The sequence below is a fragment of the Mauremys reevesii genome, linkage group 2 (genome assembly GCF_016161935.1).
Source record: "Mauremys reevesii isolate NIE-2019 linkage group 2, ASM1616193v1, whole genome shotgun sequence".
Classification (NCBI taxonomy): Eukaryota; Metazoa; Chordata; order Testudines; family Geoemydidae; genus Mauremys; species Mauremys reevesii.
The window spans coordinates 278,680,215-278,968,572 of record NC_052624.1 but is presented as its reverse complement, the minus strand read 5'-3'; the positions used below and the strand labels follow the sequence as shown (position 1 = coordinate 278,968,572).

At 48.0% G+C, this 288,358-nt stretch overlaps 1 protein-coding gene and 1 long non-coding RNA gene across 12 annotated transcripts; one reads left to right on the top strand and one right to left on the bottom strand.

The window, feature by feature from the left end:
* Positions 1-95,028: 95,028 nt before the first annotated feature.
* Positions 95,029-257,103, top strand: PTP4A3 (protein tyrosine phosphatase 4A3). 11 transcript variants are annotated; one of them, XM_039522538.1, is made up of 9 exons: positions 95,032-95,074; positions 103,407-103,520; positions 145,766-145,889; positions 213,904-214,124; positions 219,626-220,367; positions 228,793-228,885; positions 243,623-243,753; positions 245,838-245,912; positions 247,843-257,103. In XM_039522538.1, exons 5-9 carry the CDS (start codon positions 220,263-220,265, stop codon positions 247,958-247,960), a joined length of 522 nt encoding a protein of 173 aa, XP_039378472.1. In that variant the 5' UTR covers positions 95,032-95,074; positions 103,407-103,520; positions 145,766-145,889; positions 213,904-214,124; positions 219,626-220,262; the 3' UTR covers positions 247,961-257,103. The 11 variants fall into 11 exon arrangements, with proteins under 11 accessions (XP_039378471.1, XP_039378472.1, XP_039378470.1 ...); XM_039522536.1 differs by lacking the exon at positions 213,904-214,124; XM_039522537.1 differs by lacking the exons at positions 103,407-103,520; positions 213,904-214,124 and having other exon boundaries at positions 95,029-95,074.
* On the bottom strand, positions 237,027-238,291 carry LOC120397080. The gene is made up of 3 exons (XR_005593665.1): positions 238,238-238,291; positions 237,620-237,795; positions 237,027-237,460 (listed from the first exon to the last, which is right to left on the bottom strand). It is a non-coding gene; the product is annotated as an uncharacterized LOC120397080 (long non-coding RNA).
* Positions 257,104-288,358: the final 31,255 nt, after the last annotated feature.

Below are 288,358 nucleotides of genomic sequence, written 5' to 3'. Positions count from 1 at the left end.
TGCTTAGGTTCGCCAGGTAGCAGGGCAAATTGCTCTGTTTGTTTCCCACTTGGCCCTGAGAGTTGAGTATTGCAGCTGTGATCCAAAGGTGCGGGCACCCGCCTGGGAGTCAGGAAACCTTGGGTCCATTCCTAGCTCTGCCACTGACCTGCTGTTTGACCTTGGGCAAGTCTCTTCTTCTCTCTCTGTTCCCCTCACCTTTTTTCTCTTTTCTATTGAGATGGTAAGCTCTCTGGAGTAGGGTCTCTGTGTCTGTGTATCTACAGTGCCTGGCATAATGGGGCCCCTGATCTCAGTTGGGACTGCTACATGTAACTGTAATACCAATAGGAGGTTTTTGTAGTGGTCTATCTGTTTGTGGTAAACAAGTGAAGAACAGCTGCCTTGCCCAGCAAATTGTCTGGCCATAAGAAAGGCAGCACAAAGGGGTTGAGTTGGGGCTGGAGCCTGTCCCCTGAGTCCTAGAGCACTAACCACAAGCTCCCAGGGATCTGGGACGTAGCAGGCCCAGCTATTGACTCTTATAGCCTCAAGGGATGAGGAGTGTACACAGTGCTTGCACACAACACATCCAGAGGGTAGCTGGGGCAAGAAGTACATAAGAACGGCCATCTTGGGTCAGACCAAAGGGCCATCTAGCCCAGTGGCCTGTCTTCCCACAGTGGCTGATGCCAGGTGCCACAGAAGGAATGAACAGAACAGGACAATTATTGAGTGATCCACCTGCTGTCGTCCAGTCCTCGCTTCTGGCAATCAGAGGTTTAGGGACACCCAGAGCTTGGGGTTAGAGTCATGAGAGAGTTTATATCCCTCTGGGACCTTTCTCTGAAAGCACTCCACATGCTGTAGACACCGAGTGCCACTTTGGGGGTGCAGGGAGGCCCCCAGCAAGTCAGCCTACCACCCACTAGACCAGAAGATGGGGCATCTTGGCCAAAGGCCTTAGGGGCAAACGCCTCCTCTGACAAGAAGGGTAATGGGAGTGTAACAGGGAGGCTTGCCCCCGGGCTGGAGAGCCTCAGGCTAAGCCAGCCCTGATTGCAAGATGAGCCCCCCGTGAGAGGAACCAGGCACTTCCAGTACAACAGGCAGCAGGACAGTGCCAGGGTGAGTGTGGCTGAGACAGTCAGAGCCTGGCAGTAAACCAGGGCAGCTGAGGCTTTGAAGAAGAGAAGCTGAAACCCTCTGGAGTGAGTCCAGCTGAAAGAACTGACACACAACTTTATTTTGCACTTTTGAGTTCTGGTTTGTTTGCTTTTTGACAAACTCTGTTGCTAACCTGAGGAGAACGGAAGAGGGAATAAAAGGATTTAGGGCTTAAAAGTCCACTGGAGACTGAGTTCTTAGAGGGGGGCTGGAGTAAGGGGAAAATAGAGGCGAAGTGGCCCTCAAAAGTGTAAAAGGAGACAAGAGATACAAGCAGCCAGCTGTGCAGGGGACTTGATTTACTGATGATAAAAGGACTACGCCCTGTTGGATTAATTTTGGATGGAATACAGGGGCCCAATGAGTCAAAGGTGTTAACATGACCCCGAAACTGTCTAACTTGAAACAGAGTTAACAAGGTTTGGAGCTTGGCATACAGAGACCTCGGCGGGTTTAGCACCTAAGTTCCTTCTAAGCTGTGCAGCCACTGGGGCCTGGACTGGAGAGGAGAGAGGTAGGGACTTCTGCAGAGGTGTGGTGGGGAGAGGTGCCTCTCCCCCGGTCCCAGGCTGCTGTGATGAGAGAGGGTTGGGGGGGGTCCTCTCTCTCTCTGCCACAGGCCTGGGGCAGCCTGCACCCCAATCCCCTCATCCCCAGCCACAACCCAGAGCCTGCACCTCCAGCCAGAGCTCTCACCCTACCCTCTCCACTCCAAACCTCTGCCTCTGACCTGAGCCCCCTCCCGTACCCCAAACCCCTCATCCCTGGCCCCACCCCAGAGCCCACACTCCCAGCCCTGAGCCCTCTCCCACAGTCTGAAGCCCTTGGTCCCACCCCCGCCACACATCACCTCCATATTGGTGCACATAACAAAATTCATTCTGCCCATGGATATAAAAAAAATTAGAGGGAACATTGATTAATGTAACACCGACAGACCCCGATCATCGGTGAGCAGGAGCAAACCTGAGATCTTTGGAGCTTAGCGTCTGACCCTCTACCACATGAGCTAAAAGCCAATTGGCTCTTAACTAGGGGGGTAGAGCAGACTCATTTAACTCTTTCTAAGTCAGGGGTGGGCAAACTTTTTGGCCCAAGAGACACATCAGGGTTCCAAAACTGTATGGAGGGCCTGGTGTAGTGTATTAAATTGCTCCCATAGGAATATACTACTAATGGCGTACTACTTACCACTGCCAGTCCTGGTGCTCGTAAGTAGCACATTCCTATGGGGAGCAATTTAATATACTACAGAGAGGCCGTAGTTTGCCCACCTCTGCTCTAAGTGTCTCGGTGCCACTAGATGGGACAGAACACCACACCCAGGAGATGTGTGGGTTACATTAGCACCAGGCCAAACACACCATTAAAAATCTTTTTAACACTTTATTAAAGATGGGGCTGAGGAGGGAAAAACAGTTCAAGTGTTTGAAATGTAACATATTAAATAAAGCCTTCATTTTAACAACATTCCCTGTTCCTTTTGTCTTTAGCTCAAGAGAGTTTTTACAAATCTCTTTGACAGAGTTTGACGGTCTCTTTGGTACATCAAAGATGGTGGTAATTGTCTTTTTGCGGGAAAGAGAAGTAGTGAGGATGGGCTGAAGCTGTTGCTGTTTTTGTTCCAGTCCAGTCCCATTTCCTGGGAGACAAAAGACGACAAACACACAAAAGGGGAAAGAAAAATAACAGCAAAGACAGAAAATGCAGCTTCGGTCGCTGGTGTCACTTGCAACATCGTGGCTAGAAAAATACAGGCCCGGCAGTCAGTCTGATCAGCCACTCTGAGCCCTGGCAAACTTGTAGCAGCATTGAGCTACTTAGGACATTGCATTTAGCTGCCTTTCTGGTCACAGGCTTATAGCAGTGCTGCGAAACATGAAGTCTGAGCCACCAGCCAAACTTTTCTTAGAAAGAAGGAAAATGGGTGGAGATGTTGTCTGGGTACCTCTCTTGGCCTGATCTGCTCAGGGCGCATCTCAGAATTAGGAAGACAAAGGCCCAACAATGTCACAGTGGATCCCAGGTGATGGTGGGGGTGGCATAGTGTTGCCAACCCTCCAGGATTGGCCTGGAGTCTCCAGGAATTAAGGATTAATCTTTAATTAAAGATTGTCATGTGATTAAATCTCCAGGAATACATCCAACCATAACTGGCAACCCTAGGGTGGCAGCCATGATGAGGAAGCTTGTGTCTTCCCCTTCTCTTGTCTTTCAGCCAGCCAGTGTCATGGTAACCAGCTTTTTCTCCAAAAAAGTCTCTTTTTTTCAGGACCCCAAAAGGGAGAGATAGCCCATCCTCTCATTATTTTGTTCACCAGATAGGCTTAATTTCCAACACATCAATTTTGGTTCACTGATTTCCAGTCCTGTGCGTCTTGTGTTTACCGGGAATGATCTTAACACAGTCCTTGAGTAACATTAATAGCTGTTTTTGTTTGGACTAATTCAGTCTTCATCTCCCTTTTACCATTTGTTGTCATAGGTTCCTGTGGTTGGCAACTCTGCTACAGCCCAGTACAAGAACTTGTACGGAACAGAATACAGAACCTGTGGTTCTAGCAAGTGAAACCAAAGGCTTGCACTGCTAGGCCACCTCTCTGAAATGGCGGGAAGAGCAGAGAGGGTTCTGCTAGGGGGGTTGCTCTGCAGTGGTGGGTTAAATCTGTGTCCCCAACTCTCACTTATTCCTTGAGATGTAGTGAGACAGGAAGAAGTAAGAGGACGGGACATCGTTCATTTTTCCACTCTCTAGCCTTCCCAGCTGTTGCAAGCTAACCTCGTTGAAGGAAGGGATATATTGTAATGTGCTGGCTGTAGGTTTGTGTGTGTATCACTGACTTCTAGTGGATAGTACTAGACCTACTTGGCTCTGTGTCATAGGCCCTATATCACTGACATTGAATGGAGACTCTCCTTCAGCTCAAAAAGAAGCAGAGAGATCTGATTTCTATCACTGCCATCTCCAGGAAATTCTGGGCATCCATAGTGAGAAGCATTGTAATGATTATGAATCCTTAGGGGCCACAAAGTTATGGATTGGTTACAATGTCTTTGAGAATAAGAAAAACACCAAGACCATCCTTAAGGGGGAAAGAACCAGCTTGATTTCCTTCTTTGGCAAGGTAACTGGTTTGGTGGATAGGAGAAATATGGCGGACATAATATACTGGGACATTAGCAAGGCTTTTGACACAGTCCCACATGACATTCTAATAAGTAAGCTGGAGAAATGCAGGCTCAGCGGAACTACCTTTAAGTGGATACATAATTGGTTAAACAACTGCAAACTAAGAGTAACTATTAATGGAATGATGTCAGATTGGAAGAAGATCTCAAGCGGGGTTCCACAGGGATCTGTTCTGCATCTGGTGTTATTTAACATCTTCATTAATGACCTGGATGTAGGAACAGAGAGCACACTGATGAAATTTGCAGATGACACAAAGCTATGGGGAGCTGCAAACACTTTGGAGGATAGAGATAAAATTCTAAGGGACCTTGATAAACTGGAGAGCTGGGCTATAGACAGCAAAATGAAATTCAACAAAGATCAATGTAAGGGCTACACTTAGAGAAGAAAAACCAAATGCACAATTACAGACTGGGGAAAACTGGACTGGCAGCAGCACCGCTAAGCAGGATCTGAGAGTTATGGTGGATCACAACTTCAGCATGAGTCAACAATGCGATGCTTTTGCAAAAAAAGCAAATGCAATTTTGGGTTGCATTAACAGAGGCATAGCATGCAAGTCACAGGAGGCATAGGCACCACTCCGTGGTGAAAAATTAGCGGGTGCTCCACATCCACCAGCAACCAAGCTCCCCCCGCCTCACCTCCTTCTTCCCCCCAATGCACCACATCCCCGCTCCTCCCCCTCCCTCCCAGCACTTCCTGCCTGCCCCCCCCCCGCCACCTAACAGCTATTTGGCAGCGCTTAGGACTTTCTGGGAGGTAGGGAGAGGAGCAGAGACGTGACGTGCTCAGGGGAGGAGGCGGAGAAGAGACAGGGCAGGGACTTGGGGGAAGGGGATGGAATGGGGGCAGGGCTGGGGTGGGAAAAAGTGGGGTGGGGACTTTGGGGAAGGGGTGGAATGGGGGTAGGGCGAGGGCGGTGTAGGGGCAGGAAGAGGCAGTGTACGGGCAGGGCCAGGGGTGGAGGGACTGAGCACCCACCAGGCAGAGGAGAAGTCGGCGCCTATGATTGGAGGTGATAGTACTGCTCTACTGGGCACTGGTTAGGCCTCAGCTGACGTACTGTGTCCAGTTTTGGTTGCCAATGTCTAGAAAAGATGTAGAGAGACTGGAAAGGATCCAGAGGTGAGCAACAAATGATCAAAGGGATGGAATGCAAGACATATGAGCAAAGGCTGAAGAAACTGGGTATGTTTAGTTTGTAAAACAGGAGATTAAGGGGGGACATGACGGCGGTCTTCAAATACTTGAAAAGCTGCCATAAGAAAGATGGAGAAAAAATGTTCTCTCTTGCCACAGCGGGCAGGACAAAAGCCAATGGGTTCAGACTACAGCATAGCAGATTTAGACTAAATCTCAGGAAAAACGTCCTACCTGTAAGAACAGTAGGACAATGGCACAGACTGCCTAGGGAAATCATGGAAGCTCCTTCACTGGAGGTTTTCAAAAGAGGCTGGACGGCCATCTATCTTGGATGGTTTAGACACAACAAATCCTGCATCTTGGCAGGGGGTTAGACTAGCTGTCCCTTGTGGTCCCTTCTAACCCTGTGGTTCTATGATTCTAAGATGATCTGGAGGTTAAGCAGTGGGTTGGGCCTCAGGAAATCTCAGGTTCAGTTCCTGGCTCTCTCTGTGTGACCTTAGGCAAGATACTTAATCTCTCAGCTCCCTCGGGTCCCTATCAATGAAGAGGGGCTAATGCTCCTGCCCAACTTCCCAGGGATGCTGTAAGGCAAAATGCCTTCATCTCCCGCAGCGATGGCAGAGACGGGATCAGACAGTCACCTAGACAGACCAAAGAAAGGGGAAAGGGATTCTTGCCAGCTCTGCTTCTTAGTTCAATAAATTTCCATTTGCAAGTAATGGGGTGTGAGGGGACGTGCTACTGTCTGTCAGCAGTGGGCGGAGGGAGCAGTAAATTCTATAATTCCCAGCTCCTTGCTGTTAATTGAGATAAATGTGCTTTTCTCTTTCTTATCAAAGTACTATGAATGGCGACCAGACTATGCAATACCGATCTCTCCTCGGTGCGTATAGAGACTGTATGGGCTCCCTGCTGGCAGAGCAAGTGATTGATGAGACTTTGCTTAATGGCGATGCGTTTTTAGCTACAATTATCACTAATGTGTAAACTAATGAACATCTAAAACCAGTAAAAAGAACAGGAGCACTTGTGGCACCTTAGAGACTAACACATTTATTTGAGCATAAGCTTTTGTGGGCTACAGCCCACTTCATTGGATGCATAGAATCTATTTCCTTATGATAACTATCCTTACACCTCTTGTCAACTGTCTGTAATTGACCATCTTGATTATCACTACAAAAGTTTTTTTCCTGCTGATAACAGGTCATCTTAATTAATTAGCCTCTTGGAGCTGGGTTGGACTATGCATCTGATGAAGTGGGCTGTAGCCCACGAAAGCTTATGCTCAAATAAATTTGTTAGTCTCCAAGGTGCCACAAGTGCTCCTGTTCTTTTTATGGATACAGATTAACATGGCTGCTACTCTGACACCTAAAACCAGGAAGTGAATTTCACCCATTTGTTCCATATAAACTCCCCCACCCCCCGTTTACGAATTCCTGTTCCACCTCGGAAGGAGTTAATATTGGAACTGAGCTTTTTTTTAAAGTGCATTGATGCCTGATCCAAACTCCATACAAGAGTCTCCTTGAGTCCACTGGGCTTAGGACCTGGACAAGATTAATACACAGAATAAAAGAAAAGCCACAGGGCTTAACTCTCCATTCCCCAGTATCTCGTGCCATCATCTACCCTAGTGTGAGGAAGTGCAAATGTTGCCAAATCAGGATCAAAAGCGTTTGGCACTTAGCACTGGCTTGAACCACTTCAGTAGGCTCAGGGCAATGAGGACTCAGGACGGCAGTGTTTTCCCCACCAGTATTCCTTCTTGACCTTTTACGCTTGCAAGCACGCATTAAATATAACAGCCTCTCACTTAACTCGCTTTGCATGTATACTGCCTCCCGCATGCGTCCCTCGCCTGTAATGCTAACCCCGCTCCTCGCCAGTAAGCCATCTTTGGAAGCAGAACGGCATTCACGAGGGGGAAAAACAAAGCTCCGCCAACAACAGCGTCGCTGGTAACTGCATGCCGAGACGGTCACTTGCCCCCTCATGTACCTCGGGGCTCCTGGTACTCCGATTATGGAGCCTCAGCCATGAAAAGCACTTCAATTTTCTACTGTAAAACCCAACCGAAACCTCACAAATCTATTAAGTCTGGGTCCAGCACTGTACTGCTAAGAGAACTGGGCACTTTGATCAATGCAGTTTGTGTTGTAAATAAGCTAGGCAGAATTCAAGTCTTATTTTTTTGTATTATTTCAACGGATAATATTTATTTTTATGCATTTTCCCAGTTGCACAAAACTATGGCTCATAAGCATTTTTCAATTTTTATCAATTTAAATTTTCAGCATTGCAGGGACTTAGGGGGGTGGGACAATAATTATTTAGTGACAGTAGACACTGCGATATCAAAAGTTAAAGCTTTATAACCATTAAGACACAAATTGTCATGACATGTCAAAATATACAACGTATACATCCTTCAGTTAAACCCTAATAAGTTCTAAAATGGCATTTTTCTTACTCTGCCTACCTGTACATTTCAATTATTATTGATGGAAAGATTTTTTCCTTAGTTTGTGTGTTTGGTGATAGCAACATTTACCAATACTTAAAATACAGATCTAATCCTGCCAAGCCTTGTTATAATTAACTGGCTGGTGTATGTGAGAGAGAGAGACAGAGACTGCCCTCTATTGGTTAGAATCAGAATTGCTCAGCTGTGTGTCAAGGCCCTATATGGCTAATGGGGATTCTCCTTTAGCTCAAGGCGTAGAGGACCGGTGTTTGTAGAGCAAAATGATAGAATTTTTCCCCCACCTGCAAAGTCCCAAGTGGCTGTTGTGGCAACACAGGGGTGACCTATAAAGCCTCTAAGGGGGCGCAGACTATTATGGGAGGTTCTTGGGCTATAGTCCAGATTGTTCCTGGCCCTTCATGTTTGCACCAGGGGCAAGAGAAGGGGGCAAGTATCTCCCCTCCCTATCCCTTCACACCTAGGCAGGGGCCAGACCCTGGCAGCCTTAACCCTCCACCAAGCACAAGGCTAGGGGGCTAGCACAATTACTGGCACTAGCCTCTCCAAAACAGGTGGCCCTGGGCACCTCCAGGGCATCCTTGCGTTTCCAGCCAGGATGGGGAGCTTTAAAATGCAGGCTGGGCTCAACAGGGGAGCCTGACCCCAGAGCTTGATTAAGGGCGGGGCTTTCCCTCCCCTCTCCGGACAGTCTCGCCCACTTGTGTGGCTGTGTGGTCCCCTCCCCACAGCTGGCATTCGGCTCCCGAAGTCCTTTGCCAGGGTGTTCCCTGGTGGGAGGCAGTGAAAACACTGCAGTGAGTGGGAGGGATTATTCTTTGAAAGTGAGAGTAATTCACCAGCAGGTTTCTTAGTGTTTATTTCCCCTGTTGGATCGCCCCGGAAGATCCCTCAGGGTTGCATGGTTTGAGTGATGTGCGGCTGCAGCCTGTTAGGAGTAAAGAGCCCTGTCCCAGCTCTGAATCAGAACATGGCCAGAACTTTCCCCATGTGCCTCTGCTGTATGGGTGTGACAGCTGCTTTTGGGCATCTCCTTCTCTGACGTTCCCAGGAGTGCAGCCTGCGTCCCCTTTGCAGAAAAATACAACTGTGCATTAAAACGTTTACCCTCACTTCCTCTGGCCTCCAGGAAATATCTCCTGAAAACATCCCAGAATGCTGTGAGCCTGGATGCAGTGACGTGTACCCTGGGTGCTCACCCACCCAGCAACGCAGTACAGTGGGGTGGTGGACACATGTCCCCTTAGTTGATGTGACTGGTGCAGTGTGAACACACCCCGTCGGCCTAGTCACAGCAGTGTGACTAGACTGACGGATGCAACATCTGTGTTTAGAGAAGACCTCAGAAGTGCCTTGCTACCAACAAACCTCCCAAAGGAAAAGCCCCGCTGGGGTTGCTGTGTTGTTCCAGTGAGAGAGTAAACGTGGCAAGGATCCCGCCCCTGCCCATTAGCGCCCTGGACTCTCTACGCTATCTGACAGGAAGATAGACGAGCGTTACTAGGCTCCTGCCAAGCGAACAGGAGTGCACGAGAAGAAGATGTACAGTAAGTGCAGGGGCTGCCTTAACTCTCCAGCGCTCAGTGTCTCATCTTGGATACAGAATGTTTCTGGCTAAAGAGTTGTGGGAGGAGGGTATAAAATTGGCTCTGATGGGAAGCTTTTATGTACTTAAAAAAACCCTCAACGCTCTGCTGAGTTCCAGGGTTTCTCGGTTCCTCTCATCCTGGAGGCCAAGCACTCATCGGTCAGAGGGTAACTAGGAATTAAAACACAGCTCCCCTCATTAGTGGGACAAATGTGGAGACTTCATTGCCAGGCTGACCGAGTTATGACCGTTTAAGACAACAGCTGCTGCTTGGCGGGAAGGTTGAGGAGAGGAGACTGTCCATCTGTTGTGATTGGCCAAACTTTTCAACCCTTGGTGCCTAATGTTAGGGCCCTGAACCAAACCCCATACACGTCAATGGGATTTGCAGGTCTTCAGCACTTTTCAGTAGCAGGCCACTTCCACTTAGGTACCTAACTGGAGAGTCAAGAGCCTAATTTTATGCTGATCCGGTTTTTCACATTCCCTCACTCGCTGGTCCAGCCCCACCGTGCTTGTTTTCCATCCCCTTTCTCAAATGATGGGGCCTCAACCACTTCCCTTTGCAGAATCTGGCCCACCTGGCAGAATCTAGGCCCATGTTGGAACCAGGGGCGGCTCTAGCCATTTTGCCACCCCAAGCACGGTGGCACACCGCAGGGGGTGCTTTGCCGGTGGCCGGTCCCGCGGCTCCGGTGGACCTCCCATAGGCGTGCCTGCGGATGCTCCACCGAAGCCGCACGGGACCATCGGACCCTCCACAGGCACGTCTGCGGGAGGCCCACTGGAGCCACCTGCCGCCCTCGCGGCACCAGCAGAGCGCCCCCCGCAGCATGCCGGCCCAAGCACGCGCTTGGCATGCTGGAGCCTGGAGCCGCCCCTGGTTGGCACATCACACTGTTAGCGAACTGTTCCCGACACCATTACATTTTCCTTTGTTTAATCTGGTCCCGTTGCACCTATTTATAAGCCCTGGGACCACCCAGAACAACTCCTCCCCATCCTTGCAGTGCACATCCCTAAAATACTTACAGAAGGTCAGATTCTATGCTTAGCTCCAGCTTTTTTGATGCTGCCCATCACCGTGGTGTCTGAGCACCGTCCTCTCCTCCCTTGATTCTATCTGGCTAGGCACTTGGAATGGGATTCACAAAGGAATTTAGGTGCCTAGCTCCCATTGATTTCATTGGGCATTGGGTGCCTAAATACCTTTGTGAAGCCCATCCTTGGGGCCTGATTTTCAAAGGTACTGAGTAGCTCCCTGTGATGGGGTATATAGGCCATCTTGGCTCTGAAAGAGTTACCTGGGTGGGGCACCTGGCTGCACCTTGAAGGCGGGCCAGGCCCAGCTAAAGGTGAGCCCCACCTGGGGGAGGAGCTGGGTGGTTCCTCTAAAGTGGGGAAGCCCAGAGTAGAAGGGGGAAGGGTCTCTGCAGTCTCTCTAGGACTAGAGCATTACAGATAAAGTCATTCCACTTTATGCCCAGTCTACAACGTTGACATTTTGTGTGGAAAGCCTCCAGCTTTGTCCAGTCTGTGCAGCGTAGTGTCCATGTTTTGCAGCCGTACAACGGTATGGGAAGGATACAGCTCAAATAAATCCTGAACTTGGTTGTCATATGTGATAAATGAGAGGCAGGGTAGCTCCCTTTTGTGGACACCCAGCCCGCCAGAATCCCTCTCGGTAGCTGTTCTCTACTTGCTTTAGCTGTAAAAGGTTAAAAAGTCTGACTGCGATGCATAGGTAAAGGGAAGTGAGTGAGCACCTGACCAAAAGAGCCAATGGGAAGGCTAGAACTTTTTAAAATTGGGAAAAACCTTTCCCGTTGTTGTTCTCCGGAGAGAGGGGACACACAGCAGCAATGCTATAGGAAGCTTTAAGCCAGGTATGGAAAATCATCAGATCATATTTAGAACTACTTATTTAAACCCCAGATATGTAAGTAAATCAGGGAACATCTAGAAAGAGGTGATTAGGGTTATTTCTTTTATTTCTTATTGGCTTGTGGACTCCTCTGTGCTAACCCCCAATGCTTTTGTTTTGCTTGTAACCTTTAAGCTGGATCTCAAGAAAACAATTCTTGATGCTTAATTATTATATTTGTTCTTTTTAATTCTAGCAATAGCCTAAGTTCCAGATGTATTTTCTTTCTTTTTGTTTTTAATAAAATTTAAACGGATTTGGGGAGGGGGGGTTGTGTGTCCTAAGAGGTTTGTGCATATGTTGTTTAATTAGCTGGTAGCAACAGCTGATATCCTTTTGTTTTCTTTCTCAGCTCTTCCCCAGAAAGGGGGGGTGAAAGGGCTTGAGGGTACCCCACAGGAAGGAATTCCCAAGTGCTCCTTCCTGGATTCTCAAAAGGGGGGTGGAGTTTGCACTTGGGCGGTGGCAGCATCTACCCATCCAAGATCAGAAAGAAGCTGTGACCTTGGGAGTTTAATTCCAGCCTGGAGTGGCCAGTATTAATTTTTAGAATCCTTGCGGGCCCCCACCCTCTGCACTCAAAGTGCCAGAGTGGGGAAATCAGCCTTGACAGCATACTAAGATGACATTGATTCCATATCCATTGTAAACGGCCCATGGCAGATGCTGTGATGCCAATCTGGTGGAGAACCTCCGTGTGAGAATTGGAGGAGCTGGTAAGTATAGAACCCAGATATCAAAAGCTGGAAACTGATTCAACGGTTTCATTGTTCAAAGAGGTTAGAGTCACAGGTGGAGCCCGCCCCTCCAAGTCCGACCTGTACCTCATTGTGGTGGAGGGGGTGTAACATCTAAAGTAGGGGATTGCTCGTTGGAGTTATGCCATCACTGACAAAGGCTTGTCTGAAATATCGCCTTGGGCATTATGCGAGGTGGACAGATCCAGCGTGAACCCTGAAAACGATGGCTAATACAGGCGGCAAAGATGGAGGGTAGCAGCTGCACCTAGCTACCCGAGGCAAAGAAAGTCGCTGAGAAAGACTCGACAGCGCAGGTCACATAGCATGAAGCCAGTACTGATAGATCAGGAAAAGGGTCGTGTTACTGCACTTCCATCTCATCCCAGAGGGATGAGGTATTTCCTGGAATAATCGTTCGCTCTAGTTTTTTGGACCATGAATAACCTCGAGCACAAGTTTAACTTTAAACACGGGATTAGTCCCACTGAAGTCAGCGGGTCTATCCACATGCCTAAAATTAAGCACTTTCCATGATCGGGATGTTATGCCCTGATCCAAAGCCCATGGAAGCCAAGGAGATCCTTTCTCTAACCTCTGGATCAGGCCCATAAGCCAACCTATCACTGTGGTAGTAGCTAAGTGCCTCTTTGTGGTGGCTTTTCATATCCAAAAAGACCTGCTGGGATATGCTTTCTTCCACTCTCAGTGCAGATAGGAAATTGCTACATTGTTATTACTAGAATAAGCCAGAGTAGAACAGAAATGTCCTATTTTCTTCTGTTTCTGTCCTGCGAATAAGAGATTCTTCTGCCTAGAAAGTGACAGAAGCTGAGCTGACTGACAGATTGTGCTGGGTATGCAAAGGGCTATTTTTAGAGCACTTCTATCAAGCAACTCAGCTAGAAATTTCTTGAAAGGTTCCCAGAACTTCTATCAGGTTTTTTTTCTCCTTAAGACAATTGATAACCTGTAAATCTCCAGCCTATTATAGTCTCTCACCTTTTCTGTTCAAATCCTCTGGCTCGTTGTGGGGACTCTGAGTTCATAGTGGTGAGCTGGAATCTAGTTTGCATATTTCTTAGTGCATAATGGAAAGACTTTGAATTTGGTCTGTGATGTACTGTTGTTTATTTTAATGGTGGCAGCTCCTCAAATCTTTGATTGGGTCCGTTCTGAGAGTTGGGAAACTGCGGCAGAGAGGTTAAGCAACTTGACCAAGGGCACAGAGGGAGTCAGAGACAGGATTATGATTAAGATTTTGTCACGGTTATTTTTAGTAAAAGTCAGGGACAGGTCACAGGCAATAAACAAAAATTCACGGAAGCCCATGACTTGTCCCTGAATTACTAAAAATGACTGTGACAAAATGGGGCTAATGGGGGCTGAGAGCCAGAGCCCTGCTGTGGAGGGGTGTGTCCAGCACCTGCTGCCGATGGTAGCTCAGAGCTCTAGGACTGGGAGCTGGGAGCTGCAGGGTCGTGTCCCCACCCCCCAACCCCCTTGCTGTGCATGGTGTCTGAGAGCTGCAGGGTCCCCCCTGCCACCCGGGGCTGAAGCAGAAAATGACATGGAGGTCTCTGGAAGTCGCAGAATCCATGGCTTCCATGACATAATCTTAGCCTTAATTATAATCCAGGGGAATATTGGTCAGGGTTCAGTGTGATATGCTGACTACACCTCTTTCTAACGCATATCTTTTTCTCCTTCGCTCCTTCCTCTGCGACTCATACAGCTTTATTATCCAAAGGGATAACTAGTATCGTTTCATTTGCTAAAAACCAAAGCCCTCCACTCTCTTTGCATGAGTCCTGCTTTAAAGGGGCATAAAAGATGGCCCAAGGTGCAGGGCAATGGAGAAAAGGAAACTTTTTAAAAAAAAATTATATTTAAAGGACACAGGGCTGCTGATCCAGCAGTTAAGGGCTACTTGTGACTGTTTTTTTCCAGACCTAACAAAATCTTTGCATCTTTCCCAATCAGGAAAAAGAAAAGTAAGAAATTGCATCGTTCTAAAAATCTGTCATAATATTTAGTGTGCAGGGCTCATGAATAATAAGTAACGTCACTGAACTCTGGACACAGGAAGGGCCGATTCTGCAAGCACTTGTGCACATGAGTAACTTCATTCACTAAGGCTAGTCCCATTGATTTCGGTGGAACTATTCACCTGAGTAAAGTTTCTCACTTGCAGGGTGTTTGGGGAAATCGGCCTCTTGCTGGCAGTGTTCAGTTAAAATAATCCAGTGTGATTTACAAGTTTCGGTTCATGATGTATTGAGGGATATAGACCACATCCTCAGCTGGTGCAAAATGACTTCACCGGAGCAACATTAATTTACATCAGCTGAGGATCTGGCCCTAAATGTCAGAGGGAGTTGCATGTAACCACAGGACTCCAGGAGCTGGGGCTTCAGGAAACGCACCAAATATTGCGAGACTCATGATAAAATCATGAGAGCTGTCAGTGTCCACATGCGAGTGGTAGGTATTAATCTGCCTGTTTTATGGATTAGTAAACTGAAGGCACAGAGCCTGGGCCATGTCCAAGGTCGCCCAGCAGGTTCATATCACCTCTGAAAACCAGATCCAGGAGTACTGGATTCCAATCTCTTACTGTCACTATTATTATTATTATTTATTATGTGTATTATTGTAGCACCTACAGGACCATACCAAGAACAGGGCCCTGTTGTGCTGGGCACTGCACACATACACACACTGAGAAACAGTCCCTGCCCAGAAGAGTAATAGCCAAGATAAGAAATATTATCCCCCTTTACCAGATTGGTAACTGAGGCTCAGAGAGTTTAAGGGTCTTGCCCAAAGTCACACAAGGAGTCTTTGGCAGAGGCAGGAAATTAACCCGGATCTCCTGATTCCCAGACCAGTGCACTGTCACACCTGCATCTTGATCATTCTTGCACACCTGTGTATGTGTGACCAGTTCAGTCCTGATACCTGCTATTCAGAGAAGGCACAGGGCATGGGAACAGATCTGCACAGTCTCAAAATGAAATATAGAAAAATCTAGACACTTGCCCCTCAACATCAGTGTATCTACCAACACGTTTGTGACAGATATGGTAATTTCCTGCACTATCCTGGACAAACATCATTCAGTTAAGTATCTTAGGTGTCCCTTGTATTAAAAAAGCAAACTTTATGTATTATTTTGGGCTTATCTATAACTTCTCTAGAGGGAAGACCTTGGGAAGGGTTATGAGCTGGAAAGGACTATTTTAAATAACTTTCTTTGTCTGTCTGACACATTAAGTGGGATTCCTAGGAAATGTCTGGGGGGAAGTGAATGTAAATTACTATTCAGGGTCTCTGCAGATCAAAGGCCCAAACTGGATAAAGGAGTGACTCTCAGATTCAAGGCCGTGCTTATTCTGAGCTAACAGCTGTTGTGAACTTGCGATCACAGGGGAAAACCCCTTGGGTGGAGTTTGAAGGAGTGACTCCTACCAGAGCCTGAGGTTGGAGTCAGGGGATGATTTCTGGTAAGCTTAGTAGCATGCGTGTAAGTTCCTTTAATGTGTTTTCTCTGTAATGCTTTCACCTTAGGAATAAATGTACTTCCTTAGAAATGGCTACATGGTACCTTATAACTGTGGGCAACTACACCATTGATAGCCTCTGAGGAGAAAGCCAAGCAGGCCTGCCTAAGCAGCCTGACTTGCTGGGGAACTCACAGTGTAGGCAGGGAGCTGTGCACCTGGCAAAACCCCTGATCAGGAGTGGGAGAGACGTGTGCCTCTGCCCAAGAGAGGCGACAGCTGGAGAGCCAGGAGCCTTGAGTGCTTGCCGCTGGGGGACCATTGAGACAGGGGCGGGGGGAGAAATCCAAGTACAGCTGCCTTGTACTGTGACAATGTTCTACACAGTTCTGCTCCATCTGAACTGGAATCTAAGCAGCGGCTATTTGGCTGCTCTCAAAATAAAAACATCAACACTTCAGAGTGTTTCACTCTCCCGCGCAACAATGGCCTGCCTCTAGTCTAAGCAGCAGCCTTAGAAATCTGGGAATGCTCAACAACCCACGGCCCAGAATACCCTGGGGAGGAGAGAAGCAGGAAGTTCATTAGGCACAAAGCGGGGATGGGAAACAAGGCTGCTCTCTCTTTAACACAACTTGTAACTGCTGTGCTGGAGTAAAGGTTGTGCAGACACCAGTGCAGCTCTGACTAGCACGCACCTAGACATGCAGGTGAGGCAGAAAGCCAGCAAGGGCCCAGTGCCGCTCCCATTTAAGTCAGTGGCAAAACTCCCATCGACCTAATCAGAGCAAAGTCAGGCCTCAAATAAGCAGTGTCCCTGTGTTTTGTTAAACTGGGGCAGAGAAGCGTTCAGCTACTGACCCTGGCTTGAGCCTTAAACCTTCAAATAATAATTGCTCATGAATCCTCAAAAAAGAGTATTATCCCCATTTCATGGGCAGGGAAACTGAGGCACAGAGTGGGAAAGGATTCACTTGAGATCATAAAGTAAGTCTGGAACAGACGTTCCTGGTTCACAGCACCCTGCTCTCAGCACTTGACAGTCACTCAAATGTCAGGCATCTCTAGCACAGATGAAATTTGCAAACTGACAGAATTGAGGCAGTTCAGAGTCTTTCATCAAAATAGCCCATTAAGGACACCAGGGCTGGAGCTCTGAGCTTTACAACTCCCAAAATATTGTCTCCTCAGCAAATCCAAATCCCTCTCTCCCTCGGCTAATGACTTGCCAGGTCCCCATAAAGTCAAGTGAAAATGTTGTGTTTAAGCAGATTAACAGTGGGCTACTGCAGAGGCTGTGGAGGTCACCTCTTCAGATTGCACTTTTATGGCTGGCAATTCATTGCTTCAATGCTTGAGTACCTTTGCCAATAGGGGAAGGCCTGCGAGCAAATGCAATTATTTAAATCACACCTGCAGCAGCACAAATAATAGAATCCTTTTATGTGAAGCGATGTGAGACGTGCCTTCCCGGGGGGGTGGGGTGATGTACTGGAGCGGTTTGCAACCAAAGTCACTTGTCCCTATGACGTCTCATGCTACAGGAAAATGGTGGGGGGAGGCCTATGGTTAGCTTAGGGGTCTAACTGGTTCAGGAGTTGTGGGTTCTGTTCCACAGACTTGTCGTGTCATTTCTCTGTGCCTTGGTCTCCCTGTTGATAAAAGGGGAATAAAAGCAGGTTTAGATCCTTGGATGAAACATGCCATATAAATCAGAGTATTATTACAATCAAATATGGATCCGATTTTTCTTATGGCAAATTGATTTTAACAGACGGAAATAGCATACAGTTGTTGTTTGTATTTCTATAGAAGACAGTGGTCCCAGCTGAGATTGGAGTCCCATTGTGCCCAGCACAGTACACATTCATAGCAAGAGATACACCCTGCCCCAAAGAGCTTGGAAGGAGTGTGGAGGCATAGGAAGGTGAAGTAACATGCCCAAGGGCATACAGCAGGTCAGTGGCAGAGTGGAAATTGACTCTAGCTCTCCTGAGTCCCCATCCACTGCCTTAGCCATTAGCCCATGGTACTAAAACATAGCGTAGCCTGGTCACACATATGCCCCAGGTTATTTCTCATGACCACATGCATTTTTAAAGTGCCTGCCATTGTCATCTGTGTGGGCACTCAGATGGGGCTTATGCCCCCGTCACGTAGGGAAGGACTTCATGCAGGCTCTAGGAAGCCTCAGCTCAGCTGGAGCTAATTATTCTGCTCTAGATGCTGTTCACGCAGAAGGGAGAGAGTGAACTGTGGGAAAGTTGTTTCCTCTGCGAGCCGAGACTCAGTGCTGAGTAGCAAGCGATTGGTTGAAGCCAGCCCCGTGATCTGGAATAGTGCATCCAGTTCTGGTGTCCACATTGTAAAGAGGATGTTGCAAAGCTGGAGAGGGTGCAGAAAAGAGCCACAGAACTGATTTGGGGGAAGGAGAAAATGCCTTACGGTGAGAGACAAAGATCTCAGTCTGTTCATCTGAGCACAGAGAGGATCAAGAAGTGCCCCAGGTCCAATGTATAAATGCCTTCATGGGGACAAAATACCCGATACTACAGGGCTCTTTCATGTAGTGGAGAAAGGCAGAACAAGACCCAACATCTGGCTGCTGAAGCCAGACAAATTCAAGTTAGAAATAAAGGAACCCATTTCTAGCGGTGAGGGTGATTAATCGCTGCAAGTGGTGGATTCTCCATGAAGACGGGATGCCTTTCTGGAAAATATGATTGACCAGTCACACGTTAATGGGCTCAATAACTGGGTGAAATTCTCTGGCCTGTGATGTACAGGAGATTGGACTAGATGGTTTAATGGTTCCTGCTGGCTTTAAAATCTAATACTCTTCACATGATTTGTATTGGGGCTGCACTTGTTTGTTATCAGTTTCTGCTTTGCTTAGAGAGTAGCCATCCCTCACTGGCACCTGTCTGACAGTGTTCATAGAATATCAGGGTTAGAAGGGACCTTAGGAGATCATCTAGTGCAACCCCCCGCTCAAAGCAGGGCAAATTCCCCAGACTTTTTTTTTTTTAACCCCAGTTCCCTAAATGGCCCCCTCAAGGATTGAACTCACAACCCTGGGTTTAGCAAACCAGTGCTCAAACCTCTGAGTTATCCCTCTCCAGGACATAAACCCTGATGCTCCAGGATGTGAGGCCATCTCTAATTTTAGGGGGTCAGGTAGAAACTTTCCCTGAAGAGAGTTTATCTCAGAAGTGCTCCTGCAGCATCTTCCTCTGAAGCATGGCGACAGGACTGGATGGACCATTGGTCTGAACGAGTATAGCAATCCCTTTGTTCCTGTGCCGCGTCATCACATACCTCCCGCTAGCCATAGCGCAGACATGTCATTGCATCGGTGAGCTGAACAGGCAACGTTCCTTCGAGTACAATTAGTGAAAAGTGCTGGAGAAGCGTGGCAGCAGCTGTGGTGACAAGAGGGCTCTGTTCATCCATGGATCAGGAAGCAGCAGGGCAAGCTTCCCCCATGCCATAGCTGAGATATTTCGACCAACGGCTCTGGGCTAGATGTCCAACCATTCAGCAGCTCCCAGGGTGACCATTACAGCCACAAAAGAGCACTCAGCATCCCGAACTCTTGGGACAACCCGGCCCCATGTGCCTCGAGCAATTGCAGAAATCCAAGTGAAGTTTGACCTGGCCCAGCCAGGCTTGGGCCTCCCATCTCCTGCTCCCAAACTTGGTGCCCCACCAATCCCAGCCCATCTGAGGGAGACCCGCATCCTTCCCCCCCACCTCCGTCCCAGAGGAGATGCTGATTTCTGGGTCCTGATCTGATTTTCCCCACCATTACTAACCTGCTGGCAGTGGCATCAGGGAGCAGACTCTCCCCCACCCCATGGAGGGAGGGTCTATAAGCATCTGGTGTTTCTGAGTGAGAAGGAGGCCCGGACTTAAACAATGAGGGATGACTCCAATTCCCCTGCCTGGCTCCCTCGGGTCTCTTTGTCCCCTGATTGCCAAGGAGGTTGCCAGCCCAAATGCCAGGATGATTAACATCTGAAAGCTTGGGCTGAAGATTGAATCCTCAGCTGGGACTTCCACTCACAGCAGCAGGCCGTAAATCATCCCTAATGCAGGTGTATTAAGGATGCGTAACGATGCAGGAGAGCCAGGGGAGGATGGAGAGAAGATCTGAAATCCTCTGGTTATGCTCCCTTCCCTCTCCTGAGACACACACAAACTTCCCCCTATCCATACCAACCTGGACTCGCTTGCTCACAGCATGGAGAAAACAATCCAGCCTCTAGCATGACTCCTGCTGCACTGACAATCATGGCAAACTACAAGTCAGTGGTTCTCAACCGGTTAAACAGAACAGAACCAGAACCAGATAGTGCACCAAAACCAGATAGTGTTTCCTTATCCTATTAGGGCTCACCTTATCGGAGCATGAACCCCATGGGCCGCAGTGAAGCAGAGAAAGAGGGGCTAACTACCCCGTTGGCGCCATTCCCAGTTCACCGCAGCCGTCCGGAGTCCAATGTCCGAGCTAGGAGAGTCCCGTCTGGAGTCGCCAGAAACTGTTACCGAAATATCGGGTCTGCCTAGCTGAGAGCCAATAACAGCCTGACAGGGATAAGGAAACAATGCTTTATTCTGCAGAAAAAAGGAGAATCTTGTACTTTTGTACAAAGACCCCAGCTCATACAAAATTTCACCAGTCTTTTATACATTTTTAGACAAAGACCCTTGCGTGTTAACACTTGATTGGTACATATCAACCCCGTGCTTTTTGTTATCTGGTGAGAAAGAACTGGTCTAAAGCAAGATTTCTCTGCTTTAAGGCAGAAGGGAAAAGATAGTTCAAAAGTTCAGGCTACGAGGCTTCTGCTTCCCCCCTACTGGCCGTTTGTAAACTATTAAAGGGGGCTAGCCGCTTGTGGGCTATTAAGGGGGGCCATTAACCTTCACAAAAGAAACCCTGGCGCATTAGAGAATGAAAATAAAGGTGTTTCTATCTATCTCCCCCTCTATTTCTTCCTCCATACACGTCTAGCAAAAGATGCGTATTTAGCTGTCACCGTGTGTGACGGTTTGGGTCACAGAAACCCCCTTGGGGCTGCCAACTGATGTGCTAAGACTACTTCTACCCCTGGTTTCCCTGCCAGCTTGGGACTCCAGAACCATGCCTGGATGTGCCAGACACGCTCGCCGGCCACAAACACAGACCCAGGTCTGAACCACGTCCCACAAACTGCACTCTTAATTGAAAGCAGCTTAAGAAGTGTTCCTGTCTCTAATACTCAGGTGCCCAACTCCCAATGGGGACCAAACCCCAAATAAATCCGTTTTACTCTGTATAAAGCTTATACAAGGTAAACTCATAAAAATGTTCACCCTCTAGAACACTGATAGAGAGAGATGCACAGCTGTTTCCCACCCCCACCCCCGGGTATTAATACAGACTCTGGGTTAATTAATAAGTAAAAAGTGATTTTATTAAATACAGAAAGTAGGATTGAAGTGGTTCCAAGTAGTAACAGACAGAACAAAGTGAATTACCAAGCACAATAAAATAAAACACACAAGTCTATGCCTAATACAGTAAGAAAATTGAATACAGATAAACCCTCAACCTCAGAGGTGTTCCAGTAAGTTTCCTTTTACAGACTAGTCTCCTTCTAGTCTGGGTCCAGCAATCACTCACACCCCCTGTAGTTACTGTCCTGTGTTCCAGTTTCTTTCAGGTATCCTTTGGGGGTGGAGAGCTATCTCTTGAGCCAGCTGAAGACAAAATGGAGGGTTTAAATAGACTCTCTTTTGTGGGTGGAGACCCCCTCCTCTCTCCTATGCAAAGTCTAGTGCTAAGATGGAGTTTTGGAGTCACATGGGCAAGTCACATGTCCATGCATGACTCAGTTTTTACAGGCAGCAGCCATTGCCCACATGCTATCTTGAATGTTTCCAGGAAGACTTCTTATGTGGATTGGAGCCTTCCAAAATCCGTTGCCCGTTAAGTGCTTCTTGATTGAGCCCTTAACTTGCAAATTCCTTTCGAAAGAAGCTGACCAAATTCCTTACTAAGGCTATTTAAAATCAAACAAGTATACAGCCAATATTCCTAACTTCGAATACAACGACACATCCACACAAAAGGATGAATATGTTCAGTAGATCATAACCTTTATATAGATATGTTACATGGCACATCTAGCATAAAACATATTCCAGTGATGTCATATATATATTCATAAGCATATTTCCATAAAGCCTTATGGGGTGCAACGTTACACCATGCACCACAAAAAACATTGCCATGTGGCTGCTTTTTCTAGCCCCGCCAGAATGGTCACCTCTGGGAAATATCTCATTTTAGCTGATGCTAGTTTAACCTGTTTCTCAGTGTTGTTATGGTGCTCTTTCCCTCTTCACTAAGCTGGGGCTGCATCTGTCATGCTCGCTGCCAGAGTCACTTTCTCACCGCTCAGCCTTGCTTATCCACACCAGGCAGTGCACAAAAACGTCCCTGTTGGTCCATAATACTAGAGGCATGTTAAAAAGAGAGAGAGTATGATTGTCCCAATCCCTGCCAAGTGTTACCATGAAGCATTTCAGAGGATTGGGAGTGAAACATTCTTTAAGAAGAGATGTTGTTTTTCAACATAAGAACGGCCCTACTGGGTCAGACCAAAGGTCCATCTAGCCCAGTATCCTGTCTTCCGACAGTGGCCATTGCCCGGTGCCCCAGAGGGAATGAACAGAACAGGGAATCATCAAGTGAACCATCCCCTGTCACCCATTCCCAGCTCCTGGCAAACAGAAGCTGAAACCCCGACTACTCCCATCTCTGTCGCCTGAACACAAGAGAGAAGGAAACTGGATCCTACAGCTGGACAGAAATGGGATTTTCCCTTTTGCAAGACATTCTGTGATTTTTAAATTGCTTCTGTTTTGAAATAGAATGGAAAAAAAATCCTGCAAAATGAAATCTGGGGAGAAAAAATATAATTTGGGGCTGATCAAAATGTTTAATTAGGGTTTTGACCTTTTATATATATTTATAAAATTAACCAAACTGAAACAAAGAGTCCTTTTGAAATGGAAAATTGAAATGGTCTGTGCCCAAGAGGTTGGAATGGAATGTGTTGACCTTATCGGGACACACCTTTCCGATTTTTCTCTTAATGACATTTTGTCAAAATTGACACGTTGCTGTGAAATATTTCACTTTTTGGGTGATGAACCAGCATTTTTTCAGCTGAAAAACATTTTTCTGTTTGAAAATTTCCAAGCAGCTCTAGTTAGCTCAATAAGTAGGGATGATCATCCGAATACAGTGCGATCTCATGAACTAGACAGCAGATTAGGAATTAAGAGACCTGGCTTCTATTCCTGTTACTGATCGGTTGTGTGATCTTGTGCAGGTCTCTTCATCTTTCTGTGCCTCCTTTGTCCCCTCCCACCTTTGTCTCTCTTACCTAATTAAATAGTAAGGTCTTTATATATCTTAGTGCCTACTACAATGAGGCCCCTAATAATAATGTTGTGGCTGGGTAATGCCATGCGTCTGGGACCACTGATAACAGGGACTGAACCTGGAAACTCTGGATCTCAGTGCATGATTCTCTATACCTGAGCGAACAGGCCAATGTCTGTTAGTCCTGGCTGTAGCAGATTCATCAACCTCTACGTACATCACAGCCACAACTAGTGGGAGACAGAGTACCACTCTGAGTGGATGAGGTCTCCAGGCTAATGAACTAAATGAGTCAGTGAGATGGCTGGGACAAGAACCCAGAATTCCTGGCCTCCCAGCCCCACCTTCTCGCTCAAAGGTGTTAAATTCCTTCATGTTCCTAGGCCACTGCTCCATTTGCTCATTCCATTGTCACTGGCACTTGCAGCGTATCCTTGAAGACGAAAGCAAGCCAGGGAGCCATATAACGTATTTCCCCCTCAGTGTGTCAGAAATGATCTTTTTCACACCGGCGACTGTGTTAAATGTCAACTGATAATGTTCAGGAGCACGTGGCATCTGAATAAATAAGATTAATGGGATTTATCTGTTCATTTGGTTATTGTAAAGCAGCTGCCATTATAAAGTCTACAAGGCAGAAAATGCAGTGCTGCTTATTAAAGGGCTTTCCAGGAAATTCACTGCCTTCGGAGGGTCAATCAACTAATTCCTCTTAGAAGCATAACAACAATTCAGTTCATCTACAAGCACATAGGTATTGTGTGTGGCACAGAACATAAGAACGGCCATGCTGGATCAGACCAGTGTTCCCTCTAGCCCAGTATCCTGTCTTCTGACATTGGCCAATGCCAGGTGCCCCAGAGAGAATGAACAGAACAGGGCAATTATCACATGATCCATCCCCTGTTGTCCACTCCCAGCTTCTGGCAGCCAAAGGTTTAGGGACACCTAGAGGGTGGGATTGCATTCCTGATCATCTTGGCTAATAGCTGTTGATGGACCTCTCCTCCTTGAACTTCTCTAGTTCTTTTTTGAACCCAGGTACACTTTTGGCCTTCAACAAGTTCCACAGGTTGACTGTGTGTTGGGTGAAGAAATACTTCCTTGTGTTTGTTTTAAACCTGCTGCCAATTAATTTTATTGGGTGACCCTGGTTCTTATGTTATGTGAAGGGGTAAATAACGCGTCCCTATTCATTTTCTCCACACCATTCATGCTTTTATAGACCTTTATCAAATCCCCCCTTTCATCATCTCTTTTCTAAGCTAAACAGTCCTAGTTTTTTTCAGTCTCTCCTCATATGGAAGCTGTTTCACACCCCTAATCATTTGTCTTGCCCTCCTCTGTACCTGTTCCAATTCTAATGTATCTTTTTTGAGCTGGAAAACGTGCATTGAAGCCGATGGTTCCATTGGCACTAGACTTGATAAGGACACTGCTTTAAATATCGTCTCTCTTTAGGGAGTGTTGTGTTGGTGAACGATGCTGGACGGGCAGCCCTGCAGAATGAAATCTTTTAGCCACATGGCGGGTCCCACATGGCATACAAGCTATTCACTGGGAATGCATCAGCCATGCAGGTCTCTCAGTGACTCACACAAAACTGATCCTGATTCCTACCAATTGCTTTGTTAACCTAGAGCGTTGGCCAAACAGTTCATATGAGATCAAAGACCAGCCTAGGGTTTATTGGGCGATGCTGACATTTGCCCCTGTGCAGAGAATCAGCACAAGGCGTAGGCACCTCTCTAGCCCTCAGGCTCTCTATGCTCCCTTGCTGCTGTAGGCAGAGGCATGCATAGCGGGACTCAGGATCTAACGAGGGACCTAGTTTCCATGGGGTCACATAGTGCCATTCGGCAGCACAAATGTTAAACTTCTTCCCATTCAGCTGATGTCTGATGAGGCTCTTTGGGGCTATACGTGGATACCTTTTATTGATCCATTCCTGACCTATTCAGACTTCTTTCAATGCCTTTGCAAGGCAAACAGAACCTTTCCGGGTGGTGATATTTCAGGCGTTCCTTGATACACTTTGCCTAAGCAAACATTGCTAGTACATTAGGCAGAGGCGTAAAAAAATATTCCTCAGAGGGATTTTTAAACAGCATCAGGGCCTTTCTCCTTTTATTGAGATTAATGGTTTTTATACCTTATTATTAGATCATCTATCAGCCACCGTAAAGAAACCCATATTGAAGATATTTGATGTTTTCATTTATAAGGTTTATTTGGTCAATGAAGCTAATTTTCCTATTTAAAGAGCGAAAAGGAAGGGATGTTCTTTTTTACAAGGCAATAAATAGGCTGCCGTGTGGATAAGCTATAGAATCATAGATGGAAGAGATTCTTTAGGTCAGCTAGTCCTTTCACCCAGGCAGCCAGGGCAGGTCTCCTTCTGCAGTAAAGTCTCATGCATCCGGTCCACTTTCAAATGTCTCATGTGATGGGAACATTCCCAAAATCCTCCCCTTCCATGGTGAGCTCCCCCTGCACATATTGTTCAAGCCTAACAAGAAGAGAATCTTTATCAAGGAGAATGGAATGCTGCCTTGGTATTATCAGGCTATTTAAGAACATAAGAACGGCCATACTGGGTCAGACCAAAGGTCCATCTAGCCCAGTCCAACAGTGGCCAATGCCAGGTGCTTCAGAGGGAATGGATAGAAAAGGCAGTCACTGAGTGATCCACCCCCTGTCATTCAATCCCAGCTTCTGACAAACAGAGGCTATGGACACGCAAAGCATGGTGTTGCATCCCTGACCATCTTGGCTAATAGCCATTGATGGACCTATCCTCCATGAACTTATCTAGTTCTTTTTTGAACCCTGTTATACTTTCACAACATCCCCTGGCAATGAGTTCCACAGGTTGACTGTGTGTTGTGTGAAGAAATGCTTCCTTTTGTTTGTTTTAAACCTGCTGCCTATTAATTTCATCGGGTGACCCCTGGTTCTTATGTTATGTGAAGGAGTAAATACAATTTCCTTATCCACTTTCTCCACACCAGTCATATCCCCTCTTAGTTGACTCTTTTCCAAGATGAAAAGTCCCAATCTTTTTAATCTCTTCTCATATGGAAGCTGTTACCCTTCTCTGTACTTTTCCTAATTCTAATATATCTTTTTTGAGATGGAGCAGCCAGGTCTGCATGCAGTATTGAAGATGTGGGTGTACCATGGATTTATACAGAGGCATTGTGATATTTTCTATCTTATTATCTATCCCTTTCCTGTAGCTTTTTTGACTGCCGCTGCACATTTTGCGCATGTTTTCAGAGAACTATCCACAACGACTCCAAGATCTTTCTTGAGTGGTAATAGCTAATTTAGACTCAATCATCTGGGTCATTTATATGTAGAGTTGGGATTGTTTTCCAATACTCATTACTTTGCATCTATTGATGTTGAATTTCATCTGCCATTTTGTTGCCCAATCACCCAGTTTTGTGAGATCCCTTTGTAGCTCTTCGTAGTCACTTTGGACTTAACTATCGTGAGTAATTTTATATCATCTGCAAATTTTGCCACCTCACTGTTTATCCTATTTTCCAGATCATTTATGAATATGTTGAACAGCACTGATCCCCTGGAGGACAACACTATTTACATTTCTCCATTCTGAAAATGGACCACTTATTCCTCTTGATCCAGTCTTTCAAGATCCTACACCTTTATCCTCCCCTTACAGACCCAAAGTTATGGCAACTGCTCTTCCCTGTTACAGCCAAGAAAAGCTGTTTGTGGCATCCTGCTGCAGCAAAGCAGGATGAGGAAAGAGTCCTTGGAAAATACACAAAATCAGGAAACGCCCAAGGGGCAAATATTCAAACCAAAAGTTCCCACAGGAGGCACACGCGGAAGGGTACCTGCGGCTCCCATAGGAAGGCGCTCTTACAGTTAAAGTAGCGGTACTTGAGAAAGAGCACTCTAGCGACATGTGTCAGTCAGACAGAATTGCACAAGGGAACAGCTCTTCACCTCTGGCTTCTGGTTTAATGCAGAATGTCAGTGAGTGCCGTCCCAGCTGGATCTAAAGCAACATTTCACACATCCCTGCCTGTGATGTCTGCACAGCTCTGCTTACGGGGCCAAGGCACGTGCCTGCTTTTGAAAATTTGGCCCATATCCAAAACATCCCACTGAAACTGTTGGTTCCAAGAATCTACTTCAAGGGCTAGATTCTGCTCTCTGTTAGCCTGGAGTCAATCCAGAGTAGCTCTGGACTGAACTCTATCTAGATCAGGGGTTCTCAAACTGGGGGCATGACATGGTTATTACGTGGGGATCTAGATACCTATATGGCCTTCATCGGAGTGACTCAGATAATGAATGGATTAATGCCCAACAATCCCCCATATTCTATACCAGGGAACTGAGGCCCAGAGAGAGAAAGTGACTTGTCCACGTTCAGAGAGGGAGCCTGAAGCTGAGCTGGGAATTGCATCCTGATCACCTGAGTCCCAACCCACTACACTGGCCACGAGACCTTCCTTCCACCCCTAGCTACTCGGCTTATCACTGCAGCAACTGTGCACCTGCATGTCCTCCTCTCATCCTCACCTCTCCCTTCCTTCAGAAATGAAATAAAGACCAGGTCTCTGCTATGCAGGATATAATTTCTATAGGAAGACATTTTTCTGATGGGTTCATCTCTCGTTCGAAATAAATAAAGAAATGATTCGAGAGAGCTTCCTTATCTTTAACGAGATGCCTGGATTTCCATATCAAGGTTCTGACTCTAGGAAATAAGAGTTAATAAAAAAAATGCCCGGGGGGATTTTGATTTACATTCAGCAGCCGGTGAGAAATCTATTGAGAAAAGTTAGGAAATATTGAAGGAAGAATTGGTGAGATGGTGTCTGAGGATTATCTCTAAACCCAAATAGGTGTGAAAAATAAATAACAGTAATAAAGGCCATTCCAGTTAAGCAGCGATAGACAGACAAGCTACTTCTGCAATAAGTAAAAAGGGCTTTTAAATAAATAAACCCTCCAACCCATGAAGAAACAGGTCAACACGATTCAAATAGACTATAAAACAAGCAGAAGCCAGATGGAAGTATAATTAGGGTAGCAAAGGGAGGAGGGGGAATTGAATGTTGAATCACAGAGTAACATTTCAAATAGCAATTTAGTTTCCTTCCAGTCTGTTCATAGCAGACAGCGGCTGGAAGGAAATCAGCCCATAGAAAATAATCCTGTTAAGCAGATAACCTTATTATACCAGATTGTTCCTCCCTTTACCTGCACTGCTCCTGTTCATGGGAGAGGGGTCTGTAGGGTATTGTGGGATGCTGCTCTCTTATCGGGTCCATTTCCTATTACATTTTACCTCTTAGCCACAGAGGTCATCTAATCTCGGGGCAGCTCTAGGGGGTCTGACGTAGCATGTCTTGTCAGCCTAGTGCCACTGCTCCAGCCTTCCTTGTGATTGTATGATCCCCTCGCTAAGTTTGTGACCCAGGAAAGTGTTGTGTGCTGCCAACAGGGTTTAGCAGCATGCGGCTTCAATGTCTTCATTTCCCCCAGGAATTCAGTGGGATTCCCCTAATGGCGGGTAAATTGATTCCCTAGCAACTCTAACATTGCCTGTGGATACTAATGCAGCCCCTGTGCACCCCCAGTCCCTCTAAGGAGGTCCAGACAGTCGATCAGTGTAGTCACAGACTCACCCGTGGTTTTCCTTCCCCAACTCCCTCCCTCTTTGTCCTCAACCTCACCTTCCATGTCCCATGAGAGTGTAATGGGAGCCAATGCAAAGCTGTGCTCCATGCCCCCTGCCCTCCAGAGCTCCAGGGTTTTAGCTGTGGACATGAACCTCTCCACCCAGGCAGGCAGGGCTGGCCTTGCTCTGGACAAGAACCAGCTGTTTTGCCACCCAGGGCAGAATCCATTTTTGGCAAACAGCCCCCTCTTCCCCCTGCCCTCCCCCAGCCTCCAACCCACTCCCAAGCAACTGAGCAAAAAACAAACCAACCCCAGGGCCAGCCAATAAGTGAAGCGAAAGAAAACAAACGCCGGGCCTCACACCACTGTCGCCGGTGCTTTGCTTGTCCACCCCGAGAACTGGCCCAGGGTCTGGATTTGTGTAACTAAAACCACAAGCCATCGTGGGAACATGCTCGTGAGGCAATGTCCGAAGGGCCCACAGCAATACAGAGCCCATGAGCCACAAGTGGGCGTGGAACGGAGCGGAGTGGCTCGGCCGGCGCCGTGACGACATCCTGCACCGAGTTCTCCACCCGGCAGCCATCCTCTCTTGAAAGTCAGAAATGCTCTGGAGATTCCAAGTGAAGCTTGGAAGTCAGCCCAGACCAGGAGGTGAAGGAATGGCATAAGCACTCAGTGTCTGGTGCTCGGCATCTTGAACGTCCCTCTTGTTCTATCATCTATGTATTGAAAGCCAGTTGGAGGGAGGGAGGGAGGGAAATAGACATTGCTACAACTGTTCCTGTTTGTACTTGCGCCTCCATCAGCAGCCCTTTCCGCTGCCTTTCTTTGAACGCAGCATGGGTGCAGAAGTTGGGCTGCCAGATGCCAAAAGGGTCTTGTGCAAAACAGCTGTCGCCAGCTGATTGCTTTTCTAGCCACTCTCGTCCTCTGCTACTTTTAGATCCCACCGGGACGCCAAAGGCTCCTCTCAGAATCTGAAAGGAAGACATTCCATCTTTTCTGAAGCTTTCTTAGCCAGGTTCCAGTTGAAGGCTGGGTTTATGGAGAGTCCAGTAAAAGCTTTCACGGATAGTATAAATCTCATTGCAGATGGTCTTGTCTGTAGGCCCCATCTTTCCTTGGTCACTAGAGACACATGGTAACAGGCATTTCCTGCTCAGATGCCTTTGCCACATTCTGGTTTGCTTCCCAGTTCTTCTGGAGCAAACTAACCTGTGATTCGGCCGCGTATGATGCACAATCCAGCTGTTTGGTGCTTCGCATGGACGTGAACCAAGTTTTTTTCACTTTGGATCTCCATGTGCTGGCATGAGCTTCAGTTTATTAGTAATACAGTAATAGCTTTCTGTAGCTCTTTAAAAGTGGATAAGCACCAGTGTTTCTGTTTCATAGATGGGGAAATTGAGGAATAGAGAGGTTACAGCCCAAATCTTCAAGCTTATGTCCCCCAAACTAAGCACCTACATTTATGTTCGGGCATCCAGATTTTCCAATGGGAGTTAAAGGTGCTCAGCGCCTCTGAAAATCAGGCCACATATTTGGGTGCCTACATGTGGATTTGGGTATGGATTTTATAGCTTTTTTTCATGAATAGATCTCAAATGTATTCACAGTCCTCAATGTATTGAGGCTTCCGTGTTTGCAAATTTTGGTCAAAGCGACTTGCCAATGTCACACAGGAGATAAATGACCAAGCCAGGGACGAAAAGTCACCTAACCCCACCTCATTCCTATTGGCTACTTTCCAGTGCCATAGGTGTGCCTGGCGTTTTGCAAAGAGGTGTCTGCTCATACACTATGTTCTAAGAGGGGCGTGGCCCAGTTTGGGAGGGCAGGGCCTGGCCAGTCGGCAGGCTGAGGGTTACAGCAATGATGTAAAGAAACTGGAAAAGATCCAGTGGCAAGCAACGAAGCTGATCAAAGGGATGGACTACAAGCCATATGAGCAAAGGCTGAAAGAACTGGGTATGTTTAGTTTGGAAAAGAGGACGTTGTGGGGGGACATGATAGTGGTCTTCAAATACTTGAAAGGCTGCCCTAAAAAAGACAGAGACATGTTATTCTCTCTTGCCACACAGATCGGGACAAGAGGCAAAGGGTTCAAGCTGCAGCAGAGCAGATTTAGATTAAATCTCAGGAAAAACTTCCCAACCATAAGAACAGTAGGACAATGGACAAACTACCTAGGGAAGTCATGGAAGCTCCTTCACTGGAGGTTTTCAAAAAGGCTGGATAGCCATCTCTCTTGGATGGTTTAAACCAGGGGTTCCCAGCCTACAGCCCGTGGGCCGTACACGGCCCACTGGACCATTTCATTAGGCCCACTGCCTGCTTCAACACAATATACTAACGGACGATTCTTAGCATTTTGTCGTCAAGTTTACATCATTTTAGAATAGTTATGTGTTCTTTGCTGTTCTTTTCCTAGTTTCTATAATTCACATGTTTTATACACTGATTTTTTTATTTGTTTTTAAATAAACAATACTGTACATAGAAACAACCAATCTAAATACATACAAAACCATCTTTTTTTTTGGCCCACACAAAGTTGTGCTTATGTTGATGTGGCCCTTCTGTGTAACAAGGTTGGGGTCCGGGGCTGGAGCACCCACAGGGAAAAATTAGCGGGTGCTCTGCACCCACCATCAGTCAAGTTCCCCCTCTTCACCTCCTTCTCCCCCCCCAAGTGTGCAGTGTCCCCGCTTCTTCCCCTCCCTCCCAGCGCTTCCCACCCCTCCACCACCTGACAGCTGTTTGGCGGTGCTTAGGAGTTTCCGGGATGGAGGGAAAGGTGCAGGGACGCAGTGTGCTCAGGGGAGGAGGCGGAGAAGAGGCAGGGCAGGGGAGGGGACTTGGGGGAAGGGAGTAGAATGAGGGTGGGGTGAGGGCAGGGGGGGTCACGCACCCACCGGGCAAAGGGGAAGCCGGCCCCTATGTTGGGCACCACTGGCTTAGACACAACAAATTCTGCATTCTGGCAGCAGGTTAGACTAGCCGACCCTTGCGGTCCCATCTAACCCTGTGGTTCTATGATTCTAGGATAATAATGAGGTAGGCTAACCAAACAGAATCCCCTTGTACTGCGTGGTGGTTTCACAGCTCCCTGAACCTCACTGCTGCAGTAGCGAGAACCACCTGCCGCTCTATCTAGGTACTTATATGTCCCTCCTCACCAGTGTCTCTGAGCCTCCTCTAGTGGTTAGCGCCCCGGGGTCTTATGACACAGACCACAGGACAGTAGTACGTAAGCACACATGTGAGTTCATTACAGCACAGTCTGAGGCAGTGGAGGTTTGCAGGAGGGCAGGCACATGCCCTGTGCCATGTTCCCACCCGTGATGTATTTTTGTCAAGGGAGATCCCTGTTCAAATCCTCTGCCTCCCTCAGACAGAGGGAGGACTTGAACCCAGGTCTTCCAGGCAAGTGCTCTAACTACGGGCTAAAACGTATATGGGAGGCTGCCTGGCTGGGTTTTGAATGGGGCCCAATACAGTAGGAGTGCCTCGGAAGGTGCCTAAATCTGGGGTTTAAGTGCCTACGTCCCTTTGTGAATTTGGGCCTTTGTGTCCCTATTCCCTTTCTGTACAGTGGGGACACTAGCACTTCCCTACCTGTTGTGAGGGCAAAGGCATCAGTGATTGAGGTGCTTATGTCCTGGGAGCCAAACAATTCCCTCCGATAGTTCCTGACTGCAGCCTCCAGATGCTACCACAAAGAACGTTAATAACTAACGCCCTTTCTTACAAATCCTGAATGTCAGGCCTAACCTCCACCCAACGCCCCCTTAACTTTGCAGTCAGGGTGGCTAGGCCCAGTTTCTTGAGGAGCCGAATGGGTGTCTTAGTTCCAGGAGTGAGCCGAGTCGTATTTTTCACCCCACCAGTGGGAGATCGCCACACCCTGGTTTTCCTTCCACTTGGCTTCTAATTAACCCTCATCCGTGCACCGTCCAATCCCTGTAATAATAGAAGTTACTGGGGGGAGCGAGGGGAAGAGGTTTTGTTTTACTTGGCATGTGAAGTTGCAGTTAATAAGCCTGGCCGCCTGGAAAACGAGTGAATATGATAAACCTGCTCCCATCACCCACAGACGCCTGTACCTGAGGTGGTCCACAAGTGCCATCAAGTGGGCAATGAGCAGAATGGACGTGTTACAGTGTGTTTGCAACAGGACCCAGACAACCACAACGGGACCCAGACAGACCAGAGCAACCCAGAGCTTCCCCCAGAACAGACTGTCACAACGGCCTGAGATAGGCCCAGACCGCTGAGTTCTGATTTGGCAAAATGTTGGGTTATCGATGAGCCCAGGCCAGAAAAATCTGGATTTAGATCCAGATCTAGATTCTGAAACCCGCAAAGTGCAGAGGCATTGGGATCTGGGGATTTGGCTCAGCCTGTTGTAACGAGAGGGGCTATTTGCATACTTTAGATCTGGCAGTGCTATTCTAGCACCCTCGAACGGGGAGGGTGTTTGGATCTGGGGGTTTGGCTGGTACTCACATACTGCGATGAGGAGGGCCAGGTACAAATATGTCAGCACAGAACCCTAAGCCCCTTTGGGCTGGGGGCCTCAGAACCAAAATTGTTATTAACGAGGTACGATTATTAAATGCCTTGGTGAGATATTGTCTTTCTATAGGTAAATGAGGTGGAGTGTTCACTGCACACCAGCCCTGACAGGGTTAAAGTGGCTCAGAAAGGGCCAATTAACCTTATAGGCCATGGTGGGAGGGGAGGAAGATTCAGGCTTGATTGATAAGGTTCATTGGTGATGAAGCCAAGCCCACCGGGGCAGACTGAGCTTGTATAAAGCAGGGAAGCTGAGAGCAGGAGAGAGAGTCTGCAGTCTTCTTTGTGCATACAGAGTAAACCCAGGGGGAGCAAAAGCCCGGGGATCCTGTCCCTGAGGGAAGGGGTTTCCCCAGAGGAGTTGCAGGGAAGAAAGCCTGGAAGGCAGAGCAGGAGGAAAGCCAGGGGGAAAGCAGCAAGGGTTGAGACTGTGTAGCCGTTGGCTGCTGCTGATAGGGTCCCTGGGCCGGATCCTGGAGCACCAGGTGGTCCCAGGTTTCATAGGTGCTGACTCCGTGGGGGCTCTGGGGCTGCAGTACTCTGGGGGAAAAATAGTGGGTGCTCAGCACCCACTGGCAGCCCCCCCATCAGCTCCACTCCTTCCCCCCAGCACCTCCTGGGGGGAAGCTGATGTGCGGCGGGCAGGAGGCGCTGGGAGAAGCGAGGGTGGGACACGGACAGGGGATTGAACGGGGCGAGAAGAGGTGGAGCGGGGGGGGGCTTGGGGAGCGGGGGCAGGACCTGGGGCAGAGCAGGAGTCGAGCACCCCCCGGCAACTCATAAAGATGGCGTCTATGCCAGGTTCCCCTACCAGGGACACCGGAACAGGGCCCCCCCACTTCTTAATGACTGCAAGGATGAGCAACTGGGGGGTGGGGATAGGGTCTTTGCGGGGAAGAGGCATTGTGGAAGTGGGGCCTCGGCAGAAGTGGTGGTGTGGACATGGGGGTATGAGGGGAATGGGTGGTGTGGGGGGAAGGGGCCATGGTTCAGGTGCTGGTAGCCCCACCACCACTACCACCATTAGGAAGCTTCATCCACCCTTGTCCCCTACCAGCCACTGGGGAAGTGGCAAGGAGGCCTGCCTGGGATGGTGTATGGACACTTGGTCCAGCAACGTGTCAATACCCCAGCAGGGGAAAACTATAGTGACCCGGCCAAAGGGCTGAGTCATGGAGAGAGAGCACCCTGCGTCTTGGAGAGCAAGAGAGGCGAGCAAGCAACTAAAGTGGGCACTAGACCGGATACGAGCTGATCCCCAGACCCAGTCATAAGGGGGCACCCCAGCGATGTGCGAACCCCATTTCGGAAAATAAGAGCTCAAGCCCTGGGCCCACTGAAGTCAGTGGAAATTCTGTCACTGAGACGAGGACCTGGCCATTTCCCTGAAGACCATAAACTGTACACTTATGCTCCAAACGGGCCGATGGAAACAGATGCCTATATCAGGCTTGGTGTCTAGGGGTGCTTGCAGCTCCCCCTGCTTTGGACTGGCATTGTAGACAGCAGTGCCAATCCCATGGACTGAAATAAATCATGAGTCAGTTCTCCAAAACTCATGAGATTGGCTTAATCGTGAGATTTTAAAAAAAAAAGTAATATTTGAATCTTTCCATTTGCCTTCTGGTGTTTCAGCCTTTAGAGTTCATATTTTCCATCTGTAAGGCCTAACTGTCTTACTTTTTATTCATGAAGGCTAAGAACCACACATATTCAGATGAATCCAGGAGCCAAGAAACCAGGAAAACACCAAATATTGCCAGACTCGTGATAACATCACAAGAATTGGCAACACTGTGGGAGCCTGGCACATTGGAGAATCAGGCCCGTATATTCCCATTTACTTCTCTGGATTTAGCAAATATAATAAGAAATCCATTATAGGATCTGGGGATCTTTGTAAACCATTAAAAGCACAATGCAGACAAATAGACTGAAAGCAATTAATTATTGGCTATTTAAAAAAAAAAACCAAGTCATATATTACAGCTGATTGAAACACGGGGTGGGGGTCATGAAACATTTCAAAGTCATTTGTTTCACGGTTTCTGACCAGGAACAATTTTTCATGTATTTGACTTTTTTCTTCTTGGGAAATTTTTGCTTTTAAAATTGTTTGTTTTCACCCTTATTTGCACTTTTTCCATTTTGCCATTAAAAGGGGAGAGATAGGGAGGAAAGGAAAAAATAGTAAAGGTTAAAAAATAACCCTACATTTTCCATTTTCCAATTTTGTTTTTCAAAAATCTGTAAATTTGGAGGGGAAAAAAACAATTTGAGGAAGTGTCTCATTTTGAATAAAGATCGTTTTCCAATCAAAAAACTTCAGTCATCTCTGTGAAAATATATAGCTTTAACATGTTTATTCTAATGCAGTATATCTGGAAGAAGCAGAGAGGCATAGTCTGCATTCAGGCCTGGGAGCAGATTTCTAATCCCTGCTCTGACACTGTCTTCTGTTATAGCCTTGGACAAATCTCTTCAATTCTCTGCCTCAGTTTCCATATCTCTAAAATGGAAACAAAAGTTATGTGCCTCTCTTGGGGGGCGGGGGGCTGTGAAAATTAATTAGTTCAAGTTTGCAAAGTGCTACATGTTGCTAATTATCATCATTAAGTGGAAAAGGATCAGTCACACAATTGCTTTAGTTCTGATTATGCTTGTTTTCCCGGGCTCTGTTAATGAGTCAGGAAGCCATTTATGGGGCTGTTAGTGGCTCCCTGTGGTGCTAAAAGAGACCAGGAAAACATAAAAGCAAACAAACAAATACCTGCAACAAATCCAAATAGAGCAGAGACTTGACACTGGGTCTGCCACTATTAACAGCTGAGTCCCCTGCTCCTGGAAATGAGGTGAGTAGACAAAAATAGCTCAGAGAGCCCCAAAATAGCCCAGGCTAGCAAACAGGGGAGGCAGCAAAGAAGGGAGTTAAAGTAAAATTGGCCTGGGTTGGACAGGCCACATGGCCAGTGCCAACACTGCTCATGTCATTTCTACCTGTGTCCAGACAGAGAACCCGACCATGGATGCTTCTACTCAGGTCTTGGTATGGCTTTGCAGAGGCTGTGGCCTGCATTTCCCCGACCCAGAAAGCTAGGCTAGATGCAAGAGGTGTGGTAGAATCTCTCAGGAAGCAGGTTGGAGAGCTACAGGAGGAGGTAGGCTGAGGAACATCCATGTGTGTTGCTGTCCAGTAAGTCACCAGCTCAAACCGAAGCAGCAGGCTAATTCACTCACAGGCTAATAGAAATCAAAGGTGTGTCAAAAGGCATTGTAATGTGATGAGGCCAATTCACATGTGTGTTGGCAAAATTCAAAGGAAATGCAATAGTATTGTCTTCATTTAGCTGTAACCCACTGAATGTTATTACATTACAATTCACACATTATAGATAGATAGATAGATAGATAGATACCGGTACTTAATTAGCCCTCGATCAAAGAAAGTATCAGCGATTAGATGAGAATTTACTCCATATGTACAACTGCATGAAAACTAATGATGGATTGTTTCTGGCTATCATATTGTTCATGAAAACGAATGAAAAATTGTCTGGATGGCTGTAACTAAACGCATTGTAAAAGCAGCAAAAAGTCCTGTGGCACCTCATAGACTAACAGACGTATTGGAGAGTGAGCTTTCGTGGGTGAATACCCACTTCGTCGGATGCATTGTGTACGTCTCTGTAATGGAATTGCCCATTAACCAGGATCGAAGCCTTCGAACTGTAAATGAGAAGCATGCTAACTTCAAAGCATGGGTCATTGTGTTCAACAATGGGAACTCCACAGACCCAGGCTTTGGTGGGAACATGTGCCAGATGGCTTTCTGGAGGAGACAGCTATACAAATGAACCCTGGGAGTAATCCTGTATCTCTGGACGGGTGGATTCTGACAGAGGGAATTCTGAGCAATTGGACCAAGATCCCCAAAGGCATTTTGGATAACCCTAAGAGACCTAACAGATTACTTTACCTCTGCTACTCTTTGGACTTACACATTCTGAGTCACTTGTAATCTGTTTTACCTGCTTTAACCTCTCCATGACTCATTTCTTTTCTAGCTAATAAATCTTTAGTTAGTTTACTAGAGAAATTGACTACAGTGTTGTCTTTGGTGTGAGATCAAGAGCATCCATTGACCTGGAGTAAGTGACTGGCCCTTTTGGCTTGGGAGTGACCTAATGTGCGGTAAATTTTGGTGTTAATAACTTTTCATCACTAAGGCCTTGGCTACACTTGCAAATTTGCAGCACTGCAGCAGGGTGTGAAAACACACCCTCTCCAGCGCTGCAAATTGCGGCGCTGCAAAGCGCCAGTGTGGTCAAAGCCCCAGCGCTGGGAGCGCGGCTCCCAGCGCTGTCCGTTATTCCCCACAGGGAGGTGGAGTACGGACAGCGCTGAGAGAGCTCTCTCCCAGCGCTGGCGCTTTGACTACACTTAGCACTTCAAAGCGCTGCCACGGTAATAGCCATAGCCTAAGTCTGCTTTGTCTGGGTGGCAGGATGCATTGGAGAGCCTAAGGGCGACTGTCTGTGGCTCTATGGTAAGACTAATATAGTAATCCAGGAGTGCACAGTTGTTACTGGCTTGGTGAAATCTAAGTATAGAATATACCACCAGTTTGGGGTGTCTGACCCCACTCTGAGCTGAGATTGATGCTCTCAAATGGGGTGACTCCAGACAGCGTGACACCATGCACACCGGGAATTCATTGAAAACATGCATATGGAGACCACCAAGGCTGAGGAAGCAACGCAGAGGTCTGCAGCAGCAGCACCCACCAGTGGAGGAGGAAATGGTTCCTTCACAGGGAAGGACCTGGCTGCAGGTTAACTTCTGGCAGCAGGCAGTGCTCCACCCCTGCTCCCAACCCACCACACATAGAAATAAATGGATGTGCTGCCCTGGCAACAAGGGATGAGGAATCTCCCCTCAGAGGTGGAGGAGGAGCAGCCACAAGGAGGATTGTAGCTACCACTCCTTAGAGGTCATGAAGGGTGGTGGTGGTCAGCGACTCCCTACACCAGCAAAGCGTTTTTAGTGTAGAAAGCCCTTAGTAACACTACTTCTTCATGTGCTGTAGCTGGGCGGTGGGGCTTGGACTTTGGCTTCAGCCCCGGGCCCCAGCCAGTTAAACAACAGCCCTGGCGACCCCATTAAAATGTGGTCCTGACCCACAGTTTGAGAACGGCTGCTTTAAAAGCAATAGGCCTGATACATTGCTAGTCTAACTCCATTAAACACCGGGGGGATGAGTTTGGCCTAATCAATACAATGGTGTCATCTATGTAGATAGATGGACAAAGGCAACATTGAGTCAAGGCCAAGCCAGGTAAAAGGAAAACACCCCCACAGCCAGGGAGCACTCCCTGCCAGGGGAACTCAACCACCTTTCTTCCCCTTGTGGGTTTATAGAATATCAGGGTTGGAAGGGACCTCAGGAGATCATCTAATCCAACCCCCTGCTCAAAGCAGGACCAATCCACAGACAGATTTTTATACCAGCTCCCTAAATGGTCGCCTCAAGGATTAAGCTCACAGCCCTGGGTTTAGCAGGCCAATGCTCAAACCACTGAGCTATCCCTCCCCCTGGCACACCCTGAAATGAGGGCAGGTATCTGTGTACCCCCGCTTGAGGGGACTGGCAGACAGAGGGTTAACTGCCCCAACTAACCTTCCTGCAGGTGCAGTGGGCAGTAAGTGGGCAGTGCCTGAAGCTCATCTTAGCTCTGCAGAGGGAACCAGAGATCCTTGCACCGGTATCTCCATGGCAGGCAGAAGGACGAGGGAGTCTTTAAGGAGAAACAGCCTTGCATTGTAAAAGGTCTGGTGCCCACACTTCAGGGAAAAACTGGCTAAGGGTCCACAAAAGTGTGATAAGAACAATTCAAGGGCTGGAGAAGCTGCTGTAGAGTGAGAGGCTGGAGACACTCAGCCATTGTGGTTTATCCAAGAGATGGTTAAGACTTGATCCTGGTCTACAAGAACCACCCTCGGGAATAGATTCCTGGTCGTGGACGGCTCTTTACTCCTCCAGAAACAGGCAGACAAGGTCCGGTGGTGAGAAGCTGAATCTAGACAAATTCAGACTAGAAACAAGGAGCATTTTTTTTTTTACCAGTGAGGGTAATTAAGCATTGGACCAACTTCCCTAGGGCCGTGGTGGTGTCTCCTTCACTTTAAATCAGTCTTTAAATCAAGCGGGGCTGTTTCCACAGCAGAGATGCTCTAGCTCAGACAGGAGTTACGGGCTTCAGACAGGAACCACTCGGGGGAATGCTAAGGCCTGTGCTAGGCAGGACGTCAGACTAGATGATTGTAATGGTCCCTTCTGGCCTATTCACCTAGATAGGCTGTCCTGGAGCCCAAGCCGAGCCTCTCTGTTGCATGGTTCTGTTACAGCCCTTATGGAAAAGTACGATGGGATTCTAGCCATGCTCATTCCTCTGACATTTTAAAGGACCTGTTCATATGGAAACCTAGCTGCCCTAAAACTGGAGTGGTCACCTCTTAATGTGTGTCGCAGAGCAAGCATACCCTGTCCCCCTTTGGGGCAGGGTAAGGCCCCATGGTTAAGTTTCCCTTGAATACCCTCAGTCTCAGGGCAGTGTGGCCTAAGGGCCAGAGACAATATGGCTGCCCTCTCCTTGCAGGGCAGTGTAGCTCAGCAGTTAGAGTGGCCTGTTGGGAAGAGGGGCCACCACCCAGAAGTGGGTGGTAGCCAGGGTAGGGGGAGCCAGGACCTCCCTACTCCACTAGGTCCCAGCCCAGGGCCCTGTCAGTGGCAAGTGTGTTTGCCATGGAGTCAACAGAGATCTGACCAAACTACACTGACTTAATGCCCAGTTCTATAACCGGTCCAATGTCTAGTTCCCTTGGGCCATTCCCTACCGTACCTCCCAATGCAGGGTCCACCGGCTCCCTTGACTCCTTTGAGGAGCAGTGGGCGCTGTCCGGGGTTCTCTGCTCGGTGTCCCCGAGAGGTTCCCTTCGTTTGACCCTTTGACCTCACTCCTGTCCCTGATATTTCATTAGTTGTCCCCCGGAATCTTTTGGTTTCCAGGCCCTGTGGCTCCACCCCTTAGGCTGGGGGGGGAGGTCCTTTAACAGTGGGCAGGATTCGACCACCCACTTCCTGGATCCCAATAGGATCAGTGGGATCCCCCATTAACAGAAGGGAGGTGCAGCATTGCCCCGAGTCCGACAGGGCAGTGGACTGTTCTTTGGTGTCATTGTCGTATGATATAAGAGCAACTGGAGAAAGAGGATCAAGTTTCAAGAGGGACCTAACTTGGTGGGAGCGGAGACTGGTGAGTGCAGGGGACTGGACTAGGTGACATCTCGAGGTCCCTTGCAGCCGTATGATTCTATGAAATTTGGGGCTCAGGAACGCAAGCCAGGGGCCGGCTGCTACCAGACAACCATGGGCCACTCAGCTTGCAAGACTGGCCTCTCAGCATGCTCAAGAGCGATCTCTTATCAACAACTCTGCCTGCTTCTCACGCCACTTAGTGCTAACACGATGATCAGGAGGGTCCCCAGGCTGGGGACTGCCCAGCACTGGCATGGCCACAAGAGGGCAGTGTGTTTGGGGGATGATAGCAGGCACTTCACCCCACACTGATGCCTGCAGGTGGAGCAGGCAGTTGCTTTTGGGCGCAGAGAGCCAGAAGCAGCCCGAGGAGAAGAGACTCCGACACACATGCTCCATTAAATCCCCGGAGAGCTCTTCAATTTTAGGGAATTACTGTCCCCATTAAGCAGCAGTCACTGTCATTAGGCATCATTAGGTTTCGATTAGTTCCCAGGGAGACATCCCGATTAAGCAGGTTTCCTGATTAAGCGTGTCCCAATTAAGTGGCCTGTGCAGCGTAATTGCTGTTACCCTGATGGCATTATCTCCAAAAACAAGGCCAGGCCTGAGTCAGACTAGCCTGGGAACTCGCTGTGTCTGTTCTTCAGGGATGGGGCTGCAGGCTGCTGTGCCGGCCAGGAGCAGCACACCTGGCTCACACACAGTAGCGCAATTCCTGCCACTGTGCTCAGGCGGCCTTGAAACTGGGCATATCGCCCCAGCAAACCAGCCCTGGCTTTTCTGCTTCGGGCCTGATCCTGCTGATAACCTGTGCACTGAAGACAATGGGGCGGGGGGAGGGAGGCTGCTGTGGGCACAGCAGCTGCCAGATCAGCCCCTATCAATGGAAGATGGGTGTGGTCTGCACCAGGGCCAATCGGGGAGGTGGGGCAGGAGGGACATTTGGCCTGGGCCTCAAGCTCCAAGTGAGGGCTCAAATTTAGATACTTGCTAATTTTTTTGCCTTTGATAAGTTTTGCAACTTGTTTTTATGCGCATCCCTATCGGACCAAAAGGTGACCCACTCTCACACCTTAGAGCTGCAAATTTAAGCAAATAAGAGATGTGATTTGGTAAAAGACATAATTTTTTTGTTAGCTGATATAGATTTTGTCATACTGAAGAATTAAAAACGTTCATAGAATCGCAGAAGATTAGGGTTGGAAGAGACCTCAGCAGGTCATCTAGTCCAACCCCCTGCTCAGAGCAGGACCAACCCCAACTATATCATTCCAGCCAGGGCTTTGTCAAGCCGGGCCTTAAAAACCTCTACGGATGGAGATTCCACCCCACCCCCTAGGTAAATATTAATAAAATATTAAATTAATAAATATTAATTAAAAATATATCAGTTCTGATGGCACAAGATTAGACCATGATGCACGTGTCCTCTCAGATCAGCTGATTATATAAACAAACTACTACTAGTGGCTGGTGCTGGATCATGTGCATGTTCAAAGGTAGAGAATTGTTACATTTTAGTGTCTTTATAGTTTTATGTCTAGTTGACTAAGGAATTATTTATGTGTGAGAATTCCTCATTATTATCTTCATCTGGTAGCTAAAAGAGGTGACTGGTTGGTTGGTTGGTTGGTTGAGCCCTAGCTTGGCCATCATCATAGGCTTTCGTAGTCTATAGGTCCAGATTCAAGGTGAAAATTTGTGAGGACAATCTTGTACAGTGAGTTTCATGAGGACACGTGTTTGAAATTTTGGGATATTATCCCTCTGTCTGCATCCGTGTCTGTGTTTACTATATATATGTCATCCCTTTGTCTTCGGCTCAGCCTGTTATAGTATACCTTGCGTGCTTGAGTTTTGATTCAGTGATAAGGATAATAACCTGTCTGACTCTTTCATTTTGTGTTCTTAATTAGTATTCCTTCATTTTAAGTCTTTTCAGCCTTTGTGTACCATTCAGCGTTTGTGTACCTGTTACAGTAGAAGAGTTCAAGTATAGATAAGCTACTTATTTACAGCAGAATATTTCAGGTGTGAATAGGCTACATATTGACCGGATAGATCACTATGAAGAGGAGAATTAAAAGTGGTGCAAGCAAGAGATTGCGAAAACAACTGAGTGAAGCAGCAGCTAAGAGCTCAAAGCCAATAACTTCATTTCTCAAACCACTGGAAAACACACTCTACTCAACAAACAATGCCACAGATAATGAAAACTCTGCAACTGCAACAGGTGATATTTCAATGCCAATACCTGAACATGAGGACAGTAGTCAAGAAGGAGATGTGCCAACAGTAACAGATGCAGCAGAAGATCCTGTGTACAATCAAGAAACTCAACAGCAACAGGAAGATGTAGATCTTACGCAGCAAGAGCAATTCATGAGTACTACAGATTTGACTGTAACTGACATTGGAATTATTTACAAAGCAATGCTGCCCAAATGCAGGCTTTTCTTCAAATTAGTTGTTTTGAAATTCCAAGTAACATTCCACAAGATGCCGATAATCAAGCTTTCCCTACTCGTCTGCTGACAAAAACTCTTCCAAATGGTGAGACCTGCACAAGAGACTGGTTATGCTGGAGTACGGAAAAACAAATCTCTGTACTGTGCACCCTGCTTCATTTTGAACAAAAATACTGCAAATGCATCAGTTCTCTCTGATCAATCAGGATGGAGCATCAACAGAGTTTGGAGGCCGTTGAAAACCTAATACCATCACATGAGAGTTCAATGTCACCCAACAAAAACTATGTTGCATAGAAATTAGCCAGTAGGGCAGCAGCAGCTGAAAATTCAGTTGAGAATTTACTCTTGACTGAACTTGCTACAGAAACTAATAACTGGAAAAAAAATGTCTTGAGGGCATCCTGAATGTCATCCTTTTTCTTTCTGAGCAGGGATTGGCTTTCTTTTGTTCCAGTCAACGTATTGGTGATCGTGCGAATGGAAACTTTCTAGGCATAGTTGAGCTCCTCAGCAAATATGACCCACTTTTATCAAAGCATGTTAAATGTCTTCGAGAATCGCAAGACAGTCAAAAACGCATGCAAGTCCATTATCTCGCCACACACATACAAAGTTTATTGAGCTATGTGGGTCATTCGTACAAATAATTCTTGATGAGATTCGAAATGCCAAGTATTTTTCAATAATTGTCGATGCCACTCCAGATTAGTCTCACAAGGAACAGACTACTATGGTTATTTGATATGTTAAGATTGTAGAAAGCTCAACATTTTAAATTGAAGAAAGGTTTATTTTGTTCGATAATTTCACAAGAAAAACTGGAAAAGAAATTATTGCTCGAGTACTAGCAATTCTAGAAGGTTTTAAGTTAGATTTTCAAGTCTGCATTGGTCAAGCCTATGACAGTGGATCGAATATGGCTGGGAAGTACAAAGGTGTACAAGCAATTCTGCTTGAGCATAATTCAAATTGTATTTTCTCCAGCTGTGGAAACCACACACTAAACCTTGTAGGTGTTGACTGTGCTGAATCATGCAAGGAGGCAATTACTTACTTTGGAACTGTTCAGCAATGTTAGGGTATAAATATTCAGGCCTGTCTGCAAAGGCCTATACTTTAAAAATTTAGGTGTATTCTTATCACTTAGCTAGTTATAGAGGTATAAAAGAAAGAATCAAAATCACAGGCTGTGGAATGGCCTTTTCTTACTGTGACAGGCTAAGGCCTTCAGCTAAGATGTAGTTAGGCAGCCATAAGCTGGGAAGTGTCTGGTCACATCCTCACATTCCAAACTAGTCACATTGAAATAAGGTGCTCTTGGGCTATTAGGAATACAATCCTGCCCTGATATTTCTATCACCTCCAGAGAAACGGAAGAGCCTAGAAGATGTAAAAGGAAACTTAGTTTGATTTCTTGCCAGACAGGATGCTCTCACTTATCAATAGTCACAGCTGGAAAACCCTTATGTCTGCATAGATACAGTTGTGAAATCCTCACTTCTGTATTGTTTTGTATGTTTATTTGCATGGTCTCTGTCTGGTTCTGTAATTGTTTCTGTCTGCTGTATAATTAATTTTGTTGGGTGTAAACCAATGAAGGTGGTGAAATATAATTGGTTAAATAACCACGTTACAATATGTTAGGATTGGTTAGTTAAATTTCAGTAAAATGATTGGTTAAGGAATAGCTAAGCAAAACTCAGGTTTTACTATATAGTCTGCAGTCAATCAGGAAGTGGCGGGGAATGGGAACAGGGACTGGGGATGGGGGAATTGGGATCATGTTTTGCTAAAGGGGGAATGGGAACAGGGGATGGGAACAGGAACAGGGACACAGGCAAGGCTCTGTGGTGTCAGAGCTGGGAAGGGGAACACTAAGGAAGGAAACTGGAATCATGCTTGCTGGAAGTTCTCCCCAATAAACATCGAATTGTTTGCGCCTTTGGACTTCGGGTATTGTTGCTCTCTGTTCATGCGAGAAGGACCAGGGAAGTGAGAGGGTGAAGCAATAAGCCCCCTAACAAGCAAATGTACAATCTCTTCAGTAGCAGTCCACGAAGGTGGGAAATTCTGAAGCAATATCTTCCTATTTTACTGCATGGGATGTCCAAAACTAGATGGTCTGCATGGTTTGATGGTGTTCAACCAGTTGCGCAGAATTTGAATTCTGTGAGAAAGGCTTTAAATGAGCTTGAACCTCTCAATTTCAGTGCACAGGCTCGAGCTGAACTTCAGTCTATTCAGAAGCACATGTCTAAATTTGAATGCCTTCTGATGTCATCTTTGTGGATGAAGCTACTTACAATGATCCACCAAACTAATCTGGTAACTGAAGCATGCAATGCTACACTTGATGTTGAGAGGAATAACACTGAAAGTCTTACCAACGACATTCAACAGATTTGTGAACAATAGGATGCGATCCTGACTGGGTCGAAATTAGTAGCACAGAATATTGGCATTTCATCTGAGTTCTCCACCAATTGCAACTTACTTGCTGAATCCGATGCTGAGCAGCATTATAGGGTCAATGTCTTCCTTGTCCAGCAATGGGCCCCGGGAGTGCGTGCCTGGATACAGGAGCACGCTCACATCAAACTCATTGCAGGATCGGTGCCTTAGCCTGTTTCCTTGCCTACAAAAGGTTGGGGGCGGGTGAGTGATAATCACGTTGACCTGCTGTGACAGGGTGGACTAGGTCCAGAGGCCCTCTGCTGGAGGCCTTATGGCCCTGTCTCACCCCATCCCAGAAAAGAGCAATAAAGAGGTCCTCCAAGCTGCCTAGAGGGGCTGCAGGGAGCAGCCAATCAGGGCCCAGCAGGCCGTATAAAAGGAACTGCAAGGCCATTGTGAGAACAGTTTGCTAGCAGGGACTGGGGAAGCAAGAGGTGCTGCTGCTCCTGCTCCTGGCTGGCTGCAGGAGCTGAAAGGTTGGACAGAACATGAGAATGAGAAGTATGAAATAAAAGTGCTACAGAAAGCTAAAGGGGCTGGGTCCGCAGCTGGTGTCCATTGGTGTAGGCGTGTGTTGTTGAGGTCGCCCCTTTCTGGGGTGGCTGGGTCTGCCTCACTACACAAGTCCGGTGAGTCGGGGAGTTAGCCTGGTGGGGCAGGAAACAGTCAAGGGCTCATGCCCTCAGGTCGGGGCTGAGCACAGAGTTCAGTAACAAGCCCAGGCCCTGGTCAGGGCGGGGCAGCAAACAGACAGTTCAGGGCTCAGACCCTCAGGCGGGGGCTGAGCAGAGAGTTCAGTAATAAGCCCAAGCCCTAGGTCAGGGCAGGGCAGCAAACAAACAGTTCAAGCGCAAAGCCCAGGCTCCTGGTCCTGAGCGTCGGGGTGAGGGGGAGACTGCCACCCATGAGTGGGGTGGCAGGGGGGGACGCAGGCCCGCCCACTCCACTGCCTCCCAGCCTGGGGCCCTGACAGCGGCAGGCGACCTGCTGCTGTGTCAGTGGGGATCCTGGCCGCAACACACTGACATCAGCTCTGGGTGTGCCACAGCCAGACTAGAGTCGGCTGCCCCTGAGCTACTTCCGACCTCCCGCTCTAGCAGTACCTGCGTCTGGTCAGTGTCCTCGACGGCATCGAGCACCATGGGCTCCTCAGGGTACTCCGCGAGCGGTAAGCTGGGCAGCTCCTCTGGGTCCCTTCTCACCGGTAGGCTTACTGGCTTCTCTGGCGCCTGGTCGGCGTCTGGCCTCAACTGGTATGGCCAGTCCTCGGGACGGTCACAGGCGGCAGGAGTCTCCCCAGTGGGAGCTAGGGAACCAGCGTCCAGCCTCTCCGGCGGCCAGGCAGCTTCTGAGCCCTGGGGTTGGGCTTTTATACTTCTGGTCCTGCGCCTTGACATCTGGGGGGCGGGTGCAGGCTCCAGTGGCTCCGCCCACTTTGGCATCCAGAGGGGCTCGTCCCTCTTTGGGGCGGCTGGGAGCCAGGCCGCCTCACTACAATTGGCCATGAACACCAGCTGAGGATCTGGCCCATGATTCGCTCGTTTCATGCAAGCAAAACTTCTTCCTTTTGTCTCTGTCCCCCTGCTCTCTTCTTCCCTGGGACCTTTCCTTCAGCTACAGCAAATGATGCCCCTTTAGAGCGCGATAGGGCCTGACTGTCCCCTCACGTAAGCCTTACACCAGTTTGATATTGGTGTACCTCCATAGCGTTCAGCCGAGTTACTCCTGATTACAAATCAGACCTGTATTACTCTGATTTGCCACTGAGTGTCGCCCGGACATCATGCTTTCCAATTCCTGGCCCTATCCAGCTCCCCAGATTTCAAGAGGAAAGCCCAGAAGGCTCCCTCCAGTGTCAGTGCCCGGACTGTGCCTACAAATCGGCCCTTCTGCAGGAAAGGGCAAGATGCCCATTCGACACTCTGGTGCATATCAGTCAGAAAAGACACAAGACCTAAGGCCAAGAGAGGACTGGGATTTTGTCACGCCGCCGGGGCAATTTGAAAACAGATCATGCTGGCCTAACACAGGGGTATACGACCGGGGGCCCTTGAGGACATGTGGGTCTGGTTATGAACTGAAAACGTGTCCCTGCAACTTCTAAACTGAAGGGCTTGAATCACCAGGAAGCGGTAGGGGGCACTGCCTCCCCCCTGACTCCCACAACCACCCTGCAGCCCCACCAGCAGTCTGGGGTGTGCCAAGAGTGCTATGAGCAGCTGCTGGGCCTTCTTCCTGCCAGCTACCCAAGACCTGCCCCGCTGGCTGCCCGCTGCACTGCAGGGGCAGGAGGAGTGAGTAGCTCTAGCTTCCCAGTGCCTTGCTTTGCGACCGCATGGCGGGAGCCCCAGGAAGACGGAGACAGGAGCTCAGCTGGCTGTGCATTCGGCGCGGGAATAATGCAAGGATTGGCTGTGGCCGTTTGAAATCACGAGTCAAGTCCACAGGCTTGGAGAGGCTGGATAGGGCTGCTAGGCCGGATCCAGATGTGGGTGCCAGGTGGAAACCGTCTCTCTCACTGGCGCTGCAATCCTGTACGTAAGCAACTTGACAGTCTCCTGTCGATTTTCCCAGGGACACAACAAGGGCGGCTGGGCTTTCTCGGACAAGCAAGAGGCAGCTGTCTATATGCCAGGTGAACGAATCCCAGCGCTATAACCCACCCCAGTCCCAGCGCTGCAAGCCATCCACATTCCAGCCCGTAGTGTTTCCTCACTTGGAAAAGCGTGCAATCATGACTGGTGGTTGACGGCACTTAAAGGAACATGTTTACATAGGCTCTGCCAAACCACAGGAAGTCCCAGTTCATAGGGGTGAGGAGGCAGGGGAGAAAATGAGGGGTTTGTTAGCCATTCCCAGTGGTGATTTGCTGATGGTGGCAAAGGCAAGACTAGAGGATTACACTGCTATTATTTTGGGTCACATCTCAGGTTGTGCCTTCAAAAGAGCTGGATTCTCCTCTCACATGAGGTTTATCCCTGTGTCAACTCAACTGCCTTCAGTGCAGCTACTTCTGATTTACACCCGTGTGAGGGAAAGGACAGTGTTGTGAGGTCTTGGGATTTTATCACGAGTCTGGCAGCATTTGGTTTGAGCCCCAGCTGCTCAATGCAAGAGATGGCTTGAGAATCTTGGCTTTAATGAAAAAAACACCTAAGTAACTAGCCCTTGTGCTTGCAAAGGAAAGCTTGAAAATGTGACCTGAGTGTAACCTATAGTCTTAGAACCAGAAGGCAAATGGAAGGAGCTCAACTCTTTTTTAATAACAAAATCTCATGACTTTTGGGGGCCTGACTCATACATTTTCCTTGCTTGGGGTTGGCAATACTAGAGAATCAAGCCCAGCATCTCTGTGGCACCCATTGGCATCATAACAGCTGCATGTGTTCAAGGCTTTATCCCCTGGACAGTGCACTCCTGTGGCTAGTTAACGAGTTTGAGCACCTTGCAGGACCACAGCAGGGTACCTATAGCAGTACAGCGGGGTACCTGTAGTAGCACAGTGCTTGTGATCATTTGTTGGCTCTGCAAATTTCTGGTCAATCCAATCAGCCTGGGGCTGTTTTGTGTTGTTTTCATGAATGGGATTTTGCACATTTAACCCACTGCTTGATCCAAGAGGGATGAGTCTGTTATAGCTCCCCCTAGTTGGATGTTCTTCTTTAGCTCAAACTGTAGTGACTCATGCTTTTTAGCTCTGGAAGGCTCCAGTTCAATCCTTGGTCATGACCAAAATAGTGGCTGACCCACTCAAACATGTTTGGGGAATGGCTACTTTTAATTCACCTGTGAAATACCCATATCCATTATTCATTCCTGAGAAATAACATTTCAAACATGCAGTGAGGGGGCAGAAGCTATACCATATGGTGTAGGTGTCAAATCATACAGCATGAAAAATCATAGAATATCAGGGTTGGAAGGAACCTCAGGAGGTCATCTAGTCCAACCCTCTGCTCAAAGCAGGAGTCATCCCCAGGTAGATTTTGGACCCAGATTGCTAAATGGCCCCCTCAAGGACTGAACTCAATGCTGGGTTTAGCAGGCCAAATGCTCAAACCACTGAGCTATGCCTCCCACCCAAGGAACATAGGGACAGCAACAATCTGTTGGCTTGACATGTCTGTACAAACTGTTCAAATACACCTCTACCCCGATATAACGCTGTCCTTGGGAGCCAAAAAATCTTACCGCGTTATAGGTGAAACCGCGTCATATCGAACTTGCTTCGATCCATCAGAGTGCGCAGCCCCGCCCCGCTGGAGCACTGCTTTACCGCGTTATATCTGAATTTGTGTTATATCAGGTCGCGTTATATTGGGGTAGAGGTTTAATTAGGACTTGTTAATGAATTTATAAAATCTAAAGTCTGTTGTTAAATAATTAGCCCAAAGGGGTGGAAAATGAACCCCACATGCTGGGATAAATTATTTGCAATGAACACGACCAGCCCTGTTGTGTGGTACCCATTAAGCAGCTGTGCCTATTAAGAGCAGGCGATGTATCAGGTGAGGTATTTCCAGTAGAGATAGGGGAGTGATACTGCCAGTATACAAGGCACTGGTAAGATCTCATCTGGAATGCTATATAGAGTTCTGGTGACCCATGTTCAAGAAAGATGAAATCAAACTGGGACAGGTGACAAGAAAAGCTACTCAGATGTTCCGGGAGGTGGCAGGCCTTTCTTACAAGAGGAGACGAAAAGAGCTTGAAAAATGAAGGCTAAGAGGGGATACAATATGCTCTTTGTCAATACATCATGGAGTAAACACCAGGGAGAGTGTAGAGCTGTTTAAGGAGAATGTTGGCACAAGAACAAATGGGTATAAACCGACCTTGAGCAAATTCAGGCTGGACATTAGACAACGCAACACTGTGTTTCATCTTTTATTTTTTTTAAAGAACTTTGTTTTCTTTTAACCTTTTATTTATTTATTAAAAGATCAAACCTTGGACTTTCACACCGAGTAAAGACTCACCTCTGTACATGGTAGTCAATGGGAGTTGGCCCTGGCTCGTCACCCCTGCACTAAAGTTCATTAACATCCATTATCTTTAGGCTAATTTGGTTCCCAGTAAGTGGCCTCCCTGATTAAGTAAACTATATTGTAATCAGTCTCCTTTTAAGTAACAGCACTATCAAACCAGGACATGTTTCCAAAGGGTTCAGTTGTTATCAGTGTTAGTTTCTGCTGCCTCGTGCTTTGAAAATTTTATCCCAAACTTTTAAAGTTGGAAAAAACCCTCAAATCAACAATTAACGTCTTCAGGGCTGCCCAATGTACTTGATAAATGGGGAGAAACAGCCCAGGCAGGCAGTGTTGTCTGAGGGTTAGAACTGGGGGCTGGGAAGGAAAAACTCTAGAGTTTTATTTCCATCTCCAATAAGGCACCTATTAACTCCAATGGGCATTGGATCAGGCCCTCACTGGGCCCCAATCCACCTGAACAGGGCTGGCTCCAGACCCCAGCGCACCAAGCGCGCGCTTTGGGGGGTGTCCCAGCAGGAGGGCGGCAGGCGGCTCTGGCGGACCTCCCGCAGGCATGCCTGCGGAAGGTCCGCTGGGACCGCGGCTCTGGTGGAGCATCCACAGGCATGCCTGCGGGAGGTCCACCGGAGCCGCGGGGCCAGCGGACCCTCCACAGGCACGTCTGCGGGAGGTCCACCGGAGCCGCGGGACCGGCGACCACTAGAGCGCCCCCCGCGGCCTGCTGCCCTGCTTCGTCGCCCGCCGCGGCGGAAATCCTAGAGCCGCCCCTGCACCTGAACACGTGCTGAACTTTAAGCACAGGTATAGTCCCATTGAATTCACTCAGGGCTGGGTGACCTCAGACAAGTCACTAACAGCTCGGTGTGTCAGTTACTCCATCTGTAAAAAGGGGACAATAATCATTGGCCATTTGCAAGGATTAATTAATGTTTATTAAGCTTCTTGGGAGCCTCAGATGAAAGATCCAGGAGCAGATTCTGATGTTATGGACACTAATGCAAATACAGACTAACAGTGTTAAGTCAGCGGAGAGGTAACACACCCCTATGGTTTTACCCTGAAACTTGGTGGACCCTCTGCGACATCCCAAAGAAATATTGGCACCTAAAAGAGCACCCCCTTGGCACCAGGACCCAGCAATAGAATCATAGAAATGCCAGGCTGGAAGGGACCTCAAGAGGTCATCTCATCCATCCCTCCCACTGAGGCAGGACCAAGTATGCCTAGCTAGACCATCCCTGACAGGCATTTGGCTAACCTGTTCTTCAAAATGATGGGGATTCCACAAGATCCCTTGGTAACCTGCTCCGGTGCTTAGCTAGCCTTATAATTAGAAAGTTTTTCCTAATATCTGAACAAAATCTCTCTTGCTGTAAACTTTTTTTTTCTATCTTCTGTGGACATGGAGAACAATTGATCACCATCTTCTCTGTAACAACGTTTACATGTTTGAAGACTCTCACCAGGTTCCACCTCAGTCATCTTTTCTCTAGGCTAAACATGCTTCCCCCTCCCCTCTTTTTTTAACCTTTCTTCATAGGTCAGGTTTTCCAAATCTTTAGTCAGTTTTGTTGCCCTCTTCTGGACTCTCTCCAGCTTGCCCACATCTTTCTTAAAACGTGGCACCCAGATTTGGACACCGTATTCCAGTTGAAGCCTTACCAGTCATGAATAGAGCAGGACAATCACCTCCCATGTCTTGCATAGGACACTCCTGTTAATACACCCCCAAGTGACAACTAGACAATAAAGAGGTGACCTCCCAGTGGATTATGGCCTGGTTCTCTGTTGCCTGGCACCGGGTACAGTTACTGCCACCTGTGCAAAATGGGTGTGTAGCCAGGGTCTGGATGAGCTCTCCCTGCCATCTACTGATGAACTGGGGGGAAATTCCTCCGGAGCAGACTGTATTTGCAGAGACACACCTACTTTGCCTAGGCAATCAGCAGACAGACCTACTTTGTCAAAGCGATCTATTTAGGCTGATTTGGGTCAAAATTCACTTTTGTCTTGAATGCAGGGGTAATGAAATGATGTTATGCTTACTGCATGACAAAGGGTAGCAGAACTGTTCTTAGCATGCCCTAACTGAGCAGATCACCTAACGTTAACCTCACTTGCTAAACGAGGGGTAGGAATGCCAGATCCAAGTGAAATTCAGAGAGGTGTTCGAGGACAGGTGTTCCTACTTCATGGTATCAAAATGTTTAAAGCGTTCTAAAAATCATTTAACCCTTTCCCTCCAGTGTTTAAAAACAGACTGGCCAGACTCAATTGAGTGTCCTGGCTTCTTCTCAGCGATCATTAGAACCCGTAACACCGATAAACTGATGTGGGGCTTAAGCCCTAGGCTGTATGTAAAGTGTTGGAGACTATACTGGCATAGCTATGCAGGCATAACCCCACTGTGTAGACGCAGCCTACACCAATTGAAGGGGAGCCTTAGACCTGGTGGTGTGGACAGTGTTGTGGTGAAAGACAATGCAGAGAGAGCAGCAGCCATGAGATTTCCCACCACTCAGGGAAATCACAAAGGGCTGGGAGAGGTAGAGGAACCTCAGGACACAGCATTGCAGCTGAAGGCAGAGGTGCTGGCGACCAGCAGCAGAGACAGCGGTGAGTAGCAGCAGATGTGCCACGGCGATCAGCCGCAGAGGCAGGGGGACTTGAACCCACCTGACCACACCCCTGGGTTATGGGATTCTGCTGATCTCCATCCATGAGTGGGGTATGGTGGAGGGAAAGGGGAGAGGTGTGTTACAGAGATATTCATCCATCGGATTTTCACACTGCAAGGTGGGAAACTGGGAGAAAGGAAACTGTCCAAGATACTGTGAGGCAGATGTTTTCCTTGGGGTTCACATACTTCGGAGTCATTGTTGCAGCAGTTTCCCAAATTAACATTGTGTTTCCTTCTTCTTTTAATCAAAGATTTCTGTTGTGACACACAGACTTAGTGTTTGTGAGCGGGGAAGTGTTACCTCTTAGAGGCACTATCGGGGGGAGGGTTAGTTTTCCTGGTTTCTGGGTGGGGGCTTGAGCCAATTCTGTTTTGTAATGTAAAGAGGAACCCCCTAGTTATTGAACCCAACCTCTGGTGCTGCTGACATCACCTGGCAGAAGGTTTTTGTTACCATTCCGACCTGGTAGCATTTTTCACCCGTTTAGCTCTCCCTTTGGGTCAGAGGTCAATGATGACATAGGGGCCAGGCTCCAGACCCAGCATTTCTGTAGCCATTGGACACAGCTTAGAGCTTTTACACAAGCTAAAATCTATCCGGAAACAGTTAATCAGCACCGTAAAATTGGAGAAGAACCATACAGATGACAGGCCAAATAAGCCAGCCAGCACCCAGTGTATTATAAATCAGTAATCTGCCCCCTCCCTGAAATGAAAGGCAAACCAAACCCCAGTGGTCTCTCCCGCTCTGAGCATGGCTTTGGGATAATAAATTATCCCCAGATTATCTGTCCGCAGCATTGTTTTGTTCATCTGCTCTGCACTCTGGCTGTGTTTGCACAGGGGATTAATTGCTGCTGCAGAAGTTAAAGCTGCAGACTCTTAATTACCATGGTTGCTCCCTGGGAGCAAAAGGCAACAAATGTAAACCAGATACAAGGGAATCTTTAAAAAACAAAACAAAAAAAACCAGCCAAACCCCACATTTAACCCGTGAAGATTGCTGCCACGGGCTATTATCAAGGCAAATGGGACAAGACATTCCCAGTGCATGAGCAAGTTTAACATCGACAGTTACGCTCACTGGGATAGAGATGGCAAGGACTAATCCGTCAACTGAGCACCAGTGGAAGACAGGCTGGACTCTGCCCTCTCCTCGCCACCACTGCCGGGGTTTCTGCTGCACCACTCAGAGCAGAGAGCGAGGACTGGGTGATGCTGTCCTCTGATGCATCTTGCAAGGATCACCGTCATAGGGTGCATAAGGAACCACATTGACCATTGGTATGTTCTACCGTGACACCTCCTGTGTTCTCAAAGGCCGAGAGGTCCGTGTGGCTGCTTTAAATGTGTCATAAGGCCAAATGGCTGGAGACCTTCTCATTGCAGTGGCAGTTTATGGGCCAGCCTGTTAGCCTCAGGTTTTAGGCTCAGGGCCAACTTGTCAGCCTGGGGATTAGTGATTGACTGCGTTCAACGTCTCACATCCTGTCCTGTGTCGCAAGTTTATATGCTCTCCAGGGAGAAGAAATCCCACCTCCCCCAGCTGCTCCATGGCCTCTACTGCCATCTCCGGCCTGTGGTCCCACCCATGGCTTTAGTGTACCCTCAATGGTGGAGGGAATGACTATGTCAATCAGTCAAGTGGCAGAGCCCCTAGTCTCATGCCTACTCACCCTGGGGCAGGGTGGACCTGAGCCCTGGAGCAATACAGGGTCTGGTCCTCTTGCATGAATGCCAGAATCATGTCCCAGCCCTCCCAGCAGAACCGCTGTGATCCTGCTGCATGCCAGCTCTCCAGCATAAGGACAGGAAGTACCCATGGCCCTTAAAGGTGCAGATGAGCTTCCAAGAACTCTCCTGCCTCTCCCGATGCCTGTGTGGGAAGCCAGGCTGGAAGCCTGTCAAGAACAGGCTCTCTCCTGAGATTTCCAGCATGTCCTGGTTCTGTTTGGGCTGGAAACACCATGAGAACAGCTCTCCCCATGATATTTCAGTATTTCTGCTTCCGGGCCTGGGCTGAATGAGGAAGTGAGGGGGCGTGGGAACCAACAGGAGAGACATACACATGAGAACGTTAAGTGTATGGCTACACTTACAAATCTGCAGCGCTGGTAGTTGCAGCGCTGGTCGTCCAGCTGTGCAGGGCCAGCGCTGGTGTGTGGCCACACTCACAGCTACCAGCGCTGCAGTGTGGCCACATTTGTAGCATTTGCAGCGCTGTTGGGAGTGATGAATTATGGGCAGCTATCCCAGCATTCAAGTGGCAGCAACGTGCTTTTCAAAAGAGGGGGGTGTGGGGCAGTGTGACAGGCACCGCGGGGGGAGAGAGAGCGTGGATTTTTGGAACCGACACTGTGCAAAATCAGAAAATTTTCCCACCCCCTTACTGTTAACTGCAAACAACCTGCATCCAACATACTCTTTCCCCCCTCTGCCCCCTCCCCCCGTTTCTCTCAAGCAAAGCAAACACTCAACCCCTGCAGGGGTTATCTCATTTCATTGTTGACAGTAGTTACAGATTAATGACAGCAAACAGGAGCTATGTTTGAAGCAGCTCATTGACAACAAAACAAAACATAACAAAACAAAGGGAATAATTTAGTTAAAAGCATTCTGGGATACTCCTTATACCCTGGAGGCCAATAACAGCGCTGGTGAGTGTCCACACTTGATGACCAGCGCTGCAGAACCAGCGCTGCAACCCTTATACCCCAAGCAGACCTGGGTGTACGGCCAGCGCTGCAGCCAGGGAGTTGCAGCGCTGGTTGTGCCCTGCAAGTGTGGACAGGGTGTAATTGCAGCGCTGGAAAGCCTCTACCAGCGCTGCAACTTGCAAGTGTAGCCAAGCCCTAAACTGCTCTGAAACCTCAACACAGGGCTCTGCTTTGTTTGGAGTGATTCTTATGTTAGCCTAATTGCCTCGCCTCCTGAAAGTATTTACACCATTTGATAGAGACTCCCTCTGTGAACCTGATTAGGTAAACTCACTGCGCTCCTAGAACCACTGGGTTAGAAGGGACCACAACGGTCATCTAGTCTAACCCCCTGCCGAGATGCAGGATTTGTTGTGTCTAAACTATCCAAGACAGACGGCTGCCCAGCCTCCCCTTGAAAACCTCCAGCGAAGGAGTTTCCACACCCTCCTGAGGCAGTCTATGCCATTGTCCTACTCTTCTTACAGTTAGGAAGTTTTTCCTGAGATTTAATCTAAATCTGCTATGCTGTAGTTTGAACCCATGGCCTCTTGCCCTGCCCTCTGTGGCAAGAGAGAACAACTTTTCTCCATCTTTTTTATGGCAGCCTTTCAAGTATTTGAAGACCGTTATCATGTCCCCCCCTTAATATCCTCTTTTCCAAACTAAACAGAGCCAGTTCCTTCAGTCTTTGCTCATATGTCTTGCATTGCACCTTTTGAGCATCTTCGTCACTCATCTCTGGATCCTTTCCAGTTTCTCTACATCCTTTCTACACATTGGTGACCAAAAGTGGACACAATTCTCCAGCTGAGGCCTAACCAGCGCCAAGCTGAGTGGTACTATCACCTCCTGTGACTTTTATGCTATGCCTCTGTTAATGCCACCCAAAATTGAATTTGCTTTTTTGGCAACAGCATCATATTGCTGACTCATGTTGAGGTTGTGATTCACCACAACTCCCAGCTCCTTCTCAGCAGTGCTGCTGCCAAACCAGTTTTCCCCCATTCTGTATTTGTGCATTTGGGTTTTTCCCTAAGTGTAGCACCTTACATTTGTCTTTGTTGAATTTCATTTTGTTGTCTACAGCCCCATTCTCCAATTTATTAAGATCCTGCTGGATTTTAGCTCTATCCTCCACAGTGTTTGCAACCCTCCCTAGCTTTGTGTCATCTGCAAATTTCATCAGTGTGCTCTCTATTCCTACATCCAGGTCATTAATAAAGATATTAAACAACACTGGACCCAGAACAGATCCCCGTGGAACCCCACTTGAGACCTCCCTCCAATCTGACATAATTCCATTATAAAAAGAACAGGAGTACTTGTGGCACCTTAAAGACTAACAAATTTATTTTAGCATGAGCTTTCGGGAGCTACAGCTCACTTCTTTGGATGCATAGAATGGAACACACAGACAGGAGATATTTATACATACAGAGAACATGAAAAGGTGGAAGTATGCATACCAACAGGAAAAGTCTAATCAATTGAGATGAGCTATCATCAGCAGGAGGAAAAAAAACTTTTTGAAGTGATAATTAAGATGGCCCATAGAAGGTGTGAGGAGAACTTAACATAGGGAAATAGATTCAATTAGTGTAATGACCCAACCATTCCCAGTCTCTGTTTAGGCCAGTGTTAATTGTATCTAATTTGCATATTAATTCAAGTTCAGCAGTTTCTCTTTGGAGTCTGTTTTTGAAGTTTTTTTGTTGCAAAATTGCCACCTTCAAGTCTGTCACTGAGTGGTTAGAGAGGTTGAAGTGTTCTCCCACTGGTTTTTGAATGTTATGATTCCTGAGGTCAGATTTGTGTCCATTTATTCTTTTGCGTAGAGACTGTCTACAACACTGGACCCAGAACAGATGCCTGTGGAACCCCACTTGAGACCTCCCTCCAATCTGACATCATTCCATTATAGTTACTCTGTTTGCGATTAGCCAATTATGTATCCATTTAATGGTAGCTCTGCCGAGCCCGCATTTTTCCATATTATGTATCAGAATGTCATGTGGGACTGTATCAAAAGCCATGCTGAAGTCCAGGTATATTAGGTCCATCACATTCCCACTATCCTCCAAACCAGTTACCCTGTCAAAGGAAATCAATCTGGTTTAGCATGATTTGTTCTTAGTAAATCCATGCTGGCTGCTAGTGATCACCCCTTCATCCTCCAGGTATTTGCAAATTGAATGTTTTATACATTGCTCTAGAAGCTTCCCAGCTATTGAAGTCAGGCTGACTGGTCTACAGTTTCCTGGCTCCTCCTCCTTCCCTTTTTTAAAGATGGGCACTAGTTAGTCTTCTGGGACTTCTCCTGTCATCCATGAGTTTGCAAATATTATTGCCAGTGGCTGTGAGATTTCTTCAGATAATTCCTTCAGCAGCCTGGGGTGAATAGCATCAGAACCAGCTGACTTGAATTCATTCAAATTGGTCACAAGATCTCTGATGTTTTCTTTACTTATCCCAATCTGCATCCCTTCCCCTTTGTTGTCTATGGTAACTTTGCTAGTCATAGAATCATAGAATGTCAGGGTTGGAAGGGACCTCAGGAGGTCATCTAGTCCAACCCCCTGCTCAACGCAGGACCAACCCCAACTAAATAATTTGAGACATAAGGACACCACTCAAAAGATGAGTCAGTGATTAATGGAATTATTAAAAATTATTAAATTATTACACACACAAGGATTTAGACTTTCTAAATAGAATATATATGAAGTCTCTATTCACTATATCAATAAAAATGCAAAAAAGACAAAATTCCTTGTTTGTTGTATTATTGAAAATTTCCTGAAATACAGTTTAAAAAACAATGAAAGAGAGAGCCATTTAACACACCAATGTCTGCAACACCTTGAAACTGCAATTTCAAATGCACCTCTCATTAGGTGTAAGAAGTTCCACAAAATTTGGAAAAATGTTGAGAGGCGCTCAGAAAATTTTCTTTACTCCCATCCGTTTTTTTAAGGGTATATGATGAATGTCTCTTATCCTTGTTATTACCCTGAAGACTGGTATCCAAAGCTTTAAAATATCAAGTGCCCTATGTAACTGAAGCTACACTGGTAGCTAACCTGGAGATGGCAGTTCTTTTATTAAGAAATTGAAAGAATTATGTTAACGTTTTACAATAGTGCCAACTCACTAAATACAAGGGAGAACATTAACATTCAGGGCCGGCTTCAGGCACCAGCCCAGCAAGCAGGTGCTTGGGGCAGTCACGGGGAAGGGACAGCACGTCGGGCTCTTCGGCAATGGGTCCCTCACTCCCTCTCGGAGCGAAGGTCCTGCTGCCGAATTGCCACCGAAGAATGAAGCAATGGCGGTAGAGCTGCCAACAAAGTGCCGCTGATCGCGATCGCAGCTTTTTTTTCTTTTTTTTTCCTTGCTTGGGGCGGCAGAAACCCCTGTTAACATTTAAAAATAAAGTTAATAAATAATAAAATAAATATAAAGCAATTTATAACCCTAATATTTGCATTGCTTTAAAATATTTAAGATTTCTGAAAAAAAAATTCTTTGACTTATCTCCCATTATTTTTAATAATTCCATCAAGTATTTATTTTTAAAACCACAACAGTGGTATGAAACAGTATGCAAATTACTTTGCTTGTGGAAAGCAGGCAATTAAAAGTCATCCCTACATTTTATACATTCGCCAATATCACTAATGCCAGTGCAAAAGTATTAATAAAGAAAATAGAGGCATAATGGAATTTTTATCATTAGAATTACAGAATGCTTGCCAAACGAATAAGGGATGTGTTATTTTTAAACTCTTAAATTATAAAAACCAACACAGAGAGATTAAACTAGTAACCAAATTTCACGAGGTAGCTGTCCTGTTCTTTCACTAAACCTCCCAACAGTGCTAACAAAAGCTAATAGAAGTACTAATTAAAAAAAAACCAGTCAATCAAAAGAACCCCAGTGTTTTCACAAGATACACCTAGGGCAAATACTGAAAAATCTATCAGAAAGTAAATAATAAATTATTGTAACCTCAAGGCAGAATAGTTGCATTTCCCCTCCCCTTATACATGCCCCAGTAGGACTCAATGAAGGGTTAAAAAAAATCTTCTAGAACTTGCTAGCTGGTTCACTGCACAAAGATGAACACCCCAAGATGGAGTATCTAGGATGATACTTACCATGTAAGAAATTATACCACTGTCACATTATGTGTGTATGGACGTACTAGCTGTCAGCATAAGAGTACACACCATGCTAGCAAATGCCTGGTTGGAGCCATAAGGTCTGATAACCAATGGAATATCCAGCTAAGTGTCAATTCTCCAGCCCTCATAGCCACATTCTAGATATCTTACATAGTCCTTCAGTTTGCCTTGATACAGTTGATTTATGAGATCAGCCTGCTCTGTTTGCTCGTCCGGTCATGTTATTTTTTTGTGAGAAGACTGAAGCAAAGTAGGCACTGAGCAGCTCCGTTTTCCTATCATCTTCCATTACCATCACCTTCTCCATTGAGCTGCAGACCCGCACCATCCCTGATATTTCTTTTGTGTCTGACATATTTGAAGAACCCCTTCCTGTGTCTCTAACAATTCTTGCCAGCTGTAACTCACTCTTTGCCTTAGCTTTCGTGACTTTGTCCCTCCACACTCGCGCTATTCCCACGTATGCTTCCTTGGTGACATGCCCCTCCTTCCATTTCCTGTACGTATCCCTTGTGGTTTTTAGATCACTAAAAAGCTGCTTGTGCAGCCACATTGGCCTCCCGTGGCTCTTCTTATCTTTCTTCTGCATCAGAATAGCTTGATGTTGCACGTCTATTATTATATCTTTTAGGAACTCAGTTACATCAGTACAACCCATGGACTTCCATGAAGGACAATGATGCCGATGGGATTGCACTGGTCTAACAGAGAGACGCTAGACCAGGATCTCTGCTTTCTTGACGTCTTTTAAGGCCTAAGCCCTCTGGTATAATACAGAGCACTATGTCTCTAGGCCAAATTTTTCAAAAGTGCCAAGTGATTGTGGGTGTCTCTGTTTTTTGAGTGCCCAACTTGAGGCAGCTGAAAGGGGCATGATTCCAGAAAGTGCAGAGCACCAACCTCTGAAAACCAGGGTCTCAAGCTGGGCTCCCAAAAGTTGAGACACCCAAAATCACTCGTCTTTTTTAAAAGCTTGGCCTTGTTCTATATGAACAAGACTCTGCCACCATTACTCACACTGGGAAGTACCTCACCAAATGCAGAGTGAGGTACAATTTAGCAAGTTAGTGGAGCAGAATACGGCCGTATAATAATTAATGATTCCCTATTACTGAATTTATTTCCAAGTATAATTTAAGCACTTATCCACAACCGGAGACTAACTACACATAATACAATGAATGTTTAAAGTGGGACTTTCTATAAACAAGAGAGAGGTGCTACCTTAGAGACAAGGGCTAGAAATAGGAAGATATGGTCCCCTTCCCACAAAGGGCTTGAAATTTAAGGCCAAATCCTGTGAATGGATCCGTGTTGGTACAATCCTATTGATTTCTATAGGGTTCCGCACAGGACCATTTGGATCCGTTCAAAGGATCAAGGCCTAATTGGTGACAAGACTGGGTTACAAGGAGAAAGCAAGAAGAACATGCCGTTAATCAATGTAGGCATGAGCAAGTCTTGCTGGTACTGTTAGAATTGTTATTATTTAATTAGTGTGATAATAATTATTAAAGTAATTAAAGTAAAAATGACTCAAGCTCTCTTGGGCTTCATCAAAGAAGCAAGCCTTAAGAAAGGACTAATTATTTTTTATGCAATCTCCAAAAGGGAGCTGAGTGCTTAATCTGAATATTAACTTTCTAGCCCAGAAATCTGTGAAGAAAAAGCCTTTCAAATATGAACCAACGTTGCAACATCTTTGTGAGCCTGTAGGCCGTGAGAACAGAAAAGTCTCTTAGGGTTTCCTTGGAGAAAAAACCTCGGAGGCAGCAACTCTCAGAGCCCAGGTCAATTGCCTCAGGCTCGCATGCACTATGGGGCTAAAAACAGCAGTGTAGACGTTCCCTGGAGCCGAGGCTCTGAGACACAGAGGGTTTTTTTTTTTTGCAGTGTAGACATACCCTAAGGCCAGCATGAATGCTCCCTATTCAGATCAATGATGTGTCAATTCTGAAACCTAATGATGACAACAACTGTGTCAACTCTGTTTCCTGTTGCACTCTTAATCCTTTAGCAGAAACTCCCATGTACTCTGGGATCATGGGAGGAACTTGAGGAAAGTCCCACTCCTTTTTTCTTTCCAATCTGCTGACACTGCTTGCTAGATCTTCTCGAGGATTTCACTTACTTTTTTTGCTTCCAAGTTTTGCTATATATTAATATGGGGACATGAGGGATGTCTGTGACGGTTATTTTGGTAAAGTTTTTATAGTGCTGTGATGGCCCTCGCTCAGGGTGGTTGGTAGGGGAGCATTGCCTAGTGGTCAGGGCTTAGGCTCATGACATGCAGCGGGATTTGTTGGTAGAGGAACCCGGGCCCCTCCCACTCCTCCGAGCTCTGACCCAGGGCACTTTGAGGGTTGTCAGTGCTCTGCAATCATCCCAAAGTCTCTGTCTGGGTTTAGGCGGTGTGGGGAAGTCACTTTCTTTTCTCTCTCGGGCAGTAACTCCTGCTCCAGCGGTATGGCCCAGCCTCCTGGGGCCAGCTCAGTCCAAGGGCTTTCCCCTGCTAAGGTAGTTCAGACAAAAATAAAGGGTGATTAACCAAATCCAGAGTTTGTATGAAAGGGAGAGGGGAATGTTGCCCTCTCAGGCTGTCTGTGCAGCCGACCGTCCCTTCCCTCAGGGAAGGACCTTTGGGCAGCTGTTTAGTGAGAGATTCTGCCTTCCTTCAGTTCTTCTCTCCTGGAGCTGCAGGTTGCAGGTCTGCTCTCTTCGCTGGGCTGACACTAAATGTTTCACTCCTCCGACTTTTCACTCCCCCTCCAGTTGCTGCATTTGCTACAGGTGTGGCAGGGCGGGGCTGGCTGGGCCCAGAGCAGTTCCTTAACCCCTAGTTGCCCACTATGGGGTTTGTACACCCCATCACAAGTGCTTTGAGCTTTATTTTAATCTCTCTAAGCACATGCACTGCCCTCGTCTATGTAGCTGCAATGAAAAGCCATTATGATAGTCCAAATGAATAAAAATGCAAGGTTCTAACTCATGCTTACAGTGGCTAGCTTCATTGCCCTCAGAGAGAACAGCTGTCTGGGGGCATGGGCTGTCTCTGTACAGTACCGAGCACAATAGGGTGCAGCTGCTGACTGGGGACTGTGAGTGCTACCCCAAAACAAACATTCTAAGAATTAAGACTGAGCCAAATTCTTGTGGGAGTGTAACTCCTCCTGAAGTCAGGGAGCTGAATTTTGCCTGACGTGTCAATCAGGGCTAATACAGACATTTGACTTCAAAATCATCTCACCTTCCAGTCCTGAGCAGCACATGATCATCTGACCCATATGGCCAGGCTCTCGTGTCTCATCTCTTATGTAGCTAGTGCCCTTGTCTGCATGTTTTGCACACTGCAGAAGGTTGCAAATAAACTACATCCCTCAAGCTCTTAGGGCTGCTTCGGCTGCCAGCGCTCCCCGCAAACCAGATTGCGCTCTCAAAACAAGGTCTTTCAGTTGGGAGGCGCGAGAGATGCACCTGGACCACAGCAGAGCTATCTGTGAGCCTCAGCCTTTGCTACGCTCCTCTTCTGTGCCTCTCTCCAAGGCGCCTATGCCAATTACAGTCTGTCACATCTATTTCAGGCCCTTGACTCCGAGGTTTGCCACATACCACTTGGAGCAATAAATAGATACTCACAGGGGAAATCATGACCCTCCTCCCCCGAAAGCTGGTGGTAAACGCAGTTCATGAAACTCAGTGACGTCAGAGAGATGCCCCTGGGGCTCACATAAGGAAGATCCAGCTGCTGGTTAATCCTGCTTCTCATCCAGTGATTTCTAGGGATAACCCACCCAGGGAATTCTGGGGAGAACTTGAAATAAACCTCTGGAAACATACACTGCGAGAATAAAACCCTTGTCCTTGGGAGTGTGCAAAGAGCCGAATGCCATTCCCTGCGCAATAAACCCCTGGAATGGCTGAGCATTGATCCCAACCCTCATGAAACAGTCTCCCCTTCATCACCGATGCACTGAGCCAGACTTCCTCCTGAGGCAATTACCTGTTTCCCTCATTTATCTAACCGTGTGACCATGCGTGGTTAGCCATGGTGCTTGCCACTTTCCATCTTTAAATGACAAACACTAGCTAGATAATCCTCACTACACCCCGGCAGGGTAGATAAAGGACGAAATTTCCTTTTGCCCGTTTTACACATGGGCAAGAGTTTGGGATTTGCCCAAGTCAGTAGGAGAGCTAAGATCAGCACCAGTCTCCTGGCTTGTAGATTGTGCTCTTTAGATTCACCCACTGCTACGTCTGTGAACATTGCTCTGATTACAACATGCCCATTGCTGTTCAGTCATGTATGCCCAGGTCACGAGGGAGAGGGGATGGTTTGTGTTAAAGCAGAGAGCGGGGCTGGGTTCTATCCAGGTTTTGCTGCTTGTGACTAACGCAGCCCTCCCAAACTCATGCCAGTAGCACCTCTCCACCACATTGTACCACTATGTATGGGGAGGCCAGAAATAAAACCTCTGGCTCCCTACCCTGAGCTTTAACAAGACAATGATGCTTGAAAATATGCACCAGGCACGTTTATGTGCATGGGAGGGGAAAGGAAGGATGAGGGCATCACAGATCCTACCGAGTGCTCCCTGCCGGCCACCCCTTAGGACGGCAGTGGGGGGATCCACGTCTCTACCGCTCTGGATCCCCGGCTGCACCAAGCTCCTGGATCTGCAGCAGGCTGCGGCACTGGTCCCTCCTTTGGCGTCTCAGACAGATTCCCCGGGTGCCAACTCTCAGTCTCTTACACCTTCTTGGAAACAGAGCTCCTCAAGCTCATCCCAGTGCTGACCCCTGGGATACACCAGGTACTTAAACATACCCTGTCCCAGAACTTCACCCCAAAGGTGTGAAGCATCTGGTTCTAGTTTAACTCCCTCGGTGGTGCACAGCAGTTGTAAATCAGTCAGCATGCACGTGCACGCACATGCACACACACGTTTTGCACAGTCTAACACCTTTATGCTCTTTTATAGTTAATCATGTAATGCCCGGGTGAAAACTGATCATACAAAACAATAAAGACTAAGCACATGTCCCTTCCTATCTCGTCCCTTCTTGGGAGTCTTTAGAGACCATTGGTGTCCAGGCAGGGTGTCCCTTCCTTGTGCAGCCTATTGCAGGCTTGCTGGTCTCTCTCCTTCATGGAGTCCCTTACCCAGCTTCTGTGACCTGGCTGTCTCCAACCCCACTCTTCCTCTTCCTGCCTGGCCCTTGTTCCTCTGTGTTTCTTTATTTTAAACCCCTCCTGGACACCTGGCCTCCTTTGTTCCTCCGGGTAGCTTTCCATTGCTCCTACCTCCTCGCCCCACCCAACTTCAGAGGAATCAGCTAAATTGGTTTCTCTAAGGCTTTGACTACACTAGCACTTTTGTCGGTCAAGGGTGTGAAAAAACCACACCCCTGACCAACATAAGTTTCACCAACAAAAGTGCCGGTGCGGACAGCGCTACGTGAGCAGAGAGGCTCTCCTGCTGACATAGCTAGCGCCGCTCGTTGGGGGTGCTTTAATTACACCAGTGGGAGAGTTCTCTCCCGCCGGCAAAAAGCAGCTACACGGGAGACCTGACAGTGGCACAGCTGTAGTGGTAGAGCTGTGCGCTGTAAGGTCTGTAGTGTAGACATAGCCTAATGCTGCAGCTGCTGTTAGCATACCTTTCCGTATCATCATTACCCTCAAGTGTTTCCCATTGTCCCTCTCTGGTGTGTATCTGCTACAGGGGCTGGCAGCAGTGTTGGATCCACATACTTATAGGTACAAATGATACGGCAGTTTTTCCCTAATATGACTTCACACTCTCAGTCAGGCTTCATAAGTTACACAGAAATAGCCCCACTTCAGAGGGTAACAGTAATGAGAATGTGTTTACACAGGCTAGCAATGGGCGCAGTTTGATGGGTCTGTTATTTGTGTTCTGTGATTGGTCACTGTAAATGTGCAGGACTCACCCAGCGGCGCCTCCTGCTGGTTGTCTTGGGGAATTAGCTCCTCCAGCCTCCAGAGCGCCCGCCTCAGGCCAGTGTCCCGCTGCCACTTGGCCCCCATGTCCCTCCCAGACCCGGTGCCCCATTATCTAGGGTGCAGCCCCCTGGCCATAGACCCCTCAGTCTCAGGGTGTTACCTCCCCAGGGAACCCCCACCCACTATCCCCACCTTGCCTCAGTCTGAGCTACTGCCAGTCCTCATCTAGCCCCCGCTCCCTGCAGTATCAGCCACTCATCACTGGCAAGGAGGGTTTGGACCTGCTGCCTCTGTCTACCCCTGGACTGCCCCCTGCAGCCCCCAATACCCATTGGCCTTCTGCTAGGCCGCAGCCTGGGGCTTTCCAGGCTGGAGCCTCCCCAGCTCCTCTGCCTTTCCCCAGCCCTGCTCCACTCAGGCACTCTGCTCAGGTCCCTGCAGACAAGCCCATCTCCCTCTACAGCTAGAGAGAGACTGCTGAGCTCCTGGCTTCCAGCCTCTTGTATAGGGCCAGCTGAGGCCTGATTGGGGCGTGGCTCCCAACTGTGCTTACTTCCCCAATCAGCCTAGCTTTTCCCCTGCCCCAGCCCTCTGCCAGAGCTGTTTTAAGCCCTTCCAGGCAGGAGCGGGAGACCACCCTGCTACAGCCACCTAAGTCACATGCTCTTTAACTGGCGGACCGGAAACTTTTCAGACAGGACAATAATTACTACAGAATTGGTGGTATGGATTTCCGTGCTAAAATTCATTAAACTTTCGAGATTCACAAGCCCACACCCAGCACTCACCTGAATTCCCAAGGATATCTAATAATATGATCCAGTGAAAATGCTACGAATTAGTTTGTTACCCTTTGACCTGCATCAACAATGTGAGCCGGGACATTTATAGAGGTTTGTTCTTCATGAAGATCGGTATACAAACATAGGTATACAAAGGGGGGCTCGCATCGCTGTGCAGTATCAGAACTGAATTATTCAGTTACAAAAAAAAAGCGGAATTGCACTTTTCTTTTGTATGTGTGTATTATAAAATGTACAGGATAGGTTATGAGGCCTAGGGAATAGCATAATAAATGTCATTCTTGCTGGGAACAGCTAGTGAGCTTGGCATTATGGTGTAATAAAAAGCAGCTGAAAATAGCAAGCTGCTTAAAGGCCAAGGTCTTGCAGCCTTCCAGTGCTCAGGACGTGAGGAGATCAGATAGTGCAGACAGTGAGAAAAGGGGAAAGAAGTTTGCAGTAAAATTCTTTCTGGTTTTCACACAGAAAGGAAATGAACAAAGCAGGGAGAAAGCATCAAGGCAAAAGGGTTTGGCGGGGGGCTGGTTGAAGAAGAGTAGCACAAATTCAATGCAGGGCAGTCAGATGCTGCAAAAATCTCCCGATGCCCCACACAGAATGGTTTGCAGAATTGAGGCCATGCTAATTAGCAATGACTGCAATTCAGCACTGGTGGAGTCCACCTGGATATACAGAGGATGATGGGCTGTGGTACAAGGGTTTTCCCATTGTTAAGATTTGGAGGAGTAAAGTGTGTCTAGGAGTGTGTAGAGAGCAGGGATACCTGGATTCCATGCCCAGCTCTGCTAGTGACTTTTCCCAGGTCACTTAACCATTTACTGCCTGATATCTGGAGGCCTGATGTGAGGTTTCAGTAATAGCTGCAAAGCGTTTAGAAATCGACACCAGCTGAAAGGTGGCAGGCCTAATAGCATGGGATGTGCCCAAGGGCTGGAATCAGACAGCCAAGCTGTGTGTGTGTGTGAGAGAGGCTATGGGCAGGGCCGGCTTTAGGCCAATAAGAAGGCCCCTTGCCCTAGAGAAGAGCCCCTAACGGTGCCTTTTTAATTTTTACTCACCCGGTGGCGCTCCGGGTCTTCAACGGCATTTCAGCGGTGGGTCCTTCACTCGCTCCAGGGGTCTTTGGCGGCGGGTCCTTCAGTGCCGCGGAAGACCCAGAGCAAGTGAAGGACCCGCCGCCAAAGTGCCGCTGAAGACCCGGACCGCTGCCGGGTATTCGAATCAGGCCCTGCACTTCCTAAAGCTGGCCCTGGCTATGGAGAGGGGGAACCAAGTGCTGGAAAAAAAAAGTCATATAGCAGGCTCCAGGGGCAGCTATCTCATGAGCAGCGTTCCCTTGGGCTGGACCAAGGGGTATCTTGTATTGACTGACTATCTCTTTGGAATTAGCGGGGTATTAATCGCCCAACATGAGTTGGATTTATTTTTATATTGCATGTTAGCTTGAAGTAAAATTCTAATCCCTATAAGGAGTCGCAGATTACACAGGGAAATAAGAAAATCATCCAAATCACAGAATCATAGAATATCAGGGTTGGAAGGGACCTCAGGAGGTCATCTAGTCCAACCCCCTGCTCAAAGCAAGACCAATTCCCAACTAAATCATCCCAGCCAGGGCTTTGTCAAGCCCGACCTTAAACACCTCTATGGAAGGAGATTCCACCACCTCCCTAGGGAACCCATTCCAGTGCTTCACCACACAAACAGTGAAAAAGTTTTTCCTAATAGCCAACCTAAACCTCCCGCACTGCAACTTTAGACCATTACTCCTTGTTCTGTCATCTGCTACCACTGAGAACAGTCTAGATCCATCGTCTTTGGAACCCCCTTTCAGGTAGTTGAAAGCAGCTATCAAATCTCGCCTCGTTCTTCTCTTCTGCAGACTAAATAATCCCAGTTCCCTCAGCCTCTCCTTGTAAGTCATAAATCCCTGTGACCGTCAGCAGTTTTGCTTAGGTCAAAGCTTGGCATAACCCACTCTCTGTGAGGATAGCTGCTCTGATTGCCAGGGAGCAACTGTGTGTTGGGTGGGATCACCAAGGGGGTGCCTGAATGCGTAACTGAGGGAAGATATTCCTAATGGTAAGGAAACGTCTTCTGCGATCCAGCACTGAGGAGTCAAATATCACGACTGGCCCACGCTGTCCTAAGAGAAAGGGAATGTTCTCTCTTTAAGATATTAACAATGAGGCTTCCAGACCAGGAAGGACAGCGTTCCCAGGCTAGCAGACATCAAAGGCATGACCAGAGCTGTGTGACATCTCCCTGGAAAGCTTGCCCTAAGAATCTCATGGTGTGAGCTGCCAGTTGGTGTCATTTCTCCCCCCACCCTTCAATTTCATTGTATTTGTGGTTTGAATTAAATGCCTATTTTTGCTTGAACCCCCCCCCCGGGGGGGGGGCCTGATTCTGACCTCATCTAGCCTGGTGTAAGCCTGGTGGTGGTGGTGAATGGAATTACAATAGGACAGAACTGGTGTAAGTGAGAGACGACTCAGGCTCCAATTTGTCTCATTTTTCAGAGGACATAAAAAAGGCTCAAAACTGAGCATATATCTACTCAGCTGTGGACTTGGGTTTTCACAGAAACTGGCCCATTTTAACTGAAATGGGGCCCTGGATTAATTTACATGTTTCAGCCCCATTTTCCATGCTCGTTTATGCAGGAGGCCTTGAGCCTCAATTTGTTTTGCATCAAATTTCAGCTGGAATCAGACTGGATAATCAAGAATAGTTATTTTACCCCAACTATCTGCACAGGCAGAACTGGGAGGCATTTGGAAAGGTGTCCCAGTGGGACGAAACCCAAGGATCATTCCTGTTGGGAGAAATGGGGTTGTCGGGTGACAACTAAGAATTTAATTAATGAGCGAGTGGGCATGGAAGGAGAGAGTTCTCCGCCTCAGACAGCTGGCAGTCGAAATGGAGAAGAGCCAAATGAAGGGAAAATGAAAAGGGTGTCCATGGACATTATTTTTTCCCTTCCTGTTGCATGCATATGGGCACTGTTTGCTTTACGTTTGTAGCAGGGAGCCAGGCAGGACAGGGAAAGGCTCTAGGCCAGGGGTGGCCAACCTGAGCCTGAGAAGGAGCCAGAATTTACCAATGTACGTTGCCAAAGAGCCACAGTAATACGTCAGCAGCCCCCCATCAGCTCCCCCACCCCGCTCCCAGCACCTCCCAATCAGCTGTTTCGTGGTGTGGAGGAGGAGGGGAGGAGCAAGGACACAGCAGGCTCAGGGGAGGGGGTGGGAAGGGGTGGGGTGGGAGGGGCAGGGCCTGTGACAGAGCCAGGGGTTGAGCAGTGAGCCCCCCCCGGCCCATTGGAAAGTTGGCGCCTGTAGCTCCAGCCCCGGAGTCGGTGCCTATACAAGAGCCGCATATTAACTTCTGAAGAGCCGCATGTGGCTCCGGAGCCACAGGTTGGCCACCCCTGCTCTAGGCAGGGGCCTTGCAGTGAAGCAAACAGAGCAGCTTCCCTGTTCTAATAAGGTTCCTGGTTCAGTGTTAGAAGAAAGCGACTCTTCCTGTGATTCTTCCCTCCCACCTCCTTTCGAATGGGCATTTCCTTTTGTTTTTAACCATTTCTATTCCAGCATTGCCATCCCAAGCAGTCACATATTACGAGTCAGGTCCCCCAAAATGATACGATGGGTTTAAAAACGTAAGGGATTGTTCAGAATAATAAAAGTGGGGTCTCCTTTGCCCTCTGCTCTGCAAGGCTGTAGAGTTCATATTTTCCAGCTTTTCTCTGCAATTGCAGAGGCTAGAAAAACTTACTTTAGACAAAATGAGATCCTCTCATATTCACAGCACTCCAGGTGCTGGGGCTTTAAGAAAAAACTCCAAATACCACAAGACTTGTGATTAAATCAGGAGAGTTGGCCACAATGTGTGTCTTTACTTGTTCCGTTATTTTAGCCCTTTCGTGTCTCTTGCAGGATGCCCGTAGGGCCAGCTGCTCAGATCCCGAGCCCTAATTTCTGATCTCTAGGAGCACACTTAGGAGGATTTATGGGCAGGAATGGCTGCTGTAAAGCTTTAAGTTTCAATGTTTAGATGCCCATAGCGGACAAATCTAGAGGAAACAATAGCCTTCCCATTTAGTTGCTTTATATCTGTAATTGTTCTCATTTTCTCCCTAATATCTTTCAACCATGTGTGTAATAAATATTCGGGACTTGAACTGGTGTAAATCCACATTGCTGTTTTGAAATCAATTTACACCAGCTGAGGATCTGGGCACTTTACTCTAAGGGATTCTGTGGTTTGATCCATTGGTCCAAATTAACACTCTGGCCTTTATCTGCTGAGAGATATTCTGTTAAAATTATCCCTAGCATTAGTTAATTCTAAACCATTTCCTTCATTTACACCAGGGTTGAGTTTGGCCTGCAATGTGTATTACCAAAGCTGTCTACTCTTGTTGTTGCTATTTAACTTCTCTATGGTGGGAGCATGCAATCAGGAACAGAGCCCCAATGAGCTAGGCACCGGACGGATACTCAGTAAGGGCATGTTGAAGTGCATAGATATTTCCTGCGTTGATGTAGGTAATCCACCTCCCCAAGTGCTGGTAGAATTTGAAGGAAGAATTCTTCCCTAGACCTAGCTGTGTCCACACCAGGGGTTAGGTCAGTTTAATTTTAACACCCCGATGGACGTAGCTGGAGCGATCTATATTTTAAGTGCAGACCAGGGTTAAGTCACAGTCCTTACCCCCAATGGACTCAGTCTGCTCTTAGCTACGTGCAGACAGCAGATTTGGGGCAGCTGGTAACTTGGTGACACCATTACTGAGATTTTCCTCATCCTCTGCAGAGAGGAGGGGAAAGGTTATATGATATAAAAGACCTGACCAAAAACAACTGAGTGCAAAACTCAGGGTTATGTTCAGAGTCATCAGCGGTGTCCAGAGCTGCCAGCGTTTTCAAAGCCTTTGAAGTTTGTTCCTGAATTGATGCAGCCACATTTGCCAACAGAGCTCCTCAGTGGGCAGCAAAAGGTATGTTGCAGTATCACGTATGTCCAAATAGAGCCCTCACAAAGGGCAATACGAGGCTGTATTTGACCCTTTCATATGCAGAACTATTATTATTTATTTGTATTGTGGTAGCACGTAGAGGCCTCAACTGAGACCAGGGCCCCGTTGTGCTAGGTTCTGTACAAACAAGTAGTAAGAGATCACCCTGCCCCAAAGAGCATACAGCTCAAATACTCGTGCAGAGAAGGAGAAAAATACCACTGTCTCCACGGACGGGGAACTGAGGTACAGAGGGATGACCTGAAATACCCAAGACCACACAGCACATTGGGGGGCAGAATTGAACGCAGATCTTCACTGACCAGTGCCTCAACCCCAAGACCTCGCTAGCATCAGATTGTGCAAATGACTCTTTGTAACTAGGTGACAGTATCACAGTTCCAAACAGCTGCCATAACTAGTACAGACCTATCGTGTGATCAGGAGAGTAACGGCTGTTTTTTTAACCCCTCTGAGGCAGCCGTTTCCTGCTGTAGGAACAGCACAGCTTCAGATTCCACAAGAGATACACTAAACAGCTTCTAGCATCTTTACGGGCTCTGTACAATTAACTTCCAACATATCTCTGCTATGAGACCTGAGTGTGCCTATCTCTGCACCCATTTCATCTTGCTTAGCATCTCCCGAGGCCTCATTTGTTTCCATTCAACGTTTAGAGAAATGTTTGTACGCACAATCATGCATTTTGCCTGTAACATGCTGTGATCTAGCACCAGCAAATCTACCAAAAGGAACCTCCCTGCACTTGCCAAGGATGGCCTAGGTGTCCTGCTAGTCCTTCCCCTTCTCTAAATGCCATGGTTCCTGCGCTGTGCTCCCCATGGGTCCAGAAGAACATATTCCCACGAGAGGGAGAATGCAATCTGCTGTAGCCCATCTTGAAAGCTGGAACATAGGATCTGACTGGCATAGCTGTGTCTACAGTTCTCTAAATGCAGCCTGTCAGAACAACATGTAGATGGTAATCTCTTCGGGGCAGGGACTGTCTTTTTCTTCTGTGGTTATACAGCACCTAGCACAATGGATCCCAGTCTGTGAGTGAGGATCCTAGATGCTACCACATGATACATGTGACTGGAGCGCCTCTTCTAACAAGATGGCTAAAACCCCAACTTGTTGCTCAGGGTAGAGATGTGGCGGAGACTGAGGCCTGGTCTATACTGTGGGGGGATCGATCTAAGTTACGCAACTTCATCTACATGAATAACATAGCTGAAGTCGACGTACTTAGACCTACTTACCGCAGTCTCAAGTCGATGGCTGACACTCCCCTGTCGACTCCGCCTGCACCTCTCGCGCCGGTGGAGTACCGGAGTCGACGGAAGAGCGCTCAGCGGTCGATTTATTGCGTCTTCACTAGATGCAATAAATCGACCCCCACTGGATCGATTGCTGCCCATCAATCCACTGGGTAATGTAAACAAGCCCTAAGAAACCCACAGAAAATGGGCACTGTCTGTATTGCGTAGAGATGCTCGCTCTGCATAGACGACCCCCTGATAGCATTGTCTGATGGAGTAATAGTTGTGCACACCAGTGGCTCTCAACCAGGGGTATGTGTACTCTTGGGGTTACGCAGAGGTCTTCAGGGGACATCAACTCATCTAGATATTTGCCTTGTTTTACAACAGGCTACATAAAAAGCACCAGTGAAGTCAGTACAAACTAAAATTTCACAGACAAGGACTTGTTTATACTGTTCTATATACTATACGCTGAAATGTAAGTTCAATATTTATATTCCAATTGATTTATTTTAGAATTATATGGTAAAAATGAGAAAGTCAGCAAGTTTTCAGTAATCGTGTGCTGTGATACTTTTGTATTCTCATGTCTGGTTTTGTAAGCAAGTAGTTTTTAGGTGAGGTGTAACGTGCGGGTACGCAAGACAAATCGGACTCCTGGAAGGGGTACAGTCGTCTGGAAAGGTTGAGAGCCACTGGTGTGCACACAGGGCCGGTGCAAGGATGTTTCGCACCCTAGGCGAAACTTTCACCTTGCGCCCTTCCCTCCCCCTCGCGCCCCTGCCCTGAGGCACACACACACACACACACACCCGTGGCAGCTCCCCCTCTCCGCTTAGGCGCCGCAAGCCTGGGAAGCGGGAGAAGTGAAGCAGCCACGGTGTGCTCAGGGAGGAGGCGGGGCACGGGTGAGCTTGGGAGTTCCCTTGCGTGGCCTTCCCCCCTTACTTGCTGCAGGCAGCCCTCCCCTCATTCCCCTTCCCCAGCTCCCTCCGCCTAAATGCCGGCGGCGATCGGGGCGGCCGAAGATCCAGCCACCACGGTTGCTGCCGAAGAAAATGGCGCCCCCCAAATCCTAGCGCCCTAGGCGACCGCCTAAGTCGCCTAAATGGTTGCACCAGCCCTGTGTGCACAGTCCAGACTCATATGTTTTCTGTGGTGGATGCTGGTGGGGCTGCGAGCACTTTCAAATTAACCAGAAGTATAAACACTTTCTTCTTCTGTATTATGATGATGAAGTAGAGGCCACAATTCTTCAGCCATCTGAGTCAGGTATGTATACCCGTCACATCTGCCAGACCATCACAGGACATATTGCATGTCAACCCCGGACAGAAATTTAGTAAAAGAAGAAGGGTAGGAATGGGGTCCAGGGACTCCCGCTAAGCACTCGCAGAGAATCGATACCAGGGGTTCTCCCAACAAATGTTTTGGTGGCCTCAGAGTGCAGCCACCAACTCTTGCTGGTGGCCGCACTGACACTTTTTCCTAAAATTATTTATTTTTCCTAAAGTTAATAAAGTAATATGCACATATATACATCCAAATCATTGTAATTTATTTATGTAAGGTTGTGGGGGTGGGGGGTTGCAGACTCAATAATAAAAAGTATGCACAGTTATCTCTATTCCTTACTGGACCTAACAGAATAGAAACACAAATAATGTGCTTTGCACGTTTTTGTCTTTTTTATTATTGTTTCTTTTGCTTTTTTGGTAAAAGTGGTTGTCTATATAGCAATTTTGAAGTAAATTTTAAAATGCTTTGACATAATAGAAGTCCAAATAATAAAGAAAAACATATCAGGGTGGCTTGGGTCTGGGGAGGAGAGGGAGGGGAGGCAGGGCTGTGGCTGGCCCAGGGCTCCTCCAAGCAGGTTGGGGGCTCGTGGCTTCTGCCGGCCGGAGCTCCTCTGGACGAGGAGGGGGTGCTCCAGGCTTCGGCCAACCCCGTCGGGACTTCTCTGGGCAGGTGTGGGGGGGCAGGTCTTGGGGCTTCAGCCAGCCTGGGGATTCTCTGGCCACGGGGATGGGGGCACTCAGGGCTTCTCCGGCGGGGAGCTTGTGGCTTCAGGCACAGGGGTCTCAGGGCTCCAGGTGCCAGGAGTGGAGGGGAGCGTGGGCAGAAGGGGTGGAGTCAGAGGCTAGCCTCTCCAAAGGGGGGCTCCACCCACTGCCCATTAATGATCTGGAGGATGGTGTGGATTTCACCCTCAGCAAGTTTGGAGATGACATAAGCTGGGAGGAGTGGTAGATACGCTGGAGGGTAGGGATAGGTTACAGAGGGACCTAGACAAATTAGAGGATTGGGCCAAAAGAAACCTGATGAGGTTCAACAAGGACAAGTGCAGAGTCCTGCCCTTAGGATGGAAGATTCCCATGAACTGCTACAGACTAGGGACCGAATGGCTAGGAAGCAGTTCTGCAGAAAAGGACCTAGGGGTTATAGTGGACAAGAAGCTGGATATGAGTCAACAGTGTGCCCTTGTTGCCAAGAAGGCTAACGGCATTTTGGGCTCTATAAGCAGGAGCATTGCCAGCAGATCGAGGGACATGATAATTCCCCTCTATTCGACATTGGTGAGGCCTCATCTGGAGTACTGTGTCCAGTTTTAGGCCCCACACTACAACTAGGATGGCCACACTGGAAAAATTGGAAAGAGTCCAGTGGAGGGCAAAAAAATGATTAGGGGGCTGGAGCACATGACTTATGAGGAGAGGCTGAGGGAACTGGGATTGTTTAGTCTGCAGAAGAGAAGAATGAGGGGGGATTTGATAGCTGCTTTCAACTACCTGAAGGGGGGTTCCAAAGAGGATGAATCTAGACTGTTCTCTGTGGTAGCAGATGACAGAACAAGGAGTAATGGTCTCAAGTTGCAGTGGGGAAGGTTTAGGTTGGCTATTAGGAAAAACTTTTTCACTGTTTGTGTGGTGAAGCACTGGAATGGGTTACCTAGGGAGGTGGTGGAATCTCCTTCCATAGAGGCTTTTAAGGTCAGGCTTGACAAAGCCCTAGCTGGGATGATTTAGTTGGGGTTGGTCCTGCGTTGAGCAGGGGGTTGGACTAGATACCTCCTGAGGTCCCTTCCAACCCTGATATTCTATGATCTATGTGCCTCCTCACCCCCCAGCCCCCCGTCCCCCCCGCCGCTTGCCTCTTCACTTCCCCATCCGCCCACCGCTCGCCACCTCACCCACCCCACTCACCTCTCGCCTCCTCACTCCCCCACATTTGAGAAACGGTGAGGTAGACTGTGATGCTGTAATAATCCCATGGCCACAGCAACTTAATTCCTGGCCAGTTTTCCATACTCCACAGCCTCATGAACTTGACTGTCGTTGGTGGGGATGTAACTCAGGGCCTTTTGTTCCAGTAACACAAGTGAGCTAAAGGGGAATTACGGTTGACTGTAGTGGTGTTAGATCTTAGATCCAGGGGCTGCAGCCCCCGGATTGCAACATGTTCATATGTTACATCCAGTGGAAGGAAGTGGTGATGTATACATTCTAGCCACAACACTCCTATTATCCCCACCTGACGCCAGCAGATTATCTGAGTTCACAGGCACAGAGGAAGGTAAACTCTCCTATGTCCATTACCCTATGCCTTTATATACTGGAAAAAATCATTTGTATACTACTAGACTAATGACTTCATTCTGCACCTTATTAAGATTGGGCTGCTCTCATGGCTGAGCTTTTGGTCTGGAGTTAGTGTGGTGGAGGAGGGTGTGCACAGTCGAATGGAAAGCAGGAAATGATTGCTGATTAAGATTCAGTACAGAGGCTTAGCATTGAGGAAGGGAGTAGGAGCCTAGAGCAAACAGTGACAAAAGTCTGACTCCCAATCGTGCTGATTCGTATCAGTGGTTGAGAAGTCCTGACATTGGCTCTCACATCTTGATGGCCTCTCAGCGGCAAAATCTCCCAATTCCCTGATCCTAATGCAACTAAAATCACTTAGCTCAATAAGGGCTGCACCCACTTGTGCCAAGGCTGAATGTGGTCCGTGCAATGTAGACGCAATAAGGCCAATAGAGTTGCATGTCTCCCAATGGACCGTCACTCCCCCACTCAGTCCAGTGGAATGTCCTCAGCTGCTTCTTTTTGAAGTCCATATGAATAAGGACTCGAGCTAAACCAATGTTTGTTTGTGTTCTGACAGGGCAGATAGAATCTGTTGCTCCGCTCAGGATCATTTCATCATCCTGACATTTGTTATAGTGCATTGCCTCATTTCTTCCTTAGTCCCTTACCAGAAATGAATATTTAAAAATAACATTCCAAGGCTGTATTCATAAATAGGTAGAGTGGTATGAATATTTTAAGCACACCATTTGTAACAGATAGTTGTTCTTACACGGAACTTCACTATAAATATACGGGCATCAGTATGTTCATGGGGTTTTGCAATGATCTTCATTCCCACTTGACTTTGCCTTTCCCGCCCACCCCCCCACGTTGTCTTTCTTAAATAAACCATTGGCAGTTACCATGGAAACACAGCTCTCTCTTTCTATAGCCCCCTCCCCATTTCTTTTTAGTAGGCTTGTAGAGGAAATCTATTCATATTTCCCTTTTGTTGCTCTGCCCCTCTTCCCGCTCACTCGGCAGGAGCAGAGGTGGTCTAGTGGCTATAGCAACGCGAATCACATGCTACAGACCCAACAGTCATCCATGGGGATCAAGCCTGTGACCTTCAACGCCAAAATGGCAAGCCCACCACTTGAACTAACAAAGAACTCCTTCAGCATGGAGACAAGGGTAGGCTGCATACTCAGCGGGACCCGCTCCTAGAAGGAAACATGAAAACACACATATGCCACTGGGATCAACCACTAAAGGGAGACATGCTCATGCAGACTCTCTCTCTCTAAATTCAGTTCACCAAATTATGGACCTAACAGCCCTTGTCATTAGGAAGGAGATAGTACTACTGTCATCAGACCCCCCATCCACATATGGCTACAACCCTTCTATCTGGGCTTCAAACATTCATCTCTTTTTATGATAACCTGAAGAGGAAAAATGAGTTGTGCCCTCTTTTTGCTGATTTATGATGGATAAAGAAGGCCATATGATTTTTTCTACTTTTTATAGAATCATAGAAGATTAGGGCTGGAAGAAACTTCAGGAGGTCATATAGTCCAACCGCCTGCTCAAAGCAGAATGAACCCCAACTAAATCATCCCAGCCAGGGCTTTGTCAAGTCGGGCCTTAAAAACCTCTTATGGTTGGAGATTCACTACCTCCCTAGGTAACCCATTCCAGTGCTTCACCACCCTCCTAGTGAAATAGTGTTTCCTAATATCCAACCTAGACCTCCCCCACTGCAACTTGAGACCATTACTCCTTGTTCTGTCATCTGCCACCACTGAGAACAGCTGAGCTCCATCTTCTTTGGAACCCCCCTTCAGGTACTTGAAGGCTGCTATCAAATCTCCCCTCACTCTTCTCTTTTGCAGATTAAATTAGCCCAGCTACCTCAGCCTCTCCTCATAAGTCATGTGCCCCAGCACTCTAATCATTTTCATTGCCCTCCAATGGACTCTCTCCAATTTGTCCACATCCTAGTGGGGGCCCAAAACTGGATGCAATACTCCAGATGTGGCCTAACCAGTGCTGAATAGAGGGGAATAATCACTTCTCTCAATCAGCTGGCAATGCTCCTACTAATGCAGCCCAATATGCCATTAGCCTTCTTGGCAACAAGGGCACTCTGTTGACTTGTTGGGTAGAAAAGGTTTGATTTATTAAGTGTACATAGTTGTCATTTTGGATTGGTAAAAGGACAACCTGTCCTCCATCTTGGCATCCCTTCTCCTTCAACTTTTGGCACTCTTTTTGAGTTTGGCAGTAAAGCAAGGAAAAGGTGGGAAAGGTAGTGTCTCATGCAGTAGAACCTGACTAGCAACAGAGAACACATATAAGGGACTGTCACCCTCTGAGGGGCTCTCTGTGTCTCTGGATGATGTGAAAGCAGGTCATCCCAGTGAGGCATAGATCCCCTCCCACCGTGTACCAGTCCTGCTATTAGCTAGACCCCTGAGGGGTTAGGATTTGAGGTGAACCAATAACATCTACCAAGGTTTCCTTAACTTACCTCCACTCACCTAACATAAGAACATAAGAACATAAGAACATAAGAAAGGCCGTACCGGGTAAGACCAAAGGTCCATCTAGCCCAGTATCTGTCTACCGACAGTGGCCAATGCCAGGTGCCCCTGAGGGAGTGAACCTAACAGGCAATGATCAAGTGATCTCTCTCCTGCCATCCATCTCCATCCTCTGACGAACAGAGGCTAGGGACACCATTCTTACCCATCCTGGCTAATAGCCATTTATGGACTTAGCCACCATGAATTTATCCAGTCCCCTTTTAAACATTGTTATAGTCCTAGCCTTCACAACCTCCTCAGGTAAGAACTTCCTTTTATTTGTTTTAAACCTGCTGCCTATTAATTTCATTTGGTGACCCCTAGTTCTTGTATTATGGGAATAAGTAAATAACTTTTCCTTATCCACTTTCTCAACATCACTCATGATTTTATATACCTCTATCATGTCCCCCCTTAGTCTCCTCTTTTCCAAACTGAAGAGTCCTAGCCTCTTTAATCTTTCCTCATCTCTCTAAACCCCTAATCATTTTAGTTGCTCTTTTCTGAACCTTTTCTAGTGCTAGAATATCTTTTTGAGGTGAGGAGACCACATCTGTACACAGTATTCGAGATGTGGGCGTGCCATGGATTTATATAAGGGCAATAGTATATTCTCAGTCTTATTCTCTATCCCCTTTTTTATTATTCCTAACATCCTGTTTGCTTTTTGACCACCTCTGCACAGACATCTTCAGAGAACTATCCACGATAACTCCAAGATCTTTTCCTGACTCGTTGTAGCTAAATTAGCCCCCATCATGTTGTATGTATAGTTATATTTTTCCAATGTGCATTACTTTACATTTATCCACATTAAATTTCATTTGCCATTTTGTTGCCCAATCACTTAGTTTTGTGAGATCTTTTGAAGTTCTTCACAATCTGCTTTGGTCTTAACTATCTTGAGTAGTTTAGTGTCATCTGCAAACTTTGCCACCTCACTGTTTACCTTTCTCCAGATCATTTATGAATAAATTGAATAGGATTGGTCCTAGGACTGAGGGAACACCACTAGTTACCCCTCTCCATTCTGAGAATTTACCATTAATTCCTACCCTTTGTTCCCTGTCCTTTAACCAGTTCTCAATCCATGAAAGGACCTTCCTTTTATCCCATGACAGCTTAATTTACGTAAGAGCCTTTGGTGAGGACCTTGTCAAAGACTTTCTGGAAATCTAAGTACACTATGTCTACCGGATCCCCCTTGTCCACATGTTTGTTGACCTCTTCAAAGAACTCTAATAGATTAGTAAGACACGATTTCCCTTTACAGAAACCATGTTGACTATTGCTCAAGAGTTTATGTTTTTATATGTGTCTGACAATTTTATTCTTTAATATTGTTTCAACTAATTTGGATCACCCCTAGAGCCCTTTTTAAATATTGGCGTTACATTAGCTAACTTCCAGTCATTGGGATTTAAAGGACAGGTTACAAACCTTGGTTAATAGTTCCGCACTTCACATTTGAGTTCTTTCAGAACTCTTGGGTGAATGCCATCTGGTCCTGGTGACTTGTTAATGTTGAGTTTATCAATTAATTCCAACACCTCCTCTAGTGACACTTCAGTCTGTGACAGTTCCTCAGATTTGTCACCTTCAAAAGCCAGCTCAGGTTTGGGAATCTCTAACATCCTCAGCCGTGAAGACTGAAGCAAAGAATCCATTTAGTTTCTCATGACTTTATCATCTTTAAGCGCTCCTTTTGTATTTTCATCGTCAAGGGGCCCACTGGTTGTTTAGCAGGCTTCCTGCTTCTGATGTATAAAAACATTTTGTTATTACCTTTGGAGTTTTTGGCTAGCGTTCTTCAAACTCCTCTTTGGCTTTTCTTATTACACTCTTGCATTTAAGTTGGCAGTGTTTGTGCTCCTTTCTATTTGCCTCACTGGGATTTGACTTCCACTTTTAAAGGAAGTCTTTATCTCTCACTGCTTCTTTTACATGGTTGTTAAGCCACGGTGGCTCTTTTAGTTCTTTACTGTTTTTCTTAATTTGGGGTATACATTGAAGTTGGGCCTCTATTATGGTGTCTTTAAAAGGGCCCATGCAACTTGCAGGGATTTCACTTTAGTCACTGTACCTTTTAACTTTTGTCTAACTAACCCCTCATTTTTGTATAGTTCCCCTTTTGAAATTAAAGGCCACAGTGTTGGGCAGTTGAGATGTTCTTCCCACCACAGGGATGTTGAATGCTATTGTATTATGGTCACTATTTCCAAGCGGTCCTGCTATAGTTACCTCTTGGACCAGCTCCTGCGCTCCACTCAGGATTAAATCTAGAGTCGCCTCTCCTTGTGGGTTCTGCTCCATGAAGCAGTCATTTAAATTTTATCTCTGCATTTCGTCCTGAAGTGAAATGTTCCCAGTCAATATGGGGATAATTGAAATCCCCCACTATTATTGGTTTCTTAATTTTGATAGCCTCTCTAATTTCCCTTAGCATTTCATCATCACTATTACTGTCCAGGTCAGGTGGTCGATAATAGATCACTACTGTTATATTTTACTAGAGCATGAAATTTCTATCCATAGAGACTCTATGGAACCTGTGGATTCGCCAAGATTTTTACTTCATTTGAATCTACACTTTCTTTAACATATAGTGCCACTCCTCCCCTGCACGGCCTGTTCTGTCCTTCCGATATATTTTGTACCCCGGAATGATTGTGTCCCATTGATTGGTCTCAGTCCACCAGGTTTCTGTGATGCCTATTATATCTATATCCTCCTTTATCACAAGGCACTCTAGTTCACCCATCTTATTATTTAGACTTCAGGCATTTGTGTACAAGCACTTTAAAAACTTGTCCCTGTTTATTAGCCTGCCTTTTTCTGATGTGCCAGATTCTTTTTTATGTGATTGTTTATCATCTGATCCGGCCCTTACATTATACTTCTCATTCCTCTGCTCCTGACTATAACCTGGAGATTCTCTATCATCAGACTCTCCCTAAGAGAAGTCTGTGTCCGATCCACACTCCTCTGCAGCAGTCGGCTTTCCCCATCTCCTAGTTTAAAAACTGCTCTACAACCTTTTTAATGTTTAGTGCCAGCAGTCTGGTTCCACTTTGGTTTAGGTGGAGCCCATCTCTCCTGTATAGGCTCCTCCCATCCCAGAAGTTTCCCCAGTTCCTAATGAACGTGAACCCCTCCTCTCTACACCATCGTCTCATCCACGCATTGAGACTCTGCAGCTCTGCCTGCCTACCTGGCCCTCTTGCGTGGAACTGGGAACATTTCTGAAAATGCCACCATAGAGGTCCTGGATTTCAGTCTCTTCCCTAGCAGCCTAAATTTGGCTTCCAGGACATCTCTCCTACCCTTCCCTATGTCATTGGTACCTACATGTACCACGACCACCGGCTCCTCCCCGGCACTACACATAAGTCTATCTAGATGCCTCGAGAGATCCGCAACCTTCGCACCAGGCAGGCAAGTCACCATACGGTTCTCCCGGTCATCACAGACCCAGCTATCTACATTTCTAATAATCGAATCTCCCATTACTAACACCTGCCTTTTCCTAGAAACTGGAGTGCCCTCCCGGAGAGGCAACCTCAGTGCGAGGCAACCCCAGAACCATCTGGAAGGAGGGTCCCAACTATGGGAAGGTTTCCTCTGCTCCCATTGACTGCTCTACTTCCTGGGCCCTTCTTCCTCCTCAACAGCACAGGAGCTGTCTGTGGGAAAATTCTACAGTGTCCCGGAAGGCCTCATCAACATACCTCTCTGCCTCTCTCAGCTCCTCCAGTTCCGCCACCCTGGCCTCCAAAGTCCATACATGGTCTCTGAGGTCAGGACCGACTGCACACATCGCCACCCGCCCACAGGGCAGGTAATCATACATCGACAGTCAGTGCAATAAACTGGATAGCCCCCACTCTGCTGCTGGGCTTCTGCCTGCATTGTCTCCTAGTTAGTGAACGGGTGGTTTAAAGGAAGAGGTTTTGAATGTAGTTTGGTTTATAGGTTTTAGGGGGGGGGGCACGGGGAAGGGGTTAGGGCTCCTGTTAGCAGCCCCTGTTGGCTTTATAAAGCCCTGGCCTGGCCTGAGTGAATGCCCCGCCCACTGATTAAGGCTCAGCCAATTACCAGAGGCTTCGAGCTTTCAAACCTGCCTCCAACTGCCAGCCAGAGCACACGGTCCCTCAAACAACCAAACAAACAAACAGACTGACAAACACAAGCTCAGCACACAGCACACCTGTTCCATCATCACATGAGCTAGCATTCAAATTCAGCATGCAGGACGACAAGATAAAGAATAGGAGACAGAAGACACCATACTGAAGATTTACTTACCTGTCACTGAAGTTCCTGAGGTCCAGTTCCTGTTGTGTTCCTGTTCCTGGCACCTATCCCTGAGATCCTGGTTCCCATCTGTGTTCCTGTTCCTGTTCAGTGTCTGCAAGATATGGTATAGTCCTTCTTGTTTAGTCCTGGTACCTCATTATGTTTAGTGTTTGGGGTTCTGGGATTCACCCTATAGTGGGGCGAACTGCCCCACTCCCTGAGAGTGTGGGCTACAGCAGGCCAAGGCGCCTGCTCAGACAGGGAGCCAATTAAAGAAGGGCTTATTGTGAGCCAATCAGGGCCCAGTTTGGAGACAGCCAATCAGGGCCAGGCTCAGCCCTATAAGAAGGCTGCCCAGGAGAGGCACAGTCAGTCTGTCCCAGGCCTTCAAGAGGAGAAGGTCAGTCTCCAAGGGTGGAGACTAGCACCGCGTACAGCACAGTGCTGGCCAGGCTCGGGGCGGCTAGAGAGCTTGAGCCCATAGCCGCCAGGCTACAGACCCTGAAGGGAAGGGCCTAGCGGGTGCAAGGGGCCATAGGGGAAGCAGCCCAGGGAAGCAAACAGAAGAGAGGGGAGAAGATGTTTGTTCTGAAAAACCTCCAATGACACGGATTCCACAACCTCCCTTGAATGTCTATTCTAGTACTTAACTAACCTTATAGTTAGAAAGTTTTTTTCTATTATTTAATGTAAACAGATTAAACTAGTTCTCAGGAGTCCCAGAGATATGCTTTAATCTCAAGACCATCTTTCTTCTTTGGTGAAAGACACTGAAACTTTGTCTTCTAAAACAGAAATCCCTGAGTATACTTTTAACTTCTGAAAGCATTAATGAACTAAGCCTCACAAGACCTTGCTGGTATTGAGTTTTACAGATGAGGAAGCTGAGGGTTCGTCCACACAGCAAATGAAGGTGTGATTGTAGTTGTGACGTTGCACTACGAGTTTGAATATGATGTAACTGGAATATGCTTCATGCAAAAGGTCTCTTGTATGGTATCATTACAAAGCTTATGATCTACTGAGTGTGTTCATCTTATTTGTTTGCATGTATTATTTCTATGTCTAGATTTAGGGTAATAAGATATACACTTGTATTACTGATGTAAACATTAAATGGAAGCCATTAAGGGTGCTTCAGAATCAATCACCTGTAAATGGCTCTGTTTACTTGCAACCCTTCCTGGGTACTTGTGGGCCAGCCCTGGAAGAATGGAGGCTGGGGTCTCACAGGACATGTGAACATGTCACCTGATACTGGAATCCATCTTAAACCTGGTGCTTTTCCATTTAGAAGGAGGGGTGGGGACCCAGAGAGACAAAGGATTCCCGCCTTGGGCCAAAGCTATAAAAGGGGGTGGAGCAGGACAAGGAGAAGTCCCAGCCACCTCAGATGTCTGCTGGAACTAACAAAGACTGTACCAGGGGAAAGGATTGGGCCCAGACTAGGAAGGAGTCTAGTCTGTGAAAGAAGCTTATTGGAACATCTCTGAGGATGAAATATTACCTGTAATCAGTTTCTTCATGTATTAGGCTTAGACTTGCATGTTTTGTTTTATTTTGATTTGTGACTTACTTTGTTCTGTCTATTATTACTTGAAACCACTTAAATACTAAATAAAATCATTTTTGTTTATCAATAAACCCAGAATAAGTGATTAATACCTGGGAGACCAAACAGCTGTGCATCTCTCTCTCTCAGTGTTATAGAGGGCGGATGGACAATTTATGAGTTTACCCTGTATAAGCTTTATGCAGAGTAAAATGGATTTATTTGGAGTCTGGATCCCATTGGGAACTGGGTGTCTGGGTGCTGGAATCAGATAACCTTCAGAGCCATTTTCACGTAAAGCCTGTGGCGGGGTGCAGGGGTGTGGCCCGGATCCTGGGTCTGTGTTGCAGCAGGCTAGATGATAAATGCTAAATGCCCTCCCCATTGTTTAGAGTTCCTACCTTGCTGAAGGCTCTCTGAACCTCATGGCCTCGGGCCAGAGCATGTGTAATTCCATTTCCTTTATTTTATGTGAATTACTTGACTGACATATCGTGGCTACACAAGCATTACAGTTTTCTGTTTGTGCCTTGCAGGTGACCTGCAAAGTAAAAACAGTAAAGATGAGTGCTCTTTTTTGCTTTGTTTATTATATGTCACTAAATCCTGAAAGGTTGGGGAGACTTTTTTTTTTTTTTCCATATTGGAAGTTCAAACCTGGTGTACCCTGGAAGACCCTATCAATGATGTGAGAACTGGTAGGATTATGATAACAGGGGTACCACGCAAGTGAAACCAGATTAATTGAGAAAGGAAATGATTTTTATTCTGACTGTATAGAACCCTTTGGGGGGCTGTGATGGAGTTTACTCCCAGTTAGTGCACTTGTGATTGATTGATTGATTGATTGCCTTCTGGCCAGAGGGAGTGGAGTTAGGTAAGGATCATTAGGCCCCTGGCCCTTATAAGGAACCAGGGAGAACTGAGGAGACAGAGAGAGAGAGAGCCTGCCTGCCTGCGACTGCAGAGGAGACAGGATTTTCCTGTGGATGGAAACCCACAGGAAGCAGGTCAGGCTCCTGTAGAGGTGACCCTGAGGTAGGGCCAGTAAAAGCACTTGAGTGGAGCCCAAGAGGGGTGGAAGACTTATTAGTTCAGCAGAGAATGGAGGCTGTGTTAAAGACAGGGTATGGGAAGCACCACAAGGAGGCTTAGAGGTAGGAAGCAGCCCATGAAAATAGCACCGGCTTCCGCCATCTCTCATCGCCCTGTGCTTAGTACTCAGGTCCAGGCCAGAACCTAGAGTAGACGGTGGGCCTGGGTTCCTGAGAAAGAGAATGCAAGTCAAACATAAGGAATAGTGAGCCCAGGATGGGGCTGAAAACTGACCCCAAAGGCTTAGGTGAGGAATAGCCCAAACAAGTCCTCAGGCAAAACCAGACATGACAAGCCTAATATTTCCATGGTTTAAAAAAAAAAAAAAAAAAAAAGAAAGGGAAAAAAACCTTTGAAAATACCTTTCAGGACCTCTTTATGCACCATACAAAACCAATAAAGGGTATACTTCCATATTTTCTCCTTGGGCCTTTCCTTTCCTTTCACCTTTAAGATAGCAGGTTTGCTGTGTAACTCCCTCCTACCTCCTCAAAGTGAGGACAAACTCTAAGTGAAATAGGAACGAGGCTGTGGGTGGAATGACTGTTGTTTTTATTAAATAGTAAGTAACTTGCGTTTGGTGTTCACAGGCTTGATTCTGCCAGTCTTACTCAGATAAAAGTTCTGTTGACTTACCTCTCTTTTGACATCATTGGATGCACAAGGATTGGCTGCTAAAACCATATACCAACATCAACTATTTCCTTTAAAAAAGAGAGAGAAGGAAACAGGAACAACAACAAAGGGAACAAAAACAAACACAAAGGAAAAAGCTTGCCAGCCCAGCCACTATAGTTGGTAAAATATTTTTGGCTAGATCGCACCACCGTTACACTAGTTTAACGCCATTACCTTCAATGGAACTGAGGGCAGAATTTAATTCTCAATGTACATTTATTATTTTGTTCTGTTTTTTCTTTGCTGCAAACCACTACATTGCGTTATTGTTGTAGCCATGTCAGTCCCAGGATGTTAGAGAGACAAGGTGGGTGGACTTTTATTGAACTCATCTCTGCTGGAGCAAGCTTTACCATACTTCCCCAGTAAGTGCTACAAACCTGACCTAGTTCTTTCTTCATGAAGGAGATGGTATTCGCTTTCCATGTTTCAGTGCTTCCCCACTGAGCGTGCAAATTAGTGCCAATTGTGGTGGTGCTTTGTGCAAGGTGAACGCTGTCTTTTTTGGACTGGACAGAGGCCCCAGATAAACCTGACACTGGTACAAAACCGACTCCGGTAACATCTTCAGGTCTCTTGACCAGACTGTGTAGGCCGACCATATTTCCCTATGTTGAATATGGGATACCTGGTAAAATTACTTGTATTCAAGTGAGTTCAATGGCAATCAGTTAGGACTATAAAGTACAAACATTCAAATTAACATCAAGTTGACCGAGTCCCCTATTAAAAAGAAATACTGCATAGTTGGATTCTTTTTATTTACCTTCTTATCTTTAAGGCATTAGGGTTCACATGGGAGGGGTCGTATGCACCTCCCCCTCCCACAGATCTCTGCCAGGGTTCAATTCAGAATGTGGCCAGCAGCAGACTTTCAACGGGGAAGGGACGGGAACTATTTCCACCACAGGGGAGGAGGAGATGGATGACTTGGCCCGTGTCTTTGCAGAGCTCATCTCTTCTTCTCTCCTAGAGTGACCAGACAGCAAGTGTGAAAAATCGGGATGGGGGTGGGGGGGTAATAGGCGCCAATATAAGATAAAATCCCAAATATCAGGACTGTTCCTATAAAATCGGGACATCTGCTCACCCTACTCTCTCCGCCCCCCTGCCCCTCCCTCCCACGTGGCTGGAAGCAGGAAAGGCAGCCGAAAGGCAGCTAACACCTCCAGGCTGCTGCTGGCCATCGACATAACCCAGCAGCCTCCTGTTTCCCTGGCTACAGCATGGGCAGGAAGGGGTTAAGCCCTAAGGCTGCATTGTGCACCAGGGCCCAGGGAACCTGACTGCAGGGGCTTCTGTGAACTCAGCCGGGAAGGTGGATCAGCAGGTGAGGGTGCCTAGGGGACAGAGAGTCCCGCAGTCACTGCCAGGACCCAGGGCAGGGGTGGGCTGTGAAGAGTGTGCTGAGCCCCTGCCCCAGGGGCTGCTGTGGAGCCTGCAGGTTCAGGGTATGAAAAGGCTGGAAATTGCTTCCCCCCTCCCGCCCCTCGCCCGCCACTCCAGAGCTTAGCTGAGGGGCAGAGAGGTGTCCCCATGCCAGCGCTGTGTGCAGGGCTATGGAACACGCAGGGCTCGGCTCCTCCTGGCCAGTGGCCCAGGCTGGAGGGTCTTGGGCTTTCCTGGGATGCCAGCTCTGCCAGAGGCAGTGGGGGAAGGAAGGAGTCTGCCGGCTAGAGACAGTGGGGGAAGGAAGGAGCCTGCCAGCCAGGCGGTTGGTGAGCTGAGCGATCCGACTTCTCTGCTAGGAGCAGGATGCGCCCCACTGGGGGGCAGGGGGGATATGGAGGAGCAGTGGGTTGGGGATGGGGCAGGGCAAACAGGCAAAACAGGGAGAGGTCAGTGAGAGGGGGAGGATGTAAAGGGCCGATGGATGGGCAGCAGAGGCGACATGTAACCAGCCACCACCCGGCGCCAGCCTGCACTCACAAGCCATCGCAGCTCGCAGCACGACGCAGCTAGTGCCAGCCAGAAATGGGATGGGGGAGCGGAGCCCTGCTGGCTGAGAGCCAGTATGCAGTGGGGGGGCTGCACTGACGGACCAGCAGGGAGAGTGGCTGGCTCCATGCTCTGCATCTTTGCCTCACCACCAGTCTTGCACACCCACTCCCATCATCAGCCACTGGACACTCTCCCCCCGGCACTCACTGCTGGTGGCAGGGCAGCTGGCGAGCAGGAATCTGGCCAGCAGCAGGACCCACCAGTACTGATGTGGGGGAGACAGAAAACATGGGACAATTTGTCTGCTTTTAAGAAAAAGCTGGGACACTTGCAAGAGGGCTTAAATATGGACTGTCCCTTTAAAAACAGTACATCTAGCTGCCCTAAATCTGGTTCATATCCCATAGCCACTCTAGACCTGCCAGACTTCTATCTAGTTTAGAAAACTCACATTAGTTTAGAGAAATGTTTCCACATTTGGGTCACTGCCTTAAGAGGATCAAGTGGGATCTACGCTAACTGTAATTTCCTGGATTTGGAGGGATTATTCAGCACAAATATTGACAATCTCCTTGCATTTCAGCATCATGTAATGTCCTTTTCAGCATAATGCACTGAAAAGCAATTTGGGATCATTGTAACCATGCTGAAATTACTAACCTTATAGGGCTCTATCCCTCTAGTCAATGGGGACTACTCACATTCTTAAAGATAAGCACATGCCTAAATCCTTCAATGGATTGGGACTACAGTGTTCAGCACTGTGCTAGTTCATATCTATACACGGAAGCAGAGGCTCTTTCTGCAGTAGCTAAGTTTAGAGGGAGGGTTTTACACTCTTGAAAGGATTCTCACACACCTGCTTTGTCACAATTTCTGGTCCCTAATCTTTCCTCTTTTTTTGATCCTTCCTTGCTCTACCATAATGATTTTCATTTCAGCAAAATTCAAGCTCTTTCACCTAGGATGCCGCCACACTGAATCAATGGAAATAATGATCCTATTTTGTGTCACAGCTGACAATACCTCTCACTGCTTCTGCAGAAAAGTGGTGATGCATTTCTACTGTTAACTTACAAAAAGTTGCTACAAAAGCCACTTCTCCAGGACTGGAAAGAACAGAGATTGCTTCCTAATATCCTTTAGTATTACTGTCCCAGCACCGATGCCTCCTTCCTCACCTTCCAATTACAGACCAGATTCTCTCCTGAGCTCCACATACTATTAGAGAACCAAGATAGACACTCTGCTTTTAGTACTTTCCTTTAGGCTGTCATTAGAGTCAGGTGACATTTTTGTGACCAGGCAGTAGGTTTAACTACAAATCCCAAACTTAAGCCTAATTCGTTGAGGTTTGTGAACCTTTAGAGAACCTTCCCTGAGTTCCAAGTGATCCTGCAGTTCCATTTTGGTCAATTGTGGGGTCAAAGAGCTGAGACTACAATTTATGGTTGCAGGTGGAAACTAGAGAAAGCTTGGCAGTTTCTCATAGTCTTGAAGATGTAAGGGGAAAAATGGTGGTTTCAGCAGGGTTTCACTTTAGATTTGAGGGTTGTTCAAACCCAGAAACTAAAATGAGCCTCAGGGGGTAAAAAGTTAGACCCCCATAAGAACTGAAACAAAAAAGACTCCTTTGGATCTAAACTGCTAAACACCACACAGAGCTGGTCAACACCACTAATGTCCTTCTCACAACCAGCTAGAGACTTCAGTCTTGCACTACAGGTTTCACAGCAGTGTCCAAGGTTTCACCATTTTGTTTCACATCAGTGTCCTGGTTAATAAGCAACACCACTGATGAAGCACCAGTTATTGTAGCATCTTTTCCTACATTGCCTCACCTGCAAGCTGAACAGTATGAAAAAGTCTATTGATATAAATGAGCAGGTATCAGTTTAGGCTGTGCAACTCCTGAAATGGACACTAATGGGTAGAAGATAACAACTGCACAATTGACTCACTTGGTTCCTCCAGAATTACAAAAAGTAGATGATTGTTTTTAGTTGTCTTTCCCAGCACAGAAGTCCACCCAGCAACAAACCCACTTGGTCTCATGGAGATGTTGGATTTCTTGAACTTGCAGAAAAGTCTTCAATAGCATCTGCAACACTGTGAGTGGCTGGGGATGCTCTTTCTTTCTGAGTGAGCTGGAGAGGAAACAAGACCAACAAAAACTCAGATTCAGATTTTTTCTGTATTAGTATTTCCTTCTCACAAAAGGTAAAAACTGCAGCCCGTGCTTTTAAAGTGTCAAAGGATATATAGGATCAATGTCTGAAATTCACTTAAAGACTGACTAACTGGACTGCATTCTGCACACAAATGAAACTGAAATTCACTCCCGTGTGGTACCACTTTTCTTCTTCCCACGCACATCAACACCCTGGTTGTATGCTTTACTTATTACCCAAGTATTGATACCCAGGGGCAAATTCAGGCCATCAGGAACTAGGAGCCCTGAACAGAGACTGCATCCAGATCTGGAAAGTTATACATGCATGTGGCCCTGGGAGAGAAGTACTGTATAAAGGTCCAACTACACAACGTCAGACGACCTGGTTCCATTGCAGCGGTCCTCTAACCCAGTTAAAGTTCAATCCCATTTTGCCATGTAAACGGGCCAGTCCAAGGCTTTAGCATTGTCTGAGAAAATGGTTAAATTCCTGCACGTACCACAGTGTGGAATGGTGGCTTAACCAGGTCAGGAAAGGGCCATATTGTAACTGGGTCCTCCAACATGGCTGTAGTTGTAGTGTAAACAGACCCTGTGGGTGTAAGATGTGCAAGGAAGAAAGGAGAGCAGCAGAATACAGATCCTGGACTTCAGAAAAGCAGACTTTGACTCCCTCAGGGAACTAATGGTCAGGATCCCCTGGGAGAATAAGATGAGGGCGAAAGGAATCCAGGAGAGCTGGCTGTATTTTAAAGAATCCTTATTGAGGTTGCAGGAACAAGCCATCCCAAAGTGCAGAAAGAATAGCAAATATGGAAGGCGGCCAGCTTGGCTTAACAGTGAAATCTTCGGTGAGCTTAAACTCAAAAAGAAAGCTTACAAGAAGTGGAAATTTGGACAGATGACTAGGGAGGAGTATAAAAATATTGCTCAGGCATGCAGGAGTGAAATCAGGAAGGCCAAATCGCACTTAGAGTTGCAGCTAGCAAGGGATGTTAAGAGTAACAAAAAGGGTTTCTACAGGTATGTTGCATGAGCTTTCGTGGGTGAATACCCACTTGCCACAGGATTCTTTGCTGCTTTTACAGATCCAGACTAACACGGCTACCCCTCTGATACAGGTATGTTAGCAACAAGAATAAAGTCAAGGAAAGTGTGTGGCCCTTACAGAATGGGGGAGGCAACCTAGTGACCGAGGATGTGAAAAAAGCTAATTCACTCAATGCTTTTTTTGCCTCTGTCTTCACGAACAAGGTCAGTGCCCCTTAGTCCATCTGCACCCCCTTCCGGGGGTCGGTGATCAGCAGTCTTACATCTCAGCCACTATGTCCAACCACCCTCTGAGTCTAATCCCTCTTGTCAGGGATCTGGCATAGTACAATGGCCGCTCCCTATGTCCAATGGCTGGGTGCACTGCAAGGGGTGAAGGGGGGGGACCCAGGCCCGCCCTCTACTCTGGGTCTGGGCCCAGGGATACTTGGTCCTGCCTTAGCGTGGGGGCTGGGGGGTAGACTAGATGACCTCTTGAGGTCCCTTACAATCCTACTTTTCTATGAGTCTATTAATAGATTCACTACAGATTTTCTGTGTGACTTTAGGCAAGGTGCTTAATCCATCTCTGTGCCTCATTTCGTCTCTGTAAAAAGGAGACCATAATACTTCTTTAATGTCTGTGAGGCACTCAGATGCTATAGTGATGAGTGCCATAAAAAAACCTATCAATCAAAAATAAATTGAGAGAGGCAGCTCGTGCTAAAGACAAGTGCTCTGTTCTCATTCCTTCAACTTTATGATATTTATATCGCACCCTAGATACACATGGTGATTTATAATAATAAAGTAACATATTGACAGCCCAAGACAAGACCCCTGCCCTGAACAGCTAAGTATTTGCAGCTTTTAAATCACGCACGTCTCCAGGGCAGTGACCACTGATGTAATGTCATTCCATCTAGAGTTTATCTGGTTTTGCTACCGTGAGTTGCACCATATTCAATTTATTATTTATATTGCTTAGGAAATTCCCCAGTCTTCTATTGAGTTCAGCAACAGCATTTGGCTTTGTACCCACTACAGCACTCAATTCCGCAAATTGGCTATGCACTGTGTGAAGAAATATTTCCATATGCTTGTCCCAAATTAATCTGCTGTTAATTTCAAGTAACTCATTATTGTAGAATTATGGGGATGGTATAAGCAGGAAAGGATTTTTCTGTTTTTACGTCATCCTTTCGAATCTTAAACACATCACTCAAGTGACTCTTCTTCATATTTTAATTCTTTTCCTTCCCATGCTAATTGATCCTAGATTTTGGAATCTCTCACAGTATGAAAGTACCTCTAATCATCTTTGTTGTACTTCTCTGAACCTTTCAGCTCAGTTTAAAGTGACTTGACCACTGTACTCCAGAGGAAAGATAGATCATTGTTTGATGTCAGGTCATTATAACAGTGTACAAATCCTCAACTACCAAGGACTTCACGGTTGTCAACGGGCTGCCAGCATGGAACCTGCTAACAGGGCTAGAACTCAAATCTTTCTGAAGTCAGTGGGCTTTGGATGAGGCCTTTTCCACTTGAGCTAAGTGAGAGTAACCTTCAGGTGCTTTTTGAGTAGAGCCCGTGACACACAGTTGGACAGTCGAGATCCCCTCCAGTAGAGGGTAGTGGTGCACATACACATTACTTAGTTCCTTTCAATATTATTTTTCTGCACCTTTGCTCAATGATCCTTGGTTGCTTTTTTAACTGCTGTTTCACATTGGGCAAGTAACTTGGTTGAGACTCCTGAGACATCTTCCTCAATGGATCCTGCAAGTTCCAAGTTCTTGGTGTATTTGTAGAGATATCTGCCTGTTTTGGGAAATACTTATGTGACGTTACGCTGTACAGGTTACATTTCATTTTCCAACGTGCTGTGCCATTTAACCCCATCTGGGATTTCTCACGCTTTCACTAGCTTCTTCCTCCAGAGTCATTGAATTAGCAGGTTAGGACGTGGGTTAACCATTGTCCTATAGTGCAGAGAATCAAGACTACTCATTGTCTGTATCACCAGCCCTATAGTGCTAACAGCTAAAGGAAATGCTCCTTGAACTCGGGGCGGGGGGGGGGGGCATAGGCAACACTTGTGTAAAAATCGTGACTGTCGGCAACAGCTAGAGTGACCAGATAGCAGATGTGAAAAATTGGGACGGGGGTGGCGGTTAACAGATGTCAATATAAGAAAAAGCCCCAAATATTAGAACTGTCCCTATACAATCAGGACATCTGGTCACCCTAGCAACAGCAGAACTAGCCATTGGAAGTTGAGGCCACCTTGCAGTTATACTAGCCCACCCCCCACTCCTTCTTTGCCCCCTCCTCTACTCTTACCCCCCCTCTCTGCTCCTCATCTCCTCCCCTCCCCCTCCCTTCCACTCTTGCCTCTCCCCATCTCCTCTTACCCCCAACAGCTCTTCTCCTCCCCTCCCCTCTTGCCCCTCCCCCTTTCCCCTGGCCCCTCCCCTTTCCCTCCTATCTTTTACCCCTCCCCCAGTCTCTCCCCCCCGTGACCCCGCCCCTTGTCCCTTCTAACTTCTCCAGTCACTTCCCCCTCTTTCACCCCCTCAGCCCCGTTAGAGCGTCACAGCCCTTCGGGCATCTCCCATTGGCTCCGCCGGCACCCACGTGACACCATTTGTAAAGCGAGGGGGGAAGCGCTTGACCAAGCGCCTCCGAACGCCAGGGAAGGGGGCGGGGCGACGAGCGTGCCTGCGTGCGAGCGAGCCGAGGGGCGCGCGACGGAGCAGGGGCGGGGTGGTGTCTCGTGCGCGGGGGAGCCCAGAGCCAGCGCGTGCGGCGCGCGACGGCGGGAGCGCGCGAGCTGCTGCGCCCTTGCGGGGGCGGGGTCCGTGCGCGGGAGGCAGGTGAGTGTGCGGGGCGCGGCGGGGCAGCCCGGGGGCGGTGCGGGGCGTGTGGGACCGTGAGCTCCCGCGGCTCGGGAGGCCCCCCTGTGTGGGGCACGCTGGGAATTGGGGGCGGGTGGCTGGAGCCCAGGGTGGGGGGCGCTGGGGATGAGCCCGCCCCCTCCCACACACTCCCCGCCCCCGGGCTGCCCTGGAGGGTGGCACGTGCCCCATGCACAGGATGCGCTGGCGTTGGGGAGCCCGCACTCCCGTGCCTAGGGGACTCTGTAGCTGGGTGCATCTCCTGCAGGTGGGGGTGCCCCCTGTACACGATGTCCTGGAGCTGGCTGAATGCTCCATCTTCTCAGTGCTTCCTTAGGTGGTAGAGATTGTGCCTTACAGTCTGGAGGAGGGTGCTGAGGGGGTTAAGTCCCCTGGGTAGGATGTCCCAATATTTGGTTGGGAGAAGAGCATCGTCGCGCTGAACATTTTTGCACTTGGAGAAAGTCAGTGAGGGTACAGCCATACAAACTATGATGCCTAGTGACACTTTCAACAAACAAAGCATAGAAATAAATGGTCAGTGTTCAGAATGGGGAGAGGTAAATAGCAGAGCACCCCAGGGATCTGTACTGGGACTACTGCTCTTCAGCGTATTCATAGATGATCTTGAAAAAGGAGTAAACAGAGGTGGCAACGTTTGCAGACAATATGAAATTACTCGAGATAGCTAAGTCCAAAGCTGACTGCAAAGATTTACAAAAGGATCTCGCAAAACTGGGCAACAAAATGGCAGATGAAATTCAGTGCTGATAAGTGCAAATTAATGCACATTGGAAAACATCATCTCAACTATACATACAAAATTATGGGGTCTAAATTAGCTGTTACCACTCAAGAAAAAGATCCCGAAGTCATCATAGGTAGTTCTCAAAACACATCTTCTCAATGCATAGTGGTAGGCAAAAAAAACAAACAACCTAACAGAACATTAGGAACCATTAGGAAAGAGATAAAAAGACAGAAAATATCATCATGCCACTATATAAATCCATAGTATGCCCATACCTTGAACACTCTGCAATTCTGGTCGCGCCATCTCAAAAAAGAATTGGAAAACGTACAGAGAAGGGCAACAAAAATTATTAGGGGTATGGAACAGCTTCCATATGAGGAGAGACTAAAAAGGTTGGGACCATGTTTCTTAAAAGAGACGACTAGGGGGATATTGAGGTCTGTAAAATCATGAATGGTCTGGAGAAAGTGACTAAGGAATGCTATTTACCTGTTCACGTAACACAAGAACCAACGATCCCCTGACGAAATTAATAGGCAGCAGGTTTAAAACAAACAAAAGGAAGTAATTCTTCATACAACGCACAGTCAACCTGTAGACGTTGTTGCTAGGGGATGTTGTGAAGGCTAAAAGTATAACTGAGTTTAAAATAAAGAATAAGATAAATTCAGGGAGGAAAGGCCCATGAATGGCTATTAGCCAAGATGGTCAGGGATGCAATTCCATGCTCTGGATTGTCCCTAAGCCTCTAATTGCCAGATGGTGGGGACTGGACGACAGCGGAGGGATCACTCAATAATTGCCCTGATTGTTCATTCCCTTTGAAACATCTGATGTTGGCCACTGTTGGAAGACAGGATACTGGGCTAGATGGTCTGACCTAATATGTCTGTTCGCATGTTCTTATGAGTGTATATGTGGTCGTATACATTGTTGCAATGAGCACGAGGACTCTGAGATCTGAAGCAGCAGAAGTAATAGGTGCTGCATGGCAAAAGTGATAGTGGCCACAGAGAACTGGCATTGCTTTTTCCTTGACGTTCGTTTCAGCTTTAAGTAAATAAAAACTAGGTTGGCGAAAGTCCCCAGCATCTCTCAGTTGCCACCCAATTACAATTATGAAAATGTGTGTTTAAATGGTTAGACTCATAATATTTCTTTGACCAGGTATGCACTTCAAACTTACATTGGTATAACTACATCGCTGAGGGGTGGGAAAAATCCAGGAGAGCTTCTGCCGTCCACATAGCTACTGCCTCTCGCATAGGTGCATTAACTACACCAGCGGGAGAAGCTCTCCTGTCGGTGGTGTAGTGTCTTCACTAAAGCGCTACAGTGGCATGGCTGCTTCACTGTATGTGTAGACAAGCTTTCAGTTTCCCTCTCAGGCTGTGTATTTAACTCAAATTATTGCAGACTATTTGTATTGGATGATCTGGATCTGAACCTGGAAAATGGCAGAGGTCTATGGTCTAGTGAGTGGGTTCTGGGCTGAAATCAGGAATCCTGAGTTCTGTTCTCAGTTCTTTGGGGACAGTGACTGTGTCTCGAGGAATGTGCAACCACATGTGTAGTGTCTTGCACAATAGGGCTCATGGGGCAGTGATCTCATGTAAGCCCTCTAGGCCAGGGGTGGCCAACCTGAGCCTGAGAAGAAGCCAGAATTTACTGATGTACATTGCCAAAGAGCCACAGTAATACGTCAGCAGCTCCCCTGCTCCCAGTGTCTCCCACCCACCAGCAGCCCCGATCAGCACCTTCCCCTCCCTCCCCGCACCTCCTGATCAGCTGTTTTGTGGTGTGCTGGGGGGTGGGGGAGCGAGGACATGGCAGGCTCAGAGGGAGGGGGCAGGAAGGGATGGAGTGGGGGCAGAGCCTGTAGCAGAGCCAGGGGTTGAGCAGTGAGCACCCTCGGCACATTGGAAAGTTGGCGTCTGTAGCTCCAGCCCCGGAGTCAGTGTCTATACAAGGAGCCGCATATTAACTTCTGAAGAGCCGCATGTGGCTCCGGAGCCACAGGTTGGCCACCCCTGGACTAGGCATTAGTGTGATATCGTTAATAAAAAACAACCCCTTCTTCATGTAACCGTCATTTTGGGACTTAGATTAAAAAATATCAGTGTTCAGCCGGACAGACCCTTTTGAGACGCTAGCTCTGGATGCTGGTGTCTTATTCCAAAATGTGTGTGATGTACATCTTGTACAATCAGAATTACTAATCCCAGCAATTAGTCTAAATCTTGGGTTTTATGTTACTGCCAGCTTCTAACTAATTCAATTATAACTTTATCTGCCCACTCAGAGGAACTGAGATTTAAGCCGAATGAATGGATTTTTTTATGTGCATCCTTCTTGGTAAACTTGTTCAGCAAGAATACAAGCCTTAGGCTCTGTCCATGCTACAGATGTCTGCCAGCACAGCTGTGACGGTCAGGGGTGTGAGCTTGAAGAGCAGTGATCCCTGAGGGCATGGCTACACTTGCAAATTTGCAGCGCTGCAGCAGGGTGTGAAAACACACCCTCTCCAGCGCTGCAAATGGCGGCGCTACAAAGCGCCAGTGTGGTCAAAGCCCCAGCGCTGTACGTTATTCCCCACAGGGAGGTGGAGTACGGACAGCGCTGGGAGAGCTCTCTCCCAGCACTGGCGCTTTGACTACACTTAGCGCTTCAAAGCGCTGCTTTGAAGTGCAAGTGTAGCCATAGCCTGACTGACATAGCTGTGCCAGCAGAAGCCCTAGTGTAGTGGCTAGCATAGCCCTATACGGATGCATGTGCAGTTACTGATGGCCATGGAAAGAAACAAACCACAAGTCAATGGAAGTTGATACCTTGTGTATATAACCAACTCATTTCATAAGATCCCTTACTTTTCACCAGACTGGATTTAAAGGCACCCCGATTTGTGTTGTGTTTGTGCTATATTCTACAACGGTTGGAATTAAATTTAGAACTGGGAGATTTTACTGATTTGGGACTCTATCCTGTGTTTCACAAATGCTTAATACAGGTGTATTTGCCTGTTCTCCACTTTAGCATTCTTGGCAGCACCCAGCAGTACATCAAAATTGTCATTATGTTCCAGAGTTAACCAAATGGAGAGGAAAATGTGTTAATTCACTCTCTTCTGAGCTACTGTTTGAGGCAGTCTGCTGGGAATTCAGGAAGGCAGGGCTGCATCAAGCTAAATTCAGTTCAAGTTTGGAAGGTTTGCTTTTCAACCATAAGGACTAGAAATGTCATTAGAAATTAAATTTTAAATTCTGGAGCACAACTGCAGGCTAATAGGTGCTTAATCACTTGGCTTCAAACATAGGTGTCTTTCCCTATCTTTACTCTGTGCCTGCAAAGTTAAAACTTTATTTGTTTTCACATGCTTATTATTTTGTGAAATTCTCAATTGGGACCAACTGAAATTTCACATTCTTGGTCTCAGCACAGAGGAGAGAGGTCTATTTTTTTGTTTGTTTGTTTTATTTTGAAAGTTAAAGGGAAAGTCCCTTTAGGTATTTTACTGGCAACAGTGTGTGGGTGAAACACAGCGTTTCAAGACCCTTTACTCATCAGTAACTGAAACAGGTGATCAAAAAAACCTCCAGAGTAGCACCTCCCTTGGTAGCATTGGAGGGGGAAATTTAAACACTCATAAAGAGTACGATTGAAAAATCACTTGTGGGCATGGGCACCTGCATCTTTGAACAATTCCCAATGAAGGTCTCCCTCCTTTGCTTCCCAGGATGCAGGATCCCTGAGGGTGACTGCTGCTGCTCCTAGGGTAGCTTGCAGGAGGGAGAGTGTAAATGCTTCACTAGAATGCACACAGTACAGTCATCCCAACGATGCAAGTGTTGATCCTTGTACAAAGCCGCACCATTTTAAAGTGAGTTAGTTAAACCGGTGCAACCTCTGTGTGGACGTTCTTGAATTTAAACCTTGTTTATATTGACTTAGTTTAAAGGGGTCCCTTACCAAAATCCACACAGAATGGAGCAGTATGTATGTGTGTGACTTAAAAAATACTTTTAGTTAAACCAGTCCAACTTTGTGTAGACAGGAACTGAAGTTTGCTTTGTTCTGTTGCTGCTCCCCTCCTCCACTGCTTTCCCAAGCGTGCTGCTGCTGTTCTGTTAACCCAGTCTTGCAAAACAAAAAAATAAAAAACGTCTCCAGCTAAATCAGATCAGCAGCAAAGCTGTGAACTTGTCCCACTGCCACCCTGTTCATGTTTGTAAGGTGTGATCTTCAAAACCTTGTTGTTACTATTTAAATGCTAGCATACGTGAGTGGATTCTCTTTCTCACAGGGGTTGTCTTCACTATTATTATTTGTATTACCCTAGAGTCTGGGACCCCACTGAGCTAGGCACTGAACAAATGTAGAACAAAAAGACTGTCCCTTCCCCAAAGAGATTATAACCTAACGGCTAGTGGACACTGGCAATGCTAAAGCGCTGCCTCTTGTGGTCGCGGCGCAGCACCGGGAGAGAGCTCTCCCAGCTCTCTTAAAAAAAAAAACCCACCTCCACGAGGGGCATAGCTCCCAGTGCTGGTGCACCGTCTACACTGGCGCCTTACAGTGCTGAAACTTGCTGCGCTCAGAGGGATGGTTTTTTCACACCCCTGAGCGAGAAAGCTGCAGTGCTGTAAATTGTCAGTGTAGACAAGCCCTAAGTATAAGTAGGGCCCTACCAAATTCACAGCCATGAAAAATGTATCATGAACTGTGAAATCAGATCTCCCCAGTGAAATCTAGGGTATGTGTGGGAGGGGCAGGGCTAGGGGTTCCCCAGCTGGGGGCACCTATTGCGCCCCGGGTTCCAAAAGTTGAGGAACTTAAGTTATAATTTGAGCACAGCCCCTAACTCACTTGTGCCCAAATTTTTCGTGTCCTCCCCACCAGTAACGGAATCGGTCCATGCCCCTCCTCCATTACCGCACAGCCTAGGCTTCCTCCACAGCAGAGCTGGGGCTGAAGGCGGAACTGGGGATGGGGGGATGAGGGGGTGGGGCTGAAGAGGGAATGAGGGCAGAGCTGGGCAGAGGGTGGTGTGGAGCTGTGTCTGGGGGGCAGAGCAGGGCTTGGAGCCAGAGCAGGGTGCAGAGTGGGGCTGGGTGGCACTCCCTCCCTGTCCGACATACCACAGGCCCTGCCACGCCGCCCCCCCACACCAACGTTCCTCTGTGTCCCCCTAGGGGGGCGCACCTCACAGTTTGGGGACCACTGCCCTGACTCTCAAGTCCGTTCATTTAACTTGAGTTGGCTGGCAAGTCCGGGGTAAAGGCTAATGCTAGAGCAGGGGTTGGCAACCTTTCAGAAGTGCTGTGCCGAGTCTTCATTTATTCACTGTAATCTAAGGTTTCGCGTGCCGGTAATACATTTTAACGTTTTTAGAGGGTCTCTCTCTACAAGTCTATAAACTATTGTTGTATGTAAAGTAAACAAGTTTTTTAAAATGTTTAAGAAGCTTCATTTAAAATTAAATTAAAATGCAGATCTTATCAGTTTAGTGCAGTGGTTCTTAACCTGGGGCAGGGCCGGTGCAAGGATATTTTGCACCCTAGGCGAAAATTCCACAGAGGCCCCCCTGCCCTGCCCACCCCACCCCAGTGGCCCCTGCCCCAAGCCCACTCACTGGCTTTGCCGGGCTTGGGCTGCTGCAGCAGCTCAGCAGGGAGGAGCCGCCTTCCGGAGGCACCAGAGAGCCAGAGCGTCCCGCTTGCGGTAGCAGCGAGCCCCAGCCATGGAGGAGCTGGTGCGGTGCAGGGGGGCAGCAGCCCTGCAAAGGCGGCGGTACCGCTAGCGGGGAGCAGCCGTGATCCTCCTGCCCAGGCTGCGGCCCGGTGCCCCCTAGGGGGCTCCTGCAGCCTGTAGTGGATGTATGCAGGAGCCAGCCCCCATGCGCCCCCCGGCTCGCCCCTCGCCTAGGGTTACCATATTTCAACAATCAGAAAGAGGGGAGAGCCCTGCCCTAGCCCCGCCCCCGTCCACTCCCTCCCACTTCCCACCCCGATTGCCCTGATCAGAACCCCCAACCCCCCCCGCCCCGCTCCTTGTCCCCTGACTGCCACCTCCTGGGACCCCTGCCCTTAACTCCCTCCCCGAACCCCGCCCCTACCTAAGCCTCCCTGCTCCTTGTTCCTTGACTGTCCCCTCCTGAGACCCCCACCTAATTGCCCCCAGGACTCTAACCCCTACCTTTCCCCTGACTGCCCCAACCCTTATCCACACCCCTGCCCCCAGACAGATCCCTGGGACTCCCACGTCCCATCCAACCACTCCCCGCCCCCTGACAGGACCCCCAGAACTCCCGACCAATCCAACCCTCCCTCTACTCCCTGACTGCCCCCCGGGACTTCCCTTACCATGCCCATGCCGGTCAGACGCTGGCTCCATGTGGAGTGCTGAGGCAGCGAGGGCGGGCTGTGGGAGGGGCAGCGGCAGCAGCAGCTCACACTTCCAGGAGCCGCAGAACCCGAGTGCGGTGAGGGGGGAGCTGGGGGGCACACCTGCCTGGGCTGTGGCCCGGTGCCCCCCTGGCGGGCTACTGCAGCACGTGCATGTGGCCAGCGGTCCCTGTGTGACCCCTGACTCCCCCCTTGCCGCGCTCGGGCTCTGCAGCTCCCGGGAGTGTGAGCTGCTGCCCCTCCCGCAGCAGGCTCAGGGCCCCACACCCTGGCGGCTCTCACTCCTGGGAGCTGCAGAACCCGAGCGTGGTGAAGGGGGAGCCGGGGGGCATGCCTGCCGCTGGGGTACGGTTCTGGATACTGAGTGGGGCCGGCAGCCGGGACATCGGCTGGCAACCACGTGCCAGGCAAAATCGGCTCGCGTGTCACCTTTGGCACGTGTGCAGTAGGTTGCCAACCCCTGTGCTAGAGGAAGCACAACCAGCTGCTGATGTTACTACTGTGGTGGATGCAGGCCAGCTCAACTCATGTGCTGCTAGTCCTCCAGTACCTTCCCATAATTCCTCCTGTGTGCCCAGAAAGGACAAAGTTCTCCCACAATTCACTGGGGGAGAGAGAATTCCTAGAGCAGTTCAGCTTACTGCATTACAAAGAACCCTGGTGTATGCCCCCAGAAATCTTAGTGCCATGCATGAGTGAGTGCAGAGAAGTGTGGACATAGCAACTTGAAAGCTTTTTCACAATGTGGCTGCTCTCACTCAGGTTAGCCTAACGCGAGAGGGTTACATTTAAATGTAGATAACTCAAGTGAACTCTGTGAAGATGTACCCTCAAACAAAAGAGGGACATTGGGGTCAGATTCAGTGCTAAGTGAAGTCAAAGGAAAGGCCTCTGTTTACTTCAGTGGGAGGTGGTTTGGGTCCCAAGAGTAGAATACCTGTCTGCACACAGAGTTACGGTTATATATTTAAATACAAGTCATGCAACAGGAGACGTCTTACTCTCGTTTCTGAGAGCTATGTTACTCTCCTGAAGACAATGCAAAAATAAATAAATAAATAAATTACCATCTAACCAGTCATGTTTAGGGCAGTGTATACACAGCTCCCGGCAACTGTTCTCAGTTACATGTGCATATTTCTTCTTTTTATTCTAGGCAATGCCACCTATTGGTGATGCCCCATGTTACCTTTTGCTACAGAATTAATTACACCTGAGAGGAAGCATGAGTAAATGCAGATCTAGGAACCAGCTGATTCTTTGATAAAAGGTAACAGCCCTCTGATTTATCAGCCATCCACTGAGAAGATAATTGGGCCCATACCAGAGCAAGGGCTGCTAAAGGAGGTTCTCTCCACTGCACCCCAGCAAACACAATAAATTCAATTTAATTACGTAGTCATATTTTGTTACTTCCGCAACGTTTAAAAATGTCACTGGCACATGGCTGTTAATTAGGTAATGTAACAGCTCCCAAGAAACACTCATTGATTTTTAAATAATTCTTATGCAGCGTAAGCAAAAAGTTCTTTTTTATTGTTGTATGTCCTAGTAGTTAAAAACTGCTAGGTTGCTTCCAGCAAAAAAAGTAATCAATAATAGCAGCAATGAGGTTTGACTACAGAGCTCATTATAAGTTAAATGTTTTAAAAAAATAAAATTTGAGGGCAGGGGAACCATGGTTAAAAATTGGGCTTTAAGTCAGATTCCTTGTGTTTCACCATGTTCTAACACTTTAAGGTTGTGTGTTCTTAAGTCAAATCTGAGTGAAAACAAGGCAATTTTGTCATTACCAGATTGAGTTAGACTATGAAGACCCTAGGGTTTACCTTGGACTTGCTAACCTGTGTGAAAACTGCAAACTTTCTCTTCACTAGAATGCACCCTCTCTTTTTAAGGACTTGCCTACACCAACAATTAGACCACAGCAACCCTGGGCTAGTCTGCTGCTGTATAATTGTCACTGTGCACCTTGCTGACATGCATTAACAGCTTGTTAGAACGCTTTGCTCTGATCCTTTTTTTGAAAGGGGACTAGCTCACAGTGCATTAATGAACTGTTAACATGCATTAGCAGGGTATATGCAGTTACACCACAGCAAGCTAGTGTAGGGTAAATTCACACCCCAGTCTGTGGTTCCTGTAGACAAGCCCTATGCTTTCTTTTGTCACTTTCTTTCCCCACCAGCTCTGTGGGGGACAAAGTGGGTGGCATCTCTTTTTTTTTCCTTCCCCTTCCTCTTGCTGCTGCTTCCTCTATGCTCTGTTCTGCTCCCCTTGTTGAATTCTCCTTCTTAACTCTTTCCCTAAAAACAGCTGCAAGAGCAGCAGTTTGCAGACCTCAGGGGGAGAGGGCCAGTGAGCTCTTACTGTCCTCGGAAACACAGTGGTGACCTTAACTAGCTCAAGGATCTGAGTAGTGTCAGAGCACATTGTCCTTCCTTGCCCTGTGAACATGCTCATCTTCTGCCCCACACTGGAACACGGAACCCTGCTACACTCAATTCTAGAGTCTGGCAGAGTCTAAAGCTGTTATTCCCCTGGAACTGCTGGGACAAGGAAGATGAAGTGCTGAGTAGGGCTGGAACAATAGGCCCTTGGTCAGAAAAATGAGGAGGCTAAACAGAAATTAAAAGGAACAATCAACAGTGAAATGCCTGCAGACTGCATGGAGATTATTTAAAAACACTATAATAGAGGCTAGACTAAATGAGGATTTAAAAAAGAAAATGCCACCATGGCTAAACAGCAGAGTAAAAGAGGCAATTAGAGGCAAAAAGGCATGTTTTAAAAATTGGAAGTCAGATCTTCCTGAGAAGAATAGAAAGGAACATAAACTCTGGCAAGTCAAGTGTCATAAGGCATGTGAAAAAAAGAATCTGAAAAGCAGCTAGCAAAAGACACGAAAACCAATGGCAAAAAAATTAAGTACATCGGAAGCAGGAAGCCTGACAAACAGTGAGTAGGGCCACTGTACGATTGAGGTGCTAAAGGAACGTTCAAGAAAGACAAGGCCATTGTGGAGAATCTAAATGAATTCTTTGCCTCAGTCTTCATTACAGAGGGTGTGAGGGAGATTCCCACACCGGAGCCATTCTTATGTGACAAATCTGAAGAATTGTCCCCGAGTGAGGTGTCAGTAAGAGGAGGTTTTGAAAGAAATCGATAAATTATTAAACTGTAATAAGTCACCAGGACCATATAGTAGTCTCCCAAGAGTTCTGAAGGAACTCAGATATGAATTTACAGAACTACTAACTGTAGTATGTAACCTGTCACTTAAATCAGTCTCTGTACCAGATGACAAGAGGATAGCTAATGTAATGTAGATTAAAAAAAAAAAAAAGGCTCCAGAGGTGATCATGGCAATTACAGGCTGGTAAACCTAACTTTAGTATCAGGCAAATTGGCTGAAACTATAGTAAAGAACAGAATTACCAGACACACAGATGAACACAGTATATTGGGGAAGAGTCAACACAGCTTTTGCCAAGAGAAATCATGCCTCACCAATCTATTAGAATTCACTGAAGGTGTCAACAATGGATATAATGTACTTGGACTTTCAGAAAGCCTTTGAGAAGATCTCACAACAAAGAGGGCATAAAAAGTAGGAGACTGCTAATAAAATTTGCAGATGACACAAAGTTGGGAGGTATTACCAATATGAAGGAGGACTGGAATATCATGCAAGGAGATATGGAGGACCTTGAAAACTGGAGTAATAGAAATGAGATGAAATTTAGTAGTGCAAATTGCAAGGTCATGCACTTAGAGACTATCAACAAATGTTTTTGCCATAAGCTGGGGATGTATCAGTTGGAAGCGACAGAGGAGGAGAAAAACTTGGGTTTGTTGATGAATTACAAGATGATTATGAGCTGCCAATGTGATGAGGCCATGAAAAAGGCTTATACACTCCCAGGATGCATCAGGCGAGGTATTTCCTGTAGAGATAGGGAAGTGTTATTGCCATTATACAAGGCACTGGTGAGACCTTATCTGGAACACTGTGTGCAGTTCTGGTCTCCCATGTTTAAGAAAGATGAATTCAAACTGGAACAGGTGCAGAGAAGGGCTACTAGGATGATCAGAGGAATGGAAAACATACCTTACGAGAGGAGACTAAATGAGCTTGGCTTGTTTAGCCTAACCAAAAGAAGGTCGAGGGGAGATATGATTGCTCTCTACAAGTACATCACGGGGATAAGTACCAGGGAGGGAGAGGAGGTATTTAAGTAAAGTGCCAATGTGGACATAAGAACAAATGGATGTAAACTGGCCATCAATAAGTTTAGGCTTGAAATTAGACAAAGGTTTCTTACCATCAGAGGAGTGAAGTTCCAGAACATCTTTCAGAGTGGAGCAGTGGGGCCAAAAACCTAACTGGCTTCAAAACTGAGCTTGGTAAGTTTATGGAGGGCGTGGTGCTACAGTGGCACGTAGCCGATCTGCAACTGCTAGTAGCAAAAATCCGGAATGGCCAGAGATGATGCACTAGATGGGGAGGGCTCTGAGTTACTACAGAGAATTCTTTCACAGGTGTCTGGCTGGCAGGTCTTGCTGGCATGTTCAGGGTTCAGCTGATTGCCATATTTGGGGTTGGGAAGGAATCTCCCCCTGGGTCAGATTGGCAGAGACCGTGGCGGGTTTTCACTTTTCTCTGCAGCATGGGGCATGGGCCACTTGCAGATTTAAACCAGAATAAATGGTGGCGTCTCTGTAATGTGAAGTCTTTAAATCATGATTTGAGGACATCAGTAACTCAGCCAGAGATTGGGGTTTATTACACAAGGAGGTGGGTGAGTTTCTGTGGCCTGCGGTGTGCGGGAGGTCACAATGGTCCCTTCTGGCCTTAAAGTCTATCAGTCTGAGGTCCTTTCATGGATCAGTTACTGCTTAAAAGATAGGAAACAAAGGGTAGGAATAAATGGGCAGCTTTCACAATGGAAAGTGATAAATAGTTGGATCCCCTAAGGATCTGTATTGGGACCTGTGGGGTTCAGTATATCCATAGGTGATCTGGAAAAAGGGGTAAACAGTTAAGAGACAAAGTTTGCAGATGTTACAAAATTACTCTGGATAGTTAAATCCTAAAAATTGCAAAGAATTACAAAGGGATCTCACTAAGTTGGGTTAAATTAGCTGTTACCATTCAAGAAAGAGATCTTGGAGTCACTGTGGATAGTTCTCTGAAAACATCCTCTCCATGTGCAGCGGCAGTCAAAAAAACCCCTGAATAGAATGTTAAGAGCCACTAGGAAAGGGATAGATAAAACAGAAAATAGCACAATGTCTCTCTATAAATTCATGGCAAGCGCACACCTTGAATACTGCGTGTAGATCTGGTCACCCCATGTCAAAAAAAGATACCTTGGAATTGGAAAAGGTACAGAGAAGAGCAACACAAATGATTAGGGGTAGGAACCGCTTCCATATGAGGAGTGGTTAAAAAGACTGGACCTTTGTCTATGGATATGTCTACACTACGGAATTAGGTCGAATTTATAGAAGTCGATTTTTTTAGAAATCGATTTTATACAGTCGATTGTGTGTGTCCCCACTTAAGACCATTGACTCGGTGGAGTGCATCCACAGTACCGAGGTTAGTGTCGACTTCTGGAGTGTTGCATTGTGGGTAGCTATCCCGCAGTCTCGGCTGCCCATTGGAATGCTGGGTTGAGCTCCCAATGCCTGATGGGGCAAAAACATTATCGCTGGTGGTTCTAGGTAAATGTCAGCCCTCCCCACCCGCAACAGCAATAAATCCTTTCTTGCCTTTTTTCCTGGGTTACCCATGCAGACATACCACAGCAAGCATGGAGCCCGCTCAGCTCACCATCACTGTATGTCTCTTGGGTGCTGGCAGACATGGGACTGCATTGCTACACAGCAGCAGCTCATTGCCTTTTGGCAGCAGACGGTGCATTATGATTGGTAGCCATTGTCGTAATCTCCTGGGTGCTCTTTTAGTTGACCTCAGTGAGGTTGGTCAGGGGTGCCTGGGCAGATGTGTGTGCTCCTGGCTGGCCTCAGTGAGGTTGGCCAGAAGCGCCTGGACATAAATGGGAGACGACGATGGCCGGCAGTCGTACTGCACCGTCTGCTGCCAGCCTAAGATGTATCAGAGAGATGGAGTGGATCAAAGTAATAAAGAGACCAGATTTGTTTTGTATTCATTTGCTCCTCCCTCCCTCCGTGAATAGTGGGGGAGGGATAGCTCAGTGGTTTGAGCATTGGTCTGCTAAACCCAGGGTTGTGAGTTCAATCCTTGAGGGGACCATTCTGTGTGACAACCCTGTAAGCCATGTCGTCGCTTGCCCCTCCCTCCGTCAGAGCAACAGCAGACAATCGTTTGCGCCTTTTTTCAGGGCAGACGCCATAGCATGGCAAGCATGGAGCCCGCTCAGACACCACCGCAATTATGAGCACTGTAAACACCGTGCGCATTATCCTGCAGTATATGCAGAACCAGAACCTGCAAAAGCAGGCGATTAGGCGATGGCAGCACGGTGATGAGGACATGGACACAGACTTCTCTCAAAGCCCCGGCAATGTGGACATCATGATGTTAATGGGGCAGGTTCATGCCGTGGAACGCTGATTTTGGGCCCAGGAAACAAGCACAGACTGGTGAGACCTCGTAGTGTTGCATGTCTGGGACAATTCCCAGTGGCTGCGAAACTTTCGCTTGTGTAAGGGCACTTTCATGGAACTTTCTGACTTGCTTTCCCCTGCCCTGAAGCACAAGAATACCAAGATGAGAGCAGCCCTCACAGTTGAGAAACGAGTGGCGATAGCCCCGTGGAAGCTTGCAATGCCAGACAGCTACCGGTAAGTCGGGTATCAATTTGGAGTGGGCAAATCTACTGTGGGGGCTGCTGTGATCCAATTAGCCAACACAATCAAAGAGCTGCTGATATCAAGGGTAGTGACTCTGGGAAATGTGAAGGTGGATTCCAGGTCCCAGGTGAGAAACAGTTCCTGGCTGTCAGGGAAAACGGTTTCTCCGCTTCCTTGCTGTGAGCTATCTTCAACCTCCTCCTCCTCATCTTCCTCATCCCCCAAACCCACATCCCTGTTGTGTGCTACTCTATTGATGGAGTCAAAGCACAGGGGTGGGGTAGTTGTAGGGGCACCCCCTAGAATGGCATGCAGCTCATCAGAGAAGCAGCATGTCTGGGGCTCTGACCCGGAGCAGCCATTTGCCTCTCTGGTTTTTTGGTAGGCTTGCCTCAGCTCCTTAAGTTTCACGTGGCACTGCTGTGGGTCCCTGTTATAGCCTCTGTCCTTCCTGCCCTTTGAGATTTTTTTCAAATGTTTGGGCATTTTGTCTTTTGGAACTGAGTTCTGATAGCACGGATTCGTCTCCCCATACAGCAATCAGATCCCGTACCTCCCGTTCGGTCCATGCTGGAGCTCTTTTGCGATTCTGGGATTCCATCACAGTCACCTCTGCTGATGAGAGCTGCATTCACCTGCAGATCGCCACGCTGGCTAAACAGGAAATGAGATTCAAAAGTTCGCAGGACGTTTCCTGTCTACCTGGCCAGTGCATCGGAGTTGAGAGCGCTATCCAGAGCGATCACAATGGAGCACTCTGGGATAGCTCCCGGAGAGCAATACCGTCAGATTGCGACCACGCTACCCCAAATTCGACCTGGCAAGGTCGATTTAAGCGCTAATCCCCTCGTCGGGGGAGGAGTACCAAAATCAATTTTAACAGCCCTTTAAGTCGAAAGTAATGGCCTCGTTGTGTGGACGGGTGCAGGGTTAAATCAATCTAATGCTGCTAAATTTGACCTAAACTCGTAGTGTAGACCAGGGCTAAGGTACAGAATTACTTCGGTATAACAACGTTGCTCAGGGATGTGAATAATCCGCACCTCTGAGTGACCATAGTTATACTGACTCCTGTGCTGGTGCTGGTGTAGACAGCGCTATGTTAGCTTAGAAAAGAGATGACGAAGGTTACGGTAGGGGTCTATAAAATCATGAATGGGGTGGAGAAAGCGACTAAGGAAGTGTCATTTATTCCTTCTCATAACACAAAAACGAGGTGTTGTCCAATTATATTAATAGGCAGCAGGTTTAAAACAAACAAAATGAAGTATTTCACACCAGGCACAGTCAACCTGTGGAACTCATTGCCAGGAGACATTGTGAAGTCCAAAAAGTATAATGGCTTTCAAAAAAGAACTAGATACTTTCATGGAGGATATGTCTATCAATGACTATTAGCCAAGATGCTCAGGGATGCAACTCCATGATCTGAATGTCCCTAAACCTCTGACTGCCAGAAACTGGGATTGGACAACAGGGTATGGATCCCTTGATAATTGCTCTGTTCTGTTCATTCCCTCTGAAGCATCTGGCACTAGCCACTATCTCAAGAGGTGATACTGGGATAGATGGGCCATTGGTCTGACCCAGTATAGCCATCTTATATGCTTATGTAACTTGCTGAATGCTGCTCCTAGCATGGCTGTTGTGGGCATCTATGAGTTACTTCTCAAGTGGATGGAGTTTTGAGTGCTTTTGCAGATTGTTTTTCAACCATTCAGTCCGGGGTGGTGGTTCTAACCATTTCCACGTCCTGGGAATAAGTGATCTTGCAGCCAAGAATAGCAATTCTTCTAAGATCTTCCATAGGGTGCTATTAGAGCTTTCTGCAGCTCATGCGTGTTTATAAAATGGCCCCACGATGAAAAATGTAAGATCTTAAACACATCTGTTTGGATCCAGCCTCTACTAGACTAGATGAGAACATTTAACTGGCAGCTAACTGTGTCAAACAGGTGAGCAAACTTTTTGGCAATGAATCATTGAGTCTTGAGAAAAAATCCACTTCCCTGTGGTGAGAAACTTTTAGCTGAACTTGACGGCTCTCTCCTGGGAATCTAAGAACTCACTAAAAACATGTGAATAATTTTCATCTCTAATGGATGTGATGATAGGCTTCAAAACGTGACTGGTGTGTAAACTAATGCAGTGCTTTCTGAATCTGTCAGGAGATGGCTTTAGTGTCGCTGCTGCTGCTCATATCTCTGGCCAGTTTCTTCTCTGCTGCAACCTGGCAGTCTTTTCAGAGGTCAGTGCCTCTTCTGAGACTCCTGCCAGCATCTGTGGAACTGACAATAGGGTCAATTTTGTGTTGCTAGTGTCTGGGAAATTCCAGAGCAGGGAGTGGAGCTTTTCACACAGGATCACAATCCAAAAGAGACTTCGGGATGCCGAGAACAGTGGAAGCTCTCCATCTCTACATCATCCTAGTGGCTCTGGTATGGGTGGCGCAAACAGTGGTTTTTAATCCCTTCTAAGATCTAGAGTGCAACGCAAGAAAGGCCTCAAACTTTTCAGATACCAGCTGGCCAGAGGTTGCTAGGAAAGACAAGAACTACTGTGTCCATATAGGAATCTCAGCACCTGCCTCAGCTGAAGGAGGGGGAGTGGAGGGATTCTGTGTTGGGCATTAACCCTGGAGAGTGTAAGTTTTTTGTCTAGCTGTTAAATATCTGGTTAAAATATTCAAGTAGTGGCATTGTGCTGTATATCAACCTGACACAGGTAGAACACTGCTGAAAAATAGACACTTGGAATCAAATACCAAGTCCGATGCGTAGCCTTGGCCTGGGCAGATTATGCTGGTCGGGCAGAATTCAGAGGGGTCTGTCTGTGTTCGCACTCTGGAAGCAATTGCGTTGCTTACTGTGCTAATTAACCCTCACTGAATTGTGTGAATAGGATGTGTGGATGTGTACAAGGGTGTGCATGTGTGAAGAAGACTTGATAGGATAGATTAGGACTTGTTTACACTTGAAAATTAATGTAGATTAAGATAGGGTGTGAATTTAAAGCACAGTGCCTGCTCCTGGATAACTCCATGTGTGGACTCTTATTCCAGGGCAAGTGTCCACATATGATGTTAATCGGGAACAATTCCATGTGTAGACAAGCCCTTAGGGAAGTGAAGTATTTGGGAGAAATCAAGAGGAAAATTTGGAGAAGGAAGGCTAGAACACAATGTGGGGTTAGAGGGAAAGAAACCATGACTGTGGCATGTGTGTATCAAATTGTGAACTCATTTTGTATTAGGACCTTCTTTATTTTTGTAATACACCTCTACCCCGATATAACGCTGTCCTCGGGAGGCAAAAAATCTTACTGCGTTATAGGTGAAACCGCATTATATTGAACTTGCTTTGATCCGCCGGAGTGCACAGCCCTCCCCACCCTTACCCCCCAGGGCACTACTTTACCGCGTTATATCCGAATTCGTGTTATATCGGGTCGCGTTATATCGGTGTATAGGTGTATGTGCTGAGCATGTCTAAACTTTCCCTAGGCAGCTTATTGTATTGCACTGAAAACAGTGCCTGCCCAAGAAAGGTTTTTGATATATCTGTTGAATGATGATCACTGAGAAGCCATCCATTGATTCTGATTGTCTCTCAACCACTTACTCATGCCTATCGAACAACAGATTTTCTGTAAAACAATAAATGACATGGAGAATCTGAATAGGGAAGTGTTATTTACCTCTTCACGTCATGCAAGAACCAGGGGTCATCCAATGAAATTAATAGGCAACAGGTATAAGTACTTCTTTACACAACATGCTCGTTGCCAGGGGATGTTGTGAAGGCCAAAAGTGTAACTGGATTCAAAAAATAATCAGACAAATTCACAGAGGATCGGTCCATCAGTGGCTATTAGCTAAGATGGTCAGGGATGCAACCCCCATGCTCTGGGGCTCCCTAAATCTCTGACCACCAGAAGTTGGAGCTGGATGACAGGGGATGGATTACTTAATAATTGCCCTGTTCTGTTCATTCCCTGTGAAACATCTGGTGCTGGTCCCTGTCAGAAGACAGGATGCTGGGCTAGGTGGATCGCTGGTCTGACCCTATATGGCTGTTTCTTGTGTTCTTCCATAAATGTGGTGAGCCTGACTGTGGGCGGGGCTGGGGCTTTCCAGTGGAAAGCATGGCAAAAAGGAGCAGACTTTTTGAGTGGGATGCTGCTCTGAGTTGATGCGGGGGAGAGGGTTGGGAAGCTGACCATTGCTGCTTGGAAGCAGGCTATGCAGGAGGGACTCCGCCCATCCTGAAACGCTGACAAACCCCAGGCTCACAGATTGGGTGAGAGCAGACTAAGGTGTGTCATGAGACTTTAATCTCCGCAAAGATCTGTTGTTCTCGAGTGCTTTCAACACTGAAGTGACTGTGGCAAATGAGGTCTTTTCCCAAGCCTGTTTCTTGCTTCTTGCCATATTGTCCAGTAGGAGTTAACCCAGAAGCCCAGAGTGCCCGCAGTTTGGGCGGAAAACTCGTTGGTGAGGGGATGAGGGATTGGGAGGTCTGAGGCAGTTGTTTCAAGGTCTAGGGGAGCTGGAATGTGGAGTCCCACCATGACCCTGTAGACCCAGAGCTAGAAACAGAGACAGCTCAACCCAGCTCAACTCAGACCCACTTGTCGTGGAAGCATGTGGGACCCAGCAGTTGGGTCCGCTCACAGCGGACTGGGGACTGTGCAGAGGGGGTCTGGGCCAAGGTGTTACAGAAACATTGGCTGGGGTCAGTGCAAAAGAAGAGATGCCATGTTGGCCTACAGAAAAGAGAGTGGAAACTGGAGCAAAGCCAGCAGAGGTTTTACAGGAACAAGGGAAAATCTGTGCATGCACTTAGAGTGATTATCGACTAGAAAACTGATTGTAGATTATTGTTAAATACAGGGCTCAGTAAACAAGACAGTTTCTTATTCCTCTAAATTGCAGGTTTAAGGGATTTGATTGGGGGTAGTGGCAGCAAAGGAATCTCTCAACCTGACTAATAGACTTCATTCTCAAGCTAGTCGTGCTGGTAGAACTTCTGTATATCCACTTGCGTACAATGGCGCCAGCTAACTGATGATTCAGTAGGGCAGTCTGTGTAGAGAATTACCAAGTGGCTAATCACAGTGGTGGGATTGTGAGGAGTTTTTTAAATTTATATCTCTTAGGGCTTGTCTTCACCGCAGAGTTAACTCTAGTCCTGTCCACACACACACGCTTACCTTAAGTGTTGGTGGTGCTTTTTACTCAAGTTGGCTGGCCCCTTGGGTATAGATAGACTTGAACGCCTTAGATTTTTATCAATAAATGTCAGTTTTACCTTATGCACGCACAGACGAAAAAATACTTCCATTGGTGATGATAAAACGTATGGATAGGCAAAGTAAAAAGAATGCTTCTTGAGAACCTGTCAGAGTTTGATTTAAGGATATTTACTGTGTGTATTTTGACACATGATGCTGACTGTGTGTTTTAACTGTTCTAAAGCTTTAGTTTAGAGTCTCAATGTCTGTCATTACATAATTTCTGACCCCTTTCCCTTGTCTGCCCCCCCCAATTTCCCACAACTATGAAAATTGAAATAGATAAAAATAAAAAAAGCTTAAAATAAACACAAGTATTATCTGTTGAAATGAGTAACCATCCCTCCACCTCCGAATTCCGCTAAGCCTAGCTATAGGCTACAGATCAATTTAGCACAACTCATCAGCAGTTAAGCTGCTCAGAGAGGTCATGTTGAGTCAAGCTAGGCTAATGTGAGAGGAGTAACTTGAGTGGATTCTTTAGTGAAGACATGACCTTACTGGTGGAGCAGTGGATGTCTTTGGCATTTCCTCCCTTTAGATGGGTTGTTTGGGTTTCACCTACTCACATTCCTCTCATTTCTTCTCTCTGATGGCTCTTGCCCTGCAGAACCTGGCATGGTCATCAGAATTTCGGCATCAGTCAGTATGTCACTTAGTTTCCCCCATGAATTGAGTTCACCATTTCTTTCCTACTCTCAGGCTTTGTTGGGTTTTAAATTAAAGAGGCTCTCAGGCTACGGCTATACTTGCACTTCAAAGCGCTACCGCGGCAGCGCTGCCACGGCAGCGCTTTGAAGCGCTAAGTGTAGTCAAAGCGCCAGCGCTGGGAGAGAGCTCTCCCAGCGCTGTCCGTACTCCACCTCCCTGTGGGGAATAACGTGCCGCGCTCCCAGCGCTGGGGCTTTGACCACACTGGCGCTTTGCAGCACCGCAATTTGCAGCGCTGGAGAGGGTGTGTTTTCACACCCTGCTGCAGCGCTGCAAATTTGCAAGTGTAGCCATGGCCTTTGTTTAAAAATCAGAGCCTTTTTTTTTTTTTTTTTTTTAAATAACCTTACCTGTTACTAATAAACTGCACATGAGCTTAAAACCAAAAGTACTTTTAAAAGAAATGTTGCTGTGTTTGCTGTTTCTTTTGTATTGCTGTCAGCATTGGGCAGGTGTTAATAGTTGGTGTTAATTTCTCTCATGTTCTAGCCCAGTGCTACAGTATGAGTTGCAGACGCTGTAAGAGAATGGTTTTCTAACTGCTGCTTCTAAAATTTTGTTTTTAATTGAAACTTTTCTGCTGATTTCTGATTTCTATAAAAGCATTGATCTTGGGTCACAACGTAAAGTGGTCCAGATGAAGATTAAATGATGTGTTTGAAAGAGATTTGAAATAAGATGGAAAGACAGTGGATATACGAAGGCTGTTCAGGAAGACGAGATGCTAGGAAGGGACAAAGAAAGCTGGTGTTGGATGGTTGTGGGGGACAGATTGGAACAAGACAATGAGTGGTCTAAACGTAGTTTTGAACTGTCCTGGAAAGGAGGGATTATTTGTGGTCACGCTTCTTTGTAGATTAAAAAACCAAAGCAAATTCTGTAGTAGCTATAACTGCTGCACAGCTAGCTGCTGAGAAAGCTTGTGTCACTCATGGTAGCCCTTCATCGGGAGCAATTGCTGCAGTTCTGATCCTGCTGATGGATATCCAAATCCACAGCCGTGAAAAACATGTCATGGACCATGAAATCAGACCTCCCCTGTGAAAACTAGCTATTGGAGAGGAGAAAGAGGGACAGGGCTGGGAGCATTTTCTGGGCCCAGCTGCTAGTCTGCTGGACTGGGGACAGGATTTCCTCTTCCCCTGCATGGCTGTTCTTGGCGGGGAGATCAGACCCACTTCACAGAAACTCCCCAGGCCGCAGGAATCTCTGCGGCTGTGCTGCCTTCAGAGCCCAGCAGTACAGAAGTGAGGGTGACAATCCCGCAACCCCACCCAGAACAGCTTTGTGACCCCCGCCCCACACCTCTTTCGGGGATGGGACCCCCATGGTTACAACATGGTGAAAATTCAGATATAAACACCTGAAAATGTGAAATTGACCAGTTTTAAAAACCTCTGGCCATGAAATTGATCAAAATGGACCATACATTTGGTAGGGCTCTCGATACAGCCATGGGTGACAGTAATTGAGAGGGGTGATGCATGGGCAGCTCTCAGTGATGGGGATTTTCCCAAAGACTCTCGCTGGAAAATACTCTTTTGTAGAGTATAAAAAGTGGGTGTAAAGGGAAGAAATACAAATGGAACCTTCAGGCTTCTGATAGCTGGAGGGAGTATTTCCCTGCTGTAGTTTGGTTCAGTTCTTTTGTATATTACCCACATCTGTCTGAATTCCTCATTGCACTGCTAACGAGGGGTTCATGTCTGTCACACTGAAAATTTTCACTAGGAAATGTATTGTTGTGACCTGGAAAGGTAGGACACCCACAAACATGTAATCCTGTACACCAGCTACTGAATAGAAGTCCATCCTAGGTGTTAGAGCAAGGGAGTACGTCAGGTCTGGGATCTCTTCCAGCTCTAACACTGACTTGCTGTTTGACCTTGGCCAAGTCACTTAAACATAGAATTGTAGGACTGGAAGGCACCTCAAGAGGTCTTCTAATCCAGTCACCTGCACTCAAGGCAGGAATATATATTATCTCCAGACCATCCCTGAAAGGTGTTTCTCTAACCTGCTCTTAAAAATCTCCAATGACGGAGATTCCACAACTTCCCTAGGCAATTTATTCCAGTGTTTTCCTAAGTGTCTGGCTAGTTAGTTTTTCCTAATGGCCAACCTAAACCAGCCTTTCTGCAATTTAAACCCATTGCTTCTTGTCCTTTTCTCAGAGGCTAAAGAGAACAATTTTTCCCCTTCCTCCTTGTAACTATCTGTTATGTGCTTGAAAACTGCTATCATGTCCCCTCTCAGTCTTCTATTCTCCAGACTAAGAAAACCCAATTTTTTAAATCTTCACTCATAGATCATGTTTTTTAGACCTTGCATCATTTTTGTTGCTCTTCTCTGGATTTTCTCCAGTTTGTCCACATCTTTCCTGAAATGCGGCGCCCAGAACTGGACACAGTACTCCAACTGAGGCCTAACCAGCGTGGTGTAGAGCGGCAGAATTACTTCTTGTGGCATGTTTACAACGCGCCTGCTAATACATCCCAGAATGTTTTTGTTTTTTTTTCTTTCCAACAGTGTGACACTGTTGACTCATATTTAGCTTGTGATCCACTATGACCCCCAGATCCCTTTCTGCAGTACTCCTTCTTAGGTAGTCATTTCCCATTTTGTATGTGTGCAACTGATTGTTCCTTCCTAAGTGGAGCACTTTGCATTTGTCCTTATTGAATTTCATCCTATTTACTTCAGACAATTTCTCCAGTTTGTCCACATCATTTTGAATTTTAATCCTATTCTCCAAAGTACTTGCAACCCCTCCCAGATTTGTATTGTCCACAAACTTCATCGGTATACTCTCTATGCCATTATCTAAATCACTGATGAAGATATGGAACAGAACTGGACCCAGAACTGATCCCTGCGGGATCCCACTCAATATGGCTTTCCAGTGTGTCTGCGAAACACTGACTACTCTCTGGGAATGATTTTCCAACCAGTTATGCACCCACTGTATAGTAGCTCCATCTAGGTTGCGTTTCCCTAGTTTGTTTGAGAAGGTCATGTGAGACCGTATCAAAAGCCTTACTAAAATCAAGATATACCACGTCTACCACTTCCCCACCATCCACAAAGCTTGTTACCCTGTCAAAGAAATCTCTCTCTACCTGTTCATCCATCTCTCACAGATGTCCTGAGCTTTGATCAATGACCGTAAAGGGCATTGGGATTTTGGTTATCGAAAGGTGGTGGTGGTGGTATCCTAAAGTCAAGCAGGATTTGCAGGTCAAATAGTATAGGGTTTTGCTCCACTCCCATAGAAAGTGTTTGGAGTGTATGTGGGTTTGCGGAGGTGGGGGGAAGCAATTGGAAGAGGGATGTTGATGTAATGAATTGCTGTGTATGTAGTTCACATATATGCTGATTCTCAGCTGTGTGGGATCTGCAGACAAGCTCATGGCAACTGTCTGAATTTCAGATGAGATTGCTGGATGACTTTGCTAAGAGCCTCTTGCAGCTCATCAGCTGCAATATCTCCTTCCCCTCCCCTTGAATTCAAAGTCTGTGCAGGAGGCATGGAGTTGATAGGGGGTGTCTGCAGCTGTGCAATGTTTGTAGCCAACTGTTTTCCTGGAAGGCAAGTTTTTATCTTAGAAATATTTTTATTCTTAGTCTCTTGTATCTTAACTGTTTGGATGTCAGGTTTAGTTTCCCATGACACTAGGCAATTTGAAAGGCATGGGGTGGAAGGGATCCATTTTCTATGCAAGTCTTTGTGCTATGGTATCTCATCCAATCAATGGTAAATTTGCTGTATCTCAGCTTTTTAATACTGCCTGATAATTTCCTCTCTACATCGCTGAAGATCACCGGGTGCTTAACTTGGGAGCTGAAAGCAGATTTGTGTGCTGTCCTGTCGCAAGTGCGGGTTGGGGGAAACGGCAAGAGCAGTTCCCATGCACAGTTCTGTGCGCTATGGTAGATTGACTCGGAGTCGTTCCAGTTTAATTCGCCTGCATATTTTGCTGTAAGTGTCAGGTTGGGAGTCAGACTTGATTCTTAACATTGAGAAACCTGCATGATGCGGTCTGTTTCTCCCCCCGCCCCCAGATCTAAGATACAGGTAAATCAATCTCATGCATCAGGACATGAGCTGATTGCAGAGATCAGGAAGGTGATTCCCTCTCTATACATTGATATCTGATCATAAAGCACCGGGCTAGCTGGTTTTATTTCATTTCTCCGAACTATCAGGTGTTGGTCGCTACTGGAGACAAGAGTGTCAGACTCAATAGGTAAATGATTTGATCTGGTGGTATGGCAAATCCTATGTTTTATCATCCTCTTCTTTTTTCTGCTTCACTTTTAAGGCTCCCTGTAAGCTGGAGGGCATCTATTGTCCTGGGGTCATCTGATATTGCAGACTGTCGAGGCTAGATGCATTTTTCTGATCCAGCAAACTCTTTGGGCTCCTGGACCAGTGATCAGAAAGGAAGAGGAGGGGGAAAAAAACACCCCCATCCTGAGTTCTGACTTGGCATACAGATTTGGGTAGTATTCACAGAGCGTGTGTATTTGTGAGGAAGTGGTTGAAGTTGACGGGGTGATGGAGAAAGCGGGATGAGCCATAAAGAAAGGGGTTGTGGTTGCAGCCTCTCCCCTCCTCAGACTTTTGGTAACTTCCTGTCCTGTTGAGAACCCATAGGGTAGAGGAATGTAAGGAACGTGAAGAGGGGTGGGGGAATCTCCAAAAGGGAGCATCTTAAAATGTTTCTTTTGCAAAAGCTGGTAGAGAGAGAAAACTCATTTATCCTCTGAAGTGTTGTCAGATGCAAAGACACAATTCAATCCTTACGGTGTGAAAAAGGGGATTTCTAGCCCTGCCAACTCGCCAGAATTACCCTTGTATTGAGTCGCTCCTGCCAGTGCTTTCATAATAGAACCAGGCTTAGAGGAAGATCAGGGTGGCTGAGCCAAAGTGGAAATCCTAAATAGTTGGCTGGAGGAGAAGGGAGGTCGCTTCGCTCTAGCGGGGAGGGATCATTCTGCAAATGGAGTCGGATCATTTGGCATCGTTGTGTAGCACCAGCCTGCCACTCCCCCACATCGGGATAGAATGAGTGTTCTGACACGTCTTTATGGGCACAGCTCATGGCGTTGCACAATAGCTGCATACAGGTCTTGTTATCTGCGTACAGGAACCTATTTGCAATTGTAAGAGATCTCTCTTTTTTTGTATTCCTGCAGCCCGCTTGTGTGATTTCCATGAGCTGAGCACTTCGATCAAAAGCCACATTCTTAGTTCATAGGATGGCTAGCCCTGTCTAGGGCTGGTAAGCAGCTGCAGAAACCTTTAGCTAACCGTCTTTTTTTCCTCTGTAAAGAGGTGTGTGTGTGTGTGTGTGTGTGAAATGAAATGAAATGAAATGGAAAAACCGAAACCAGGAGCCAGATCCTGCTTTCTACCTCACACAGCTTCACTTATTATTCAAAGTGCACCACAGACACTTCATCCTCCCAACCCCGCCCGAGACGCAAGTCACGCTTACTGCCCGTCTTCTAGATGAGGTCACGCGTCTGGCCCGAGGTCACGCATCAAGTCCTTGGCAGAGCTGGGATCACCACTCTGGAGCGCCAGACCATGGGAGCCAAGAACTGCTTCCCCCACGGAGCTGAGTCATGAGACCAGATCTCTCCAGCTTACACTGTGTAACCAGCCCAGTATTTTTAACGTCATATAACTGTTCTGTAGGTTACAGATCTGAAGCAGCCATGGCGAGGGACTCCTGAGTGCAGGTGATGGCTTGCTTTTATTGGCAAAGAAGTGATTATATTTGTATTTCCTACCCTGAGTAGCTGTTCTCTGCTTCTGGCATGGAAATCTGCACATGTGCAATGAGTAAACACTGCATCAGGGGAAAGGGGTTTTCTCCTCTCCCTGTTCAGGGTCAAGATATATGGGGGTTTTAAGAACTGGGGTCAAGTATAGGGGACAAGTATTTTTGATCAGGTTGTGGGGTACTCTGCTTGCTGAGAGGCAGCATGACCCAGTGGGGAGGGCACTCGACTGGGAGTCAGGAGACCAGGGTTCTGTTCTCATCTCTGCCACAGACCTGCTGGGTGAACTTGGGCAAGTCACTTCCATTCTCTGTGGCTCAGTTTCCTCTCCCACCTTTTGTTTGGTTTGTTAACATTATAAACTGTTCAGGGAAGAGACGGTTTGTGTGTGTCTGTATAGTGCATAGTACAATGGGGCCCTGACTGTATTTGGGGCTCTAGGCTTTGCTGTTAGGCAGATAATTAACATATTGCTTGTCTTGCTATGCCTGGGCAAACTGTCGTAATAGCAGCAAGGAGCAGCTGCTGTCATGGCAATAGAACTGGATGCTCTAAAATGGTTTGTTCCTTGAGTGCCTTGTGTATTGCTGTGTGGCGTTCCACCACAGAGTTAACAGTCCCAGCGCGTGTGGCTCCCGACGCAGATTATGTCCCTCATGGCAACAGTTTACCAGGCCAGCTTGTTGATAAGAAAATGTAGGAGTTGCTGAATAAACACTTGGCGGGTGCCCTGGGGAGTTTGGTACTAAACAGGATGCCTGTGCCTTTCGGTGCCAAGCAACCTTTCCTTGGAGCCAAGGCTGATTTTTTTTTTTTTCCTTCAATTTTTTTTAAGCCTTTCAGTCAAGCTTTCTCCTCTTGTTCTCACCCTTATTTCACTAATATCATAGTAGTAACATTTAGATAATGGAGGTTCATCCTTTGTTGCTTGATGCGGCAGCAGCTACTCTAATGGCAAGTGTAACAAACGTAAAGTTGCTCTTTAATAATTTTGTAAATGGTTATTTCACCCTGTGGCTCTGTCTGGGTAACATCTTGGTGGGGAAAGAGGAGCCTGAAGGGTCATTAGGAGGCAATGCCAGAGCAAAAAGCCTTACTGGGCTCTAGCCTGCTCTCTTTGGGGAGGGTCAGAGAGAGAGAGGCCAGACTGAAACAGTCAGACCCAGACACACAGGGCTAGCTGCATCTTTCCCGCCCTTCTGGTTTCTGAGTGCACCCTCTCAGGTGGTCAGCCTGTCTTGGGGGGGGGTGAAATCTCAAAATCTTACAACTCTCAGACCAGGACCTGGGTAAATGACAGCTATCCAGAGGGGAGGAAAGATCACATGTGCTCCTGGGGAAGTGAGCAGAGGTAGGTAGAACCGTCTCTTCCCTGAACAATTTATAATTAGAAAATAATTGATGGCTGTAGTCAAGGCAAGCAAGTTTGGGTTGGAAACAAATGCAGTTTCTCGTGGATTAACCTTTAGAAAGAAACCTGCAGTAGAAGATGGTGGATCAGAGTCTGACCTATAGAAAGGGGGGTGGGGAGGGCGGCGGATTGGAATGGAGTCTCTAGCTGTTCCTGGAATTTCTTTCCTTAGGGTGACTTTTTAAAGAAGAACCGAGAGGGAAAACTAGCCAAACTTCCCCACAGATCTCATGGTGGAGGTGAGGGTTTGGGCCTGGAGTTCCCCAGAACTCCTTCCTTTAAACCGTAAGCTCTCTCTCCCCCCAGTTGCATTAGTGATACGTGTCTGCTCCTCCTTTCTAGCTACTCAAGTGCGTTTAATCCACGGGAACTTGGTTCTTCGGTGCGCTGCTGCTGTGCTCTGATTTAACGGGGCGGGGATCTGCCTGGCAGGCTGGCCGACCTGCCGCTTTGTGGTTCTAGGCCCTGAGGATCCGAAGCCCCCATTCTCCTCTGAGGGGAGGCAGTTGCCCTGTGCAGAAGGAGTGAGACAATCTGCCTCTGACCCAGGAGGGGTTGGGGGCTGGAGAGGATGCGGGAAATGGAAGCGTGGAAGGGGCAATAGAAGGAGATGAGACCCAGGCTCGTTTGGGCCGATGGGGATGCCAGGAAGGGCTGTGGAGATAACAAAAGCCAGTTTAGTCCCCAGGTGTGGTGCACCTGTTGGGGGTCCATGGGGAGTTGGCAGGTAACACGGCAACATTGCCAGCAGCTTCTGCAGCCGAGCGGGCTTCCCATCAGCTCGGCAGCTGACAAAGAGCCAGCCTGATACTCCTCCCGTGCCTACTGCTGCATAGGAAAGGAAAAGGAGCCTCTGAGTCTGAAGTCATCTGGTAGGAGGGGAGCGTGAAGGGATAAAGGGCAGCCTGTGCGAAGGAGCTCGAGGGGGAGGGGGGGAAAGGGAAAGAAGTTTATGCCAGAAAGATGTGGAGGATCAGGCAGCAGGGTGGAGTGTGTAGTGGAGGAGGGATGGCAGGAACAGAACAGATGGGGAGGAGGCAACGAATGAAAAGATGAGCCAAAAGGGGATGGTGATTAATATTCCTTAATGGTGGCAGAACATTGCCTGCATTGCACTGTTGTTGTTTTTTTCTTAATTTAAAGCTAACCATGAATACCTTTCCACGTAAGGAGGTGTTGCATGATTGCAAATGGGACTGGTGAGTGGGAGGCTTCCGCAAGCTGATATCTCCTAAAATGCTTTATGCTAAGAAAAAATTTGAGACCCCCTGGATGTGGGGCGGGGGAGGGAAGTGTCAGCACAGGGAAAACGGCCCTCGGTGACCTATGTTTTCCGGGTGACATTGTCCTGTTCGTGGGGACAAGTGTCACCAGCCATTCAGCATCTCCTTGCAGCCTCTTTTGGTCTCCTCCATACGGGTGGTGCAATGCCGTCCTAATAGGAGAGTCTGCCATTAGGAGCAGTTATTAACGCGTAGGACCGCTTCTGGGCAAGGAAATGAATGCCCTTACATAGCCATAAATGCCATCTGCGTACTTGGTATGCGTAGGTGCTCTTGTGTATATAAAACGAGCTTCTTGCAATAAAACATAAGATGCTGACATATAACTATCCCCTCTTTGCTGTTTAAAATCAACCTTTTATCCTGCGTGCCTGGGCGAAGTGCAGGACAACGTCTTTTTCCAGTGAATGTCTGAAAGACAAGCAAGTGTTACAGTAATCTTGCAATTGTACTAGCTAGCAGGGATGCAAAAAGAAGAACAGGACTTTCAAAGGGCTCCTGAATGTGGTAAAAGGGGCAGCCGGAGTGCAGAACTGGCTCTTTCAACAGCTTATGTTGCTCATTATAGAAGGCCTAGTAAGATCAGCCTGCAGCACACGTTCTGGAGCTGGGAGTATGCGTCAGGCCTTGTTCTTGTGAATAGGGTCAGCAGCTGGGAAATCGCAGAACAAAGTGCCTCCGTGGTAATTCCCAGCTGCCATTAAAGCGGCTTTTAAAATAAATTCTCTCTTTTAAAGAGAGATGCCAAGCATTTAAGGGTTTGAACATTCCAGAGTGGGCTTTGGGAGTTCTGTCCTCTTCCACGCTGGGCCATGGCATTGTAGAGAAGGGGATGAGGGAATGGGTTTAATTATCCTGGAAACTAGGAAATGTTCTGATGAACTAAAAAATTAAAACAGGCAGGTTTTATATCGCTGTGACACTCAGAAGTCTAGCATTGTTGAAACAAGCTTTCTACTAAACTAGGAAGAGCTTTTGTGAAGACGCAACATTATTTTATCTGAAGTTTGAATATATGTTGATGGGCTATAGATTACATCAGACTTGTTCAGTATTAAAGTTCCCGTGAACCATTTCTTTGCTGCTGTGCCTGGATGGTATTTATTTGTGGGGTTTTAAATCTTTAATATTAAAACTGATTTTCCTTTAACAGGGAAGTTCATTTTTCTGTCTTTGTTCATGTTTGCCTGGTAACGTGACATAACCAAAAACAAACAAACTTTGCAGCTACTCTTGCTCTCTCAGAACTCCCTGAAAAGTGTTGGATCAATGTAGTCCTTTTCTCATACTCCTGAAAATTCTCAAGACCAATTGAGTGATCTCCACTGAATATTTTTTTAAAGTGGCTTTAGGCTAGAGTGAGAGAAAAACCTAACATAGATTCTCAGAAGGTAGGCGCCGGATAATAACCTGTCTGATTAGCCTCTCCTTCTTGGCAATGAAGGATGATTATTTATTTAACACTTGTATTGAGGTAGCACCTAGAGACCAATGAGCTCAGAGCTCAATGGCTAGGTGCTGTACAAGCATAGAAAAAGACAGTCCCGCCCTTCAAAAGTTTACAAGTTAGGTCTGAAAAAGTGGAAATTCTCCTGGTAGCAGTTTGTTTCTGATTTGAAATTTTGAAGCAGAAATGGGCTACAAGCCACATGAGAAGGTCTTCAGTCACTTCATCGTTAAGCACGAAGAACAGGATGTGCTCACATGCAATGTATCTGAGGCCTTGTCTCTTGGGAGGATTGGTTGGCACTGTTTTCAATAACCAAGATTGTTCCATGTGTGTAAACCCTAAAGAAAGTCACAGCTGGCATTGTTGATGCTTACCCCACTTGTAAGCAAGGGTAAGACTCAGCGAAGTATTGGAAATGTGGAATTGCCATGCTGTTGCGGCTAAAGGCTTATCTTGGGAGTTTTGAAGAACTTGCCAAACGCCCGCTAGTCAGGAGGAGTTATAAAAGGCACAGATGGGGAGCTTGTTAGTGTGGGCCAGAGAAACCTAGAGCCTCCTCTTTCCCTAGGATCTGGTGTGAAAGGTACTAGGGTTCCTACCAAGGAATGCCGGGGAATGGTGTGTGTTGTGTTGATTTCTGGCTAGTTAAAGGTCTGATAACCATGAAGCATCTCCCTGGAAGGAAGAGGGAGCTGTCTGTATCTCCTGCTCCAGTGTCTCCTTCCACAGCAGGCATGCTGGGTCTCTGCTGCACTGCATTTTACCCAGCCTCCCAGCTGCTGCGTGAAGAGAGGAAGAAAGACTTACACCATTTTGCATCATCTTCCCCATGTATAACAGCTACTCATTTTGCTGCTGCTTCTCGTAACTTTCCCGGGTCATGCAGCCTTGGGCTGGATATGATTCTTGACCATCTCACTGCTGCCCGTAGCATACTGAGTAACATCCATGGCACTGAGCTGAGTCTCAGGAACTTAGCTTTGTCACGTGGCAGCGGAGGCAATGGCACTGTCTGACTGGCGGATTCAGAAAGGCAACAACTTTTACATGACTCCTCTATGCTTGTAGCAGTGAACTGCAGATGTGCCCAAAAAGTCATTGCACGTCCTACAGGACAACAGTGCTTGCCCCAAGGACCTAGCGCTCGGAAAAGAGACAAGAGCCGGTAAAAGATGCGGGAAAGGGATAAGCACATACAAGGCCTGGGTCCAGTGTGATCACAGACAGATGCTGTGATGCTCTGTACCTCGGGGGAACACGTTCATCTTTATAAAATTATTGTGTGGCATCCAATGCAAAGTTTGCCATGTTGGGTGTCTTCAGAAGGCTCATGATGCACTGAGTGTGGTTGTTATAGTGATGTTGTGGTAATTGTCACAGTCATGTTATAGTGAGGTTATAGGTTATAATTTCATGTGTATAGTTACAAGGCTGAAAAGGTGTCCTCCTGGCTTAAAGGAAGCCCAGGCAAAAACTCTCCAAGAACAGAGGGGCAGTTCACACCTCATCAGGGCAAGTATGGGACAAACCCAGCCCAGTCTCACAGGAACAAAGGACGCCTAGGCAACAACAAAAGGATCTGTTGGACTCTGGAGTGAGTCACCCCCCTTCCCGGGGTGAGTTTGGGACTGTGATAAGGTAATGCTCACCTGACTCCTGAAGTGGGGGGACAAAGCCATGAGGGAAGAAAGGACATGATAAAAGGGAGAGACATTTTGCAATGCGTGCTCTCTCTTCCAATACATTTACAGACACCACACCAAGCTACTGAAGTGCTGATCAAAGGGGAGAGCCTGACTGAAGAGCAACCAGCCAACCTGTGGTGAGAAGCATCTGCCTTTGTAAGGACACTGAAAGTGTTAAGATCAGCTTAGAATGCATGTTGCTTTTCTTTCATTTGACCAAATCTGACTTGTTATGCTTTGACTTATAATCACTTAAACTTTATTTCTGTAGTTAATAAATCTGTTTGTTTATTCTACCTGAAGCAGTGTGTTTGGTCTGAAGTGTGCCAGAGTCTCCCTTTGGGATAACAAGCCTGGTACATATCAATTTCTTTGTTAAATTGATGAACTCATATAAGCTTTCAGTGTCCAGCGGGCATAACTGGGCACTGCAAGACAGAGGTTCCTAGGGTTGTGTCTGGGACCGGAGATATTGGCTAGTGTCATTCGGTTGCACAATGGAAGGAGCAGCTTACATGCCGGAGGCTGTGCGTGAGCAGCCCAGGAGTGAGGGTTCTCACAGCAGAGCAGGGTAAGGCTGGCTCCCAGAGTCAATGATTGGAGTGACCGAGCAGATCACCAGTTCGGATAACACCAGAGGGGAACGTCACAGGTGCCTTGTTTCAATTTTTATTTTATGCCGCATACGCTTGTTAATATGTTATAGATACTCATCGGGGTGCAAGAGAAATGTAGGAGAAACAGGCGGGAAAAGGGTAATGAGATGCAAAACAGAACGGAGGCTGAGCTGCTGAACGGTATCAGTGATAGGGGAGTGGTCGGATGAGACCAAACAGCCCGTGGCAACAGAGCAAGCCTATCCTAATCCAGTGCTTCAATGAATGGTACAGTCTTGTCGGTATGCTCTGTTGCCGTCTTGCTTTGATGCCATTTTTATTTGAACAGTGGCTGCAGACAAGCATAGCACGAAGGACGTAATCGCACACGTCTTCAGAGTCACAAACACAGAAACATAACAGAAAAAGGACGACTAATTGCGTCAGCTAGTGCGTTGCAACTCTGCCTTGTGCAGCGCTGACTACAGTGTGGCCTTCAGTGACTTGTTCAGTTGAGGATATCTTTGACAATGAGATTTCCATCATGTCCTTTTGGAGAATACCCCAGAATCAGGACGCTTTTTCCCCCCTCCAACTGTGTCTTAAATTTGTCCTTCGCCCTGTCACCCCATCACTCTAGCTAGCATCTCTTCTCTGGTCAGTTACGTGTAGACTTTGTTCCTGTCACACAGCGGGGTTGTCATTTGGTCCAGGAGTGTTTGTTCTTAGTGCTTAATGCTTTTTTCATCTGTAAAAGTCAAACCGCTGCACCGAGGTGGATAAATAGATTCCCCATTTGTATGGGTGGGGAATGGAGACACAGAAGGCATGTAACTTGCCCAGGATACATGACGAGCAAGGGGCAGAACTACAAAGAGGACCCAGGTCCAGCTCCTAGTCACACATGTAGCTCTCTGTCCATTCCTCCTAAACTAACCCCTCAGACCCTTAGGCTTTTTTTGTTGCTCTTCTCTGAATTCCTCCTAATTTATAGGCATTTCGCCAGCAGAGAATACATTATAAAAGGAGGACTTGTTCTTCAAGTTTCCTACCAGTACAGCACATTTGCACAAATAGCAACCCACTCTGCAAGTAGTTCTGTGCTTCCCCAGCTATTTCTGAAATATTTGTAGGGTGCTTGGGGAACTGAATTGATGTCTTAAGAGGAGCCAGGTCCAATTTCATGGAGGACCTTGAGCCCGAAACCTAGCCCAGTCTTCACATTTTGCCAATGTACTTCTGTGAACGGCTTCAGCTGGCAAAACATAGCTATAATTCTTCTAAAATCCCCATGCAATTTGTCGCTCTTGTGAGAGGAAATGGGAAAGAACCCCACACAACAGATGTTAGTCACGTCACTTCATGTTCTACTGGAAAGTGCATAGATACTGCAGTAATGGACATAGTGTAAGGATCTGGCAGGATTAAATACTGGGTAATATTTAAAATAGTAGAAGGAAGGAACCAGGAGCAGTAAAAAGCCTTTGTTTTGAAGAAGTTATGTCAGACTTACAACAGCTAGTTAAACCAAGATAGACATTTAATGGATGAAAAAGGAGTAACAGATTGGGACTGCTAAAACATTTAATGGTGTCTCACGAAATCTTACCTGAATTAATTAAATTTAGCTTGAGTCTGAACATGCTCGTATGGTTCAAAATATGAGAAGGAACAAAGTGAATGAGAATAAATAGCCACATATTTTAAGTTGGAAGAGTCTAATAGAGTCAGTGGTTCAATTATTTATCATCTTTAATGATCTAGAAGAGGGAATAAGAAGCAGTATAAGAAAATCCAGACATTGAATTGGGAGGTGGTGCAAAGACCAAGGAGGAAGGGGGAAGTAATACAAATGGAGCTGAAGAACTTAGGATCCTAAGTAAAACATAAAAATGAGTTCACTGTAAAGAAATGTATATAAATCCCAAATGCACCTATTCAATAGGAAGGGGAAATTGAGGCAGCAGTAATGCTGGAAGAGGCCAGGGGTGTGACAGAACTACAGATTAGGTAGGCGCTTGCAACCCAAACACGCGAATAAAAAAAGAAAACAATTTTGAGCCGCAAATGTAGAGACATAAAGGCTGTGAGCAAGTAGCCAGAGCGTGCCGTTATCTGTGACACTGGAGTGAGCGCACCGGCAATACTTTGTGCACTTGTGGGAAACATTATGCCTGCAAGATTTTTCCAAATTGGAATGAATACAGAGAGAGAAAATCAAAAATAATGGAGGGACTGAAGGAAAATAGTTGAAGAGGAAAGTCTTAAAGAAAATATATGTATAGAGGGTTGGGACTTAGTTAGAATGTTCCCAGGGTGAGCTAGGAGTTACTGGATGCATAGGAAATGTTTCCAGATATTCAGGCTAACCTTTTCTGATGTCCGTGTAAGCTCTGGAATAGTCTTTCACGGTGCAGGGGAAATGGCAAAAGACCCCCCTGGTTTTGTGTTGTGACTGGAAAGGACAAAGCATTTGACAATATCCTCTAGGGAGCAGAGCTAGTCTCTAGGTTATGGATTAGCTGCCCTTTTAAACATTTTCCATGTCTGATTTCTGTAGCTTGTTTAAACACATCCTTAATATTTTTTAAATTAATGCAAAAAGTGCAATGGATTTCTGCTTCTCTTAAATCATTGTATGTCTTATGATTATAAGATAACCCCAAATAAGCCACTCTGAAACCAGAATACCTGCCCCCAAAGGGGTTTATATCAGTTTAGCGATATTAATTGAAAAAACAGTGTAAGCTACTTGGTGCAATTTTCTTGAGCCTGGGCAGGTGAACCAACGGAGGTAACTTTCTTGAGGTGACCAACAGGCGGAGCAACTGAAAATGTGTCATAACTCTGGGCATGGCTTCGTAAAAGACCCAATCCTGTCCATGTTAATACCGGGAATCTCACACTTGCTGATTTCCCCTGATGTCCATACTGGTTAGGTGGGAAGGTGCAGCTTGTTTTACCCTGAAGCGCTGGTAGTAAATATCTGAAGCATTTCTGAACAAGGAGAGGTATTTCATGTTCTCAAGCAAATAAGATGGTGCCAATTGCTTACGTGAATACCCTGGGTAAGATAAGGAACACTGTAGGAGTTAGGCAGCAGTATGTTGGGAAGGGAACTTCCCGCTTTGATTCTGGGAAGGGGAAAGGTGATCTTTTACATAACGAGCCAAGCAGAAACATGCACACGGCTTTCTTCCCTAGCTACAGAGGCGGCATGGGCATGTCATTACCAACTGGTTTCTGGCAAACTCGCACGTACAATAGAAACAGAAGGGTCTTGGATGCCCAAAGTAAAGCGATGATGTTTCCTGGGACTTCACTCAGACTGACTTCTAATAGTCTGCAAAGGGCCTAGTGCCTGCTTGGTTTCACATTGAGTTTGGTGTCTGTCTGGAAGGGTGCGTTGATGCTAGTAAAGATCCATCCACTCTGAGGATGGTTAGACATCACAGTGGTGTAACCCTGGAGCCTTCTCTACAAGGGCACACCTGTCATTGTGTTTCCTGGGGACAGCAAGACTTGCCTGGTGCAGGCTCACCTTGTGGGCTTGCAAATAGTTTGGTTTGGGTTTCATTGCTGAAATTATGCACGGCTCTAACTGCAGCCGGAGATGAGCAAAGTATTTAACCCGCCCCCCGCCTCGCCCTCCAGCCGACACGGACATGTTGTTGTCTGTGTGGTTCAGGGTCCAGCCTGTCCTCCACTAGGCCATAAGGACATGGGTTAAGTCCCACATGTTCAGACTTGGCCTCCTGCCAAGTGCTGATGCACAGGATAGCACCAGGGAAGCTGAGGTGTTTGAGGTGCTGTTCATCAGCTGGGGCTTAAGGCTCGTCTCTGGCTTAAACTGGAACCCCAGCTCTGAGCCACCTAACTTCTGTGCCTCTGATCTGACCCCTACCTGTAGGGTTTTGTCTCTGGATTGGATCCAGAGCCCAAAGGGACCCATTTTCCAGATTTGCTGAATATAGCCTGAGGCAGTGGAAATGCAAGACTTGGGCCGTGACCTCTGAGAAGAGCTCATGATGTTTCAGCACCATCATCCCTAGCTCTGCTTTGTCCTTTAGCTCAATCTCCGACCCCACGTCTAAACCTAACCTGGATGAGACTAGGGTCCTAGGCCCTCTCCTTGCCCGTTTGTGAGCATCTCATGGGCCAGTAGCAGTCCCGTGGCCCTTCGGGAAAAGGGCAGTGAATTCCATCAGGATCCTGGCCAGTGTTCCCGCACCATTCACTCAGATCAGTTCTGACATCTGGGGTTGTGGTCTTGTCTACACTAGGAATAAAATCAATTTCAAGCAACCAGTGGCCAGCGTCTGGGGTGGCTGCCCCTATGCAAACCCCAGGCATAAATATGGAAAGCTGCAACTACTCCACGAATAAGCTCCAGTTCCAGCAATGAGGACAAGGCCTGCATGCGTGCTGGTGCTGAGTGCATCTTGGCTGCAGCATTTGCCACTCCCAAGTCACTGACGTGTCTCAGCCCTTGCTGAGGCAAGATGCTGCTATAGAAAACTCTATTCTGGTGTCCTATGGAACACCACTCGGGGATGCTGGCCAAATGCTCTTGGCCATTGCTTCCAGCAAGCCTGCAGAATTGCTAGCAGGGAAGATTCAGGTTTCAGAATTGTAGTCGCTCTAGTTTCTCACAAGATTATTGGAGGCAGAGGAATGTGCAAGAGAAAACACTCTTTGCTGTTAAGGGGCAGAGAAGATGACTCTCTAATTACGGGATGAAAAAGCTTGGCTTATCTTGGTTGCAATGAATTATCCTTTCATGAGATGGAGATAGTTTTCCCAACTTTGTAATATTTAAAAACTGGACACTCCAGTAGGAGTGCTGGAATCGCCCCTGCCCTGCCCCTTCCCTCCAAGCCCCTGCTCCCATTTGCTCCTCTCCCCCCCACTCCCTTCCCCTGTTGCTCACTGCTTTTCCCCTCTCCGCACCTCCTGAGTCTCACCCGTGGAGCAGGGGCTGGGAGCTGCAGCTGCTCGATGCAGGTAGGAGGCAGCCCTGGCTGAATAGAGGCTGGTGCAGGTGGTGACCTGGCACCTCCTCGCCTCCCCTGCCTGCAGTAACCGGACTTTGGGTGTCCAGTCAGTAGATCTGACTGGACACTCTCAGGTCCCCAAAGTCCGGTTGAAAACCTGGCACTTGGCCACCTCAGACTGTGTGTGTGTGCACGCGCGGTGGGAGGGAGCGCAGACTGCTGCCTGTCCATCTTCACCAGCAAATCTTAGGAATGCTTTGATGTCCATTGTGTCCCATTTGGTACCTGACACCAAGATTAATTGCCACAAGACTATCCTACATCTCTTAAATCTCTTAATGAAGTTTGCAGAGTTTACAGGGACACCATCAGCTTGAAATTGAGTCGCTTTTGGAATGGGAGTTACAAGTAGTTTCTGTTATTGCACCTGAGCCCTAATTTTGATTTTTTTTATGATCAAATTTTCATATATACAGTACTTTCAACTGCGACCTCCCTTTACTGGTGTGTGAAAGATAGAAAAGTGCCTGACTCTACAGTGGAGAACAGTCTGAACACAGTGAGTCAAATGCACAGAGTAATCACATGGGGCGGGGGGAAAGATATGTTCTCTAAACCTTCAATGTGCTTATAACAGTAGGTTAAAGAAAAACTGAGATAGAAATATAACTTTTCAGAATGGTGATGCCACTTAGATGTACCTACATATCTTTTATTGGGTTTTTCAAATCCATCACGAAGGCAGTGGTTTTTTTTAATATGTCCAATAAAACTGGCTGGTGGGAAGGATACCTTTTTAATAGCCTTGAAGTTTGTGATATGGTGACCAGATGTCTGAAGTGGGGAGGGAAATCCAGGTAGGAGTCCAGATTCTATTTTCAGCATCTGGGGTTGGGCCTAATGGTCAGATAAGGCACCCAGAGTTTTTTAGGGCTGATCCGATCAGCAGCATGTGTTGCATGTCTCTTCTTTGAGAACAACATCCACTCCCTCTTAAAAGTTGCATGGTAGTGGAGCTGCTAAGTTGTGCGGGAGAAGAGCTCTTCTCCATCTATGTTCACCTTATGTGATGCACAGTAAATGAGGGCAAGTTCCCCAGAGGTGGGTGTGTGGTTATGTGGCAGGTCATTTGTGAATGCGTGTTTGGCATGATTGCCTTCAGCGACTTAGCAAGAGAACGTTCATCTTTCCCTCTACCCCAAAAATGACTGAACTTTTTTGCTCAAACTTAACAGAGCGCTTCACTTTTGGGCAGAAACTAAGCCTGGAATGCTTCAGCCCAAAAGGCAAAAGTTCCAGAAAGCTGAGTGACCTGGATACATGACAACAGGTTAGGATGAACAGAGTTCTGCAACCTTTACGCTAGCAGTCATTGTTGCTTCTGGTGTAATGAGAATCCCAGAAGTTCTGCAGATGCTGACTTACATTTCCAACATAGCTACAATTGATCTGATGGTGGCTTTCCTGAGTTGTTTTGAGTGTGGTCTGTAATCTCCAGAACTCATGGACAATTGCTTTTATACACCTAACTCTTAATCCTGTACGTTTGCAATTCCAAAGTAGAACCTGTAATCCTCAATCTTCCCTTACGTTTGACTTCGGACAGCAGAGTCTGGAGCAGTGGTTCTCAACTAGGGGAACATAGAGGTCTTCCGGGGGGTACATCAACTCATCTAGATATTTGTCTAGTTTTACAACAGGCTACATAAAAAGCACTAGTGAAGTCAGTACAACCTAAAAATTCATACAATGTCTTGTTTATACTGCTCTATATACCATATACTGAAATGTAAGTACAATATTCATATTCCAATTAATTTATTTTATAATTATATGGTAAAATGACAAACTCAGCATTTTTTCAGTAATAGCAGGCTGTGACACTTGTATTTTTATGTCTGATTTTGTAAGCAAGTGGTTTTTAAGTGAGGTGAAACTTGAGGGTATGCAAGACAAATCAGACTCCTGAAAGGGGGACAGTCGTCTGGAAAGGTTGAGAGCCACTGGTCTGGATTACTGAGTAGAGGGCTGGGTGTCTGAACTCCATAGTTGGTCCCTGTTCCCTTGGACAAGCCAGTTATGCCAGAATTTTCAAGTGTCTGCTATCTTGGGTGCCCAGTTGGAGGCGCCTTTTGGTTAGGTGTCCATTGTTAGACAACTAAGTTTGAAAATTTTGCCCTTAATCATTGGGCTGTAGTTTCCTAGGGCTGATGTGGGGACTAACTCATTTTTGTACTGGTGCTTTGAAGACGTAAGTGAACCTAAACACTAAATATTAGTAAATGGAGCAGAGCACCTTTAAAGTATTTTGGTGGTTCCTCCCCATCTTCCTGCTCAAAGACTCAAAGCGTTAAACTAGTGTTAAGGATTTGATCGATAGAACTACTTCGCTTCGAAACATAAACTAGTGATGAGTTACGAGAAAGCAAAGTGAAGCCTCTTCTCATTCTCACATCCTTATCATGTATCCTTATCAAATTATTGCAATTTTTTTTGCGGGGGTGGGGGGAAAGTGGAGAGGGGAAACACGGAATGTTAATTTTTTATTCTTTAATTATTGCACAAGTTTCATGAAAACTGTTTGTCCATACGAGCTCAGGCTGTTGGGTTTCATAAGCTAATTGGTCTTCAGCCTAATTGTTAATTGGGTAAACACTGCTGGAGGTGGTTGAGTAGAATCTCTCTCTTCTTCTGGATGCTACTGGCAGGGTGGTGTTGGCATGCTGTCCTGCTGGAGGCTTTTCTTCCAGGTGAGCTGTAAAACCAAGATCCTGGCCACCTGTAGCCATTGAAGATACCATAGAACAGTCTGTGGTGATAAGGGTGTTAACGTGGGTTTCAGACTGGGTAACTATTCTCTGCATAGCAAAAATAAATGTAATCAGTTCAATTTTTCACCCTGCAGTTTCTGCTGGGTGGAGTATTCTTCGCTTTCAGTGTTGTCTACCATTGCTGTGTTCTATTGAACCGTGGCTGTGTTTCACACCAACTATAGCTGCAGTTCAGTGGTAGGCAAAGTAAATCTTGTACTATGCAGTTTATTAAAGTCTGTAAGATACTTTTGAGATCCTTCTGGATGGCAGGCGCTATGTACATGTAAGATTTGGTGTCATGGCTTTTATTCTTTAAAGAAAAAGGTAGGAATTAAAGCAGAGACAATGCAGTGATATGTTACTTAGTACCTTTATCTTCAAAGTGCTCTTATTGCTTGGAACTGAAAACCGGCAGCAGGACAGAAGGCTCAGTGGTAAGAGTGGTAGCCTGGGGTTCCGGGCACATAGGTTTTGACTTTGGCCAAGATCCTGAGTCTCCCTTACTGCCATCGAAAGGTGGTTAGCATTTCCCTACCTCACAGGAGTGTTCTGAGGCTCTGAGATACTGCTGTTCTTCTCCACAGGATCCATTACAATGGTTCTCACTCCCGTGAACAGTTCACTGGAGGCCAAGCCAGACCTGTCGATCAAGGCTGATTGGAAGTGGCCACACCTCTGAAGACCCAGCCAAATCAATCTGGCTCCTGGAGCTGCAGGAAGGGTTTACCAGTCTGCCTGATCAGAGCAACAAAAAGACCAAAAAACCCCCATGGAGGATCATTTGTATTAATATTTGGCTTATGGGAGTGTAAGTGTCGCTGGGCTCTTATTTAGCCTGAGGGGCTCTGAGGCAAGCATACTGGAAACCCTTCTCTGATACTGAGGGCACTGGCTGCAGTAGCCTCTGGTGCAGCAGGCCTTTCTGGTAGGAACGTGCCTCACCAGCAACCAGAAGAACAGAGAAGCTGGCAGAAAAGAATGTAAAACTGTACTGGGAGTCCAGGGTGCTGGGAGTCTGGCTGTGCCACACCTGCTGGGCTAACCGGATCCCGCTCATGCTGTGGGTCGGCCATGCTCCACAGCTTTCTCACAGCCACGGAGGGACGAGAAGGAGAACAGCCCACCCACACAGGAACAGACAGACTACTGCTTACTTTGTCCCGTTTCTCCATCCCCCTTTAACAAGGCGTGTCTGGCCTTAGGGAGCCCTGCCTGGCCTACTACAGGTCTGCTGCCTGGGAAGGTGTCTCATTCCTCTCCTGGAAGCGGGTCAGGGTGGAGGGAGCTTAGGGTGAATCTACAAAATTCAAGGAACCTATTTAAGGATCATTTCAAGAGTCATCCTGTTTGTAGTCACAATAGAACGGAGCAGTTCTGGAGGTTACCGTCTCATTGAGGAACGGTAGTACCAATGTCTCATGAGGGCTAAGTCCAGGTGAGAGTTAACAGCCTTTATTCCTCGAACCTGGTTACAAGAAATTGGGGGGATAGGAGGAATCTGTATAATTAGATTCCAGCATTGTCACTCTGTCTCTGAAACCTGAAATGTCGGAGTCTGTGTGGAGTAATACGAGCAGTTACAAACATGACTGAGAGCTCTTCTTGTTTGGAATATCACCAGGTTCAGTCATCTCTGGGGTTTGCGATCTGTTATCATCCAAGTTTTAAGTTTTCAACCATTGTCAGCTTTTTTACATGACTTTACGATTTACACTTGTGTGACAGCATGAGTTTTCAGCTATTATTATGAAACACATAACGAAAAGTTGCATGGCCTCCTTGTAATGTTGCTACACCTTCATGAAGGTTTTTTAATAAATTAAACTTGCAGGCCTTATTGGTCCTTGCCATTGGAGTAGGGGCTCTGCATACAGTGTTCATCAGATAACTTACCTCTTCTTTATCTTTACTGTGCTCATCCAGTCACTGATCTTTTTGTCATCTTTGTTGTCACTTCCCTTTGCAGGGTCAGCAACTTTTATAGCCTTCTTCCAAAACTCATGATTGTACACCTGGCTTATCGTGCAAATTGGTCTCTCTAAGGTCTGCTGAGATCTGGTCCACGTACTGAATCTTTGGTCTTCCCTTTGTCATCTTCCAGTCATGATCATTGCAAGGGACACCCTACCAATGGAACTCCCAGGTCTCCACTGGCTCTTTTTAATATAAATCTCCTTGTTCATCCTTTGTTTCCCCCTCAGTGACACATAGCTATGGTAATGGATCCTGTTGTACTGGATCTGCAGAATTTCCCTGCAAAAAATAGGAAAATTATAACTTACTGGAACTTTCCTTTTCTAGCGGGAAAGCACGCAGGTGTGTTACAATAGAACTTACCCGTGCTTTGGAGCTCAACGGAGGCAGAACCAAACCTGTCTATCAAGGCAGACTGGGAGTGGCCACACCTATAGAGACCTGGCCAGTATGAGATACTTCCAAAGTTACTTTGTAGAGCTAAGTCATTTAAACTTTAATTCATAGGTTATTAAAACAATACATTCATATAAACACTTCCTACTACAGAGCAACTTCAGATTTCGACCCCAGCTACTGGAGGAGAGAGATAATAGAAAACATGCTTGCAAGGAAAGTGGAAGAGTGCACAATGGTTCTAGCTCCTCTAACTATAATCCTATTGCCGGGTAGGTTGGTTTTGCGGATTTCCCACTAGAAGGAAGTAAGTTTTGGGGTAAGTTATGGTCAGTTTTCCTATTTAAGTACCTTAAAGGTAGAGTACTTGGACAGATAGCTGCAAAATATCTGGAAGTTCCGTCTGGCATGTTTCGATATGGAGGGGGGCCTTTGCTGGCCACTGAAATGTTTCTGCAACTTCTCGAACACTACGATTGATGTGACCTTCCTTTCAAGGTGGTGGTGAGCCAGCAAGGGAATGCTCTATTTGATATCTGCTGAGGAACAGACTTTCTGCAAACTGTAGCTAGTTTCCTGGGAACTTTTTCAAGACTTGGCAGCTGAGCATTACAGGGGTTTTCACATAGGAACCAAAAATATTGTTGTCAGTGCAGTGCTCCTCTCTCTAAATGCAGGGTCAGGTCCCTCAAAAATCAGACTATTGACGAACAAACTAGTGTATTAAAAGCTTTGGTTTTCTTGGAACTTTTGGATTGCAAAGTTTTAACTGGTGCCAAAAAGTTTTTTGTGTTATTTACTTTGCAGGCCAAAAATATAATTCAGCACAGTGAAATAAGGAAGCAAGAGCTCTCGTACCGATGTAGCGGAGTATGCATTTTACTGTCACCCTTAAAAATCACTATCCAAACAACCCCTCATATTAATGCAACATTAGGGCTGAGAAATCAAACACTGAGAAATCAGGAAATGCAGAATTAAAACTGAAACCTCTGCCTTAGCTCTGTCTCCTTTGTACTTCCAGTGTGACTTTAAAATATGGTTAGCAGTGTTGTTATCAGGGGCGGCTCTAGGCACCAGCGGGCCAAGCGCCCGGCAGCGGCATCATCCTGGGAGGCGTTTGGCTCCGGTGGAGGAGCTCCGCCGCCTGCGGGCAGGTCCACGGACGGGACAGCGGACCTGCCGCGCCCAGCGCATGCGCGGGTCGGTCTTCGTCCCCCGCGGCGAGCTCCTCCGCCGGCGCGCGGCATGCGCGCGGGTCCCGGCTCCCGTCCGGCTCGTGACTGCTGCCGGGCATGCGGCGGCGAGCTCCAGCCCTCCCAGGATGCCCCTCCCGCTGGAAGAGAGGAGAAGAGGGGACCGCGGGACGGGGAAGGAGGGCGGCGCAGCGCTGCGCTGCCTGCTTGGCCCTACTTGAGCCCTGGTTGTTATAGCCATGTTGGTCCCAGCATATGGTAGAGACAAGGTGAGTGAGGTAATATCTTCTTTTGGACCAACTTCTGTTGATGAAAGAGACAAGCTTTCAGGCGCTACAGAGCTCTTTTTCGGGTCCTGAAGAAGCGCTCTGTGGAGCTCGAAAGCTTCTCTTTCACCAACAGCAGTTGGTCCAATAAAAGATGTTACTTTACCCACCTTTTTAAAAAAGGTGTCTCTCTCTCATTACAAATATGCCAGTTACTATGTTACAAATTGGAACTTCTTTGTGCTGGTTGGTTTTTAGACCTGGTTTATTTTGTAGATCTCACTGAGACTTAAAACCTAAAACCAAGCCTGAAGTAATTTGGTTGAGGAGCTTTTTTAAAGTTTAGAATTGGAAACAAGCCCATGTTCTAAACCCACACTAGCTTTGAATTGCTTTTTAAAAAAGAATGAAGATTTCAGCTTGCTGATTTCATATGTTTTTTTACTTGAAAACCTACTTAACTCGAAACTACCTGGCTTGATGGCCGTGAGCCAAAGAGGAATGTTTCAGGGGCTTATGCTGAACAGGGTTTTGAAAGTTGCCTCATTCAAAAGAATCACACCTGCATGTCTAAAAGTTAGTCTGCTTAAAACCAGCACCCTTGAAAAATAGGCCACTTCCGTTTAGGTGCCTAAATATGAATTTAACAGCCTAATTTCTAGAGACTAGAGTTACAGTCTTCAGAATTACCTGAGTCTCATTAATCTCTCAAGTGCTTAAGTTACTTTTGAAAATGGGACTTGGGCTGTCTAACTTAAGCAGTTTTGAAAGCTTTACCCAAGATTTGAAAAGTTTTTGCCTTGAAAATCAAAGCAACCTGTTAGTCCCTTGAAAAACTAGTGTTTAAAAATGTGATTGTCATTCTTTTTGTGGGGGAGGGCAACCCTGATTAGGCTTTTGCTTGGGTAAAGGGATCTTTAAAATATTGACAGTTCGTATTTCCTTTTCCCACTACCTCAGAAAACTGAAACAATTTCTGAGATTTCCTCTCAAAAGCTGTGTATCTTGCCTGTTTTTATTGATCTGTTCCTCTGATGTTTTTTAATGGATTTCTGCTTCGGTGTTTGTAATTTCTTTGCCATCTATTCTGATTGCAGTTTTAAAAAATATCTATTGGCATATACAAGTAAGGTAATCTGATAAAAATAATTAGAAAACAAATACCCAGAGGGAGGAATCGGATACAGTGCATTGTATGAGTGGTTACATACATCTAACTTTGTAGTCGCCACAAAGGTAAAGTATGTCTTTGCCATAGATGTTTGAGGTGTGAGCTTGGGCCATTAGGATGAATTTATAAATTAAAACTTTTCTTTGACCGTCCAGTGGGTTCACCTTGTGTTGTTCAACCTTGTATTGTAGCTGCACTGTAGTTGGAACTTGGCATCAGCATAGCGTACAGCTGGGTAAAAATTCCTTTTGCTAGCTGCTAAAATTGGCATCGGATAAGGTTAGTGGTAAAGCTCCAAGGGCAGGAGAAAGAGCAATAACTGAAATAGGCTGTGATAATTTTGTTAAGTTATGTTTATTTTATTGGAGTGTACAGGCCAAAGACCAGTGTTTTACATCAAAGGAATCTGCCTGGGTTACCAGCGGTTGGCACAATTCCTGGTTCTTGTCTTTATAGATAAGTCTGTAGGAATTGCCTGGGGTAAAGAGAACTCTGAAGGGTAAGGAGAAGAAATTCTGGGAATGGTGGGTTTGCAGTTGGCAGGTGAATTCATGCGTTGGCTTTATGTGTCATGCAGTTCAGTCACAGGTATTGCACTTGGCAGCTAAACAGCTGGGGATCCCTTGCTTATGCTTAGAAGGCTTGGCCTCTCAGAGTTCAAGCAGCAGAGAGAGAAGAGTTTTGTCTTGACAGGGATTTTTATTCACTTCCCCCAGAGCTCAAGCTGATGGGACAAGTGTTTGTGCACATCTCCTCTTCATGAGTGTGGGGGGGAAACAGTCAACAAAGTCGTTTGTCCACTGATGTTCCACAGTGTCTTGACTGATGTCTGTAGGCCTTCTTTTGTTGCGCAGGAGATGGCACTTCTTGTGGTTAACTAGTATTTCACACTTGGTAATGCTTTTCTCCTGACTGTGGGTTTATAGTTTCAGAGCAAACACTTTCATAGTCACAGAGCAAACACTTATATATTACCATATCACATGGAATATAAATATTGTTAGTGTATTAATGTGTGCAGCAGTTTACAGGCATTTCACAGAGACTAAACACAGATTTATAAATGTAACACCTATTTGAACAGTGCTAACACACTGGTGAGCCAGGCTGGTTTCCAGTGATGTATTTGTCAGTATTCAGTGATGCCTAGGGGCCTTGGCATGAGCTGGCACCTTGTCTGCCAGCATCACACAGGCATGGACTCCCTCTCTGCTCATAGGAAAGTCACTTTATCATCCTGTGCCTCTATCTTCCATGTCTGTAAAATGGGGATAATACTCGCTTGCACTTGCATAGTGCTCTGTGATTTACAGATGCAAAGTGCTGTCTGCTGTCAGCATTGGACATTGCTGATCTGGAGTGAGTGAGCCACAGAACAAGAGTTGCGACAGTCAGAATAAGCCTTCATAAACTTGCAGGCTGTCCGAACTCTCGTTACGGGTTGCTCTCTGCCTGGAGCAGCCTGAATTGCCTCTGGGGACTGCGCTGGTGTCCTGCCATGGCTGAAATGCAGCGTGTCAGAGCCACTGAGCCCTGCAAAGGCAGTGGTGGGTTAGGGAAGAGAGAAGGGCTATCACAGGCCCACAAGTTAGAAGGGAACCAAGGACTATAGGTAGCGAGAGCTGTGGCCATGCTGAGAACAAATGATAGAGCCTCAACCGGTCTATGTTCAGGGGATGGGAGAAATGAGTGTGTTGGTTCACACTCCTCCCATCAAGCCAGCAATCCTGGTCCCTGTCATGTCTGACAGCTGCTGGGTGGGACTGCAAGGCTGAGCTGTTAAATCCTGGGTCGATCATCAAAGCTCCATCAACAACACACTGACTGCTGCTCTTCCTCAGTGTGCCGTCAAGGCAGGGCGTTGCACTCATCCAGTGGAGAAGGCAAAATTCCACTTCCAGTCCATGGTCTGTAGGCCAGGGCAGAAATTCAGGCTGCACCCCCCCTTCCTTCACACCACATGCCCCCAGTATCAATAGGAGGGTTGCACAATGAGTCGAGGTAGAATCTGGCTTTTGTAGGTAGTTAAACTTCATAGATACTGTTCTTCAAGTTTTGTTATTTTAATATCACTTGGTGAGCAAACATGCACCCCCTTGTTTTTTCTTCTTCCTTTCTGTGACTCAAGTGCCCCATGGTGGCAACAGATGGGTACACGGTTACGAGTCTATATCCAGGAACTTGCGTAGACATGCCCAGATGGGCACGTTTCCCCTGTGATCGCCATTTTCATGATATTTCCCCGAAGGGGCCCATGTGGTGTCTGCCGAAAGCTAAGAACTCGCTGGTTGTCATGGTTGTTGCGAGATGTACATATGGAAAATATTTGAAGAGTTGTGTAACATGTAGAATGGCGCATTCCAAAGCTGCTGGAGGTGAAACTGGTCACCGGGGGCAGGGTGGTTCTCTGAGCTAACTCGGTCCAGAGTGAGAACAGTTGACATCTCTCGGCCCGGCCCAGCCAAGTATTGACAGCCTAGACAAGGTGTGGGCTTGGGCCTTTCCAAAGTACAAACAAGCCCAAGAAAAGGACTTTGAATAGGGGAACCATGACGGGCAAGTGAAGTTACTGGAAAACTCTGGTTATGAAACGAGACAAAATATCTGGAACTGCATAACAGGAGAAACAAGGGCACCAGATGGGATCCATTATGGAGGTGACACTGCCAGTGGGAGTGTCTCCTGAAAAGTAGATCCTAGCTGTTTTGACTGGACAGGCGCTGGATGGACTGACCGTTGGGTGAGAAATACCTCATTAGGCAGGAAAGGAACTCATTAATTAGTACAGGCTCTAGATGGCATTTTGTGCTTTTCTTTTATCTTATAACTATGTTTCCAATCCTCATCCTGGCTTCTATTTGAATCTTTATCTTAAGCTTTGTCAGGTAGATGAGTTTTACTATAGACGCAACAAGTACTGTGCGCTAAGGAGCGTGTTGAACTGGGAACACTGCTCCCACAGAGGCAGCGAACGTGTGTGCATTGCAGTGTCCAGAGGTAGAGGGAGTGAGCACGTGAGTGTAATAAAGTGGGTTGTATAGGCTGGTTGGACGGACCTGAGCCCTGGGTCAGAGCAGAACTCGGGGGGTTATTTCCATAGATTTTGCCCCACATTCTCTGCCTTGCCCCAGATACTCCCTTAGGGAGCCTAAGGAGTGGGGTGTGCAAATTGCTCTCCTGCAGCGGGAAGCACGGGGCTTGCAGAGCCTGGAGTGAGGCAGTTTTGTTGCCAGGAGCCGGTAATTTGGGGTGTTTCCCCCAATGGACATAGGCAAAGCTCCCTCGCGCTGTTAACAGGTAGGAGTGATTCACCCTGCACCCCTGGGGTAACCCCCAAAGTGTTACACTTGCCCATCCTCTTTTCTTTTGTCTCCCTCTTCCGTTGTTATTCCACTTGCATTTCTTTCCCTGTGGTCTTTCCCCCTACCCAACCCCCTGGGCTTTTCTCCATCCACCGAAATGATCAGCAGTGCAGTTATTAATGTTTCCAGCAGTGTCATTTAAATCGATGCTCCCGTGTGATCCATAGGGGACTGAGGTGGTTCCACCTCTCCAAGCTGTTGTTTCTGTCTGTCGGCTCAGGAAGGCAACGCTGCATCCATCCATGTGCCCAGTGTTCACTTCGGAAGGCTTTCTTCATAGCCATGAAAGCTAGAAACCCTTTTCTTAAATGAAAGCTGAGAGTCTGTACAGTGTCAATGCCATGCAGGCCACTCAAAGGCTTTGGGCAGACCAGATGTAGCCTGAAAGCCGTTTGTTTGGCACCCACATGCATAGAAAAAGGGTTGCGTCAATGCCAGCTGACCTGACTTAGAGCTAGAGTTAACGCAGGTTGAGTTTTGTCTGCATTAGGGTTTTGCATTGGTTTAACTACATCAGTTTTAAAATCACTTCAGAGAAACTGGTGCAACATCTCTGGTATAGACAAGGCCTAAGAATAAATGAGTTCTATCTTGGAAACAGAGGAAGAGGCGCTCAACTCCTGTCTCCCTGTAATAATGCAGGCAGGAGTCTCACATTTCCCTTTTGTGTCCAGTTATGACACCCCCCCCCCCTTCGTCCAGGCATGGACAAAACGACAGCAGTCTCACCATGTGTCTCTGCTAAAGGAGAATTTTCGGGGAGTAATTGGACAAGGCATCTATGAGGGGCCAGTTTGAGAAACCAAGGATTTCATCTCTGTTACATTGTCTGATTTTGTGTTTTGGAGCCTACCTCCAAGGACTTGGGCTGTAAACTCCAAATTAGCTTCGTTCCCTTGCCCTCCACAAGGGATCTGCTTGCTTAAGGTTGTTGTAGTTCACCCGTCACTGTGGCATCTCAGTGTATACAGGCCCTGATTCAACAAAGCATGGAAGCAGTCCTGTTGCTTAGAAGAGGAAAAGATTGCCCAGTGGCTAGGGTGCTAATCTGGGACTCAGGTAACCTGGGTTCAGTTCCCTGCTCAGGCATAGGCTTCGCTTCCCGTGTGAGTTGGGCAAGTCAGTGTAGATGTTCTGAGGGCTCCAAGACCCTCCCCCTCGCTGGGTTTCAGAGCCCAGGCTCCAGCGGGTCTTTTATTTGGCGTCTATGCCGCTGTGAAATGGGGGTATAATAGTACTTCCTTGTCCAGTGGGGGCATTGGGGGGTAAATGCATTGTGCGGTGCTGAGTTGCTCCGGTACCTGGGGCCATACTTTGGATAGATTCACCAGGACACTCCCGTGGCTAAGTGCTTGATGGATCATGACTGAAGTTCTGAGACTAGCAGCGGTTAAAGTAGACTGAACTGTCAGGGGAATGGAGCAAAGACAGGGGAGCTTTTCTCCTTGACTTTAACCCCCTGTGATTTGCATCTCCCTCCTGTGGGGTTCTCCCTCTTTAAGCAAGATTGGGTGGCAAATTTTTCAGCTGTTCACCCCGGCAGGAGGAGGGTTTGCATCGCTGAGGACTGTGAGTTTCCTGGCCAGCTGCATTAACTCTGCCAGTTACAGTGATAATCTCAAAGGAATTGAATGTGTATGTAACTAAAGCTTCAGTGGTACTCTGCTGCATGTCTAGTAAATGAGGACGATCTGCTAACTAATACCGATGGGATGTAATAGCAGTAATAGGTGGATACTAAGGAGAGTAGCTCTCTGGAGCAGGGGTGATACAATTCTTTCCTTTGTTTGTGCTAAAAGTGCCAGAGAAGTGGGAAGGCAGGGGACTTTATATTATAGTAGTACCTAAAAGCCCCAATGGAGATCAGTCCCTATTGTGCTGGGTGCTGTGCGTACATGTACATCACGTGTACACTAGGAAGAAAGTGTATTATTAAAACATGTCTGAATCGTAGCGTAGACAAGGCAAGCTGTAGTTTTAACACATTGCCCGGTCAAGGTATCTCCAGTTTCTCTAATCCTTTCCAATGATCGTGATCGTAGGTGTTAATTGTCACAATAGTGGATTTTAAAAGGTGTTTAGAGTAGTGTTCTCCTAAGAAGGTGGTGTCCCTGGAAGTAGGAATTTCCATGCTTAACATTTAAAAAAAAACACACACAACTTTCTGATGAGGTTTTTCCTGAGTAAAAAATACGTTTACTACTCTCCTTCTATTGATTGCAATGTTTATAGCTTAATCTGGGACCTCTGTAAATGAGAGACGTGTTTTCTACTCTTCGCAGCTATGAATCGTGGGGAGTGCCTGAGAAGAAAGAGTCCAGAATAGAAGCCATTAAATGGAGATGCAATTGCTGAGAACAGCCAGTGGATCTGTCTGGATTTACGAGGACGTTCATATTGAATTAGGTAGGGTGTGGATCTCCTTGTTGCTTTTCCTTACATGGAAAGATTGTTTAAAAGGGATTTTCAGATGAAAGAATATCCTTATTTGTACTGTAACCTTTGTTTTTAATTGCGAAACACTTTGATCTAGTTCATTGTTCCCTAATTATACTGTTAATTTCCTGCAATTCTCTCAGATCAGACTAGATCTTTAGGAAGACCATCACCTTGTTGATTGCACCTTTAGGTTCTCAGGCACTAGTGTAGTGCTTCACTATTTGAGTTGTAAACACTGCTGGGAAATTTATGTTTAGTTAACTAACAAAAATAACACCCTTACCAATAGTATTTTACAAACTCTGCCACTGGAAACCTTTTTGTTACTCTAAGGTCCGGTCAAAACACGCTTCTTGTATTGATATAATTAGGGGTGTGATTTTTTTTTTCCTTCCAAAATAGTTAGGCTGGTACAACACCTAGCATGGAGGCAGTCATACCAATATAAAGGTGCCGTATGCTCTTGCAGTTTTGTTCTCCTTCCCAAATGGGACCAGTCATACTACCGGTACACATAGCAATATGACAGAGTCTCTGCTAGGGCGTTGCGGTGCTTTAACTATATACCGGTAGAGTTACAACAATACAGTTCTTGCACAGACAAATCCTTGGTAACTTTAACAGTGGATGTGTTTCAGGTGGTTTGGTGACTGCCACTGTGTTCATTCACACATAATAGTCTGAAGCTGGGACAAGCTAGTTACCGCCATTGTTCTGAACTCCAGTCCCAGTCTGAATGAACAGCCTCTCCCAAAGGAACAGAGCAGCATTCGGTTCCTCACGTTGTAACTTGATTCATAGATTTCCAGGACAGAAGGGACCATTGTGAGATCATCTAGTCTGATCTCCTGTGTAACACAGGCTGGAAAACTCCCTCCCCTCAATAATTCCTAGATCACATCTTTTAAAAACGTCCAGTCTTAATTTAAAAATTGTCAGTGATGGAGAATCTACCACGACCCACTGGAACAATTCAGCAAGGTTAATTACTCTCACCGATTAAAACTTTACGCCCTTTTAGCTTGCATTTTACCTGAGAAAAGCCTGACTTCCATCACCCTGCTCAAGGTGCTGATGAAGGCATAAAGGGTATTTCTTCACTGCAGTTAGCCCAGGTGTTGCCCTAATCTCCCCTCCCATCCTCTCGCGTGAGTTTGGCACTTTTAACCCAGGCTAGCTGGCCTGGCTGGTGAGGTGGGCTAGAGCCCAGGTTCTGCTGTCATTCAAGGTGGTAACATAGGGCTATATCGCTCCACTGCTGCTAGGCCTCCAGTGCTGCTCCACAATTGCCCTATGTGCCCAGAAAGAGAGACGAGTTCTCCCACAATTCCCTGGGTCGTAGAGTAGCTCCAGTTAGTGCAGCACAAAGAACCATGGGATATGCCCCCAGAAGCCCTAATGACAAACCCAGGGAATGCAGCAGTAACTAGGGGTAGGGCTTTGCAGCATGGCTGCTCACACCCACGCTCGGCTAACCCGGGGGCTCCAACCCGAGGGCCAACCACGCAGGCTAACTGTGCGATGAAGACCTGCCCAAAAGGGTTATTGTCTGAGGCTCGTGTCATCCCATCTCTAAAGGGAGCGCTCAGATTATGACGCACAGTTGAACACTTCTGGTCCTATCTAGCAGTGGCTGGTGGAGCCACATACGTTTTAGCCACTTCATTATGACAAAGCTCCGATGTCATAAATTGCCACCCTAAACCACTCTAGACTAGACTCCAGACCCAGACTGCTGACTGCTACCTTTGAGAGCCTTGCTCTTTCCGAACTCAGCCTGCGTTAGTGAATACAGGGCCAGATTTTTGGAAAGAACACCGCTCCCATTTAGACACCTAAATGAAATGGCCAGGCTCTCGGCCACATTGAGCACCCAGCTGGGAGTGCTGGGGTCCTGAGCTCTTCTTGAAAATCTGGTATGTAAGTTATCGCTTAAATCAGCTTCTGTACCAGATGACTGGAGGGTAACTATGACACCAACATTTTTTAAAAAGGCTTCAGAGGTGATTCTGCCAAGTAAGGCCAGCTTCAGTACCAGGCAAATTGGTTGAAACTGTAGCAAAGAACAGAATTATCAGACACATAGATAAGCATGATATGTTTGGGAAGAGTCAACACAGCTGATGTAAAGGGAAATACATGCCTCAATCTAGCCGAATTCTTTGAGTGAGTCAACAGGCATCTGGATAAGGGTGGATACAGTGTACTTGGACTTTCAGAAAGCCTTTGACAAGGTCCCTCACCAGAGGCTCTTAAGCAGACTAAGCAGTCATGGGATAAAGAGGGAAGGTCCTCTCTTGGATCAGTAACTGATTAAAAGATAGGAAACAAAGGATAGAAATAAATGGTCATTTTTCAGAAGAGAGAGAGGTAAATAGTGGTGGCCCCCACGGATCTGTACTGGGATGAGTGCTGTTCAACATATTCATAAATGATTTGGAAAAAGGGATAAACAGACAATACAAAATTACTCAAGATAGTTAAGTCCAAATCTGACTATGAAGAGTTGCAAAGGGATCTCACTAAACTGGGTGACTGGGCAACAAAATGTCAGATGAAATTCAGTGTTGATAAATGCAAAGTAACACACATTGTATGTACAGTTAGGTTTATGTTTTCCAAAATGGTGGAGTCTAAATGAGCTATTACCACTCAAGAAAGAGATCTAGGAGTCGTGAATGGTTCTCTGAAAACATCCGCTCAATGTACAGTAGAAGTCAAAATAGCTAACCATTTTAGGACCCATTAGGAAAGGAATAGATAATAAGAGAGAAAATATAATGCCATTACATTATATAAATCCATGGTACACCCACATCTTGAATAATGCATGCAGTTCTGGTCATCCCATCTCAAACCTGATCTATTAGGACTGGAAAAGTTACAGAGAAGGGCAACAAAAATGATTAGGGGTATGGAAGAGCTTCCATACAAGGAAAGATGGAAAAGACTGGGGCTGTGCATCTTAGAAAAGAGACGGCTGAAGGGGGCTATGATAGAGGTCTATAAAACCATGACTGGTGTGCAGAACGTGAACAGGGAAGTGTCATGTACCTCTTCCAGAAACACAAGAACTGGGAGGTCACCCATTTGAATTAATAGGCAGCAGGTTTAAAACAAAAGGAAGTACTTCTTCACACAGTGCACAGGCAACCTGTAGAGCTGGGGGATATTGTGAAAACCAAAAGTATAAATGAGTTAAAAAAGGAATTAGATAAGTTCAAGGAGGACAATACGTCCATCAATGGCTATTGGCCAAGATGGTCAGGGATGCAGCCCCATGATCTGGGTGTCCCTAAACCTTTGACTGCCAGAAGCTGGGACTGGATGACAGTGAATGGATCACTCAATAATTGCCCTGTTCTGTTCGTTCCCTCAGAAGCACCTGGCACTGGCCACTGTCAGAAGAGAGGATACTGGGCTAAATGGACCATTGGTCTGACCCTCTATGGCCGTTCTTATGTCCTCTGCACTTCTGGAGAGGGTTAAAGGCTCAAGGTTAATAAATAAATAAAATCTTCAGCTGTTTTTTGTTTTTCCCTTCTAAATCACATTGGCAGCATGACAGGCTCACGTTGGCTGGGAGGAATATTCTCCATTAATCCATTCTTGAAGATCCCATATGAATTAAACATTTATTTTTTTTAAGAGAGAGTTTTAAATGCCTCCATTTGGGTGCAGACATTGTCAGGTAGAGAGGAGAATCTGTCCTACCCCAGAAACTGGAATGCTGTGTGCCATTTCAGATGCACATGTCCAAGTATAATTGTAATGGGAGCTGACATGGAGAGACCACCCCGGACTCTGCTGAGAATTTGAATTTCAAAGCAAGTAATTAAACCACATCAGTAAAGCAGCTCTTATAGGGAAGGGGGAGGGGACTTCTAAGCCTAAAAGAAGGGGCATTCTCAGGAAAGATAGGAATGTTGAAATGAATCCCTTAGGGGGACTTAAATCTTAAGCACTTCCACATGACCTCAGTCGCTGGCAGATTCAGAACACCCAGGGTAGTTCCCTTTCCACGGAGTGACATTAAGAAGGTCTCCTATTTTCACTGGGCTTCCTCCCCTTCCCCCCCCCCCTCCACAACCCCTTTTGTCCAGGGTCAAAAAGTGGCTTCTTGGATCTGATGGGATTTCAGATATGTTGGAGATAGGAAACGCTGTGGTTTAGGGCTCCTTTCCAGAGCTCTTCAGATGCTTGGCTACAGTCTGAGAAAGTCTTGCATTGGTTCACAACCCTTGCTTTGCACATATGTAAGTGCATGTATTTAAAAAAAAAAAAGTAGGTTTCTTAAGCTATTTGAAAAGGAATTATTGACGTGTGCAGATGTGAACTGGAAGCTCTGCTTACTGAAAATAATTAACCCTTTCCAGCACAGTAGAATATTCAATCCTTACAGCATATAATGTAGGCAGAGCTAGTACCTTCATATGTTAAGGCTGTTCGGCCATTCTGTTTTCAGTTGCTTATAACTTGGCCAAACTTTAACTGTTTGGGCTGAAACTTTTCATGCCAGGTGTCTGCCTCATGCTGATTTCCCCCCCTCCCCCCTCAGCTAAACCAGTTCAGGCAGTTTCAGAGAATGATGCTAAGGAAAAATATGTTTTGCGATGTTTAAAAAAAGAGAGGTCACCAGATTTCTTTTTTTAGAAGTTCGAGTGCCCCCATGGTTTGGCTGAAGGACTTGAAATTTGGCTGAGGGGTGAGGGGAAGTGATCCTTGGGTCCAGGGCTGGACCTTTTGTCAACCCTGTGAAAATCCGTGCAAATCTGGCAGTTTCCTAAGCCTTTGAAAAACCGCACGTAGAGACTTGCTGGAGCTTTGCAGCTAAATTCCCTGAAGATTCCATCTGCAGTGAGCATGCTCCAGTCTGGGGTTGGGCAGGACTTTCCTTGCAACTGTGGTTTCCAGCTGCTCCAGCCTGAGTGTAAGTCCAAACCGCAGAATTCTGTCTCTCTCTCCTCTCTTTTTTTTGCTGTGAATTCCCCTCCTGCTGGGCCCAGAGACTAGAAGAGCCAGGCAACCTTAATTCTGGCATTTCCTAACTTCCGTGTGCTTGGCTTTGCAACCTTAATGATCTTTTTATCTTTTAAGGGGATGTGCGTGTACGCATGCCCATGTGTGCAATTTAGTCTTTGTATTGCCTGTTAGGTGAGTGCTGTGGTTTTTACATGCAAATGTGAAGGCAAGCGAATGCCATGTACAGTCGTCACGTAGAATGCTCGCGCCGTGCAAAGGAGGCAGAAGGGCAGGATGGTAGCCGGAAAAGCAATCAACGGGAGGGCAGAAGTATGTGCAAAGAGGCAGTGCAGGGAATTACTGTATCTTGCACCACATCACACCTCTGTTCGGGTCACGGTGCTGCTGCAATCCTGCCCTTCAGCCTGTAACTTACCCCAGTGTCTACATCACCTTTGACATGCTTTCCTGCTCAGACAGTTTTGTCATCTGAAGATGGATGGAAGGGGGAATGAAGGGACCAGGGATTGAGAGATAGAGACCGGGGGTTGAGTTGGAGTGCCTTGGCAAGCTGGAATCTCTAGTCTCTAAGCCTTAATTTTTAAGCCAGTATTGAGCCCCTAAGTCCTTTGTGGTTGTGAAGAGGACCTTCAAAATACAGGGCAAACCAATGCAGCAAGGTCTGCTCGAGTCTCCAAACAGCCTGTAACAATAGCTGAGAGGCCTGCATTGTCCCCTATTCATCAGCATAAGATGTTGACTCTAAATCGTAATTTGTCTCTGTGTCAGCTTTACTATTTCACTCCAGGGCACAGTATGCAAAAAGGAGGGACTATCCTGTTAAGAACTCCAGTGTTCTGACGAGCTTCTCATTTTGGCACGAGTGGGCAGAGCTTGGAACAGTACTGGCCTTCCCCCATTCCCTCCCCCTTCCTCCCCCTCCCCCCCACCAGATCAACCACTTGTGAAGACCATCCCTTACAAAATGAGAGGAATTCACCACTTTTGGGGGGTGGGATGGGGCTGGGGGGCAGTTTCCCTTGAAGAGTGAGAGGTCAAAGCTGTTAGCAGAACATGGTCCAACTCCCACTGCTGTCCTGCCCTCTTTTTGGCAAGGTAAAGAAGCCTGTCCTCACAGCAGGTGAAAGGTGATGGCTGCTGAGCTGGACATGCCGTGTTCTGAATGGGGTTGGCCCTTGCAGGGGAGTTTTGCTACCAGATGTCTTGCTCTTTCCATGCCAGGGCCCTGCGACTGCTCACATCAGCTATGTCACTGGTGCTAGCTCCTCCCGCATCTCCCCAGTGTTTCAAAGTGGCCCTCTGGGCCTTTGTTCTGTGATGCTATTTCTGGTATAACCCTCTCCTAGTTCACTTATCCCAGAATGTAGTGTGGTGTCGCTCCCTGATGCCTGGTCATGAGCTCCTTTTTTTTGTGGGGGGTGGGAGAGGGGAGGAGAGTTTCACAAGCATCTGTTCTGTCTGACCTGACCTCTCCCTAGATAAGGGAAGCGCTCTGACACTGTTAAACACTTGGCAACCCTGTACCTCTGCCTGAGGAATGCAGACTTCGCTGTTTCGGGAACGTAGGCGGTTCTCCGAGGACGGCCCACTCGGAACAAAGTCTGAGGGTGCAATGCAAAGTTTCCTGTCACTCCAGGAACACCCCCCACCACACTGTGGTGTCCCATACGCTTTGGGTAATTACCCAACGCTGTGGGTAATATCCCCCTACGTGATAGCTGTAATGACGACAAATACTCCGCCATGTGCCTGGATCCATATGTCCTACACTCAGATTGTACGCCCCTTGGGACAGGGACTGCCTTTTTGTTCTGTGGTTGTACAGCACCTAGCACAGGGGGTCCTGGTCCATGACTAAGGCTCCGAGGTGCTACAGTAATACAAACAATAAACGCTTTAAAAAAAGAGGCCAGGAGCAGAGGACAGGGGAACTCTCTCCAGAGGTGACGGGTGGGGGAGACACATGGGGTCACATGCTCTCTGAGTTGCTGCTTGGCTTGTACTGAGCGTGCTCACAGGGCCTGAGCATTTTCAATAACATTTGCTGAAACTGCTGCTCTCACGTTGCCCCCCAGTACCAGCGGGTACGGGTTATCTCTGCCCTTTTGTATCTAGTGAGCTTACTTCCCCTGGGAACTGGCTGGCTGCTTCCCTCATTGCCCTCTGCTGGCATCAGCAGCCCTCCTTAGAATGCCACCTGCACAGCTGTTTGAATTGTAGAACAAACTCTGGGAGTAAACAAACAGTCTCCCTGAATTGCCACTGAAGGGGCCGCTGGCTGATTGAGAGCAAATGGCTTTCCCAGACTCAGAAGCCCGATCTTGTCTGCCCTGCAAAGCTTAGCATGGGAATGCCTGGCTGGGTGGGGAGAGTGCTTGAGCCAGCAGCAGAAGTAGGGTGGATGGGCGCTATTGGCCTCATGCCTATAGGGGCTATATGGGCAGTGTTATTCCCACCGCTCCTGTGCTCCATTCGCAAGCAGCAAGGGAATGACCCCCATAGGGATCTGCTAGGCAGGTGTTCTCTGCCACTCATGCCCGACTGCCTGCCTCCTTCTGCAGCACGCTCTGAGGCTCTGCTTCTCTGATGGTGCCACGAAACAGGGGCGTGAGTACCTGCTTCGTGGCTCCATCAACAGTCCCCTGCATCAGGCTCTACCTCCTGGCAGGTAACGTGGAGGCGGGAGGGAGGAGCTGGCAGGGAATCGGTGCCGATGGGGTGTTACTAAGACATGTAGGGAAGAGGCTGGAAATGCAAAAGGGAAAGTGTGGTAGTGAGGGAGGGAGAGCTTGAAAGCAAATAGCTGCCCAGCTTTAAGGCTAGTTAAATTTGTGTGTGGTCAGTCACACTTCAGCGGAGCCTACAAGAAAGTGGCAAAGCAATGGCTGTGTTGAGCAGCTGGTGTTTCTGTCTTGGGGCAGGTTGGGGAGTGGGGTGAACTTGAAAGCTGAGCAAAAGCAGAAGGGTGACTTTGTGTTAAGTCACTGTACTGGGATTTGAGAGACCTCGGTTCAGTCTCTGGCTCCCTGTGTGGCCTTGACCAAGGCACTCCATAGCTCTGCTGCAGTCCCCGTCTGTAAAATGGGGGTGATACTTCTTGATCCCTGTGAGGTACATTCATTGGTTTTTGAGGTGCTTAGATACCATGGAGATGAGCGCCCCGGAGAAAAACCAATAAATGAAGGCTTGATCAGTGTTGGATGAGGCACTTCCAAGGGAAATGGCAGCCTATGGGCTGCATTGGCCAGGCTGGGGGGAAATGTATGTAGGTGTGTGATATATTGCCCTCTGCTGGCTCGTAGTTGCACTTGCTTGTGTGGTTAGATCTCCCTCTAGTGCAGTGGTTCTCAAGCTGTGGCTCGTGTGACATACTCAGGGCCATACGGGTAGTATATATATTGTGTCGATGAGGCCCACATGTCACATGATATGTGGGCCACAACGGTAAATAAGTTGAGAACCACTGCTCTAGTGGCTGGCCTGCTTAAGGTGACATTGCTACTGTACATCACAATTCTACTGGCACTAACAGAGATTTTTCCTTAAATTTAAATGCCGTGTTTGCAGCACAGCACACCCTGAGCGCTAATCCCATTTGGCTCACGCCCCCTGTTGGTCCTTGTGCGTTGGTGACCTGCTCCCTCTGGGGGCTTGTCAAACCCAGAGTTCAACAGACCTCAAGACAGAAGACCTATCTGTTGGCCCAGGGTTTTGTTTGAACTTCATAATAGGGAGCGGGTGTTTGATTTGAATGATTTTACTGATACAAGGCAGCTAAGTTCCTTGGTGATAGGTGCAGCTATAAAGTTCTGAATTAAAAACTGGGCTGTGTGGTGAGAACACAGTTCAATGCTGTGTGCTATGGAAAGAGACCGCGCTTTGTTGTGTAACTGTAGATACGCATGTGTAGCAATTTATTTCCTGTGTTGCGAGAAACACAAGAGTATACCATTAATACCCGCAGTGGGGGTAGGGACGTGGACAGTGGCAGGTAACGGAGACATCTCTGGTACCACATTCTCAAAATCTGCACCGGACTAACTGATAGGTCTCACTGCTCAGGTTGAAGCCTGCTTAGCTTTTTCTAATAAAGGTGATTGTTACCTACTGTGCTTACCTTAAAAAGGTCTCTTGGTAGCTCTGTGCAACTTCATTGGAAGCTCAGTGCCCCTAACTTGCATGAGTTTTAACGCAGGTCTAAAGCTCCAGCTCCTGGAGGCAGGTGACTAGGTGAGATCCTCAGACTTCCTTTACCAAAAAAGTAAGCTTCTCACCCACGTGTTTTAAGAAAAAAGCTTGACAGCATGAGCCAAGTGCACCCTAAAAGGTGAAGCCAGAGGATAAATAATCCCCCTTCTTCCCCCCGCTCCACATACTTGTTGAAAAATATCATGGATTTTTAAAAATAATGATTTGGGGGCAGGGGGCTGACTAGCAATGGGGTTGGTAGTGCTGCAGCAATGAAGAGGCTTTTCTGTTATTTAAAGCTTGGGTGCCACTAGCCTAGAAATTCTCTCCAGGTGCTCCCAGGTTACTCCTGCGGGAGTTCTGTGCCAAAAAATAAAAAATTCTGCACACAATATTTTCAAATTCTGCATATTTTATTTGTCAAAATAATAAAAAAGATTCAGGAAATGTTTTTTGAGAAATAGATTCCTTACTAGGCATATTAATACAGAACTATGAGTAATAATTCATTTAAACTACAGTACAGAACCGTATTTCCCGCACCCCACAGAAGCAGTGCAAAGGCTTGGGGGAGTCAGGGGTAACGGAAGAGCTGAGGGAAGTAAATGCTGAGAAGGAGCCTGGGAGTGAACTTGGAGGGTTGTTGGGTGTCGGTGGGAAAAGTATGAAACACGTTTTTAAGGGGAGTGGGGAGGGATTGTTAGAGAGCTTCCCCCATGCAGAACCTGGCTGACCCCTCGCCTCTTCCATTCAGTCAGGCACACTGCCCCTGTCCCTATGGGTCCCTGCACCCCCATGTGTCCTTGCACCCTTGCAGAAGTCGGAACTGCAGCAACTTTCCTGCAGAAGCTCATTAATTATGCACACACGGTGGTGCAGAATTCCTCCAGGAGTATCAGGTGGTAGTAGAATACATATAGTAAGAAGATACACACACACACACACACACACACACACACACACACATATATGTATGTATACACACACATACAGAGAACATTAAAAGGTGGAAGTTGCCATATCAACTCTTATGTTGGCAACGTCCACCTTTTCATGTTCTCTGTATGTATATATATCGTCTTACTATATGTTCCATTCTATGCATCTGATGAAGTGGGCTGTAGTCCACGAAAGCTTATGCTCAAATAAATTTGTTAGTCTCTACGGTGCCACAAGTACTCCTGTTCTTTTTGTGGATACAGATTAGCACAGCTGCTACTCTGAAACCTGATAACTAGCTGCATGCTGTTGCCACTTACTTTGACTGCAAGAGAGTTGGGTTTTGTGTTACATGTCGGGCAGCCTTTAAAGTCCTGCTCTGAAGGAATTAGTTAGTTGTAAGTGGGACAAGTCCTGTCCGATGGTCTGTGCACAGAAAACTGACTATCTGGCTGTGGCAGCTAGGATTGCCCTGTCGCTGGGAAAAGATGCAGTAATGGAGGTTGTTCCTGAAATCATCCTACATCAAATGACGTATTCCATACGTGATGAAAAGCCACGGTGAGCTTCCTCTCGGTTACTGTGCCATAGGAGTTAGAACTGGAAAAGGCCTGTTGGGTCACAGCTAGTCCATGGCCCTGGGGCCAGCGCAGGATAATTCCCCACTGTATATTTTTCCAGGTGCTTGTGGAGAGAAGGGCAGATATCATGATCTGAATTGTGTCTAAATACTGGCCTAATTCTGCTCCATAACTCGTCAATGGCAATAATGCCTCATTCTTTTGGAGCACCTCTCACCCCATTCATCTCAAGGCTCTTTACAGAGGGGATTGGCAATATTAGCCCTTTTCACAGATGTGGAAACAGGGATGTGCGGGTGAAGTGGATGCTTGGATAGAACCCAGCTCTTCCGAGTCCCTGTCCAGTGCTCTGTCTGCTGGACCACTCGGACTTAAATGGGAGCAGAAGTCGCTTTGCCTCTAAGTTCCTCGTGACGGGCGCTGCCTAAGCCTATAAATCACCATACACGCCTGTGGCAGTGCCATAACATAACTTTGCTGTGTAGCATCCCATGATGTCACTCCCAGAGCATGTTGCCCACAGGTACAGCAAATGGGTAGCGGAGAGGAGAACTGGCAGTTTCTCTGCTATTGAAAGACGTGCGTTGTTTCAGACAAACCAATTCGCCTGCCCGTCGCGGTTTGACGTATGAAGCTGGGTATCGATCCAAGGAGAAGTTACAGCACAGGACTGGTTATAAATAACTTGACACTCTGTAAGCCTTAAAGCTTGGAGAAGCTATCTTCTCTCCCGAGCAAATCTGCCCAAAGGGCAGCCGGGAGCCTGACGATCGCTGTGTGATACCACTTAATTGGCTGTGGCAGGTTTGTACTGAAAGTGATTGGAGTGGACCTGAAGTCCCCAGAAGGCTGGGCAGGGCGGCTGCTGCTGTGTGTGTGTGTGTGCGGGGGGGTGTTATGGTTTTTTCCCCCCAAGGGTCTTGTGCTATAATGAATCTGTGTACTCCGATACTGTGCAGTGAGCACTGTGTGACTGCTCATGAGGGAAATGCGGTGGGGTTTGCTGGGTGAGGAATGTACTTACAGGTGAGCTCATGGACACAGAGGTCTTCTGCTCAGCCTGGAGATTAGATTTCCTGCTGACTTTATCCAAGAGGAAATGTTTGCCATAGTGAGCTCTCCTGGGCCAGAAATGTTCAATCCTCTCACTCTGGGACTCTGTTGGATCCCACCTCTGAAGTGGCTGCATTATGTGCCGACCCCTCGTACAGCACTTTGGGCTCATTCCTAACAAGATTTCTGTGTCGGGATGTCCATTATTCAGCTATATATAAAAAAGATAATGATGTATAGGCATCAACTGCATCCTTAATTTACTCAAAGTAGGACGGGTCTGGGCTAGCATTACTTAATGCAGGTCAAGGTAAACCGTACTCTTGCCGCAGGTGCAGAAGCTTCAGTTATCCCTCGCAGAAGCTCGCTGTTGGTGGAAGAATATTGCTCTCCAGAGGGGACAGCTTTCTCTACCCTCCCCCGTGAACTGTCTTTCCAAACAGTGAACCTGATCTGTGTTTGGGACATCGCCAAGTCTGCATTCAGCAGAAGCAAAGAGCTTGCTAAGCAATAAGCATGGGAGAATCTTTGGAGCATAGCGAGGAATGGAAATGCTGCATGCTTGCCCAGTTTGTTCCTTTCCATCCTGGGCTTGGTTCACAAACTTGCATCTGGATTCCCTCCGTAGGCAGAAATGCCATTCTAAAGATGGGCTGGGGGCTCACGAGAACTCTGAGAAATGCTTTGTTTGGAGATGCTTCAGTGCCAGCATGGTAACAATATTGTGAGCTGACTGGTTCAAGGACAACCTGGATCTCAGATTTGGCTGCCTGCCAAACTGTGACCTAAAATTGAGCTATTTAAATAAAACCTAATTTCTAGTGCCTACTCATGTTCTAGATGCTTAACCACACACCCAGCCCACCACGGCCCTAGAGAGCATAAATGCTGAACTCTGAATGTGATAGGCACATGAGGACACACCATGTTTTTCAGAAGGTCAGACTAGATCAGTGATCTCCAGCCTTTTTACGCACAAGATCACTTTTTGAATTTAAGATCAACCCGGATCTGCCCTGCCCCTTCCCTGAGGCCTTGCCCCGCTTACTCCATTCCCCCCTCCCTCTGTCACTCGGTCTCCCCCACCCTCACTCATTTTAACTGGGCTGGGGCCAAGGGGTTCGGAATTTGGGAGCGGGCTCTGGGCTGAGCCTGGGGGAGGGGGTTGGGGTGCAGGAGGGGGGCGAGGGGTGCAAACTCTGGGAGAGAGTTTGGGTGCAGGGTGTGGGCTTGGGGTTGGGGTGCGGGAGGGGTACGGAGTCTGGAAGGGAGTTTGGGTGCAGGGTGTGAGCTCAGGGCTGGGCTTGGGGTGCAGGAGGGGTCTGGGGTCTGGAAGGAGTTTGGGGTGTGGGAGAGGGCTCTGGGCTGGGGCAAGGGGTTGGGGTGCAGGACGGGGTGCGAAGTGCGGGCTTTGGCTGGGAGGAGCTTACCACAGGTGGCTCCCAGTTGGAGGTGCAGCGGGGCTAAGGCAGGCTCCCTGCCTGCCCTGGCCCCATGCCGCTCCCGGAAGCAGCTGGCACATCTCTGCGGCCCCTGGGGTGGGGGTGGGGGTCAGGCAGCTCCATGCGCTGCTGCTGTCCCTGCCCCCCAGTGAGCTGTGGCCAGTGGGAGCGGTGCTTGTGGGCACGGGCAGCACACGGAGACCCGCTTCCCCCCCTCCCCGGGCCGCAGAGACATGCCAGCGGCTTCTGGGAGCGGCTTGGGGCCAGGGCAGGCCCCACTGCGCCACCGGACTTTTAGCAGCCAGAGATCGCGATTGACTGGCAGAGGCTCCTGGATTGACCAGTCGATCGCAATCTACCAGTTGGTGACCACTGGACTAGATGGTCCCAGTGATTGCTTCTGTCCTTTGAATCTATGAAAAAGGAGTTGGGGAGGGGAGGAGACAGGCGACAGAAATGACTTGGGGCCACATCTGTAAATTGTAAACATCCGCCACTACGTTTTTAGGAGTGATTTGAGGGGGCGGGTAAGGGGGGATTGGCAAACAGAAGGGCGTTCAGAACGTAAGAGGCCGCAGAGAGAGACGTGCTGTAAGGGACAGATATAGACGGTATAAAGGCTGGTGTCACGGGGGTAGAAGGGGCGAGGGAGGAGAGAGCAGGGCAGAGGTGTGTTGGGCTGGAAAGCAAAGAGAAGAAGCTTGAGTACTGCAGTACAGTTGGCAGCCGGTGAGGTGAGTGAGAAGGGAGGGGTGTGGTTGAGGAGACGGGTGATGTTGGCGATGATTTTGGCAACAGTGGCTTGGATGGGACGTGTTGTGTCCCTCAGGGATGTGTTGCTGAGCGGCTTGGCGTCTCAGACCATGTAATGGATTAGTTCATTCGACGTGAGAGAAAAGAAAACGAAATTCCAGTTTGTATGGACCCTTCCAGCAGCGTGCACATGGCTACTTCCTGTCAGTATGCCCTGTCCCTGGAGTGCAGGCCATGGCATGCTAAGCTGGGAAGCCAAATTTTCGTTTGGTCAGAGAGGTAGGTTATTCGATGCTCTGAGGAGGACATCAGGTCAGAGCAGTTTGTCCCCAAAGGAAGAGGCACGTACAGCCTGCATCCAACACAGCTTAACATACCAGCTAACTCCAGCATGGCACCAAGAAAAAGGGACACTCCTGTTTTCTGGGACAGCCATAGGCAAGATCCAGGTTGCCATAGGAAAGTTAATGTCAAGTATGTGTCCCCAAGCCCGATGAGCCCCCAGTGGTAAGGAAGTGAGGGGCATGTGGCACACAATCCATTTGAGATGAGCAAAGTCACCAGTAGGAACCAGATTACTCTGGTGCAGCAAAATGCCTGGTTCTGTGGTGTCCCAGCTACCAGGAATTCCACTGGATTCCACACAGGCTCCAGGGATTCTTTGGACCCATCTCACAGTGGCTCAGACTAGAGGGGGGTTTAAGTGTATTTTGTGACTTCGAGACTTCAAAATAAACTTTTTATGCTGTAGCCCAAAGGGGATGCAGTAAAAACAAGAAACCGTGTAGTACCCTAAAATCCTGCAGTTCCTAGTCTGTGATGTTTCAGAATACAGCATTTTGGAGGATTTAAAGCCATTCGGACCTTGATTGTATGACTCGCAGAGTCTGAAATGTAAAGAATATTCCTCCCCCTCTCTTGCATGCTCCAGGGGAATTTAGTATGTAAAACACCGTCATTTGTGTAAAATATTTGCATTTCACCAAAGAGGTTGTTTTCATGCAAATAACCTTAAGGAAGAAAAGTCGAAGCAGAACTGTGTTAAACCAGGAACGTTTCTAGGTATTCTTGGGGGAACCAGCAGCTCCTTTTAAAAAGTTCTCGATTTCAGAACTGCTTGTGACCCAAGGGAAATACATTTCCATATGTGGGTTTTCTTACAGAAGCACCTTTTGAGTGTCAGTAATTCAACACCCTGTTTCTGGTTTTAAAAAATAGTTTGTCATTGGAAGGGCCCCTTCTTTTTGGTTTTTATTTTGTTTAAAAAATCCCAGGAAATTTTAATCACTGTTTATTACAAAAATGTAATAACTGGTGAAAATCGGTGCAAAAAAATAACTTTGCAGCTTTCTGGGTAAATATTGGGGTAAATCTCACTCTCTTCTCCAGTGTGTTATGTTCTGAAACTTACAGTTTTTCATTTTCGAACCATTTTAGCATGTAAGCTAATTCACTAACTTTGATTTGCTTTTGAATGCTGGTAACTATCTGTGCTGTCTGTAAAGCTGGTAATGTGTATGTGGTGAGTGTGGGATTAACAGGATGTACAGTTTCTGTTGGACGTTGTATTCTTCCAGCCTTAAGCTGTTCAGTAGTGTTCCTGTGTATTGTTAGAGAGCTTGTGTATGCCACCCTAGAAGTGATTGCATGTCCATGTAGGGGTTCAGTTTGTCTGTAAAGTTCTTTGGGATCTCTGGATGAAAGATGTTGCGTAAATGTAAACGTTGTTTTGGTTTCTCCATGGTCCATTCCTCTACACTATCATAGTCGTATGAGACAGTCGTGTTCCTCACCTGGTTGCAGTAATCAGTGAACAGTCCATAGGCGGAGGACTGTCCGATGTGATGCACAGATAACTTCTGCTCTGTGAGGGGATGGCTAATGGCATTCTATGCACTTTCACTTCTGTTTTACGTTTACTTGTGCTTTCATTTAGCATTAGCCTGATGTAACTCACTAAGAAATCTTAGCTTAATGCACATTAGATGCTTAAAGCAGGGTAGCCCAGCAGTCCTCTCTTATTAAATTGTTCCGAATTTCTTTTCCAGCCATGTTACAAAAAATGCAGTTGCTTCCAGTTATTTCTTTTCAAGCACCCAGAGGACTTTCTGCAACAGGTGCCTCTTAGAAGCATGCGCTTGTAATAGAAACCACCGATTACCAGGCCACGTGCTGGCACATGGAAGATGCAGAATCCTGCTAACTGTGATTGTTTAAACACCTGAGCCATCCTGCTAACGAGCACCCTGTGAGCATGTTCAGAGCATGGCTTTGCAGGCATGCTTCTCAGACAGTAAACACCTATTCATGCAAATCAGGGTAACTGTACGGAATATGGTTGTACTCACAGCGTGATGAGCACAGGGATCCGAGCTGGTCTCGCTCTGCTTACCAGAAATCCGATTGCAGTCCCTGGTGTCAGGGCCGTTGCCAGGGCCGCCCAGAGGATTCTGGGGGTCTGGGGCAAAGCAATTTCAGGGCCCCTTTCATAAAAAAAGTTGCAATACTATAGAATACTATATTCTCATGGGGGCCCCTGTGGGGCCTGGGGCAAATTGCTCCACTTGCGCGCCCCCCCTCCCCCCTCCCGGCGGCCCTGGCTGGTGCAACCCATTAGGTGACCTAGGCGGTTGCCTAGGGTGCTAGCATTTGGGGGACGGCATTTCGGGTCCTTTGGCAGCGACCGCGGGATCTTCGGCCACCCCGGTCATCATCGACATTTAGGCGGCAGGGGGGCGCGGGGAGGGCCGCCTACAGCAAGTAAGGGGGGGAGGGGCGGCACGCAGGGGAACTCTCTGCCCCAGCTCACCTCTGCTCCTCCTTCTCCCCTAAGCACGCCGCCCCGCTCTGCTTCTCCCGCCTCCCAGGCTCGCAGCGCCAAACAGCTGATTGGCGGCGCCACAAGCCTGGGAGGCGGGAGAAGTGGAGCGGCGACGGCGTGCTGGGGGTGGAGGCGGAGCAGAGGTGAGCTGGGACGGGGATCTGCCACACGGCTCCCCGGGCCGGGGGGAGTTGCCGTGGGGGTAGGCCTCAGGGCGGAAGGGGGAGCTTCTGTGAGGGCAGTGGGGGTGCCTCAGGGCGTGCGGGGTGGGGAGCTGCCACAGGGGCGCCTTAGGCGGAAGGGGCGGAGAGCTGTCACAGGGCTCGGGGGCGGGTGGGGGGGGGGCGCAAGTTGGAAGTTTCGCCTAGCGATTCCTCCTGGAAGGGATTTTCATAGGCTGGAGACTTCAAGTAACATAGATTAAGGACAGAGATCACCTTACTATAGGCCGCTCTTGGCTTTTCTTTCCAAAGCAAGTCTGATAGGGTTGGAACAGTGCTGAAATGATACCACAGCTCTTCTGCAGTGTGGTCCTGGGTAGGGGACATGCCACTACATTGCATCTTCGGGCCTGGCTGTTGATGATTTAGATTCAGGTGGCAGTGTCCTTCTGAAGAATCCCAGACGACATATTGGTGGCTCTTGCTTTTCTCCCCTGCTGTCACCATGCAGCCACTTCTTGGGGGAGCAGTTGACCCGCTCGCAGAAATGCTGTGTAGCACTTTAGGACAGGAAGTCAATAATATTGTACCTGTGGCGAGTTTAGATGGACTGAATACAGCTACCCAGTCTTAGCCAAGGCATCCGGGTTAATGCTCCTGTGAAAAGTCCTGGGGCACCTTTAATGAACACGAGTGACCGTTAGTGATATTTGCCTAACGTAAAAGATGGCACTTGGCACAGAACCTCCTGGCATCATGCTGGGGCTGAGTCAAGAAGAAGGAGCACCCCAAGTCCTGGAGAGTGAGGGGCCACGGCACAAGCAACCGAGAGAAGGGGGTTTCAGATGGGGTGAGCGTGAATTCCCAGACCCAGCCACAAGGAGGCGCACCTGCTGTGAGTGGACCCCTTTATAAGTGCTAGCCTGGGACTTGGGAGATCTAGGAGCAGTTCTCTTTTCTGCCACTGAACCTGCTGTGTGACCTTGGGCGAGCAGCTTCCCTTCAGCTGTGCCTCAATTCCCGCCTGTGCAAGGAGGTAACAGCAGTGCCCTGCCGCACAAGGCGTTGGGAGGATCAGTGCATTACAGGTTGAGGTGCTCGGAGACTCCAGTAATGGGGGACAGGTGAGTAGCTGGGACAGAAGGAAAGCTCATGCAAACAGAACAAAGACCTTTTACTTGTCAACTTTTTGTGACTTACCCCGTTTGCTGCTAACTCACAGGCTTTGTTCAAACAAGGATACCCTCGGCCTGCTTTTGTCCTGGTGTGAAGTCAAAAATCTCAGCAATTTACATGTTGTGCTTATTGTCCTGACTCCTCCTAACCCCTGCGAGTGTAGGGCATTACCACGTTCTACAGGTGACAGAACGGGGGTAATGTGGCTAGCTGATGCGCCCCGTCACAGATGGAGAGTCGGCGTCGAAGGCAGGATTCAGAGGGGTAGCCGTGTTAGTCTGGATCTGTAAAAGCAACAAAGAATCCTGTGGCACCTTGTAGACTAACAGACGTTTTGCAGCATGAGCTTTCGTGGGTGAATACCCACTTCTTCGGATGCAAGTCTTGCATCCGAAGAAGTGGGTATTCACCCACGAAAGCTCATGCTGCAAAACGTCTGTTAGTCTATAAGGTGTCACAGGATTCTTTGTTGCTTTTGCGAAGGCAGGATTAGAACTCAGGAGTTCCTGGCTGCCAGTTACCAAACTGACTGCAGCTGCAGGAAGCGGGTGTGTCTCATGCAGGATCGCCATTCCCGGGCAGTTGAGGAGACAGGGCCAGACCTGTCAAATAGCCTGGTAATGGGTTGTGCTGCCTCCTCACAATAACAACTGGTGATTTTCAGGGTTCTTTTAAAGTCTGTTTACAGAGAGACCAGTGTCAGTTGTGAGTAAGCTGGTGGGATGAGCTGTACGTAGGCGGGAAATGTAACGCTGGGGTGGTTTCTCTCCTAGAATAGAAAAGTGGGATGGGGAAGGAATCGTGTTTGATGTATATTTCATAGATGGCCTGTGGAGGAGGGTGCCATAGACAGGGGTTCTAGGGCTTTCACCTGGCTGGTTTTTCTCCTGTGTTGCATTTTTTTTTTTACCTGTAACTTACAAGTGGGGGGAAAAACTCAGGCCCATTGCAACTGGGAACTGTTGCTGCATGCACGAACATTGGCAGCTGCTTCCACTATAGCGTGCAGGTCATATGGCCTCTTGGAGTGCTGCCGGCATGGTACCTGGGTCCTGCTCTGCGTACTGGGTCCTCGACATACCCACGTGGTGGCTGAGGCTCCTGTTCCTCTTGGCACAGAAAAGCAGGGTGACCCACGGCTCGCCAGGAGGATGGGGGCTGGGGTGGGGGAGGGAGGGACTCCTGTGAGGGAAGGGAGGCCGATTCCCTGGGTTGAGACTCCTGTGGGGGGGGGGGTGTATAGGGTCTCATGAACCAGGGGGGTCAGGCTGGTGGGGAGGGGAGGGCATACCATGTGAAAATGGCTGCGGGTGACCCTGTATAGGTATGTAAGTGCCTGCATGCAGTAGTGTGGGATAATGGTTCCCTAATGGACAATTATGGGGTTTCTTGTACCTTCCTCTGAGGCATCGAGAACTGGCTACTGTTGGAGAGAGAGGGTAATGGATAAAAGGTCACACACATGCCTTGTGTACCTGTAGTATTGCTATATTACTTATATTGGAAATGTAGAAAAGGGGCTGTATTGGAGTATGAGGGTGTTCTGAGAATATAAATTCAGATTAGTCAAGCATATGGGAAGGCAGAGTTAAGGTTAATTATTTCTGAAGGTCTTGTCTCTCAGAAGTTTTCCGATTTCCATTATTTCTGAACTACAGTGTCATGTAGCTTGCAGTACAGAACTGCAGCTTTAACTCTGTCTTTCACTGGATCATTTCAGCTTCAGTTTCAGGTTTTTAGTAATAGTTGGTTGCCATGACAGCAATGAATCTTAAATGTATTCCTCAACCATATGAATGTTTCTATTTCATATTATAATTGAGGGACACTGTCAAGTTTTTTTTTTTTTAAATCACAGTTACCAGAAACGCTATTGGCAATTAAAGTGAAAGTCGTCAGTCTGGCATCTCATTATTTATATATCTGGTTTACTCTTGAATTTCTCTCAGCTTGAGCAATGACATAGACTAGTCTACACTGTTGGTCATTGCCACATTGCAGACACTCTAGAGGGTTGCAAACGTTGCAAGGGAATATCTGTAATGGAAACAGCTTTTTTATGAAAAGTACTTCTAATAGTTTTAGGTGATGTATAACCTTATTGCAAAATGTGCATCTTGGGCCAGATTTGTCCTGACGCCTGCCTCTAAAGCAGTATTGCAACATCTGAAGTTGGAAGCTCTCCCCCCCACACCGATGCTGCCAATGCAGAATGAATGAGTAGCTCCTTTTCTTGGCAGTAATCAGATAGGTTTTGAGTTGTTCCAGCCAGCAGTCTCTACCTTGGTCTCCCAGTTCCTTCCCTGTCTGAAGTGGTTAAACCATCTCTGGAAGGGGTTAGGCAATATTCTCGTTTGGATTATCTTGTGTTCATCCACGTGCACGGTGAATAGCTATCTAATCTTGTCGTTTGCTGTTTTCATTCTCCTAGCATCCCACAATCTTAAAACAGTTGTTGCAAAACAAAGGCCCACATGAGGTCCAATCTGTTCCATCTTCCACAGAAGCAGCTAGGGGAGAGTTGCTTTTTTCCTCTCTCATCTGCTGCTTCATTTCCCTCTGCCATTGTCCCCTGTCTGATTAGCCTCAATATTCCCCCCAAGTCTCCTCTGTCAGAAAGACACACACAATTCTAGGCAGAAAGGAGTCTTTATTTTCTTTTCCCAAGTGGGAGGGCATATATGTGACTATTGAGCTTATAATGGCAAGTGAGTCCCGTCCCAAAGGTAATTACAGGAGTATGGACCTCTCTCTGCCGTAGCAGGTGGGGTGGGAGTTGGATTCCTCCTCCGTTTGCCTCCTCTCGGAAGTCAACTTCTGTTTCTGTTCATGTGCTAGGGAATCGCAACTCACTCTTTGCTGCCCTGGGCCCTGTTGACACTACGCTTGTTAGCTCTATTTCTCTGTTGGTTTGTTGTGCGCTTGCTTGCTTGCCATGTGCCTGCTTGATTGAAGTTGGTAGTGTGGTCTGTTTGGGGGGCTGAGTGCTGAGCCTAGCGGCCTGCTAGCCAACGCTGAGAGCTTGCTGTCCTTTGATCCCTAATCCCTTAGGATCCCTTGAAAAGGGGTAAACTCGGGGAGAACAAGGGTTTAAAAAGCCAGCTTGTAAGTTACAGGCCATAAGCCTAACTTCAGTACCAATTGGTTGCAACTATAGTAAATAACAGAATTATCAGACCCATGAATGAAGACAATATGTGGGGGAAGAGTCAACTCTGCTTTTGTAAAGAGAGATCATGCCTCACCAATGTACTAGAATTCTTCGTGGGTGTCAATAAGGATATGGACAAGAGGGATGCAGTGGTCAGGGCTGGTGCAACCATTTAGGTGACCTAGGCGGTCGCCTAGGGCACTAGGATTTGGGGGGCGCCATTTTCTTTGGCAGCGACCGCGGCGGCCGGATCTTCAGTTGCCCCGGTCGCCACCAGCATTTAGGGGGCGCCTCAAGGCATTTAGGGGGCTGCCGCAAGGGGAGCGCCTCAGGGCGGAGGGGGGGAGCTGCCCGGGGGTGGAGGGGACTCCTCAGGGCGGGGGCGCGGGGTGGGGGAGGGCACAAGGTGGAAGTTTCGCCTAGGACGCGATACATCCTTGCACCAGCCCTGCCGGTGGCTATAGTGTACTTGGACTTTCAGAAAGCCTTTGACGAGGTCCCTAACCAAAGGCTCTTAAGCAAAGTAGGCAGTTATGGATTAAGTGGCAAAGTCCTTTTATGGATCAGTAACTGGGTAAAAGATAGGACACAAAGGATAGGAACAAATGGTCAGTTTTCACAGCGGAGAGAGGTACCTAGTGGTGTCCTCCAAGGTTCTGTATTGCCACCGGTGCTGTGCAACATATTCATAAAATGATCTGGAAAAAGAGGTAAACAGTGAGGTGGCAAAGTTTGCAGACGATGGGAAAACTATGCAAGATAGTTAAGTCCAAAGCAGACAGTGAAGAGTTACAAAAGGATCTCACAACACTGGGTCACTGGGCAACAAAATGGCAGATGAATTCAGTGTTGATAAATGCAAAATAATGAACGTTGGAAAACATAATCCCAACTATACATACAAAATGATGGAGTCTAAATTACAGTAGAACCTCAGAGTTATGAACACCGGAGTTACGAACTGACCAGTCAACCACACATTTCATTTGGAACCGGAAGGTAGCAGCAGAGACAAAAGGAAAAAAAGCAAATGCCATATAGTATTATGTTAAGAGCAAACTACTAAAATAATAAAGGAAAAGTTTAAAAAAACCACCAATTTGACAAAGTAAGGAAACTGTTTCTGTGCTTGTTTCATTTAAATTAAGATGGTTAAAAGCAGCATTTTTCTTCTGTATAATAAAGTTTCAAAGCTGTATTAAGTCAATGTTCAGTTGTAAACTTTTGAACAAACAAGCATAACATTGTGTTCAGAGTGACAAACATTTCAGAGTTACAAGCAACCTCCGTACCTGAGATGTTCTTAGCTTTGCGGTCCTACTGTAGCTGTTACAACTCAAAAAGTGATCTTGGAGTCCTCCCGGATAGTTCTCTGAAAACATCCGCTGAGTCTTCAGCAGCAGTCAAAAAAAGCTAAGAGAATATTAAGATCCATCAGGAAAGGGATAGATAATAAAAGATAGAAAATATCATCATGCCACTATATAAATCCATGGTACACCCACACCTTGAATGCTATGTGCAGTTCTCGTCACCCCATTTCAAAAAAGATATAATTGGAATTGAAAAAATTACAAAAGAAGGTCAACAAAAATGATTAGGGGTACAGAAGACATTCTGTATGAGGAGAGATTAAAAAAGACTGGGATTGTACATCTTGGAAAAGAGATGACTAAAGAAGGGATATGATAGAAGTCTATAAATTCATGAATGGTGTGGAGAAACTAAATAAGGAAGTTTTATTTATCCTGTCATATAACACAAACCAGGGGTCACCCAATGAAATTAAGAGGCAGCAGGTTTAAAAGAAATTAAAGGAAGTACTTCTTAAGACAATGCACAGTCAACCTGTGGAATTCGTTGCTAGGGGATGTTGTGAAGGCCAAAAGTATAACTGAGTTAAAAAAAAATTAGATCATTTCATGGAGGATAGGTGCATCAATGGCTCTTAGCCAAGATGGTTAGGGATGCAGCCCCATGATTTGGGTGTCCCTAAACCTCTGACTGCCAGAAGCTGGGACTGGACGACGGGATGGGTCATTCGATAATTGCCCTGTTCTGTTCATTCCCTCTGAAGCATCTGGCATTGGCCACTATCAGAAGGCAGGATACTGGGCTAGATGGACCATTGGTCTAACCCAGTATGACAGTTCTTATGTTCTTAGAGATTATCCTATCCGCCCATGGGTGAGAAAAATCCTCTTTAGGAGCATTGAACAATTTCCGAGTAATGTCCATAGCAATGTTGAAAGCCAGTCTCAGCAGCTGGGTTTATGTGTTGGGACTGCTGAGTCCCAGCGTGCTGATCCGCTGATTGTGTTTAAAACACTCATTTGCAGTGGCAGTGGCGGCTGCTGAGACAGTAACCTACTTTCTGCTTCTGGTTCACAGCCCAGATAGAAACCAGAAAATCTGCCTACTGCCAGCGGTATGGGAGGGAGCCAAAGCTGTTCCCGTTTTGTTGTGCCGATAGCTGGGATACGCGGATTGGCTGGCAGAAGCGGAGACTGGCCTTGTGAATAATACTCTGTCTCCAAACCTCTTCCCTCCACGTGCTCTCTTTTTTACACTCTCAATAGAGAAACTGTTACCATTTCTCAAGCGATAGGTATGGAATAAAGCAGGCATTTCACTTCTTTCCAGCACAAGCCCCTGTTCTGGGTTGCTGAGTTCCAGCATTCCCTTCTGTCAACATGGAAATCTCTGTGTACAGTTAAAAGGTTGACTGGGATTTCTGCTGTGTTTCCCGAGGGATAAGTCTTTTCTGATTTGTCTGCCCTCCCCTCCCCTCCCCGTTATTGTCCTTTCATAGCCGCTCATCCACATGACCCATCCTTCAGGTGAGGCAGGCTTGATTTTTGACGCCTTCTGCGTTTTGCCGGCCCCACGTCTAGTTGGCTTGGATAGGCTGCTCAAGAGAGCCTGTGGGTAAGTCTACACTAGAAACGCTATGTCGGCACAGCTGCGCTGCTGTAGCGTGTCTGGTGAAGACACTCTAGGCCTGGCTTGACAAAGCCCTGGCTGGGATGATTTAGTTAGGGTTGGTCCTGCTTTGAGCAGGGGGTTGGACTAGATGACCTCCTGAGGTCCCTTCCAGCCCTGATACTCTATGATTCTGTGACTAGTGAAGTTACCATAGACAACAAAAGGGAAGGGATGACTGGAGAGCGCTCTCCTGTCAGCTAACTTACTCCACCTCCGCGAGAGGCCGAAGCTGTGTCAGCAGGAGAGCGTCTCCCACCGACATAGCGCTGGTGTGGACAGTGCTTAGGTCGCTGTAACTTGCATCGCTCAGGGGGTGGCTTTTTCACACCCCTGAGCGACATAATTACATCAGCTTAAGCAGTAGTGTAGACTGGCCCAAAGGCTGAGTCTCTCATACCCACCCGTTCGGAGCTGAGGAGACTGGATCAATGGGGTCCTTCTGTATATAATAAAAGACAAGATTTGCTGAGGCACTCTAGACCGTTCCCCGGCAGCCAGCACCGGACTCTGTAGTACAGTTGGTCATTGAACTGTAGTTTGTAAACTGTGATCAGGCAATTCGCAAATGGCTTTAACGTGTCGGTTTCAGAATCCTTTACTTCGGCACTGATGATAATTGCGCAGGTGGTACAACCCAATATTTCTGCATTTTATATGCAGCTTGCTAGGTCTTAGTCTGAGAACCGCTGCTTGAGTGCGTTCCCTAGTGTATTGTGCTGTCCAAACTATAAGTAAGTTGATAGACATTTATATGTAGCTAAACATGGGTGTAAAACACTCAGGTTTTAGCTGTGCTAACACTCAGGAACCTGGTGTAGTGTAGTGCGTGAGAATATACGCAGGTACTCAGTGTATCGTTGTCCAGTCCAGTTTTGCATGTCCCATACAATTGTGGGAAACTATTTCACAGGGTTACAAGATGTCTGCCAGGCAGTTGCCCCTGATATTCAACTTAAATGTTAGGAGTAGTGAATCCAAAGAGAGAAAGCTAAGTATGCACCATACAGGCAGATGCATTAGTAGGAGCATTGCCAGCAGATCTAGGGAAGTGATTATTCCCCTCTGTTCAGCACTGGTGAGGCCACACCTGCAGTATTTGGTCCCCCCACTACAGAAGGGATGTCGACAGATTGGAGAGAGTCCAGTGGAGGGCAACGAAAATTATTAGGGGCCTGGGGCACATGACTTACAAGGAGAGGCTGAGGGAACTAGGGTTATTTAGTCTGCAGAAGAGAAAAGTTGGGGAGGGATTTGATACCTGAAGGAGGGTTCCAAAGAGGAGGGAGCTGGGCTGTTCTCAGTGGTGGGAGATGACAGAACAAGAAGCAATGGTCTCAAGTTGCAGTGGGGGAGGTCTAGGTTGGATATTAGGAAACACTATTTTATTAGGAGGGTGGTAAAGCACTGGAATGGGTTACCAAGGGAGGTGGTGGAATCTCCATTCTTAGAGGCTTTTAAGGCCCAGCTTGACAAAGCCCTGGCTGGGATGATTTAGTTGGGAATTGGTCCTGCTTTGAGCAGGGGGTTGGACTGGATGACCTCTTGAGGTCTCTTCCAACCCTAATCTTCTATGAGTCTATGTAGGCAGCTGCCAGGACCCCCTTTAACCAAGCTATAAACAGTTAACTCTTTAAACTCTTCCTCTTAAACCAAGTCCTCAGCTTCTTGATCTTTGTTGTTGTTGTTGTCCGTGCCAATTTATCCTTTCTTTATGATGGCGAGATGCCGTTCCAGGTTGGGTCTCACCACACCAGCCGTGGCTGGTTGGGGAGGGGACGCTGTGCTTTACGGTACGGTCTTTATGAGCATATATAGCAGGCTGATCAGTAGGTTAATATGGTCTAGCGGCTAGCGTGCACAGGCCCAGAAGTCAAGAGATGTAGGTTCTGTTCCCGGTCCTGCCACTGATGTGCTGTGACCTTGGGCAAGTTGCATCACCTCCATGTGTCTATTTCTCCTCCCATCTTCTGTCTCTCCATGTCTGACTAGGGTGTGTCTATGCTGAAGCTGAAGGTGGATTTCAATCTCAGGTGGATGTACATGTGCTAGCTTTGATTAAGCAAGTACACTAAAAATAGCAGTGGTGGCATGGGCGATGGGAGAGGTTAGCCACTCCCAATACAGTCATGTCAGAGACCTTGGGGCAGGTAGCTGTCATGTCACCTGTGTCACTGCGACCATGCTGCTCTTTTTAGCGCACTAGGTCATTCAGAGCTTGCACACCTACATCTACCTGAGCTGGAAATTACAGCTCCAGACATCCCCTTAGATTGCAAGTGTTTCTGGGGCAGGACCGATCTCTTACCATGTGTTTGTACGTCACCTAGCACAGTGGAGCCTTGACTTCCTTTGCAGACCACCTTCTGCCCTGATGTGTAAGAAACAGAGTTGATAAACACACAAGAGCTCAAGGACCAGTAACTAAGGACGGCTGAGTAATGAGACTTGGCATTTGTACAGTGCTCTGAACTTGAGAGAGAGCTTTACGAGCCACCTGATTGTTTCGTATACCTCAAGCCCGAAGGTGGTCTGGGGGGGTAGCAGATGTAACAGAAGTCTGCTCCATGTGCTGGGTGCAGGCCTCTTTCGCACACTGCGCATTTGTGGAGACTAGATTACAAGTCATGCGAAGTACTGCTGGCAGAATGGCGTTCTCCTGAGTCAACTCAATTTGGTAATAAAATTCTAATTTGCATTTTGGATCCTATCAAGACTGAACAGATCCTGTAATAAGGCTGATTACAAAATTATGCCAATCCAGAGTACAGGACGCATTGAAAAAAGTTATTTTCCTGGCACCGTCTGCTCCTGCTGTCACCACTGTAAATAATGCTCTCTGGTGCATTATCCCTCTAGCTCTGTCTGGCAGTGTCCAGAGCACAGAGTCCTAGGCTGAGGACTGTTTTTATGTTTCACAGCGATGAGCCTTCCACTGCTGGACAAAATGTATGGTTGCAGCAACCGGGGAAAGTGTACTGTTGCTCTCTCAGGACTGAGTCATACAGGAGATAATAGATGCAGGGATGGCTGAGTGTGGCGGTCTGAAATCCAGATAGCAGGAAAGCTGAACAAGATAGGTCAGAAAAGTTTGCATGGATTAGAGACGAGCCTGTATCAAGCTAATCATATTGTGTACAGAGAGACTGGCATCAAAGGGTTGAAATAATACACTGAATTCCAGTCTGTATATTGGTGGTGTAATTATTTCTGTTTAATTTGAGTCAAGGGGTGTGTGTGTGGTGCGGGGGAGGGGTGGCGGCAAGGATAAAGCGTTAAGTGTTTCCATATCTCTTGTATCTTTGCAGCTGTATTCCTCTTGTATCCTCTTGTATCCCCAGAAGGGAATTTGCTGACACCATGATAAAACGATCATGATGTTCTTTTCTGTTCTGCAGTGGAATTGCTGTTGTAAACGTGCAGCCCCAAGCGTAAAGTCTGCAGGACGCAAAGTGAAGATGTTCGGTTCCATGGTGGCAGGGGCCGCCTAAGAACCGAGATAGACCCAATCCCTGACCCAAAGAATTTATAGTGTAAATGATTGGGACGGAAGGGATGGACTTGCTGCAAAGCCCAGTGAACAAGTTGGTGCTTAATCATTCAGGGGGGAGCAGGGCTTGTGGAACAGGAATGCTTGCTGACTTGATGTCTTTCTGCCCTCCGGACCCCCAGAGGCCCCGCTCCGTGCAAGATACGGCCCATGCCTGGCTTGTGAGCAGAAAGTGCTTTATCTTTGACACCATCGTAGCAGCTTCTGCATGAGATGCCATAATCTTGCTCTTGACTATCCATGTTCATTTAAAGAGCTCCTGGCATTTTTCCACCAGAGGAAGAGCCATGCTTGTAGAGTCTTTTGAGTTATTCTGTGATGTATTGCTCAACTGTAGCTGATAGCCTTATACTATGTGGAGTGCATTAGCTGTTGTGTACTAGTGTGGTAGACCATGCGTTGTCTTAAGCAGCAGAGCTATCACGGATAGGAAAACTGGAAAGAGATTTCCTGGGGGGAGGAATTGGTCAAGTTTTTTGACTTCCTGGTCAGCACTAACCATAAAGTTCTTTAAGCCTGGTGTCTTTTTCCCCTGCTAAATTCAGCAATATACTGTTTGTACCCCAGAGGGGTATCTTAGATTACCTATATATAGGATTCTCCATATCTTGCTCTAAAGAGTTAGGAGCTCCTGTGAGTAGCTTAAATGGCTGCTATGTTCCCTCTCAGAGGAGGTTGACTTTCAGTGATGGGTAAAGATCAGACCTGTGTATGTTTCTGAAGGTTGGTGAGCAATGAGAATAGTTATTGTTCTCAGGCCAGGCCTATGCTAAAATGTTGGGTTGACCCAGCTGCGTCCTTGAGGGGTGTGAAAAATCCACTCCCCTGAGTGACATGGTTAAGCCGACCTAGCCCCTGGTTTAGACAGCCCAAGGTCGATGGAAGCATTCTTCCGTCGACTTAGCTACTGCTTCTCAGGGAGGTGGATTAACTATTGGGATGGGAGAGCCCCTCCTGTGGCTATAGTGAGTGAACCACTGTAGCGGTTTAAATGTAGACCTAGCCCGTTGTCCGACGAGCATAGCCAGGGAGTAAACCGGCAGTGCTGGAAAAGGTGGGTTAATTGTGGCTGGTGAAGCATTTGAATTTTCCCCCATGAAAAGTAGCCTATTTGACCGAGTAGTACAGTGACCATTGGCACTTATAGGACTCTTTCCACATTCATAGTGTTGTACAGACCTCAGCTAATGAGGTCTTACACAATGTTATCCCTGTTTTATAGATAGGGAAACGGAGGCAGGAGATGTGGCTATACATCAGGCGTTTCAGATTCCTAATCTGATGCTGAAACCACTCAGCCCACACTCTGCCATTCCCCTTTCCCTTCTCTTGTAAATACCCCTCCCCGCCCCGTCTCCACAGAGGAAACAGTCTGCTAGCAAGCTGGGATTTTGTGTAAAGCAACATCCTAAGGAGCCTTTGGGTGGTTCGAAAAGCTGCTTGGTGTCTGTGATGAGTAAGAGACAATGGCTTCAGCAGAGGCATAAAAAGCCGTTGTTGCCTCCATCATCAAGGGCATTACAAAAACCCACAGGCCCATTCACAACTGTGGCATGCGAAGCCTCCAGAGCAAAACTCGTGCCTGGCATAGACTGGAGCCCTGGGAGATACTGCTCTGCCGTGGGGCACTGGGAGACCCTTGCCTACAAGGTATGGAAAGATTGACACGAATACCAGGTAGGAACGAGGGACTTGATGACTGAGGGAAGTTATGATAGGCTGTAGACAGGGATATGGCGCTAGAAGGGGAAGGGTGTCATGTGAGCTCCTTGTCAAAATTCTGCCACTAAACTGGAATGGTTCTCCTGTCGCTGGAACTCACCCGTTCTTCTCTGCTTCTGTTAAGCCCTGTCAGAGATGACATGTCACTGGGGCTCATAAAAATACTTCTGAAGAGCAGGTTTTATTTATTTTGCCTCTGGAACTGGTATGAGGGGAATTTTTGTTTGTTACTTTTTGGGGGGAGGGGTGGGGGTGGGGATTCCTTCCTCTGCAGCATCCTCCCCCTGGGAGAACATGAGCCTGTCCGCAGTCTAATTGGGATATTTTTGAGGGAACCCCTTATTAAAAGGTGAGCAGGGCATGAATAGTTACACAACTCTTTTATCTTGAGGCTGAGGGTTCAGATTCCAGCAAGGGCTGACGTTATCGCTCTGATGGACCCATAAAATGGTATGATGGTCTCAGTCCAGTTCCTAGGGAACAGATAGAATCATAGAATATCAGGGTTGGAAGGGACCTCAGGAGGTCATCTAGTCCAGCCCCCTGCTCAAAGCAGGACCAATCCCCAACTATTTTTTTTTTGCCCCAGATCCCTAAATGGCCCTCTCAAGGATTGAACTCGTAACCCTGGGTTTAGCAATGTCCACAATTACTGCTGCAACTGGCTAGATTGGTTGGTCGTCTTGGCAGAAAGGCCAAGGAATTTCAGTGAGCCCAAACACAGCTGCTTGTACCCACTGGTCAGAGTTGAGGCCTGTTGGTTGATTGGGGCCATGTAGGTGCTATGGACCTGTAATTGCCTCAGGATAGGGACCGTGTCTTCGTACAGGGTTTCCTACGGAGTCTAATTTCCGACATAGTGAGAAGTTAGGATACTAGCAGGCGCCAGCTGACAAAGCTATAACAGGAGCCAGTAGCTGGAAGCTGAAGTCAGCAAAATTCAGAATGGAAATAAGATGCCAATTAACGGGGAGGGTAATTAACCATTGTAGCAGGAACTATGGGAATAGGAGCTATTTCCAGGGATTGTGGTGACTTCCCATCACTGACCAGCTTTCTAAAAGAGATGCTCGAATTCCGCAACAGGCTGCTAGGCTGGGTTCAGGAACCACTGGGTGACGTCTGTGGGATCTAGGGATCATGCAGAAGGTCAGAGTGGATGATCACAGTGGTCCCTGTCCCTTCAAATCTGTGAATGGGGAGAAAACAAGAAATGGGTGGCGGTTATCATGGCAGCGTCTAGGAGCCCAAATCAAGGATTGGGGACTCATTGTGCTAGGTGTTGTACAGGCAAGTAACAAAGAAGACCATCTTGCCATAGAGAAGCAGAAACAACATTAGCTAGACAACATGGTGCATGGATTAAGTGGGCGACAAGCTTAATGAAAGGTGGGAGGAATCACAAAGCATATTCTCGCACTCACCAGGTAATTAGCCTCCTTATTTGGGTTTTATTGGGGGTGGGATAGGGAGGAGGAGACAAGTTTGTTTTCTTTCATAGATGCCCTTTGGAAGTACGAAAACTCTGGGATGGGGGAGACTAGCTGATTATGTGGGGGCGCACAGAGTACGGGGCTATCTTCTAGAGCGGAGAGGGTGGCAGTAAGAAGAGAGTAACAGGGAGGGAACCTAGGGATTGCCAGACTGGTTCAGACCTGAGGTCAACCTAGCCCCGTGTCCTGTCTCTGGTAGTGGTCAGCATCCAGTGCTTCAGAGGAAGGTGCAAGAAGGTGTGGGATAATCTGCCCCCTACATTAGATTTCCTCCTGGTCTCTATTAGTCAGATTAGCTTTAACCCTGAAGCACAAGATTTAACATCCCTTCCACAGTTTATATCGTCGGGAAGTGTGGAATGGGTGCAGGGTGAGGAGAAAGAACAGTGGTAGCCTGAAAACTCCAGTGTGCGCTGAAACTTTTCTGCCCTGGACTGGTTTTGCTGCAGAACTTTCTAGGGAACAATCTCCTCTTGGAGGTCAGCGACTGTGCAAACCAGTTACTTATTCATGCCTACTATGAAATAGTTTATTTTGCTACCTATTTGCATTTTACTGTCCAGCAAACATCCCTCCACTTCTGTCACCTCCACATGTTGCTGTCATGGTGGTTTCTTTGTTCGTGCATCAGCCATTGGTAGCACCTGGCACCCAGTGCTAGGGACCGTAGGTACCAGATTCAGGTTGCTAAGCAGGAGGAAGCTCTTAAAATAGAAACGTTCCCTCCAATCTCCTTGTTGTTGTTTCTCCTCTCTGAACTCTCCTCCAGTGTCTGGCATTAACTGCCTGGTAATGATCCCAGCACTCCAGATATGGCAGCAATCCAGGCTGTTGAAGCATTGAATTGACTGGAGGATAATGGGAAATAGATCATGTGAGCTCAGGTTGTAGGGCCAACAGGAAGTGCTGGTGGCTCCAACCGAAGCTGGAGCCACCATCTTTTCCTGGTGCCAGAAAATGTCTGCTCCTGTGGAACGTCTGCTCCTCATCGCTTGTTCCCCTTCCAGTTCCACCTGGAACAAGAGAGCACCCATCTCGGCCATTAGGTTCCCATCAGTCTGCAGACTGTGGCAGGCCATAGGCATGTAGTCTTACAGGAAGGATCATGGCTCTAACCCCCAAAGTATTTTTCATCCTGCCTTGTAGCCAGTGGGAAAGTTTTCCAAGTCCTGATAATCCTTTGTGCTTCATATAGCACCTTCCTTCAGATGATCTTGGAGCACGTTACAGACTTTAATGACGGGATGAGCCTTCCCTGCAGCCCTGTGAGATGGGCAAGTGTCGTGATCCCCAGTTCAGAAACAAAGAAGCTTCACCTTTGTGTGCTTCAACGCTGCAGCCAAGGTGGTGCAGGGAGCCTGTGACTGGGCAGGGACCTGAGCCCAGATCTCTGAGGGCCAGTTCCGCACATCAGCTACCAAACCTGCCTTCCCTTTGGGTTTGACACTGCAAACTGGGAGAATGGCTCGCTTCCTGACAACGGAGAGAGAAAAAGGAGTGATCCTGTGTGCCCCCTCCAATGTTCCAGAGGGGAATAGCTGGGATTGGGTAAGGGGAATGAGAAACCATCTCAGATTCTCCCTCTTCTCCTGCCGAAAGCCCGATGTGTAATCTGCTTGTTTGATCTGGATCAGCTTCCTACGGGGCTGGTACCTATATTGAAATCCAAGCCACACTAGCGAGCTTTCCAGTCAGGCCTCTCTTCGCAGTGCTTCAGGCTTTGGCGCGGAGCCAGGGCAGAACTGGAGCTCTGTGATTTGCAAGGCAGCCAGCTTAAATGATTATATTACGATTCCCTGTGGAGTTGGCCTCCCTTCCCCACCCCCCACCCCCCTCCTGCTCCGAACTGGCATTGGAGATCACTAATTGAACACAGACATCGCAGCGCTCAGCAGCAGGGAGCACGTTGATTCATCCTCTTCTTCCCAGAGCCCGGGGTTTGCTTTCTTTCTAGTCCATTGAAACAGGGGCAAGGGGCTGCCGCTGTTGTCTGGAGGCTGACGGTGGGTCTGGAAGCAGCTTGGGCTGCGGGCTGAAGGGGTAACTAGCCACTGCCAGCGAGCGCGGCTGGTGTTTCTACCTCAGTGTGTGCATTAGCTTTCTCAGAGCTGCCTGTTTCTTTGTGGGGTCGTGTCCCCCCCCCGATTTATCAGCCTTGCTTGGAATCAAAGTCAGGAAAACCTCTGACGTTGACGCAGCCTTTGAGTGCTCCAAGCTGCTGGTGGGGGGGGATAGCGCAGAAAGTCAACCCCGGATCTCATTCTGAGCGAGGCCGGGGGTAACTCATTCTGCTGCACCCCCCGTGCGCACGCGGAAGGAGTCACAGCCTCCAGTGCGAGTGAGTTATCTGCAGCTGATTGTTATCTTGCACTCACTGTCATGTCTCTCTTCGCATTTAAAGGCTGAAATATTGAACGCTTTGTGGCTGCTTGCGCTGCCGTACGAGGCTAATTCTTTCAAGCTGGAGTAGTTTAGTGCCACGTGGGAGAGGCTGATGTGATGCATGCGGTGGTTGTGAAAAGTAAATAAATCTTTAGCTAATTCTCTCAAGTATCCAGATGTACAGCAATGCAGGGAAAGGGGGCTGCTAGCCATATACGCTGGCGGTCCTTGGGGTAACCTTTTTTCCTGACTGCGTCTTGAGAAGTCAAGTAGCTCGACCTTGTCTTTAGCAACCTTTCTAGGAGAAAAAGAGCAGTTCTGTTGCGGTCTCGCCTGACAGTTGACGTCTGTGTCTTCCTGACAAGTGTGTTTTAAATACAGATCCAGAAATGCCATTGCTTTTTTAAAGCATAGCCGTGTCTCTGTAAAGGTTTCCCTTATTAAGCCTCCCAGATAGCGTTTGGTGCAAACTCAGATGGTTGGTACTGGGAGTAGTCTTCATAAAACTAAATTAGTCAGGGTCATGAGAGCTTCTTGTGTTGGCTATTTTGTATGGATTTCATGCTTGATGCTGGGTTTCTGGTTTTTTTTTGTTTAAAGAGTCATGCTCTCAACATCTGGGGAGGGGAATATTCTCAGCCTCCTTTGTTAATAAGGAAGCTGTGTGCAGACTAACAGAGCTCTGCTTTCATGCCAAGAGATGCAGGGTTACCTCTCCCCCTAGAGGAGATGGATAATCCAACCCAGTTGCCTTGTAGGTTGAGCATTTGTTCGTTTTTGGACTGTTCCCAGGAATCCAGCCAGGATACAATAAAGGATGTGGACAGGCAAGCAGTGACTGTGATTCGATTACTGCTAGACATCCAGAAGTCTGGCATTACACATGGCCAGCCGTGGGCTTAGCAGCTGAGGCTGCTCAGAGTGGCTTTGGGCAGAGGCATCGCTGAGGTTTAGTAGCTGATATTCCAGAAGGACTGGGGGGCTGGAGCTAATGGTTCATTGTGAGGCTGTCGTTCATTGTGGCCTGGGAACCGGGACGCTCTCTTGCTGGCTCTCGGTGAACTCTGTTTATCTCTCTCTCGGAGGAGTATGAATGATTGCCTTCCCCGCGGGGGGTGTTCTGAGGGTTAATGTTGGTAAGATCCTCTGGTGAAAGGCAATAGATAAATGCAAAAATGAACACATGGACTGCCCAGTTAGGGTATGTGTATGCAGCCTGCTGCAATGAGCCTCCGAGCCTGGATCCACAGACTTGGGCTCACGGGGCACAGTGCTAAGCAAGGCTGTGCGGATGTTGTGGCTTGGGCTCTGAAGCATAGAGAGAGGCCTAGCACTGCGTCTGTCGACATACCCTTAGAGGGAGCACATGGACCCCCGTTTCAGACGGAAGTGATGGGCTTGGTGCACGATCAGTAAGTGAAATTCTCCGGCCAGGGTTATGCAGGAGGTCACTCTAGGTGATGGCAGTGGTCCTGTCTGACCTTAAAATCTACGAAAGCTCAGCAAGGTATTTAAACGTGAGCGGAAGCAACATGCCAGCATTCACCCTGAAGTTAGGTACGTGTTTAGGTACCTTGCTGAATCAGGGCCTTGGTGTCTCTCAGTTTTTAAGCACCTTTTGAGGGTTGAAATTTCTCCTGCTCCTTCCTACCAAGAAACTCCTTCCCCTCAGTGGTTCTGTGTAATGGCGAGTATTTGAATTCAGGGGGGTGGAGTTTTCAAAATGCACGGACGAGGCCTGTTCAAAAGCACATCTCTCTGGTGCTTTGCCCTTAGTTTGCTTTGTAGTTGAGCTCCCTTAGCTCACCCTGAATGCCGTGTTCCAAGCCTGCTGATTTTCTCCGCCTTCGCTTCTGCTCCGGTGCCACTAGCACCCTAGAAGTAGTTTGCTGATCCGCACAGGATGTCCTGCCAGTGATGGGAAGTGGTGCAAGGGGCTCTGGGGTGCATAAGAGGACCAGGAGTGAGTAGCAAGGAGGAAAGGCTGATGTGTCCTGCTCTAGAGTCAGAGGCATAAAACTCCCCTGTGTTCCTTAATGCCAGTACACCGTCCTTTGGAACAGTGTCGCTCGACATGCCGTGCGCACAGTGTAACAATCAGGCAGGTGCTGTGAAGCCGGCATGTGCCTCACAACCATGGAACTCTCCATTCAAGTTTATAGATCAATTCTAATCTAGGTTTACAGGCTCCTTGCTGAACTCCCAAGAAAATAAAGGATTTAATCTGTTGGCCACCCGGTTCTTAGGGAAGGAAGGGTGGTCTAGTGGGTAGGCACTGGAGAGAGAGTCAGGAGCAGGGATCTGTTCCCAGCTCTGCCATTGACCTGCTGGGTGACATTAAGCAAGTTACTTCCTCTCTTCCCTACCGCCCTCTATCTGTCTTGTCTATGTAGATGATACACTCTTTGGGACAGGGACTAACTCTCAGGGTTTGTACAGCACCTAGCACAATGGGTCATTGCTCTTCCTTGGGGCCTGTTAGGTACAAAATAGATAATAAAACGCATGTTAATGATGTGTGTTCTTCAGAGCAGATAGGCAAGTCTGGATTTTTTCATTTTCCTGTGTGCTAGAATTCCGGGCATTGTCAGAGCCATTTTTATTCGCTGTCCTTGCTTGGTTAGACAAACTGTTGCTAGAGAGCAGCACTTGGAGTGGTCATCTGCGTCAGCACAGTCAAGGGTGGCTTGTTCTGTGTGTTCATTCGTGATTCACACAACAGTAATGTCAGGGCTTCCAGACTGTGTAGCTTTCATCATCGCTTTGTTGTAATAGCTAGAGTGTGCAGAGACAGACTGGCTAGATGATGCCATAGAAGAGTGGTTCTCAAACATTTGTACTGGTGACCTCTTTCACATAGCAAGCCTCTGAGTGCAACCCCCCCCCCCCCTATAAATTAAAAACACTTTTTAATATATTTAACACCACTATAAATACTGGAGGCAAAGCAGGGTTTAGGGTGGAGGCTGACAGCTCGCGACCCCCCACGTAATAACCTCATGACCCCCTGAGGGGCCCCGACCCCCAGTTTGAGAACCCCTGCCATAGACTAAGGGCTTCTATAACTTCGGTAACTTACCAGAATAACTCTCCCAATACAGATATTTGGGTGTTTCCAGGTGGATGTGTTCTTATTCTGGTGTCCACGCAGAAGTAGCTACTTCAGTAGATTTCCAAGTGTAGACAAGCCCTGAGGCTGTGTAGGTAAACTCTCTGCTTTCCGCTAAGGGCAGAAACTGTTGTAGTTCAATAAGAAGTAAAGAACTAAATGGCAGTTGACAGAATTTTCAATATCTCTGGGCTTCAGAGGCATTCCAGAGCAATTACACTGAGGTGCCTTGAGCAATGCTCTTCTGTTCTCCTCCCCTGCTCCTCCCTGCACACCTTACCTAATAGCGTACTAATTCCCGTCAACTTGAAGACCTCCGCACTAGCACCAGACCTAAAAGCCGAATGAAGTCCGTCTTTACACCTGGTAGTTGTTTTTAAATGCTTCATCTGCCTTGCCGATCATAGGAGTGAATTGCAAGATTCTCTTGTTACACCTTGTGCGATGTGTGAGGAAGGAAGGGTTAAATGAAAGGGGTGAGCATGGAAGCGAGTCAAGCTGTGCAGTAAGTTTAGATCAAAACCATTGGTTAACAACTTGCACTAACAGGTTGTACTGAGATGTAGACACGAAATGGAGTTGCAAAATGTGTTGCTCTGTCCATTGGAGGAAAACTGGCGGTCGGTGGGATGTGATACCTGCGGCTGTTGGGAAAATGTGATCGAAGTTGCTGGCTAAAACAGGATCACGTAACCTTATCCAGCCTGGGGTCTGTAGTTTTTAACAAATACAGGTCGGTTGGTAAGTACTGTGGAAACTCTGTGAAACAGGTATCTATCTTAAGTACTCATATGCCCCTCGTCACTGTGGTGTCCAAACCCCTCAATCCTCACAACACCTGGTGAGATTTGCAAGTGCCGTTAGCTCCATTTTATAGATGGGCAAACTGACATGTAGACAGAGTCAGTGATTTGCCCAACGTCACCTGTGACCAAGCAGGGACTTGAGCCCAGGTCTCCCAAGGCTGATGCCCCAACCACTGGGACATCCTTCCTCTCATTTGGAAAACTACCACCCCTGCAGGGTCACAGGCCTTCAGCGGCACTCTTCTTCAAAGGACACGCCTCTCGTTCTTCTTGTCTGTTGGGACTGGTCATCTTGATCGAAATTTTCAACCAGGAATAGGCTTTGCATTTACCCTGGGAGGTCCATCCACTACCATCCTGTACTTTCTGCCACCATCCCTTCCTGCACCTCAGGCCGGTAACAAAGATGTGGCCATATCTTGTAAAGGAGAGAGTGGGAGACATTCTGTGATGAATTCTTCATGTGCACGCTAGATCTGTGTGTGTATGTTCCTGAATGACACTTCTCCTCTTCCTCCAGCAACATGGCTGTGTTTGCCACTCGCTTGCATGCTTATTGCTAGAGCTGGTCAATGTCTTTCTAACAGTTTCAATGAAAAATGGCCTCTTGTATTCTAAATAGAAATTTTCATTTGTCTTAAAAATGTCCAGTTTTCTCTGCCATCCGTGCTCTTCCCCGCCCCCCACCCAAATCTCCAGTTTCCAAAAACTCTCTAGGAAACCCCACAAATTTACATTTATTTCAAAACTTTTCATGGCAAGTAACATAGCATTTTCCAGCCAGCTCTACTTATTTCCCAAGCAGCTTCTTGGAGGCAGATGTACCTACACCGTGTGCCTCTTCTTTCCCTCTACTGACTGATGCGTTTGTCCCGCCTGAATGTCAGATTGCATGGTGTCTCGTGGCTTTTGTTTAAAAGAGAGCGAGGCCCGAATTGGTGACACTGATCTGCTTTTTCCGGCTGCTTGGCAGCGCTGCACCTGGCCCGGTCTCCTCCCAGTCATCACTTAGAGCTCTGTGTGCAGATGTTGGGTTGTTTTTTTCCTCCAGGCCTTTCATCTTTAGTTCCTGTTTCCTTCCACACCCTTACTGCCACTGGGAATTTCCAAACTTTTCTTTCCTTTGGCAGGCCCTTTGCTGTGGTTATGGTTGTAACCAATACAATCGCTCTTCCGTTGTCAGATTCAGTTATTCTCAGTGGCGTTGAAGTCCTGGCTGGGCAGGAGGACTGTAGTGTCTTCCATTAGGTCTTTACACTGGAACTTTTTCTGTATACCAGGTCGATCCAAACTTGTGTGTATACATCCAGCCACCTTCTGTTCTAGTTGCAGTGGTTTGTCACATGCTGCTGTTGCTTTAAATTCTACTGTAGCTGACCTTTTACCCTTCCTTTAATCTGCTGCCTTGCATGATAGGTACGAATGCATGGTCAGGATTTTCCAAAGGGATTAGCAGCTATGGATGTCTGTCTTTTGGCTGCCCAACTTGAGACGTGAGTGCTGGATACTTCGTGCACAACAGGCCCCATTCAAGGTGTCGCAAGCTGAATACCAAAAATCACTAAGCACTCTTTAAAATCTTGACCATATTTCAACTTTCAACAGTGGCCTCCCCCACCTCTGCAACTCAGGGTACGTCTACACTGCAAATAAATCCTGCGGCAGAGGGTCTCAGATCCCAGGTGACCTGAGTCCGACTTGTGCTACAGGGCTCAAAATAGCTGTGTAGACATTCCTGCTCAGGCTGGAGCCTGGCCTCTGAGACCCACCACCATTATTAAGTTTGAACCTGGGCTCCAGCCAGAGCGAGAATGTCTACACTGTTCTTTTTAGCTCTGTAGCACAAGCCCGAGTCAGTTGACCCATGCTCTGAAACTCACTGCCACCGCAGATTGTTGTTGTTGTTGTAGTTTAGGTGAACCCTCAGTCACAACCAAGGAATGAATCCTGTCCCTTCGATCCTCTACTCTGATTGTTTTATTTCTAGTAAATTTTTAAGGATAAAATGTAAATGTTGTTTAAAGGAAAAGCATTTTATAGAACTCCATAGGAATGTTGTTGTGACACTCTTCAGCTTCAGCTAAGTTTTGAGGGTTTGGAGATCAACAGTTTCTTGGGAGGGCGGGAGGACAGAAGGAATGATAATGCTGGTGTGTGAGAACCAGCAAGTGAAATGGATTGGAAACAAAGCGAAACTGACCAGTCTTGTTTTGTTGTATAAACTGAACCAGAAGCGGAAATCAAGCAAACAGCATAGTGAAAATTCAGTTAAAATCTTTGTGTTTTTTTAAAGGGAATAACTGAAAAAGATTAAGATTTTAAAAATCTTGACAATGTAATTATTTTTTGTGGAATTAGCACATGTAGAAATTCCCTCCAAAGAGCAATTTAAAAAAAAAATAATCTGGTTTATAAAGTGCACTTTTCTTCTTTTACATGTGTTTTTTTGGGCGGGGGGGGGGGGAGGGGCTTATAAAATAAAACCTGAATAGGCTTTATCAATTCTCCACCTTCTGTTATGCTGGATAATGTTCAACTTTAGCCATCTTCACTGAGATGGCTGAAAAGAAAAAACAAAACCCCCATCTATTCTCTCCTGAACTATGATGTATGTGCCCAAAGATGAAGTGTGAGAGTTTTAAGCCATTTGGGCTTTGTAAATAAAGTGGAAGGGGAGTGAGGGAATGATCTCTCCCCTTTTTAGGAACTGTAGCTTAATATAGTTTCATTTATCAAAGGAAATCTGTGTAGCTTTCTTTCCAATCTTGCCTCTGTCCTGCACTGGTTTTACATACCCATTTTTGATGTGCATGGTGCTATTATGTGGTGTGTTAGTGTTGCAAAGCTCTCTGGAAGTAGGCGAGACCTCTAATCGCACCAAGACAGCGGTGGCATTTCAAGCCTGTTGGCGTGAAAGAGAACTGCTCTCCATTCAGTTTGGCAGAAAAAGCAGCAGATCCTTCAACTACTGAAAAACCTCTGGTAACCAAGGACAACTTGGCAACTTAGCGAAATGGGAGCTTTAAGATGGAAATTAGACCCTTCAGATGGTTCCCCAGATGGGGCGAGAACCTGTCTCGGATAATTCTTTATTCACTTTATAAAAGAAAACGCAGAGATTCAGGTCCCCATGCAAGTTGAGGAGGGCTTCCTATTCAGAGAGTGCGGTACAGCAGTTCTGTTATCAAAAGACACTGCATTTGCATCTACAGCATAGAACAAAACCGCACCTACTCTGGACAGAGCTGTGGCAGGCTTTTCTGGGGCTATTCTCCAGACTGAAAGGACTCTATTGTCAGTAAGTAATGCTAGCCAGACTACACAAGAGCTTTGGATTAAATGGCTCTATTGACGCTTTGCTAGAAGCATGTATAGAACGATGGTTGTACCGGTGGGAGTGTGCAAACTGATCAGTAATAAGTTTTAGATAACTGTGGGTATATCTCTCCCTCTTCTCTATTTATCTGGGGGATCCATAGAGATCAGATCCGAGACCTAGGCTTGACTGGTATGGACTAGTAGTAGCTGGAAGCTGTTACAGTTTGATGGCTATTTGGTGGCTTGTGTATCATCATAACTATGTCTTGTATAGCTCTTTTCATCAGTAGATCTCAAAGCCACTTACAGAGGAGGTCAGTATCCCTATCCCCATTCTACAGGTGGGGAAACAGAGGCACAGGGCAGGATATGGCTTGCCCAAGGCCATCCAACAGGTCAGTGACAGAGCCGGATCTCCTGAGTCAGGGCAGTGCTGTACCCACTGCCTGGCTGTCTCTGTGTCACTCGTGTGTAGGTGGTACAATCCCAGCAGGGTGACGGAAGCCCAAATGGCCCAGCAAAGCTGGACTGCCCTTTCGTGCTGGCGTGGCTGGGATAGCGGCAGGAGTGAGGAAGCATGCCTGGATCTGCTCCACGCTGTACATGTCCTCTGGGCTGTCTTCTATGAATGGGTCCTCCTGAGCTGTGCGAAAGGCCAGGACCTGGAACAAGGGTCACACTGTCCCTCTTGTCCTGGGATTAGGTTAGAGAGATTGCTGCCCCCCCGACTCCAGAGGCTTCCTGAGCATGTGGGGGGGGGAGCGGGATGGTGACCAGGTCCAGCCCCCCACCGGGGTCAGCAGCCACTGCCCCACTTGCAGGGGCGGCTCTAGCTATTTCGCCGCCCCAAGCACAGCGGCACGCCGCGGGGGGCGCTCTGCCGGTCGCAGGTCCCGCAGCTCGGGTGGACCCCCCCCGCAGACGTGCCTGCGGAGGGTCCGCTGGTCCCGCGGCTCTGGTCACGTCTGCGGGAGGTCCACCGGAGCCGCAGGACCAGCGGACCCTCCGCAGGCACGCCTGTGGGAGGTCTACCGGAGCCGCCTGCCGCCCTCCCGGCGACCGGCAGAGCGCCCCCCGCGGCATGCCGCCCCAAGCACGCGCTTGGCGAGCTGGGGCCTGGAGCCGCCCCTGCCCACTTGGAGAAATGGAAAAACGCCAGCCAGACTTTGTGCCGTTCAGGGCCATTGAAAGAACAAGGGCTCCGTGTGAGGAATCTAGCCTGGCATTCACCGTGCCGGGCCCAGGAACGCTGTCACAGGGGCCCTCAATGGATGAGCCAGAATGCAGCTGGAGTGAATGCCCTGAAACTTTGATTTAGAGCCTCCCCCGGTGGCCGGTGCTGGGATTCAGCTGCTGGAGTGACGACTGGGCCTTGCACCTGGAGCAGGATTGGGCAGCCCCCGAGTGCTGGGGACCGGTGAGAGTGGAGCTGTTGGCTTGGCAGCGTGGGGAGTGGGAATGACTCTGGTTAAGGTTCAGATTTAATTCATGCTATTGAGCAATAATGTAGGGCCAGATGATGCCATCTTAAACCAGGGCTGAATTTAACTCCTGGCTGATCGCTTTGTGTGGTGCTAAGTAGGGGTCAGCAGCCCCTTGTGAGCTGACTCCTGCATGTCAAGGCACAGACCCTCAATGAGCAAGGGGGCCCTGACCCTGGGGATAGGGAACCTCACTGCTGCTTGTCCCCGTCCCATCCAGTCCTCTTTTCTCTGTGTGCATAATGCTGCTCCCACATCCCCTCTTCTCTTTCGGATTGGCATCGCTGACCCCGGCAGCACGTGGGCAGAGTGGGGAGCGGAGCGCTGACCGTAACGGGAGCTGGCAGCGTGGGAATGGCATGATTGGCGTTCCCGCGCCCTCGGGGCAGACGGGAGGCAGCCTGCGGTGCGGCTCCTGGGGACAGAGAATGCACGGAGCACTGAGCAAATGATAATGATTTGACGTGCATTCCTCGGCGGTGAACAACCTAGAATGGCAGGCATTCCCGAGCACTGCGGAAATACCGACTGGGCAAGGCGAGGTGTGCTGTGTAGTGGGTGTGTTCGTGGGCTGGCCTCTCCCCTCTCTACACCTGGGCTGTAGCGGTGTCGGTTCATTGTACAAGTGAAAGTGAGTCTTGTGGTCTCATCCTGCTTGGCTGTGTGGAACTCATGTAACTGGGCTTGACTGGCAGCCTCTGTCCAGGAGGAACATGAGACCATGGGGACCAGGGTCCCAAGAGACCGGTGCTGAGGACCTGTCCATGCGGTGCCTTTCTCCAGTTGGTGCTGCGGTGAACTTAAATTTGCCTTTTGGTTCATACAGTGCAGATGTCTGTCTAGCCCAGAGGCTCCCATCCCCCTCTCTGGGCATCCTTGCCGTCTGATCTTATAACAAGCACCCGTCTCCTCCCGCCATCGGTGCCGAGTCCCACAGTTATCCTGTGCCAGCCTCTTCCCCAAATACCGGGATGCCAAGGTGGGGCTTGCAGGCTGTTTGGAAGGCTCACGAATCCAAGCTCTGGCAGACCAAAGGGTCGGAGGAAGCACGTTCCCCAGTCGAGGTCTGAAGGGTGGTCTCGTGGATGGGGCCCTGGGGTGAGGTTTGGGCTGGGAGTTCAGTTCCTGGCTGCGACACGGGTTGCTATTGTGACCTTGGGCGAGTGATGTGGGGGCCGGGACAGGTGGTGTCATCTACTCTGACCTGGTCTCTTAAGTCACTTTTCAAATCGGGACCGAGTCACTTTTATAACACTTCACCTTGCGCCGTGGATCTGAAGCTGTCAAATGGCAGTAATACTTCCTTTGGCAGTTCCACAGCCAGTCTCATTCACGCGTTGCCGCGGCAGAGGGGAACAGCAGCTCCCGGGAGATGAGGGTTGCTCGGCTGTGAGCTAGCTGCATGTGCGCAGAGGGTTTAAAACGGTATGTCAGAGATGCAGGGAAATCTCTGGCTATGTGCTTTATTTGAGGCTTCTCATTTTCCACAAGCCATGTCATAAATATTGTATCTTCCCTAAATGAGTTGGCGCACCTGTAATGAGCAACTTGTGTTGCAGATAGCTGTCAGAGGCATGCAGATTAGGAGTTCTTAATGAGCAGGACGACCCTACCAGGATTCCCAGGGGTCGGGGCAGTAGCCAGGAGCATCTTCTCAGTTTCCCTTTGGCAGTCTCCCAACCCCCCGCCCCACTCATGGTGATTCATGGTTTGATTACTGCAATGGGCTTTTTCCAGCATTACTGCTCCAAATCTTTAGCTAGTGCCAACAGCAAAATCCCGACTCATTAGTGGTGCAGGGGATCTCGAGTATATTTCTCGTGCTCTGAATGCTGCTTCAGTGTAGTTAAGTAAATCTGCAAACCCTTATATCATATGGCTCCTGGTTCCTTAGCAGGCTGCTTCCCCCGCCCCTGGCTTTCTTGGTAACTTCCGATTTGAACACTCAGGGTCTAGAACTAAGGAATCTTTTTATTGGCCAAGAATCCTTTATTTCCCCTTGTCTGTCTGCCAGAATCTGTTGACGTCCAGGGGTACAATCCAATCCCATCTGTTTACAGAAGCATTCACCACAGGTGGTCTTTTCCTCACCAGCCCGAGTCTGGGTGGGAATATGGTTAGTCTCCATCAGTCGGAGGCATCCTGCCCCACTCGTTTACTTCGTGTTTTCAGTCTCTGTCCTGTGAGTGCCCCCAGGTTTCACAATGGGTGTGTGTCTACAAACACACAAAGGTTACTGAGCTTCTGCCGAAACAGCTCTGCGTCTATGTTGCCACAGCCCCCTGCTATGTTCCTTCAAGGAACTGGGCTGGGCCGTCAGTTTCTCTCTTGCTCATAACAAGAGGCAGATCTGAGTTTGTGTAGGCTCTGGTTTTAATATAGTAATAAAATTTTGCCGTAATAAGGACTTGAAACCAAGGACCTTAAAGTGTTTCACTCAAACTGAGCCGTGTAGCCAGACCTGGGCAAAGAGTGCAGAGTATTTGCTAATTCTTTTCAGAAACTTACTTGGAGTCAGCTTTGTTACATCCACCTTTTCATGGACACTTGAGTGAGCTCTTCTTCTTACAAGCGTGTATGAAGGTCAAATTTCAGGCCCGGGTTTAATTCAGAAAAGAAAGTTATTTAATGAGTAACCCAAATTCATTTGGAGCAGAAACAAAATTAGTACATAAAGGTTAGATCATCCCATTGGGAAACAGATGCCATGTAAGGTTGCCAACGGTCCCATATTATTAGGGGTGTTCTCTACTTAAATAAAAAATCAGGTTTCCGGCAGCACTACACCTCTGGTTAAAGTACAGAATAAAAGGAGTCTCGTGTTGCTTTAGAAGGCTGACGGGGGGGGCAGGTGGGCCAGATTTGAGTGGTGGTGTGACCTAGTGCACAGGGTTGCAACACCACTCGGATTTGGCCTGGCCCACCCCTCTGTCATGCATGTCCTGTATTTTTGAAAGACCATATTGGCAACCTTAATGCCAAGTGACTTAGGTGACCAGTCACACAACTTGCCTATCCACTGCAAACAGTTTGTGAACAGTCTATAGGCTGATATTTCTTTGAATAAACCATTGATCAGTTTTGAATAGAGAATAAATTAATACATCATGCTGTGTTTGTGGGTGAATTACCAGCACAAAAACAAGGGTAAACTTGATGGCTAAATTGTCATTAAAATCTATTAGCTCTACTTGCACCATCCCGCTTGGAAAAATATCATTTATACCCCTTTTACAGATGGGTAAATTGAGGTACCGAGCAGTTAATTGGCTTCTTCAAGGTCAAGCTGCAAGTAGCAGAACTGGGACAAACGCAGCTCTTTGTTTTAAGTAATGCAGTCCTTAAACAGCCTCCTTCAGGAGACAAGCAAAGGGTTAATGAGACTTGCTCATAAAAGCACTCGATAACGCCCACTTATCACTCACACATGTATCCTACAATTACTGACAGTTGAGGTTTCAGCAAAAGATGCTTGTGGCAAAATGTAAATTGCAATTTGCTTAGTACGTGTTTCTTTCAGGGGGGAGGGGGGGCCTTTGAAAAAAGCCATTTGTGTTCCGGAGCTTCAGACAGTGCAGACCTGAAAATTAATGCTTCTGCCTATGTAAATTAAAAGAAAACCCAGTGTTGAAACCAGATCGCAGCAGGCTTAACATTCTGCACAGAGCGATGGCTTAAATACCCAGTGAGCTGGAAGCAACCTGACGGAGCGGGGTTTTTTGTGGCTGCCTGCCTTGCTTGAGACTCCAAAACTGCTGGTTGGATTTCTGAGAGGTACAGACGCAGCCGAGGTGAGTTGGGCTTGAACTTCTCTTTGGTTTGACACCCCGCACCCCCATTTCCCTCTGTTGTTGCATACTGGTTTTGCACCTGAACCCTTTTACCCCACTCTGAGACAGTGTTAGGAATTAAAGGCTGAGTCTCAGGTAGGAGGAATTAATGCTATTCATATAAATTGGGTGGATCAGAAGAGCACTCTAGATGGTCAGCTAGCCCATCCTCCTGACTCTTGGCAGAATCCCCTCGCTGCTAGGTGGATGTCAGTAGTATACCGACTGATGTCTATGGTCCAGGCATGGAATATCTCCAATTCCACAACGTCCCACGGCACAAGGTGTTGCATTGCTCCTCTGTTCTTAGCTGTCCATCTCTCCTCTATGCTGCAGGTTGAAGCTCTTTAGCATAATGCTGCTGGGACAGGCCAGGAATGTTGCTCATTACAGCAGGTGGGGGCTTTTTCCAGCGGTTCTCAAACTTCATTGCACCGCGATACCCTCCTGACAACAATTACTGCACCACCCCAGGAAGGGGGACTGAAGCCTGAGCCCCACCCCCCTGGGGGTGGGGCTTGGGCTGTGGCTTCGACCCCGAGCCCCAGCAAGTCTAACGCCAGCCCTGGCGACCCCATTATAACAGGGTTGCAACCCGCTTTGGGGTCCCAACCTACAGTTTGAGAACTGCCTCCATGTGCTCTTAGCTGAGGGTTGTGAGCGTACAAGCCATGGCAAAGTAGGAAGGTTGCAACCAGCTGTGAGCTAATTCATGTGCTGCATGCGTCCACACAGCGTATGTGAGGGGTGGTATTTATAACACATACCCAGGTTATACGTGGAGGGGTATTATGGTAGGCAGTTCTTTGTGGTTAAAAACCCCTATGTACTCACATTGAAATCGGGCTGAATTCAGTGCTCTGTACCTGGACCCCTTGGCCCTAGCTATGTGACTAAAAGGACAAGAGGCGTACGCTTCTGATCTGCGCACAGTGCCTGGGCACTGATCTGCCAACGTCCTTTGCTATGTGTTTCTGCCGAAGCCAGGCAGCAAAGCATGCCTTATTGTGTCACCCGGGGATGTGGCAGGTCCACAAACACCGACCCTTGTGTGTTTCATGTCCGGCCTAGCTAGACGTAACAGCACTTCACCCATTCCCATTTACACAGCCCTGTGCTGAGACTCCACTCTTCCTCTTTGGAACCCAGGAGGTGAAAGGCTGGTACATTAAACATTGCTCAAGGGCTTATACTTGGTCTGGTAGTGTGTACGCTGCCCTCTGCTGGATGAAATCAGAATTGCTCAGCAGCCTCCAAGATCCTATACAGCTTGCAGCTAAAAGAGATTCTCCTTTATCTCAGCCATTAAAGAGCTACAGCTGTGGACCAGGAAGGCCCTGTTTTCTATCACCTCTGCTGCTGTGACGTTCCAAAGGGTCACATCATTGCATAATATTGATAGTCAGGAAGTCTTGGATTGTGTCTTCACGAGGAAAAAAGGTGTGTGTTTCAAGTCATAATCAGTTAATCTGTGGTACGTTCTTTTTGTAGTGTCTCTTTCCAGAGCAATTACTGTCCACTGGCGCTTGAGTGGACACTAGCCTAGAAGGCTGGTTAAATCAGGATTATTATTATTACTAATAGTGCTTTGCACTCAGTGACATTTTGTATCCTTAAACTCTCCAACCGTGTTAGAAAGGTGGGGTGAGCATTATCCCGATATGACTAATGGGGAAACTGAAGCACCGAGGAGTGAAGTGGCTTAAGAACAGAGTCATGGCGCTCAGCCCCAGACCATAGTTCGCTACACGTTGATTCCTGCTGCCCTGCCCTGCCCTGCCCTGTGCTCGGGACAATCACCTGGCACTGATCTCTCCCTGTGGCTCTTTTATCTTTATTATGGATAATGGTGAATCATGAAGGTTGTTACAAGGAGAGGAGAAAAAAAATGTTGTTCTTAACCTCTGAGGATGGGACAAGAAGCAATGGGCTTAAATTACAGCAAGGGCGGTTTAGGTTGGACATTAGGAAAAACTTCCTAACTGTCAGAGTGGTTAAGCCCTGGAATAAATTGCCTAGGGAGGTTGTGGAATCTCCGTCATTGGGGATTTTTAAGAGCAGGTTGGACAAACACCTGTCAGGGATGGTCTAGCTAATACTTAGTCCTGCCATGAGTGCAGGGGACTGGATTAGATGACCTCTCAAGGTCCCTTCCAGTCCTATGATTCTATTAAACTAAGGAGCTAGGAAGGGTTGCTTATGCTGTAAAGCAATTGCTCTTCTTTTGTGGTTTATGTTAGAACAGTGTCTAGAAGTGGCATCTGAGGTCCGGGCCCCATTATGCTAGAGATTATGCATGTGTATATGGTGAGAGACTGTCCCTTTGTCCAAAATGGGGCGGAGGAATAGCTCAGTGGTTTGAGCATTGGCCTGCTAAACCATTGGCCTGTGAGTTCAATCCTTGAGGGGGCCATTTAGGGAACTGGGGTTAAAAAAAAAAAATCTGTCTGGAGATTGGCCCTGCTTTGAGCAGGGGGCTGGACTAGATGACCTCCTGAGGTCCCTTCTAACCCTGATATTCTATGATTTTATAATCTAAATAGACAAGGTAGAGAAAGGGCAGGAGGGGATGCAAAGCACAGGGAGGTTGCCCAAGGTAAGTGGTAGAGGTGAGACTAGAATCCTGCTTCCCAGTCTGGTTCTCTATCTGCTAGGCCGCACAGAGCTCCCTGTAGAACCCTCCCTTCGGATTCCCTTGTCTGAGCTTTGTCAGATTGAGTAACTGGTTGGGTCTGTGCAGTGCAAGAGTCTGAAAGCCAAGGGACACCTAGGGCTGTGTGCTGGGGATAAGCTATCCTCCTCTAAAAGGTTATTTACTGCATGTTCCTTTGCAGCATCCAGATCCCCTGTAGCGCTTGTGTGGGAAGGAGATTTATGCACTTGACAGGTTATTAATATTGCTTGAAAAATCCTTTTTACATTGTTCTGTCATGCTTAATATGGTAATCGGTATTGCAGCTTGTATTGCCGGGATGAATTGTGATTGAAAACCCATTAAGAATTTATGGACTAGTACTGAATTGCCAGAACATGGATTTGCCAAAATAGTTGAAATGCTTCCCCGGAAAATTAGACCTTGTGGGAAACGAGTGTGTTTTTCTCAAATGCAATCAGTTCCCACCGAATCCAGATTACTGGCAGCAATGGATCAAAGCCAATAAAAAATATTGAATGCGTATAGAATAGGGATCACATGTCTGACATTTGCTACCCGATGACGGTGGTAAAAGGTTCCTAGGGAACCTCCACTCCCGAAACACATTGCAGAGTATTCGTTCTCAGCAGTTCACGAGACCTTGTTCGTTGCTCTAACAGAATTTTGATGCAACTGATGTGATGCAAGTCCTGGAAATGCTGCAGAGCTGTATTCGAGCCTTTTGCGAGCACTTGGAGCACATTGTACCTTCGTGCTGCTTTGGCTGCAGTTCAGTTGGAACCAGCTAAAACATGGGCAGAGGCTTCGGGTTTTATTGGAGAGAAGGAAGAAGTCCTTTTGCATCACTCCAGTTTTAATGTCCCAAACATTATACTGCTCCAGCGTTGCCTCCTAATAATATGTTGGCCGGACATAGGGTGACCAGATGTCCTGATTTTATAGGGACAGTCCCAATTTTTGGGTCTTTTTCTTATATAGGCTCCTATTACTCCCCAACCCCATCCCAATTTTTCATATTTGCTGTCTGGTCACCCTAGCGGGACATTCCTTTTTTGGGGGGCGGCAGTGTGGTAGGGGTTAGAACACAGGACTGGAATTCAGGAGGCGACTAGCGACTTTCTTGGGCCCAGTTTGAAATGCCTTGAAAGGGACCTGATTTTCAGCAAGTGCTGAGCACTTTACCCTCTGAAAATTGGGCCCCTTTAAAGTGTCTCTAATTGAGCAGCCAAAAACTGATACCCAAAATCACTAGTTGCTCTTGAAAACCTCTGCTGTGGTATTAGACACCCAAGTGAAAACAGAGTGGTGCCTTGGGCATTGCAGTATAGAGCTCTGTTCCATGCAGTTATATAATAATAACAATAAGAGAGATACCTATCTCCTAGAACTGGAAGGGACCTTGAAAGGTCATTGAGTCCAGCCCCCTGCCTTCACTAGCAGGACCAAGTACTGATTTTTGCCCCACATTCCTAAGTGGTCCCCTCAAGGATTGAACTCACAACCCTGGGTTTAGCAGGCCAATGCTCAAACCACTGAGCTATCCCACATAGCGTTTCCTGGAAGCCCAGGCAAGTTGCTAACACAATTGAAACAAGACTGGACTCTTTGCAAACCCCTTTTAAGAGTACCTGGCACCTTTTGTGCACGCATGATCTTGTGGCTGGCCTTCCAGGCTGGAAGGAAAGCTGTGCCCATTCGGCTCTGCATGGCATCTCACGCCCGCGGTGGGTAAAACCTCTCTTCACATGTAGAAGTTGTGCAGTGTATTTCAAAACGATGTTTTTAATTAAAAGCGACATTTCTTAGAACTCCTGCTGGCAGCAGCTGTTATGGCTGAAGCGTAGTTTATGACACTGTTAATCTTTGCAGCCCAGGGCTGATGACTTGCAAATAATTATTCAGACAGTATTTAAAGTGGGACAAGGCAATCGACCGGTCTCAACATTAACAGTGTAAAGTTCATGCTTAAGCATATCTCCTTGTTGAATCCATGCTGGTTTAGGCTCTTGCATACAACCAGCTGTGTTTGTTCATGAATTCTGACTCAGCTGATCACCAATATTCCTCCCTCAAAAACCTCATGCTTTGTTCTTAATTTTCTTTTACCTCTTTGCTTCTTTATATTTTTGCTTTCTTTTAAAATCTGATCCTTTCAGACACTACAGTGCACTGTTAGCTCCCAATGACAGCCCTGGGGATGGGACGGGATGTATCATTTTTAGTTCCTGCTGTGTTGGTTTTTTTATTTTTCCTGTGGGATAACAAGAATGTCACATAATGATGGGGCCAGGTGCTGCTATGTGGCAAGCTAAAGATAACAGCAAATGGCATGGGACCAGGCAGCAGGATGGATGGATGTACAGTCAAGGCTATGAGCATATTTAGATGTTATTTCTTTGCCGAGCATGCTGGATGGACAGGATTTCTTTTTTGCACAGGTTAGAGCCGCCTTCTCACAAATGTCGATGGCTCATGAACTCTGTCACATTACTGTTCAACAGCTAGAGATGGGATTAGTGAGGCAAGAATTACTTCCAGCTCCTTCAGTTGCAAAATGCACGTGTGTGTAATCCACTTCCTTTTCCCTGGTACTGCAAGTCGCAGTCTGTTGCCTGGTGGTGATAGTCAAGCTGGCCCCCTGGTTTTCTTCCAGTAAGCACCAGTGTGGAGCCCACTGGAGGTGGTGCCTGCACCTCCTGCGTGGGAGCCTGGAGGGTTTTTGAATAGCAGTGGCCTTTGGGGAAGCATATGAGTCTGGTGCTGCCTCGTGCTCTGTACAAGAGCATAAAGGCAGAGAGGAGGCGGCTGCCACCCTCTTTCAGTTCCCTCTTATCACCCCTGGCAGTGACATGGAGCCTGGAAAATGTCCAATCAGCTAGGTCTTAGCTCAGGCTAAACTTCTTCAAACCCTGCCAAAGTCTGCAGGATGGAGTCTTCACATCTCCAGTATTTGACCACTGTGAATTAATCTGACCCACCTGGACTGAGCTCTACTAGTCAGACTCCACCCTCCAGACATGCACGCAGTACAGGGCTCTTTAACATGGCAGACTTTAAACCTGCAGGCTGCAAGCTCTGGCCCTCCTGCAATGGACTAAATTCCCTGAAGGCTGGACACAGCAGATATTTCTTCTCCCTGGGGTAATCTCACGTTCTGAGCAGAGGCTCGGAATGCTTGTCCTCCGCCAGACCTTGCACCTCACGAGACAGGAAGCTGAAATTCTGTCCTCCGGAACGGTCCATGAAAGTCTCATCAGACCCCGAGGACTCAAATTCCTGAATCCTACTAGTAACAAGCCAGCGTCATCGAGCAGACAGGCAATGCCTGAGACTGGCACAAAGAAAACAGCGCAAAGGAGATCCAGCTCCAGCATCAGCCCAGATTCCCGCAGCACCAAAGCTGATCTCAACATCACGATTGCATCCGGCATCAACACTCCCGGTGTCTGCGAGAAACCAGGAGGAGCTGCACCAAACACTGAAGCAGAAGCCCAAGAAGGACCTCCCATAAGAACGGATACAACAAAGCCTCCCGTGAGAAGTCCACCAAGTCCCACACAGGCTGGGGAGAAGGAGCAGCGTGAAATACAGCAGACTCCACTGGCACTGGTCCCAACTCCAACAATGCACCCCCTGGTGTCGCCTTACATGACAGCACTGCCCCAAAAGAAGTTTGCTCCTTCTTTCTGTTCCCAAAGAATGCTCTCCCCTGAGGTAAGTCATCAATATATTTTGTGAAGCAGCCTGCGATCCTTCCGGATGCAATGCAGTACATTAATATAACTTATCGGTATTGTGCCGCTCTCCCCCTCCAGCGCTGGGGGAGCAACCTGCTGCAATCTGTTTATGCTGCACATGTTCTCTCTGCTTATGTTCCATATTCCAGTTCAGATGCCTGTGACTGAAGTCAAGGTTGCTGGGCCCTATATTGCACATGTGTTTTTTTTAAACTTCCTGTTAGGGATTGTGCAGGGGGGTGAACTGCAGAAAAGGAAACCTTAATAAAATACCTAAAGCCACTTCTGTTGTGTGCTGAGTGCCGAATAACGCGTGTGCCTTAGGATGAACGTTTGCCTCCTTGCTTTTTCTAAATCTCCTTTTCCCGTTAAAACCAAAGGTCATAGGAACAATGAAAGGGAACAGTGTGTCCCTGCTTTGCCCATAGAAACATCATTCTTTTACTCAAAGTGCAAATGGACCAAGACCCGCTGTAATGATGCGGTTCTGGCGGGACCCAACTGAGAGTGCCAATTCAGGACCAACTGCTTAAACAGGACAGTTATGGCCCAAGGCTGGGGTTTTTCCACCTCTACGGCAAACCGAACCAGCCAGACAAAGAGGACTTTGGTCTCATCCCACTGGCTAATTCCCTTAGACACTCCAGTTTCCCAGTATCACCACCAGTGCCCCTCATCCTGGGGATGAATGGTTATGAAAACCAACACCCCAGTAAAAGAAAAAGATTCTCTCAATCCCAAAGAATCAAGCCCCAGACCCAGGTCAATATACACATCAGATCTTACCCACAAATCATGCTGTTGCCAATCCTTTAGACTCTAAAATCTAAAGGTTTATTCATAAAAGGGAAAAGATAGCGATGAGCGCTAGAATTGGTTAAATGGAATCAATTACATACAGCAATGGCAAAGTTCTTGGTTCAGGCTTGTAGCAGTGGTGGAATAAACTGCCGGTTCAAATCAAGTCTCTGGAGTACATCCCCTGCTGGGATGGGTCATTCAGTCCTTTGTTCAGAGCTTCAGTTTGTAGCAAAGTCCCTCCAGAGGTAAGAAGCAGGATTGAAGACCAGATGGAGATGAGGCATCAGCCTTTTATAGTCTTTTCCAGGTGTAAGAACCTCTTTGTCCTTTCTGTGGAAAATTACAAGCAAAATGGAGTCTGGAGTCACATGGGCAAGTTCCTGCATACTTTGCTGACTTACAAGGCGCATCTGCCTTCTCTCAATGGGTCAGTTGTGTAGCTGATGGTCCTTAATGGGCCATCAAGCAGGCTAGGCAGAGCTAACACCAATTCGTCTGGGATGTCACCCAGAAGCATAGCGTAAGACCGTATAGAGCCAATATTCACAACTTCAACTACAAAAATGATACACACACATAGACATCATAATTTATAACCAGCAAACTGTAACCTTGTCTTAGACACCTCATTTGACCCCCTTCAGACAAGATTCGGTGCCACTACAGGACTTTGGTTGCAACCATGTTCTATATGGTCCCAGATTATGTCAGTAACGTCATACCTGCCTAAGCAAACGTGCCCAGGATTTGTTGCAAAATGTGGGGTTGCTGTTGACTTTTCTAAAGCCACCCTCCCTCTCTCAATCTCCTGCTGCAAGGTGCTGCGAGTGCTACAGGGAACAGATGTCATAACGCTCCTAGCACATGGAGATAGTGGTGAGAAGCCACACTGGCAAATCGAACGCCTTGAGCGCAGGGCTGGGTTCTGAGGCTGGTTCTGCCACTGGTTCAGTGTGTGGCCCTCAGTGAGGCCCAGGTTTGGAAAAGCTGTGTGCTTATTGGTGCCCGGCTTCCAAGAATCTACGGCAGTGATGCACAAACTTTTCCAGTCCCGTCCTCCCCCACGTATCAGTAACACACACACCCCGCCCCCGCTTACTGCACAGCCAAGGCTTCCTCAGCAGGAGAGCTGGGGCAGGGCAGGGGGCAGAGCTGGCCTGGGGGCAGAGCTGGGCCGGAAGGCGGAGCAGGAATGGGGGTTGAACGGGGTTTAGGGACAAGCTGGCCTGGGGGCAGAGAAGGGCTGGAAGCGTGGTGCTCCCTCCCCATCCACCCACTGTGGGGCTGGACGGGCCTGGAGGCAGAGCAGGACTGGGGTCGGAGTGGGGTTGAGGGAGGAGCGAGGCTGGGGGCAGAGTGGGGCTGGATGCGTGGCACTCCCTCCCCACCCACCGTGGGGGTGGCCTGTGCCCCACTGCACGCTCCCCAAATGTTTCTCCATGCCACCCTAGGGGGCCATGCCCTGCAGTTTGGGGACCAATGATCTTAAGGCCTGACATTCGGAGCGGCTAGGCAACTCTAGCTTCCATGGACTCCAGTGGGAGTGGTGGGTGCCAGCGGGTCTGAAATCCAGGCCCATGGTTTCTCAAGTCGAATACCCAGAATTAGTGGTTCCTTCTGGAAATGTGGGCGTTAACGTCTTCCTGACTGTAAAATGGGGCTAAACCCTCTCCCTGACTGAGATAGTCAGTCATACAGCCCCTTGGTAACGTATGCAGTGCGAGCGCCATTGGCAGTTAAAGGAAAGGCTGCAGTGCACTTGAGAGTGATTCGGTGTCTCAGGGAAGCCAGCATCATGCTCAGGGGCCCAGGAAAAGGGCTGCTCGCTGACCCAAGCTGTGACCTTCTACATGCTCTGGACTGGGGCAGAGGGAACGCTGCTGGGACACCAGCTAGTCTGCGAAGCGTTGAGAACGGGAGGTGGCCCACAGTGTGGAAAGCTCTACTGCAGGGATCGGCAACCTTTGGCCCGCAGCCCGCCAGGGTAAGCCCCCTGGCAGGCCGGACTGGTTTGTTTACCTGCCGCATCCGCAGGTTCGGCCGATCGCGGCTCCCACTGGTCACGGTTCATCGTCCCAGGCCAATGGGGGCTGCGGGAAGCGGCCAGCACGTCCCTCGGCCCGCACTGCTTCCCGCAGCCCCCATTGGCCTGGGACGGCGAACCACGATCACTGGGAGCTGCGTTCGGCTGAACCTGCGGACGCGGCAGGTAAACAAACCGGCCCGGCCCACCAGGGGGCTTACCCTGGCGAACCGCGTGCCAAAGATTACCGATCCCTGCTCTACTGGGAGCCATTGCTAAGTAGTGTCAGGAGCAAGGCTCCTAGCAAGCAGCTGTTCATGCTCCAGCAGAACTAAGCCTCTGTGTTGTGTCTAACCAGACACAACTTGGCAGCCAAACAGGGTGCTAGCCCTCTGTGCTGCTACTAACCCATTCTTGTGATTTAAAGGGGTTAGTAAGAATCTCTTCCTCCGTAGGGTGTGGGGGAAGGGAAGTGGCTGCTCTTTCCTTACTCGGCAGACAGCTCGCAGGCCGATCGCTGGGCGCTGCTCAGAGGCTGGGTAAGCTGTTCTGTTCAGGTCCTTGGCCAGGAAGATGCAGCAGGGACTGGGAGTAATAAGGGAATGTAGGCTGTTGTGGGTTTTGCTGTCTCCATCCAGCTCTACCTGTAAATCTCAAATCTAATGAGAAGCCACTTCTGAGTGGAGCGGGGGATTCAAACCCCAAGTCATAGGAGTGTGGATGTGTTCCCGGAGTTATACTACCAACCTCCAGATCGGGAAAGAGGATAGAGGGTATGCACTGTGCAGGGAGATCAGAACAACTCGGTCTCCTAAAGCAGTAATTAGCGAGCTTCAGTTGCCAGCATATAAGCTGGTTGTAGGTCACGCTAGGACATGGTTTAGAGACGCGATTTCTCAATGCTACCTTAAATGACTGCATCTTGGAAGAGTGCAGTATTCAAGTGTACAGTTCTGTACTGCAGCAGCCGGAGGCCCCCAAGTGAGATCAGAACCTAGTGAGATCAGCAACCTGTGCACGTGCCTAGTAAGAGACAGACCCTGCCCCAAAGAGCTTGCATTGTAAATAGACAAGACAGAGGAAGGGGAGTGGAGATTCAGGGGGAAGAAAGGAAAGATGATTGCATTGTACAGTTGGGAGCTGAGGCAGAGAGAGTGAGTGATTTGCCCAGACGCAGTCGAGGAGCACATGGCAGAGCCAGGAATCAAACCCAGATCTCGAGTCTATGTGTAGTGCCTTAAATACAAAACCATCCAGTTCTCAGCTGGGTCCTAAGTCACAAACACACCTCACTTGTTTCAAGAAGTTCTTGAAGCATTAAGTAACTAACGTGGACCACAACCTAATGAAGTCCAGCATCCTCTGAAGAAGGATGGTCCTAGAAACTGGTCCCTGAACATGGAACTTTTTAAAAGGAGGATTTTAAAACGGGAAGCTAGTCATGAAGAACCCAAAAATCCACACTGAGGAAATTAAACTCCTTGGGTTTAGCATAGTATGTCCTCATACTCACACTGATAGTCACACAGGGCATGCATGCCCCTAGCAGAAAAGGAAGCAAAATAAAGAGGGGAATATAGAGTAGGGTTAGAGGACAAGATTTCAGAGGTTGTGTGAGCCAGATGGCTGTCCTTCAGAAGTGGAAATCCAACCCATGTGAAGTCAATAGAAAGGAACTTAAACTGAGATAGATGCCGGGTAAGATCAAAATTAAGGAGTGTGAAGATCAAATAGCCAAAGGCATTACAAATAAAGAACTAGAAATCCTCTAAGTGTATCAGAAGCTGGAAGCCTGCAAAATAATCAGTGGGCACAGCAGGGTGGCGTTAAAGGAGCAATTAAAGACTGTAAGAAACTAAATATTTCTTTGGATCAGTTGTCCCCACTGAGAGTGCTGAGGAGTGAGCTACTCTTTTCAGGCAATAAAGATGAGTAGTGTCAGAAGGAGGTGCTGGAACAAACCGGTTCCATTTTCAAATCAATTACAGGTTAATCGGTGGAAATAGTAATTACGGCAGCTCTGCTGTTCTGAATGGGTCGCTTACTGCTATATTGATAATACCCAGTATTTCAGCTGCTGGGCAGGATTTGTTTTCCTGTCTCTTTAACGGACCTCCGCTTTAGCCTCTTTTCTTTAAGCAAACAAAACAAAGAAAACAGTTTGCCAGAGAGAATGCCAGTGAGTTTCTCTTGGGAAACATTTGCTCTTCGGGTTCTTGGCTCTCTTCTTTTCGACCATGCGTATCTGGAGCCCTGTGTTCTTGGCATGAACCAAAAGCTGAGCGACATCTGGTCACCCTAAAAGATCTGTTTCTGAAACAACAAAAATCTCTTATGTGGCTTCTCTGGCTGCAGGCAGGCGGGGGCGGGGGGGTGTGCATAGTGGGCGGGGGAGGAGGGGAAGGAGCAGAGACGCTGTCCAGTATCTGAAATATTAGCTGTCAGAAATGCCGCTCTGCTGAGAAGTGGCGACCACGGCACCACCAGGCTTAACTTTGTGTGCTGATGCAGGAATGAGATGGGGATAAATGAGATGGTCTACGTGTCGAATTCTTGGCTACCCCATGGAACGGGTCTGCTGAACCTGGCAAGTCAGATCCACCAACTTAAATGTCAGTAATGCACTGAGACGCCCTTTTCTGAGCTCTCCAGTTGGTCATGTTGTACCTCTCTCCAGCAGGGCTATTTTAAGGGAATAGGACATGAGTAGGTTGCCAGGCTTTTGGGGTAGGCTTACAGAAATACCTCCTTAAATAGTGAATGTGCTTAATTCTTCCCATGCAGGTGTGAGATTCTGGGAATGGGTCTGTTCTGATTGACAAGAAATTGTATTTCCTTCACAATCTTGCTGCCAGTGACTGGGAAGAGAAGATTCTCGTTTCCCTGGAGAAAACCTTCTGGGTGACTCTATTTTCAGGATGGAAGGGGGTTGTTGTGCCCATTTTGGCATTTGTCAGTCATTGCACTCAGAGGCTCAGCTTTTCCCAGGACTCCTGCACTGCCTGAGGTTGTCTATGGATCTCTTTGCAAGCCTGTAAGAATTGTTACCCCTGGCACCCGCTTTGGAGTGAAACACCCTGAATTTGCTTCCAACTCGTTCAGCCACTTGCTGCTTCTGTCCCTGTTTTAACTAATGCCGGGGACAGAAGCACATGGGCGGATGTGGGCTTCTCCGCAGGGGCTTGCATGGCCATTTAGCTCTGATAGTGTCTTGTCATTATTGCAGTGCCTGTGTTTGGAGTGCAAGAGGCCCATGGGTTAGCTACCTGGGAGCCCAAGAAATCTCTTGACCCTGTAGGTGGGCGAGAAGCCTCTGTGTCCGTGGTGGACAACCTGCGGCCTGCATGCAGTCCATCAGGGTAGTCTGCTGGTGGGCCGCGAGATAGTTTGTTTACATTGACCGGCCGCAGGTACATGCTGGCCACCGCTCCCATTGGCCAGGAACGGCTAACCACGGCCACTGGGAGCTGCAGGCGGCCGTGCCTGCGGACGGTCAATGTAAACAAACTGTCTCGTGGGCCGCCAGAGGATTACCCTGACGGGCCGCCGGTTGCACACCACTGCTCTATGTCCAGCGCGTGCTTCTGTTGGCCAAACCTGAATTAGTCTGCTTAGATGAAAGAAAAAATAGAAGTTGCTGGGAGTTACAGTTGACACAAGAAAATGCAGTCTTAGCATGGCTAGAACATGAAGAACGCCTACCTTCTATCCCTGGCCATTCCCATTGACTACATGTAACTTCAGGCATGGCCTTGGGCCAGACGTGTCAGGCTGGGGTTGTTGAAGTTGGTGTCTGAACTACTGGCTTGATTTTTAAAGTTACAGAGTACCCACAAAAAGTCCTGTGGCACCTTAAAGACTAACAGATGTATTGGAGCATGAGCTTTTGTGGGTGAATACGTCTGATGTCATGCATCTGACGAAGTGGGTATTCACCCACGAAAGCTCATGCTTCAGTACTTCTGTTAGTCTGTAAGGTGCCACAGGACTCTTAGTCTGGATCTGTAAAAAGCAACAAACACGGCTACCCCTCTGATATCAGAGAACCCACAGTGGTCCCAGAGCTCAAAGGGAGCTGCAGGTGCTCAGCACTTCAAAAAGCGGGGCCTTAACCTCTCCCCCTCCATGTAAAATGTGTTTATCTGCCTCTCAGAGATGCTGTCCTAATGCTTGTACAGTATTGTACAGTAATGCTTGTACTTGACGGGCTGGTGCTCTGCAATTGCCAAGTATTGCTTCAGATACGGGTCAAGATGCATCTATAGCATAGCAACATTGAGTTTCTATGGTGACTGGCAAACCTGGAAGTAGAACTAATAATAATACTTAGCTCTTTATATAGGACATCTCATCAGTAGATCTCAGAGTGTGCTACAAAGGACATCAGTATCATAGCCCCATTTTATGGATGGAGAAACTGAGGCACAGGAGTAACATGATGAACCCAAGGTCATCCAGCAGGCCAGCGGCAGAGCTGGGACTAGAACCCAGATCTCTTGAGTCCCAGGCCAGTGCTCTATCCACCAGGCCACACTGCTCTGAAGAGCCCCCCCCCCGAGAGTTGCCTTGGTTTTATATACAGTAGCTGTTGTGGATCATATGTAAAAGCTTGTCAAAGCACTTTGTGAAGCCCAAGGATAAACACTAGTAGTGTGGTGACACTGAAGGGGAATGCAGCAGCTGCTCAGTGCTCAGCAGTAGTTAATGAATGTGCATGCAGCCTTGATAATAAATAGGGAGATTTATGTGAACCGTGCTACTTAACGCTTTGTCAACAAACAGATCATCTTTTTGCAGCAAAGCCCTCTCTGGAGGGAGTAAATACAGACTGCGAACTGGCAGCTCTGTCGGAGCAAGGGCTGGACCCTGTGGATACTTAAAATGAAGAAATTGTTTCATCTGTGGAATGCAGGTTTCTGTTCTCTCAATCTGTGTGCTGGTCTTAATGCTTGAGATAAAAATCCAAAATAGCTTCTGATTATTTAGGTGTTCAAGTTGCATCTTGGCCATATTGAGCTGGGAGTGGAATGCTTGAAGAGAGCTGCCAAGGGTTTCAGTCTTTTCTTACCGATTGCTCATTTAGGACCTTTCTTTAGAAGACACTGGTGGTCCTGAAAGCATTGAGATTGATGTGCCAAAGGGCTTTGAACATGGATCGGTCGGGATATATCAGATGATATAACTCGTGTCATTCTTTTTTGGTTTACTTCCTTCTTCCCCTGCTGTAATACTGGTGTAACTTTAGAAGCTGAAATTTCTTGAGGCACTAGTGTTATAATACTGCTTGCCACTTGAGAGCTGGGTACTGAGCATTTCAAACGGTGAGACAATTTAACACTGTTTCTAGCTCGAGAAGTTGTTGTGGTAGCAGCCTCTGAAACGATCAGAAATGAGATCGGTGTGTTTCAAGTGTGAGCTTCTTCTTGTCTTTTCATGTGTCTTTAAAGTGCTGAATAAACCTGTGGCCCTCAGTGAATAAATTGTGTGGGTTGTAAGGAAGGTAATTGAGTGACATGATTTTTATGGTCTCTTCGTGTGCATCCTGCCAAAGTTGGGAAGAATTGCTTGTGTAAATACTGCTGGGAATTCTAGTAGTTCATGGCTGAATATTTTTAATTTTTTGAAGCATTTCTGTTCCTGGGTGCATATGCAAAAATTAAAGATACTTTTAAAACGGGTGAACATCATTTAATCATCAGTAGATTCAACCCTGACAGTAACAAGTCTCAAACTTCAAGCCAATGTACGGTAAATCTCATTACCTGGGATTGTATAGCATGAAGAAAAATTCAGCTACATTTGCAAATGTCTGTTTCCCATCCCAGTTTTGAAACCATGACATAGAGAACAGTGAAGACTGGGAGAAAGTAACCGTGGGAGAAGTATTCTCGTCTTGTTTTAGTTTGTGCTAGTGATAGTGGCTTTCATTCTTATCAGGTATATGTATTCATTTACACTTTACTAGTGTAACTCAGAATCTTTTTATAACCTTGGTCAGACGCAAGTCCTGGCTTCTATGTTTAGAGAGGCTCCATTTATAGTGATGTAAAATCCCCAGTGGAAAGTCCTATGTAGTTTTCAATGCTGCACTATCCTCTCAAGTGAAGCTTTCCAATCACAGACTGTCGCTATGCAGGTATCTCTTATAATTCTATCGCGTTCTGTCTTTGGATTTTGTAACGGATAAAGTCCAGAGTTTTAGAAATTGATGCTCACAACGTGAAGAGATGTGGAATGAAAACAGTGAAGGACTCATAGAATACCATTATGTCTGTGCTCTCGCAGGTCTTCAGTGATGCTCCCGTGGGGTGTTGATGCTTGACAGGTGTGGCACATAACCAGTTTGTAACCGTAAATATTGGTGAATCATAGAAGTCAGCACTTATTGGTAATTTACTCCAAATTTGCCTGCCAACCTATACATTTTAAGAATCCATAGTTCTTGTATTCCAGGGCCTCAACGTGCGTTCCAGACATGAATTTAGCCTCAACACCTCCCTGTGAAGTAGGACCATTTTAGAGATGAGAAAACTCAGACAGAAGTGAAGTAACTTGACCAGAAAGTTTGTGGCAGAAGCGGGAATGGAGAATTAGTGATGAAAAGGACAGAGGGGAAGGAAAAGCTCTCATATGAAAAGAGATGGAAAATATTGGTATTGTTTATCTTAGAAAGTAGATGAGTAAGAAGCATAATGATATAGAGTGAGCAGTGTAGGGAAGGTAAATTGGGAACTTTCATTCTCTGTCTGGGAACACAAGGACAAGGGGTGCCATCAGTGAAACTAAAATGTGGGAGACTGAAAACCAAAAAAAGGAAATACACAGTGGAACTCACTGCCACAGAATGTTGTTCATTCCAAAAGCTTAGTAAGATCTAAAAAGGGCCTGGATATTGACATGGATCCCAGAAGCCAGAGTTGTTATAGATCAGGGGTAGGCAACCTAGGGCACGGGTGCCAAAGGTGGCACGCGAGCTGATTTTCAGTGGCACTCACACTGCCCAGGTCCTGGCCACCGGTCCAGGGGGCTCTGCATTTTAATTTAATTTTTAAATGAAGCTTCTTAAACATTTTAAAAACCTTCTTTACTTTACATACAACAATAGTTTAGTTATATATTATAAACTTATAGAAAGAGACCCTCTAAAAATGTTAAAATGTATTACTGGCATGCGAAACCTTACATTAGAGTGAATAAATGAAGACTCGGCACACCACTTCTGAAAGGTTGCTGACCCCTGGATTAGAGATTAGGAGACCACCTAATATGAAGGTCAGATTATCCCACATCTGCCTTAATGTGAGATTACTTGCACCTTCCTCTGCGGCATGTGATGCTGACCACTGTCAGAGACAGATACTGGACTAGCTGGACCGTGGATCCAGTCTGGCAGTTCCCATGTAGAGCTGAGTCCCGGTCCTGTGCTTTAGCTATGAGACCATCCTTCGCCTATTTTGAAATGTAGTTGCATTCTAGTTGTGCACGAAAGATGTTCTAGCACAGAGAGAATGTGTGCTAAGCATGTGCTGTCCTGTACTCCTAGTGTAAAAAAAAAAAAAGAGAGAGAGAGAGAGAGAGAGAGCAGCTGGACCTGGTTGTAGTGAGCTCAGATATCAAGAAACTCTATTTATAGTCAAGCAGGGTAAAAGCACCAAACGCTCCCATTGTACAACTAGCAGTTCTGTAGTGAACCTATGCGGCGTGGGGGAAATAGTTCTGCTCACGCTGTCACTGTCGCTTTCAATGTGACTGAAATCTGGGTTTGACTCAGTTAATAGTTTGATCACTCACTGATCCTCCTTCAAATCCCTCCTTAAGACTCATTTCTACTGTGCTGCCTACAGCATCCTGCCAGCTGATAATAGATAGGCAGGTGGTCAGCTGCGATTGCAGCTTCTGATAATACATACACTAACACATGGGCACACTTGTAAATGCATCTAAGCTCTGCAAAAACATGCCTCAATTTCTGCCGGCCTGTCCTCTCTTCCTGCTTGTTTCACTCGCTTGTTTTGTCATAAATAAAATACTAGGCTGGGATTTCAATGGAGCCCGAGGGAGTCAGGATCCAAATCCCATTGAATTTCCCTGGAATTTCAGCATTTAACTCTCTTGCGGCTAAACCCAGGGTTGTGAGTTCAATCCTTGAGGAGGCCACTTAGGGATCTGGGGCAAAAATTGGTCCTGCTAATGAAGGCAGGGGGCTGGACTCAATGACCTTTCAAGGTCCCTTCCAGTTCTAGGAGATTGGTATATCTCCAATTATTACCTTATAAAAAACTCTCTGGTGCAGGGGCCTGTATGTACAGCACCTGGCATGAAGTGGCCCTGACAAAGTTGTGGTGTCTGGGCACTAGTATGATGCAAATAATGATCAGTCTATTAATAGGAAGAAGACTCATGATTTTAACAGCCATTAATAACAGTTGCTTGCCCGTTAATAGTCAATATTCTTTTCCATGGTGGCCAGCTGCTAGCTTTTTGTGATCCTCTGATGCAGTGACCACAAAAAGGCCCTATATTTTTCTCTCCTTTTCCTAGGAGCAGGGAGCTAGTGGAAATGTCCAGCTTTGTCTCACTATGTGAACTCTCCTGCCCACTCGCCCCCACCCCCCCGTACCCTTTTACAGCTTTGTTTTCGGCCAAGCCGAACATATTCAACAGATGCAGGGTTTTAAATATAGAAAGCAGGTGTCTGCAGTGAAAGAGAAGTTCCTCAGTGCTTATCTGAAGTGCAGAGGGGCTTTCACCGGATACTCCTTTCAAAACAACCCCGTCAGAGCTGCTGCATCCTGACTGGGGCGATTCGGGCAAGCCTGTGTGATGTGACGGGTTATTAATAGCCCTCGGAAACGTGATACTCAGCTACTTCACTTCCCGAGAGGACAGTGGGGATCTGCTCCTCGTCAGGTCGCTTCCTCTGGGAAGGTTTTAAAAGGAGGAGAATAGAAGAACTGAGCACTTTGGCTGCAGGGCACTGTATCCACCTCCTCACTTCTAGCGCACCAGGAAGGAGTTTGTCATCCTGACACCCAGGGCTGGCGTGCCAGCGTCCTCGCTTCGGGTAAGATTTCAGAAGCATTTCCAGGCGCTGAGCTCGCTGCAGCGAGACTGGGAAAGACGTCTCTCGAAGCTGGGGGCTTCAGACAGTAGGGGGACCCTCTCCCTAGAAATTCAACTTCACTGCGCCCCGCGGATGCTGTAGGGAACCGCACCGTGTGATAGTGGCGGTTCTTTGGGGAAAATGTGAGGTGAGCTGCTTCTCTTCCTGACTCAGGCATGGGAAGCAGTAGCTACCTGCGACTCTCTTAGAGGTCACTGGAAAACTGCTGATTTACTCAGGGTGAGGACTTCCACACAGAGCACTGATTTGTTATGGGTTTGTTTGTTTTTTTTAATGTAAGTCACCCTTTGAGGGGTCACCAGTACAAATGGAGTGTGTTCTTAGCTCCCCTGTTATATTGCTGTCTTGCTGATTCTCATTCCTCCCCATCCCAGATTGGCGTAGGCATCAACAATGAAAGAGGAATGCAGTTCCTCTGTGCCAGGTTAGGAACCTTCCCTCTTAGCATTTGGAAAACTAGCTGGACAAAGGAGAGACCTTCTCTTGCTCCTCCCAGGCTGGTATCTCCAGGGAGCAAGAGGATAGCCTGCACATGCAGTCTGACTTTAGGTTGTACAGTGATAAGTTCAGACATGGGATCATTGATTGTGCTGGAATGCTACAGGCCGCTGACAGTTCTCACAGAGCGTGGTATCTGGTTGTCCTTGTCCGGTTTCCATGTACTGCCCGCCGAGGGTAAAACCCCAACAGCCTTACATTAGCGCAAAGGAATTCACACACAGTAAGTTTCCCAGGCAGGGAACCAAATTTCCACTGAGGTTCTGTGGAGAGTGGGGGTGACCCGTTGGACTGGGGCAAGAGTTGAGGGTGGGGGTTCTAATCTCTGCACTGCCTCTGACTCGCTGTGTGGAAATTGGTTAGTCAGTTAACCTCAGCTTGTTATCCCCATTTCACAGATGGGTAAATCCTTCCCCATCTCCTAGGAGCAGTGCCCTGAGTCATCAGTTGTTATTTGTGTACTGACTTGAATGTGCCAAGTGCTGCATAAACATGACACAGTTTTATAGGTCCACATTGCCCCACGTCAAGATGGTTTGCCTCATCAGAGGATTTGCAGGGCAGGGCAAGGATCTCCTCCTGTTGTGTCATTACACTGGGGAGACTGGACTAACAGTGGGGCACACCCTCAATCCCCAGAGGTCACTTGTCCTGAGGTTCTCCTCCTTGGGAGGGGATCTGTCCAACTATTATTCATCATAATAGATGCTTTGCTATTATGTCGCCATCTGCGAGAACTCCAGCTCAGGTAGGGACTGCCTCGCACAATGAGCGAAAAACCATTGCCAGTTGGTTGTTCCCCCACTCTCATTTCAGCATTGCTGCCATGTGTCATCTTCCGCCAAGTGGACGGTTTGACTCTCCTGCTGAAGGTGGCTATGTAAGTGTCGCGGGAGGGCTCACAAGTGGTGGCATTCTTAGGAAAATCTGCTGTGTCTCCATGTCAGTTTATTTTTCTGTCCACTCGAGGCTTGCTGGGTCGGTGTGTGGGCGGGGTGTTGGGGAGCATTGCGAGGATACTTCCTGCCGTGGGGAGCCACAGCAATTTTCAAAGGGCTGTTGCTGAAACTAGGGGCCGACGTTTGGATTTGAGGGTCTGGCGTCAGGCCCATTAATGGGAAAACTTGGCCCTGACTGAGTCGCCACAGAGCTAGGTAGGAGAGGATGGATAGGCTTGTGGTTCAGACACGGGATTAGGACTCAAGAGAGCTGACTGTCTGATTTTTCAAGATAACTCAGATTGCCAACATGCGGAGCTGCCTTGACAGTCTGGCTCTTCATCTTTCTGTGCTTGGGTTCCCCCTCTTTAAAATGGGGGTGATTGTACTTCCTTTCTCCCCCCGCCCATCCCTGCATCTTGTCTGTCTCTGCGGGCGGAGACAGGCTGTTAATCTGTGTTTACCCTGTGCAGAGTGCAGGGGGGCCCTCGTCTTGCTTGGGGTCTTCAGGTGCTGCAGAATTCGAATAGTAGCGGGCACGTAGCTCCCACTGACAGCAGGAATTGCTTTTAGCTCTTTCCCGCAGTTGGACAGCCCATCGCCCTCTCCCTCCATCATTAACCCCTTCATGGATGTTTCTCAGCAGTCTTCTGAGGCATCCGCTACATTGAAAGAATAACGGGGGATGCTGGATAATGCGGCATTAGCATGGTCTCTCGTGTAGTGTAAAAGGTAGAGGATGGCACTGAGTGGGTTACGCCTCTGATAGCCGCCTCCTCCCTCAGGTGTGCTGTGAAGCGCTGTGACAGTTCCAGTTGCTTTTTTGTGCTGCGTCTACACTAAGCGAGAACCAAACAAAGATGCTGCTCTGCTCAGCTGCCTCCCGTTTCAGTTTACTTATGTGCTTATGTGCTATTTCGAGTCTCTGGCCAGGCAGAGCTAAGCAGCCTGTGACCTGGGGAAGGTGCGAGTTTCAAAACAAGAGTCTGCTAGTGGCTGAATGGGGTGATCAAATGGGGAGGCTGCCTCCAGCCGGGATGGTGGGGAGCGTCTCCTTCAGCTAGGCAGGTCGTAGACCGCATGCTGGATGTCCTCCAGTCATAGAAATTGGGGAGCTCCTCCATTTCTCCCACGTTCACAGTCTCCGGACTGTCCACAGTTGTTCCATGCGGAATATACACAAGGGCTCTGTCTAGTTTCAGGGCTGTTGAGCAGCAGTGGCTTAAATGAGGGGCCATTGAATCTGGCTGTTCTTTAACAATGTGTTTGACTGTGAAATGCACAAGAAAATCCTCACAGGGGCTGCCTGAAAAATGCTCCAGATTCTCTCTCTCTCTCTGAAATGAGTCAGATTCAAGAGGTCACTGAAGCACTGGGGCTTTTACCAGCTCTCTTGGGAGACTGCTCCACAGCCAGAAATTTCCCCAGGGGAAGGGATTTTAGCTCCATTTTTCTTTTCCTTAATCTTCTCCCATTACCGTTCGATAGACCCCTATGGACTTCACAGCTTTCCAATACAGGTGGGCAGCTGTTGTGTGCTGCCTCTTATCATGTACCCCAAGACCTGGCTGTTTGGAGCAGCTGTACATGTCAGCAGTGATTATGGAGTTCTCATCAACCCTGGTTCCCGAAACCACCTGCATCCATCATGTACCTATACTTCAATAGGAAAAGGCTTGTTATAACTGCTCTGCACTCTCCCTTCCCCAGGATGGCTATTGCTGACGTATGTCTCTGGCATGTTCCTCACGCCCCTTCTTACAGCCTGGATGTTTCACGTTGCTGCTGCCAGTTACTTATTTGCACACAGGGACACTCGCTGTGCTGTCAGTCTACCTCTCATCCACTAATAGCTTTATTAATAGGTTTCCAGCTCCTCTGGAGGCTTCTAAGTGGAATGCGCCTCTGATTTCATGCTTCAGGAACAGGCACCGACTGAAGAACCAAAAAAAGAGAGAGAGAGGAAAAGCTTAGTTGACCTAAGAGTATTAGAGGTGCATTTGCTTGACATTAACCATTGAGCGGTGTCAGTGTCATGTGGCTGCTTAGGGCAGGCTGACTGGTTACAAGCAGAGTGAGTTATTCAGGGCAGAAATCGTGTGTGGTTTCTCCTACCCTGCTGTGTTGTGTTTGCTTGGATACTAGCAACTTAAAGGTAAGATACGGATAGACGTTTCAGATACTCTTTTGTTCCCTGCGTGTGTGTAATAAATTGCATGCAGTTGCTTGGAAACATAGCCAGACGTGGCTATAAAGTCCCTAATCTCAGATGTTTCGTTACAGAGGGTTAACAGCAAAATACCTTGATGCTGGAGGGTTTTTCTCAGCGACGGCCGGCTCAGATCAGCTTTAATTGTGGCAGATGGTACTTGCATTCGGAGGATCCAGTCCCACATCTGTATTCCTAAGGTGGCATTTAGGGCAGCTTCTCTGTCTTGGCAGGGTGTCAGTGTGTGTGTTGCCCAACAGAAGGGGGAAGATAAGCGCAGAGTTCACCTTGTAAGGTGGGTAAAATGGCTTTTAACCATTTCCCTTCTATCTGGGGCAGTAGGTGACTGCACTGAGCAGTGATTAGTTTTCTAGCCCACGAGCCTTGCAGGGACACGGCGCTGTACCAGCTGTTGACTGCACTTTTTGAAACTGGTCACTTCCAGCTTTCCAAGCCATAAATAAGGGGTGAGTGTGAGCTGCTTTCCTGCCATGGCTCGCATTGCTAGCACTGCTGCTACTTCGTAATGCCATCTCTCTTTAAATCGCATGTTGGTTGTTTTTAATCTCCTGCCTATCCTGTAAATCCAGGCAGAGATTACTCTCGCCTTCCTGCCTCCCCAGCCTTTTGTTAGCAGCCTGTTACAAACCAGCTTCCCAGCAAACTTGCCCTACTAAATCAGCTGCCAGCTGAAATGAATCCTCCTCCTTGGTTATGTTTATTTTCTTTCCCCCACTGCTTTCCCTCCCTCCGCTGCTTAGCTGGCCAATTGCAAACTGCCCCCTGAACCACAGCCTGAACGTGCCCGGATAATCTTGAAGCAGAAATACATGGCACTCAGCAGGCACATTGTGCAATTTTGGTCTTCTGTGCTTTATAGTATCTCCTGGAAACACGCCCAAGTGGTCTTTACAGCCCAAAGTGCTCTGTCTAGCTGGTGTCAATCAACCAGAGCTGGGGGATGAGGTGAGGTGAAGTTATCTGTCTGACCTCCATTGTCATACTACCTGAGCACCTCACAATCTTTAATGTATTGATCTTCACTGTGTCCCTGTGTGAGGTGGGGCAGTGCCGTTACCCCCATTGTACGGATGAGGAAACTGAGGCACGGAGAGACTTAGTGACTTGCCCACGGTCACACACAGAGTCTGTGGCAGAGCAGGGAATTAAATGGAGTCTCCCAAGTCCTATGCTGGCACCCTAGTCACTGGGCCATCCTTCCTCCATAGAGTCAACTAAGTTGGCTTTGGTTTTGTTTGGTTTTGGAGTGGAATACAGTATTTCCGATGGAAAGGAAACCAGGGAGCGTGCTACTTATATCCAGCTACAGCCCAGTGCTCTTTCCACTAAGAGATGGTGTGTCCAGCTGGGAGGAGATGTGGTGGTGTTTATTTGTGCTGCTGCATTAAGTAGGAGCCCACTGTGCGAAGTGCTGTGCAAATGCAGACCAATGTAGAAGGGAGGGAAGACCCTTATTTTTATTAAATAGCATTTATTAATGACGATCCTTCTCAGACCCAAATAGGAGAGAATCCATAGGGATTGTCGCAAAGGGCCTTCCTCTAGTTTGCTTTAATTTGGGCAGAGAGAGGGGCATTCAGTGCATCACAGTTAGATCCTTAATTTCTCCCTTTTTCCTTGTCCCCAGCTCTGCCTGCCCCCAACCCTTCCATGGCAGGGCTGCCCTCCATCTGGCAAAGGACTCTCCCACAGGGGGGACCTGCAGACCCTATCAAATCTCCCCTTCCTGGCTGAGTGACAGGAGTGAGGTACTGTCAGTGCTTGGAGACAGCAAGGCTGGGATGAGTGATCTACCTTTGTTGACCTTTTGGTTCCAGCCACTTCTGCGCAGGCCTCAGTAACCAGTCCGTCTCCTTTCTGAAACGCTGCCGTTTTTCATACCCGGGAGTCCCGGCTGGCTGCTTGTAATTGATGAGGCTTTTGGGCTGTGAAAAGAGACATTTCACCTGGACCAACCAGCCCATTTATCATTGTATCTTGGTTACTCATATGGGCCCCAAGATATTAGTGCCTCACAGTTGCTAATGTGTTTATCTAACATCCCAGTGCTCGTATCCCCAGTGTACAGAGGGGGAAGTGAGTTTAAGGGACTGACTTACTTAAAGTCACACTAGGAACGTGGCAGAGGCAGGAGTTGAATCCAGGGTCCCGCAGCCTCCCTCTCTTTCTATGATGGTCTCCTTGGTATCTTGCTTGTTAGAACGGACACTTGGCTTTTCAGGGTATCTGGGGTCTTTGTGGCTTTCAGTGGAGTTGCAGAGGCTGCGATTGTGAAAATGCTGTCGACCTGCCTGAAAATAGGGCTAGGGCTCAGGCAGAACCTGCCGCAAATCGCCCCCAGCCGGCTCGTTCACACAGAGCCTGTTGTGTGTTTGAGTTACTCAAAGGCAGTAACGAAGAGCTGGAGGGGGACTCGGTGTGCGAGCTGGGCTCAGTTCCCAGCCCTGCACAGATATTTCCTGTGTGACTTAGGGTAAGTCAGTCACCGAGTCTCTCTGGGTATGTCTGCACAGCAAAAAAACACAACCCCCAAACCTCACAGCAGTGAGTCTCAGAACCCCGGTCAACTGACTTGGGCTCATGAGGCTGTAGCTATTTGGGCTAAAAATAGCAATGTAGATGTTCCCACTCAGTTTGGAGGCCAGGCTCTGAGACCCAGCCCCTCACCGGGTTTCAGAGCCCAACTCCAGCCCGAGCAGGAATGTCAGCACTGCTGTTTTTTAGCTCTGTTGCACAAGCCCAAGTCAGTTGACCTGGGCTCTGAGACTTGCTGCTGTGAGGTGGGGCTTTGTTTGTTTGTTTGGTTTTGCTGTGTAGACATACCCTCTTTGCCTTCCTTCCCCCTGTAAAGTTGAGTTACTTCCTCCCTCCCAGGCGTGATGTGAAGATAAAACCCTTCAGTGATCAAGGCCTCAGATACTAGGGTGTTAGGGCCATATATGTACTTAGTTAGAAGAAAACTTCAGGCTTGAAAGCCCTTTGGTAGGCAGGCATAATTTAGGAGTCTCCCTCTCTTATAGGGGGAGCGTTGGCCTTTTGTGATGCATCTGGCGTCTGCTGGCCTAAAGAATCTGATCTTTTCTTTGGACTTAAAATTATCCACCCTGTGAGATCTTTTCCCCCTCCTTCCCCCAGGAACTCGAAACCCTGCCCCAGTGTTTTCCCTGTGCTGTAATCCTTGACATCTTTCCTTGCTAGGTTGGTTTGCTCCTCTGGACGCACAGGCTGCCTCAACATTAGAACTTGCTGTGTTGGATGAGATCCGAGGGCACAGAGCTTTCACCATGACCTGTGGCGTAAGCCTCAGGCAGGCAATACATCCGTAATGGCCATGGCCAATTGTGCAGCACTGTATCTTTGGGGCGGTGACGGGGCACTAGTTGTGTCTGCAGAGGGAGTGGGGTAAGTTCTTCTGCTGTTCTTTGCTGAGTCCTGAGTCTGGATTGTTCCTGTGGCTGTCTGGGCTAGGAGGGAAGGGTGTGCTGTTAGCACATACCGGTTAACACATGCTAGCTAACCTGTTTGAAGTGTCTGGTGTACTTCGCACAGGTTAGATAACGTGTGCGAACATCACAGCACAGCTCAGGAGGCAGCATGCTGCGGGGGACGGGGCCCTGGACTGGTACCCAGGAGACCTAAATTCCATTCCTAGCCCAACATATTGGGCCGTGGGGCAGTTCTTTCCGCACCTTGGTGTGTTTGTCAGATAGTCCTTACGCCGCTTCGTAAAGTGCTTTGGGATCTATGAAAAGAACTAAGCAGCTGTTACTTCTAAATGCCTTTTTAAAAGGACCCGTGTGATACTGTCCTGACATACCCAAGCCCGTGTTCAAATCCTGCTCCAGTATTGACTCTGTAAAGGATGGACTGTTGCGGGGTGGATCAGACACAGGGGGCTGCTGGCACAGCGTGTGGGGACAGAGGTGTGCTGGAGCATGGAAGTGTTCAAATGTGGCGGGGGGATTTAATGGGGAAATGTATAACCCTTGTTGCTGTCCCTTTAAATCATACAAATGAGGAATGGTATTGTCCCAGGGCGAGGGAGACCTTTCCTAACAGCTGCCTTCCTGCGCTGCTGCTCCTGCAGGGGGAAGCTACGCAGCAGCACAGGTTGTTATCTTCTCAGGGACAGTTCTAGTGAGCGAAGCTGCTAAAGAAATCCTGGTCTGGTGTCTTAAAATCCCCAACCGTTCCTGAAGGCCCCGATGCCGCCTCTGCCCTCCCACCTCCAAGGATGCGGGAACTGTTTCTCGGGTGTAGCTAGTGGTTCTTGCACGTTTCCAAGGCTCGTGGGATGGATCCACTCTCTCTTCCCCCCACAGAGCAGACAGCTGGGTTTCTCTGCAGCTGTCTCAGGTTTTTTAATAGAAATGGTTCGCATTAGAGCGCAGACGCCGGTGTCTCTCATAAGGAAGCCTTCACATTCAGATGGAGCCAGCTAGAAATGCCTTGCTGAGAGTTTCTCAGAGCTAAGCCGGGCAGTTTAACTTCCACCTGTGACCTGCTGGCCACCCTTCCCGTCCTAGGCTAAGCCGATGAACGCAAGCCCCCTTTGCAGTGATCTGCTCCACCCCCTTAGTGGACACTCCCCTCATCGCCCTGCCAATGCAACCAGGGTGAGGATTTGCTGTGATCATCATCGGACCAGATCCCAGCTTGTTAGGAGAGCTTGCTGCTCGATTCCCATGGGCCGTTGGCAGCAGGGTACGGTGTGGTGAAAGGCAATTGCAGTGTGTTGTCACAATGAGCTGTGTGCCGGTCGTAAGGAAGCCCCAGGTGGTGTAGAGGCATTTGCCCACCTGTGTGGGCCTGTGCAGCATGGGGAGAACGCCGCCCTGCTTCTTTCCCAGAGCACGGTCGGGCTTCTAGCACCGTTCAGAGAGCTGAGCTCTGGCTTCGCAGATCCATGTGGTGGGCGCTGGGCGTGTCTGTCTGTATAGCTGGGCAGGAGGGGGAGAGCATTTCCAGGGCTCTGAGCCCCTCTTCCCCGACCCCCTGTCAGGCTCGGGGAGGGGAAGGCGCCTTTGTTTGAAGGGGCGGGTGTCTTCGTTGTCGAGCTGCTCCCTGCGCTCACGGGTCAAGGAGCAGGTGAATGTTTTCCAAGCAGATAATGACTTGGCTGACCGCTGTGGATGCTCAATCAGTGCTTGGGGTATCCCAACGGGCCGTGCTAGAGCTCAGCCCCCCATGACTGGGGGGAGCCGCTGACTAGCAATATTTGAAAATGGGCCTTCCCAGAAGACGAGCCATTCACGAGTGTCTCTGCGTGGCACAATCGCGAGAGAGAGCGGGGCTTGCAGAGGACGTACAGGGTGACTAGTGCGTCTTGTGTGTTCCTCTAACACCTTTCACCTGACAAACACACGTCACAGTCGCTCAGCCTCAAAGCACCGTCAGACCTGGGCCGATGGCACGCCTATTGCTAAACAGAGACAGAGAATAGACAGTGATTTCCCCAAGGTTACCTGCTTAGCTAAGGGCAGAACTGGGAATAGAGCCCTGGCGAGGAGCCCTCTGCCCGGCCACTTGCCTGCCTGGTTTCTCTTGCGAGCATTTGCTGTTAGTTGATCTGATCTCATTACGTCCACCTTAGCTGGCCCTTAGTGTGACAATTCCTGAAGTGTTTTGCTCGGGGCTGGGGTGGAAAAAGGCTTTGGCTTCAGACACAGCAGCTGCGTCCCCTACTAACTTTGGCACTACGTGGCCCGGTATAGTTTTCTGTTTACTTGATCCCAACCCCAAAGTGATTTCATCCTGTATGTTTCTCCCTTCCAGGCTCTCTCTGCCGGTGACTGGCTGTGGATTTATGGAGGTGCCAGGGAGCAGCTTTGAGTATTGCCACGCACAACATTGTGCCCACTGAGGAAAGGTCTCGGCCAGCTCGCCTGCCCCTGGGTCCGTGCCCTTGGGTTTAACCATTCAAATCTCCCGTGCATGGCTCTCGCAGCCAAGGGACTTCTGCTGGCTGCTGCCACAGCCTGATCCGCTTCGGGCCCCCATCGCTGCTCCCAAGTACTCCACCTATCCAGATGGGGTAACGTGACGGAGCGAAACGGCACGCGAGGAGGTTCCCCGATGCAGAGGCCTTTCTAGAGAAGAGAGCAAGGAAACCGGAGGGCGCGGAAGGCAGGGAGGGCGGCGGCTCTGGATTGCACACCCAAAGGAAACTGACACTACAACAGGAGATTATTATTTTTTATTATTATTATTTGGCTTCAAGCACATGGTTTTTTGTGTGTGTTGGGGGATCTAACACACTCCCAAGAGCTGGGAATATTTGCACAACATTTGTGTTGGGGGTTTTTTAAATTACTTCCCTCCCACCCCAAACTCCAAGGTTTTTTTTTTGTTTTGTTTTTTTTTTACTTCTCGTCCTTCTTTCTTTATTTCCCCCTGCCACCCTCACTTCACCATGGCCCGTATGAATCGGCCTGCGCCTGTGGAGGTGTGCTACAAAAACATGCGGTTCCTGATTACTCACAACCCCACCAATGCCACGCTCAGCACCTTCATAGAGGTAAGAAGGAAATGCAGGAAAGGTGAGGGGGTGGCTCGGGGAATTGATAATAGAACACAGAGGTTTGAACTCATAGGGACACCAGTTCAACTCTAGCCCGTTGCTTGACTGGGACTTAGGAGATCTCAGTTCAGTTCCTGGCTCCGCAACAAACTGCCTGAGTGCCCCGGGCAAGTCATTCAGTCTCTCTGTGCCTTAACTCCCTATCTGTAAAATGGGGCCAGTAATACTGTCACTTCTCCTCTTATCCTTGGTCTGCCTTATCTGCTAGGATTGTAGTGTCTTTGGGGCACAGACTCTCTATACTACAACTCAGATCTATGGCTGTGATTTAAATTTCCTGGAAAGGAAATTAGGCATTCAGCCTTCTAAGCATCTCTGCCAGCCTCCCCCTACGTGTATGTGCAGCTCCCAGCACAAATGGTCCCTGGTCATTTGGGGCCTAGAGGTGGTGCTGTAATACAGGCCATAACACTCCTCCTTTGCAGGCGTGTCAGTCCAGAGCCTTTCACCACAAGTACCTGGGGACTCGTTTGGAGTGACAGAACAGTTCTGAGTGCAGGGCACCCCGTCACCCAGCTCCTTGTTTGCACAGCACCCACGCCGAGGAGGAAAACATCTCGTAGTATCTGGATCTGAAATTGGATGCTGCTTTCCCCGTTGCAAGTACTCGCCACTAGGCTGCTCAGTGTGCATAATACACAGCACCATCTTCACAGCTGTTTGGAGAATCTCTGATCCTCTGAGGCCCATTTTCCATACAAAGACATTTAGCCACAGATAGATACAGTGGGTTGCCTTTGGCCAGATTCATAGATTATAAAGCCAGAAGGGGTCGGTGTGGTCATCTACTTGGACCTCATGCACAACACGGGCCATAGGACCTCCCTGTAATACTTATTGCGTAAACTAGAGCTGATCCGTTAGAAAGACATTCAACCTTGATTTTAAAATTGCCAGTGATGGAGAATCCATCACCAGCCCAAATCTTGTTCCTATGGTTAATCGTCCTCATTGTTAAAAAAAAACAACAAACAAAAGTGTGCCTTATTTCTAGTCTGACTTTATCTTCAGTTTCCAGCCACGGAATATTGTTATTCCTGTGTCTGCTCTCTTATCAAATGTATGATCCCCATGTAGATACTTACAGACTGATCAAGTCACCCCTTATCCTTCTCTCCATTAAACTAATTAGATTGAGCTCCTTGACTCTGTCCTATAAGACAGGTTTTCTGCCGTTTCATTATTCCTGTGGCTCTTCTTTGAACTCACTTCGATTTCTCCACATCATTCTTCTATTGTGGGCACCAGAACTGGACACAGTATTCCCGCAGGGGTCGCATCAGGGCAGCTCCTGTTTATATATCCAAGGATCACGTTAGAGAAAGTCTGTCTCAGTCTAGTGTACCCGGGCTCCCACTTTCAAGTTTCTCTTTGTATCCTCCGTGACTGCAGTTAGTTGACTACGTTGTTCTGTAAATATTTCTGTGGCTGTGTCTGCAGGAGGACAAGGGGGAGGCGTTGGGAGATCGTCGGTTACCCGACTCTAATCACCCTTGTCATGCCAAAATCTCAGAGTTGTGGCAGGGTATCCATGATGATTATCATCTCCAGATCACTGTGAGCCACTCTGTTCATGCTTAGCCTCCTGGCCCCTCAGAAGAATTGAAGACACATCTCAACAGCTGTGTTCTCCCTATGTTCATTGGTCTTGTACCTTAATTTCTATTGGAGGCAGAACTGAAACGTTCTGGAGCTCAAACTGTATTGCTGTTCGAGTCAGAGTGCAAAACTACTTCGTTACGGCACTTGATCACCACGGCATTCAGAGTAAACTCCCATCTCTGTCCACACGCGCACACCCTGCCCTCCCATCCACCCCCACCAATTGTGGAATTTTATAAATTACATTCTCATAGCCACAGCCCAGCAGCTCCTGTTCCTCATTAGGCTTAGCAGACTAGAGGCGACAGAGATGCTTTGGTGATGCTGCACAGATAACAATCTTCATGAGCTCACTGTCTGGGCTCTGGATCCCACTGGCAAATTAAATAATTGCAGTGTGCAGGGTGGTAAAATTAGAAGTGGTGTGTCTGGCATTATCCGCCGCTTCACACATGTGTGGGGAAAGAGGGGTGCTGCTTTGACCCTGTTCTTCCTCCGAGGAGAGAGTTTTAGTTCTGTGGTTGTCAAAATGTTAAAAGGCTAAGTTTTCCTAAGGCGACCTGAGCCTAGTCTAGTTTACTGTGCTCCCATGCACATGTTCTTCTGTTGATTGAACACATGATATCCCCCCTTAAATGTATACAGCATCTTCCATTCCAGAAGATCCCAAGGCATTTAAAATGCAAACCGAATTCATCTGCCATTCAAAACCAGCCCACCTGTGGAGCATTCATATAGAGTAGATGAAACCTGGTGTAAGATCTAGCTTACTGTTCTTTCTTTTGCACAGTCCACAGAACATTTTATTTACTCGTTTGGTGTGAGTTAGTGTCAACTGTGCATGAGCTCTCAACGTTAAGTCATTGCTAGCTGGGAAGCAGCACAAACAGAATTTTGAGAATTCAGCACAGCGTGAAGAGACATGTACGCAGGACTCTTCACGTGCAGAGCTGATTTGAAGCAGGGGGCGTTGAACAAATGGTTTACAACAGGTTGGAAATAAGGAGGTTAATCACAAGCCATGTTTGTGGCATAAAATAAAACCTTGTTAGACACGCTCGTCTCACCATACTCTCAAGCTTCTTGGCACCGTCCTGGTAAAGGCATGAGTTGGAGCTGGCATGCTCAGCTGTAATTGCTTGCCGTTTGGTATGCCAAGCACTAGGAAACAGACACGCTCTGAGGATGCTCTGCCCAGGAAATGGCTGGTGCGCCCATTTGAGCCAAAGAAGAAACTGTCCCAGATAGAAAAAATAATCCCTTCAGAGCCTGAGAAGCAAAAACCTGCTGACACTAGAGACTTCCTTTTCACATGTGCAAAGGAGCCACCAAAGCAGGTGTGAGCCGTGTAGATTTTGAAGGGTAGTGGGTACTGTGAGTGTGGGAGGGAGAAGGAGGAGGAACATTTTAGACGTGGTGGGAGGAGGGAGAGCACCATAAACCTTTCCCTAGGGTTCGCTGTTTGCTCATAACTTTGTGAAGCATCTGGTATGAGAGTAGATTTGCCACATTCAGGCAAGAAGCAATTCAGATGATTTTCCATAAAGTGTACGTTAGCTGTTTTTGTCAGATCGAAGTTCCAGGCCAATCCGAGCTCCAGGTGATAAGCCGTGCTGGAAGTGGACCAAGTCTCTGACTGCCTGTAGCATCCAACTAAATTGCTTGAGGGATATAGCAACAATACTCCCTGGTTGGTCAGGAAGGTGACCTATGTAATTTTCAAAATCCTTACTGCATTGGTGAGTGAAACTGAAACAAGTGGTGGACCCGGAACCTATAGAGAAATAATCTCTCACATCAGAAGTGGGGGTTTTTGCACAGCGTTGTAAAAGCAAATCTAAATTCTTTCTTTTGAAGACTTGCACCTGCATAAGTGAGAAGGGCACTGGTGGTTAAACAGTTTATTTTAGGCATAGAGCAACAAACTGAAATGCAGTTGGACTTTGGGTTCAGTTGGATTGTGTGCAGTTTAGCCTCCATATCATGTTGCCTGCAGTCTGGCTCCCAACTTTCATAGATTTGTAGAATCTAAGGCCAGAAGGGACCACTGTGAAGATCTAGTCTGATCTTCTGTATAGCACAGGCCCTAGGCCGTCTCCAAAATAATTTCTAGAGCAGGTCTTTTAGAAGAACATCCAACCTTGATGTAAAAATTGTCAGTGAGGGAGAATCCTCCATGACGCTTGTTATTCCAGTGGCTAATTACCCTCACCGTTAAAAAAAACAAAACAAAACAGTACGACTTGTTTCCAGTCTGAATGTGTTTGGCTTCAACTTCCAGCCATTGGATTGTGTTATCCCTTTGATTGCTAGATTGAAGAGCCCATTATCAAATATTTGTTCCCCATGTAGACACTTGAGACTGTGATCAAGTCAATTTTCATCTTTATTATTGTGTTAGGCATAGACTCTGATGCCTACAGTTGAGTATTAATAGCCACTTTTACAATACGAGCACTCCTGTTATGCATGTGTTGCTTAAAGGGACACAGTCAACTTTTAAAATCAGGTCCATTTCAAAAAAAGTTTAAAGTAGCTTCAAATTTTACTCGCAGGCAGAGTCCCCCTACCAGATTTTGCAGTTTTACAATTACCTTTTTCTATTTTATTAAAAGAGTTTTCTCTCCTCTCTTGCTGTGTGAAAGACAAGCATCCAACAGCACAGAAAATAGATCAGCTGACTGGAAATATAAGGAAAGCGGTAAAACTAACTACACAAAATGCTGTCAGATGCACAAAGGATAAAGAAATCATTAGTTATAATCATCTTCAGTGTTACTTGCACCAAGAGTAGGTTAAAAAAATTAATTTCAAGCTGGCAGTGGTTTAAAAAGTGTATTGCACTGACGTTCATAAGAATCAGTGGCTCCACATCTGGCACCATTGGATTGTACGTGTCCTTAAAGTGTGTGAGCGCGTACTGGCTAACTGCTTACTGTACTGAAATCTGATGCAGCTGTCAACGCTCTTGAGCTGCGACTAGCTTTGTTTGTCAGGTTTATTTTTTTTAATGAGCTGTTCAGGATGTGCAATAAAACATGACTGGAGATGCCACCTGCGCTTGTTAGAAAACAAAGTGATGATGTGAAAATGTTCATGATAATTGTAAGGAACCTGCAAAGCAGTAACGGCTAAAGTCAGCCCTGATATAAACAGAAACGATACCGTTGACTTTGGCCCCCGTTTGGGGAAGAAAATTGCTCAGTCCTCTGAGCACCTAACTTTGGGTAATTGCATGTTCACAGTGTGGTCACGCACTTTTCCAGCAAAAGGGACAAAGCTTGGTCCAATGGTTAGAAAGGAAGCCTAGGACATGGGACACCTGGGTTCACTTCTCTGCTCTGCCACAGACATCCTCTGTAACCATGGGAAAGTCACTTCTTATCTCCACTTACAGGAGCAGAGAGACTAGCACTGCCCTGCCTCACAAGGACACTGTGAGGATAAATACATTCACAATTGTGAGATGCTCAGTTCCTGGGGTGATGGAGACCGTAGAAGCATAATAGATAGTAAGCTGAACGCACTGGATAGTGCTTATTAGATGGTCATTTTTGTGTTCTGAGATGCTAGTGAGGCTGATTTTTCCCCTGCCCCCAGTGGTACATCTGTCTATACCAAAATATTTCTGCATGTTTCTCACGGGATGCAGTGGAAGCCCCACTGCTTGAGCAACTAAAAAATTGGACTGGACAGAGCACTGGAGGAATATACTACAGGCAGTAACTGCACTGGCAGAAGACAGGATGGATCATCGAATCATAGAAATATAGGGCTGGAAGGGACCTCAGAGTCATCGAATCCAGTCCCCTGTGCTGAGGCAGGACCAAATAAACCTAGACCATCCCTGGCAGGCATTTGTCCAGCCTGTTCTTAGAAACCTCCAATGATGGGGATTCCACAACCTCCCTTGGAAGCCTCTTCCAGAGCTGAACTACCCTTAGAGTTAGAAAGTTTTTCCTACTATCTAATCTAAATCTCCCTTGCTGCAAATTAAGCCCATTATTTCTCGTGCTACCTTCAGTGAACATGAAGAGCAAGTGATCACCGTCCTCTTCCTAACAGCCCTTAATGTATTTGAAGGCTGTTATCAGGGTCCCCCTCAGTCGGCGTTTCGCTAGGCTAATCATGCCCAATTTTGTAACTTTTTCTCACAGGTCAGGTTTCTAAACCTTTGATCATTTTTGTTGTTATCTTCTGGACTCTCTCCAGTTTGTCTGGATCCCTGCTCTTAGGCACCACGAGCGTTTTCTTGGTGCAGGAGGGAACTTGCAGGATTTTATACTTCACTATATTATTGTTAACGAGACGCTGCTGTAATACGCCTAGGGCCCCAATTTGCTAGCACTGGACAAACCTAGAGCAAGAGACAGCGAAATAGACAAGACAGAGAGTGTGAGAGGAAACAGGGACTTGCCCAAGGTCACTCAGCAGGTCAGTGGCAGAGCCAAGAATAGATTCCGGGTCCGACTTCCTATCCAGGGCCCTGTTAATTGGACCAGTTGTCTCCTGTCTGCTGCAAACATTCCCGGGGGGAAACTGGTGAAGTGTTTGCAGTGCGCAGTCGTACCGGACTCCTTGGGGCAAAGCCGTGTGTCATGCAGAGCCAGACGGAAACACGCTGTAGCCGAGGACAGATGAGAGAGTGCTCACTTTATCTGTGCACGGAGCTAAAAATTCTCTCTCTGGTATTGCTCTGTTGAGCACTTGGGACCGTAGCCAACGTGCTGTTTTGAGCAGTTCATTTTCCTAGAATTGGTTATGTTGTCCATGGATGTTGATTGGTTTCGTGGGCAACAAGATGGGCTTTTGCATACCTCCTTGGATTCAAAATAAATGTCCTTGCTCGTGTTTACTACTTGAAGGAGCAGTGAAAGTGTCCAGCCTTTATTGCTGTAGCTTAAAAATATCCCACTCTTGCCTACACCAGATTTTCTGTCTTCATGCCCTGTGATTTAACACTTGTCTGCCTCTTAAACCTTGTTTACATGAAGGTTTTTGTCCAAGTCTCTCTAGGCGAGACTCAGGCCCTTTGACCACAGTGTCATGTAGTCTTGCTCTGAGCAGGGTGAGATGCCAGTAACTATTATTGATTTGCATTAAGATCCCCAGAAAGATCGGGGCCCCATTGGGCTAGGTGCTGTACAAACGCTCCCTGCCCAGAAGAGCTGAAATGGGCAGGGAGCAGTGAAGTGACTTGCTCAGGGTCATGAGAGAGGTCAGTAGCGGAGCGGGAACTAGAACCCAGGCTTCCTGAATCCCAGTCCACTGCTCTAACCACTGAACTACACGGCCACTCATAGTCACCCCAAGTATGCCAAAGGCCCACTCTGCTCGGTGCTGTCTAAACACGAACAGAACAACCCGCCCTGCCCCATAGAACTTAATCAGCTGAGCTGCATCTGTGCTAGACTGATTGCTGGCAGATCTGACAGACATTTCTATTGCTGACACGCATCTTTATGTGGAGAAACGTAGCGTCTAGTGAAGTTGCAGGAGAAACGTAGCGTCTAGTGAAGTTGCAGGAAGGTCGCGCATTGCGAAGTTCCTGCTGGAGCGATGTTCAGAAAGATATTTTCCTGCGTAGGGAAAAGGAGGCTTCGCCATCCCAGTACATCCCAGCCCCGTCGTAGCTCTTCCGCCTCATTGTACAAATATGAATGAATCTTCACGACACCTCTGCCAGACATGTGGCACGATCCCCATTTCATAGCAGGGGAGGGGTGGATCCTGGCTGGAACAGCCAGTCATGCTGGAGAATGCTAACACCTCGGTGTGAGTGAGAAGCTGTTTCTGGCTAGCGTTAAAGCGTGCTGGGTTTGGTGTGTTTGTCGCCCTTTCGAATCTCTTTCACGCTAGCTTGAAACCACTTGAATCTCTGTTCTTCGTTACTAAACTTAAGTTTTACCTCAGACCAGCTCAGTGCTGGGTATTAAAGGGCTGTGTCTAACCCCAGCTGAGCTATCGAGCTGTTGTATGGACTGGCTCTTTGGAGGCATTGAAGCTGGTGTTACCTCTGACAGTGCTCAGCAAGAGGGACCAGATACTGCAGGGGAGACCAGTTTGGGGGAGACTCAGAATTGGAAGGGCTTTTGGGGTCACCCTGTAAAGGAGTCACTGAGGGATGAAAGTGCAGGGGGGAGACCTTTATGCTGTGGACATGGTGCTGGTGTCAGCTGCACAGCATATGAACACCTGCCCGGTAACCTCAGGTGCCAACAGACCCCCCCCCTTACTCATCTGAGTCCACCCCCAAAGCATCACAGAGGTGTTGACTTGCCCAGGGTCCCAGTGAGCTGGTTTCTGGCAGAATTGCTGGGGCGTTTTGGCTTATGAGCTTGTGCTCCAACCACATACAAGCAGTGCCATAATGGGTGCAATTGTATGTGTTGGAGGATTTTGTTTTCAGGGCTAACACTGGAAAGGGGTCGGGGAAACCATGGTGGAGGGGCTGCTGGGAGGATTAAGGAGATCATGAATGTAAATGTGGAGAAAGGAGAGGGTAAAAGAACATTTGCAGCCCTGTACCGCTCCCAGCGCATGCCACCATGCACCTCCTGGTCCTGACTCAGCCAGGCACTGAAGCGTGTGCCCAGCTCGCTCAGCATGTGACTTGTGCTGGTACATGTTTCAGTGCCGGGCTGAGTCTGTATCTGACCCACAAATAGCACGGGTGAGAAGAGAGGCCTGTCTGCCCTCTGGTCAAATTGCTATAGAGAAGATGTGCCTGTAAGTAAAGGGTCTCCCCTTCCCTTCCCAGGATCTGAAGAAATACGGAGCGACAACGGTAGTGCGGGTCTGCGAAGTGACCTACGACAAGACTCCCCTGGAGAAGGATGGCATCACAGTAATGGTACGTAGCCTCTTCAGGGCTGTTGATCCTGACCAGAGTGTCCCCTTTCGGTCTCTCTCCCTGAGTTCGGGGGTGAGCACCAGCTGCTGCGGGAGGCTTTCGAATCTGGGCACAGCCAGCCCGTTACAGTGCGGGGTTGATGGGCTAGATCGGGTCTCCTTACTTCTCTGGAGTAACCGTACACCCTCTCTCTTCAAGCGCCACCTCCGCTGTACCGGACAGTGCCCGCGTCCTCCCTTTCCAACGACAAACCACAGCAGAGCCAGGGCCACGCCAAACCCTGCTGGGGTTCAGAGCAGCCCAGCTTCCACTTGGGGCCAAAAGAGGCAGGCCACACCCAGGCATTGGGCCTAGACTGCTAGTTGCAGCCTGAAGTAATAGTGCTGACGTACATACCCTGGGCTGGGAATGATTGGCTCAGATCCCTTCGCTGGGAGCCTGTTCTCTACCCAAGGCATCGATGCCCAAGCTTAGGCAATACCTCTTGGTCCCCGTCTCTCCCATATGTTTCTGTTTGGTAAATATTTGCTTTGTTGTCCTCACAGATCCTTCCAATAACTTCTCAGCTAGCAGCTGCCTTTGGAGCTCGTGCTTCCGTTCGGCGGCTGTTATAGCTTCCTTGAAGTGGTAAAGTGATAGGAAGGGGAAAGGAATAAACCAGGGGTAACCAATTATTTTTTGGTCAAGGTCCAAATTTCTTGGTCAAGGTGTAGTCACGGTCCAAGCTCCAGAGAAAATAATACAAAAATAACAACAATAGTGATAAGTAAATAAAAAGATCACGGTCAGTTCAAAAGCATCTGGCAGTGCAGATTTGGCTCATGGTCCACCTATTCCACCCTGGAATAAACCCAGTCTCTCATCATCAGCTGCCGCCTTGTATCTCCTAATGTGTGTGTGTCTCCGGGAGAACATACCACTGTAATAGATACGTTGTTACCACTTCTGAGAGATGGATGGAGTGAGCACAGGACTGGAAGCCAGGAACTCTGGGGCCGAAATCTCTACCCTGTTATGGTAGTATAGATCCAAAATGCGCACACACGCACGTCCCTGCAAGAGTAAAAATAATGCAGGCAGAAGTCCAGCAGCAGAGTGGGGGCTATCCAATTGATTGCACTAATGCAGCATGTATGGTTACGCCACCTGCGCACAAGGCAGGTACGTGTGCATTCAGTGCAAGCAGTGCATGGCCCTCAGAGACTGAGTACAGGCTCTTGAGACCAAAGTGGCTGAACTGGAGGAAGCAAGGGAGACAGGGAGGTACATAGAGGAGACTTTCCAGGACGTGGTAGAGCAATCCTGTCCTCAGACTGACAGCCTCTGTGCTGTTGAGGAGGATGAACGTCTCGGGGAAGAATATGAAGCTGGAGCAGAGGGAAATGATCCCATAATTGGGATTCTCTTTCCAGATGATGTCATGATATCCCCTCCCACTGAGGATACCTCTGTGTGGGGAGGGGTATTAAATGCCTAGTATTAAATGAGGATAGCGATTAAATAGGCATCACAGAAACTTGGTGGAACGAGGATAATCAATGGTACATGGTAATACCAGTGTACAAAATCCATAGCAATAACAAGGAGGGAGTGGGAGTGTGCTGGAGGGAGTGGGAGTAGCACTATATCTGAGAGAAAGTACAGAGTCAAATACAGTAAAAGTCTTAAATGAATCAAACTGTACCATAGAATGTCTATGGACAGAAATTCCATGCTTGAATAATAAGAGTATAGCAGTAGGGATACACTAACGACCACTTCACCAGGATGGTGACTGTAATTGTGAAACACTAAGGGAAATTAGAGGAGTTACAAAAACAGAAAACTTAGTAATAATGGGTGATTTCAACTATCCCTTATTGACTGGGTACAAGTCACTTCAGGACAGGATGCAGAGAAAATTGAGACACCATTAATGACTGCTTCTTGAGGCTGGTAGTCCTACAACCCACAAGCGGAGAGGTAATTCTTGATTTAGTCCTAAGTGGCTAACAGAGCCTGGCCCAGAGGTGAATATAGCTGAACTGCTCGGTAATAGCAAACATAATGTAATTAAATTTAACATCCTTGTGTGGGGGAAACTAGCAAAGAAACCTACCACAGTAGCACTTAACTTCAAAAAGTAAACCACACAAAAATGAAGAGTCTAGTTAAATAGAAATTAAAAGGAACAGTCATGAGAGTGAAATGCCTGAAAGCTGCATAGGAACTTCTGAAAAACACAATAATAGGGGTTCAAACTCCATGTATACTCCAAATTAGAGGGGGGGGGAACTACTAAGAGGACCAAAAGGTGCCACCATGGCTCAACAACATTGCCAGAAGCTCGGAATGAGCGACGGGATGGATCACTTGATGGTTACCTGTTCTGTTCTTTCACTCTAAAGCACCTGGGGTTGGCCGCTGTTGGAAGACAGCGTACTGGGCTAGATGGACCATTGTTCTGACCCAGTATGGCTGTTCTTATGTTTTTAACATTGCAAAAGTGACAGTTGGAGACAAAAAGACATCTTTTAAAAATTGGAAGCCATATCCTACTGAGGAAAATAGAAAGGAGCATAGGCTCTGGCCAGTCAAATGGAAAGTATAATTAGGCAGGCCAAAAAAGAACTTGAAGAGTAATGAGCAAAAGACACAAAAACTAACAGCAAATTTTTTCAAGCACATCAGAAGGCAGAAGCCTGCCAAACAATCAGTGGGGCCACTGGACAATCAAGGTGTCAAAGGAGCACTTAAGGAACACAAGGCCACTGCAGAGAAGCTAAATGGATTCTTTGCATCTGTCTTTGTTGCAGAGGATGTGAGGTTGATTCACACACCAAGCCCTTCTTTTTAGGTGACAGATCTGAGGAACTATCCCAGATTGAGCTGACAATAGAGGAGGTTTTGGAACAAATTGATAAATAAGTCACCAGGACCAGATGGTATTTACCCAAGAGTTCTGAAGGAACTCAAATATGAAATTGCAGAACTACTAACTGTGGTACGTAACGTATCACTTAAAATCAGACTCTGTACCAGATGATTGGTGGATAGCAAATGTAATGCAGATTTTTTTAAAAGGCTCCAGTTACAGGCCAGGAAGCCTAACTTAATTACCAGGCAAGTTGGTTGAAACTATAGTAAAGAACAGTATTATCATACATAGATAAACACAATATGTTGGGGAAAGTCAACATGGCTTTTGTAAAGGGAAATCACATCTAACTAATCTATTAGAATTCTTGGAGGGGGTCAGCAAATATGTGGTGGTCCAGTGGCTATAGTGTACCTGGACCTTCAGAAAGCCTTTGACAAAGTCCCTCACGAAAAGCTCGTAAGCAAAGTAGGTACTCATTGGATAAGAGAAAAGGTCCTCTCGTGGATCAGTAACAGATTAAAAGAGAGGAAATAATGGGTAGGAATAAATGGTCCATTTTCAGACTGGAGAGTGATAAATAGTGGGGTCCGCCAAGGATCTGTACTGGAATCAGTGCTGCTCAACATATTCATAAATGATCTGGGAAAAGGGGTAATCAGTGAGGTGGCAAAGTTTGCAGACGTTACAAAACTACTCAAGATAGTTAAGTCCAAAGCAGACAGTGAAGAGTTACAAAGGGATCTCACAACACTAGGTGGCTGGACAACAGTCAAAAAAGCTAACAGATTTTTAGGAACCATTAGGAAAGGGATAGATAATAAAAGACAGAAAATTCATCATGCCACTGTTTAAATCCATGGTAAACCCACACTTTGAATACCATGTGCAGTTCTGGTCGCCCCATCTCAAAAAAGATATAATTGGAATTGAAAAACAATTACAGAGAAGGGGAACAAAAATTATTAGGAGTACGGAACAGCTTCCATATGAGAGATTAAAAAAGACTGGCACTGTTCATCTTAAAAAGGAGACAGCTAATCACGGGGGGATGACATAGAGGTCTATAAAATCATGAATGGTAAAGAAGTGTTATTTATCCTTTCACATAACACAAGAACCAGGGATAGACTAATGAAATTAATGGGAAGGAGGTTTAAAACAAGCATAAGGAAGTACTTCTTCACACAAAGCACAGTTAACCTGTGGAACTCATTGTCAGGAGATGTTGTGCAGGCCAAAGTATATAACTAGGTTCAAAAGAGAATTAGTTAAATTCATGGAGGATAGGTCCATCAATTACTATTACTCAAGATGGTCAGGGACACAATCTTATGTTATGGGTGTCCCTAAACTTCTGAGTGTCAGAAGCTGGGACTGGACGACGGGGGATGGATCGCTCGTTAAATTGCCCTGTTCTCTTCTTTTCTTCTGAAGCATCTGGCCACTGTCAGAAGACAGGATACTGGGCTAGGTGGACCACTGGTCTGACCCAGTATGGCCATTCTTACGGAGTAACCTTCTAGACTCTGATGGTGTTAGTCCACATTCACACAGGTTTGTTTGTGCAGAATTGGTCCTCTGAGTTCTAACCCAGACTCTTTCTGTGGCTCCAGGCAAGACACTTCGCTTCTGTGTGTATGTTCCCATCTGTAACACGGGATACTTATCTACTTTCCGGGGATAGGTGTTCTGAGGATTAATTAGTTAGGCGGTTGTAAAGCTTTTTGAAGTTGAAAAGTGCTACCTCGGTGCTAATTATGCCAGGCTCCACTCAGACAATCCCTTCTTGGTGCTCAGTGTTTATCTAAACACAAAGATGTGCCTGTTTAGCAGTGCAAGTTGTGTGTGTCGACCAGGCCTTAGTCATAGCAACACAGGAGACAGGAGGGACCAAAGTTCACCCCTGCCAGAGGCTCCCCCTCATCATTTGCACAAAAGTGATGCAGTAGAACCTGGCTCTGTGATCCTCTCGCAATGCAAGGGGGGTGGGAGGGAAATGAGGAATAAAGCTCCCTGCCAGTACTTGGAGCAGGGAAAAGAGCTCAGATTGCCTGACCCCAGCTTGCTTGAATGCTTAACTCTTTGCATGCTTGAGTGCAGCGCTCTGGTTAGGTTTCTAACCTCATGTAGTCTTTGGAATGCCCATTGAAAACTAGACTGGCCCAATTGTATGTGAGTTGCAGTAGGGACCAATCCTGCCCTAACAGGGAGACTGCCCAAGTCTCTACCAGCACTAGGTTCTAGGATTTTATACACTTGGCATGCCAGTAAATGTACATTCCTTTGTAATAGTTGAATCCCTGTATAGATGCTGCTATGACCCTCCAGAGTCCACTTTCCTTGTGACCACGAAATGTACAATTTCTAGAGAGATTTCAAGCCCTAAAGGTTTAATTGAAGTAACCAAAGCAGGAGCTATCGGAACTAGAACTCGTGGCAGCTTCCTCTTTTTCCTTTGGGGTGTGCATTCCCATTCTGAAATCTGTGTAATGGGGGAGACGTTAGTGCAGGCCTTTTCTCTCGGCTGCCTAATGCTAGGTGCAAAGAGAAGGAAACTGAAGCTCTGGAAGCCTTCAGGGGCTGTTCGTGCACTTATCCGTTTGTAAAGTCCCTAGCTTTAACCCTCGGAGAGGGGGACTTGTGCAGACAGGCTGCACGGATGGCGCGTGCTAGTGTCGGGCAGCCTGGATTTCCCTGTGAGCTCTAACTTGCTTCGCATCAACCTCAGCTCCTCTCTTGCAGTGTCGAAGAACCACCTTGAGATCCTGACGCCTGTTGCGTCTTTCTCAAGCCTGGCACTTCGCTTCCTCTCTCCCTGGAACCTGCTAGAAGGAATGAATGGGAATGTGCTAGAATGTGGAGAGAGACTTTTAATGTCCCTGTCTCCAGCTGCACGGAAGCGAGGTGCGATTCTTGAGCAGCTGAGCACTGCTGCTTTGTATCCAGACCTCACCAGGCACTGATCATAGACAACTTGAAGGATCAGCAAGCTCCCCCTTTAAAAGACATCCTTGAGGATATGTGCATTCTGTATGAGCAAAGTGAGCAAGGTAACAGTGAGGACAGTTTATTTAGGCTTGTGTATTTAGCTCTTTCTTTAGGACATCGTGGAGCCATTTAAAGCCGTCCCGGCTTTTAATTTAGCTGTCATGTCCCGGTTGTGTGGCTTTGGCAGCTGCCTGAGCTGTGGGAATGGCAGCTGAGCCTTTCTCACCCAATAAAGCTAAAATTCCATCTCCTTCGTCAGAGCGTTGTAACTAAAGCTTCCAAACCAGCCGGAGAAGAAGGGGTGTTTTTTAACACACGGGCAATTCCAGAAAAAGCAAAGCCTTGAATTTTTCTTGGAAGCAAATCTAACTGCTCTTAATTACAGGGAAAAGAAAAACCCTGTAAAAGGGGAGGCTGCAGGACCTATTGACTTTCTGGGGTTTGTCTCGGATGCAGCATTCAAAGGCTGCCATATGAAGTAGTGGCTTATTTCTTTATTTTTCCCTCCAGATAGGGATTTGAGATGCAAAGTTTGCATGGCCTTTTTAGTTCCCAAACGTTGTGGGTGTTCAGATCTGGGATTTTGGGAAACAGCCTTGTTATGCAGGGTAATGGGAGCTTGGATCAGCCCCATCTGTGGTTCTTATTACAAGCCTGTTTTTCTAGTTGAGGTCATTATGATTGAAGCTATTCAGTTTGGTACCTGCTTAGATCCAGGGGCCTTCGCGGCAGGCCCAATGCTCACAGACAGCGTGCGAGGATTCCCAAAGGTGTTGAGAGTTGGCCATACTCGGTCCTGGCAGTTTTGGAATCCAACTGGAAACGCTGGCACGTAGGTTTGGTTAAAGGTACTGAGTGCCCACTACTTCAGTTGGTTTTATTTGGCCTTAGCAGTCAACAGCCACTCTGAGAATCCAAGCCACGGGCGTCTCATGTTGAGCACTCAGACACTGAGTACCCAGTTGTAGAGGCCACTTCTTCAAATGCGGACGGTCACCTCTGTCCTGTGAGTTGATGATATTCCTGGCAGATCTGGCCTCTCCTATAGCTCACCATTGGTAACACCCAATGTCCTACTGAAATAAACGCAATTCAGACTGCAGATTGGTGCCAGGGGGGGCCCCATACTCAAAATTGGGAAAGGGAAGAAGGCACAATCAAGTTGAGTGGGGATAGTATTAATACGACCCCCACTGGGAGCCATAAAGCATCCAGGATTTTAAAGGTTCCATTCCTCAGGGCGTGACACAAGCTAAGCTGCTCATGTTACCCGCTAGTATTATCTCATCCAGAGGGTATGTAAATTGTGCTTTATTTTTTTGCTGTCTCAGCAGTTGCATGATGCAGCTAGAGAGTACTCAAGACAGTCAGTCAGCAAAAAACGTTCATAGATCTTCTAAATGCCTAGGCTGTGTCTTTAATCATAAATAATTGAAGATGAGGTCAGGCATGAGAGGAACACGCCAGAGTTCTGACAGGTCTCTTTGCCAGGTCATCTATTAAATTCTCTTTCTCAGTTGAGTGCTTGAAACAATAAGAGCACTAGGATGAACTCTCTCCAGGACAAATGGTAGCTCTCGCTGAGTTATGGAAGCACGTTGGGTGGAGAGAGAGAGAGAGAGAGTGTGTGTGTGTGTGTGTGTGTAAAAGAGAGTGAGCACATGCAAAGGGTTCTGTTCCTCACCTAAGTTCCCCCTAAGCTACATGGCCGCCCAGCAGTCTATCACGTGCTGCGTGCTTCAGATGCCCCTCCCCACACTGCCATGCTGCTCCCGGAAACAACCTGCTTGCTGTGCAGAGCGGGGAGGGGTGGCGCTGATGTCAGGGGGTCCCCCCTCTGCCCTATACTCCATCTCCACAGAGCAGGGTGCCGGGGACATAATAGGGCTCAAGACCGAGGGAGCTTGTTGGAATCTGCTGCTGTGTCTGAACAAGCAGGCTTCAGACTGGTGAGGGCCGGTCTGCCAAAGGTGGCAGCATGTCTGTCCGTCGGTGTGTGTGTCTTTCTGCCCCTCTCTCTCTCTCTCTCTCTCATTGTCTCTGTCTTTCACACTTGCCTCCCAACACATACTTGTATTGTTGTTGTTACGTCTTTGTACTTTTTACAATGCACATATATTCTCTGTAATGTAATTCTTTCATAATTTTTAATTTTCTCTTACGCTTAAATTTAATACTTGGAGTAGTGAGTTCTAAAATGCCTAACCTGCCCTGGCTGGAGTAATCATCCCTGTGGAAACTTTTTAAAAATATACACGATATGTAGGTTTTTTGTTTCTACTGGTGGCGTACATTCCGCCGATATGGTGCACATAACAAAAGTCATTCCGCACGTGGATGGAAAAAATTAGAGGGAACGTTGTTCCCCACCTGTGACACTGACAGCCAAGAGCCGTATTAGTGGCTAGCGTGAAGGCTTCACGCCTGGCTTACTTAAAACAAAGCAGATGGCAAGGAGCACACAGATGTGACTGGCAAGATGACAGGTCTTGGCGTGTCCTACTCCATCTTCATCCAAGGTGACTGGAGCGTCTCATGCCAGGACTCCTGATCCTCACAGGTTGCACTTGCGCATCTGAGGGAATCACAGCTGCATGTGGTGACCCTTTGGCTGGCCTGTGGAGACCAGGACTGGGGTAGCGTGTGTCTCAGGAGCACGGTCTCAGGAGAGGCGATAAGCAGTGAGCTTTATGACTCGGAGCTTGGAAGCAGCCACTCAGTCAGCTTCTAAACCAGAATTGAGGGCAAAAGAGGGATTTAGCAGTAAAACCAGGAGGAGCTGGGGAGACTGAGAAAGGGGTATCTTTGGGTGTCATTTATCACTTTTTAATTATAAAATAGTTTCCCCAAATCATAAATCTTGAATTAGAAAAGGCAGCTTCATACCCTGGGCTTCCTTGGGTCTCGCTGGTATAGCAGACAAAGTTCACATCAGCAGCAGCTGTTGTGCAGCGTTCGGTCCCTGTTCCCCACCGTATACGCTCTAACTCAGTTCATTTCTGCTCCACTATAGCCTGTGTGTGTCTGTTACTGGTCTGCACCACGGAGAGATTCCACCATCCCTGGTGTGGAAGGCAGAGGACAGTGTTGAATGTAACTTGCCTCATATATAGCGTGACAAAGTTCCTCCTTTATCTTGGTGGGTCCTGCGCTTATTGGCAGATTTGTTCGCCTCAGAGATTCGCCATGTGGGTCAGGGAACAGCCCAGAGACCTTCCCCTCTGGGAGAACCCACAGTCCAGGTCAATTCCTCCTGTGTCTGATCAGGAGTTGGGAGGTTTGGGGGGAACCTGGGCCCGCCCTCTACTCCGGGTTCCAGCCCAGGGCTCTGTGGACTGCAGCTGTCTATAGTGCCTCCTGGAACAGCTGCGTGACAGCTACAACTCCCTGGGCTACTTCCCCATGGCCTCCTCCAAACACCTTCTGTAGCCTCACCACAGGACCTTCCTCCTGGTGTCTGATAACGCTTGTACTTCTCAGTCCTCCAGCAGGATGCCTACTCACTCTCAGTTTCTTGCACACCTCTTGCTCCCTGTTCCTTGCACGCACTTCCTCTCCTCTGGCTCCCTGGCCTGACTGGAGTGAGCCCTTTTATAGCATCAGAGGGGCCTTAATTAGAATCAGGTGCTTAACAGCCTCACCTGACTCTTAGCAGGTTAATTGGAGTCAGGTGTTCTCATTAGCCTGGAGCAGCCCCTGCTCTGGTCACTCAGGGAACAGAAAACTGCTTCTCCAGTGGCCAGTAGATCTCCCTTCTACTACTCTGCTGTTCCCAGCTGGCCTGGATCGGTCACACTGCTTAATTGCAGTGTGCTTTGGTTCTGGGTCGGATTCGGATGCAGTGATTACTAGGCCGTGCAATGAGGCTAATGCGCTGGTCAGACCCAGTCCCTGCGCTGCACAATGCAAACCTGTTTGTGGTTTGAGATTACTGGGTTTCTCTCGGAAAGAGCAGAAATCTTTGTTCTGCTAGCTCGCCCGCTGTGACGCTCTGCATGTCAGGCATGCAGGAGGAGTTTAAACAGCTTTTGATTCTCTTTTGGAGGAGAGATGTGGCAGGGAATGTTGGGAACCTTTCTCCAGCAAGATAGAAGGTGCCAGTACATCTCAGGCTTTTTCAGGCCCCCTGTGAGCTCCGCACACAACGTTCTAATCGCATCACGGGGTTAATAATAATCACAGAATCATAGTTGGGGATTGGTCCTGCGTTGAGCAGGGGGCTGGACTAGATACCTCCTGAAGTCCCTTCCCACCCTGATATTCTGTGATTCCCAGGAGGTGTGGGATGCTCCCATGTGCTGTACAGATTGAGGACGTGTACAGACTTCCTGCAAGAGGCTAAGTGCTTTTCAGTCCAATATCCCCAATTTTCTAAAGCCCAATGAGTATGATTGACACTTACTAGTTCTAACCCCAAAGCACTTAACAGCCTAATCAGTTATGCACCATGGTCACTATCCATCCCTGAACTTCAGCTTCCTCAGCATGGTGAGGAGGCAAAGTGCTTTCAAGGTGCACAGCAACCCTCCACAAAAGATGGGATGACTCAGGCAGCAGGATCCCCTAATGCACACAGCACCAATTCTCCAGCAATGCCTAGTGAGTAATTGAAATGGCGTCGTTGATTTAAACAAACAAAAAAGCCTCAAGGGTTTTTTATCATCTTATACCAGCGATGCCTTCAGCACAAGGCATTAACACCCACGTATATTCTTTCTGCGCTGCACTGTATGTCGTTTGCATTTGCAGCGTTGCGTCGGCACAGTGTGATGTTTCTGAACTCTGCTCTTCGTACATTACAGCCCTTAGTGTCCCACTACCCCAGAAGTAGCTATATTACATTCTATTTGTATGACACTAGCACCTAGAGGGCCCACCAGACATCAGGGCCCCATTGTGCAAGATGCAGACCCTTCCCCAAAGAGCTTTCAGGCTCGGTAGACAAGGGCTGGAGGGGAAAGAGGCGAAGTGACTTGCTGGGATCATGCAGCAGGTCACTGGCAGAGCTGGGAATAGATTCCAAATCTCCTGACTCCAGCCCATTTTACTGACCACTGGAGCACGATGCCTCTCTAGACTGGTCACCCATCCCCTTCCGTATAGACCAGTCCACCAGGATGAAGTTATTACACTATACATAGACCCTCTGAGGCATGTATATTTCATATAGGTCAACACATCGTCTTCCCATCGGCTTTGACTTTATACTGGAGCTCTCTAATGAAGGATCTGATTAGAACATATTGAAGAAACTTGGCCTGTTGTTGAAAACGGAACTTACCATGAAAAATTGTTGGTGTGTGTGGGTTCCCCCAGCCTCGAGGGAAAAAAACAAAACAACAGTTTAAGAAAAGTTTATTTAGAAACTTTTAGTGAAGGGGAAAAAACTCCATCAGATTGAAGGAATACAACTGAATATGAAGAAAAAGACTAAAGGAAAAAATAAGCAGTGGCATGAAAGCAAAATAGAATGAACAAATGAAAAGAGAAATGCCAAGCTGTGGATAGTGTATAAAATAGTTTAGTACAAGTGAAACCAGAGTTGGTGAAAGAGCAAAGGAAATAAATACTTCAGAAAGGGGGGAGAAAATGACAAAGGGGATGTGGCAAATAGCAGAGTGAACGAAGCTGGGCTAAACTCCATCAGTTCACGTGCTTTTAAGTTAAACATGTGAGCAGCTGCATTGAGTTCAAGTTATATGCATGGCTGTAAGTCTTTTCAGGGTCAGGGCTTTTGTGAGTCAAGTTCGCTGCAGAACAGACTTCCGCCAATGTTTGGTCTGCAGTAAAATCTGTTACGAAGTCTCTGAACATTTGGGGGCAAGTTTTTGTTTGGAAGCACCGCCTGGGTTTTTAACTACTAGAGGCTCCTTTTAAAAGTCAAAATGTTTTAAGAAAATCTGCCACACGTTGCTTTATTTGAACACACAGTGCTGTGTTCATAAAATTCCCCAGCCTGTTGTGCTTTTGGCCTGATGGATTCAGTGCCACTCTGCTTTGAAATACGACTCGGCAAAATATCATTCTGGAGTTTCCCCATGTATTGTGTAGGAATAATTTACAAGCAAAACACCCAGCAGCCTTGCAAACATATTCAGGACTCTGAGGGCTTGTCTATAGCCAGCCAGTTCACCTAAAGGTATGCTCCCTTTTAAACCTATTTAACTTAAATCAGTGCAAAAGATTGTGTGGACACTCTGACTTTGAGATAAGCTAGGTTTATTTCAGTTTAACTTGTCAGTTAGAAACAGATTTCGGCTAGACCAAAATAGGCTACTCTGAACCAAAAAGAAGCATCCACGTAGGTTCGCACTCGTACAACTAAACCAGTGCAAACTTGCGTTTAGACAACTGCTGAATCAAATTGGATTCTCTTCTCCTTGCATATCAAGGAGTCAAGGTTCTGCAGGCCAACTCGGGGCCTCAGTCACGTCTCTGCACCCCCACTGTCCTCCTCTTTCGCCTTTGTTGAAACCTGTGCATCCTCCTTTTCAAAAGTGGCTGCTTGTTTTGGGTGCGTGACTTGAGATGCTTCATCGGGGCCTGATGGCCAGAGGGTTGGCACTTTATGAACCCTTTAAGTTGCTTGAAGTTGGGCACCCCAAAATAACTAGTCATTTCTGCAATTCTCAGCCACCCCATCTCTTTGGAGAGTGGGACTGCACTGTAAATCTCTTGGGAAGTGTGCTTCTAAACCTTCCTGCTGATGGTGAGGTTTAGACTCAGCTAAAGCTTTAATTCAGTTACACTTGGGTCAGACTCGGTCATCAGAACGCTCGCTTTCCGGCTTTATCCTCTAGGAATCTCTAAACAGACTCTGGCCCTGGGCACGTGCCTGCAACAGGCAGGATCTGGTGAGAGCCAAGACCAAGGGCTTTTCACTCGGCTCAGTTCAGGGTGACTGAGACAGGTGAAGAAATGGCGACGGGGACAGGGCAGACACATGCCAGGGATGACCCCGACCCAGGTGAGGGGGGCCATGGTGTGTCGGGAAGTTAGGTGTGCTGTGTCACTTACAGAGAAACGAGTTGGCTACAAGCAGTCTATGCTACAACATCCTCCCATCCTGCCTCACTCGTCCTCGCCCTCAGCCGCCTGTTATATTGCAGGCTCCCCTCCCACAACTGACATTGCATGGCCTTAGAAAGACTTCAAGAGGCTGAGATCACGTCCTAGGTAAGCTGTTCCTATGGTTGAAGGCGTCACCGTTAGCAGTGTACACCTTATGTCTAGTCTGATGCCTTATGGGGCAACGCAGACTGCCCATTCCATGTCCCGTGAAGGAGTCGTGATTTTGGCTGGCCTCAATGTTTGGTGCCAAACTTTAGGCATTAGAGAGGCCTGTCTTCCGGGGAAGGTTGAGTTCTCGGCCCTCAAAAATCGAGCCTCTTTCAGGTGCGTCAAGCTGGGTGTCTGAAATCAGTAGCGGTTTGGCCCCCCGGCTGTAACCTGATCTCCCAAAGTCCATAGACTATTGACATGTCGATCAATTACTTGTCAGCTGCACTCAGTGGCTGCTTGAGGCATGGTGGAATGGGGAGGCCGTGGCTTCGTTGCTCCTCTGCGTCGCAGCCTGTGTGTTGTCTGCTGGGCTTCTTTATTTCAGCGTCCGAGCCGGATGTTTAAGCCCACGCTAATTCTAGAAGCCGTCGCATCTGCACCACGGAGTCCTGCAAAGCAGATTGAATCTGCCAACTCCTTTGTTTAGCCAGGAACGGGCAGTGGGGGGTAGGGACAGGGAGTGCTTGTTTCAAGTTAAACAAGGCAATATTGTGGTTTCACTATCTGTATCCATCTCCCTTGTGGTGAGAAGCCTCTTAGCTTTACTGTCCTTTTTACCTTACACGCCCTTTTCCCAAAGAGGGCAGGGCTGGCCTTTCACTGGTGGCTTAATTGCACTTTGATGGGTGTCAGTCTCTGGGACACAGGCCAGCTCGTAGGCTCTCTTTCGGTGGTCGGGCTGAGGGGGCCTTTCGGAAGTTGGCTCGGGAAGGAAGTCTGTTTTCCTCCGAGTTCCCACTCCCTGTGGCTGTAGCTGGCAGCATCTGAGCCAGCAGTTACTGCTCCCACCCACACTCAGCTCAAACATGTGAACTGCAACAACTGCCAAACCCCACATGTGTTTCGAGTTTATGGAGGCAGGAGCTTGGCCGCTCGCTCTAGCTGAAGCAATAAGACTTGGAGATGGAGCCGTACCCTAGAAATGAACCTTTGAAAGCGACGTTGTTACCTTCTTTGGTCAGTGCTGTAAAGTTACCCCGGCGGGGAAGGCTTCCTTACGGCTTAACTTGCTAAGAAATTCAGGATCCCCCTTGTTGGCTGCGTGTGGCTTTTACTGCTAAATATTTACAGCAGCTCACCCAAGGATCTCAGAGCATGTGAATACGAGCTGCACAGCCCCACCCCTGCGAGGGTAGAAATAATCTTAGCTAGCTCTGACCCAGCCCTTCTCTGGAGTAGATCTCCATGTGCTTTACAAAGGAGCTCAGTATCATTATCCCTGTTTTACAGGTGGGGAAACTGAGTCACGGAGGTGACTCTCCCAAGGTCACCCAGCAGGTCAGGGGCAGAGCTAGGTATAGAACCCAATTCGCCTGAGTCCCAGTCCAGTGCTCTGTCCACTAGGTCATACTGTCGAGTAGTAATCCATAGCAATGCGTCTGTCGTACCGCTGAGCAAAGCCAGTCACAGAGAGAGGTGAAGCATCTCCGGATCATGGGGCTCCTTCTGTGGTTCGGAGGATGCTGTGCTTTAGAAATTCAGCCCTGGGGAAACTGGAGATTGGGGGAAGCTTCAAGTGCCTTCCTCTCTCGGTGTTGGTTCGTAAGATTCGGACTTTATGTACCTTTCGCTAACTGCTCCCTCCCTTCCCCCCCGCCTTTCCATTAGGACTGGCCCTTTGATGACGGCGCTCCTCCTCCCAGCAAAATAGTGGAAGACTGGCTCAACTTGCTGAAAACAAAGTTCTGCGAAGACCCTGGCTGCTGCGTGGCTGTTCATTGTGTGGCTGGCCTGGGCCGGTAAGTGAGGGCTGGAAAGGAGCTAGGAGCTGCCCTGGGGGTAGGTCTCAGAGGAAGGACAGCTAGGTTTAAATATCTTGTTAAAGGGAGACATCTCCTGTCACAAGTGACTGCTAAGTCCTCTGCAGCTCGGGGAAGGTAAATTCTCCCTCTTTTTCCCTGCTCTTCCTTTGTGCAGTTGGCAGGGCTGTTCCTATCGTCAGGCTGTGCTTAGGCTGCGACTCGCCTTGGTCTCTGTATTAACAAGACCCTTGTTTGGGGAAGGGTCTTCCATGCAGCCGCACAGGCAGGGGGTGGAACTCTTTTCACAAGACAATGGGAGTGTAAAAGTTCTGGCGCTGACCGGAGAAGCCAGGCCAGGTTAGAGAGACGAGGTGGGGGAGGTCACATCTTTTATTGAACAGAAGTTGAGCCACTAAAAGATCTGACCTCCCCCATCCTGTCTCGCTAATCTCCTGGGACCCAACACGGCTACAACGACACTGCACACAACAGTGGGAGAGATCTTAACTCCTTAGGGGTCTGTTTTAAACACCCTGGATTTCAACTCGACAGCCTCTCTTTAAGGGGGGAGGTGTGATCCAGAGAGCATCCCTGGGGAGCAGCTGGGCCTCACCCAGGTTACCTAAAGCAGCTGTGGCCAGACCCAGCAGGGTGGCGGTGGGTGTGGGTGTTAATGAGCAGTCCTCAGCTGAAGCGGATTAGGATCCTGATTCAGCAAACCGCTGAGGTACATCCCATTGCAGTCCCTGGGATTTAAACTTGTGCTGAAGCATGGGGGGGCGCAGACTGGATAGTGGAGACAGGGGAAAGGGGTGGGACTCTTCTGAGCTCCGCCTACGAGTCGCCATGATGAGAGATCGCTCACCGCGGCTGGGCTCTTTGAGCTTGGCTTCCCCTCAGTGGGACTTGACCATACCCACAGGCTCTGCCTGGGTTCTCAGTTTTGGCTAAACAGATACACCCATCTGTCACCCACCTGGCTTTAACAGGAATTGGGCATTTGAACCCGTGAGATGGCTTTGGAAATCACAGCCCAACACCCCATGGTCTGACCGGGTAGAGTGCAGAACGGCTGTTCTTTTTGCTCACTCCGTGGCTATTAAAGCCCTTTAAGGCACCTGGGGAAGGAAAGGCCGGCACCACATAAATTAACGACCTGGGCAGGCTAACGAGAGTGGTGACTTTATACCTCTTCCCTGTATTTAGAGGTGTGATCTGTCATTCCCTTGCAAGGCTTCTCAATCCTGGTCCCTGCCTGGGAACTAATCTCTCTTTTGGTTTAACCACCTCCCCCGCCCCCGCAATCTCCCCCGAAACAAAGCAGGAATCCAAGTGCAGGTTGTCACACAATCATCTGCAACAGCTTTTAATATGCTCTTGGAATCCTCTATCACGCACGTACTGGAGTGTCACAACGATGTAGGTTTTATTAAGGTCTGTCATGTAAATGTGGCTTGTAAAATCTCCCCCCTGTTAAAACTAGAAGCCACTTTTCAGACACTTAGTATCTAGTCCACTTCGGTCTGGTTTGGGTATTTTTGTTTTTATCCTTTATTAATCTACTTGCAAATCATTTGCCAAATTCCTCTGAAATCAAAGCTGTGTTTTATAGGGAGAGCAGTAGACAGCTGTAAACTCTGTCCTCTCTTTATTTTATCCTCCTTGCTTTAAAAGGAGCATAATTTCTATGGGCTTGGATACGCTGCGCTTCAGACCTCCAATCTCGAGTTAATTTTTTGGCCAAATAACAAGGCCTGAAAACCAGAGTTTATATGGTGGGAAGTGGCAGTGAACACGCCATTATAATGGTGCTGCTGGGATTTGCTCTGGGAACCTATTGTAAGAGAAGCTGGATGCAAGAGTGTCTGTTTCTGTATGATCTCTGTGTGCTGTATAACCTGAGCCACTGTTGATTTTGTGTGTGCGTTTGTGGTGCTGTGGGTTTAGCGTGGGGGGATTGTGGATGTGATTACAGTCGGTTTGGAAAGAGTTTTGGGGTGTTTTTTGGTTAAAGGCTCATATCGCTGCTGGCATTTCTTTAATTAAAGCAGGAAGTGAGTCCTCTCTCCATTACTTTCCAGAGCTCCTGTTCTCGTAGCCCTGGCTCTGATTGAGAGCGGGATGAAGTATGAAGACGCCATTCAGTTCATCAGACAGTAAGTGGCCTGTAATAAACCCCTCCACTGTGTGCCAAGCAGCAAATCGACAGCATAAAATATCCAGAGTGACCCGGTGCTCTTGCTGCTCCACGCCGGTGCCCCGGGAATAAATCGCTGGCGCTTACGAGACAGGCAAGTCCTGTTTCAGAGCCGCACCCGGGGGCCGGGACAGCATGAATTTGTGAACTCCTCTGAGCAGGGTGAAATAACCTTCAGATACTTGCTTTATCCTCCCCCGAACTGATGGGAGATGGAGAAAACGAGTCTCACAGGCCTGTTGGCTGCACAGAGAGAGGGTTGTTTGCTTTTCCCCCCTGGCTGCCCTGTGCTCCGTGGGTCTATCTGTCTGTCAGGAGTCTGTGTGTGTGAATCGGTAGCCAGAGCTGAGCAGACCCAGCCTACTTTTTTTGCTGCTCATCATCAGTTGCTGTTTCCCCAGCTATGTTGGTGGTTGTGGGCCAGAGGGATCAGGGAATAATTAGTCTGCTAAACTCCTAGTGACCTATTAATGCAGACTTCATTCTGGAGTCCTGAGCAGTTCATTAGCAGAGCTAGGATCCCCCAGGCAAAGAGCTGAGCCTTCAGCTCTGCTGCATTGACAGCTACTCGGTAAATGAAAGAAAGATTGCAGAGGTCCTGGGCAGTGAAATAACTAAATGCTAAAAAGGAAGGAAGGAAGGAGCCGAGTGGAAAAGTTGATTTCTAGACCAACAATCATCTTAATCAGAAGGCAGGCGCAGAAAGCAGCGAGTGTCATGCATGGTGTGTGTGTGTAAGAAGTTTACCAGACTCGCACGTGCTGTGACTGGTTGGTTGGTTGGTTTTTTTCATGACAGAGGTTTCTGTTTTGCCAGTTTGCAGTTCTGGGGAGGGGGCAGTGGGGAGGGCTGTACGGATCTCCGGCGTTCTTGGATCCTGGGATCTCCACTGGAAGAACTCTTGACCATTCTGTTGGTCATAAGTCAGCCTAGGCTATAATAGACATCCTTTCTCATAGCTGATACTTGCTGTTAGCCACCGTTTCTATATTCTTCTACAATCCCAATCTAGTCTTCATAATATATTCTGCTCCATGCCCTGCGGCTCCTATTTAGGACTGCAAATATGGGGATTACTCTCTCTTTCCCCTTTCTCTGACACCAGCTATGACTGCAGGAGGGTTTTCCATGAACACCAAGTACATCAATCTTTGTCTATGGTCTGATCCCCAGTTCCTGCCCCAGATGAGGAGTCCCACTCCGCTATTTCTGCTCAGGCTCCTCCTTCGGGCGCACTCCATTTTCATTGGAAAGGTTTCGTTGTGTGTGTAGAACAGAGCAATTCAAAATGGGAGGAGTAAATCGGGGACTAGGAATAGAAGAGCCAGTTAGCGGAGCCAGCCCAGCTGCACGTTCTCCAGAGTCTGTTATCGATATTAGTCCAGTTTTAAATGCCCCAGAGCCAAGAGGTTCCCACCATTTCCCTGGGAGAGGCTAATCCAGAGCCTAACAGATCTCCTTGCTAGGGCACTGTTCAGCCTACATTTCTCTCTGCATAACATCAGCCTGCAGGAGTTTGCTCCATCCCATATTTCTTGACTCCCCAGGTAACAGGGTTAGCACGGGTGCAGACACGCAGGCCTCCTGCCGTCAAAGCTGGATTGCTGCACAGCTGAGTGCGAGAGGGAGGACAGGGGAGAAATGCGGCTTGTAGGAACAAGCCCTCTGGCTTCACTAATTGAGCAGGGACCTCTCTGGCTTTGAACTCCCAGCCTGTGAGGTGCATGATGTTTCCCCCAGAGCCTCTACAGCCACTTGCTGGCCATGGGCCCTGTTAGTCTTTCGGGGTTCTGCTGCGTGGACACGGAGAGATGAGTGCCGGAGTGCAGGGCTGGTTCTGGGACGCTCCTCGGCCCGGGAGCACTCATGGCTTTCTCTTTGTGTTCCAGGAAGCGCAGAGGAGCCATCAACAGCAAGCAGCTAATGTACTTGGAAAAATACCGGCCAAAGCAGAGACTCCGATTCAAGGACCCTCACAACCACAAGAACAGATGCTGCATCATGTAACCTCAGCAACCTCTTGCCAAAACACACGCACGGACACACACACGGGGGCACGCAGGGTCGGACGGTGGCGTTGCGGGGAGCTTGGACAAAGTGGCACTGACCTTTCCTTGTACATGGGGCACTCTCTCTTTTAAAGAATCGCTGCACCCCTGGCCAGCTAAGGCCGAGGAGAGAAGATGGTTCGGCATCTCACTCCGGGTTTTAATGGACAAAGAATTAGCCCATCATTTCCCCCCGCCCTCCCCAAAATCTCCCTTCCCCCTCCTCACCCTTTCCTCAGCTGCAGGCGGAGCTTGAGTGGATCTGAATTCTTTGCACTGAACCCAACTGCAGGAAGAGATCTGTCCAGGCTGCGCTGCCCCGGGGATGGGTTGTGGGAGGGAGAAATCCAGAGAATTTGCCTGCTGCCTGGTGTGTGACAGCCGCAGTCTGGCACTGTGTCACATACGCATCGGGCCAGCCCCTTGCACTGGGTTTGCTGGATCGGGGGTTAGGATGTGCTCTGAGGTTGGGTTTCCCCACTGGTCACAGACGTTCTTCCCCCTCCCTTCTCTCTGTGCTGCTCTTCGTTAGGGCCGTAATGTTACACGTCCCAGCGGGGCACATAGAATCAAGGGCAAGTGGCTTGTTTTAGTTCCCTGGAGTTTGCTCCAGTCAGTCACTCGGGGCAGGGTGTTGTTGAGGGAGGAGACGGCGCTGTTACATACACTGACTGAATTCCAGCCCTGCACCGAACATCCCCCGTGTGTCCCCTGGGAACGTCACTCTCCAACAGAGAACTCGGTTCGTTCAGATTTCAAGGGCTTTCTTCCCCCTCCCAGCCACCTCTCTCCTTTGCCTGAAAAGAACCTGCCCCTAGAGTTCCTTTGCTCCTTCTGAAATCAAATGGTCTTTTGGGGGAGTGGGTTGTACACTGGGGAGGGCGGGTGGGATTGGAAGGGGAGCGCGTTGCTGGGGCCAGTAAAGGGTCTTCTAGCTGGGAGGAAAGGGGCTTAGGTGTGGACGCTAGCCAGGTGTTAGATAGATGCATCCCAGAGCATATTCACAACCTCCAAATAGAGACTCCAGGACTGGGTTGGTGCTGGGGCTGACAGGGAGAGAGAAGGGGCAGCCCGGCAATTTGATGTCACAGAGGCGTAGCGTGTGAGGGGATTGGGAGTATGGGACGTTTCAGTCGCATTCTTGGATCGTAGGAGTTTCCCGTCTGGCTCAGCGTTAGTGTAACTAGCCAGGATCTGCTTGTTTCACCTTGAAAGCCGCCGTCTGGCTGGAAGACTGAGCAGCTTCCTACACCAAGTGAACCCCGGAGGAGCACAAGGGGACGGGTGGTGATAGTTCTCTTGAAATTTGTCATCTTTTCCCTTCTGACTGGGTCTGATCTTCCCCGTGGCACAGCGTCTGCTGCAGCAGCAGCTTCCTGTTCAGGTAGCCAGCCCTCCGCGGTGCTCTGCAGTGACATTCACCTTTGGCCATGACCCGTGGCTGGGGTTAGGTACCACTGCCCTTGGGGAAATATCATTGATGTTGGGTTCTCTCCAGATGGCTGCAGCTGTAACCCTGGGCTACCCCGGTGGGTTGGGGAAAGGGCTCCCTTGGTACACATGGCCTGGATAAGTGTGTTACCCAGGAGAGGGGAGCACCTTGGTTACAGGAGGAGGCCAGTCCGGCGAAGCGGTGACTTCAGGAGAACACTGCTGTGGCAGAGATGCCCAGATCTGTAGGGGGACCGGGGACTGGGCACTACTCTTCTGTCTTACCCCTTCCTCAGGAATCGAGGCGAGAACGGATGGCAGGTCTCCTGGACTTCAGGTGTCGGCCACGCGTCCCTTCCCTAGAGCACTGCCCACGTGTGTCCTGTCACCTCTGACCTCTTTATTAAATGCACAAGCTTTACAAAATGGGAAGAAGATGTTTAATGTGCTCCTTGGTGATGATGAGAATGGGTGCTGCAGCAGAGCACATGGCAAGTGCCCACAATCCCAGCTCCACCGTACACTTCCCCTGTGGCTTGCGCACATCATGTCACGTGTATGTGTCTCCGTGTCCCGAGAGAGGAGATGAGGGGGCTGGGAGGATGGATAGCAAAGCGCCGAGTGGCCATTGAGTGTTAGCTACGTGGGGGGTGTCCTCCCGGAAACTTCCCTGGCTAATCTGCGTGAAAGCCACTGGGGTCCTAGGTTTGGAGAGGGGCTAGGAAGGGTCAGTCTCTTGCATGCAGGTCCTGTAGTGGGGAAGGATTAAGAAACTCTTCCTCCAAATCCTGCGTCCATTTCTAAGGGCTCTCCTGCCCCGTGTGCGGAGGGGAGCCTGCACCTGAAGAAAGGGGAGATTCATGTGGGCAGCCGGCTCTGTTTGGAAGGGGGCAGGTGAGATGGACACATCCAAACCGATGCCGCTTGCTTCTGCCCCAGTGCCCCTGGGCCCGGGGAGTGCAGTGCTCCCCTGTGGGCATGGGGCGGGAGAGCAGCTTGGAAACCCCTGGGAGTCTTCCTTTCTCTACCTGGCTCCCTTCTGTATCAGGGAGAATAGGGCCCCCGTTGCTTCGCCGACCCATGCCATTGCTCCTCCCTGTGACTGTGCATTTCTCCGAGCCCAGAAAGGAGCCAGTCTCAGAAACCGCCCGCTGCCGGCTTGCTCTTCCCTAACCCCTAGCCGATTGGGGAGCGGGGTCTCTAAAGGGATTTCAGTGGCACTTCTCAGAGAGGCAGCCCCAGGGAAGGGTTTTTCCCTCCTTCCCAGCCCCCTGGCTGTTCCAGGTTCTGCCATGAGCCGGCCAGCCCCACAATAGCCAGGAACTGGTGATTGTTTAAAACGGGGCAGAGGGGAGCAGCCACCTTTCCCTTGTGGCAGATGAATCTGCAGTGCAAGGAGTGTGTGTGGGGGAGGGAGATGCAGGAACACCATCCGCGGGGTCTCTGGCTCACTACTGCACCCACTCTCCTTTGGGGCTCCGGTGAACCTAGCGATGGGGAGTTCTCCACCCCGCAGCTGTCCTGAGTCGCTATCTGAGCATGCCCAGGCACTGCCAAGGATACTTTGTACTGCCCGCGGATGCCCCCTGTTGTTTAAAGCCATGTGACATGGAAGATGGCCGATTTCCGCCCTCCCCGCTGTGCGGTGGAGAATGGAACGTGCTGGCCCAGTGTGAACGCGGCTTCAGCGGTGCCGCGCCAGCTTGATCCTTCTGTATGGGTCGGTCTGAGAGGAGAGGTCCTGCCTCTTCCACTGGCCCCTCTAACGTTGGGGGCAGGCTTGGGGGTAAACGGACGAATGGCCCTCCCCCCCGCCCCGTGCACTGCTGTATGCTTCCCAGTTTGTCAGCGCTATCGGCTTTGACCTCGGCTGGGTCCCAGCTCAGGATCTCTGCAAGCAGGCGCCTCCGTGTCGAGCATTCGAAGCTTGGGTGGACTCAGCAGTTCATCTTCCCCAGCCCGGCCCACTACCTCTACTGCAGCCAGCAGTAAAGATGGCGCCCTCCAGTCTAGAAAGAGGCACTGATGCCAGAAGAACGCCAAGCAAAACAGCCTGCAAGGTGACATGTTCCCTGGGCATGCTTCAAACTCCCCCTCGGAGTCAGGCCTGGCTTCGGCTTTAGAGTCTGCCTTGACGTGCTCCACACCAGAGCAATCCATTGACCCTGCACACACCCTCCCCCCAGTGAAATCCTTAATGCAGGCACACGGGAGCATGGGTGTGTGTGAACACATGGCGACAATTACATCATGAACACCACTGGGCATGCTTATGGGGCGGCTCTCCAGTGGCAGAAGTGATGTATTTAAACACCCACCATAATATGCTTGTTAATTCCTGCCCTTGCAAGAAGAAAACACATTTTTAACAGATGAAAAATGGAACATATTTGCCTTCCACGAATCCTCTGGCCTTTCTTCTCTCATCGGCTCCATTTCTAAGCACCGCCGGGCACTGCAGCTCGTCTGTCGAGGAACCGGGGCTGGACGGCCGCGCCAAGGGAAAGAAGAATATAAACTTCCCTCCTCCTGAGCAGAACACACAGAAATGAGGAGAGGTTATCCACACCCCAGTGCAAAACCTTCCTTCCGCGGAAGCCAGCCCTAGTTGTTCATGCTTATTGCATCCCGAGTTGGAAATGTAGCCCACTCACCCGCCGCGCTGGTCAAGCACAAAGCCGTGAATGGAAAGGACTCTGCCCCTCGGCATAATTTGTGATTGTAACTCGTCGTCGTAGCATCTTCCATTGATATCCCGTGGGGATCATGAATGGGGATGACAAATGCTGATTTCATCTGCTCCTTGTCAATAATAGCGACGTTGGCCAGAACCTATTCGCGTGGATGGGCCCAGATGATCAACAATGCCGAGTGATTTTGAGTGCCTCCATTTTTGGGGTGCCCAACCGGAGCTGCCTTAAAGGGGCCTTGACTTTCAAAAAGTGCTGAGCATCAGGCACCATTTCAAGTCTCAAATTCTGGGCCCCTAAAAACACAGTCACCAGCCCCTCCTGTAGCTTCACCTCTGATCTCGTAAAGAAGGCTGTATAGGTTCTGCAGGCATCTGCAAAGGAGCCGGTGTAGGTTTAATGGCTCCAGGCTGCGTGACTTATTCGGAAACCGTCTCTAGTGCTGCCTCTCATCCACCCCAAACGCCACCACTTCACAGAATGCTCACGCTGAGGCCAATCCTAGGGGGTTGGTTAGTAGCGTTGTTCCTCCGGCTGCTGGGAGACCATGATGACCTCGGGTGTGCACCACACTGAGCAATGCCCCAGAGCAGCGCTGTGTTTCTGTGCCAGCAGCTCGTCTTTCCTCCGCCTCTGGATCTTGGCAGGAATCCCACACAAGGTCACTGCCTTTAGATGGAAGTGAGATGACCCTGAGATACTGTCTGTCTAGATAGCATAGGGTAAGAGCTCTCTCGCCAGCCCTGTCTTCGATTTGCTGCCAGAATCCTCCATGCTAGGGGATACAGTCTCCATGCAAAGGAGCTCCTTAAATTTACATGGCGACATCCACGGTGGTTCTCCCAAGATTTCAGAGTCCAAGGCACAGAAATCCCCATCTTGGTTTAACGTGACATTAGCAGGGGCTCTACAAATCCGCCCGGGCTAGGAGGGAGTAGTGTGTTGCTGCGTCTCGGAGAGGTTAGAGGTGGGACAGACCTGCGGCAGCAGTAGCCCAGAGGGGATTAAGTTTGGTGCTTAACTGATCCAGATTGGATGCTCCGTTTCTCTCTGGTTTACTCCTGTAGTGTTTATTTGCAGGCGTTCACAAAAGATGCTGTCGCCACTGGGGATTTGCACTGTGATTGCAGGTTCTCCTAACTTCTGCACCATGTCCTAGGAGAAGATGCATCTCCATCCAGCCCTTTCCCTGCTCTCTGTGGGACGCCCACCCAGCTCCCATGAACTTCCTTTGCGTTTCTCCTCCAGTCCACTTTGCTAGCACGTTTCACCTGAGCAAGAAGCCAGCAAGATGGGGACAGGGGACGGGGAGGGATGGAGGAGAAAGGTGTCAATCACAAAATGCTGTTGCAGTCAGTGGCAGCAGGATCGTGCCCTACACGTGGAGCCCTTGGCAGAGTTGGGACAGGAACAGAGATCATCATGGATGTATCATGAGTTCCTTTTAGAGGGCTGCAGAGTTCAGCTGCTGTAACCCGCATCAGCGCCGCTCTGGTCCAACAGCAGTGGGAGGATGCTCGGCCCAGCCACACTGATGGCCCCAGTTCCTCTTGGCCAAAATGCCTGGAGTGACACAATACACCCCCAGATCACAGCAGGCTGCAGCCATGTTGCTGTTCTAGTACAATCCGTGTACCCTGCTGATAAAGCCTCTTTTCCATCACACGACGGGCCTGCGAGAATACTGCACCGCAGAGCTTTCAGCCTCCCAAATGGAAGCCAGGTCCATGGCTGATCAACGGCGGCTTGAGGGTGCCGCCAATGCTGCGCACTCCTTTGCACTTGTGGAAATGTTTCTATATCAGCACCCTGCTGGCATGAGGTCCCTTCTCGCCCTCCCCTCCTGACCCTAACCCTCAGGATAAAGGCGATGCAGCCCAGCGTGAGCAGGGATGTGCATCGTCACGAGCGTTCAGTGTGGATCGGTGGCACGGGATTGCACTGAGTGGCAATGGGTTCAGATCTGCTCCGTTCCTCGGGGGGAGTGTGAGAGCTCAGCCTGGTTCAGACCCCCTTTGCGCCACCACCCCCAGGTAGAGTTCAGAGATTGAAACAAGTGGCTCTTGTCTGTCGCGGTGGGTGTGATCTGAACTCGGGGGGGGGGTGTTCTCTTTCTTTGGATGGGGACAAGTCGCAGGATAAATCAGAATCAATTCCATTGACGTCATGGAGCATGTAGAACTGAGGGGACAGGAGACTGATGTCTCCGCTTTGCTTTGAAGATTGGTATTATGAACTCTCTCTGAAGGCCTCTTTGTGTTAAAATGGTGACCAGTTTTCCAGGTCACTGCAAAACCATGCCCCCCTTAGCTGCTGTAATTGGTTTTTGATGGACACCTCTCTCCTGGGACGGAACTTATTACCTCCTTTTGCTAAGGGTGTAGTTCTGTGTATGAGACACCGATGGTTTTGGTCAGGGAGCGGGGAGGGTTCTTGTGTCTCGGACTCACAGCTGGTTAAGAAGTGTCTGTCCAATAGAAGTTCTCGGAGGAAATCTTTGCGCCTGCACAGTCGTTACTTACAAGTGAGAGCGATTGAGTGGAGCAGAGCTGGGGGTGGGGGTGGGGGGGGAATACGCGTACAGAAAAGGGATGATGGAGTCTTAAAGATGCAGTTTTAAAGCCTGTGGTTAGGATTGTCTTGATGGGGCTAACAAAATAAAGCAGAAAAAGTGCTCAGATTTTCCTGTTTATCTCTAACATTTGCCACCATTTCTGGCTAGCAGCGGCAGTTTGACAGTCAACCAGAGCAATATCTCCCCCCACACGCCCCCAAAAAGGAACAGATGAGAGGATCTGCGATTTCTCCTCACCCATGACATTGCTTTATCATTTCAGTGGCTTGATTCAAAGCTGGACAGTCTTTGCCTTGCCTCTCGCACACGTGGCATTTCGGCAGTCGCACAGGGGAAAAACAGCTTTGTGCCTTTTTGTACTTTGTGGTCCAAGATTTCCAAATGTGGGTGTCTAAAGTGAGGTTCCTAAGCCCATTTTTAAGCAGCTAAAATGAAGGGCCTGTTTTTTCAGAAGGGCAGAGCAGCCATCCTCTCACCGTGTTCATGGGGAGCTGCTGGGTGCCGAGTGCTTTCACTCTGGACATAGGAGCCGGACTTGAGGTACCCATTTCTGAACAGCTTGGCCACAAAGTGTTTTAAAAGGCAACAGAAAAGGCCTGAGGTGTTAGGATTTTTCCTGCTTTGTCCACCCTTTCTTCCTGGGAGGTTCCCAGACAATTAGAAAGCAAGCAGGTTTCAGATACTGGAGGCATCGTAACCACGAAATGAGGCTTGCTGCATGGTGGAAGTGATTTGTATTTGTGTTTGGTTTTGCTAACCTTTGTTTATATCAAATGCTTGGAAGAAGAGAACTCCTAGTTAAAGAATTGTCCTTAATTCATAGACTATCAGGGTTGGAAGGGACCTCAGGAGATCATCTAGTCCAACCCCCTGCTCAAAGCAGGAACAATCCCCAGATAGTTTTTTTGTTTTGTTTTTTTTAAACCCCAGATCCCTCAGTGCCCCCCCTCAAGGACTGAGCTCACAACCCTGGGTTTAGCAGGCCAATGCTCAAACCACTGAGCTATCCTTCCCCTCCCTTTGAAGTCGCCAGGGCATCACGATCATCCCTGACCCACTGCTCTGGATCCTTCCAGCAAAACTAGGGCAAAACCTGATTGACGTTCCGAATGTTACAAATAAAAAACAAACAGCTGGAGAAATAAACATTTCATGTCTCCTTTGTCTATCATAGGGAAGCCAAAAAAAGGCACAGACTGAGCTGTAGGCACCATAGACAATATCCTTCTTCCCTTCCCTTTAAAATGAATTCTCGTAAATATTTGAATTCCTAGCGCTGACACTGTGCCAAACCCTAGCATTCGGCGTGATCGCTATAAACAGACACTCTCTGACCAGCATCTGAAGCAGCTTTGTGCTATTCATGAAGGAGAGGAATTGTCTAACTGAGCTTGAGTGGGGGTGGGAAATATTAACCTGGGGGGAGGGGGTCATTTCCTCTGTGTGCGTTACAATGTTTTGGCTTAAAATGATCATGTTTTCCCTTCTGTTCTCGGTGCTTTGTGATTTAAAAAAAATAGAAAATACTGAAAGGTGACAGTGGTGAGGAGTGTGAAATACCTGTGTAAATGGCCACCTTTTGAACTGAGGTTTGTTTCTACCTATTTAAAGATTGTGTTATTGGTAAATTATATTACGGGTTTTGAGATAAAGCCACCACCACCATACTTGGGCTGAAGGAGCTTTCAGCAACAGAGTTATTACCATTAGCCAGTTTGGGAAGAGGCAGAGGCTCGTCTGTCCAAACAAAATGAGGGTTAAGTTGCTTTATTTTTCAAAACTGACACAGGGAAGCAAAAGGAAGATCCTTTTTAAAACTGCAGTTTACAAGTTCTTCTATCCCATTTGCTTCTAACCACTTGGCTCCATAGGCAGCTTCAGCTTTTGGTCTTGTTCTGGATACTGTCTGGTGAGGCAAGAATTCGCCTGGTGTCTTTGCTCAGTGTAGGGCTATGGGACAGGGGGCATCACATTTTCAAGCATATAACCAACGTTCTTAGGGGTTTTTTAAGTGTTCTGCTTTACTTTAGATAATATTCTCCCAGAAGAACTCTTGATTTCCCGGCTGTTTCTTTCTCTGCAACAAAGAACTGCGTATAGTTTTCCTTTTAATCTCCGTGGGCAATCTTAGTAGTATGTAGATTAAGCCCAAGGACTTTTTTGGTCTGAGCCATAGCTAAATTATTATATCCAGTGCTTTTATACCAGACAACATCACTTGGGATATGCAGATGAGGTATAGGATCTTGACACTTTATAACCTTTTTTAAAAGAAAAGTCTGTTTACTTATGTCTTGTGTAAAATCGTATGCCTTTTAGTAATCACTTTTATGAAATTCCTAAAGTGGATTAAGGGAGTTTTGCCTCCGGCAACAACAGCAAAATAAAAATAAAGGGTTCACTGTTTTGTACATTGTGTTGTGGACTTTTCTTCAGTTGTCACTGTAGTGCTTTTGCAGCTCACGTGCTCTGCGTTACATTAGGCACGGCTTGTGTTGGGGCAGCGGAGTGCTTAGAGGACGTCTACGCGGCAGCAAGTCTCAGAATCTGGCTCAACAGACTCAGACTCACAGGGCTCAGGCTACTGCATTAAAAATCGCCAAGTAGTCCTGGCTCAGGCTGAAGCTTTGGCTCTGAAGCCTAGGGAGGGGGTGAGCTTCAGAGCCTGAAGTCTAAATCAGTGTTCCCTCTAATTTTTCGCATGCATGTGCAGAATGAATTTTGTTATGTGCACCAATATGGAGGTGATATGTGACACATCACCTCTGTATTAGTGCGCACAACAAAATGCATGTGGTGGGGGTGGGGCCGAAGGGTTTGGAGTGTGGAAGGAGGTTCAGGGCTGGGACAGGGTTAGGGTGCAGGGGCGTGGGGGTGCAGGCTCTGGGCTGGGGCTGGGGATGAGGGGCTCAGGACTGGGGTACAGGATTGGGGTGGGGGGGTGGGCTCTGGGCTGGAGCCAGGGATGAAGGATTGGGGTGCAGGCTTCCTCAGGGCTATGGTGCGGAGAGAGGAGGACTCCTCAACTTGCTCTCCCCTCAGCAGCACCTGGCCTGGGTGGGGAGAGGCGCCTCTCCCTACCACGGCAGCTCCGGAGTTGGGGCCACAGGAGAGGGACCTCCCCAGCCGTGGCAGGTCTGAGCCAGGGCTGGGTTGGGACCATGGGAGGTCCCCGCCGCAGCCCTGAGCACCGATGCGGCGCTTAATAGGCTGCTGCGCATCTGTGTGGCCGCACAGCTAAGGGGGAACATAGGTCTACATAGCACAGGAACCCAAGTCTGTTGACTCAGGCTCTGAGATTCACTCAGAGATCAGGGTTCCATCCTACTAGGCGCTGGAGAGACACTTATTAAAAATTAGTTCCCTACCCCAAATAGACAAGGGAGGAGGGACAAAGAGGCCCAGAGAGGAGAAGTGACCTTGCCCAGATCACACTGCAGGTTAGTAGCAGAAGCAGGAATTGAATCCAGGTCTCCCAGTTCAGTGCTTTTTGGCCTGTCCTAGAAGGCCCCACTCCACCCCACCTCCATCTCATTTCTTACCACCAACCCCTCCTTTATGGTGATCGAGCCTGGCTTTCTATGTCCTTTGTCTCGGTGGCGGACAGCAAAGAACTGGAAAGTTATTGTCTGCATGTTGGAATCTTCCTGAAATTTGCTGTAAGGCCCGATAAGAAGAAACTAAGGGATGTCCATACGGGCAGTCTTCCCCCCCACACACCCCCCCCCCAAGGAAGGTGAATGAGAAGGAAGGAGTACAGACATGCCTCCAGAACTGTGGAGTGGAGAAAGTACACCTGGAGACCCATTGCAGGGCACATGTTGATCTAGCTGGATTTTTAGTAAGCCCTTTGACACAGACCCAGGAGGTGTGTGGGTTACATACTTCCCCTCGCTGAGGAAGCACATCCCGAGCTCAGAGACTTCCCGGTTGAAATCCCAGATGAGCCCTGACTTGTAACATTGACAGACCCCTGTTGGTGGTGAGCGGGATTGAACCTAGGGCCTCTGGAACTTACTGCATGAGTCTCTACCGCATGAGCTAAAAGGCTGCAGTGCAGACTCATTTTAGCTCTTTCTCATTAAGTGGTCTTGGTGCCACTAGAAGGGACAGGACACCACACCCAGGAGGTGTGTGGGTTACACACGGAGCCTTCACCACCAGACTTCAGGTCACCTTCCTCACAGCTTGGATAAACTTGGCTTTGAGGGGATCCTTTAGAACAGTGGCTCTCAACCTTTTCAGTCTACTGTGCCCCTTTCAGGAGTCTGATTTGTCTTGTGTCCCCCCAAGTTTCACCTCACTCAGAAACTACTAGTTTACAAAATCAGATCTAAAATACAGATGTGTCACAGCACACTCTTACTGACACATTGCTGACTTTCTCCTTTTGCCTGTATGAAATGTTAACCTGTACTTATTTCGCTAGTGCTTGTTATGTAGCCTGCTGTAAAACTAGGCAAATATTGACCGGAATTGATGTGCTCCCTAGAAGACTGTGTACCCCGTGCCCCTGGTTGACAACCACTGCTTTAGAAGAATCAACTTCCAAAACTCAAGGGACTAGAAAAGAAAGGGGCAGACAACCCCACATTCTTTCACCTAAGAAAACAAAACCACCAGCACCTTTGGGCCCCTGGAAGAGAGCCTGAGCAAGGGGGGAGCCTGGCACCACTTTGCTGGGAGACTGTGGCTGAGACAAAGCATCTTGAACAGAGCCCGTGTGAAATAAGGCATACATTGATATTGGTGAGAGTAATTAATCATTGGAACAATTTACCAATGATCGTAGTGGATTCTCCATCACTGACCACTTTTAAATCAAGACTGGATGTTTGTCTAAAAGAGCTGCTCTAGAAATTATTTTGGGGAAGTTTTCTGGCCTGTGTGATACAGCAGCATTCCGGCCTTGGAATCTTGAAGACTGAGCCATGGACTGAAGTCTGGTCTGCTCTCCCCTGTCTCGTCTGCTGTGGGCAGGAGGCCTGGGGAGAGGCTGGGCTTGGATGGGATGAGTGGATCCTTCCCAGCTCGCGAAGGGCATGATCTCCCCTGTGTGGCAGAGGGGCTCTGACTGAATGATGGCGGCTTCTCTCAGGGAAAAGGAGCTGGGACTCCAGAGGGCAGAGGTGGTGGATTTCATAGAGGAATAGGAGAACTGGCTCATCGTGGCTGTCGCCACACTCGGCCTGTGGGAGAGACCAGACAGGGACAGATGGGACATGGCCCTGCTGAGCAAAGGCAGGGCTTGGGCACAGCCTTCCAACAGTAGTGCAATGGGGCAGTGCCTAGGCATGCCTTGCACACCACAGCCCGACACAAGGACATCAGCTGGGTAACGAAGGACTGAGAGGGGGAGCCGGCACTCATTTTATCTAGAACGATAACCCCTTCATCACACGCACATGTGCAGCACCTAGCACAATGGGGCCTTGAGCATGACTGGGGACCTAGTGCTATTTTAACAGAAAGATTAGCTAACAACAATTGCTTTGGGTGAGGAAGATGTGAGCATGTGTGTGTAACCCTCACCAGAGGAGGTTGTGAAGGCCAAGACTATAAACTATAAAAGGAACTAGATAAATTCGTCAATGGCTATTAGCTAGGATGGGCAGGGATGGTGTCCCTAGTCTCTGTTTGTCTGAAGCTGGGAATGGGCGACAGGGGACGGATCATTTGATCATTCCCTCTTCTGGTCATTCCCTCTGCTGCACTGGCATTGGCCAGTTTTGGAAGACAGGATACTGGGCTAAATCAACCTTTGGTCTGACCCAGTCTGGCTGTTCTTATGTTCTTACATTCTAACCCTCTGGAAAACAGTCCTCTTCTAATGGCTGATACACTAGAGGCTAACAACCTACTATTGCTCCCAGTTAATGGAGTTTCTCCAGTGGTAGAGGTCTGTGCTATGGTCCTGAAAGTCCCTCACCTCACTTTCACTGGTATCTCACCTGTTATTTTAGGATCCTAGCGTGTCTGGTTTTCCCTGCTCCCTCCTCTCTACATTCATTATCCCCTCCCACCCAGCCCCCAGTCTGGTGCACCCTTTGACAATTACTTTTTGAGATCTATCAGTTAGCCATTAGCCTGTTCTCAATCCCTTTAACCTGTGCTCCATTGATATTGCATAGTGCTAATTTTTAATCCAAATGTCCTGCGGTTCCTGGATGCCTAAACAGGGGAATCTCAAGTTGGAGGAGAGAGGTTATTTTACCTCTGTATTTGGCACTGGTGCAACCACTGCTGCAATCCTGTGTCCAGTTCTGGTGTCTAACATTCAGGAAGGATGTAGATAAATTGCAGAGGGTTCAGAGAAGAGCCATAAGAATGATGAAAGGATTAGAAAACATGCCTTAGAGTGATAGACTTTAGGAGCTCAGTCAATGTCGCTTAAAGAGGTTAAGGGTGGTTTGAAGAAAAGTCTATAAATACCTACATGGGGAAGAAATAATTACAAATGGGCTCTTCAATCTAGCAGAGAAAGGTCTCCCATGGTCCAATGGCTGGACGTTGAAACTAGACACATTCAGACTGGACAGAAGGCGTCCATTTTTAACAGTGAGAGGAATTAACCATTGGAACAAGTTACCAAGGTCATGGTGGACTGATTCTCCATCACCGGCAATTTTTTAAATCAAGATTGGACATTTTAATTCAAGGTGTGCACTAGGCATGATTGTGGGGAAGTTCTTTGGCTTGTGCTAGACAGGAGGGTCAGACTAGAACATCACAATGGGCCCATCTTGCCTTGGAATCTGTGAAAAACAACACCTTACAAAAGTCTAAGTTTGTCACATCTATGTTTGACATGGCCCATTTTCCATAAAACATTGTTAACCTGCTTTGAATATATTGCCATCCTTTAATTCTTTATTGATTGAATCTCATATCAGTTTGTCCATTATTTCAGGCTAAGTGGCCTATAAGAAGCTGGGTCAACCTCCTGTACCTTTTTGAATATTGACAAAACATTAGCACACTTCCAGCCTTCAGGAATTCCCTCAGGAATCCTACATTTGTTAAAAAATTAATGTCTGTGGGCCAATAACCTCCTGAGCCAGCTCTTTGAGGACTCTTGGGTGGAGATGATCCGAGCCTGCTGATTGAAAACTACTTCTGTTTGGTTCCTGCATTTGGCTGGCATCAATCCAGCCTTTCCATCTCTCTAGGAGTCTCACTTACCTCAGATATGGCACGCCTGATCACAGCATAATACAGAAGAAAGAGCAGCAGGATCCTTAGGCAGGAGGCAGAGTTGAGGAAGAGGAGAAGTGATCTCATTTTGCCGGGCTCAGGCACTAAGAATCACAGATACGCTCAAAGCAGCACCAAGTACCCAGGCTACACCTGAGGGCAGGTTGCTGCTCTGGCATCAGGCAGGCGTTGATGTCGTCTCTAGGTCACAATGAGGCTGCTCTCCTGTAATCTCCCTCTAGCCTGTGAGGTGTCAATGCTGTACATAGATCAGGAGATAGGATGGAGCAATCGCCCAAGGGGGCTGAGCTGCTGAGCTCAGAATAAGGCAGGAGAGAGGGCATCAGATTTCCCAGGATTTCCCTGGGTCTTTTCCGAGCTCTATGACTCTCAAGCCCCTAGGCAAGGGACATTTTTTCCCTACTTGTGGGAACTCCTAAAACCCCTGTGACTGAGGCAGAATCTCCCAGCCTGAAGTGAGAAGCAGCCCTGAAGTGATTATCTAGTGCTACGAGTGCACAGAAACATTCACGGTATCGCCAGCCTAAGCATTCCAAACCCTTGAGCTGGGCCCCACCAAAATCATGAGATTGGCTTCCAAATAATGAGATCTTCAAAAAACATTCATCTGGGGAACTCTTCATTTGCCTTCTGGTGTCTGAGCCGCTAGGGTGCACTCAATTCACGTTCTCCAGCTTCTCTTTGCAACCACGGGGGATTAAAATTGGCTAACAAATTAAATAAAATAAAGAGCAGAGATTCTCAAATAAATCACTTGACTCCAGCAGTGGGTGCTTTAAGAAAAGAACCTGATATCATAAGATAATAAAGAGCCCTACCTCTTATCTAACATCTTCAATCAGTAGATCTCAAAGCACTTTACAAAGGAGGTCTGTAGCATTAGCCCCCTTTTTGAGATGGGAAACTGAGGCACAGAGAAGAGCAGTGACTTGCCCAAGGTCACCCAGCAAGACAGTAGCAGAGTCAGGACTAGCACTTCAGTCTTCTGAGTTCTATCTAGTGCTCTATCCACTAGGCCACTGTGCATTTGAAGTAAGGGGTCATAGTCAGTACATTCCTGTAGTGGTTATTTTGGGCTCTTCCAATACCATTGTTATTGAAGTTACACATTTTGCCCTGTGGCCTCTGCTGGCACAGGGGCATCCTTGTTAAAACGAGTTTCTCACAGCAGGTTGCATCTGAGTTCTTGTTAGGCCTGAACACAAGTTCACTGGACCATGTCTCCGATGTCCCCATGGGAAAGCTTAAAAGCCATTGACGACCTTGCAGTGCACTGACATACTGGGATTTTCAGAAAGCCTTTGACAGGGTCCCTCAGCAAAGACTCTTAAGCAAAGTAAGCTGTCATGGGATAAGAGGAAGGGTCCTCTCGTGGATCAGTAACTGGCTGAACCATAGGAAACAAAGGGTAGGAATAGTGCATGCAGATGTGGTCTCCCCATCTCAAAAAAGATCTCTTGGAATTGGAAAAGGTTCAGAAAAGGGCAACAAAAATGATTAGGGGTATGGAACAGCTTGCATAGGAGGAGAGATTAATAAGACTGGGACTTTTCATCGTAGAAAAGACAACTACAGGGGATAGGATAGAGGTCTATAAAATCATGATTGGTGTGGAAAAAGTAAATAAGGAAGTGTTATTTACTCCTTCTCAGAACAGAAGAAGTAGGGGTCACCACATGAAATGAATAGGCAGCAGGTCGAAAAGAAACAAAAGGCAGTATTTCTTCACACAATGCACAGTCAAGCCAGGGAACTCTTTGCCAGAGGATGTTGGGAAGGCCAAGACTATAAGAGGGTTCAAAAAAGAACTAGCTAATTTCATGAAAGATAGGTTCATTAATGGCTATTAGGCAAGATGGGCAGGGCTGCCACACCATGCTCTGAGTGTCCTTAGGTTCTGTTTTCCAGAAACTGGGAATGGACAACAGGGGATGGATCGCTTGATGATTCCCTGTTCTGTTCATTCCCTCTGGGGCACCTGGCATTGGCCACTGTCGGAAGACCGGATACTAGATGGACCTTTGGTCTGACCCAGTGTGGCCGTTCTTATGTTACAGCTGTTCAGTCTCCTTGATACCTGTGATGTCATAATCCCACTCAGTTCTCCAGTCTTCCTTGGAGTCTGGATGGAAAGACAGGGTAGATGCCACCTAGTGAGCTGGGCCTGTAAGAGCAACCTGTGTTCAGGCAGAGAGGGGCTCCTGGGAGAGCAGAGTCAGGGCTCCGTTAAAGAGCCGGAGACAAGGGCCTGGCCTGAGTGTAACGCACCAAACTTTGATTACACCTGTACCCGTAATAATTCCATTGTATTGCAGGGACAGTGAGCAGGTTCAGTCTGTTCCGACAGCGGAACTCCCACCTGTGGAGAACACCACAAATCTGCAAATTGGGACAGGTGCGGATGCCAGTACCCTGAGTTGCTCCGATTTGGAGGAAAGACACCACAGTGTAGTAAAGCTGCTCAGACTAAACAAAAACATTCTTCTGTTGATAAGACGACAATCTGTGGGTTAACTAAGTCGCCTCATAAATCGAAACATGCTCTTATCATTACAGCAATACAGCACATACCGGTCAAAGAAAAAACACAGAATCTAACATACAGATTTCTTCAGTACAGAAAGGTACACGGGTCACTAATCCTACGCATTGAAAGCATGCGCTGCTCATTTGGCATTTATGTCCTCACGCCCTCCTGAGCTGACCAAGCAGCAAGCACCCTGTTCTTTGCATAGGCTGGGATCCTTCTCCTGGCAGTTATCTGCTTGCTGCAGGTAGCCAAAGCAGGCCTGCGAACATCAGCCCTCAGGGCAGAGATCTTCAGCGCCCTTCCGATACGGCTGTCTCTCTCTGGGGCTGGCTGAACTGGTGGAACAGGTTGGCCCCTGCTTTTTTTAAAATTTGGGAGTGGAATTGGCCCTCCACCCTTGGAGATGCCCTGCTGAGCATGTGTGACCCAAAGCAGCCCTCTAGTCACACCCTACATGCGATGGTAATAATCTTTGTACAAAATATGCCTTGTGAGGTGGTGCACACTATCTCTGACAGAGACACTCGGCTTCGGGGGATCCTTTCAGTAACTGACCTGTGCCGACGCCCCTTCTATACCTCCTCCTTTTTTGTGTGGGCTGCTCAACCTGTCATGGACCAGGGCCTAGTGAGCGGAGCAGCGATGGTCAGTTAGGAACCAGGGTTCAGAGCTGGAGTCAGCAACTCAGCAGGGTCCCAGGGCTGGAGCAGTCCAGAGCAGAGCAGGCACAGGAGTGATCGCAGCTGCCAGGGTCTGCACTGAGCAGCTGCTGACCAAGTGCTAATGTAACCCACACACCCTCTGGGTGTGGTGTTCTGTCCCAGCTAGTGGCACTGAGACCACTTAGAGAGAGATTAATGCATCGGCTCTATAGCCTTAGCTAACAGCCAGTTGGCTTTTAGCTCATGCAATAGAGGCTCATGCACTAAGCTCCAGAGGTCCCAGGTTTGATCCCACCTGCCGGCATTATGCTACTGCTGGGCTTAAGAGCAGTCCAGGCAATGCCGATCAGCCAGTCAGACCATCTGGCTGATTAGGGGTTTCAACCACAGTTGGCTAGTGGCTCCTGGGCCCAGCTGCAGGCCCCCATTCCTGACAGGGATTCTATGGGTTCCTGTTTCAATCCAATTCCTGCCATTGCACAGCCAAGTCCTTGTGAGGCTAATGCCATCACTGATTCCAGGTGACTGTTGTTCATGTCTCAAACCTGATCTTGTGAATTAAACAGGGAAATGATTTTTTATCCAGCACCTGTTGGCCAGGGCGAAAGGGCAAAGACTGGTGGCTCTGCACTGTTCTCCCGAGAAGGTTGGCCGAGGGCTCCGATGCAGTGAAATGAAAAGGCTGAAATGGAAATACAGCCAAGACAGTGATCTCCCCAGTAATTGCAGAGAGGGCCGAGTGGGGTAAGCAGGGCAGGGGAAGGGAAGCGGGAATTGGCCAGCAGTAGACTCAGGAAAGCTTTAAGGTGTGATGATGAAGCGAAGTGACTCATTGGCTCGGAGGAAGGGAGAGTTCCAGATAGCAGAGTGCTGGGGCAGCACAAGGGAAGGAATCCTCCATGGCTTGCCCGGACCACCCCTAAACATTCCGCAATTAAGATTGTTATCTAGCCATTGGCTTTGATCCGTGCATTTTGCTTACAGGTTTGGGCAATAACAAGCTGTTCCTTCAATCAGCCTAATTACTGCTGCTGTAGATGATCTTCCAACCAGAAGGCCTTGGGCTGCTTCTGAAGGAGCATTTCAATTCTGTAGCAGCCGCCCTCCCCCATAGATTTTAGGCTATAAAAATGCACCTATACTTTTCCCACCGTCTTGAAGAATAGCCCCACTCCCATATTATACTACTGTATAGAGCCCTCCAACGCTATTTTAGGCAACTGTTCCTCTACAGTGCTGCCTAGAAAACAGGGCTGGCCTTACAATGAGGCAAACACCTCAGGTGCCAGACCATGGGGGGGCGCCACTAGGACCCAGAGTGTAGAAAATTGTGTCTGCTGCTGGTGCATATGTCTACTCTCTGCTCTAGATGCCCAGAGATGGTGGAGTGCTGTGCTGGAGGAAGGAGGGCACAAGAGACATAACAGGCAGGCAGGAGAAAAGGTGAGAGGGAATAATAGAAAGCAGCAGGAGCTGCAGGGAGAGAGAGGAGGAGGAGTCTCTTATGTACCCCTCTAGCACCCCCAGTTGCCTGGACTGATTCACACCAGCTTCTCAGGTAGCTTCCTGTTTCCTGCTGCTTCCCTGAACCCACTTGAGGAGAACAGGCAGTCAACTGAAGTAGTAGGAGCCAGTTAGGCCCTTAAGACGCTGATATCTTCCCTCACTCAGGCCCTGCTACCAGCCTGCTCATTTGTCCCCTTCAGTTGAGTGTTGAGAGCCACTGTAGCTGGCACAGAACAGCAGTCATGAGTGAAAGAAGAAAACGCCCCTCTGGGGCAGCATTCAGAAAAAGAAAGAAAGCAAAGGAAGCTTTTCTATCTAAGCAGGAAGGAGCTCTCCTGAGATACATAGACACAAATGTTCACGGTGAGCCTTCTAGTGCCAGCGAGGATGTGAGTGGTGAGGAGATGCCTGATCTTCCAAAGCAACAAAGAATCCTGTGACACCTTATAGACTAACAGGGCGTTTTTGCTGCAGCTTTTGATGGTTGATACACTTCTTCACTTGCATCCAAGACTTCTTCTCTTCACTTGAATCAAGTGGGGGTATCATGCTGCAAAACGCCTGCAAAAGCATCTGTTAGTGTAGGAGGATTGTTTGTTGCTTTTACTTTTCAGACAGACCTGATCTTCCAGTTAGTCAGACTGCAGCTGATCTGGCAGCTACTGCAGCATCCATATCTCCATCTCAAATGGATGTAACCATGCACATTCCTGAAGAAAAGTGTAGATCAGAGAAGAGTGTGGTGGAGGCACAAGAAACAGCTGCTGCTGAGTTTAGTTCCTTAAATCTAGATGATCGAGGACTGTGGACCCACTTGAGCAGTAGCCTGAGGGACTTCCTTGTACTGCCTGGGCCACAGCAAGTGAAAAACTTCATGTTCCCCAAAGACAATGAAAATAGAAGTTTCCATCCAACACATTACTGGCGTGAAATTCCCAATGGTGACAAAGTGGAGAGGCCATGGCTTATGCACTCAAAAACCCACAATGCTGCATACTGTTTTTGTTGCAAACTCTTCCAGTCTAATGTTCCAGCCACATTGGGTTCTACAGGAACAAAGGACTGGAAAAATCTGGCTAGAAATCTGGCATGCCGTGAAGAGGCAGCAAATCACCAGAGAGCATTCCATCGATGGAAAGAGCTTGAGATGAGACTAAGGTTAAAGGCCACCATAGATTATCAGCATCAAGAGAAGATTGCATCAGAGTCTCTTTACTGGCAAAATGTTCTGAAAAGGCTCATTGCCATCGTGAGAATGCTTGCTACCCAAAACCTAGCACTGTGTGGCACTTCAGATGGAAACTTCCTTAAATTGCAGAGCTGATGGCTGAGTTTGATGCTGTACTCCAGGAGCATCTAAGAAGAGTCACCACCCACTACCTTGGAAAAACTATTCAAGATGAGATCATATAGTTACTGGCAACAAAAGTCAAACAGAAGATTGTGGCAGATCTGAAGTCAGCAAGATATTACTCTGTTATTCTGGACTGCACTCCTGACATCAGCCATATGGAACAAATGACTTTAATGGTGAGTTTTGTAAGAATAGAACCTAGTGAAAATGTCCCTGCAATGGTGACTGTCCGAGAGCATTTTCTAAAATTTATTTACATTGGTGATACTACAGAAGCTGGTATGACAAATGTGCTTTTTAAAAAGCTGGAAGATACGGGAATTGCGATAGCTGACATAAGAGGTCAGGGCTACGACAATGGTGCCGACATGAGAGGAAAGAACAGAGGAGTGCAGACATGGATCTGAGAGTTAAACCCTCAAGCTTTTTTTGTCCCATGCAGTTCTCATTCATTGAACTTGGTGGTCAGTGATGCTGAAGTTAATAAAGACACATCTATGCTCCACAATGACACAGGAGAGGCTGGTCGGCCTTGCAACCGTCTCAATAGAGCATGAGCTGGCCCAGACTGTGGACCTTCAGGAAGAAGGTCAAATCTTTGCAACCAAGAAGGCACGGAAAGCACCACTTTGATTATTCAAACAGATAAAAATGCCAGTGTTTACTATGCAGACAAGAAAAGGTACATTTGCTGTTCAGGCGTTTGAGAGTTAAGTGTTACTTAAAATTTTTGAACAAGGCATTTTAGGTTGTTAGTTCTCCTTTATCGGGGTAGGTAGCAGAGGAGTACCATGAGAGGAGTAGAACAGGAAGAAGGCAGAATTGGGACCTTTCAAAGTTTTGGCCCAAGTGAGGGGGCATGGGGGCATCATTTGAGCTCCCCTCCTCAGGTGCCAAAGTGTTGTGGGCTGGCCCTGCTAGAAAAAGTTGATGCTTGATAACTTGCACCCGTTTTCAATGTGGTCCAGCACTGGGAATCAGAAGATTTCACTTGTATTCCCATCTTGGCCACTGCTTTGCTGGGTGACCTCTGGGAAATCCCGTTCCTTTTCTGTGCCTCAGTTTCCCCATATGTGAAAGAAGTAGGGCCACTCAGAGGATTCAGGGGGCCTGGGGCAAAGCAGGGGAGCTGTGGCGCTTGTACTCACCAGGTGGCAGTCCAGGTCTTTGGCAGCAATGAAGGGCCCCCCGCCACCGAAATGCTGCCGAAGACCCGGACCGCTGCCGGGCCAGGGCTCACGGGGCCCCTGCGAGGCCTGGGGCAAATTGCCCCACTTGCCCTCCCCCCCGGGCGGCCCTGGCAAGAAATTATTGTTTGTTTCTATTATGGTAGCTCCTAGTAGCCCCAGTCATGGGCCAGGACCCCATTGTGCTAGGCAGCGTAAAAACACACAACAAGAAGTCAGCCCCTAGACCAAAGAGCTTCCAAGCTGTTGTTAACCCATACTTTGCAAGGCACTTGGAGATCTGGGGATACGCACTGAGCTTCATCATCATTATTGTTTGGCTCTGGCTTGGTTGCTATAAAACATGGTTCCCTTTTTATCCTGGGTGTTCTCTCCAGACAAGCTGAGACACCGGGTTTTGCGACGCATGGCTGCTCTTGCTGGATCCAAAACAAATAATCTCCACTCCCTCCATGCTGCACAGCGCTTCCCGCCTGCAATAACACCAGAAGGCATTGCATTGGTTAACGTTGGCAGTGCGATGTACCCCCCGTCTCTGGCAATGCACGCATCCAGGGGCTGCACATTTTGCACAAATGGAACAGCAATGCTAAAAGAGTCAAGACGTTCTGGCCAGAGCCTCCTTGTGATGTACAGGAGGGGGCTGCTGGGGCTGCTTCCCCGATCCTTCCTTAGGAATTCCACCCTTGGAGGTAAGTGAAACCCCCTCAATCTGTTGACCTTGTTGGCATGCTGCACAGCCAATCAGTTTGAGCAGGCGTTGGGTCAGCTGAGCGTGAGATTTCCCTTTTGGAAAGCGTAGTGGGTCACATGACTGGTGATTAGCTGGTGCTCCATAGGGTGGGAAGAAGAGCAGTGCTGCTGCTTAGGTTGACTTATGTTTGGTAACTCGTTTTTTCAATGTATGCCAAGGGCAGCCAGAGCCCAGGACGGGCATCTTGGGGTGTGGGGGTCTACTTAGAATGAAATTGTAATATGTAATTTTATACCATAGATGAAATGTCAAAGCAGTGGTGGGGTGTATTGCTGTTTGCAGCAAGGTAGCATCTGGAGGCCCCAGTTGAGTCCCCACTGTATGTAAGAAATTAGCCCTTGCCTCAAAGAGTTTGCAATCTAAGCAGGCAAAGGGTGGGAGAAGAAATAGAGGCCCAGAGAAATGACTCGCCCAAGGTCACACCATCAGGTCAGTGATTGCAACACAGTTCTCCTGACTCCCAGATCAGAGCTCACCCACACAAACCATAAATATGGCATATGGAGCTTGCGCTGGTGCCAGCCAAAGTGGATTTGTTTAGTGTCTCTCAGCCTGTATCCCAAGGCACTTGAAAGTTGGTGAAGGCAATTAACTTTTTTTAATTGCTGAAGGAGAGGAAAACGTTTCAGCGGCAAGGGTGGAAAACACGTCAGTGGAGACCTGAAGAGATGAGTCATTATTCTGACTAGCACGAGCTGCAAGGGAGAAGGCGCTTGCATTGATCTATTCCCTCTGAATCGTCTTCCTGGCTTTCCTAAAAAACTAAGTGCAAATGAAGATAATAGTCTTTCTCCAGTACGGTTTCCTGCTGCCACACTGGCTCATCTCTCTACCAGAATGGGGTGAGATGTCAGCATCGGACCCTGGCCATCCAACTATTGGCGAAAAGTTCTGTGATTGCTGTATAACGAAGCTGACAAAATACTCGTGCCAGGTTCTGCCACAAACTGCTTAGTGCCGTCAGTGACAGCCCATCGCTGAGAGATACAGATGCTTCTCATAGTGAGGGAGTTCCCTTCAACCAGTAGCAGCCATTAAATGCTTCCTTTCATCCCTCCCTGACTGCAGGTGTCTTCGTTTGCAACATCTCCCTGTGGAATTGCTGGGCGTGGGGGGCTGTGCACACCTCCACAGAGAGCATGCAGCCTTCAGCCTTGTGTCTGGGATAAGTCATGGCTTAGTGGCCCAGTCAGAGCTTGGTGAAATGATTGGGGGTGGAAGATGCTCGGGGACCTGGCATCTCTATCCTTTGATGAGCTGAATGCAAGAGCTGCCTCCAGCCTATGATGATAATCCCATCAGTCTCGACGGGCTTGAGTCAATGGCACCGTTGAGTCATCGGTCCGTGTAGGCTCTGGGCGTGGAATGAAGAGCAGTGCGTTTTATGTGTGCAGTGATCTGTACAATGAATAGAGAGGAGAATCCTGTGTGTGTGAAAAACCTCTCAGCACCTCTGAGATGCTGGTGGTAACAGGTCGGGACTGTGAGATTTTTCAGCAGTATCTAGTGATGTTTGGGTGCCCAAATAGAGACAATTGAAGGGGCCTGGCTCTCGGAAGGCAGCTTCTCAGCCCTTTCTGTACATCAGGCCCCTTCAAGGTGTTTCAAGGGGAGGAGGGATAGCTCAGTGGTTTGAGCATTGGCCTGCTAAACCCAGGGTTGTGAGTTCAATCCTTGAAGGGGGCACTTAGGGATCTGGGGCAAAAATCAGTACTTGGTCCTGCTAGTGAAGGCAGGGGGCTGGACTCTATGACCTTTCAAGGTCCCTTCCAGTTCTAGGAGATTGGTATATCTCCAATTATTACTATTACAAGTAGGACACCAAAAATTGCAAGAACACTTTTTGGCAAATCATGGCCAAAGATCCCAGGCGCTGCATTTGGGCCGGAGCGCTGCTTGATAGCTGGCTCGCGACACAATGGCTTAGAACCGGGAGGGATGTACGCAGTATCCAAGTGAAACCACAGCGGGGAATTCTGACAGGACAATGTGACTACCTGAGCTGGGAGCTAGGCTAAGACACAAGGTTTGGTGCCTGCCACTGAAGTGTTGTAGGTTCTTCAAGGGCCACGACTGCTTAGGGTGTCATTACAGCTCATCTGAAGATGATCCACCTGCCAGCACGGTGGACACAAAACAATAGGCTGCGACATTGGTTCACTACTGACTGGGCTGGAGGAAAGAAACCCACTGGATCACCCAACAGATCGTCCCACTGAGCCTAGCTGTTCTTGGACTTTGCCCTAGCAAGCCCAAATCTGCTTAGTTTGAGGGGCTTTGTCAGGCCAACAGCTTGGAGCGGTTCGGCTGCAGGCCAGAAGGGACCGTTCTTCTTGGAGCGCTTGCTTATGTCCATTACACTGTAGGTGTGTGCACGTGTGCACTGGTGCCAGAGAGTTTCCCCCAGCGGTACCTGGAGGAGGGGTGGCTCCAGGGATTTTGCCGCCCCAAGCACGGCAGGCAGGCTGCCTTGGTGGCTTGCCTGCGGAGGGTCTGCTGGTCCCGTGGCTTCAGCAGGGTCCGAAGCCGCGGGACCAGCGGACCCTCCGCAGGCACGCCTGCGGGAAGTCCACCGAAGCCGCGGGACCAGCAGACCCTCCGCAGGCAAGCCGCCGAAGGCAGCCTGCCTGCCACCCTCACGGCGACCGGCAGAGCGCCCCCCGCGGCTTGCCGCCCCAAGCACGCGCTTGGCGTGCTGGGGCCTGGAGCCAAGTTTGTGCTGGTATAAAGGGCAGAGACTGATCCCTCCTCCTGTTCCTTCATACTGTCCGTGGTTAGTGGTGGAAGTGTTCGAGTAGCTATTCACCAGGAACACCAACTACCTAGTGGTACTCAAAAAGCTCTTCAGATCTTTCTTGTCTTTTCTTGTTGTATAATTTGAAGTTTATTTCTTTCAATTTAGCCCTTCTTTTAGGGCTTTTCCAGCAGCTCTCGGGACCCCACCAGTACTGGCAGAATCTATGCCAGGAACCCTGGGCTTCAAACCTGGTGCAGGCTGCAGGAAATTGTGACCCTCCCTCCCCAGCCTTGCATGTTTGGTAGAAAGCCACATCAGAGCTAGGTGCTCTATCTGTTGTGGCATCAAGACTAGGACGAAGAATCTGGGCAAGGAGCACCTCCAATATATCATCATGTAGGATGCCATTCCACCGGTGTCGGAGCCCCCTGCATCGTCTAAAAGGAAGCTCTTCAAAGACTCCTTCCCAAAGCGTTCCACTGGCTAAATCAGCTGAAAAAGGCCTCAGAAGATCCCTGTCTCCAGGACCATCTTCTTTGAGGCCCATGGAATCAGAGCCACCCGCCTCAGAAACACAAGCACAGAAGTCTGCTTCATCTGGCTCCTCAGAGTTTAGGGTGCAGGTCTCTTCTGCAGAGGGTCCTTCAGGTACCAAAGATAGAGCACCTCCTTCGGCTCACTCCTCCCTGGTGTCAACTAACTCAGAGAGACCTCAGCTGTGGACTCCAGTTCCCTCTCAGGGACTGCTGGGCCCATCTACTTCTCCAGCCGTGGCAGAACAGTCTTCCCTGACCACTGCAGTCAGCAGCCCATGTTGGTACCTACCAGGCCAGAGGCTTAAGCCACGGCTAGACACTTGTTATGCTCGTTGGTATCGCCGTCACCTTTGCTTCAGCGTGAAGAACATCACTTGGCACTGATGCAGTCTTCTAGATTGTCAGCATCGGTTCATCCATGGCACCTCCTGCCTTCGGCTCAGTACTGGCACCTTCCATGGGGCCAGTTCAGGATCCTCCCCATACTGAGTACTTCCAGCAGCTAGGAAGCCGTCCATGCTGCCTCCAGTAACGCATCCAGACATAGGTCTTGACTGAGGTCCCTGAGGACTCCTCCCGGCACCACATCTCCCTGGTCCTCAAGGGACTCCAAGTTGTCATTGGACTCTAAAGTCGACTCTCAGGTTTCCTGGTATCGATAGCCTAGCGCTCACTCTCGTCTTTGTTCTTGTCGCCGGGGCTCGGAGAAGAGTCCATCCAGTGCCCCCTTGTGGGATGCTTCCAGATCTACAGCCCCTTGTCTGAGTAAATCCCCCAGGAGGCACATTTCCCCAACAGCCCTGAGAGGCTGGTTGGTATGGAACAGCCACCCAACTCCTGTGCATTTGACTGACCATTTGCTGGCTTCATAACAACCACCGGCACTACAGCCCATACACATACTGTTTCCTGATCTATTGGGTACGTATTAATTATATTGATTACTTTAAAAATCCCAGTTAATGCTCTGGTGCTTGGTAGGTTCTTGTCCCAAGTTCAGGCTCAGGAGTGTTAGAATTCCTGTTTAATTGGGAACCCTGATGTGCACAGTTGCAACACACACACATAGGAAAAGCCTTCTGTATTTGTAATAGTGTTATTACAAACACTCCAATCCAGCCAGGCAGAGATAATACGGAATGAACTGAGCATCCATATTGTCCCACCATCCTTCGAAGAACAACCTGATGGTGTCCCCCCGTTACCATCACCAGTGGTTGTCATCCTGGCATCTCCCAGGGCACGCGGGCCGGGACACAACTCTTATTATGTGTTATGCTGATGCCATTATGCCTAATGCATATTCAGTAGGAGATTCTCTCCTTTTCCTAATTTGTAGTTCCTCACCCTACTAATGTCTGTGTGCTCTTTTCCCATAGGTTACTAGTCCTTTCTTTCAAGCTTATTAGCATATATGTCAATTAGTTAGCGAGACACTCTTGTGTTCAGACACCAGCTGATTTTCCTAACTTAAATTATCCCAAGCAGGTATAAACGAGCGTCTTGTGGTTACCTGTCAGCAGTTTAGTCATTACAGCATTCTTTCTTGTGATATCTTAAGATCAAGGGTTACTCCTGGCTAACTACTTATGCTAAGGTTTTGGGGCTTTATGCCTTGATGACTTCAGCTAAGCTATTGTCTTACAGGCCTTGAGGCTTGTAGGCTCATTGCATTACTGCCTTAACTTATGCCGATGCTGACCTAGCAAATACCTATAGGCTACGGTACTGCAAGACCAACCCAAGGGGCCATCTCCCTTGCCTCTGCGTCAAGCCTTTTCCTCTTCTCTGGATCAGGCCCTGGTATTGGAGGCATTTTCTCCAGGATTGGATGACTTTAAAGTATATCAGGAGCTACTCAGGAAAATGGCAGCCTCTCTGGGCATCCAAGTGGAACCTGGAGAAGAGACCACACACAAGTTCATCGCCATTCTCCATCCCACTGTGGCCGGGAAGGTGGCCCTGCCTAAGAATGAGACGATCATTCAGCCAGTCAAAATGATCTGGCAGACCCCTTCCTGCACTCCTCCACTGGCCAGACAAATGGACTGGAAATCCCAGGTTCAATCCCAGGGGTTTACATGGTTCCATTTACACCCTACCCATGCTCATTAGCTGTGGCTGCCGTGAATGAGAGAAGTCGTCAGGGCTGTGCTTAGACTACCCGCCAACAACAAAGACACTAAAAAGCTTGATGGGGGGCGGGAGGGAGGCAGAATTCCAGGGCAAATCTACCGTTCCAGATTGCCAACCATCACACCCTGTTATTGCTGTGTGACTTCTCCAACGGGGAGGCCCTATCCCGCTTTGTCACCAGGTTGCCTGAAGATTCAAGGGACGCACTTTCAGTTGCTGGTGCAGCACAGCAGGTTTCCCTGGACATAGCGGACTCTGCAGCCAGGGCCACGGTGACAGCTGTAATGATGTACTGCTCCTCCTGGGTTGCAATCCTTGGGAATTCCTACAGTCATGCAACACACAACTGAGGACCTCTCTCTTTTGAGGGTTCTCCTCCAAAACAGATGAGGCTTTGCACATCCTAACAGACTTGAGAGCTGTTCCGAAGTCCTTGTGCCTTTCCCCACGCATAACAAAGAGGACAAAATATGGTGCCCCGTAGCAGCTTAGACAGCAGTATTACCCCATCTATCAGGCTGACCAACCTAAGTGGAGGCAAAGATCACAGAGGAGGAGGCAGATGCATTTCACTTCCTCTGGTCTGAGGCCTCCCCAGGCCTTAAAACAGCAGATCTGACTTCTGTGTTAAGGACAGCATGCTACCTGACCTGGATCTATCTGGCCTTTCCCTGCCTTTCTGGGGGCAGGTCCATACTCACCGCGCGGGTCGACGCGGTGAGTTCGACTTCACGGAGTTCGAACTATCGCGTCTGATCTAGACGCGATAGTTCGAACTCCCGAAGCGCCGCGGTCGACTCCGGTACTCCACCACTGCAAACGGCGGTGGTGGAGTTGACGGGGGAGCCGCGGAGTTCGACCCCGCCGCGTCTGGAGGGGTGAGTAGTTCGAATTAGGGTACTTCGAATTCAGCTACGCTATTCCCATAGCTGAATTTGCGTACCCTAATTCGAACCCCCTTTTTAGTGTGGACCAGGCCTGGGATAGATTGTCCCATTTCTTATATGCCCAGCAGTTCATCTCCTTAGACAAGTGGGTGCTAAGCTCAGTGGAACCAGGCTATACCTTCCACTTCCCTACTATCCCCTCTTCCTTATTCCACTCCCTCGCCACACACCTCTTCAGAGACCCCTCTCATGAGTCTGTGCTAAGCCAAGAAGTGTAGACTTTACATTCCTTGGGAGAGACAGAAGAAGTGCCTCCTCTCCATCGGGGCAGGAGGTTCTATTCCTGATACTGTCTAATTTGCAAGGCCGCAGGAGGTCTCAGACCCATCCTAGACCTTAAGAATCTGAACAGATACATGAGGCAGACAAAGTTCCAGGTGCTTTCTCTGGCCATGATTATCCCTTCCCTAGATCTGAGAGACTGGTCTGCTGCCCTCGACTTAAAGGATGCCTCCTTCTGCATGGCAATCCAACCTGGACACAGGAATGTCCTGAGGTTCATAGTAGGACACAACCAAAATTCTGCCTGTCGTAAGCCCTGGGGGGGTTTACCATGTGCATGGCAGTGCTAGCGACTTATGGGGGTAGTTTGGGGCTGCTCCAGACACCAGGTTCAGGTCAATGTTCATTGTGTGTCTTCAATGTACTGGGCCTGCAACTAAATGGAGAGTAGTCAGTCTTATCGCCTGTCCAAAGGATAGAATTAATTGGGGCACTTCTGGATTTGATAGTCCAGGTGCTCACCAACAACACCCCAGCAGCATTTCATGTGAACAAGGAAAGTGCTGCCATGTCCAACAGCCTTTGCCAGAAGGTAGTCAAGTTATGGAACTGGTGTATTCAGAAAGCATCTTATCTGCCCTGAGTTCAAAATGGATTAACAGATCTGAGCAGATCCTTCAACTTAGCTCACCGGTGGTGTCTCAATGTGAATGTTTTGGCTTGAGTGTTTTACACAGGGGGGTTTGCGCCCATGGACCTACTCATGACCTGGAAGAACAGGAAGTGTCCCCATTTCTGTTCCAGAGCAAATCACAGGCCTGGATCAATAATGGTCACTTTTCTGTTCCCGTGGGGCAAGGACCTCCTTTATGCTTTCCCACCAGCAAAACTGTGGCAGAATGCTCCTGATTGCTCCTACCCAGGGCCAGTGCAAGGAAGTTTCGCGCCCTAGGCGAAACTTCCACCTTGCGCCACCCCCCACCCTCCCCGTAGCAGCTAACCACGCCCCCCGCCCCTCCCACCGGAGGACCCCCCCCGCCGCAGATAACCCAGCCCACCCACCCCCACCACCACCCGGGGAGTCCCCCCCCCGCGCAGTAGCTCCCCCCCCCATGGCAGCTAACCCCACCCGGGGAGCCTGCCCCAGCTCACCTCCCCTCCGCCTCCTCCGCTGAGCACGCCGGCGCCGCTCTAATTCTCCTCCGCTCCCAGGCTTGCAGCGCCGATTGGAGGAGAATTAGAGCGGGGGCTGTGGGCTCAGCGGAGGAGGCAGAGTGGAGGTGAGCTGGGGCGGGGAGCGGTTCCTCTGTGCCCCCCCCCTGTTACTGTGAGCGGCCCTGCCCCCGCCCCCCCAACCCAGCTCACCTCCACTCCACGCTTTTAGGCACCCTCAACCACTAGGCACCCTAGGCGGCCACCTAGTTTGTCTAGTGGTTGCACTGGCCCTGCTCCTACCTGGCCAACACAGACATGGTATTCAGACCTCCACATTCTGTCCTCTCAGGACCCCTTACCATTGCCAGGGACCAAAGACCGCCTGGCACAGAACCATGGACGAGTGCTGCCCCCCGAATCTTCCAATGCTGCACCTCACAGCGTGGCTCATCAGTGCCGAAGTGCCGAGAAAGCGCATTGCTCAACAGCCGTCCAGAACATTCTGCTTAATAGTAGAAAACCTTCCACCAGAGTTACTTAAACCTAGATCCTTTTCAGAGTCACGGCTTTCCAGGAAACAGACGCCACCTGTAGGTACAGCCTGCACTCCTTGTTCCTAGTTGTATAATGTTGCATTTAGCTGTATTAAAATGCATTCTTTGAATGGACCCAGCTTACCATGTGACCCAGATCACTTTAGATGACTGCCCTGCCTTCAGAGTTATTTACTCTCAGAAAAAGTTTGACTAAACATTTTTGTTGGAATTTGCTGGTTCGTCCAAAATCTAAAGGTTGTGCAGAGGTGGTTTGATTTTTGAAAAAATTCTCCAACAGAATGCTGCTTGCCTGGCCTCTTTCGAACCCAGCCTGATTTCTTGCCAGCTCACTCACCCGGCTCCTTTGCTGCCTGGCTGGTGGGCTTGTTTCACTAGGAGGGTGGTGAAGCACTGGAATGGGTTACCTAGGGAGGTGGTGGAATCCCCTTCCTTAGAGGTTTTTATGGCCCGGCTTGACAAAGCCCTGGCTGGGATGATTTAGTTGGGAATTGGTCCTGCTTTAAGCAGGGGGTTGGACTAGATACCTCCTGAGGTCCCTTCCAACCCTGATATTCTACGATTCTATGATGAGCATGGGAGATGATCAATTTTCTAGCCACTTTGGTTTCAAATTTACAAACTTTAAGGCTGGTCTCTCTCCTTGTCGAGGATCTTTCCCCAGTCTCCAACCCACTAACCACTGGCTGGCTTAGACAGCTGTGCCAGGTGCTGCTGCTTTGATCCACGCAGCGTTAGAGCTGGAAATGTAGGCTGGGGTGGAATACCAACTTCTTCGCTCCTTTCCTTTTGCGAGCATAAAATATCCCAACAGGTAACACTAGTGAAATCCAGGAGCAGAGAGCACAGTGTCTGTGATTATTTGGTATGTATGTTACAGTAACAGGTGGGACAGCAGCCAAGATGGGGGCACATTGTGCTAGGCCTGATACACAAACATAGGGAACTCTCCCTGCCCCTACCAGCTAAATGACTGACAGTTATTTAACATATTAAATACCTCAAAAAACGTGAGGCCAGTTCGGCTGCCAATGTGCGGAGGCCACTGCCTATCATGAGGATGAATATTGTCTCCGTGTTTCCTTGTATTCCCCCATTGGTCTGTCTATATCCACCAGCTGTCTCCTATGTTAGCTTGGAAGCCGTTTGGGGCAGGGACTGTCTTTTTGTTCTGTGATTGTACAGTACCTCCCACAATGGGGCATCTACGAACTGCACCACTACAAATATAATAAATAATAAAAATCTGCAGCTCAAAAGGGGCAGGACGCGCAGCGCCGGAGCTGGGATCAGAGCTCTTCAGTCTGTTTCCAGCATGAGTCTGTCCTGCATTCCCACCCCCGGCAGCTTGGGTTAAAGCGAAGCGATTTGCATGCTAAGCCCTGCTATAACAAAGAGCTGCTTGCCCACCCATGCTGCTCTCTCTCCACGGGGGTAGAGGATCTGTGTCCTCAAGGACGCAGCCTTGAACAAAAGCCACGGAACAGACTCAAAAAAAAAAGACAAAGTGACACCGCAGTCTGACCTTTGATTGTCCATAGAGAGCTGCCAAACTAAATTGCACTCTGGGCTCCGGTCCTTCCCACTCATTACATCAGGGATGGCTCGTCAGAGATTCTTTTCTGGCTTCGTCAGAGAGCTCACGACCCCAGTGAATCTCATTCAGTCACAGCTCCGTCTGTGTCATTCGCTCTCCCCGGCCGTGAAAGGGGCAATGCACTGACACTCAGCACTGCCCTTGGCGGCCAGAAACAATAGCCGGGGTGTGTTACTCCCATCCTGAGCGGGGTCCAGCCACCCGATCCAACAGGGTGGGAATTGGCCTCTCCGGGCAATCGAAGGAGGAGCAATGCTTTAAAACCAGCTCGCACGTGGGGCCTGCTGGCCGTGGAAGGGTCAGGGGGGCAAACGGCCGGTCCCAAGGCCAGTTGGGCCACTTTAAAATGGAGAGTGTCTGGCGTGCCGTCGTCCGTTTCCACACGGAAAGCTTGGCTCCGCGCTGTGTTCACGGTTTTTGTTGTCTGCCTCGCTCCTGCTGCTGTCGGGTTTTCTCCTTCCCACTTCTAACACCAGGCAGCAAAGGAGAATGGGAACTGCACTTGAATTCCCCAGAGCCCCTTTCCTGGACGGCTGTGTGCAGAACACGGGCCGGACCCTTCCTGCCTTCAAGGACACAGCCAGGAGATCTCCGCACCAGACAAAGCTGAGCTGGCTTTTGTTGGCTGGGGATGCTCAACAGATGGATGGAGGTGATGAATAACTGAGCCCAAATCTGCTGTGATCATTCTTGCAGTAGGAGAGCTCACTGCGCTGTCTGTGTCTGGCCCCGCTCCGCCCCACCTTCTGCGCTTCCCCTTTCGTTCTGCTCAGTCCCTTATGCCTTTGTTCAGGGTCACCCCATAACCCGATGTTTGCGAAGAGGCTTGAAGTGCTCACCGGTGCTACGTAAGTGCAAAGCATTTACAATATGATGGCCAGTGTGTCTGAGTGCCACTGCCCTCTGCTGGATGGAATCAGAACGGTGCAGCTGTGTATCCGAGGCCCCACATTGCTAACAGGGCTTCTCCTTAATTATTCACTGTTTGTACTACTGAATAGGATGACCAGATGTCCTGATTTTTTAGGGACGGTCCCAATATTCAGGGCTTTGTCTTATGCAGGCACCTATTACCCCCCACCTCCTGTCCCGATTTTTTACATTTGCTATCTGGTCACCCTACTACTGAATCACCTGGGAGGCCCCATCAGGGATTAGGCCTCTATTGTGCTAGGTGCTGCACAAACACAGAACAAAAAGCCAGCCCCTGCCTAAAGAGCTGACAGTCTAGCTCAAGAGGTCTGTGCTCCCAGAGCAGGAGAATCAGTTCAGTCTGCAAGGAGCCACGCAATCCCACTGTGGGTGTGTTACAGCATTAGCAACAGAAACAGAACAGCATGAGACTTCTACTCTGCCCCCACCAAGCCCGGATGTCTCTCTCTCATTCCCCCGCTACGATGTCTGATCAGGCTGAGCCGAACAGGCCCTGTTACTTCGGGAAGCCAGTGTAACGGGGGCCAGGCCGAGCCACCCGACTGCCAGTATGAAGGAGAGGAGTGGGCAGGGGAAGAATTCAGAGCGACAGCTGATAGTACTGGGGCCAGCTCATGCAGGGACGCCCACCACGGCCCATGGGGCTGTGGGCAGGATCACAACTACATGCCACCCTTAGACTGTGCCTATGAACCAGCCTTGTGTCAGCTGCCTGGCTTCACCTGAAATACCCTCCCTGTTGCAGCAAAGCATCGAGGCTCCCGGCCACACTCCCCAGGCTGGACCCAGCGCTGTTCTCTCCTCCCTAACCGGTGTGTCACGTTCATGGTTCTCTTCCCTCCATGCCCCTACGGGAGGTGCAGCAGGCCCGCTGTCTGCTCTGTGCATGTTTGCTCTCCGGTGGCAGCCACAAACTGCCTGAACGCCCTTGCACCCCACAGGGGAGCCGGAGGCTCTGAGTCACTGCAGGAGCAGACAGGGAGCGGCTGTGCTGTCAGATGGCCGCTGCTGCTTTCCTCCACCGCTGACCCATTGCCACCGGCTGGCACCTAGCTGAGGCCAGGCCCAAGGGCGGCCCCACGCTGCCGGCTCGTTGTGGCAGTGTTACAAGGCCGCGTTGGGCACAGCGAGAGCAGGCAGCAGGGAAAGCTCTTGACTCAGCCAGCCAGGAGGCGCGCAGCCCGGGCGGGGCCGGGAACGGTTGGCCTGCCGCTTCTTGCACTGCTGCATTGGTAACGGAGGCAGCTCCGCCTCCAGCCATTGCAAACACCTTCATCTGGGCCCAAGTGCTGAGCTCATGCCTTCCAGGGGCAGGAACTGTACATGTTACACAACCCCTTTCATCTGCGCTGGGGCACAGAGCAACCGCCTGGTGGCTGCAGATGCACAGGGGAGAGCGTCACCTACTGTATCAGCAACACCTGGGCTTTCCTGGGGGGATCTCCCATCCAAGTCCTATTCTGCCTTGAGCCTGCTTATGTTACAGGTCCTGGCAGTTTGGCTTCAGGCCATCAGAATCCAGCTGTAAGGTTAAAGTTGCGTGGCACTGCAAGTAAAGGCACAATGAACTTTCCTTGCAGCACCGCTCCCATCCAGGGAAACCGCACGTGGTTATTTCCATCAAATGAGTTTTCTAAACCTCTGCCTGCCCCGAAGAGATTGGATGAGCCTTCCCCAGTGACGTGCCGAGCTATCTGCACAGTAATTACTGCGATTCTTCAATCCAGGATGCACCCACAACCGCTTTGACCCAAGAGCCGCCTGGCTTCCCGAGACACCTCTCCTGGGACTAGACCGTCACTACTGGGGCAGAATGCTGTCGGGGTTACCCCACCAAGATGAGGCTGAAGGAAAATGGGGTGTCCCCTCAGTCTGCTTCTCTTTGTGACTGAGCCTAAACACCCCACCCCATTCCTGTCCAGTGCGTTAAACTCACGTTAACCGAATGGCGAACGTGAGATTTAACACCCAGAAAGTGCGGCCTGTTAAGTGCTCTCAGAGCGATCTCAGCTCTGCCCTCTTGTATGCAGTGTCCGAATGACAATAGGGTGTTTTTGTTATATTGCCACTTGGCCGGTGAAGCTTACTGTTTGCTAATGGTGAATTTCATACCTATGGGCTCGTCCAAACACATATCAGTGAGCAATGACGTGGTGGTTGCCACTGGCCATTTTTTCTGTGGGACAAGAGAAGTGACGGGTGCGAGAGGTCTCTGATTTCAAAAGAACAGAAGGAGCCTAGGGAAGGGAGAGGGACTCGGCTGCATCCAGCGGGGAGCGGACAGGTACGTGCTTGAATCTGGATGGGAAGGTGTGTGGGGAACGGAATGTTTGTTGTGTACGTGCCTAGCTCTACAAAGTGATCTTCTCTTCCAGAGCTGCAAGCTCCTTGCCCCGTTTCTGATGTTACAGTCCCATCACCCACAGTTGTATCACTGCCCTCTAATTAAATAGTGAATGTAAAATCAAGTTTAAGAAAAGTTCAACACCTCACTCTACCTTCCTCCACTGTGATGCTGAGCATTATGGTGCATGGATGCCACCTTCAGGAACTGCGTGGGAATTACACCGATATTGAAACCCTTCGCTAGATAGCTGCAGTCACCACAAAGAAACCCATGGCAGGAGTGGGAACTCAGTGGGTCAGTCCCTAATGGGGACTGCATCCCAAATCGGAACCAGCACAAAGTTTCTGGCAGTTTTCCTTCTGCTGAGTCAGGATGCTCTGAGCCCAGCCTGTGTTTCTCCAGCCGTGAGGGTGTAACTGAGTATCAACACCCGAGACAGAAACCATATTTTAGAACGTAAGAATGGCCCTACTGGGTCAGACCCAGGGTCCCTCTAGCCCAGTCTCCTGTCTTCCGACAGTGGCCAGTGCCAGGTGCCCCAGAGGGAATGAACAGAACAGGGAATCATCAAGTGATCCATCCCCTGTCGCCCATTCCCAGCTTCTTGCAAACAGAGGCTTTATAATAAAGTTCTTTTAAGAACCTGATTGATTTTAGTGTCCTAAAGATGAGTCCGGTCTGTACTCACATTGCTAAGGCAGTTAGTTTATATATTATTCTCAAGCCTCCCCAGGAAAGGGGGTGAAGGGTATTGGGGGGATATTTTGGAGGAATTAGAGATTCCAAGTGACCCGTCCCTGAATGTTTGTTTAAATCACTTGGTGGTGGCACCAATACTGTCCAAGGACAAGAATTTGTGCCTTGGGGAAGTTTTTAACCTAAGCTGCTAGAATATAAGCTTTGGGGGTCTTTCATGCAGGTCCCCACAGCTGTACCCCAGAGTTCAGAGGGGGGGAGGGAACCCTGACAGGCCAGATACTGCTAACAGCTAACAATGAGTCTCCCCATATCAGAGTGGGGGAGGGATAGCTCAGTGGTTTGAACATTGGCCTTCTAAACCCAGCATTGTAAGTTCTGTCCTCAAGGGGGCCACTTAGGGATCTAGGGCAAAAATCAGCACTTGGTCCTGCCAGTGAAGGCAGGGGGCTGGACCCAATGACCTTTCAGGGTCCCTTCCAGTTCTATGCGAGATAGGTATATCTCCATTTATTTATTTTAATGTGTTAGGGGCCTCACTTTGGGAGCAGAAAACAATCTGAGTTCTATCCCACACTGTGAAGTTCCTAGGGGCCGTGGTGTGCAGCATGGGGACAGTCATAAAGTCCTCAGTGGCTGGGAATTTGTCCCAGTGCTGTTCCTATTTATACAGAAGGATCAACAGAGGTAGAAAGAAGCTAAAGGATTTGCCCAAAATCCCACCACAAGTTGGTGGCAATTGGGAATAGAACCCCCAAAATGTTTGTTTTAGCCCCATGCTCTCGTAACTTTACAGCAATCCTTGCCCAGTCTTAGACTACAAAGCATCAGAAATGTGCAAAGATGAGCTTCCACTCCACTTCTCCTGAGCAAGAAAATTGCGTGTGCAGCTTATGAAAATCTCAGCTTTTCTCGGATGCGATGGTGTCACAACTTGGCAGGCCAGATGAACTGAAGGCACTGGGTTGGGGACTAAGATAAAGACATAATCAAGATTTTTCGATGCTTTTCCTCCAATTTGTCCAGTGTACGTGAGGGTCTTAAAGTTCAGCTCATGGCAATCTGATTTGTTGACTGCAATTGAAAAAGCAATTCAGCTGGCGCTTCTGACAGAACAGAGGCTTCTGTTTTGCTTCATGGTTTAAGTGTAGCGTGAGTGGGAAATGGTATCTGTTCTGAGCTTTCCTTCTGAAGACTCTAAGCACCTTCTGTAAACCTCCAATTAGGGTTGCCAGGCGTCTGTTTTTTGACCGGAACGTCTGGTCGAAAAGGGACCCTGGTGTCTCCCCTCAGCACTGCTGACCAGGCTGTTAAAAGTCTGGTCTGTGATGCAGTGGGGCTAAGGCAGGCTTCCTGCCTGCCCTGGCTTTGACCAGCTCCCTGGAGGTGGCCGGCATGTCTGGCCTCTAGGTGTAGGGGCAATCAGGGAAGCTCCGCATGCTGTCCTTGCACCGAGCACTGGCTCTGCAGCTCCCATTGGCTGGAAACTGCAGCCTATGGGAGCTACGGGAGCGGTGCCTGTGGGTACCGTGCAGAGCCACCTGGCTGCGCCTCCCCCTAGGGGCCAGACATACCGGCCACTTCCAGGAGCAGTGTGGAGCCAGAGCAGGCAAGGGGCCTGCTTTAGCCTCTCCTCACCACCGACCGGGAGCCACCTGAGGTAAGCGTCACCCAGCCAGAGCCCGCACCCCGAACCTCCTGCCCCAGGTCAGAACCACCACCCCTCCCGCACCCTAACTCCCTCCCAGACCCCCAACCCCACTGTGACGTTGCAGTCTATACGGTTTTATAAAAATATGCTAATGAGTGAATATAATGTAACTGGAATATGCTTCATGCAAAAGGTCTCTTGTAAGGTATCATTACAAAGCTTATAAACTACTGAGTGTGATCATCCTATTTGTATAAAGGTATCACTCTTGTATCTGAAACTAGAAATATGAAATATCACTCTGAGGGCCTATTGTAATTATGCAAAGTGTGGGCCATTAATGGTGGTTTGGACTCTTGATGACTCCCATTAACCAGGACAATTGTCTGCAGATTGGTGTGTTTTACCTGTAAGTCTTCCTGTGTACCTGTGTGCTGGCAAGTGAGCAATGAAATCTTGCAGTGACATGTGATCGTGTCACCTCAACTGGAATTCATCTTTAAGCTGGTGTCTTTCCATTGAGAAGGAGGGGGTGGGAACCCAGAGAGGGACAAAAGGATTCCCGCCTTATGCAAAAGATATATAAAGGGATGAGACAGAACAAAGAAAGGAGCCATCATGAGGAATCCCCTAGCTACCCCCTGAGCTGGAACAAGAGCTGTACCAGGAAAAGAATTGTGCCCAGGCCTGGAAGGTGTCCCGTCTGAGGAAAAAACTTACTGAAGCTTCTCTAAGGGTGAGATTATCTGTATTCAGTTTGATTAGACATAGATTTGCGCATTTTATTTTATTTTGCTTGGTGACTTACTTTGTTCTGTCGGTTACTACTTGGAACCACTTAAATCCTACTTTCTGTATTTAATAAAATCTCTTTTTACTTATTAATTAACTCAGAGTATGTATTAATACCTGGGGAGCTAACAGCTGTGCACCTCTCTCTATCAGTGTTATAGAGGGTGAACAATTTATGAGTTTACCCTGTATAAGCTTTATACAGGGTAAAATGGATTTATTTGGGTTTAGACCCCATTGGGAGTTGGGCATCTGAGTGCTAAAGACAGGAACACTTCTGTGAGCTGCTTTCAGGTAAACCTGAAGCTTTGAGGCAAGTAATTCAGACCCTGGGACTGTGTTGGAGCAGACAGGAGTGTCTGACTCAGCAAGACACGGTGTTGAAGTCCTGAGCTGGCAGAGAAAGCAGGGGCAGAAGTAGTCTTGGCACATCGGGTGGCAGCTTCCAAGGGGGTTTCTGTGATCCAATCCATCACACCCACCTGTTGGGTTTCCAACACTGCAGGGAAGCCTTAAAATATTGATTAGAGCTGGGTGACATATTTTGATGTTTTGATTGAAAAATGAGCGGGGAAATGTTTATAAAATTGTTTCCTGTTTGCTGACCAGCTCTAATAAGAGTCTCGCTGAATTTTTGCAATATCATCATAACTTTGCTGTTCTATTGGGTTTTGCAACCCCCGTTCTTCCGTCCCTTCGGAAAACTCCAGAGCAGGAGTTGGGAGTGTGAAGGAAGGGGTGTGGTATTTATAATGGGCTCCACTGGTGCTAGTGCACGGATCGCTGCCATGTGACCAGGGAATCAAGTCTGTTTCTTGCAAACACAGCTGTGTATCAGAGGCTTATTCCAGTTCTCTGTTCAAGTTCTGCCCACCATCACATTATAGCTAAAAGGCCCAGTACTGAAACAGTTAACACAGTTGCTATTTACATAGTCACAGCCGCTAAAACTTCTGTCGTTAAGGGGGGGGGAGGCTTCACACCCCTCAGTGACAAAAGTTTTAACAACGAAAGTGCCAGTGTAGACATAGGCTATGTGTCATGGACCCAAAACAACCAAAGGATCAGCCTTAAAATCCCCCTCTGTAATCACAGTCACCTGTTCTGAACATCCCTTCAAACAAAGAAATTAAACGTAACTTCCTCTAGGCCCAGTCTTCTGCTCTGTCCAAGTCTGGGCCTGAGGGCTGGCCAGCACAGTTCAATAATCAATAGTATTTTCCACTCATTCCCAGGGATGCCACCGGAGGTCACTGGAACACTTTCTTTTTTAAGGCCACAATTGTAAATTGTTATTTTCAGTGGAGGAGAACCGAGCTGGGAAATCAGTGTGTGACTAAGCTCTCCTGGGGCCTGGTCAGGAAAGATAATAGTAAAAAGCCTTTGGATAGGCGTGAGCTATAGAAAATCAGCAATTTGGCTCACTGCTAGGAGAGAAGTAGGAGCAGGGTATAGACTGATGACGTAGTAGTATGTGCTCCAGACATAAGACCCCACTAACCTAGTTCCCGCACTGGCTCTCGATTCACAGGAAATTTAACCTGGTCTCCCCTGCCGGCGAGTAGCTGGAGGGAGGTGGTGAGACACCTCCACATTCGGCGCAAGTGCCATTATTGGGGTGAATGTACGTAAAGCTAGCGCTCCACTCCTGATCAGCCCCCCTCCTGTCAGTCCCACCTTTTGGGCCCGTCTCTCTGACCTCTCCTGCTTGATCACTTGCCTTCAGCCTGAACTTGCGGTGTATCAGAAGCCCTCTCTTGGCTCCTGCCACTGTCTGTGACTGGAGCTGGACGGGGAACTAAGTTTCACTTCTGCAAACTGTTTCGATGTTTTGGAAATATTTTCCTCCCCAGGCAGGATGCAAAGCCGATGCTCCAGCATCTTTCCTGGAAGTGAAATCCTGCCCCATTTCATTTCAGAAACACCAAAACTGTCTCCCAGCTACAGTTTGGTGTTTCCAAAATCAGACGCACTCCCTGGACACACTCTGATGGAAAGATGCTGCATCTGAAAATTTCTGGCCAGCTCTGTCTGTTACTAGTGGCATTGGCATCCTCCCTGCCACAGTCCAGGTGCCATCTGCCTGCCTTGCCAAATGTTCTCATGGGTTTAACCCATCCACCTTTCCCTTTCTTCCCCACAGTCCCACG

Excerpts from the sequence above, each read along its gene's own strand:
- PTP4A3 (XM_039522547.1), top strand. The coding sequence starts at position 220,263 with ATGGCCCGTATGAATCGGCCTGCGCCTGTGGAGGTGTGCTACAAAAAC. Across the intron at positions 220,368-228,792 it reads CGCTCAGCACCTTCATAGAG|GATCTGAAGAAATACGGAGC; the intron begins GTAAGAAGGAAA and ends TTCCCTTCCCAG. Across the intron at positions 245,913-247,842 it reads GCCATTCAGTTCATCAGACA|GAAGCGCAGAGGAGCCATCA; the intron begins GTAAGTGGCCTG and ends TTTGTGTTCCAG.